Genomic DNA, 221,003 nt, shown 5'->3' on the forward strand with positions numbered 1-221,003 from the left:
ATCTCATCTCTCCCCCCTGCTCACCCCACACAGCAGAATCTGAAGTCCAACCATCCCATTATCCACTCAGAGGGCCTCATCTTATCAAGCATTGCATACCATATCTAGGGAGATGTGATATAGCTGCTCATTCTCACAGTGTCTCTACAAGGAGGCTGACTGGGAAATGACCAATCTTTGAATTATGTCTTCTCTGTGTGTGTGTGTTTGGGTTGTGAGGTTTTTAATAGCAAAAAGAAGGAATCAGCAGCTGGCTGTATTTTTAAATTATGGAATATTAATCTCCTTCCACTTCTAAGCTCTGATTACAAAACCTTTCATTTCTGTGATTCCAGAGCATCATCTCTGCAAGTTTCTATTCTCAGTTCAAAATTGACCAAATCCAACTGTTAGCAAAATTTATTTCAGTCAACAGGAATCTTTTCTCTCTCTAGTTTTGGTGGGGCTTGGGCCAGGTACTTGGCAAGATGCTGCCTTGCTTATTTCAAAAAGGAAATCCATCATAAGAAAGATCTTGTCCTGGATCAGATAACCCTCCAGAAGTGACAACTTTGCTCTGCTCAATGAGAATCTTCTGCAGCATTTCAAATGGTTTGGTTGAAAGAAGCCTGAGCACACTTATTTAGTAGAATTTAATCCAATATTAATGCCATTATTTTGGGGATTAAAAACAAAGTGGTCCCATTCACTGCTTAGGTCATCTGAATCAATGTCATGTCTTTGGAGATGATATAGAGGAAGATTTCATTGATTTATTGATGACTGATTAATTAATTCAGTGGTTTTCTTTTGTTAATTGATTATTCCAGGAGATCTTTCCAGTTCAGTGTCAATCTTAAAAAACCTTTGCAGTTGGACTGCTGCTTCCAAATCTTAGGTATCGCCAAGATTACCAGGTCCTTGAGATGACAGTACACACTTGTGGCATTTAATACTTGTGATGTCTCTTGTGGCTCTCTCTTGGTACAACCTGCTGTAAGGATAAGCCCACTGACTTTTCCCAGTCTCTAGGAGACTGTGTTAAATTATAGTGTTGAACAGTTTTAGCATGGTTCCTTTGAGATGACTTTCATTTATCTCATGGTTTCTTTGTGTTGCAGGAGACTCAGATTTTTCCCGTCTTTTTATAGTCAGTCACTCACAGTACAAGAATTCATTGTGAAGAGTGAACTCTAGCTTTGCATCTCACATAGATTTATTTGATACATTAAGAGTTTATTTTCAAAGGCTTCTTTCCAAGTCATGCTATTGTCAGGGTTAGTAATCTAGCAGTATTTTCTCTACAACCTCACCAGGAAGCTAGAAGAGAATTGTCCATGAGTCACGAGAATTTTATCTGTGAATTCAGCTAGGCCCCAGGCAGCTCAGAAAGCTGGCCACTATTTCTCAAGTATTAGTACTAGTGCATGAACACCATAAATTTTAATTCGGAGAGAGTGTTTTTAAAATAGAAGGGGGAGCATACACTTCAGTCCATCACACAGTTGGAGCTGTGTTACTTGTGGCTCAAATCAGTAGTCAATGGATTAAGAAACTTTCAACTTGTCTTTCAGTTTTCAAATCTGTGCCACAGAAGACATCCTTTCCAGCTCCAGAGTAAAGCATACCCAAGACCCACTCCAGATGTACAAACGAGCCTATCCTCAACACAGGGTAGTTCTGCTGGCCTCTGTGTGCAAACAGGAGTTTTCAAAACTGTCCTCCTCTGAGCTAACAAACTCGGCTTTTATTTCCTCCCAAAGTGGTAACTATGATGGTTTCCCCTCTCTGCCCTCAGCTGATTGCCTTTGCCATTTCTAAATTCACTCACTAACCCAAGCAGGCTGAGTGGCAATGAGTCTGTCCTTCCCAGAATGGGTTTGAAGACAGACTTTGCAAGCCTGTTCCATCCTTTGTCCCAAGCAAATCCAAAATACTTACAGATCTGCAGACTTACTTAACTTAAAAAAGAACAAAGGAGGACAGTAAAATAATGGAGACTGTCAGAGAATGCAAGCCAAATTAATTTCAGAATTGGTTCATCCCTTACTGGCATCTTCAGAGTTGCATCAGCTTGCTGAGGAAATGGATTTGTCTTTGTGTTTCTGAGAATCCAGCCTTGTTTCAATTCTTCTGAACACTTCCTTCTTTCCTTCTGACTGCAGTTCAGCATTGATCCAAGTATCAGATAGGCTCACAAGGCAGATGACTTGCACTGAATCGAACACAAACTTCTACTGACAGGTTCTGCTACCTAGAAGATACATGACACACAAGTGAACAAAACTGATAAGGTCTCAGCTTCTTTCCCTGTTATAGTAATAAAGAACCTTGTAATGATATATTTTTTTTCTGTTCCATAAGCTGGTTGCCATGGCAAGTTACTTGTGTTACTCTGTCAGATACTACAAGGAAACAATTTGCATTCCCTAGAAAGATAGACATTTAAAAAGTAGATTGCTTATCAGTTTGCTTTCTGCCATGACACTACTCATCCTCTAAGCTCAGGGAGAAATGAGCAAGAAAACATCCCAGTATGAGAAAAGGACTTGCAGGTTTCTTGAGTCTAGTGTATCGTCAGGAAGATTAAATTAAAAAGTCATGAAGAATATGGTGCAATGGGGAAGCAAAACTCACAGAGATCTCTGCTTTTCTCAGTATGCTCTCAGAAACATTGTTAAAGGGAGCACACTGACAGAGCCTTCCTTGCAAACACCTTCCAATAAAGTTTCAGTTACACAGAAAAAGTGTGCATCCAGGAAAATAGACTAGGGCGAACTCAAAAGCCATGGAAAGAACCAGAAAGCAATCTGCGTGATTAAAAGTCAGGTGAACTTGTAGATATGGTGTCAATAGGAGACCCAGAACAACAATAGCAACTGACACCACTAATCTACTCTCTGTGTCTGCTGAGAACTAATAAACCTTCTAGTATATCAAAATGATATGGTGGATATCTGGATGTATTTAAGTAGGTGTCCTTGTGAAGCTAAAAAATTACTGTTACGTACTTTGCTGATGATTTTGATGATCACAAGAAGACCTTTTCATGTTCTTTTGAGTTTTTTACTAGGGAGAAAGAAAAAATAAATCAACTAAGGTTTCTAGTAAAAATCACACCAAAAAATACTCTAATTTTAAAAATGTAGCCTTGATCTGTAGCTGATGACGAAGTTCAGTTGCTCACTAAGCTCTTGGCATGTCTGTATGTCACATAGCTAAGTTTATGTCTTGTCTACAATTTCCCTCTTACAGAAGTCAAAGAGGGAGTGAAAATATCAAGGAGTTAGTTTTGGGTCACAGCACCTACAAAAATCAGTAACGTACCTTTACAAACTGAATTTAGAATGTACAAAAAGCCATGACAGGATAAGCATGTCGATGAGTTATGGCCTTCCAATTGCAAGATACATTTGGTGAAAACAATCAAAAAATTGAAGGTATGGGAACTGAAGGTATTTCAACTCCACTGCATGTTTTGTTTTTGGAGTTTTACTGTGGCAGTAAGGATCTAAGATGCTTTCACTTTCCTTTTCATTGCCCTGCATGCCAGTACTAGGTTAGCCTTCCTTTCCTGTCAAGCAAGGCTCACAACAGTTAGAGCACTGCAAGCCAGACATTTTTCAATAATTAAACTCAAATTTAGAGAAAGGAAGGAATAATCTGCTCAGGAAGAACAAATTTTTACAAATAGAATGGGCTATGACCTCAGAAAATGTTAATCTGTGCTCTGACAAAAGCAATGGAGTTACTTTGCTTTGCCACAGCTGAGGATCTAGTCCCAGTATTTTGCTTTTTTATCAAAAAGCAGAAGGGGAAAGAAGACACTTTTAAGCTATTATCACTCTCTGTGTCTTTGCAAGTCTGTGCCATCACCCCTCTGCGATTGTGTGGTTATGACTCACCAATAGGTGACTCCGTCTCTGTCTTCCAGCAGTCTGCAAACAAATAGTCCTCAGGTATCTTACAGCCTGATGTGATCTGGCACTGAAGAATGAGCAAGAGAGAGGCAGTTTCAGTCTCTTCTGGTGTTTCTTGGTTCTTGTAGGTCACTGAGAAGCCCAAGAAGCATGAAACTGAGGTTCCCCCATAGCTGTGCCTATTTTACTGCCTATTTGGTGCTTGCTCCCTGACAAGTTCCTCTGGGCCACCAAGGTACCAAAAAAATACAAGCCTGTTTTCAGGGTGCTTCAAAAAGCAAGATTTCTGCATGCTCCAGTACCCTGCCTGCTCATTAGAAACGGCTAAAACAAGACGAGACAGGTAGCCCGGAGAGGCGGCGCACGGTGCGTGCGTGTGGCTGCCTGTGGAGGAACCCATCACCTTTGTGTGTGCTGCTGCTCTGCCCTTGGCTCGCTCAGGAGAGATGCTGGCTTTCCGTGAGCTGCGGCCCTCGCTTCCGTGGAGAACTGAGAGGTCATTCAGAGTCAGGAGGGCTTGTTAGAAGCAAGGGAAGAGTTTCGAGGTAGGTTAAAGCTTCAGCCTTTTTGTTTGGACCTGTCTGTTTGCATGCTGGTTTTTGGAAAAGTGCTCTGGCAGGTTTGTTTGTGCTGGTGCAACATGTTTGTGAGACCTGAGAAAACCTGCACAACTCTCACAACGGGTATTCTTAGAATGTGTTTAATCTGCTCTTGATACAAAGCTCTGCAGGGCATGAGCTTTCTTTTTATTATGTGTCAAACGTAGTATCTAGAACAATGGTTTTTAGATTGATTTTCAGATTACTAGATACTTTTCTAATGGAAAAAATAAATTGTGAAAGTGTGCTTGAAACATATGTCAGAGAGAACAGTGCTTTTCCAGCACCAGGAGTGCCTACTTCATTTGGCATTATATTCTGCATCAAAGCTTGATTACTTCTGCAAGCTGCTGGAAAATACAGTGAGTATGCAATCCACTATCCAGTTTCCAAATAGTAATAGGGGAATCACAGTGCCCAGAGTAGAAAAGTGCTCTGGTGTAGTGTGGCAGAATGGGAAGCACTGCATTGACAGACCCGATTTCAGGACATGAAGCTTGAGTCCATCATATTTACTAGCTCTGCTTCAGCGGTGCTCCTTGTGGCACCCAAAGAGGATCAGACGAGAGCCTTTCGACACGCTTGGACCTTCATCTGAAATTGCAGTAATTCTGCTCAGACAGTGCTTATCTCTGCTGCTAAGCCTAACCGAACGCCATCTGCCTTATACAGAGTCAATTCAGGTGTCTTTTCCTTTGTGGCCTTAATTGCACTTGAATAATTTGGAGTCATCTATTTTTCTAGGCATTTCCAGGGGCCAGATAAATGCACCCTGTGAGCCGAGTTTAGCGCATCGCATTATCAGGCAGGACTGTGACTGGCAATCACATTTCAGGGGTCTCTGGTCCGCCTCCCCAGAACGCCTCCGTAGGGCGCCGACAAAGGCAGCGCAGCTCAGGCCAGTCCCGCGGGGAAGGGCGGGTTGCGGGAGCGGCGGCCGCCAGGCCTTCCCCTCCCCTCGGGTGCGGAGCGCTCCTACGGCGGGGCCGCCGCGGGGCGGGAAGCGCAGACGGGTCCCGGAGGGGAAAGGACACGATCCCGGTGGCTTCCGGGGCGCAGGGAGCGGAGGCGGCAGGGCTCACCCGCCGGGGAGAGGCAGTACCCGACCCCCCCAGCAGCTACCGCCGCCGCCCCAGAGACCGCCCCGCGGCCGGGCCGCGGCGGGCGGGCGGGCGGTGGCGGAGACTGACAGGCGGCGCGGCCCAACCGGAGGGCGGAGGCGGCGGGGGCCGCCAATCAGGGGCGGCGAGCGGGCGCCGAGCGGCGGGAGGGCGGGGCGCGGGCTGGGCGTGTGCCGCGGCCGCCGGCGGGGCGCGCTCCCGCTCCGCTCCCGCTCTCCCCGCACGCACATTGTCCGGGCGCGGCGGCGGCGGCACAGCGCCCCGGCGCCCCGTGCCAATGCGGGGCGGGCGCGGCACGCCGGGGGCCCCTCCACCACCGCGGTGGAAACTTCCCCTCGCCGCCGGGCCGACGCGCGGCTGAAGCCCCCGGCGGGGAGAAGCGGAGCGAGGTTTCGCCCGCCTGGGGGGGCGCCTCGTCTAGTTTGGTTTTTCCTGGAAGGGCAAAAGCGAATACTGTTATCCGGCTTTAAACTTCCGCGCTCCGCTCTCCAGGACGCGCATCCCGGCCGGCGGGGTGGGCGAGCCGGTGAGTGACCGCCGGGAGCAGGCTGGCGCTGGGTCGGGGTGGGTGGGACGCGCCGTCGCGCAGGGGCAGCGCCCACCGGCTCGGCGGGGACGGGTCGGCAGCGCCGCTGCCACCTGTTAGCGGGGCTGTTTCCCCCGCCGCCAAGTTCGTACCCCCACTGTGCTGGGGCTGTCCCCACCGTGCCCGGGGCGGCGGTGAAAGGGGACGGACCCTCGGCCCGGTGGGCGGCGGCAGGACCCGGGGTGTTGGGGGCGGTGGCGGCCACCCACCAGCTCGCCTGGCCGCGCCATGACTCTGCTGCCTGGGCGCTGCCTGCGACCCGAGCCCCGGCAGGCCGCCGGGGTGGGAGCGTGGTGGGGTACCACCGAGCCGCAGCTTCTGTACCCCCTATGCCCTCCATGCTCTCTGCCCTCCATTCCCTGCCCTCCTTCTGCACCCACTGTGCACTCCGCCTGTCCTCCTTCTCCCAAGCTGCAGCCGTTTTTCCTTCCCTCCCTTGCCGTCCCGCGCCCCTCCGTGTCCTTTAGCTGCAGCCATGTTCATCTCCTCTTCTTCGCGCCCCCAGTTTGCAGCCCACTGCACCCGTCTTCCCTCATCCCTTTGCATCCCTCACTGTGGCTCCTGTGATGCTTCAAAGAGGGAGCACCAGACTCCCCACTCTTGGCCAAAGCAGGGCTCCCTACTGGGCTCTGACACCCCCAGGAGAGGCCAGCTCCATGGCGGTGCCAGGCGTCGCCAGGCCCGGAGCGAGGCGCGGAGGGCGCAGGCAGGTGGCGGAGGTGCAGGTATTTGTGTGCAGCTATGAGCAAGTGAGCGAGGTCCCCCATTCTGCGAGCATGCGGCTCTGCGGAGCTGGTGACACCTCCCGCCCCTCCCTCCCTCCCTCCCTCCCTCACTCCCTCCCTCACTCCCTCCCTCCCTCACTCCCTCCCTCCCTCCTTCCTAGGAACGCTCACCGCCGGGGTTCTGCAGCGTGCCGAGGCTTCCTGCACCCTGCTGCCCTGCAAAGGGTATCACGGCGTCCGGGGCTGCAGCGTCTTCACCCCAAGTGAAGGTGCATCTGATGGCTCGCTTGGCCCATACAGGTCCTGACTGGGAGTGTGTTTTAAATTGCCTCAAGTAGTGGAGTGAGCCTGGAGACAAAAGAGATGATGAGAAGTCAGAGTGGACTGGCGAACTCTGGAGTTGCTGGAGAAATGCTTAGGACAGCTGGAAACAGGACTGTGGAGCAGGAATGGCTTGTTAAGCCATTGCATGGCAAGTCAAGCCATTGACTATTTCAGTGTCCTAAGTTGGATCGTCATATCGCTTGTAGCCTGTGATATGCAAGTTGCTCCTGGGTGGGTCTTTGAAATGCAGAAAGGGTATGAACTCCTGGTGAGGCTGTGTCATGATGTACTTCAGTCTGGTTGGCATGGGTAGGATGTGGAGCTTGGAGCAGGAACTGGTTTTGAATGGAGGAAAGCACATGAGATTTGGTGTGGGCTCAGCTAGAGTTGCTGTAGTCAGAATTGCTGATATGTTTATCCTTCACAGCTCTGAAGTATTTTAATTCTACAGCTGGTGATTTGTGTGATTTTCCCAAGTGTTTTTAAGACAGCCATGTCTGAATCCATGTGTATAACCCCTCTGTGTGTCTGGTCATTTCCTTCTCCTCATAAAATGTTTTTCCTGTGTGATTAATAATGGGCCAACTGCTTTATTTCAGCACTGGGGGGGCTGATGCTGATTGATTTCCCTGTTCAGTCTTCTCAGTGGGTCTGGAAGCTGATGGGTGTTATCACTGCAGAAGAGTCTGCTTTTGGTGGGAGCAGTCAGCATGTCTTTTTTTTATTTCAGCGAACCTCTTACTTCTTTTAATTAAAAAGAGATGAAGTATGCGTGGTAATACCCTTCATGTTTACATAAAAATGATCTTGTAATTAGCAATAATTATCTCAGTTTGGGATATTGCTGAGATATTTAAAGAGGACTTATGACCTGAGGGACACTTCTCCAGCCCCATGGTGTTGCCCTTGTTGTGGCTCTCTCCTGTGGTGAGTTTGATTCTTGGCTGCTGCCAGTGGTGAAGGTAGAACAGCAGTGGGAGTAGCCTCATGTTCCTCTGATGTTGGCCTAGAAAGCCATGGCCACGTTTTCCTTACTGAGCCTGCTTCTGCTTCCCAGGGCTCCCTGGCAGCCCTGCTGTCATGCCTGTGGAGATGCTCTAGCTTTGATGGCTTCCACCCCATGGTCTGACGATTCTCAAGGGGACCTTGCTATTGTCTTGGGGGAGGGAGATAAAAACAGGCTGAAAAATTCCCAAGTGACCCTTTTATTTTCCTGGTTCTCCCAGGGAGGTTTGGAGAAGGCTGCTGATAATGTGGGAGACTTTTCTCTGTGAGAGTAGAGATGCTGAGGTATCCTTATCCATCTTTCACCTGACTTCCCTTTAAGAGGAGCAAAGCTCAGCTCAAACATAAGTATTTGCTTCAAGGCTGGATATGGCTCCCACTGCCTTCCCTCCTACAACCAGTGCACCCCAAATTTACCTTTCTGTTAGGCTGCCCTTGGAGCTCACCGGGTTTTCTTGGGGTGAAAAACCTTTATGGAGTAGAAAAGTTGAATATTGGGGAAACATTGAACAAAATAAAAACAAGACAAAAAGTACTGCCTATAGAGAGGGATTCCTTGTGGGAGGGTGGTGATTCTCTTCTGTCTCTCAAGATGAGTTATACAGTATACTGTGTTTTTGTCAGTCTAGGAAAAGCAAAATGGTTTTGCTTCAAGTAATCTTTATTTGTAATTTATTCCCAGCTTTCTATTTTAACATTTTTGAACTGTAAACTTAGAACCAGAGCTTATTAAGCAGCAGATAAAAAAAGTTGTATGTATTTGAATTTTACTTGTATTAATCTAATAATATATTTATGACATATTTGATCAGCTTTATACCTGGCTGAAGACCACAAAATAGTGTTAATCAAACAAATTATTTGACAAATACGGATGAGATTAAATAAATTATCTATCTGCCAACTGCTGTTCAACTGATCTGTTATGGCATGTTCCTCATTCTCTTATCTTTCCCTTCCAGTTTTCATTCCATTTTTGCATGGTTGATCTTTTCCTGAACTGTCCCTTGTATCTGTTTCATTTATCTCTTTTGTGTCATGGTTTTCCTTCCATTCTTTCTTATGTCTCTTTCTTGAACCTCTCTTTCTATGCTTTTTGAGTCTAAATTAGCCTTTTTTTCCTCTTTTTCTCAACCTTCCTGGTGGAGTTTTTTTATTGAGCACTTAATAGTCAGCTGAACTAAATCTGGTACGTGTTTAAATGCATAAAAATGTAAAAATGAATGCAGATTGTGTGTGAGTATGAAGATGTTTGCTTGGTGGTAATGCTTCTCTGCCTCTCCCCGTGTTTTCTGGCTGTTGCAGGAAGGGTGTTCCTGCAGTTCTGGAGGTTTTCCCCGGCTCTCATATTTTCTTGTCTTTTCCTTATGCCTCTTTCAAAAGTGAATTTGACTTTGTATCTTAAGAAAGCAACCAGGATCAAATGGCAGCCCTTGTGTTGTTACCTGGTTGTGTATCTGTATGCAACCTGCTTCCATCTGCTGTCTGACCAAACCCAGCCTTCCTGCCAGGCAGTTTTGCTTTCCTCCCGGTATCATCTTTCCTCCCCACTGACTTTACAGCCAGGAGGTGTCTTTCAGTAGGGCAAAAGGAAGGAGTGCTCTGGACGTTTTCTGGTTTACCCATTACTTGCAAAGTCTGTATGAAATGCAGGTTGATGAGGGTAGGTTGCAAGAGGTGAACAGGTCATTGTGCAGGTTATAGTGCATGACTGAGCAGTCACAATATTCAGCTTTGATGTAGTATTCAAAAATGAAAGTCTCTTAAGAAATTAAGTTTCTGTTACAAAGAAGACTTGGTTTGTTTTGTGGTGGTGGTTTTTTTTGTTTGTTTGTTTTTTTACTCCTAGATGAAATCTAGGGATGGGGAGGATAATTCAAAAACAATGAAACAATGAAAGGAATAGAAAACCTTGTCTTTCAGGGGAGGAAATTTGCTCTGCCTTGGAAATAAAGCTCAGGCAGTCCAGAGGAGTGTGACGGGAGTGCTCAGAGTGCGTGATTCGCCTCTGCTAACGGTTGCGGTGATGTTGCAGCAGTGTATGAGCTAAGCTGTGTATGTCATAGCTGACTACTTGAAGTACTGGGAGTTATACCACAATGCCCCCTTGTACCCTGAAGGAAAGGTCTGTGCTGTACTGAATTGAACAGTTCCACCTCTCCTCTGTCTTCCAAGGGGCTTTGGGGAGCACTCGGGTGCACTGACACAGTGAGCAATCCAGGCAGCACATTGTTGCAAAGCAGAATTGATTGGGGAGGATGGAGCCAAGAGGAATATTCTTTTGCAGTTAATTATTTACTGCAGGGAGAGAGAGAAGCTGATGATGTTTGGTTTATAATTACAGATATCCAGAGGTAAATACTTCAGGATGATCTGGATTATTCTGTGTTGGTACCTATTTCTCTGTAATGTGGGACCAGCACTGTTTAATGACTGGCTCAGTAAAACCAAAACCCTGTTACCAACTTCTCACCAGTGAGGTATGGTTTTATAGCTTCCTTTGTGTGGTGCTGACTGACCTGAATGCCTGCAGAGAGAATAGTCTTTCCATGCTTACTGTCTTAATGCATGACCTGCCTGTGGTGCCCATCTGGCAGCAGTGTGGGCTCTTGGAACAGCTGATCTCTGTGCTGAAAGATGACTTTGTGGTTAAAGCCACAGAACTGTGAACTGGGGAGTCCTGACCCCCCCCCCCCCCCCCCCCCATCTGGTCTTGGCTAAGCTGGTTGCTTATCTCACTGGACTTTTCTTTAGGAGGGATACTGACCTAGCAGATAGGCTGGATATTTGCTGGTTATCTGCTGAAGGGGTAGGATGCCCTGGGTGAGGCACTCTGATAATGCAGAGGCAGTGGCAGCCCAGGTACTTGTATAGTGCTGTGGGCCAAACTTTAAGAGGATTTTTCCTTTTGCGTAGCTACATTTATTATAGATCAGACTGCTCATATGCAAGTTAAATTCAAGAGCTGGTGGAGCTGAGTTTAAATGTGTGTGTGTGGGAGCAATAACTTGACGAATCTGGGAAGATGCCTGTACGTCTTCTACTTGTTTGGCATCCTTGAGAGAACAGCATACGTGAAGGAGAAGCTGTGGCCTGTGAAATGAAGAGGATGTCGTGCTCTTACTGGGAGAAGAGGAGGAGCAAGATCTAAAAAGCCAGGGAGTAGGAGTGAAATGAGGCATGCAGGTATGCACAGTGGGGGCTGCTCCAGGCTGCCCTGTTCTCCCTGGGTGAGGCTCTGCAGAGAGAGAAGCGAGGAGGAGATCAATGGAAAAAGGCATTGTGGAGTGTGCTGCTTTGCAGAGTGGTGCGTTGGCTTTCCTGCTGGTCATGGCTGAGCTGAGGCATGGCTGGCTGGTAGTGAAAGTGCATAGGGCCATATTCCCTGAGAAAGGCAAACCAGTGAAAAAATCTCCAAAGTCTGGCCAGCAAGTGGTTGTGCCTGAGGCAAGCTGGGATCTTGTTTAGAGGCTTGCTGAGAACTGAGCTCTGTTCATCAGCAGTTTTTTGGGTAACAGGATCACGTTGAGCGCTCTGACACTCCGTGCTATCTTCAGCAATTCTGTGGCTTACATCCAGCTCTATTCAGCCTGCTTCAAACCATGTGAAGAGAATAAGCTTGAATGTATAAATTTGGAGCCTGCAAATGATGGATTCCATCCCACCCCAGATAGCCACTTCAGGAGCCAGAGCAGTATTCCTGGTGTGGCATTAGGTCCTCTGTTTCTGTAGTGATTGTAGCAGTCATGCTCCTTCCCTGCTGATGGCTTTGCATTGGTTGTCAGGGGCTTAATATTATGTGAGGGACTGGAATTCATTCTCTGGGAAAAGGCTGGGTTTGAGAAACCAGGCTTTAGTTGGCATGATAAATAGATAAAACAGTAGTTGATTATGTTAAGTAAATAAAGCATCACTGCTTCTTGTATGGGACTGATCCTGGCTTGTCTGTATGCTAATTCTGTGATTATTTTTTTTCATTGTCTCCCCTTGGATTTCTGTCTGTAGATGCAATGGCTCCTTTTGTGTCCCACTCTGCTAGACTCCTGCTGTGAATAGCACAACTCTGCTTTGTAGAATGCAAACCTAGCAAATGCTGGTGAAAGCAGGAGGTACCTCCTGCCTGGTGTGTGCATGCACACCCCTTGCTTACCCCCCTTGCATGCAGAGGATGAATACATAACCTTACAATATAACCTTGGTCATGCAAGGTTTCTCCCAGTCTTGTTTCTCCAGCCTTTTCCTGATTTGCAAGATATTGTAAGAGGCCAGTTGGCTTTTCTGGAGGGCTTGTCCCACTTTCCACACAGGCAGTCTTGGGTGAGTGGTCTGCTCCCTGACCTGCTTTGACAGGCATGTGCTGGCTTCTTGCTCCGCTGATGTGGGAGGCAGGGTGAGGATAAGTGCTGGGGGCTAGGCAGGGAGAGGATATCACTGTGCTGGTTGGTGTCACCTCCCATCTGGGAGTCAACATAGCTGATGATGGATGATGAAGTGCATACAAATCCCTGCTTCACTTTCTGCCTCATTATTCTCCTGGGCTGTGTGGTGGCTGTACTGAAGTGTTAAGAGTCAGATGTACTCTCTCTTCTAACAGTACAGCTGCATCTCCTCCATTCTTCCGTACTCAGTTGCAGCTGATGGCTCTGTAGCTATTCTGGTGGTCCCTATAATTTCCAAATATCAAGGTATTGATTCTCAATACAAGATACAAGAAATTACTACCATGACCATGGTGGAGGTAGGAAACAGGTGTGAGAGAGTCGGATCTAGACCTGGAAAAGTGCTTCAGCCTCTGCTTTTCCACAGAAACTGTGACTATGTCCTGATGTGGCTCATAGTTACAGGAACATGTGCAGGGTCTCACCAGGTCTGTGGCAGAGCAGGGAGGTAGATGGATGAGGTTGGAAATCTCTGATTCATGAGCAGATTATAGTCGTCCAATCCCCACAATTACTGCACCTGATTATCTCGGGCTGAACAAGATGTCCTCTGCTTCACATTACTTCTGTGATGAACACATTAGTCTGTGTTCAGTAGACATCAGTTTATACCTCTGCTGTTCCTCTTCCTCTGTGGTGTATATCTCAAGCAGCCACCCTTTTCCAATCTATGAAGTGCCCAGGCTTGGCTGTCCCTCGTATCTGCTAGAAAGTGAAAAATTGCCAACTATCTACCTGTGCCTATAGCTGGGGCACCGGGCAGGGAGAGGAGACACATTATTGCAACCCCATTTTACAGCTGGGAACTGGGGAATGAACATTCACATTAACAGGAGGAGCCTAGAGAAGAGCTGAGAACAGAAATTTTTGTCCTAGTCTGGCACTTTGACTGCAAGGTCAGCTTCCCATTTCCTTTGGTAACTGATGAGTGTCAGAAGATTCAGCACCCAGCTATTGACATGTTGCTACGCTGATTCTCTGATGAGGGAGGTGTTTTCTTTTCACAATGTGCCCTGAGAAGGTGGGGGTTTGTTTCCTTTTATCATTTCAAGCAAGGCTGTCTTAACTGGTATTTTAATATTTTAGGTGTCTGGTCTTAGAAGTGACGTGAGTGGAGGGTTGGGATGGCAGTCCTTTGCATGTCAGTCTTCCAGGCTGTAAGTGGGGCTTGTGTCCTAAGAAATGGATAGACATCCCCTGGTAAAACTGACTGTCTTGTTATGAGCTGGCAAAACAGTAAGAAGATTTGGTCAGTTGAATAGAAATGCTGGGGCCCCCTGGATGTGGATTGTTTTAAAAATCCGAGGGCTTTAGGATCTTTATTTGTGTTGCTGGCAGATGATTGCAAAATAAGCAATCTCCCTATTGGTCATCTGCACTGAGGCACTTTTTGTGGAAAGATCTGAAAAACAAGGTGTAGTTAATTGACCAAATTTTTAAGGTTAAAAAATAAAACAAACTTCCGGGGGGGGGGGGCGGAGGGGAGCGGGGAGGTGGATTTCTTCAAGAAGCAAAAACTCTTTACTTTTTTTTACAAAGCAGTTTCCGAGGCACCTAATCTAATCTTTCCAAAACAAATCTCTGGCAGCCAGGGCTCACGTGTTTTAAAAAACAATGTAGAAAAGAATGTATTGTGACAGTTTAATTTGTTGCTGAAATATGCTCACCTCTGGGGTAATTCAGAGCAACTGTGGAGTGGATGATAAACCTGTTCAGGATGGGAGGTGAGCAAAGGGAAGCTGCTGAGATGAAACCACCCATGCAGAGGTGCAATTACTGGGATTTAGGTTAGTCTTCCTCCTTTGATTCTAATGGGGCTGTAGCCTGTTCAAATAATCTAAACAGGACAGTTGTTGCTGAGTCCTTGCTGTGGCAGCAAGGTTTTGGTGGTGATTCTCTGAGGGAGGTGGTAGGGGAGAGCCTCTGGTACTAGCCAGCTTTTAGCCAGAAATAGGGGAAGATTACAGCCCATAAGGTACAGGTCCCTGCAGGGGATTTGTAAAGGCTCAGGCCAGCTAGCTGGATTTTGTAGTTACCAATTCATGGATGCAAACTGAGCTGTGAAAACTGGCTTGCAATTTCTACTGTTTTAAAGAAAAAGCAAGGCAATTGCCTTGGAAAGGGAAAACAAGGATGCTCTTGAGAAGGCTGAAGAAAGCCCTCCTGAATTTTAGTGGAAGATGTACAGTTGAAAAAAAAAAAAAAAGATGTATAGAGTTGCTTATCTGAAGTGTGCTCCTTGTGAAGAGGTGGGAAGCTGAGTGCCTAGGGGTGGGCTGGGCTTTCTCAGAGCAGGCTACTAAGTACATGCTTTTTTGGCAAGCACTGGAATTGCATTGCAACAGGGTTGTGAGATCTTGTTCAGGTTCACCTGAAGTTGATTGAACTCTATTGATTGCAGTGGCTGGGCTGGTAGGCAGTGCAGCATCTCTCAGGTCAGTTCAGGTTTTCATCTCCTTTGTTTCAAAGTGTCTCCACCTGGAATTAGTTTATTCAATTTGCAGCTTAGAGCAATTTTAGAAGAAATCCCAGAGGAGGAGAAAAAGAAAAAAGAATACTATTACCTGAACAGACCAAAATAATCAAATGGGTTGTGTTGTGGAACTGGGATGTGACTGGCAGCTGCTGCAGGGAGGTGGACAATCAGCAGGCACACTTTCTCAGCATGGCTTGCTCTCCTGGGACATTGGGAGCAAATACTATTTGGATTAGAATACAAAGAGATAATGTTTAAAATCTGAGGTAGGAACCTATGAGCTTGGTGACAACTGAATGCAGGGGTAAAAGAAAAAGCTTTGTCAACAGTAAGTCACCCTTTCAGGGAGCTGAGTTAAACTTCTCATTTTCTTCTGAGCCCTTCAGTTCACTCCCACCATGGGTGAATGTTGTGCAGTCTCTTCCATGCTTGCTTTTTTTCCCCATTTGATTTGAGGGCCCTTTGTAGCAACTTATCCCCCATGCATCATGTTATCAGGGAAAGTATTCTGCCTGCAATCCCTGTCTGAGCTTGATTTTATTGTTTTCTGTAGCATGAGGGCTGACAGCTTCACAGGTCTCAGAATACCTCCTCCATCTCTCCCCTGGCCAGCCCAGCAGCATGACTGCTCCATTTAACATGTGCCGTCTGCTTTGACTTCCTTCCCCTAGACTTGTTATTTTGCAGTTGTCTGCATCAAGCTCCTGTGTTGCCTGCTCCAAAGGATTGTATATCAGAAGTAATGAAAAGGAGGAGAGTCCTCAAGGCTGGCCTGTAAATCCAAGTCTCTCTCCTAGAAGAAATGGCAGTCCTCTCCCATGTCCTTGACCTAGCCCCTGCTGCGTGTGTTCATCCTTCCCTGCCTGTCATGGTGTATCTCTTGATGGGCACAAAGTGAGCCTTGCAGGCTCTCTGGGTTCTCACAACACAAAGTGTTTGGTGCCTGGGATGTTCTCCTTTCTTCACCTGCTAACACAGAGGCAGGCTGAGACCTGCAGCTCTGCCTTCTCTTCAGCCATTCCCCAAAATTATTTGGATCCACTTGGAACATCATCACAGGGAAGGTGTTGTGAAGTTTTCTTGATTGTGAGCACTTAAGGGCTTGGGCCTCTCATCTCCCACTTGAAGTGTAGTGTTACCCTCGGGCCTTAGGGACTGAAGTGCTTTTGTGTTAGGTGCAGGGTGAGATAGTTGCTCTCTGAAAAGCTTAGCAGCAAAGTGCAAGATGGGGGACGTCAGGGTGCAATTCCCCTGTCCAGATGTTGGCATCTAACATCTCAGCCCCTCAGTCCCCCTAGACAGGCAGCAGAGGAAATGAGCACTTCCACCTCATTGTAATGCAGGTGGATACCTGAAACAGATCAGACAGACTGTGCCTGTCTCTGCTCATTGATGATAGAGAGGGTGTTGATGATAGGCTCTTGTGGGCATAACTGTGCTGTAGGTGAGATGAGCCTCACCTTGACTAGCTGCACTGAGCTTGCTGGGGTAGCACAAAAAGGAGGCAAGACTGTTGAATGTGGTCTGTCTTTTGCTGTCTGATCTGGTAAGCATGTTCATCTTCCTTTGGTAAGAAGCTATCCTTCACTTTGATTCCTTGCTGGCCAAGAGTGGAGGAGAGGGGTGTCATCCAGACAGCAACTGGAAGACTGAGTTAAACACCTCTCAGAGGTGCTCCTAGGACAGAGCTCCAATCCTGTCCTAGCTCTGGACCAAGGGATATTTTAACCAAGTGAAGGCAGACAGTTTTGTCCTTGGTTCATCCTTTCATACTGAGGCCAAGTACCTGCTAACATAGGTCAGGGCTTACTCGGGTACTTCTCAGGAGCTCCTGACCTCCTGCATGTGCCCAAACAGGTACTGTGTTGGAGTGGGGAAAAACATGAGACCTCTATATCTAGAGCTGAAACAATGGCATGGGGACTTCAGATTGCAAACCAGCAGGTGATAGCAGCAGGAGCCCTCCAGTGCCTCAAAAAGGCTGCACATCTGGGTGTTCTAGGATTGCTGGGTAAAACTCTTTCTGTTAGGGGAAAAAAGAGCCTTTTTCCTAACACTGAAGCACTGCTACATGCCATACTGTGGCTTTGGGGATGATGGAATAAGTTTCTGTAAATTGTATCCTGTTTGACCTGAACCTTTATGGTTTCTCTGAAGACCCTGGCATGGTCTGCAGAAAGCAGGTTGGAGGAGACCTAGAGCTGTTCTTGAAGGAGCTAGAAAAATGAAGTTGAGCCAACTGAAAGGAATAAAGCCTTATAGCCTGGGGAGGATTTTCTTGACTGGCTGAGTTTCCCCTTTGATTTGGAGCACTTGTTCCATCATGCCTTTTGCTGGGAAAGAATTAGCCCAGTGGCAAAAATGCAGTATACTGGGCATTCTGGGAGTGAGAAGCCTGCCCACAGCAAGAGCCCACAGAGCTTGGACTCAGCCCCTGAGTCCCTGTGCCAACAGCTGGTTGCAAGACTGCTCAGTAGGGGACGGTGCCATGCTAGTCTTTACCCTCCATCTCATGTCTGTGTTGTCAGCATGATTCAGTGCTACAACCCTGAAGAAAGAGTCAGTTTTATATCCCAATTTTGTTTGTTGTTGATACTCATGCTGTAATTCCCATCACTTCAGATACCCATAAAATGGTGTTCTAGAGAGTCTGTGTAGTGTGTGCACTGCGGTCACTTCAAACTTTACAATAACGGGAAGTCTGTTAGGGGTGAAATTTCTGGCTGGTCCTAGGTGGGAAATACATACTGTGCTACAGAAAAAGGCGAAGAAATACCTTATACTCCATTATATGTGTATTTTCCTCATTTCACAATGCATCTGATCTCTCCCTGCTGTCTTTCCTAGCTACATGTGTCCACCACAGGCTATTGTACTTTTCATTTCATGCTTCTAGGGAACGGAGAGGGCAAGTATGAAAACCCTCATGAAACTTTCAATCCAGTGAGGAAGGTATATTAGGGCTTGTAGTTACCATATGTTTTTTGTCTGATACTTTCCTTGCTGTTCTTTCCCTATGACCTTTGGTACAGTAAACAGCTGACAGTGTTTGAAGAGTGTCCCAATAGGGAGGCACCTGGCACAGCATCGGGTCCCTGCAGCTCCCATGCATCCTAGGTACGTGCTTAGGACTGGCCTTTAGCTGGCATCATCCTGCTGCTGGCCAGATGCACTGTCACAAAACAGTACTTTTTACTTGTTAATTTTTGCCACTGACAGCAGGCTGGTTGCCTTGTCAACAGGAGATGGTTTATAGGTCTCTGGAAGATGTGTAGCAGTGTCACTCAGCTGTTTGCTGAGTGAGTGCACCTGGTTGGACCGGTGCACGTATGGGTCTTTGAAAGCTGGTGGGAGAAACCAGGATCCATCCATCCCTTTCACAAAGGTTTTGTAACTATATGACCTTATAACTAATTTTCCTAACTCTCTAATAACATATAAATGTAATCAAATCTAGGCAGACAAGGCCATATCAAGCCTTGGGCATGGGAAATTGTGTAATACCATCAAGTTGCCTTTTGTGTCCACCTAGACCCTAACCTTATTGCACCAAGAACTTCCTTAAGATTTTACCTTTAGGGTGGAAAGAGAACTCCCATCTCAGGAAACACAGTTCCCTCTGGTAGTCCACCAAAGGCTGCTTTGGTTTTTGATTCAGCTCTGCAAATTCTGTCTAGTAGCTTCAGACTGGATGTAAATTTGGCTGGTATTACTTCCCTTGTGAAGGCTAAAGCAAGGGAGAGAAAACCAAAGTAGCTTGTCTTAGCCTAAGTCAGCAATACAGAATTTCAAGTTTATGTAGATCCTAATGAAAGGTCCCTGCCTTATCTATCTTGATATTTTGCTGGTTGCACAACTTGCACATCCCATAGATGTGAATATTTTCCTGGGTTGGCCCTCGTTGCCCAAGGAGGGTGTTTGTTCAGATTCTCATGCTTTGCAATTAATATAAGCTTCTCAACTGTGTGTGAGAGAAAGAAAGGGAAGTGGTGCTAAGTGATTCGTATTTTTTTTTCCTCTGTGTTGTTGTTCTTCACCAGGTGGCTACTTTGAAAAGAGCATGTTGTGGTTTTTTCCTTAAGGAGCAACGTGTTGCTGCAAATTCAGCTTTGGAGAGGTTGTGGGAGCTTTTGTCTGCTGGCGCTGCAGCTGCTGCGAGCAAGGCACAGACAATACGTGGTGCTGTGGGTACCCAGCCTGCCAGCCTGGTCTGGCTGGAGGGGATGCCAGCCCAACTGAGTGGCAGGATCCTTCTTTCCCACTGCATTCCCACACTCACTTGTGGTGGCTGGGAGATGCGAGTCCTTGCTTTGCTCCAGACCATGCAAGAGCAACAAAGTTCACACCACGGGATGCTGTCAAAGGAATGAGAACCTGTTTCAAGTAAATACCTTTTCTCTACCTCGTTTAGCTATGGCAGCCTTATCTTTAGAGGGCTGTATGAAGTGTGCTTGTCACAGCTGTGTCAGGCACCCACACAGCTCACGGAGATCTCTTGCATGTTCTCTTCTGAGCTGCTGGATGAAAAGTGGCTACTTTAGAGGGTAAATTGCCTCCATGGGTTTAAAAGAAGGTGTCTAGTTTAGACCTAGAGAGCACACTTCATGTTTAGGTACAGTGGAAAACCTTTGAGTGAACTTCATGAAGTCTGTGTTCATTGTGTTTTTCAGAATACTGTCTAAACTTGCATTTGTTTTGTATTGTTCTGCAAAAGTAACAATTCCTTTTGGGGCTGTAGAATAAAGAATAAAACACTAGCTTAAAGTGTATACTTGTAGGATAAAGAATAAAACACTTGCCTGAAGTGGTGTGGAGGAGTTGTCACCCTATAAAACTCAGCCTGGGCCATTGGCTATGTGTTTCACAGTGACCTTGGCCAGTCACACTGGTGTTGCCTTATGACCATGCAGCCACTTAAAGGGAGGAAAAAAAGGCCAGCTACATGAACTTCTATCTGATCAGGGTTTTTACTGTTAGCTAAATTCAGATTTCCTGTTGGAGTTGACATGGAGTTGACAGGAGTATGTCCTGAGTTCGATCAAAACTGAGGAAGTAAGGGAAAATGAAGCCTGTGGAATGGCAGCCACCACTTGGACCAGTTTCTTTATGAAAACTCTCAATTTGGGCAAGAAATACTAACCTACAATATATTTTCCTTCAATGCAGGTCTTCACCCTCTCTGTCCTAATCTTAAGTCTACAGGTGGAAGGCAATAATGGTAAATCCTAGAGCCTAATCAGCCTTTGATGGAGGGACTTGATTAAGAGCAAGACAAGCTCCACTCTAAGTTTTAAAGATGGATTGTGAGGCTATGCTGACAAACTTTCAGTCTTCTGAGATTTAGTTTTTCTTTGCTGTTGGAGTAGGAATTTTTATCTTGTGTTAATATACTCACATTACAAAACACTGCAGCTTGTCTTTTTGCTTGAGTGGTGCTTCAGGTTGAAGTTGGCTGGTTTGGCTTGTGAGATGGTGGTTTTCTGTGGGATTTTTCCATTTTTAGAAAAGGCTTTTTGCAAACACTTGATTAACTAATTTAATTTTATTTCTTCACTTGAAGTTCCTGTGTGGGAACAATGAGAGCTGTGTAGGATCTGTACCCGCTACACCACATTGTGGCCCTGAAGGTTCATTTTAGGGACAGATATGGTCTTCAGGTGTTGCTTTCTGAAAATAAGAGGATTTTGAGAGAAACCAAGCAGCACTTTATTTCTAGCTAGGTGTGAATGATGTACAAGAGTGAGAGACTGCTGCATGTTCCTTAGGAGCCCTGAAAAACAACACGTTGAGCTCCACTACCCTTAAGTGAAGAGGGAGCTTTATAAGCACATCACCCCTATTGAAAATCTAACTGGTGGCTTGTCTCTGCCAGGCTCCTCTGAAGGTACATGATCATGTTTGAGATCTCACAATATTGGCAAGACTGTAAAAATTCAGAGTTCAAGTTTAAGCACTGAAGTTATTCTTCTAAGGAAATCAAATTTTGTAATACCAAGGATCTGAGGAGATACAGATCCACAGAGTAGAACCACTGACTGCAGATCCTGTTGTGATTCTTTCCTCCCTTAAAGGAAAAAAAAGCCAAACCCCAGACCACCAGAACTCTGAAAGAGGTTCTTGTCCAAAAGTGAAGATTTTCTGTAGTAGTTCCAAATGACTGTTTCCTCAGGGGGATCACTTTCATAGCTTGTGTGCAATTTTTAAATCCAGCTTGAAACCCACAAGACAGATGGGGTCATGACAAAAGTCAGGAAGTTCACATGATCTTATTGGACTGGATCATCTTTAACAGTGCCAGTTCACATCACCTGTCTACTTCTTGCTTTTTCCAAACCACTGGGGAAAGAAATAAAACCCTAGCAGCCTTGAGACATTTAGCATTACTCAAACACTCTTGCAGTCTTGAATGGTCAACATAGCACAAATTTTGTGGGTGTGGGTGAGCAGAATTGGAGAGGAGCCTCAAATCAGGCACCAGTATGAGCAAACTTAGGTCTTTTGCTGCACACCCCATCTCTGTCCCCCCAGCATTTCCTGGAGCTGCTTTTAGTAGCATTTTCTGTAGCCCAGGAGGTGGTTGCATGAGCTTTTTGGTACAGTTTTCAACCCCCTTTCCAGACATCATGGCTTAAGTATCAGAGCTTCAATTCTTGTGTCTTTGCTAGTGCTTATGAGAGCAGGGATGACCAACTGAATAAAAGGTCAGGATTTATTTGGTGGGGGCTGATGGCAAAGGGTGATAGCATGAAATATTCCCTGCAGTCAGGGATTTGCAAAGTGATGTAGGTCATGTAACAGATCTTCACACACACAGCATATAGAAAATATAATAATTTTACTTGTAATAATAAAGTTGTATTGTTATGTGCTGGGGAATTGAAGGCAGATGCTTGGATTTTTCCCAGTGGGCTGAAGGGAGGTTCAGATTTTGGTTTATTTATTTATTTATTTATTATATGCTAAACCAAAGCCAAAGAACTGTGAGTCAGCTTGATCTTCACTGCTGTAGTTCCTGTGCTGTGGTCCCCAGGCATTGTCTAACAGATGCCTGTACCTACACAAGGCTGGATGAACCCAGACACTGCAGACTTATTTTTGTCACCCTGTTGCAGAAACTCATTAGGGAGCCTCTGTGTATGCTTAGGAGCCAGTGGTATGGGAAAGCCTCTTAGCAGAAAACACTCAGCTGCTGATCCCAGGAGCAAGTTCTCTGTGCCAGCACCATATGCAATTCCTCAAGGCAGCCATATCTCCAGGGAGGAGGAAACAACTCTGCCACCTCCTTTCGTCTTCTGCTTTATGATGGCTGAGTTTTATAGTTGCTCTGTAGGCACTCTGTGTGCCTCCCTGGCTGAACAAAGGCGTATTTGTGCTTTCAAAGGTAATATCAGTCTGCCTCGCTGCTGTCTCAAGATGCAGAGAGGGAGAAGTGCTCCAAATGGGCTAAGGTTGAAAATTAAAGTAGACCAAGTGAGATCCTCAACCAGTGTCGATTGTCTTGGCTTTAGTGGCGTCAGTGCAAGGACTCTACTTTTTGCCCTTTCCTTAGGGTGAACCTTCAAGGTGAGATCTCAGGTATGGGACTCACTTGTCTGGTTCTTACTCCTTGGCTTGGGCTGTCCTCTCCCTTCCTTTGGGAAGCTGTAAACACTTGCACCTTGTCCATAGTACATGCAGATAATGGTTTAGGTTGTCAGGAGAAATTGTCTTTAAAGTTCTAAGTTTGCCTTCTGTGGTTATTTTATTCAGGTCAAATACAGAACTGTTTGCATGAGCCTTATAAAGTCCAAGAATAAATCCAGTGAATGCTGCTGTGCTTCTAAATGTCTCTGCAATGTGTGTTTCCCCAGTGTTGCAGAGCAGTGCTTGAGCAACAGCACCAAAAAATCTTGAGAGGCTGGGGGGAGATGGCTGGACACCAGGAAAGAAGTTGGGAAACCATATATATGCATGTAAAAAGAAGTGATATTTATACTTTTGGCATCTCATTACTGCAAGGTGTTAGGGAAGTCAGTGGCTTAAGAAGATAAAGATTTGAGTGTTGTATGGACAGCAGGGCCAACCAGAACTAGATATTTTTTCAAAGAGAAAACTGGTGTAGGGCCCTCCTTTTTTTACTTTTCAGATAATCTGGCAGGATGAGACCCTGCTCTGGGACCAGAGATGGTTTCCACTGAAAAAGAGTAGAAGAAAATTTTGGGCACTGGCAAATTCCCAATGATGTATTCCATAGCTTACACTGCCCTAATGAAGTTACATTGCAGTAATTACAGTGCAATACAGTTCAAAGTCCAGAAGTCCCTTTTTTCTTTCTTTGTTTTTTTTTTTTGGGAGGGGGGGTTGCTTGTTTTCTGGTTTTTGTTTGTTTTGGGTTTTGGCTCTTTTTTTTTTTTTTTTTTTTTTTTTTTTTTTTTTTTTTTTTGTTTGGTTTGTTTTTGTTCAAATGTGCAGGATCTTTTCCTGCTGCTGCATGGGATTTGCCTGGGGACTTTGCCATGCAGAGGTTGATCTGTGAGGAGGTTTGGTTGTCACACCTGACAAAAGGTTGCTTCAGCTTAGAAGGCCACCTGCAGGATCACATTGCTCCGTTTTAGTTTTCCCAAGCTGTGACTCCTCCAGCTCATGCTGCAGATGTTTTGGGTTGTACTTGGCATAGTCTCTTTCTGTGCTCTCAAGATCAATTGGGTGCTAAGGATAGGGTGTTATAAGTGTCAGCTGTGTCTTGTCACCAGGTGCTTGTCAGGGTAGTACCAACTGCATGCAGGTGTTGGTCTCTGGCCAGTATCTCCTACTGAAGACATTTTTGGTATCAAGACTTTTAAGGTTTTCTACTTTCTGTTTGCAGTTAGGGGATTGTATCCAGGCTCCCTTGCATCTCTTTGTCCATTCACTTAATGGACTTTCTGGCACTCTTTTCCACAGCAAGATGTCATCCCTGAAGCTCAGGGCATGGTTTGCTTCCTATCTCTACTGCTTTCAATCAAGCGAATATGGTTTGTGTGACTGGAGTGTTTGCCCACTCTGTTGTGCCTGTTGCAAGTGAGGACCTGAGGCCAGTGTTGCTCTTTTCTCCATCAGTTACTGATCTGTGTAGAGGAACACCTAAGTTGGGCAGGGTCTTTGGAGCATTATGGCCATGTCAAATGCAGTACCAAAGCCAGATCTGGATCTACTCATTGCCTCTACCAGGGTTGTTCAAGGGACTGGAGTTAAGTTGAGGGTTTCTACAAAGATGTAGGTACATCTAACCTTTGGCATTATTAGAGGGACTTCAGCCACTCTTCTGCTCTCAGGGGTTTTGCTTATTTGTGAATCAGCTTGTTGGGCTCCAGTGTTGAGGAACCACATCTGACACAGGCTTGGTGTCTTGCATTTCTGTGGTTTCTTTTCAGCTTTACTTGGCCTGCAGATGCTGGCTGCAAGCCCACCCAAATCCTGCTGTGGGCTCCCAAGGAAGCTCTGGAAGGAAACCTCCCCTGGCTTTTGCTGATTGTGCAGGCCTGCCAGCAGATGCTGGAGGCTGCGACGGAGGTGGTGGAGAAGGCTTTGTGCTCCTGTCCCTTGCACACTCAGCCACAAGCCACTGATGAGCACATGTTTTATGACAAAAGCTCGAATGTGGGGGATCAGAAATCCCCAGCTTTACCATAAGTTTCCTGTGTGACTGTCAGGAAGTCACTTAATTGTTTTGGGTTCTTCACTGCGGGATGGAGTTCCTTGTTCCTTTATTTGCTGTGCCAGTCATGTGTCACTGAGGGGTGGGATATATGAACCTGTGTGGAGGCCACTCAGAGTTGAAGGAGCATGTCTCCTATGTCCATTCTGTGACGCTTGCAAGACAGGTGGGATGAGTCCTTGGACAGTATCCTTTTGTTGCTCCAGAGCCAAAAGGGAAATGCCTTCATTTTCAGTGTGGAGAGCTGCAATCCTCACATCTTCAGTCTTTTTTGTAGCAGGTTTGTGATGTGACAGTGATGCACCTAACTCACTCACAGCAACATTGCTTGGATTTTTTTAAAATCCAGACTTCTGCAGAGGGAGGGGATATGAGCATCACATTAACAAGTCTGATGTAGCTGAGATTTACTATAAGCAGCAAAGTGAGGTTTGGGTAATTCAGGACCCTAACTTAATAAAGTTCTGCTGACCCAAACTTAAATCTTGCACTATAACCTTTGGAAGTTTCTGTTTCTGTCAAGTTGTGTGATGGTTTCCCAGCATTGCACATACAATGCATTGGTTGGCTCTGCGTGGCTACAGACTCAGTTGTGATTAATTCATTCATGGCTGTTGAAGGGCTGGGTTTGGAGGTCTTCTGTGGACCTCTCTGCCAGCAGTGCTCACTGTCCCCATCCCTCTTAGGCTGCAGCTGGCTGATGCTGCAGCTGCCAGGTCCATAAATCAGCAGCGTGCCCCTGAATATCTGCTGCATAATGACTGATGCATATTCATGTTTGCTACGTTGTGTCACACTGCTAATAATATATCTTGGTGAGAAGGAGAGCAGGGACAGGGTCTCAGTAGCTAGTGCCTCCTTGCTTCATTTTATCTCCTGTTTCTGCTTCCACCTTGTCTCTGGCTCCCTAAGATATCCCCTCTCTTGCTTTTCTAATGCATTTTCCCCAGCTGCTTCTCCCAGATGTGCTAAAGCAAGCCCTGCAGGTTTGCTTTTTGTTGTGGTGCCTTCTTCCCCTCCATCCCTGCTGTGCTAATAAATCAAGGTGTGTACCTGCAAAGGCCCTGCAAGGACTAAATGAACATGAGAGGATGATTGTTATGTTTGAGCATGTAAATTAAAAAGGCCTATTAATAAAAATACACTCTTGAAGTATCTGGTGTTGGCTGTTCCTTTGAGTTCTGTTTTTGAATGAGCTTTTATTGGTGTCCCATTGGGAATAGAAGGGCAAGAAGGAAGCTCAATTTTGGTCCCTCATCCCAAAATGGACTGTCTCTCACCCACGACTCACCTGTGGAGAAGATGCTGTTGGTACCTTTGCTGCTCTATCCTCTGTCTTAAGGAATGAGGAGGAAGAAAAGTGCTGTACCACCTTTCCCTGGAAAAGATAAAATTTTGCAAGATATGATTAGTGGCCTGTGGAATACCACATGTGAGAGAGGATGGATGGGGGTTGACTCTGCTTTTCTTCTTTGAGTACAAGATCCTAAGTGCTGTCCAGGCAAGCTGGGGAAGCCAGCTTGGGTACTAACCAAAGTGTGTCCTGAGACCTGCCTGAGTCCAAACAGCTGGGACTGTCTGTCCTGGCAGAGAGGGATCCCTCTCATTCCTGCTCTGTATTCCTTCTTCTAGGGGGCACTTGAACCGTTCCCAGACGAGAGGACCCTATTTCTCTGTGGAAGCTCATTAGCCATCCAGAGGGTGAGTGCCACATGGGCAGGAGCAGCCTTGGCTCCTGCTGTCCTAGGATACTAATTTGTCTGCTTTTATGCTGCTGGTCAACAGCTTCCACCTTCTGTCACCCACACCCAATGCCACTGGCTGTCTGGAACTTTCTGCTGCAGGAGCTGTAGTGCAATAGGACATATGCTGTGTGAACCATCCCATTCCTGGAGACTAGAGTTCACCAGTACTCTTATAAATCCTATTTTGCTCCAAAAACTGACCTTTTAAAAAAATCTCTTAACCATTAAATGCTAAAAAAAACCCAACAAAAAGCCAAAACAAACACCTAAAGCATTACCAAAATAGTTCTTGAAACTTCCCAGATGCAACTATCCTGTTTTCTTATCCATGTATTTGCTGGTAAAATACATGTGTTAGGATTTAAAGCCAGTAGGAAGCTGAACAACCATACTTATTTCCACTGCAAATTCTTCTCAGTGAAAAGGGCTTGTATGCATTTTCTGAAACCTGTTTCCTAATTTTTCTTTGTCAGCAGTTGTTTGGGAAGAATAAGGAAGGATAGGGAAGGGGAGTAGAACAGAAAGCTCATAGGGAGAGTGTGTTTCTTGATTCTGGGGTACTTTTTTTGCTGTGCATCAGTGGTGCTCAGGTTGGGATTGGCCCTTTTCTTAAGTAATGTAGATGGCCACCTTATACCAGTGACTTCCCCCTTTCTCATAGCTGGGCTTCAAGTGAGGAAAACAGCAGAGTATGCTCCTTTGCTCTCAGCCCTACCTGCATCTCTGGGTGCTTATCTGTGGATCAGAGCATCTGTCTCTCTGCTGGCTGCCTGTGCTCATGACCTAATTGTGATTTCATCAGGATAATTGGAGAGCAGGGCCTCTCTTATGGTACTCTGTGCTTTCCCACTTTATGTACCCTGCCTCCCCAGTTGTCTCTGCCTTGGGAAGCTGGGCTGGGGATGAGTTGCCAGCTCTGACAGCCCAACACAGACTCAGCAGGAGACCAACAGCTTTCCCACCCAAAACTTCTGGGGTTTTTTTGTTTCTTTTTTTTTTTTTTTTTTTTGGTCTCAGGTGAAAACCCCAGATGGGAAATCACATTGCCTGAATTTAGTTCCCAGCTTTACCACTGTTGATGGCTTTGGGCCAGTCCCTTGGCTTGTTTGCATCCCCTTGCCTGTCTCTGCAGTGGGTAGGATGGTGTTTCTGTTCATGCATGGCCAGCTCTAGCACTGGGTGCTCCATCGCTTGCAGCTTAGTAGTGAGATCTGAATTTGTCCCTTCTTGTGCTGTTGCAGCAGAGCCAGACAGCTGCAACTTGCCCTAGCATGATGACAGGACCACTGAGCACAGGAGAGGCTGGACCTTTCCCTGGCAGTTTGCCTGAAGCTGCTCCTTTCATCACCAAGAGGACCAGGCAGGATATACCAAGTACCTTAGGAAACCAGCCTGGAGACAGCATCTCTTGTAATTCCACACCATTACTGGGCAGTGTTTTCCCCAAAGCCTGATATTCTCTAATAGCTGTAATTACAGAGATCCAGTTAAACTGACGCTGCATACTCATCTGCTCCAAGTTTCTACTTCATTGCACCTTATATCTTGTGGGAAAATCAATACAATTTGGTACTGAGACTGGCAAGCCAAGAGATTGTTCAGAGCCTGTGTTCATGGTTGTGTACCACGTGTTTTAACACTTAACATTTACTGTTATCTATAATGTGGGTCTTGTTTTAAAGTTTCCTGGGTACCTGTCCATCTTTCTATATACTCAAGATATATCACACTGCCTTTCATGCATCCCATTAATGCTTATAGGTGGGATTTTAATGTAAAGGAAATTCTCTTGAGCTTGCATCTTCTCTTGAGCTCTGTTGTACAGAGTACCATTGGTTTTTCTGAAAAAGGCTGGGAGGCCTGAGAGAAGTCTCTTTTCTAGGGCAAGGCTGGAGGGTTGCCAACCCAGGCAGGGAAGTGTCTGCCTCTGAACCACCTGCTCAGCCCTGGGAGGCTGGAGACAAGATGAAAGTGGAGGAGTCCTGGCAGTTTGCAGCCTTCTGCATCTCCACAGTGAGAATATTTCCTCCTTCACACTGCTTTCTCACACATGTTGGTATGTTCAATGCTAGGTCCTGAGTCCTGACTGCAAGATAGGAGTTCAGGTTTTATTTAACTGTCTCACATTGTCCTGTCCTGCACTGTGTCTCTTCATGCCTTTGTTACCCATCTTTACCAACTTTCAGACACAACTCTAGTCTCTTTCCTTATGCAGGTTACTCTTGCTCATGTAGAGTCTCAAAGAGCACTGAAGTGTTGGATCATAAATCATAAGTGTGATTTAAAAACTGTCTTCAGTTTTTTTTCACATCACAGGCCCTGCCAGATGCAGAGAACTGTGACTTGGGTGCTAGCATAGGTGGTCTCTCCCATCTGCATGTGATTTTTTTTAAGGGTCTGTTCAGCAGTGGTGTGGGATGTATAATTTGCTTGCCTGTTTCTTTCACCCTTTCTGTGGGCTGGCAGCAGTTAACCCACAGAGCAGTGTGCTTTCCCTCTCTGGAAGTTAGCTTGGAAGATTGGTTCTTCTGCAGAGACTGTGGTGGGATGAGTAACTTGGTATCAAGGACACAAATAGAGTGGTGGTGGTGGGAGGTAAAGGTCCCACCATGATTCTCAAGCATATCCCAGCACCTTCCAGAGTTTCCTGGCTGCACACTGCTCCTCGTGCCCCATTCATGATGCTGGAGACATGGGCATGAGCAGTCCTGACTTAAAAGTTTCTGAGATAATAGGCCTGCTCATAATTTTTTGGAAAATAGTCATTTTGGTGGCCTGTATTGGGTGTGGAGAGTGAGGTGTAGTTGCACTCTCTTACTGCCAACAGCAGGTGATTGCACAGCTTTGTCTTTTACTTAAGTGTCTGACAGCTGAAGCAGGAACCAGGGAGCAGAGAACAGGTAGCAGCTTTGGAGAGAATGATACTGTCTTGTTTTCCTTTGTCCTTCCATATTTTCTCAAGCCCTTTGTGGTTGAGTAGTCTCTGGCAGAGGAGTTGTGTTGCCAGAGGTGCTTTGACTGTAAACTGTGAGGGCTGGGCCTGGTGCAGTGACTAGTCCATGCCTGTTCAAGACTTTGTGCAAAGCTGAGGCTTGCACATTGCTGCTGGGAGATGTTTATGGCTGCTTTGGAGAGGCAATCCCTCTCTTCCAGACCTGCCTACCCCTCAGACCTGCCTGCAGCTTTCTGCTGTTCTTCCTCACAGGTTTCTCCTTGAATGCGTATCTGTATTTTGAGCCTCCTACATTATGTCATTCCTTACCCCTTTTCTTCCTTTCCTCTGCAGCAATATTTTTGTGCTCAGTCCCTTGGGACAGGCTGCCTTTTCCTTCAGATCTTGAAGAGCTAGCAGAGGATGGAAGAAGACATTATGCTTCTTTTTGGCTTTTTTTCTTTTTTTCCTCCTAATAGAAGACATTTATTATCTCCAAGTCATCTCTCCAAAGCAGGGCCAGTATTTGCAACTTTTATTCTCTCTTTGGCATCCCTTTCACTGTTTTCTGTGAGGTGCACTGTCTGAGTTTGCAGGTATACAGACAGCAAGCCAATAACAGGTACAATTGGTTAGATTTGTAGCTCACTTGTTGATTTTAAAAAGCAACAAGTAAATTAAAATGAAGCATTGGATAGGCTTCATAACAGAGCATCATCTTGCCAGCCTCAGTTCCCTAATCTCTTTGGGGCTGGACAGGCCACAGAGAATATCAGCATCTTGGTCCTTGAGTGGAAACAAAAGGTGGCTTTTCATACCACTGGAGAGGCTCCTTCAGTCCCTCCACAGGCTGTGCTTTGTGATGTTGATGACAGTCTCGTGCATGACCAAATGGAGGAGACTGGACAGTCACTGGGGTAAGCCAACTAGGTTTGTTTTATCAATGCTCAGAGATCACTGAGTAGGATTCCTGATGTGTGGATGTGGATGACTGCTGGTAAAAGACTGGGATGAGTGTTGTTCTCCTACAGGACTGCAGACCATTTCTGCCTGCAGGGCATCTCTGCTGAAGGGAAATAGAATCAAACACAGTGGCATTTGTGGTCATATGGCTCCTCTGGACAGGGCTTTGGAGGAAAGGGTGCCTGGTCTGACAAGCCCAAAGAGATTTGCAGAGTTGAAACTGACTTCTGATGCCTTTACATGCAAAAACTCCCGGTGGGCAGGTGCAGTGATGGTGAGTGCTCAGTAATGAACCATGAAACTTCTGGCATGGCTGGCCTTACTACAGCAGTGTTGTGCAAAAATCTGTCTCTTGACTTGTTTAGCTGGCTTGGTGTCTGTCCTGGGAGAGAAACAAAATGATGGGAGGAAACGGGACACAGACAAAGCTCCTTCAGTTAGTTATTCTGTTGGAAGGGTGTCAGAGGCTCCCTTGTGCTGAATGTGTTGGAAACCCACTGTGTATCCCTTCTGCTTGACGCCTGAGCTCTCGTTGGAGCTGTGGTGGTGAGATCGGATGTACTGATGGGGCTGAGCCCCTTGAGTTCCTTAACTCTGCTGAGTGAGTTTCTGGAGGCTTCACAGTCAGGTCTCCCAAACCATCTCTCTAGACTAGAGAATAGGGACCATGAAGAAGATCAGGTTGTTTTTTGCAGGACACAGCTAGATCTCTGGGTAACACCCGTAGCCTTGATGCTCAGACCTACTTTAGGTCTTAGCCCTGTGACAGCTTCTGCCAAGCATCTTGGTCCTTGTTTCTGCGGGCAGTGCCTCCATGCTGCATGTGCAGGCAGGGGAGGTGGTGTGCCCTCTGCCCTCACCCACGCTTTCATCCCCTATCTGCAAGACAAAGGTACGATGTTGGTGTCCACTGGGTGCTTGCTCTCCCCGCTTCCTGCTCAAGGCAGGCAGATGGCTCCTGTTTGCTGGAGCTGTGTGTGTCTGGCTGCTGGGCTGGGAGCAGCTGCTGCTGCCAGGCGGAAGCACTCGGTGAGGCTTTCCTAGACAGCTTTGAACAGGAGCCAGGAGCCCTCTTGCCACAGGAGAAAATCCACGAGGTCAAGAAATACAGCAGCAGCAGCTCCAGCTCCACACTGGGGCTCTTGGCTTGGCACGCGGATCCCAGCCCTCCTCTTTGCATACTGTGCTCCTGGAACTGCTCTCCTCCTTGTTGTCTCTCTCAGCTGTTGCTTGACAGCCCTGTGTGGCTTTTGGGGGGGTGTAGTAGTGGAGTGCTGCAGAGGTGATAAATTTGGATAGGAAAACACTAGGTGGTGACCTGGATCAGACTTATAGATCTTGAAGAGCTTGCAGAAGATGGAAGAAGCATTTTCCTGCTCTGTGTGGGTCTGGGAGGCTGTGCTTTAGTGTTTCAGTCTGTTATTTTGTGGTCAGCTGTGTGTGGGCTCTGTGTTGGCTGCTGAGCAATAGAAACTGGAAATCCTCACATCAGGAGAAGTTTTCACAACCACCAACAGGCCGTAAACCTCCAGCCGGTGTGTCACCAGCATGAAAACTGGGCTGTCTGTTACCATCTCTCTGACAGGAACCCCACTCTCTCTTTTCTGTGCCTGTTTTATAGGAAGCCAGAAGCATGGCTTTTGGGACTGTTATTCCTTGAACCAGCCCCTATGGTGGTAATGGTGGTGATGTTTTTGTGGCACTGAGGAACAGCTACCCCTTTGTAGAAACTATGGGTGCATCGAAGAGCAGCCTTGCTCTTCCTGTGTTCAGGACCAAAAAGTGTGATGGGGAGTTATGAGATGGTGTTGGTAAGCTTAAGGATAGGACCAGTTGCCCAACTCTGTGGCAAAGTTTGGCCATATTGAAATCTCTGCTTTCCCTGCAGCCTTTGGCTAGGCTGCTTCTTCCTTGTGGGATTTGCCCATGCCCTGGTGTGCAGTTGGGTCTGCATGCTGCCCGTGAGGAGCTTGCATCGGGGAAAGGAAGTGAGCTCCCCTGAGCATTGATTTTAGTCCACATTAATTGGGGCAGCTGTCATGCCCAGAGCTGTCCATCATTCCCCGTGCTCTCGCTCTGCATTAGGACACGTTTTACAGCAATGGTATGGAGCAGGTGGGCTGGACCTGCCCTCCTTTGCGAGCTGCAGAATCTTTCCTGCCACTGCAGGGGCGATGATGGCAGAGCAGTGGAGAGTTAGCTGAGGTGACAGCACCTTCGAGGGATGGTGTCAGTGAGCAAACACCACCATTGCAGAGCTCTTGCCTGTAAATTGTCCACGTGCAAGCCACAAGCAGGAAGTAGCAATAGCTCCTTCACCCCCTTCATTTTCCCTGCCTCTTGGGTGCAGAGGGGACAAGAAGATGTGGATTTGTGTTTCTGTGGAGGAGCCAGACCTTAAAACTCTGTGCTAAGGTGGTGATATTCAGGGCTTGCTGGTGTGTGGCTGCCCCTCTGCTGTGCAATGGAACTCAGATGGGGTCAGGAGCAGAGGAAGACACTCAACCTAACGTGGGTGACCACCTTGTCCCCCACCTCCTGTTACAGTGTGGATCATAAAGCTGCTATGGCTTTGTGGGCTGAGGGTCTTCCAAAGAAGTAGGCAGTGCCTTCCACTGGGGTGGTCTTGAGGGAGAACTTCCTCCTAGAGAACTTATGTCTTCTCCTCCCCTGGGGAGTCAAAGCTTTTCTCACTGCCTCAGCAAGTCCTACAGGCCTGGGCAGTTGTGCCGTTTTCTTTGAGCATCTTTGTGGCAACTGCTTCATCTTCAGATGCAGTGTTCTTGTGTTTTGATGCAGTCCATGTGTTTTGCTGGGGGATGCAGATCTCCCTGCTCTGTAATGAAAGGTGGGAGCTAGTTGCAGTGTTTCTTCAGACCCCCAGGACCCCTCTGTGTTCAGCTGAAAAGCTGTTTGCTGAAGGAGCGATTCCCTCGCCGACAGCTGGTGGAGATGGTCGGTCATTTGCTTCTCAGTCCCCTTTTCATCCTGTCTCTTCCCAGAGAGATGAGAAGCCTGGGGTGGGGATCTCTCTTGTCCCTGAGAAGCAATGCATGTGAGAACAATATATACATGAGGGCATGCATTAATGGAGCATAGTAACATGTGTGCACAGTCAATTAGTGAGATCATTTAGATTCTCTCCTGTAGCCTTGCTTTCAATCTGCAACTCTTCCCTGGCTGCCAGAACAGAGGCACATTGGACTTTCAGAGGAAGCAGTGTCACTTTCAGGTAGGCATGTAGGGTTTGACATTATTTGCACTTCATTTCCCCCACCATCACCACTTTTCCATCATGTTTAACTGCTTCTCCAGCACAACAAACCAGAGGTCTTGCTTGGCATCATATTTGTTACCTGGTTGCTCTTCTACACCCCCTCATTTGCCCTTCTTTAGGATTTTGTGTGCTGAGAAGGGCTTGAGCTTTGTTTGCCTTTCTGCTATCAAGACAGCAGCTCAAGAAAAGGCTTTGGCAAGAGGTGGTTGTGTCTGATTGCTCCCTGCTCAAGAAGGAGATGGAATGGTCTGGGTGGTTTAGGGTTGCAGTCAGGTGGGATTGAAGGCAGAAAGTTCTGGCTTCCCTGCCATTAGATCTTTGCTGTGTTAGCAAATGCATCAGCTGTGGTCTGGGTCTAGAGCAGCCTTTGCTGGTACAGTTCATAGCAGCTTCCACAGTTTAGGAGCAGGGCTGGCAAGCCTGGGGAGGAGGGTGGAGTGATTTAACTGTCTGGGGTGGGAGGATGGAGTTGGATGGTTCTAATCCCCGTGAACACAGAACGGTGTCTGACAAGGGGAACTGTGAGCTTGTCTTCCTGCTACCTGCTGCATTTTGGGTGGCTTCCCCAGAGCTTGCAGATGGTTTCTGAGAACAAGTATCTGACCCTGGAGTGACTTTCAGTGGGCAGGGTCTGCAGTCCAGTGAGGGTGGATTTCTATTTAAACCGTTGGGCTTTTGTAATCTTCCTGAGTTAGTTCCTCTTTCTCAGCAGACTTGGAGCAGAAATTTAAGGGAGGAGCTGGGGGGGATGTGAATCTTCTGCTGCTGAAGGGCCATGGGAAGTACACAGTACTGCAGAAATGTGGTTTGCTCATCCTGACCCCAACCCTCATTGGCAGTCAGTACCTTTTGTGCCAGCATCTCTTTCCTCCCTGTTGGGTGTGCCAAATTGAGCTCAGGGAGCAGGGATGCCCCTTCTGCAGTCCTCTCTCTCACAATAGTAGCACCATTAGCTGGAGAACAGGCAGACAGTGTGGATGTGCCACCGTCTCAACCCTACTGTGTGGTTTGAGGTTTGACACAGCCTTGAGGGTGAAGACATGGAGATAACAGCATGTTTGGGTAGGGCTGAACCTTTTCCCCTGCTCTTGTGGGAATTGACATCCCAACCTCATTGGCCAAGTATCTAAAGATTTCAGATCGTCAGCTTGAGATAAGGTAAATTGGGGACAGTGCTGAGCATTTCTGCAAAACCAGACTTCTTAAACTGGTTACTTTAGGGGCTGATGTACACAGCCTGTACCTCTTGTTTTCTCATCAGTAATGCTCTCCTACCTCTTAAAGTTTGCTCAAGGAACCTGTGAAGTTTGCATCCAGATGGTCAGGCTGAAGGATTGCAACAGACCACAGGATGAACAGAGTTTTTGTATTCAATTTGATGGATTATTTTGCCCATTTTAAAGCAACCTCTCTTAGTATAGTGACCATGTTTGTCCTTGCAGGTGGTGGTGCTCCTGGAAGTCTTGAGCTGGGGTCAGCTGGAAGATGACTGAATACAAGCTGGTGGTGGTGGGAGCAGGTGGTGTTGGGAAGAGTGCTTTGACAATACAACTCATTCAGAACCATTTTGTTGATGAATATGACCCCACGATAGAGGTGAGTGGCTCTGGGCATGGGGTTGGTCTGTCTGCATGTTTTCCTCTTGCTTTTCTCCACCTTGTCTCTAACCCAGAGCATGCTCAGTTTGGTCTCAAGTCTGAACTTGAGCAGGGATGTTCCTCTGCTTCGCAGAGCTATTCTGAGTCACTATGTGTGTGTTCAGAGGTCGCAGTGACTGACTTAAGATCTCCTGCAGAAGGGTAGTGGTGTCTGCTGAAGAGAGGTGACATGGGAGGCAGCAGAGACAGGCAGAGCAGGGCAGGGACTGAGAGGCAACACAAAAGTCTTCCTTTTTGATGAGATGACAACACAGGGAGGGATTAAAGGAATTGAAGAGCCATTTTGTGCCTGTGCTTCCATTTCTCCTCCTGTGAAATCAGAGTAAATGTATTGACTTTTTCTGCAGGATGTTTTGAGCTTTACTGATGAAATGGGTTTTATCAGAGCTTGGTTGTATTATGTATGTCTTGCAGTTTGAGCAAGATGTGCTGAGCAGCTGAACTGCTGTGGCTCCCAGAGTGCTGCCTCTGCTTCTTCACAAGGAGTTAAAGGCTGATGTGTGTGTCTCGGTGTGGATGGCAGTACTGACCTGTCTAGCTCAGCACCCTGCCTGAAGAAGCAGGCAAGGACCCTGTGGTCCTCACAGGCTGTATGGGGGAAGAGGGGGATTCAGTCTTCAATATCAATTGTGCTATTATTATTTTCTTTAATTTTTCAAAAATATATTCCATTCTCCATCTGTTTTCACCATAGTTAGTGATGTGCTAATTAGCCTCTGCATGACTTACACCTTTGTTGGGTGGGATGTAGGCAGTAGCCACTGCTCTGCATGAGGAGTAAAGTTCACCCTGGGAAGGCAAATTGCAACTCTGTCATGCTTCCTGGACAATAACCTCCCTGTCTGCAGTCCTAAAGGATTCTCTACCAGATGTGTATAAATACAGCTGTGGTTGCTGCAGTTATTATTATCATAATGGCTAAATGCCCCAGCTAGGATGAGAAATCTATTCGGGTAAGTGTTGTATGGGTAGTCCCCACCTTGAAGAGCTTACAACTTACATAAACAAGCAAGACAAGGCTTGGTAGAAGGGCAGAAATAGCCTCACAATCCTACAGACAGGAAGGAGAGAAAACACTTAAAAAGCATGTGCTATTACATCATTTGGCCAAGGTCACCTAGAACGTCCATGGCAGAGACTGGAATTTAATTTAGGGCTCCTGAGTCTCCTTGTTTATGGAAGCAATTGCCTTTGTCCCCAGCTCCTCTCCCCTCATGTGGCTGTCCCCAGTAGTATTGTATACTTTTCTCAGAAACCCATTCCAGGTTGTTTTTGCTAAAAGAGTGTTCATGGAGAGCATCTTCTCTGAGGAGACATCTGCAAGGATGCATCCTCTCTTGGACCTTAGGTGGGCAGAGGCAACTCTTACACAGTGATGTGTTGGGTTTTGGCATCCTGTGGTTTTTGTCTCCAGCTGCCTGCTCCCTGTACGTACCCTGCAGGGAATTTTCTCCATGTAAACAGGCAGCAGGGAATGTAAACATTGCATGGCATTTCCCAGCACACCCTCTTCACCCTATGCACTTCTGCAGTGCTCTGGGAGACGCCTGCTCTCTCCTCCACTGTTCACTCCAGCCCCATTCTGTTCTTCTCCTCTTCCAAAAGCTGCCATAAGCTGCTCCTCAGCCTTCTCACCCCTGGTACTTTTCCACCTGCGGGTACCACCAGCCCCAATGCCTTTGCAGCTCCCTTGGTTATACCCTGCTTTCCCTGCTACCCCAGCCAACTATTCATTCATTTCAGGGTGATTCCTTTTAATTATGCTTCATTTTATGGGGATTTAAGAGACTGAGAGCTACCTGCCAGCCATCCAAATGTGACCAACAAACCACCTTCCTGTGACTAAGCTGCTTTGGATCATGTCCAGGAGCTGACTATGACTGTTCAGCCAGCTAACAAGCAGCACAGCAATGCTGAAACGAGCAGGATAAAAGTGCGGGGGAGGGGAAAGATGATATGTGCATGGAGCAAAGGCGTTGCCCGCTGCCCACATGGATTGGGCACAGGCTGTGCTGCAAAGTGAGGTGCAAGCAGATTGGGGTGCACTGAGAAGATGTTCCCCAGAGCAGGAGGTGTGGAGGTTTGTCCCCTGTCTGGGGTAGAAACCCTGACTGGGTATCTGCTCCCCTCCTACCTTCTGATTGACCAAACGTTTGGCTCTGTAACTCAATGCTGTCCAGCCCACTACAGCACACTCTCACAGGCCAGCTCTTGGGCTGCCAAGGCACCTTAGGACCTTTGTTTTGGGAACAGGAGGGCCAAGGCAGCAAGGAAAACTATGCCACTGGCATTGTCCCATGGTGAATAAGCAAGGATGGAATAAAGAGTTTCACTGTATTGAGAAATTCTTCAGTTCATCTTCCAGCTCTTAGCAGCTAGCTAGTAAAGGGTTTCCCAAACCTCTGGTCATATCCTGACTGTAGTGCTTAGCAAATGGGCCTCTTGGTCTGGTCCCCCAGCACAGCTGGGATGCTCCCAGCATCCGCCTGGGATCTTGAGTCTGAACCCCAAAGACATGTTGTTTCTGCTGCCTGACAGCTTGCAGCTGGGTCTGCCTGCATTCCCCTCCGCCTACGGTGGGGTGGGACATGCAGGTCTACAGAGGAGTGCTAAGGCTGCAGGGTGCTGGTGTGGGCTAGTGGCAGCCATGTCACTGGTTGTGTGGCAGGGACAGCTGAGCTGCCATCCTGAGCTTCCTGGGGAGGGGGAGATTGAATGAAGCTGTACACAAAGCATTGATGGGGAGAGCTTGTCTTTTGCAAAGCATCCTCTGCAAGATTGTTTTATGTCTCTGCCTTGTAAGCCAGCTGGCTGGCCTTATGGGTAGCCTGTTGATGACCTGAGCTGAGGTGTGGGATCTCTTCTCTGTCAGCATGCTGGGTGCTGGTGAAACGTGCTGGAACTGGGGACTTGGCAATTAACTGTGAACATGTGTGATGAGAGGCTGGTCCTCTGTCCCAAGCTAGGGTGCAGAGGTGGGAGCATGCTTTGTGGGGCAGAGAAGGCACTCAGGTCCCCTTGCACACAGGAGGCTCCAGATACATTATTGATTAGAAATGGGAGCACATTCCTGCAGGGCAGCCTGCCAGTTGCCTTCAGAGCAGTTGGCTGAAAGCCAGCCTTTCACTCCATGCTTATTCTCGATGGGTCAGCAGTCCACTTTTTGGGAAGGCACAGCTGAGAAGGTCGTGGCAGAGCAGATTTCATCTCTGATTTCACAGCCCTCTCTGCAAGGTGAGGAAAGACTTTAATTTGCCCCAGCAAATGATGATGTTGTAATGAACCAAAGGATAGAGTCCATGTTGGCCCCATTCCCTTTCTGTGCTGCTGCTGGTCCTTTTGGTTCCCTTTGCTGTGTCAGCTGTTTGTCTGCAGACCTGCAAAGCTCATCTGATAACATTGTTGTGGTCGTTGGAAGAGCAGCCAACATTTGAATTAATTTTAAACTGCAGCCGTAGCCTCTGCGAGTGGCTGCAAAGCACTGTGTGGTTGTACTGCTGACTTGTACCTTTTTCATACCTTTCGTTTTGCTTCCTTCTCTTGCTGACAGCTGAAGATGCTGCACTGTCCACAGGGGATGGCTGTTGGAGAGGGATGAGGGATGTCCTCCATGCAGGGCTACCCCACAGCATCGCTGCTGATGAGACTGAGTGCAGGGAGAAGCATAGTGGGGAGGAGCAGTGCTTTGAAGAGCCTGCTGTGAAAATGAAACCTTTTGTGGGATGCTCTGGGTGATTTCCAGACCTTCTCACATCTATGACAAGTTGTGATTGCCTTTGCTGCAAGGAAAACCCCCAGCTTCAAAGGGCCTGCCTGAATAGTTCTTACCTCTCATGGAGCCCTCTGGGCACAGACTGGTTGTGGGAAACACCCTGTTCACAGTGTGATTTTATTTTATTTTATTTTATCTTTTTCTCATGTTAAAGTTTACCATCAAACCCAGTCTGAAACCTTACTGATGGCAGTATTGCCTCCGGTGCCTGATTTGAGATGCATTGGAGGCACTGGATTTCCAGGTTATCTTAAACACCTTCCAGGCCTGCAGATCACAGATAGTGACTGGAAGCCCTGGCTAGCCAGAGCTCCTTTCCTGAGTGTCCTTCCTCATCCAGCAGAAGGAATTAGAGCTGAGACTAAACAATGCTTAGGCAATACTTGTTGAGGGCTATGCGGTGTGATAGAAATGAAGCTGCACCTGGTCTGCCAGAGGCAGGGCTGGGAATGGGGAGAGCAAGCTGAGAGCTGTCTTCTCTGTGGTTCTGACAGACAAGGAGAAACCTGCATAGCTGCCTCCTTTGGTGTGGTTTTTTTTTTTTTTTTTTAATTATTTTTAATTTTTTATTTTTCCTTTCCCTCCCATTTTTGAAAGAGATTGAGTCGTCTCTTTAATGGAAGCTGAACACAGGCAGAGCATGACCAGGCATCTTCCCAGGGATGCACTCACTACATCCCTTTGTTTAGCCAGATCCAAGCCCTCCGTGAATGCATCCTCCTTTCTTTCCCTCTCCTGGCCTGCAGGATTCCTACAGAAAGCAAGTAGTCATCGATGGAGAGACCTGTTTGTTAGACATCTTGGACACTGCAGGGCAGGAGGAGTACAGTGCCATGAGAGACCAGTACATGAGAACAGGGGAAGGATTCCTGTGTGTCTTTGCCATCAACAACACCAAGTCCTTTGAAGATATTCACCAGTACAGGTCAGTATCCTGGGAAGGGCCCTTTCCCTCTTGCCCTGTGCAGAGGGGAGGCCTTGCTGCTGCACTCTCCTGCCCACCCTTTTAGATCAGGCCCCGTGGTGGAAGCACAGACTGCCAGCAAAGACAATTAGCTCAAGTGGCCATTCCCCAGGGAAGAGACAGAGCAAACGGCTAATGTCAGTGACTCCAATAAAACCCTACCGAAGGGATTGCTTGTGGCCTTTGGGGACCTGGTAATGTAATGTTTAAGTGTTTATGGTGACTAAAGAGAGAGCTGATCCTGTGTGACCCCCCTCCCTTCCCTCCCTAATTAGTGGAATTGCTTTGTTAGCACAATCGATCTCAGCGACTTCTGCTGGCCCGAGAACTGGGAGAGGAGGCTGGGAAGGACAGGGAGACCTTCTTGCCCTGCTGTCCACTGTCATGACCAGGCTGTGGTCTTCCAGCTGCACACATGTGTGGAGAGACTCCTGCCCCACTGGAGCTTGGTTTCAACCAGGGTAAAGATGGAGCAGAAGGGGAGTCAGGGCTCCAGTGAGGTGATTTGCTGAAGCAGATGTATGGGGAAGTGGTGACGAAGCAAGGATGCTGTCCCAGTACCCATCCCAATTCTCCTCTCTGTTGATGTCACCCCTGCGGAGCTGGAGAGTCAAGGGGGTCATGTAAACACAGGAATCTTCCCTGTTTACCCCAGTGCTACTTTAGGGAGGGATCACTCTGCTTGTGCCTTTTTCTGAGCCTTGGCTGCGATGGCAGGCAGAGGATGCAGGAGATGGCTCTGCCTGTCCTTGCTCAGTCACTGCCCACAAGGGACTGTGTATCCCAGTCCCTCATCATAAACCAGGGTCCCAGTAATCCTGTTGTTCCGAGGACAGGCACATCCCTTCCTTGCCCCATAGTCAGAGGTGCTGCTTGGAGCTGCTGAGATGTTTCAGTCTCTTCAAAAGTGTGATCAGTGTAATAGCTGTACAGGTGCACTAATTTGGCTTCTTTTAGCTGAACCAAAGGACAACGGATGGGATTGTCCTAAAGCATCTGAGGGATTGAGCAGCATTCATCCTTGTGCTAGGGCTGGTGCCTGTGAATTGCTTGAAGGATGGCTTGATTTCAATCCATCATGATGTAAATCACTAGCTTTCATCTCCTTTAGCCTGTGCTCTTTGTGTTTGCACTTTTAAAAGAATATTCCCCAGAGAACTGCTGGCTCTCCCTGGTTAGTAACCATTTGGAGGTATCTCTTTTCAGCTAAGTGTAGCCTGTGCACTAAATTTAGTACTTGCATTTGCTGATCAGGATGGTACACAGAACATTTAAATGGCTTTATGGCATATCATGCATATAGTCAGACTTCATTTTTATGTTCTACTACATTAGAAAAATATGATTGATTCTTTTGTGTGTGAATGTCCAGCTGCCTTTGGATGGAGATTTGCATTCAATTAAAATGCAGAAATTGGCATTTTAAATCTATTACTTGTTAAATTAAAACCATGTTAAATGTTCTGGACCCATGAGAAAAAAAAAACTGTTTTGCATCTGAAGTTAAATGATGTATTAAACAAAGGAAGTTATTATCTATCAGAAGGGAATTGAATGGATTTTTTGTGGTCATAATGGCCTTCAAGATTTTTAGAAGTGATAGATCTCATCCTTGCCCACCTAGTTTTAGATCCAATGTTGGAATGAAGAAGTGAGCATTACAGCTTTTTTAGTTCCCATTTGGTTTCTCAACTTTGAGTGACCTGAACTAAACTGAAAGGGAGAAAATGCTGCCTGTGCATCTGCAGAAAAGGTTACAGCTGCCAAAAGCCATTTTATCAGCTCAGCAAATTCTGGTTGCAGGTGATTTTTTATTTTTTCCCCCCATTTGGGGGAGATTACTTGACCTAAAAGGTTGGAAATAGCACAGGTAACTGCTTGAGAATTCATTTTTATTTAACTTAAACTATTTTAAGCTCATGTCTTAATATAGATTGTCATAATTCAAGCTGTTTTGTAAATAGCTGCATTTAAAGAGCAGAAGTATGTTTGGTTTTCATTTCCAGAAGTGCCCTAACTGTTTTGCTGTTTACTCACTTGTGTGCCTTAGTCATTTACATTTTACTGAAAGCTCAACACAAGGCATTCAACATGAGTGAGGGGTAGCTGTCAAATCTTAACAAAGAAACTGGGGGGGAATGTTCTGGACCTCCTCCTTCACTTCTTCACACTGCCTTCTCTTGCAGGGAGCAGATCAAGAGGGTGAAAGACTCAGATGATGTTCCCATGGTGCTGGTGGGGAATAAATGTGACCTCCCTGCGCGGACAGTGGAGACCCGGCAAGCGCAGGACCTGGCCCGGAGCTACGGGATCCCCTACATAGAAACATCTGCCAAAACCAGACAGGTAGGAGGAGACTTCTAAACAAAATGGTCTTTTTCTTTTCTTTCCTCCATTGCTGCCCTGGAGGGGCAGGAACGGGTAGGCACCACCTTGCAGACAGATGGGCTGGGCTTAGTTGCTTCCTCAAGGCTAAATGCTCCCTCCCTCAGGGTGGTCTCTCCCAGTCCAGGCTTGAGCCTCCCATCATGAGACATGCATCATCATGCTGTGGCAGCAGTGAAGAGAAGATGTCTTCTCAGGGCTTTCTCCAAGGGTCTGGAATAACTTCCATAGTCACTGCAAGTCAGCTAAGCTCAGGTCACTTGGTTAACCTCATCCATGGTCTATTTTGGCAGAATATACCAGTGCTGAAAGGACCATGTGGAGCTCCCAGAGCACAGAGGTAGAAATGGAACTGACACCTTCAGTGGTCTAGCGGTGGCCTTTCTCTTGGGTGGTAGACCTCATTCAGACTGCTGAGAGCTGATGAATCTTGGGGACTTCAGAGATCCTTATCCTCATGGTTGTTCATTCAGTCTTGCTCTCTGTTTAAGAGCCACACTCAGGTCCCTGTTAGTCTCTCCAGCTTGGTTCTGTACCTTTATCTCTGCAATCTGCAGAGTTCTAGGGACACCTTGCTGGGGAGCAGAGCCCTCTCCTCTCTCCACTGTCCCTCCTCAGAGTGGGCAGCTGCTTCAAGCTGTGCTTTTTCCCCAGGGCGTTGAGGATGCCTTCTACACCTTGGTGCGGGAGATCCGGCAGCATAAGCTGCGCAAGCTGAATCCTCCGGATGAGAGCGGCCCTGGCTGCATGAACTGTAAATGCGTGGTATCGTGACTGTGGTAAGTGGTGGAAGCAGGACATGAGGTGCAGTGGGGGAACACTGGAAACTTGGCAGGAGGCGAGTGTAGATGCACTAGCCAGCAAACAAGTGCAACAGGATCAATTTCACCAGCAGGTATTGTTTAATGAAACACCTTTTGGATTGATAGAGCGTTTTTCTGTGAAAACATAGGTAAGTCAAAATTCCCACTTCCCTGAGGAAGTGTGTGGCAGGAAAGGGTGGTTTTATTTCTCCCCCTCATTTTGTGCAACAAAATTCTATACAACAGAATATTTTAAAAAATAATATTTTGTTGTGCTTTCCCCAGGAAAGCTTTTTCCCATGCTGCTGCTCTAAAAGAGGAGTTAAGCTGGTGTTGAAGGTGTACAGATCACTGCATGCTCACCAGACTGAATCTGGAAGGGTTCAGATGAAGAGCTGGCTGGGTGCATTGCCTCCTAATGCACTCACATAAATTGCCTCATCTTAAAGCTTTAGAGCAGACCTGTCTCGCTGTGAAAAGTCCTGTGTTCCTCAGAAGAGTTTTCCCCATTAGATAAATCCCCTGGGATATTTGGAACTGATGCAATGTTGAGAATTAGCCATAAGGGGGCTGTTTGCTTTTATAAATTGTGTGTGCTGGAGCCAGAAGCAGTATTTTTCAGATTGTTTATGTTCACTTGCCTGTTTTTCTTTTTCTTTCCTCATTGTTTTTGTTTTTTTTTTTTAATTATGAATGTATTTAAAACACTGCTGGATAGCAGTCAGGGAGAGTTCATATTATTGTCCCTGCATGTGCTGGCTGGCTTTAAGTGAAAGGCCTGGGAACATCTGTCTGTGTAACAAACTCCTTCATGGCAGAAATTTAGAGAGCGGTAACTAGGGACAAGTCCACCAAGGAGATCTATCTCTAAGGTCATCTGGGACTGGGACAAAAGCATGCATGAACATTGCCCTTAATGTCTTTTGGGGATTCTCCCAAGCACCTGGACTGGCCTTTCACCCCTTTAAATAACTGCTGGAGTCCTAAAGAGAAGTGCACTGTATCAAGAGATGGTGTTAATAGGGTCTCATAAAGGTGGAGATGAACAGCAGGTTTCCTCTGATGCTTTTTGAGCTAGAGGCCATGAGCACAGCAGAGCTCTTCCTCCTGCCCCCCACTCAGAAGGAAAAAATGCAACGAAACAGTGCTGGCAACATTTGCTTCTTACGAGCAAACACCCACCCCAGAGCCCCACCCCTCCACTCCCAGCTGAGGGGTGTGAGGTTGGCTGGGGGCTGAACTGAATGCTGTGCCCAGCACACTTATCACTGTTAAGGGAGATTTTCCAGATGTTTGTGTCCTCCAGATGTTCAGGAGCATTTCCTCCAGATGGCGATATGAGCTCAAGGCTTGTTTCCTGCTCTGGCTCACAGCTGACGGCATGGGCTTGGCAGCCAGTGCTGCTCCCTTACACTGACTGCCAGGAGCCCAATCCTTGTCACAGCCCGGTGGCAGCACCAGCTTGGGCAAGAAGGGCTGGGAAAGAGTCACTTGGAAACACTCCTCTCTGTTAAGAGAACATGCCCTGCAAGTTGCCTATGTCTTTTTCTGCTCAGGCAGAAACTGGAAACCAGACCTCCCAGCTTAATCTAGCTGCAGTGCCCAAGAGCAGAGAGGGAGGAACATTAAGGCACAAAAGGAGAAGTGAGGCAAAGATATGCTGGGATTTGGGGAGAAGAAGGGTGGGTGTTGTGGCCAACAAAATTTGGCTTCATTTGCCCTGGACTCATTTTGTGGTTCCCGTCATCCCTGGAGGAGGTGGAAAGATCTTGCAAAACAGTGCCCCCTCCAACAAGGAGGTTCAGAAGGAGGCAGAAGGTCTGGTGAGGTGCCCAAAGCTCACTCATTACTCCACTGACTACAAGACTTGTTCCCTTTAGCAGATGTACAAATGCTTTGCTGAGACAGGCCCAGACCTCTAAGACCTGTGTAGCCTTTTGCTTTGCTCTGTGGGCACTAACAGGGTCATCCCAAAATGTGAGGGGTGAGTACTGGGAACAGCCCCGCTTGTTCTGATGGAAAATGGGTGCTCATGAGTGTCCTTTTCTGTTTCAGCTGTCTGGACCGTGTCTTGGCAAGGTTCCCACTGTGCAGTGTGCAAGGAAAGAGGTGAAGCAAAGGAAGAAGCAACGGATTCAGAGGAGGAATATTGTGGGGGGGAGAGGAGCAGGACGAAGAGGACAGGGGGAGCACGAGGCCCTCCAAGGACTATCTCACACTTCACCCAAGTCTGCGGCAAGCGACATTTTTTTTTTTTTTTATCCCCATCCCCTCATCCTTTGGCCTCCTCCCACCCCGGCAACTGTACAAAGCCACAGATAGAATCACAGTAAATTATTATTTGATTGTCTCAACAAATCACCTTGGTGGCTGTGTCCTCCTTCCAGAGGCTGCTGCTGCTGGTGCTCTGGAAGGATTGCTGGTGGGATGGTGGGGAGGAAAGGGTGCTGAGATTTTCTCTCCACAGACCAAGGTCATGCTGTGGATCATGGAGGTGATTGAGGTGGGAGACACAAGCTCTCAGGGCAGGACAGCTTGTCTCTGTCTCCATCAAGTCTTTGTCATGTCCTCCTCAGCCCACCTGGAACTCTGCTGGCCCCAAGTTTTGGGAGGCTGGAAGAGTACAACCAGTCCAAACCTGTCCTTGGCACCCCTCGAGTGCTTTGCTTTCAGCCTAGTCCTTGTGGGATTTATGGCCTCAGATGCAATGCCTGGAAGGGAAGAAGCATCAGCAAGGAGATTCGAGAGCTGGTTTCACCTTAGCTGATACCAGTTTGTTGCTTCCCTGATTCCTTTCCTGTCAGCTCTTTCTGGCACAAGACTTCCCTCATGTGTTGTGCTCTAGAGGTAGAATTGGGACTTTTTGGTCCCCTCCAGCCCTAGCTATGCTAACACCTGTAGAGCACATACACCTTGGGCTGCTCCAGTACGTACAGGTAAGCAAATACTCGTCTGCCCTGTGCATGGCTTCCTGACTGGTGAGCATGTCAGGAACCCTTCTCTTGCACTGCAGAAGCTGTCTGGCTGCTCAGTAACTAAGACTAAAGGATTCAGGCTTCCAGTCCCTGGGTTTCGAGTGGGTAAGAGTGTTTTGGATAAGGGCTGATCTGTTCGGAACCCTGTCTTTGCTCAGCTCTGCTCCTTGGGGGTTTTTGCCTGAGGTCTGACCTACATGCCTTTCACTTGCAGCCCCAAGACAAGGCATTGTATTCAGTCAGCTTGGTACTCACTGTCTTTCCCTATTCCAAGCTATTACACAGGCTAATTTACCTGGCATCCAGAATTAGAAGCATCAAAGGGGGAAGGTGATCCAGCTGAGTGCAGCAGGGTGCTGTTCTGCATAGGCTAGCCCAGGCCTGAAGAGGTGCTGGGTTTGGCAGCCAAGGTTGGTCTGGGTTGGGAGCAGCGAGGGTCACGTGGCAAAAGTAGTAAAGGAAACGTGGTCACCCCCAGCACAAAGTCAAAGCCCACCTAGGGCTTCCCAGCATCCTTGCAGGCAACCTCCCATCCTACTCCCCACCCTCTGTCATGCCAGGCAGCAGCAGAATTAAAGCAACAGAATCCAAGTCCCATGCTCCTTGGGGGTGTTGTCTTTGCTTTTGGCCTGGGCAAGAGAGGACTTGTGCTAATGACTTGCTTTCTGTAAATGCCTGCTCTGAACTGCTGTAGGGCACAGCCCCCACCCTGGCTGCAGCTGCCTGGCACCCTGTTCCTGCAGAAGGGCTGATACTGGCCCCTGGAGTGGGAGAAGTTGCCTGAGGGGAGAGTGCCCTGCCTTTAGCTGGGTGTGCTGTTTACAGCAGTGTCTGTCCCTGTGCTGGTGGACTGCTGAAGATGCAGAACCTGGTGTTACATGGTGGGACTGGAACAGAGACTCCCAGAAAACCTCCCACTCTGTTTCAAGTGTGAAGACTGGAAGTATGGGTGTTGTTCCTAAAGTTGGCATTTTGTGGGCCACAGGACAGGGGTACTTTGTCCTTCTATAAGATGACATGGGGGCCTTTGCTTGGTAGTGTTATTGCACTAGGAACCTGGTGCTCTTTGTCTGCAGTAGCACTTATCCCTTTCTTCCTCAGGCCCTTGGTGAAGGATGGAATAGATCTATCTGGAGGCCTTCAGAAGAGAAGTAACACTCTGGGGCTCTCTCAAGGACTGGGTGGCTCTAACCACAGAGAGTCTCCTCCCATTTCTGTCTGGGAGACAAATGCCACAGTCAAGTACTGGGAGCTGCGGTCAAGGAAGCTGAAGAGCTCCAGGGAGCGCCAGGGCCAAGGTGTCTCACAGGGCAGGCAATAGCTGCAGTTCCAAGAAACTGGCACATCTTGGTGAGGATACGCTAGAACAGCACTGGCCAGAATATAAACTACTTAGAAGAGTTTGGTGAGAAGCAGGAAGCTGAAGTAAGAGTGTCTCCCTTTCAGAGAGGTTTCTGCTCTCAGGGTAAGATTTTCAAGCTTGTCAGACAGTCCTGGTCAGTGACAGACCATCACAGGAGCTCGTTAGTTTTTTGCTGTCATTAGGTCACAAGAAATCTAGACTCAGGTCATTTTTTAAGTCAATGCTACAAGCTGGAGATAGGTTAGGAGCAAAAGGAGGCGCTAAAAGCTTGATACCATACATCTTCTCCAAAAACCACGTATTAATAGTGTATTGTCATACTACATCTTTGTTCCAGGAGAAAAATTACGACAGATCAAGATACATCAGCTGTGATTTGGTCTGATCTTTGCTGTTGGCAAAATACAGATTGTATCACTTCTCTCAGGTGGAGTTGTTACTCTTGACTTGGCTTTTTCACTTGCTGCCTTGGTGCTGATGATTTGGGGACAGGACATCATCTTGCTGGCCCCTGACAGGCAGGAGGTCGGTACATGAGCTCATGATGTGTTCTGATGTGCTAGCTGAACTTCACGAGTCTGAAAGTAATACCAGGATCACAGTTTCACTGAAATGAATATAGGTTTGGAGAAGAAATTCAGGGGTTTGGAGTTGATTTTCCCCATAGTTATTCAAGGCACATTTGTTCTAGAGGTACCTGGACTGGAAGATGAAGTTTTCGGACACTGCAGTTGTTTCCCTTATGATAAGGAGTTTGTTGTGTACCTCAGTTCTGCTTCAGAGGCATGAGCTCAGGCAAGCAGAATGTATTTTGATTATTCCTGTTGCACAGCTGAAGCTGGAAAAGAGTCCAGAGAGGTGAGCTTTTTGCTGTATTTGAGTACATAGTTCATTTCTGGCTATTGTGATCTCTTCAACTGGCCATGGCAAAGCTGAACTAAACTTGTGCTGTGCTGTGGATTTCCAGCCAGCGTGAAAACCAGCTCTGAGAAGGCTTCAGTCAGCATCCTACTGATTATGTTGAGACTGCATAGCCCATGATGGAGGAGTGTCACCTTTGAACCCATACTTAAATTACAAAATAGCTGACGAGGTCTGTTCTAGTCCGGTCAGGTCCAGATATCTCAGGACAGACATATAATACATGTTCTTCCTCTCACATCATTCAAGTGCCCCACACCCTGTTACAGAGGGGTTGGGGCTCCAGAGACATCACAGCTGAGTCAACTGCCGGAATTGCTTACAAGTCCTTAAAGATGCTGATCAAGTGCTGGAACAGATCTCATGCCTTTTGGTCTGTGAGGGCTTCCACAGGAGCATTCTCCTAAACCAGCAGAGAGGGTGACTTCAAAGCAGGTGAGTGCATTGTGTTTGCCAAGGGCTTTGGCAAAGACCTGGGTTGTGCAGGAGCTGGCAGCAATGACTCAGTGCTGGAGTGAGACCTGAGATGTGAGGGTGGTGGTGGGGGCAGCTGAATGAAAGGTTGAGTATTACAGAGCACCTTTGGCTAAATGCTGGCCTCATCCTCCTCACCTGCAGCGTGATTGGGTAGAGGAGCAGACCAGGTTTCCCTTCTGGACTACAGCCACTGCTGCAAACCTTTCCAGCCTAAGCAGTACTTCTGTATCACTTCTTGCCTTCACCATAAAGGTAAGCAAAACCATTCAAGAAGCAGCTTCCCCAAGCCTGAGGTTATCTAAGTCTGTAGGCTTAGATATTCCAGGAGCAGGGCTCTGATGTGAGGCCAAGCTGAATGGCCTCCAGGGCACCAGAGTCACCCAGGCTCTTAATGGGATGGCTGGAAGAGGGGCTTGTGATATTGCATCCTGTGTAGCCACAGGTACCTCTGAGGGAGCTCATACCAGTTTTGGATAAAATTGGAAGTTAGTTTACTTTTCTATGTGTCTTAGGAGGAGCCTGTTTTACTGTGTGGAAGGAATAGCCAGGCTTTAGTGATTCCAATCCCTTGGACTCATGTCTTCATGTATGCCTTCTAAGCCTTCTCCATCTCCATCTTGGGCTCTTTTGTAACTGCTGCCAGTGAGTAAGGATGCTCGTGGGATGGGTCTGCCTGCTCCATCTCCTGGTGACATGTTTCAGCTGTGGTTTGATTGTCTCCTGGTGTCCACATCCTTCTAGGTGAAGAGGATGCTGGTGTATGCCATGTGGGCCTCCTCAGCCGCTTAGGCAGTAGGATTTGGGAGATGGTTTGGGAAGCGGTCAGACCTGCCTCTTTAAACTGCCAGGCTGTTATTTCCTGCTTTATCCTTGGGGATGTGCTGTAGGAAGGGGTGACATTGCTCAGAGGATGGTGTGACAGCCACCATCCTGGCCACCAGCAACTGGTGGGAAGGGGAAAAGGCAGATGGGCTTGGCCCCATATGCAACAACTTTGCTCGTGCCGTGGGTTGAGTACAGGGTCTGTAGCTTAGGAGAGCCATGGTACCAGCCCTAGCAAGGGCTGCTGGGACTGGGGGTGCCCTTGCTCTGCTCCCCAAGTCCCATCCACTGCTGCCATGTCTCCTCTGCAGCACACAAGGAGCACGATAGCAGCGTGCAGCTCCCACAGGTGCCACAGTAGCACCGCCATGGCAGTAGGACACAGCAGCAGGTGAGCAGCACAGCAAGCCCAAGAGGAGGAACACTCCCAGGCCCAGCCAAACTCCAACTGCCTCTGCCAAACTGGCTGGGGCACAAAGCTGCCAGACACAGCACACCCATCTCTCTCTCCCTGCTATATCCTGGGAGCAGAGCCTAAAGCAGCACAAAGCCTTGCTCCCTCCCTCAGTTTCTCTGCTCCAGGCTCCACTTAGCATCAATTATTCAGTGCCAACTGGCTGAAGCCTTGTGGAGGCACACAGCAGTTGATGAGCTTTCTATGTGGTGGGAGGTGGGCAGGGATGGTGACGAGCACAGCTGGGGCTTGGCAGAGAGCCAGCGAGCAGCAAGGACAGACCCCGTCTCCTGCCTGTCCCAGCTCCTGGGGCTGCCAGTCTGACTGTTCCTGAGCCAGGAAGGGCAGGAGCCACAGGGGGCTGCCAGGGCACCAGAGCTGAGCACAGCTTGGGGAGTTTGCAATTCTGCCTCGGGGACCAGCTCTGGGAGCTGGAGAGCTGCTGTGATGACAGGAAAAGGGGGATGATAATACTGGCAAATACCAAGTGCACAGAGGTAGGGGGAGGACCAGTGCCCAGCTGGTAAGACCACTAGCATTTAAGCAGCAGCCTCAACACCATCTATGACATTCATTTGCTGCTGGTCCCAATGCTGTCCATCAAATGGGTATCTGTAACCTTGGGCTTTAGGATTATCCTACTTTTGTCCCCTGTGAGCAGCACTCAGGCCCTGGGGGGCACAGGAGGGGGCAAGGGGTACTGCTGGAATGACACAGGGGCTCTGCACCCTCCTATCACCTCAGGGACATGAGCACCTCCTGTGCTGACACCTCCCTGCTGCAGGGAACATGCCATGACCTGGTGCTCCTGGCAGCAGCTGGAGGCCAGGCATTCAGTTCAAGCTGGATACCAGGCATGGCTTATGTTCACCCCGAGGTCTTACACTGCTCTGGTAAGAGAGGGAAGGGCTTAGGCTTACCTGTTGTTAAGTCCCAGGGTGTGGTCTCCTCCCCCTGGGAAGGATTCTGCAGTGGGAGCTTGGCACCCCAAAACCATACCTGGGAGCCCCATCAAGCACCAGTTAAAGGCTGGGTACCTCTGTGGCTCCTGCATTAGCTGGAGGGATGCTGTCAGAGGAGGTGGTGGAGCCATGCCTGTCCCTGGTCCCTGCAGGATGAGAGCACCACAGCCACAAGGCCACAACCAGGCAAATGCAGGGAGCCTGGGGATCAAGCATACCAATAAGCAGTATCTTACTCTTTTTTTTTTTTTTTCAACAACCAAGTGAACCAAGGCTGTTTAATGGAGGAACACAACCCTGAAACCTAGTACAACTCACCTTCCCTTGGGGAAGCTGCCCTTCTGGACACTTCTGCTCTCTCTTTGACGGGAATGCTGTTTTAGCAGTTGGATAAATGCCATATCTAAACCCTGCACTGCCTGTCACGTAAGCAACCGTGGCAGATGCTCAAACCTGGTCCCACCTGGTACTGCCCGAGAGCCAACAGGTTTTACGGGAGCTGGTGGCCAGGAGGTGACACAAATCAGCTTGTGCAATGAGGCTGCTTGTGAGCACCTGGAACACAGGAGGGATCAGGTTTGCTTCACTCCAGCCTGGGTGGGGATCTCACCCCTGGTCACAGTGCTGCATCTCTGTGCTGGCATCCAGTGTGAAATGACACAGGAGGTGTGCCAAGAGCTGCATCCTCAGGCTGCTTCTGTAACAGTAAACACTGTGGTGTTCAGTGGTGCTGGGGCTTTCTTTTTGTTCTTCTGTGGTGTTTCATACCAGGTTTTAACCAGTTAATATAAATGAGCTGATTTAAGGCCACTGGAGAACAATTTTTGTTCCTGTTTGACGTCTTAGGTGTGGCAGGGCAGTAATAGAAGCAGGAAAACCAGCCTATAGCACTCAGTGGGTAATAAACATGGGGATGCCAATTTCAGGCACTGCTCTTAAATCCTAGGGTGCCATTTAGCTACTTCTGACCCTGCCATCTGCTGTCAGTCTTTGTGCTACTCTGGCAGAGACAGATGCCTTGTGTTTACCATAAACATGCTGCTTAACACCAAGTGGCAGCTTTCTCTCAGGCAAGCCAGAACACTGCTCACACTTAACACCTCAAAGGCAATAGTACCATTGTCATCTAAGCCCAGGAAGCCCTGGCTATGAAATCTGGGGTGTGTCAGAGGTACTGCTCACACACAGCTTTTTAAAAGGCATCTTCAGCTGTCAGCAGCACCACCTTACACTCCCAGTAGCTGCTGTAAAGGTGACTCAGCTCAGCCCTGACTCACTAGTGTGAGTCGCACCCACCCACCCACCTGCTGTGTGAGGAGCTGTGTCCACCCGCTCCCCCTCCCATCCAACCCTCCCTACACTGCCTATAGGCAGGAAAACAAACTCCAAACACAAAATCTTGGCCAAAAAATAAGCTTCAGCAGTGCTGCTGATCAGCAGCTGTGTGTCAGAAGGGATGCTGCCCTTTGCTCAGCTGGGAGAGGACAGTGGTAAGTAGAAAAAAGCATTTTTCTTTCCACTGCTGCTGGGGCTGCCTGGATTTAATTACAGTAGAAAAAGCAGCGAGGAAAGCAGAGATGGAGCAGGATGGACCTGTTGCAGTTGAAACATACCCAGTGAACCAAGCTAAAAGTCATCAGGAGAAGGCAACCAGTCTTGGTGCAGCTTCTGTTCCTGTAAGAAACCTTGTGGAGTCTGAATTTATGCTAAACTTCTTTAACCATTATTACTACAACCATGTAGAACACAGCATCAAACACTCTGGACAATTTGGATCAGCATAAAAAGGAATGATTGACTTTTTTTTCCAAAAAAACCCTTCCTCTAAAAAAACCAAACTGAACAAACAAAAAAGCAGACATAAAAATGTTTTTTCTTAAAAGTAATAATTATAATACATTGGAAAGAGTCATGGAAGAAGCATTCCACGCTGTAAACAAAAATAGCAAATAAAAAGGAAAGCAGACAGTAGCCAGGCTCTCAAAGTGCATGGTCAACCTCTGGCCCTTGCTGGAGCTGGGTCCCATGGCTCATGCTGTCTGTCAGTGCTGCAGCCACTCAGAGCGCTCTATCACAAACAACACAAAGAAAAACAAACTAAACCTAAAAAAACCCAAACCCACAGCATTGGTCTTTACCTCTACATGGAAGGCAGCAGGGCCAGCATTGTCTCAGGGCTGCAAGAGCAAGGATGGGGGGAGCTGCTTTCCCATGTTTGCTCACAGTAAGAGTGGTTTTTGCTGAGGGGTTGAGACTGTTGCAGGGGGCTGGGCAGGGCTGCAAGTGGCTTGGTTAGGTAATTTGTCCTGCTGAACTGCCACCCTCATCCTTCTCCTTCCCTTCCTATTCCCATCAAAAGAGCTGAGGCTGGGCCAGGCCTTGCTGCCACAGACCCACCATGGCTGCAGTTTTGTCTGCAGCAAGAGGCAGAGGAGGAGACAGGAGTGGGCATCTCCCTGGGGATCATGCATTGATGTGTTCCAATGAGAGCATCACACTAAGGACAGCAATGCATGTTGCTGGTGGTTCCCCCAGGCCTGAAGATGACTGAGGACCTTGCTGCTCATTCCCGTTAGGGCCTGGAGGGAAGGACAACTCCCACCCCTTTCCCCGTCAAAATTAATGTTGAACATCATGCACCAAATGCCATGCAATGAGTACTGTGGATTTGACAGCTCTCCACCTTTTTAAATGTTAATACTGCAAAACATCCCAGATACACTGTGTGAGGAGTCTGGGTGCACAAGCAACATGATGTGCAAAGGCTGTGTGCCTGAAATGAGGAAAAATGGATTAAAACAAGGGGAAAGAGGTCTCAGCTCTTGCATACGTGATGCTCAGCTGAATTAGAAGGAGTCCTATGTGGGCTTCAAGGAGAGGACAGAGCCCCAAGCTACAGAAGCCAAGTCAAGATGTAACCAGCAGCTCTCAGATGCTTGTTGTTGCTTCCCAGTGAGCTCCTGTGGACAGTGGGCTGCTAGCAAAAGGCAGTGGATATCTATCCTGAAATACTGCTCAGGTATTTTAACACACAAATAATGTTTAACTATGCACAGTTATGAAAAAACATACTCTAAACTGAAAACAATTCAAGCACTATTGTCCTAGAAAGGACCTGTGGTGTCTTAAAGCACAAATACTGAACATTCAAAGAGCACTCTTCCTCAAACAGCAATGCTTGACTCCTCACAACACCCCTGTGAGGTAGCTAATAGGGTTATCCCTGCTCTGCAGAGGGAGAGGATGGGCAAGGTTGGAGGCTCAGTGGAAGATGGGGCCTGGGACAGAGCTGGGGTTCCAATTGAAAGCTGAGGGTGCTGTGGTCTGGCTGGCTACATCCAAACAGAAATCCAGTGCTCCCTTTGACACTCCCTGCTGCAAACATAAACCACCACACATACACAAGGCAAAATAAACCCTGATAAATCATAGAACCATAGAATATGCTGAGCTGGAAGGGATCCCCCAGGATTATCAAGTCCACCTCCTGGAACCCACAAACTAATTTAGTGGAAGTTTTCTGCTGGGCTTTCAGGTAGGCAATTGAAGCAGCCTATGAGATAAAAAAAATAGTTTTCAAAGGCTCCTTAGAAATTAAAGGAGTTTTGCTCAGGATCTCTGTTGAAGGAATGGGAATCCCTCTTGCAGTCCCACCTAAGGTGGCACTTGCAGCTACCCCTTCTGGACAGCAAAGTCAAATCCAGCATATCTGGACTACTTCCTGCTTTTTCACTGATCTGGCTTCCTGATGAAGTCCCTTCACCTCTAGGGGTGAAGTAGATGCTGTAACCAAAATTTTGGACCAGCTCTTTCTATGGGTGTCTCCCCAGATCCCTGCACATTTCCAGCCAATGGCCTGGGCAGTGCAGAACCTTGGGATGGGGAGGAGATGGACAGACCTCTAGGACTTGGTGTGTGAAGGGCAAGCGGGCAAGTGGGCACCCATCATGTCCAAGTTTCCTTCCTGTTTTTAATTCTCTGTGGGCTCAACCAGAAGGGCTAAGATCAGGTTCTGGGCAACGTGCTCCCCCTTCCCCAATTCCTATGTCCTTTCCACTCTTGACACTTAACTTACTCAAAGCAAAAGTGGACTTATCTGGGACTCTGTGATTAGATGCCATCACACGTCCAACAGCTTGGTAGTGCAGGCAGGTTTCCTGAGCCAGCAGCCCCTTTTCCTGTTTGGGGAACAGAAAGGCAGCAAGCCTGCTTGCTGCACTAGCCCTGGGAAGGAAAGGCCAGCAGAGAGGGCACCCAGCCCAAGAGACCAGGCTGGTCTTCATCACTGTCCTTGTCACCCTGAGAACCTGGGCTGGCAGTCCCTCACCAGGGTGACACCAAGGAGATGTCCAAGGGACTCAGCAGCTGTTAAATCTGTCCTAAACACCATCCACCATGCCAGCAGGAGCCAGATACAGCCAGGCACTGCTTTGTGGAATTGCATAGAGGGGGCAGCAGGCTGCCAGTGTCCTGCCAGGATGCCATGGCACTGCCTGGAAATTCTGCTGCCTACAACTGCAGGTCTGGGAATGAAATAAAGATCTATTGCTACAAAGGCCTTTGAAAGCAATGCTGTAGCTACATCGATGGGGCATTGTAAAGAAAGCATTTTGGATTCTGACACCTTGGGCCCGCTTGCTTGGTTGTGGGTTCCCGCGGCAGACAGGAGCAGGAGAAAACACGCAACAAACTCACCAGCCCTGCCTCTTTCCCCAAGTGATGAGACCTGGGGAGTTTTGAGGAACAAAAAATGAAAGCATTTTCCAATTTGTCCATAGGAAACACACAAATCCAATCTGCTGGTATCTTCTAGCGCTGGTGGCCACCGCTTCGTCTCCTCATTGGGCGCTTGTACCAAAGCACAGCTTGACGTGCAATGGTGCTGTGCTGTCACACTGACAGCCCTGCTGACAGAAGGGGATCCTGTAAATGGAGCAAGGGTCCTTCTCCAGAACCCACTTCTTCTCCCTTAACTTCCCCTTCCCCGTCTCCACTAGAACGTCACCGATTTGGGCAGCTTTGCCAAGGAAGGAGAGCCTGAAAGGAAACTGTTCTCTGAGCAGGATTTGGCAACCTGCAACAGAAATTTTGGTTTGGGGCTCAGCGGGGGCCGTGGGGCTTTCAGTGCATTTAATGGTTTCTGGAGGCTTTTCTGGACCTCTACCTCCTCTGGGTCTGGCATAAGAGGTGGTGGCATGGAGGTGGTAGGCAGAGGATGTCCAGTCTCTGACAGAGGCAATGCCACCTGTTTTCTGTTCAAGAAGTCCTGCTCTGTTGCATGGGCCAGGTGGAGGGGAGTAGTGGTTTTGATAACGACATAGGGGCTAGTCCCTTCCACCACAGGGGATGGTGCCCGCTGGGCGGGACAGCCCTCAGCCAGCCCTGCTGCCTCCGGCTCTCTGCTGGACAAGATGGGCACACTGCCCCCCGCCTGCCTGTGCGCAGGCAGCGCACCCACGGCCTCGGGCCAACGCATGGTGCCGGTGGCACTGCCCAGCCCATTGTGCTGCAGGCTGAGGAGCTCTCCTGTGGATGCAGCTTTGGATGCCGAGTGCTTCAGGCCCATTTTGTCCGGCAGCACCGCCCTGCAGTACCTGTCATCTGCCACCTCCTCCCCGTGCTTGCTCTCAGGGGAGCCATCGCTCTGTGACGTGCAGGAAAGCCGCCGGCAGCTGGCTGGCAGAGGTTGGGGGGCTGCTTCGAGCACTGCGCCTCTGCTCAGGGAAGATGTCTGTTCTGCTGGCAGGGCAGCGGCATTTGGCTGCCACACTGCCTGGTCCGTAGCGGAAAGCTCAGCGGTGCTGGAGTTGGGAGGAGCCAGCCTGTTTTGGAGAGAGGAGTCTAAGGAGCTGTACTCAGCTGGGCCATGGAGGGAGACTCCATGGTCCACCACAGCACAGCCAGGAGCAAGAAGAGGCTGCTCTGGAGGCAGGACTGTGGGCAGGATGTGTTGCTGGGCCTGCATCTTGCTTGCCTTCAGAAGAGATGATGGCTGCGTGTCCACAATGGGCTCCACTTGACCCTCCTCATCCAGTGGCCACCCACCCAAAACAGGCACGTTCGTTGCTTCAGCTGCTTCACTACCCTGGAAGGTGAGAATCCTCGCTTCCACCACTGTCATTCCTCCTGGTGTGCCAGGAACTCTGTGGGGATGGGGCTCCCTGTCTGGAGTGTGCTCACCCACCTGGCCATTCTGGCCATTGGCCGCTGTGTTTTCCTTTATGGCTACTGGGTTGAGAGAGAGCTCCAGGCCCAGGGGTTTCCTTGGAAACTCCTCAGGCTTTGCTGCATTGGAAGCAGAGAAAACAAAATAAAACCCATCAGTTTGTGTTTGAACACCCTGAATGTAAGGAAGACAGATGCTTCCACACAACAGGTGTCAGCCCCTCTGGGCTGCCCTGGCTCCCAGCCATGCCAGCGGGATGCTCTGGGTCCCTGCTGGGCTGCCCACCTTCCCCTCTACCCACCTGGTGGGGGCAGATCAAACTTCATCTTTCGCAGTTCAGTCATTGACACCTGCAGCTGCTCGATGACAGCATCGTCCTCGTACTGCAGGGAAGCAGCAATTTTCTCCTGCAGAAATTCACGTAAATCTTCCAGTGTCATCTTCAGCAAGCGCTCTGGGGGATGGGAGAAAGGAGTAATGGCAGTGGTACAGACAAATTTCAGGGTAGCACAAGCGTGGGTTACACCACACTTTGGTTTTATCTGGGATTCTGTTGCTGTTCCCACTCCACAGTGGGACATCTGAATGCATTTGCCTCTCTCCCACCTTCCCACTATTGCTCAGGGTCATCAATACATATATATATCCATGCCACCTGAGCAGTAGCTTCTCAGTGGCAGGACAATGGCAGGGCTGGGAGCTGTGCTGATGAGGATGCAGGGTTTAGGCCATTTCTGGAAGTTCTCACCATTGCCTCTAGGAGGAGGAAAAACTCCATGAGACAGGCCCTAAGCATCGGGCTGAACAGCCACTGCCAGCAGCTGCCACCACCAGCCAGGGATGTCAACCTGCACCAGCAGGCAGAGGAATGCAGGAAGAGGTGCTGGCCCTTAAAGAGGTGATAGACAGGGGTGGGATACAGGCAGAAATAGGTTGTAGGAAGAGATGTCAACCCGCACTACACATTCCTCAGGGAGGTAAGATTTCACAGCCAAACTGAAACATCTGCCTGCCAGTTTCTCATTTTCTGCAGACAAATAGGATACGTCAAGATTTATTTCTGGAGAGCCTGTTCTTCATTTAACTGAAGGAAGAACAGGGTGGTTGGTTGCAGAAGCCAACACATGCAGTCCCATAAATTTTGCTGCCCAAAGGTTCTCATCATGCACTCCTGCCCCAGATGAAGGCCAAAAGATTGACACAGCAGGCTATCAATTTATGGGAGTAAAGGGGGTCAAAGTTACAAAGATCTTGAGGCAGAAACATCACTGCCTTAGTGTTATGCAAGACAACCAGGTTTTGATAATTTTAGAAGTGTATTAGTGGATTTACTTGTCCCTCTACAGACTTTTCAGTTGAGCCATCACAAAGTTCTGCAGACAGATGGGCTGCTGTCTGTATTGCCCCTAAAGGCAATTTGTGCAGCATAGTACATAGGAAGAGGTAGCTGGGAGCATTTCAGGTGTGGTTTCTGTGTGCTGAGCACAGCAAGTTCAACCCTTGTGGCATCTCATTTCCTCCCCTGGACTGTGCCTTTTGTGGCCAGTGCAGGGCACCAAGAGGCTGCAAGTGGCCAGCAAGGCTTTTCAGGTCAGCAGCACAAGGGTGGCCCAGCATGGCGCCACCAGAGCCATAGGTGATGCAGTCAGGTGGGACCTTACTTTTGTGCAGTTTGAGGATGGTGTAAGCCATGGCTGTCAGCACCCGCTCCCCTTCCAGGATGTAGATATCCCACAGCCGCAAGGTCAGCGTGAATGGGGTCTGTTTCAAACACACAGACAAATCACAAATGGGATGATGAAACAGAGGCTGCTGCCATCACTGCATCACCTTGCATCAAATCACACAACAGGCTTTGCAAGTCAGGAATTCATCTAAAACACAAATGTCTTTTATAATCTATGGCTTTGCCTTAAAGCTAATGAACTTGGGTGGCCGGGGAAATATTTGAAATCCATCCATAAATGCAGAAAAAAGAGAAACTTCCCTCACATGCTAGCATGTGGATTCCCCTACCCTGGAGAGAGAAGCATCATCTTGCAGCCTTGTGAGCACAAAAAACAACTTCTGTATCCATCTAGATTTCCCAGAAGGGCTATTTATGGGATAGGTCTGAAAGCCCAATGACACATCACTAAGCATTAAAAAAATCATTCATCTGGTGTCCAAAGAAGAGTTTTTTCTTATATACAGACTTATTTTCTGCCTGCTAAAAACACCTCTGCAAAAGGTTTTCATTTGCATCCAGACCCAATCTGACAAACAGGATTGAACTGATACCCAAAGTGATGGAGCAGCCCATACCTCCCAGCAAAGACCTAAGGCACCTCACCAACACAGAAATTAATATTAATCCTACTGAGATGTTTAGGTTCAAATTTAAGATACTGCACTGACTCTCCAGAGTTTGGCACAACTCACCACTGCAGCTCTTTTACCACTCACTACTGCAATTAAGGGATTTTGCATTTTATACAGCTTTTAGTGGCAAAAGCAGTGAGTTCCCTCTCAAGGGGAAGGGGCCATCCACTGTTTTATAGAAGACAGGGCAACAGAAAATTCAGACTGGAGCACACAGATGTTCTAAATATTAGCAAGTCTGGACATTGAATTCAAGTCCAGTAAGCACAATTCTGACCTTAAAAATGAAGTAGTCTTGGCTCAGGACTAGCAAATTAGCTCTGGACAGATCAGAGTAATTTTCTCACACTTCCACATGTTTCTAGTCCCAATCCGCTCCTTTTGCCTGCAGCTGCTGCACTGCTATTTGTTGAGGTTTGTGCCCCCAGCTCTTCTTTTTTCTATGTTGTCTCCAGAGCCAAAGTGAGGTTAATTGCCTTTGCAGCAGTGCCAGTGGGCAAGAGAAAGATCTCTCCTGACTCTGAAGTTTATACTGCTGATGCTGAGCCATCTCCCCATGACAGCTTGTGATGAGGCAGTAGGAACTGGCTTGTCATCAGTGACATGCAGTTATTTTTATCTTCTCCCTTATTAATTTTTTTTTGCTTTATGAGAGTATGCATAATATCTCACCTTATAAAATATTAACATCTTCTTCAAAGTATGATATTTACAAAAAAAACACAGGCAGATTAACCACACATGCAAACAGGAGAGCAGCAAAAAAACCCAGAGCATCCTCACCCGGTCAATGAAACACTGCAGGAACCACTTGGTTGTGTAAATCCCGGTGGTCATCTGCTCCTTGTCCTAGGGGAAGACAGCAAAGAGAGAAAGGCATTTCACCAGGCTGGTTACTGCAGGTTCAAGCAGCTCATAAGGCTTTGGGGAAGGTTAGTTGGTTGGTTTACTTTTTCTGGGATCTGGGTGCAGGATATGGCTGTGGTTCATCTCCCATGTCCCAACAAACCCCTGCTTTGCACACCAGTGTTGAAGCCCTGCTTTGGTCCTTTGCCCAAGACATCCATTGAACCTGGTCCTCAATGTGGCCAGACTTCAGCCATAGTATTGGAAAGGGATTTCTGGGAGAAGCTTTTCTGGCCTAATACCTACTCCAGGGATTTATAAAAACCTTCCAGGAGGAAGGTTTTTATAAAAAACCACTCACTCCTTGCAGACTACCATTTTTGTTTCCATAGCAATTCCCATGTGAGCCTCTCAGAGCACAGTCAAGGCAGCTTTGGAAGCACCACCTCATTTACATGGCATGGCTGCGACAGAAGCAGGACAGCCTGACAGGCTAAGGAAAGCTCCTAAAAACCTCACTATCACCACTTCAGTCTAACACTTTGCCATCTGGTGCCCAGTGCTAGGATATGTGCAGAGCTGACATGACCTCTGCTGCAAAGCCAATAAAGCAGCAGGAATGGGAAGAGAAAGAAGCCCATGGGATGAATGGCCAGCTCCAGCTTTGCTTCTGGCTGGTGTTGTGCACCTGCAAGCCTGGAGAGCCTTCAGGAACAGGAAGAATGAGCAGCTTTCTGAGTTATTCCCATCCCCTCCCCTGCAAATGACTATAATTAAGTGAAAACCTAACATGGCTCTGTTTCACTTTTACACCCATTTGCAGCATGAAGCAAGAGCTGTTGCAGATGATGGTAATACAAACACCTTTTGCTGGAGATGGGGGCCACCAAGCCTCTTGGGAGCATAAGAAAAAACTTTAGGAGTCTGGCCAGTGAACACCAGCTGTCTACACCAAATGCAAAGGGGGGCAAGGCAAAAGAAAAAAGGGAGAGAGCAGGTGCTGCAAAACAGTGGCCTGGACATAAGATGATTGGAGTTGGTGTGCCCTGCAGATGCTCCTGCAGCCACCAAATGGGCCTGTACCATCTGCTAGAGAGAAAAGCAACTGGACATGCCCAGGCAACAAAACACCTAGTAAATCTTATGTGCCTCCTGACTTAAAACAACATCAAAGCACTTGGAGCTAATAATTGCTGGAATAAGACTCCAGACAGACCAGCATCAGCCTTTGGGCCTTGCAGCTGGTGTAAGCACACAGTCCAGCCAAACTGCTGCTCCTCCTGCTGCAGGCTCTGTAAGCCTTCCTGGCTCTTCTGGGAAACCATTACATTTTAGCAGTCTCTCCACTAATGATGATCAGCAAGCAAATGATTACCATTCACCTCAGCAAGATTTGGGCAACCCATTTAATAAATGCCTGCCTCTGCAGCTGAAGCAGTCCTATATAGTTAGAAATACGTTCAGCTGTGCATCTGTTTGGCAGAACACTATATGAACTGCTTTATCATTAAAATGTGGCATTATTATAGGAAGACTGACAGTAGAGATACCATGTGCTTCTTCAGTTTGGGGAACAGTTTGTTTAAAATTTGCTCGTGGTGGGCTTGAAACCTCTGCAGCTTCGGGAACCCAGGAATGAAAAAACCTTGACAAGACAAGAGAAATAAATCAGGTAAGCTTTGCAGCAGTGACAGGGATAGTCTGATTATCTATAAACTCATCTCTTGCACTGTCTGTTGAAGTTGGCTGAACAACAGGGTGCCCAGCTACCTCCTTTTCACCCTCCTTTCCAGAGGTCACCCCTCACCCCATCTGAGCAACAGGACTCTCAGACCAAGCCCAGCTGGTCCTTTTCACCCAGCTCCCACTGCCTGCCTGCAACTTGGCATGGCCAAGAGCTCTCCAAACACACCTCAGTGCTTACCAAGGTTCAGAGAAAAGCCGAAGATGTTTGAACACCACAAGCTTGTTCAGTGTCCTGTAATCTAGTGGGACACATATTTAAGACTGTCCAAGGTTATCAAGCCATAAGGTTTAGCTCTCTGCCCATGAAATAACCCTCTGTGCATAGATTACTGCTAACGACAAGTAAGATGAAAGGATCTCTAATGCGTTTGAAGTAAAATAATACATCACACACTTAATGAAATTACATCTACATTTAGTGTGGATACTCTTGGATGTACTTCTGTGAGACTTCTTATAAACTCATAACCTTGAGTTAATTGATTGCCAAGGGCAAGGAACCCTGAAGGGAGGATAGCACTTCTGTGAAAGTGTTAATTACTGAGCATTAAAGCTCAGGTAGATACAACTCTTTTTTTTTGATAAGAGCTTGTCTGTCTCCAAGAGTAAGTTCAGCTCCCCAGTCAGGCTGCACAAGTAGTTCAGCCTCACCCACTTTAATTAAACAAATATGTGAGGAGAAACAAAGCTTTACTGGCCAACTTGAACAATCTTCCCTTCCTCTGGCAGACACCCCCTGCCCCCAGCCCAGCCTTACCGTGCATGGCGTGGCGCTGGTTGGTGAGCAGCTGTGCCAGTGCCCAGAATGCATCCTCTTCATTCAAGTACATCAGGAGGATGGCTGCAATCTGGCTCATCCCTTGGCAGTAGCTCACTTCCTGCAACGGTCAAGAGGGGCACACATGCTGCTATGCTGGCAGAGCCCACCATAATGCTAAAGCTGCCTGTACTCCCCTCTCCTCTTCCAAGGTCTGTCCCATTTCAAAGTCTTTACCATTTATGTCGAAATTCACAGCTCCCATATGTCTAACAGAACCTACCACATCACTGACTCATGGAGTAGTTTGGGTTGGAAAAGGACCCTTGGAGATTATCTCACCCAACCCTCCTGCCAAAGGCAGGGACAGCTTCCACCAGACCAGGTTGCTCAAAGCCCCATCCAAACAGACTTTGAACACTTCCAGGATAGTGCATCCACAACTTCTCTGAGCAATTATTTCCATGCCTCACCATTGTAAAAAAATGTCTTCGTTATGGCCAATCTATCTTTGGGATGACAAACAGCATGTAGCTCCAATGCTGTTTTGGATTCCTTCAGCCATATGAGCACTGAAGTAATTAAGCAGTAAATAATCTGGTAAACATTTATCTGGCATGAGGAAGGCTCCTTAACTAACTCCCTGAGCATATTCTGCCAGTATCCTTCAGCTAAAAATTACTGGTTTGCTGTAGTAAATAAGTGTTTTCAATAAGGATACCATTTGGTGTAAGACAAGAAGTCAGAAACATGACAGACTGCCAGAAAACAAGTGTTGCTGAAAAGCCAAAGGGCAATCCCTTGTTCTTTGCTGATACTCGCCCAAACATAATCTGCCAGATGTCATTTACCAGGTGACAAAATGAACAAGGGAATGAAACAACTGTGGAAAGATTCTTGTGCTGCTTGAGAATCTTGCAGCTCTCTGTACAACCCACTATTAGGACTTAAAATTGGAATTACCATTGGCTAAATTACCTGTTACTACATATATATACACATGAAAATAAATATGTCTATACAAATATACACACATATAAAGCTTTTCTTTTAAAAATATATAAAGCACAACGCTCTTCATGTTAACTAGACTTACTACTTACAGTGTTATAAACCGAGTATGCTGACAGGACGTGGAAGAGTGCCTGTTGCCTGGGGAGAGAGAAGGATATTAAAACACCTGAGCATGAGGTCTCCAGCTTCATGTGGTGAGCACACCAGTGCATACACACAGAGAGCAAAGATTCTGAAAACACCTAACTAGCTGGTACATAACGCTTTTGCAAGGAGCAGGGCTCACAGAACTGGAAAGCTTGTTCCTTGGAGACTGTGTAGGGCAGCCAGGTGTGACTTACCCCAGTGACAAAGTCACTTCGTCAAACCTCTCCAACCCAATCCCGTGAAGACCCCATCCCTCCCAGATCCTGATGGGCCCACTCCATCATCCCAGCCATCCCAAACCAAGCCTTCTGCAACTGTGAGCCTTGGGGGACAAGGCACTGCAGCAGGCTGTTGCTTGGCTCAAGAACTGGAGCTGAGCCTGCTCCAGTGTGGACCTCTCTGAAGAAAGAATCAGCAGCCCAGCACCTGTGGGTCACAGTGTGTGGTGATGGTTTGAGAAGAAGACAAAGATGGCTTTTCTCTGAGCCAGGGGACTGCTGGCTGCTGATCCAGCTCATCCCTCACAAATGCACTGGCAGGATGGCCCATGTAAGCCACAAAAGCCTTCCATACTCACTTCACTCCGTAGCGATCCCGAAACATGATGTGGTTTCGGAAGGTGCGGTTAACATCCAAATCTATCTGCTTGATTTCTGATGAAAAACTCTTTGCTTGTTCTTTCATTTGCTGGAAGGGAGAGGGGCAGACAAGAGGCAGGAATGAGACACCATCTCAGCCTGTACCCCTCTCCACACAGGGAGAAGGCAGGATTCCTGCAGCAGGAGTGGCAGCTTGAGAGCGGCTCAGAGCTATCCAGAGCAGGGGACACTGATGTCCTGCAGTGAGCAATGAACTGCAGCCTGGAGGTGAGCCCCTGACCCCTTGTCTGTGCCGCTGGCCCAGGGAGATGGGGGATGACCCCACACTCACATGCTAAGACAGCAGCAGCTGCCAACCAAGCCATCACCCATCTTCCAATGCAGATACTGAGTTTTCAGAATCTAAAACCTTTACAATTCCACTCTTATTTATTTTGATTTCTTTGCCTGGTTGGCTGTCACAAAGCACTGAGAGCTCTGCTGATCCTTAAGGAAACAATACACAGATGTACACAGCACTCTTGGCTTTTCAGAGGCTCAATCATAATAAAGTCCAAACTGTTATGACAGACTCTGTGATCTCCAACTACTACTTTCCCTGAAGAAGAGAGTCATCTTCAGTTTAAGGAGTTTCCATCAGAAAAGAAGTCCTGGAATATTCCCTTGGACTGGTACAAATTTTAAGAAACTGGCAGAGTCCAGAACGGAAGCTAAACTCAAAGCCAAGAATCCCCATATTCCCCCCAGGCTGGCTAATCATTTAAGACAGCATCACACAGAAAAAGGACTGAAGTCCACTGCAAAAAAAATGGAAATTCAAATGAAAATTTAAGATCACCTCAACCAATTGTGCCCTCAGAGCCCCAAAATGAAGATGCTCCACGGACAAATCTCACTGCAGTCCCATCTGCAACCATGTTCAGCTCTGTACTGCAGGCAAGGACCACTATGCTATAGCTAAGCATCTCATTTCACAGCCTTTAGACGGCGCCAGTGATCATGCCCTCCTCCTTTAATGTCTCCAGAGTTAACTGCATGAAGAAAATACATTTTGTGACTGTCTTCAGGCACACTGAGATTCACCAGCAGGTTGGAGGCAGCAGAGATGAGCAGCAAGCCCAGCTTGCCTTGAGCCTAGGGTCAGGACCCTTCCTGGCTCACAGAGGAGACAGAAAATAGAACATCTGCACAGATACTTATCTTCTCCAGCAGCTGCCATCCTATGAATGCTTATCAGCCTGATACCAGGTGCCTCCAGGCTGCTGTTGACCTCCCAAGGTGATAACATCACCTTTGGGGAACATCAGAAGGTCATTAGCACCCACATGTGTCCAGTACAGCCAACACTTAGGACAATCACAGCATCTTGGGAATATTAACTCCAACTTTGAAAGCAGCTGTATGAAGGAGCAATAGTATACGGGCTATTTTGAATTATTGCCTACAAAGGACAAGTGAGGATAAAAGTGGTGATGGAATGAAGATCTGATCAACAACATAATTTCTTTGCTGTAAATACTGTGGTCTATGTATCCTATGGCTCCTTGCCCTCTACAAAGCAGACAGACTACCTGAGAGAATATGACTATTCATATGCACTGGGTCACTTCAGTTCAAATTCTGCTAAAGGCCCTCTTGTTTTCCCGGCCAGAACAACACAGAAATCTCCCAAAAACTGTAAATACCATACTTTGGGTATTTTTAAATCATTGCACATGAATAGCAGGTAGGTCACATAGGACTTTGTCACTTCCATGCACCCAGGAGGCTTTACTAATTGTGCAGACATTAAAAAAGAAACACAGGATGGGTTATTCTCCTTTTTTTCTCTAATGTAAATAACCTAGGAGCTCCACAGATGCTCTGTCAACCTCATTAGCACTGTGAGTCCTGCAAGCTTGTGGCAGAGCAGAGGCTGGAAAGCTGGAACTCCCACCCCAAAGACCAAAGACAAAGCAGTGCGTAAAAGCCAGGACACCTCTGCTCTGCCCCATGGCCAATATGTTTCTCCTGCTGCCTTCTCAAGCTCCCCTCAAGCTTTCTGGCTGAAGCTAATAAACCCTGAGGAGGCAGAGTATCACACCTACATGAAAAGCAAGCGTGGAATGTCCCATGGTAGCCTTCAGGCTTTTGTACCATGGGTTATGCCCCAGGGAGAAATGGGGTGGCCTTGGAATCAGTTCCTTCAGGACACAAGTCTGAGGCTGAGGCTTAGTTCCTTCTTGAAAGCAAAACCCCTCATCCAGGACCTGCACTGAGCCTCTCCTGGAGGAAATTAGGGGAGAGCTAATTACTGGCAGCAGGCAGCAGCAAAGAAGAGGTAGATTAAGATGATCTTGTAGAGGGTTTGCATCCAGCAAAGCCTATTAGCCCTGAAGCTCCTGTTTATTGCAGACCCCTCTGGAGCACAGATAAACTCCTTGCGACTTTCATTTGTTTGGATTGCTTCCCTGCCTGCGCAGCACAGCTTTGAGAGAGGGAGCACAATTTTAATCTGCATGCTGGGAGAGCTTCCTTATCTGTGCTTACTGTGGTGAGCCAGGCCACCTTCCCCCAAGCCCCTGCATGTGCCCTGCGGCACCTTGCCAGCAACATCCATGCTTGACTAACTATAATGAGTGTTAGCATCATCCTGCTTAATAGGCAAGGATTTTTAGAAACACCTGTTGGAAGCAGCACTCAACCTCCTGCCTCTGAAAAATAATTGTCTCCACAACACCTTGATTCTCGCCCTGGTACATGATGCAAAATAAATCCTAACACAGGCTTGGAAAATAAGTTAATTATCCACCCAGGGCTTTCACACGCTGCCTATGGAAAGCTTCCCCTCACTCTTCCCCGCATCTTTCTCTAAAGATGCAGTAACACTGACAGTAACTTTGCTCCCAACTTCCAGCAGAATAAATGGAAGCAGCATATTACAGAAAGCAGCCAACTAACATGTTAAAAGACCCCAGCTTGATATAAACCCATGGACAAAGACTTGATACCCTTTGCATTTTCAGTCCTCACCAAACCAGCTTCACCAGCCAATCTAACCTCCCTATCATCCTTCTCCCGCTGTCTTTGCCAGGTAGAGCCCCTACCTCATATTTTCCTTCATTCTCCTTCTTCATCTTCTCAACATCCAGCAGAAGTGACCAGACCTGGCCTCGCACCTGCAGCGGGATCCCTTTGTACACACGCCGGCACATCTGCAGGGAGGAAAACACGTGCAAGGTTAGCTGGGTCCTGCTGGTGGCAAACACATTTTCTCCATGGTTTGCTGCTGCAGATAATAAGCCATCTGAGCAGACTCCCCAGGCAATCACTTCCTCTCCCTGTGCTGGCACAAAGAGGGCACCTCCGATTTGATGGATGAGCTGAGTACCTGCATCCACCAAAGACAACTACTCAGTCAAAATCATAGATCCAGAGAATCATAGAACAGTTTGGTTGAAAGGGACCTTACAGATCATCTAGTTCCAACACCCTTGCCAAGTACAAGGACACTTTTCACTACACTAGACTGCTCATAATCCCATCAGCCTGAACCTTGAACATTTCCAGGGATGGGGCATCCACAGTTTCTCTGGACAACCTGTGCCAGTGCCTCACCACCCTCACAGTAAAGAATTTCTTCCTTACATGTAATCTAAACCTCCCCTCTTTTAGTTTAAAACTGTAGGCTCTTGTCCTATCACTATCTGCCTGTGTAAAAAGTCATTCTCCCTTGTTTTTAAGAGCCCCCTTTAAGTACTGGAAGACCACATTGAGGTCTCCTCAGAGCTTTCTCTTCTTCAGGTTGTACAACTCAACCTGTCTTCATAGTAGAGAGATCTTAGTTCACTTCATCTCACAGATGCTTCTTCCCCTTTTCTTGTCATAAAGCCCCCATTACATTTCCATGGAAAACAGAAGAGAAAAGAAAGCTTTTTTTTTTCCCATTGCTGACTACTTCCATTAAAAGAAAAAGCTTCATAAGAAAGAAAAATATCCTTTTTTGAATACTTTCCTTCCTTTCATTCATCCCACCTGTGAAATGCCTTGTAGCTGCACTACAAAATCCACTGTAGCACTCCCCCAGATTCCTGAGGAACCTTGGGTACACAGAAGGACCTCTGGCACATGCCCAAGCTCCAGCCATGGAGGGCATTTATGTTGCCTTATGGTGCTCCCTCAGAACCAGGCAATTCCTTGGGAAGGGACAGAGGTGCCAGATTTCTAGTCATGGGAACGAGCTTGGAGCTTAGAAGGGCAGTGCCTGACCAGGCAATCAACTGGAGCTACTGTCACTGCCTGGTACAAATGCATCCAACCACCTTCAAAATCCCTCTTTTTTCCACAGTGTATTCTGCTTCATGAATTCAGGCTGATGTAAGAGAAGAACTGCAATCCCCAGGGAAGCACAAGATCCTAGTAGAAGTTTTCTGGATGTGGGCCTGCCACATTGCCATTGCCACACCCAGCTGAACACCTGTTTCTCTTGCCTTTCCTTTCAGACCCACCTCAACCAGCAGCTCTTTTATTTCCAACCTGACTTTTTAAGGTCAGCCTCTCACAAGGACATTAAGACCTCAACCATGGCACTGTGCTGGCTCATGGCCTCCATGAACACAAACCAACGCTCCCATTTCCTTACTGTCTTCATGGCAGCATTGGGTCTACTGAGGGCAAGACCCAGGAATGGTGGCCCTTGTCCCAAAGACTTACAAGACCAGGAGGTAAGACAGGAGGTGGGCTTCAAGCAGACAGGCTAGGGGATAGCAAAGAACTAACACCACTATCCCAGTCAAAAAAAGTATATAAAATAACTCTGTATTCTGTAGGACCAGGAGAACCAGATGTCTATGAGAATGCTTTTCCACTCAATGACAATAAATATTTCAGTATTTCAGCTGACAGAGAAAGTATCTGCAACATATCCTGATCCTGAAAGTGTAATGGACATTCAACATTTAAAATGCCATCCTCAGAACTCCCAAAAAGCTTGCTCTGCCCCAAGCATTGCTTAGCACCAGCTGTGAAGGTCCAATGCATAGCCAGGATGAAATCCTGCAGAAATCCTTTACCAGATCCTGCCCTTCTCTCTGTATGCACCAAATAAAAGCTGCCCCCTAAAAGCAACCTCACCAGCAAAACATGCCCATGGAAAGCCACCATCCTGTTCAACTACATCCTGCATTTCAAGTGGGACATCACTAATTCACCATCTGCACACCCAAAGGCTCACGTAAGGAGGTGCTTCTAAGGACAGCAAACCTTCACACCATGTGGGACAGATTCATCCCCACAGATTAGAGACCCATTTCCCAAGAGTCCTTAAATCAGGATGAAAGAAGTACAATGCATCAAGAGACACAAAGCAACAGGATTAGATGAACCACATCCCCAAAGTAGTAGGTGCACACAAGAGCCTGGCTCCTGCAAGCACTCATGCCTTTATGAAGCAAAAGCCGAGGCAGAATCAAGAATATGTAGAATATGTACCAATTCTGACAAGAACACTAATTCAGAGAAGATTACTTATTTCCAGTGGATTACAAGAGACTGACTGACAGCTGCCAAGGCATATGACGATACTCAGGTCCGTGGGAAGGAAATAATTTTGTTTTGAATTTCCAGAGCTGGTATTGTTGTACTTTAATGAGTGCAACCCTCAGTGGTATATAGTAATGTCTCTAATGATTTTTTTACAAGTGCTAAAGGGACAGGGGAGGTACAAAACATGCTGAGATGGAACTGAAATGAAATGCCTTCTTGTTATTTATCCAAGGGCTTTCCTCCTCCCACCACCTCCAGACATGAAAGTGATAAAGCCTCAGTGCTGTGAGTCACCCAGAAAAAAAATGAACAACTTTTCCTCATCATGAAACTTGAAGGAAAACAGGGAAGTTACCATATAAGTGGTATTTATGATGGGATGAAAAGGCAGAGGTAAGGTAACTCCTGTACCACATGACAGTCAAAAAGAACCCTCAAGGTCACTCTCTTTGTCTCTTATAAACTGCTCAGCCCTTATAGATGGGAAGAGAGCACCTAGATCATGTCTCATGCAGGCTGACAGACCAATGCACAGGCAAAAAGAACAAACGCCAGTCTGCTTCATAAAGGGAGATGCTGGTGGACAAAGCAATGGTTTGAGACACTGTAGAAAGCCTGTGTCAACCAAGGACTGAAACCACAGTGTCTAAAATTTGCTCCAGGTTTTGCCATAGGATCATCTTCCCTCTCCAGGCTTTAACATACAAAGCTCATGTCACAGAGGCCATCATCACCCCATCCCTATCTCTCCCCTCCCCATTTATTTTCTCTGAGGTAGATGGGATGGGGAAGACTATGGAAGTATAGACTTGAGCTCCATCCTCCTGCACCAGCAATCTCCTCTGAGAAGTACCCAACCAATTGTTCCAGGTCTTGAATATGAGGGATGGAATGCCTTTAAAGACAGAACATTTTTTTGCAGTAGTAAAGACAGTGAAATTAAAGAGGATTTGGGAGAGGTGGGTTCATTTTTGAAGCAGAATATACACATTGCAGTTCACCTTCACACTTTGGAGTCTGTCACTGTTAACTTCTCAGCCATGTCCATGGATCACCAGGAACAGATTGCAGGAGCAATGCCCCAGTTTTGGGTATACATGGCGATATCCCTTTCAAGCCTTTCCATATATCCAGCATATGCCTCCAACATCCTGAAGTGGGGGCAATCCTCCTCCCTCAATTCCTTTAGGACTCAAAGAGTGATCCTTCCAAAGAGAAAAGACTTCTTCACGTCCTCTGATGCCCTAGAGGAACTGAGCTGTGCAAATCCTCATCTGGAGTGGAGAATTTCCTTTTAGTACCACGAAACCTGCTGACTTATGATGTGGCCATGCAGGATGCTTGGCAGACTGGACATCAGCATGCATGGCTTTCTTTCCATATGGTTAATGATATGGAGCCTATGCAGCTATTCCTGATGGGGTACCAGCAAAGCAGGGGCAAATTTAAATCCTAAAGCTGGTGAGCCATGGGCAGGCATTTACAGTTATTGCCCAGGCTTCCTTTGGAGGAGAGGAAAATGCTACCTGACTTTCCAAAATGAAAAAAAAAAGGCAAGCAGGCAAAGGCACCCTGCAATTCCCATGGCATTTGAGGCAGGAGATCTGACTTCAGCCAGCCCTGGCACGACAAATGTCTGCTGGCTGTCCTTGGCATTAGCAGACTGTTTGCTCTTGGGGGTTTGTGTCAGTCCATACAGATCCCCGATTCATCCTAAAACGCTTTGCTGGCATGCACTGGATTAAGTGCTCTGCACTCCCGTGACCTTAGCAGAGACAAGGCTTCCCCCCTGCACAAAGGCAGGCTTTGCCTAAAAACCAGACATCTATGACCAAAGACATCCCTCTCTAAAGGTCCCATCCCACACGGCCAGCAGCAAAATGCAGCTTGCAAATGATGCAGAGGTCATATTCTCCTCCTATGACTGATGCTTCTGGCTGAAAACCATTTCAGGGCTATGATGAATAAATTATCCCACTGTTGCAGCACACACAGCACAGCCTTTTTTATCAGCAAAACTGTGCTGCCTGAACTGTATAGATTTTTACATGGCACCAGCCATTTCCTAATCTTCCCAAGCAGAGTCAGGCTGGTATTTTAACTTGGGTTCAAATCAGCACTGAAGAGAATGTGTGAGCCTCCCTGTGCTGAACCCTGAATAACACAGTTTAGCACTTCTTTGCAGGTTTGACATACCTTAACTCTGCAAAGCAATGTCATCCTTTCATGGACTCCTTTATTTTTGTACCCTTTCCCTTGTGGAAATTCATCCAGAAAAAGGCACCATTGCATCATTCTAACCCCACCCATACAAGGAATTGTGCTGAGTGTCACTCTTTGCTGATCTTGAAATTAAATCAGATTGTTACAAAATGTGTCTAGAACAGAGCTGGAGACAGATCTAAGGCAATGATGAGCACAGGGAGCCCCAGGGCAATACTTTAATTAAGATAATCCTATTTGTTGCTCATCCTGAAGCAGGTTATGCCAGAAATTATTTCAGTTCCTAGCCAGGCCGTTCTAGGCAAGGAACTGTAAAAGGTCCCACTCCTTTTTTTCAGCCTTATTTCCAATAATCTGTGACAGTCACAAGACCCAGACTGCCATCAGCAGCATGTAAGGATGCACAAAGGCTGTGGGTGGGGGAACAAAAAGCCAAACCTGCTGCTCTCTGGCGGTGGCTCATGCCAAGGGTCTGAAAAAGCTGCTTTCTTGCCCACTGACAGGTGGCTGCTTAGGGGGTCAATGCCCTGGATGGATACACAACCTCGCTCCTCCTGCTGACATTGCACAACACAGAACATGAGACAACTACCTAAGCCTTGATCAGATACTAAGATTCTGCAAAACACAAAGGCTTGCTTGCTAAGTCCCTCTTCATCAAGCACTAGATATGATCAGATGTCTGCCAGCTCCAGCACGTGAACAGGGACTGAAAAGGCTGGCCCTTAAGTCCAGGAAGTCCTAGTCTGGAAAATAAGATGGGTTTCTACATCATTCAAGCAGTCAAAGTCAGGGCAACTTGCCTGTGAAACTGCTTGTGGTTCCTGCAACAAGATTTTTTTCCCCTCTAATAAAGCACAGCATATCAAAATTAACATCAAAGGGAAGGTTCTTGTTTTCAATAAGAGGATTTTTTTCAAAGATGACACCTCAGTCATTGTTAAAATAACACAAAGTGGCTGTCTTGTGACATTCATGTCAGCCAAGTAGTGAAAACAAACCTGAAGGAAACATGCAATGCATATGTGGCAGCCTGAGAGCTCAGAAAAGGAACAAAACCAACCCACTCTGCTTTAGAAAAATCAGATCAAGGGCTTGTCACATTTACTTTAGCTAGAACAAAACACATAGCCTCTGACATGACTGTGATCCCAGCATAAGGCCCTTGAAATGCCACAGTTGAACTGCATCCAGCTGTAGCAGCAGGAATATCTGAGAAGCTCCCATGCTCCTGACACAAGAGCATGGGGTTTCACATCTAGGTGTAGGATACAACCTGATTTTACTTTTTTTTATTAAAAGAAGGCACACTTCTTTTGTGCCTCTCAGCGTCTTTGCATTTAACAGTGTGTGGCTGCTACAGACCTTACAGCCTGCACTTGCCTTGGTGCCAGGCAATGGGTGTCAGGCTGGACAGGACTGAAACCAAAGCTCCTTTCTACTCCCCAGGGTCACCAGACTGTTCCTTTCCCGCTTGGGGCCAAGCACTGCTTCTCTATTTGCTGAGAGAGGGGATGGCCACTTCCAGTCTCCCAGCATGGGACAATGCCATCTCTGTGTCCAAGAGTCATCAACCATTTACAGGCTGTTATTCATAACATCCCTTATTCTATTACAGGAGCTTTCTCATTTTCTGACTTAAAGACCCTCAAAACCCACTTGGCCGGTCTGACCCTTTGCCAGCCAGCAGATCTGAGTGGCATCAATTACAGCATGCTTAACACCCCCAGTAATTATCAAGGGAAATCCAAAACAGACAGGTATCAGAGATTGCTACTGCTCCACAGCACTCATGCTGGATCCTGCCTGTCTTCACCATCTGACCCAGGAAAGTCAAGGTGTGCTAAAACCACTCATCATTACCCACCCCAAACACGGTCCAGGATCTGAAGGAATTCCCTGTACCCCGCTGGAATTTGGTGGTTTACCCACAAGGTCACTAGCCAATTAGTGCTAACTTCTAATTAGAAAGAACCAAGTCACAGGAGAGCCTCCGATTTTGCCTGTGGAGCAGCACTGATTAACAAAGTAATTAGAAAACCCTGAAGTGAACAGAAGGATTATAAAACCCCAAGCCCACCTCTACACCATCCCTGCTGTCATTAAGATGATTATGTTTCTGGGTTGTTTTGTTTTGTTTTTTTTTAAAGAGGTAGACTACAGCTGGTCTTTGGCTGGCTGAACTGGACATGACTCCTGACAGCTGGGCACGGAGGATGCTCTGTTCAATGTTGTCCCTATAGCTATGCAGATATTCTTCAGATATTTCTTTCTACTTAGCCTTTTTAAGCAAGCTCAAATTTCTCCCAAGGACTCCCAGCAGGAGCTGGAAGCAGTTCAGCCAAACACCCCACTCCTCCTGCTAAACACAAAGGCTGCACAGGCCATAGCAACAAGGCAATGCCAGGCTTCAGCCCTCTCCTGTGCAGAGTACCACAAGTAGAGCAGGTCAGAGCAGACACAACACTCCTCTCCTTACCCAGCAAGGGTCTTGTCATTGGGTTCAAAGGGTTTTTTGTTTCAAGAGGTTTGTAAGAGGAATATATAACAGATACTATTTATTAAAAACAATTCCTTTTTGAAGTGGTGTTTGGTGCAGAGTCCATTTTAACACCAAAGCCAAGACATAATGTTGGCATCTCCATCCTTGATTTCCACAGACAGGTGTACACAATATAATACCTAAGTGGCTTCTCACAGGCACAGGTAGGAGCAAAATACAAAATCTAAGTATTGTTCTAGACAAATAATTCTTCCCCCAGGGAAAATTACAAGGAACATCAACTGGGCTGTATCAGTCACATCTCCCACATCATTTCCAGGAGGTGGAAACACAGAAGAGACCGCTGGCATGCACTGCCCTCTGCTCTCACAGGGCAGGGAGCCAGCTGGGCATGTGAATATCCCTGCTGTGCTCCTGCTTGCACAGGTACAAGTGCAAAAATGGCAGCAGCATTTAGGAAACCCTTTTTAAAGCTGTGTAAGTCAGAACAGGACTTTTACCTCGACTAGTAACCCAGAAATTTCTAGGAAAGCTTTAAAATATTAAAGACTAACAAGTAGAATCAGGCAATGTTCCAGAGATCTCTGTTGTTTCTACTGACTTTTTGAAAGCCTGACTCATCATAAGGATCCATCACACCCACTCTTCCAGCCATACACTCTTTTTCTCCTTACCTTGTCACTGTTTCTGTATTTGCCCCACTTCTTCAGCATCTTAAGCCACTTGTCCACACGTTCTATTTCCTGCTGTTTTTGCTGGCACAAGGGAGAAGAAAATACAAATTTAAGAAAAAAAAAAAGCCCCAGGAGATGCCTCTTGAAAACACAAAACTTCGTTCTCTAAGGTTTAAACTTCTATGCAAAGACCTCACATCAGGGATGGGAATAATCCACAGGTGCGTGCAGAAACTGGTAATTTCAGCACTTGGTAATTAAAAGCAGCATTGGTGAAAATGACAAGACACACAGGCTTAACGTAGAGAAAGCATTCCCAAGAGTATTCCCTGACAATAAAAATCTTTGCAGGTCCAGCTAGACTCAAATCCTATCACTGTATCAGATCAGAAGAAATGTGATTCAGTCCCATTTAGCAGGGTCCTACCAGAGGACATGCTCACATCTCAGGGGAGATGAGGACAGAAGTGATGGTTACCTACAACTTCCACCATCTTCCCTTGCACATGCAGTCCCCTTTACGAGCCACAGCAGCTGAGCACTGTGCCAAAGCAGAGGGAATAGCCTGGTATTGTTTTAAGAGGTGCTTTTTCAGTGCCGTGTGGAGGAGGAAAGTTGTCTGACTCAGCAAAATAAAAGCTCCAACAGCTGGGCATCATGCCAAGTCCCCACCTCTGGGCGAGCAGCAGTGACCAGTGGGTGCTGGCTGCTTTGCTCTTACTTGCTCACTCGCTTCCTCAAAACACATTCCCTCCCCAGCTGGTGTGAGAAGGATGCCACATCCATGATGACAGAGCTGGCAGCTCTCACCTTCTCCTCCAAGGCGGTGCGGGTTGGCAGCTCCTGCTCGCTGGAAAAGCAAGGGGTCACTGGTTACTCCACAGGCAAGAAAGGGTGTGGGGGAGCACAGGGTGCTGCAGCTCACTGACCACCTCAGACACTTGAGGGGTTATGTCCTGGGGACTTTGTGCCCTTCCCACAGCTATCCCCAGTATGAAAGAGGCAGGGGAAGCACTATCCAAAATCCCACCACCCAACAGGAGCTCTGGGGGTAAAAGAGCTACTGGACATAACTGGAAATCCTGGGCATATATCTCCTCTTCAATACACACATGATCAGCAATTTAGAGGGTGGGGAAGCAGAATTTCTGAACAGCAATTGCTTAAAACCTCCCTCCTACACACAGAACACCTACTATTGTAACTTCTGTTAAGAATCAGAATAAAAATAGTTCTTTTTAAGCATTCTTCCCAGGCACAGGGTGTGTAATTAATGTGCGCCTTGGTTAGGATAGAGATTTCCTAATGGAACCAAAGACAATCAGCTACCTTGTCTGGTCTCTTCCCATACCTCCCTGAATCATCAGGTGCAAACACAAGGGCCTCTCCCTCTGTGGCACACCATGGAGGCACAGGAGCACCAGCCTGCACCTTCTGATGCCAGGCTTGTGGTAGGAAGTAATTTCTGAGCCTTGTCTTACAGCAGATTCAAAGCATCACTGTCTGGACATGCACAGTTGAGGAAGGAGGCCCATTTAGTCTTTCCTCCTGCATTTGGGACTGATCAAGCCAAGCCACAGAGCAGCTTGTGGAAGAGATGCTGGGCTAGTCATACTCAGTGCAGAAGGAAGATCCACACATACACACACACAGGTCAGAGAGGAAAGGAGAGGGCAGGAGGACTTACTGCAGGAATCCAAACCGGTCTGTAACTTTGTAGAGTGTGAAATCAGCATCTTCCCACTGGTCAATCCGAGCTCCTTCTTGTCTTCCCTGAAAGCAGAAAGGACACCTGTGAGCTGGTCCCAGCATCAGGAATACCTCAGTGCCTGCATCATGCACCCAAAGCCCACATCCCTCTCTCCTGAGTGATAAAAGGCACAGAACCAGGAGAGCAAAACCTGCACTGAAGAGCCAAATTCAAGGCAGAGAAAAATGCCAAGTTCAGCCTATCCAGCATTCCATGTTGTCTCTGCTAGAGGCTGGGGAAAGCTGTACATCAGAAAAAACAGCGCTGTTGGGCATAAGCCGTCCTGGTATTAAGGGAGCACTGAAACACCAGAAACTCAGCACCTTTCAGTATCTATGCTGAGCACAGGTGGGACCCTCAATAAACTCCAGGGATGTAGTGAGAGGGGATGTATAGGAAGGGAGAGCTGGCTGAAGCCTAATGGCAAGAGTGTTACTGAGGCAATGCCTGCAGGGAGGCAAAAGTTCTTATTTGATGCATTCCTAATTGATTAAGCAGCTTCAGCCCCAGCCAGCATGCTGGGGAGAGGCACGAGGCTGGTACCTTCTCATATTTGGCGATGATTTCTGCTTTTTCCTGGGCTATTAAAGACTCTATATCCTTCTTCATATCAGAAGCTGTAAGGGAAAAAAAAAAGCAGGAGGGAGGGGAAAGGAGATAAGTAAATGTGTACACAGCATGTGAAATATTTTAGGAAAGTGCTAATACAAAAAACATTTGCTGACAATTTTAGCTTCCAGCCATATCCCACAGCTACAGTTAGGCTGAGGTTGCACAGCCGCTGTACAGAGAGTTTGTGGAGCTTGCCTGCACACAGCAGGACCGCCAGCTCCCTGCACTGGGACACTGCCCAAGCCGAGCAAGGTGGGGGGTCTTGCCTTTGTTCTCAGGCACACACGTGGCAGTGTGAAAGACATGGCTTTTAAATCGAGACACACAAACCAGCCACAGAGCGCTGGCCCAGCACAGGACAGGCACCAGCCAGGTGCTGCTTGGCACAGCATCCACATGGATGACAGCAAACCACCATGCTCCTGCCCCACCTATGGATGGGAAGCCAGGAGATGCTCTGAAGCCAGGAGGGGCATCCAGAGGCAGATTTAATATTAAAGAAGAAATTGAAAGAAGGTTTTGCCTATTGAAATGTGCATGAGACAAGTGAATTAGCCTCTAGGTGATTATCTTCTGTATGCAATTCCAAAAGGAAACAACACAGCAGCAGGATATTCCCACCTATGCTGAGAAGGACCAGTCTTGTCCTAACCAAGACCCAGTCTAGGTCCCTGGCACTGCTCTGCTTCATCCCATACACATACCTATGAGCAAAGTAAGTTCCCACATCAAACATAACTTGAGTGTTGTCCTGTACAAGCCCAAAGAAGCATCCTTCCTGTCAAGCCATAACTAGTTCCTCATTCACCAAAACACACCAAGGAGAAAACATAGGCAGACAAAACCCTCAGGGAAGGGGGTTCTTTCATGATCCGTTATCAGACAGCAACACAGGCATGGCACCACTGTACATTCATCCATTCAGACACCAGAAAAATGCAAATTCTTCAAATTCATGCCAGAAATGGGTATATCTTCCCCTCTTATTGACTCCACAATCAAAACAGAGCAAGGACAAAAATATTAAAGTGCATTTTGTTCTTTTATTTTTCCAAGCTGCAGCTCCTACTTCAAATGTAAACTTTGATCAGTACATTTTAATCACAGCTTAATTTTCCGGGGTAGCAAGGTCTGAGTAACTGTCTCACCGTGTCACCTAATACTACTGCATCTCCTCCTTCTCACATCTTATAGGCAATTTCACTCCTCCAATTCTCACTTTGTTGTTGTTGTTATGAGGCCAAAAAATTCCAATAATGTCTTTTACATGCTGCTAAAAATACAAATATTCTGCAGGCTACAGGGGGAAAATAAACTGTACGTCAGATTAAATGGGCATTTTTTCAAGACACTTATAAAGTGAAAGCTATTCTGAACATCTCTAACCACACTTTAAGAGAATAACAAAGGAAGAGCAACTTGGTACCATGGGAGGATTTATGCAGCAAGAACATATGCATTTTGGCATTCACCTCTGCAAAAGCCTCTCCGCAGCCAGAAACACCAGACTTGCGCAAAGGAGCCAGCTTTTAATCTCATGCCTGGAATATGCATATTTGTTTTCTCTTTCTATAACAGTGCAAAAGTCCAAATTTAGGAAAAAACTTGAAAGCAGAGAAAATGGTTGCTGGCAGTGGGAAGGATGGAGATGGCAAGTGGCTTCACCGGCCTTGGGGTGTGACCACAGTGCTGCTGCTTGGGAGAGCACAGAGACAGTGCTGTGCTCAACGAGGTGGTGGTCAAAGTACTCTGGAGAGGGAACAGAACATAGCTTAGCTCTGTAACAGTATATATTGAATAGGGGTATTTTTATTATTTCATTCTGCACATGCTCAAACTCCAGAGTAGTTTTGACATCATGATGTTATATAGCTTTTGCTTGAGGGAAATGATACCTCGTGTACATGGAAACTACTGAGATCTATTTTCTGAAAGATTTGATGAAATACATCATTTTTTTACTTGATGTAAACAGGCTTCCTATAAATAGGAACAGGCTGTACTGTACCTGCCATGCTTCTTCATATACCTATGTATGACTGTATACTTTCTTTTTTTTAATACAGCACTCAAATTACTTTCTCAACCCTACCACTCAATTTTCTTCTGAGAGTACTGTATTTTCTTAACAAAGAGATTTTTTTTTCAATGACATACATACAAGATAAAGCTGCTATGAACAGGAATAGTTCATAGCAGAGAAAATGTGAACTATGCAACAATGGTATTAGATAATTAACTAGGATATATGTAACAGAAAGCCCTGAACCATTGCACATTTAAATTCAAAACAAAGTTATGAACTAGCTCCTTTTGAAAAGAATGAGTTGAAAATATCCACAATCTGTCATCTGACACTAACACTTGCAGCTTCCAGTCAACAATTTAAGGAAGTAAAAATTAATACCAACTACAATCAGCCTAAAAATGTTTAATGAAACTTCACATTACTGCCTACCCGTATTGAACATTATCTAGCTATCAGCAAACCTGAAATAAAATACCCAATTTTTGAATGAAAGCAACTTTCCTTGAATTAATTCACCAGCTGGAATCCCAAATATTGGCAGCAAGAAGAAAGTATCTGCATCAAAAATCCAAGACTTCATGTCAAAATTGTTCCCCATAAATCAGATCTGCTGTTATACCCTTCCCATAAGCCCCATATTTTTCCAGTCAGATCTGGCAAAATCCCATTGCCCCACATGGAATAGCACCCAACAGGACCAGCCTGGCTGGGAGAGGGGAACCTCTGTCCACCAGCCACCAGCCCAGTTCTGCAGCCCTGCTCACTGCCCAGGAGAACTGAACGTTTCTCATGGCCCAGCAGCAGTGCTCCTTGTGACACAGCCCAACACACACACACACACGTCCCCTGTCACCCCCAGCCACAACACCATGTCTCACGCTTATCATTTCATCAGCAATCACCCTGCCGGTACTTGTCAGGTGGGCTTTTGAAAATGAATATATCAGTAAAATCTCTTCTTAGGAAACACAGCATAGCAACATGTTCTCAGTCTCAGTCTGGATCTGAGGATATACTGGAACCCAGCTTTTAAATATTTTGTACTGTAGAACAGTATCTACTCAAGCCATTTGAGATTAAGACTACATGTTTGTAGTCAGTTTCTATTTGGTGGGAGGTCATTGAAAAAGCAGAAATTGGTTTAGGTGAATGTGTTCTCATTCTGACTGTGTCCACTTTAAATATTAGGGACTGCTGCTAGGAGAAGAAAAAAAAGGCAAGTTTTGACACACTGTACTTCACTACCACTCTGGCCTCTATCAGAGTGAAACTACTGCTGCGGAATAAAGTAAAAAAGGTACATACTACAGTCATACCCACCACTGCTGAAACACAACAAGTCACCGTTCCTGTTTCATGTTCTATTTTAAAAGCACATTTAAACTCAGCATTTTATGTCTTTAGCCATCTACGGTATCAGCCTGCAATTTTTACTTTAGGGGAGCAGTTTTAAAGGAGAAGCATATTCATCTATGCAAGTGAAAATGCTTATACATCTGCTAAGAGACAAAAGCCTCTCACAAGGTACACATGCAGTCTGCACCACCTCCCAGCAAAGCACTTTTAAAGCTACTACTCACTTGTAAAGCTACTACTAATTGTAACAGTGACTCACACACTTGCACACCCTGTAATAAACCTGGCCATGCAGAGCAGTGAAAGCAACTAAAGCAAGCTGTGAGAAGTTGAGTAAGCCCCATCAGGGCTTTTTAAGTGCATGAAACAGGCACCTTGACACGCTTCAAACCACACAGGCTAAGGGCTTGAAGCAACCTGCCCATCCTGGCTGCCTGGTAGAACGTGGGGGGACAGTCAGCAGCTACAAGCCAAGAGGAGCTGTCATCAGAGGCTCTTTTCCCACATGCTCAAAGCCTTTCAGAAGCAAAGCCACGGCATTACACCCCTGCACATACCTACCACGCACAGCCAAAATAAGCACAGCTTTGGGACTGCTCCGCCACAGCCTGAGGAAACCTCAAAGCCCCACAAGGCACCCAGGAGGGGCTGTGGGCTGTTACAGGTGGGCACGGACACGCCTGGCTGTGTGCCCATGAGTTGACAAGCTGAGGAGGAAGTGACAGCCACGTGCTGCTGACTGCAGGCAGAGCTTTTGCTTCGTGAGAACCAACCCCATGTGGAAGTCAACCTGCTCCTGAGGCCGTGGTGTAAGACAGGCCAGCACCCCTATCTCCAGTGTTGCAGCTGCTGCAGCATTTTTTTACTAGACCCCTAAATTTCTACTCCAAAATGGACAACACATTCAATGCACTTGCATTGAGGACTTCTGCTGATCCCCATGTGCAGATTCTCTCTCATTAACAAACCCAGACTGCAAAAATCCTGGCCAGCACCAGCTTCAAAACACTTCACTGGACTGTGCATCCCTGACCTTAGCTCAAATCCGGCACATGATCACATCCCTGTTACCAGAAAGGAAATCAAGACCTGCACTCACAAAGTGAATTACAGCTTCAGGAATGAAATTACTATCAAGCAGGATGAACAAGATACAGGAGATCCTGTTTGCATATTTATTTCCTTGACTATAACCCAGGAGAACACAAGCAAGCTTTTTTGTTTGTTTGTTTTAAAAGCATAAGGAGCGCTAAGCCAGCTGAATTGCAGGAAGGTTTGTTTTAACTGTCTTGGGGTCTTTGAAAATGACTGCCCATAGATCACTTCAGATGAATCACAGATGTACTACAGAAAATTCAAATCATCTCCTGTCTTAGTAAACTTGCATTGGATCTGAAACTGCACTGGATAAAACCACAGTCACCTCCCTCAGCAGAGGTAGTGGGAACACCAAGGGAGAACCTCCACTGCAACTCACTTTGATGCTACCAGCATCACTGTCCATGAGATCGTGCTGATTTTTAGCATGTGTAACCACCATATATGATAGCTCTCAGTGTGATTCTCATTTGCTCCAGAGCCAGTTTGTGAGTTTGGAGAAGACAGGATGAAAACACAACCCAGCTCTAAGCAATGTGCCCTTACCTGAGCCTTGTATCAGGTGCCAAGATTCATCAGTTCAGCTGGAGTTGTCCACTCCCCTGAAGGCATCTACCTGGCAGGAGCCAGTTGTCTGTGCTGCAGGGTGGTGAGGACCCCCAGTTGCCACAGCTCACTGGTCAAAAGCCCTTTGGCTCACCCACACCGCCCCAGCTTCACGTGGCTGCTCTCCTCCACCCTCGTCCTCTGGCATGTGAGAGCTCACCGCAGGTGGCTGGGAGAAGAGGCAAGGCAGGAGGCAATCCACATTCTCTTGTCCCCCAGGCTCACTGCAAAGGAAATAAGAAGTTGATCAGTTTTCCAGTTCTGGCACAGCAAAGGCACCATCCTTTACCACAGGGGTCTCTGAACACAGAGGAAAGGCAGGTCCCTTTGGGCTGGTGGGGAAGGAATAGGCTGTAACTGCAGGGCATACAATGGCAGAAAGTAAACTACGCTTGTATGCATTGCAAAAAAAAAATAAACCCTAGTGTGGTTTTTCTTGCCATTCTCCACCCTGGTTAGGTCCCACGGTTTCCTGTGAAGGTCTGAGAGCCCAACACACCTTTATACCAGTAGGCACGTTACACTGGAAACTCATCAGGCAGAAGATGTCCCTACCCAAGCCAAAGGCACAGTATTACATTCTATTCCAGCTCATCTAAGATTATGTTGCCCCCAAGAAGGGCTGCAATGGAGGGTTCAGGCCATTCCTTCAGGACTTGGGTCAGGTTAAGACCAAGACACATCACTGACTTGCATGGTAGAAGAGCTGGTACGAGCTGTGCCACCTGAACCACCTTCCAGCACTGGCAGCTCTCCTTGATAGATCCAAACAGCTAGCTACACAGTACCAAAGGACAGCAGAGCCCAACACAGAGCTATCACTTAAAAAAACCCAACTTTTTAGTTCTCACCTTCAGCAACTCAGAGAAGCAACACACTAATTCCACAAGTGTGAAATCAAGACAGCATCCCAAAGCATGACACTCTGCTTGAAGTCAGCAAGCACTCGGCAAAGGAAGCACAGCTCACCTGTGTCATGAGCTGCCACTTTAATAACACCACCTCTCTTCCAATCCCCCTCACAAACACCAGCAAATGGACTTTACCACACAATCCCAAGCTGCCCTGTGCTGAATTTCCTTGTTGTCACCTCTGCAGCACCCAGACACAATGGCTTGGAGGCCCTAAAATGCAGAAGGCCTCACACCTTTTCAGAGGTGGCCACCATTACAATCAAGCAACCCATTACATAGATTATATTTTATGTATGTTATCACCTAGTAGGTTATAATGTCTTACACACATTATATGCAAATTATACACATTTGCCTCTATTCTCCCAATTTGCACCAAGCTTTTACAGTACAATTGCAAGCTGTGGTGACAATGATGACAACACTTTGTTACTAGACTATGGCAATATCAAGAAACCCAAATACACTGGCCAAGTCTTCTAGTTATAGCAATAAGTAAAAAGCCATGTAAGACTACAACTATATGCTATCCACCCCTCAACATGAGTAGCACTAGCAATAAACAAAACCTCTCTGAACTCTCTCCCCATCATCCCTCTTCCTTTGCTCCCAGTACTTACACCTCGCTCTCATTCTCACACATGTTTTTGGTGCTGTGCCTTGGCGCTCTTCTCCCCAAGGATGGAGATGGGAGGAGATAAACAGGAGGGCTGATCAAGAGATTTGGTCTTCTCCCTGCTTACACTCAGTAAATCCAGCCTTGGTGCTTCTGCACAGCTCAGCTGTTGCAAAGTCAGAAGATGCAGCTTTAGACAAAACCCTCTGAACAGAGCAGTGAGGCTATAAGCAATTCTTTGTCAGCTTCTATTTTTAGACCTCACAGGGAATAAAAGAGCACCCAAACATTTTTTAAACTCGTTTTAATGTGAGCTCAACTTCTAGAGACAACAATAGCCCCAAAAAAATCCAGACAAAGGACTGCACAAAAATCAAAGATGCATGAGTTATTTTTTAAAGCATCATTATTTAAATGATTTTTCATTTGAAAAAAGATAAGCAAACTGAAGAATGCAAAGGTCCATGTGCTTCTTTTGGGAATTGAAGAATTGAAGATTAATTTTCTCTCTGCATTCCCTCCTTTTTTTTTTTTTTTTATTCTGGTGTCTATAAAAAGGGAAAAAAAGAAAAACCCAGAGGGAAAAAAAAATCCTTTTTTTTTTGGGTGATGCACTGACCTGGAAGGGAACTCTATCAACACAGAGCTTTGTAACTGGCTTGTTCTGTTTGCTTAAGACTGGAAAAGCAGTTTGCATTTCGTTAACCATAAACTAAAGGAAGCTACAATGATGGCCATTCTCCACTTGGACATGCACTCCTCATAAAATACTATATTTTATTCTTTATGGTACATGTAGCAACAATACAGGACACGCTACTTTTCCCTTGTCATTCTCGCCTCCAGCTATACTTGGCAATTTTGGGTAAGCTAAAGGCTCCTTTTGCTATTTAAAACTTCCCCTGGTTCTACCTTGGTGGGGCACAGTCAGCTAGAGGCCACCTACTCCCAACATGTGCCCAAATCAGCAGGGTGAGGACACATGTCCTGGCTGATACCCAAGATGTCACCTTGGGCACTGTGGAGCTAGTGATGTTCCCTAGCTAAAACCAAAGCAACAGGGATGCAAACATAACTTACCATGTTGCCAGCACTCTGTGCTGTCTTTGGCACAGACATGCATCTTTTTTTAAACACATACAAGGAAATAACAAATGTACCATTATATAAAGTTGCTGGTACAGCCAATGAAATAAAAGAGTAGGAAGTTAAAACTCCACTAACAAGATGCAGCTTGTCTGTGAAAAACTTGTCCAAAATAATTATTGAGGCAAATTACTTGTATGCTGCAGATATAGAAGTTGAGTTAAAGTGAGATCTGTGCTGTGTGTCTTACACTGCTTTCCAGAACCTCTGGCTTCACCTCTTTTTCAGGAGAGAGGGATCTTCAGCCATTAGCCTGACCCCAACTAATGCCCAGCCCCCAGGAACCACCCTCATTCCTTCAATCACTTTAATGAGTTTAATCAGCTCATACTGCCTCCAAATACAGAACCTTTGCCAGAAATTATTTGTCTTTGGCAGCCTCTGCAGAGGACACTCCCTGACCATTTTACTGGCAGTATCCTGGACTTGCATTACCTTCAAACAGCATCTCCAGATGCTAATGCATGAGCTTTTGTTAACTTGTTTTCTTCTATCAAAGCCCCATGCAAGCAAATCCAGTAATAGAAAACTTGAGGGAGAAAAGAAGCATTTGATCCAACACCGGAAAGTACTGAGAAAACGTCTCCCAGAGCTTTTTTTAACAGCCTTGGAACTATATGCAGGATAGCATTAGGATACATAATTTTTTAAGTCATATGAAAGGAATCTTTTTAATTGCAACATAACTTTTCTCTTTCTTTTTGCTTGTTGTTAACTCCTAAAATCACCCCAACTTAAGAAATGGAGGATTTTTTACTTTTGTGCGTGTGTGTCCAAACACAACATTAAAATCATAGAATCATAAAATGGTGTGGGTTGGAAGGGACCCTGGAGATCATTTCATTCCCAACCCCCATGCTAAGGACAGGGTGCCATTCACTAGACCAGGTTGCTTAGGGCCCCTTCTGGCCTGGCCTTGAACACTTCCAGGGGCATCCGCAAACTTTCTGGGCAACCTGTTCCAGTGCCTCACATCCCCTGAGTAAAGAATTTCTTCCTAACATTTAATCTCTCTTCTTTTAGTTTGAAATCATTCACCCTTGTCCTATCCATACGTGCCTGTGTAAAAAGTCACTCTCCCTCTTTTTTTCTATGCCCTCTTTCAGTATTAGAAGGTCCTCTAAGGTATCCCTGAAACCTTCTCTTTTCTGGGCTAAGAACTCCAGTTCTCTCCACCTGTTCTCATAGGAAAGGTACTCCAGCCCTCTGATCATCTCTGCGGCCCCTCTCTGTACCTACTGTAACAGGTCCATGACTTTTTCATGCTGATGACTCCAGAGGTGGACACAGCACTGTGGGGTCTCACCAGGACAGAGTAGAGCAGGAGAAACCCCTCCCTCATCCTGCTTTGGATGCAGCCCAGGATGCTTTGGCTTTCTGGTGTATGAGCATGAACTGTTGGCTCATGAAGAGCCGGCTCCAAGACAGAACCATGAGGGACCCACCTGTCCCTGGCCTCCACCTGGACATAGAGGCACTGACCACCTCCAGCCAGCCAATTTCTTCTCTACCGAGCAGTCCACCCTTCAAATCTATATCATTCTACTTTACAGATGGGGGTGTCATGTGAGATCAAGTCAAAGGCCTTACAGAACTCTAAGTAGATGACACTGGTTGGTCTTCTTCCCTTGTTGAGTGTTGCAGCCACTCCAGCAGAGAACGCCACCAGGTTGGTCAGGCATAATGTGCCCATTGTGAAGCCGTGCTGGCTGTGTCAGATCACCTCCTCGTCTTTTGCATGTGCCTTAGCATTGCCTCCATGAGGATCTGTTCCACGATCTTCCTAGCCACAGAGGTGAGGCTCACTGATCTGTAGTTACCAGGGTCCTCCCTTCTACCCTTCTTAAAAACAGATGTGACGCTTCCCTTTGTTCTAGTAATCAGGGACTTCGTCTGACCACTGTGAATTTTCAAAAATGACGGAAAATGACTTGCCAACCACATCACCCAGTTCCCTCAGAATCCTGGAATGCATCCCATCAGGGCCCATAGACTTGTGCTTATTCAGTTTCACCAGATGGTCTTGAATGTGGCTCTTTGCTTACATTGGGAGGGACTTCACTCCCCAGTTCCCACTTGAGAGATGTGGAAAGCCTGACTACCAATGAAGAATGAAGCAAAGAAATTGCTAAGTACATAGGCCTGATCCAGATCTGTTATTATCAGTTTCCTCTCCTCATAGTCACTGTCTTCCCTTTGAGGGAATTGTCCACACAAGAAGTCCTCCCCTCTTCTCTTAGTGGAAAACATGTTTATAAAATCCAACGACAGGTAAAGACTTAATGCAGAGGTAATACTTTAGCTTATGAAACAGCAATGGCCATGTAGGATACCCTGTTAAAAGCAGCTTTCCAGATTAGGAGTTAATATGAAAATAACTCAAGGATTCTTTTGATTTTGAACAGTGCTGAAATCAACATCTGTCCCATTTGGTCAGGGCTTCAAAACACATCTCACAATTTACTGCGTATTTGGCTGTTAGCATTTTACTGTGGTTGATATAAAACTAAACCTGCCACAGAGGCTGAAAGACAGACCCTGCTTTCCAGACAAAAAATTAAATGGTACCAACATTTTGGAGGATGCCGTATTATTTCACTAGCAGTTTCTGTATTTAAGTACAATGAAATGATGCTCAGGGGAGTGCTGGAAGAACACCAGGTGGGTTGGTGCTGGATGCCTGCCACCACGGAGCCCAGGATCCAAGGGGATATACAACTGAGGGAGCCGGGTGACACAGACATCAAACCAGATGCCACCTTTCCATTTTTAGGTTTTCAGAGGCATTCAGCACCTTTGATCAAACATGCTTCAGAAAGCAACACAAGAAACTCCAGAAAAGCCCAAGCTCAGAAACACAGTGGATCTATTACCAACATATACTTTTTTGCATGTCTTCAGCATTTCTGATGTGAATAATGGACAGCAATTGAAGTGGGATAAAAGCAAGTCAAAGGGGACCAGAGCAGGCTCAAGTCTATTGATAGAAATACTTGAGAAAGGTTTTCCAGTGAAAGCTAGAGCTTGCATGAAGGGAGTGAATGGAAGAACTAAAAAACTCACAAAACCTTTTCTTGGATGACATAAAAAGCAGAGGGGAAAGTTTAAAAAAGCAGAGGGAGAAATTTAAGTACATGAGAACTTGTGGCCATTATATAAAGACAAGTATTTGGTATGATGGAGGCCCATGCAAGGCTGTCCAGAAAAGAAGCAGCAGATGCTGTTCTCTCCAGGAAACAAACAAACACAACTCAAGTATCACCTGCCTTTCAAGATGTAGCTCTACTTAGCTGAAAACATACTCAGCTGAAGAAAAAAAAAATGATACTTTGAACTTGAAAGGTGCATTTAGCTTAAAAATGCTTTAACATTTACCCAACAAAGCAACAGCTAGACAGTTCACTTTAAACAGTTCACTTATAAACACAAAATTTCAGTTAACTGCTACAAAAGGCATTTGCAAGCAGGATGATGATTTCCTCAGCAGCTTGGGAAATGAATCTTCCTGTTCCAAGATCAAAACCTGGGAGACCCCAATGCATCCTAATGAAGGGCAGCTGGACTCTGCACTGTGCAAGAAAGCTTGGAAAAGGGAAGTTGCAAATAAATAAGTATCTAAGGGCAGTGAAATGCCTTTTGAAAGAAACTTTTTTTCCCTAATGTAAAAAATGGGTCCAACAGAAAGAATAAAATGCCTACTTGAGTTAGAACATGCCTGCAGGCCTTCAGATAAGTCTTCAAATCTAATATTGCATGGAGCTTTCTGCCTTTTTTCTTAACAAAGTATCAAGTTCTTCAGCAGGAAGGATCTTTCCAGAGAACAGAGATCAGAGCTGGTTCACACTTTATCATCACTGCCAGTTGAGTGCAACGGCCTCCCTTTAATTTAAAGTGCAGTTGCTTCAATCTTGTCCTGGCTGAATACAAACCAAAGACTTCATCTCCCTGTTTCCCACTTCACATGTAAGCTTGGACCTAGATTTTCATCTTGGCCACAGACCTTCCTTTAGCATCTGCTTCACACAGATGCATTGATGCAGCAAAACAAAAGCCATGCCTTTCCCACCCACTCTAAGGAGCCCTTCCTCAAGGATATCTCCCCTGCTAGAGAAATGTGTGCACTAAATCTCTTTTCCAGCAGTAAAGCCTGTGCTGCATTATAGCTACTACATGTTTCTCCCACTTCCTGCCATTGACAGCAAACAAAAACTTGTTGCTCACTGTTATCAGAAAATATTTGCTTTCCCAGATTGTTTCTGCCCCCCCCCCCCTTCCCCCCCCCTTGTTGAAGAAGGGTTTTTAGTAGAGTTCACTCTCAACAATAAGCAGCAGGGGGTGATTTGAGACAAAGACCCTTTGGAGCCCACTCAATAAATCCAGCCCAGACCGGGCACAGCCTGGTTCTGCCCTTCCCAGCCGTGCAGCCTCCAGCACCTCCTCCATCCCCTTACAGGTCCCATGGAGAAGACAACGTTCCAGCAGCATGGCTTGAAGAGACAGGGCCCCTTTTGCACCACTGATCTGGCTTCAAGCGGCTGCCCCTGTTTTACAGCTACAAACCATCCCTAGAAGATACTGTGCCCACCCTGAGTATCCGCTGTATTCTAAATACGCTCCTTTGAGAGCCTGCTCTTCTCACCACACACTGCACTTCCTTCCTGCCAGATCCCTTATCACCATGTTTCATCCCCAGATGACACAAATGAAGCTTCCACTCTTGCTGGTGCTGCTCCTTTATTCAGTAACCAAAGGAAACATTCTCACATCAGGCACTAAGCCTGTGGCACTTCTGCTAATGAGTTATGATTAATTAAACCCAGGTGTGACATGAAAGCAGGGCATCAAGTTTACAGTTCCCCAAAAAGCACTACTCAGTCACTCTTTATATTTTTTATCTTTTATATCTTTTTTATATTTTTTTATTTAAAAAAAATATTTTTTATATTTTATATCTTTTTTTAGGCAACCAGAGTATCAAATGTCAGGTCCTAAACCTAAGAAGGACACCAAAAGTCCAAGTATTATTCAGGATATGAAATGCTCAGCTATGGCCACCCAAGCTGACACGTTGCAGACTCATGACTGAAACCTGCCCAGGACTGCCAATGCCAAGCCCAAACAGCTTTCCTCCACAGGTGGGGTTCCCTGCAATGAAAGGATTATCCAGATAACCACTTTGTGTCCCAAATTTGATATAAGGGAAAATGCACAACTGCCACCTACAGGAGCGCAGCACCAGCCCTGCACTATCTCCTGATGAAAGCTCTCAGGAGGCCTTAACTCTGGCCTTCATTTTGGCATAAGGCTCCGCTGAAGACAGATTTCAAAAATATGAGCTTCAAAATAAGTAAGTTATTTCTTGGTCCAAGAACATGGGGGCAGGGAGAATGGTGCAGAAAGGACCACTTTGGCAAGTTTCTGACGCAGAATGATCCATAACCTCTTTCAAGCAAGATCCTCTTTACTGTGGCAAGCCCTGCCCAGCCCCAGAGCAGTGTGGGACTTGCAAGCACCCCACACCACACAGCCCACTCTCCCCAACCAGTGGCCCAGGATGTGGGCTCGGTATTTTGGGGAGCAGCAACCTTTTTCTTTTTCCTCACCCAAGGCTGGACATGTGGTCTTAACATCTTCAGTAGACTGGGCTGTCATTTCTGACTGTGCCTCTGGTCATTAAAAAGGGACCACAGCATAAAAGGATTTGCTGGAAAGCAAAACGGCCTCAGCTCATTTAATTTATTAGCAATTAGTAGAAACCACTGATCACTGATCTGGGTTCTGAAAAAAAATTATATAAACAAGTGAACAACCACTTAAACACCTTCCTTGTCCTTTCAGCCAGATACCTCTCCAGCCCCACCATCAGGTTCTTCCTGGAGAACTTTCCTGATGCCCTCTGAGACAGAGCAGCATACCACAGATGCAGCATAGTCAGACCACACTTGCCTGTCCTTCCTTCAGCTTGCTTGCTTTCATGTGTGTTTATTATTTACCATCAGCTTACTTGCTTTCCTCCCACAATACCATCAGAGTCCCACAATACCTGGGGAAACACATAACTGCTGCTCCCTTTGGAGAGACAGATCATTTCCATGGGTAGCTACTGAGACACAGACAATGCCAGCAACCCAACCTGAAAATGCTTCTTCTCTCCTATCTTTCATATCACCTGTCTTTGAGAAACTTTTTCACAGCACCTTTGATATTCACAAAACCCCAGGATTAGCTCGCTGGTCCCTCAAGATCTGTACTTGCTTTTCAGTCTGTCAGCAAGAGGTGAGGAGAAGCCCAGCAGCCACTGGATGATGAAGAAGTTCAGGTTTCACATGGGCATTTATTGGCTCTCTTATCTCAGAGGCAACATTTGCAGGCAAATCCTAAGAGACTCCAGCCAGCCACACCCCAAACCATAAAGACCTGAAATTTAAACTGCCATTTCTTACACCTGCCCTTCCATGGGATCCCTGCACTACAGCATCTCTATCTGCACATCATTCTTCTATCCAAGATTTCCTCTTTCAGCTATTTAAACCTTGATCTTGTTTTCAACTGCTTTTAAGAAGCAGGCAGTGTCAATCAGATAGTTGCTACAGCCAGAGGGAAAGCTGAATCCCAAGCCATCTCTCTGACCTGGAAAAGGTCCTTCACAAGGTACACCCAACTCTAACATCGCACCCCCCTTAGGCACCAATATCCATCAGAACACAGATTTCCGTAGTTCTCCTGCCAATGGGCTGCTGCTCCCTTTTCTTCTCTCCCCATCTTTGTCTGAAAAAGCTTCTAGAACTACAAAAATTCTAAGGAAAGTGTTAAAGAAATGTATTATTAGAAGAAGATCACAAAACAACAACTTGAGACTAGCTGCAGCTAAAAATACCCAATCCCCACACCCCATCTTTAGAGAAAATATTATCAGATGTCACTTCTCAGTGGTATAAACACATTTGTTTTTTAATTAAGGTTGTATTTCGGACACTGGATTTTTTTTTTTTTTTTTTTGCCAGAGACCACAACAAGAGATCCCAGGAAAGTATCCCCAAAGTTCCCACTTTTCTGTGCTACCTTATTGAAAGACTCTCAGAAACTGGCACCTGCAAATTTGTATTTTCTTCTAACACCACCTAACTTTGTAAAATAACTTTCTAAAGAGAACAAAGTATTTTGGCCATTTATACAATGTTGCAGAGTATTTGTGCAATATGGATTTGTTTTGAGATTTTATTACTTCAGAGTATCAAGGAGGTCAATATGGGAAGGACAACAAGTGGAGCAACAGCACAGAGCAGGTATCAGCACAGGGCTGGAAACTGCTGCTCATCTAACCCAAATTCTAGACAGGACTGGAAAAATCTGCATTATGGATACACTGAATTAGTAAGTCTACTGCTCAAAGTCTCCCAGATCTAAAGAGCAATAGCCATGATGTATGTCAACCTTAGGGCTTACTTCAATAGAAGGATAAGAGGAATCAAGGAAGTCAGTTAAACTCTCTCAGCAGAGACTTTTATACCTTTCCATCGATTAAATAAGCTCTAGTTTATTGATCACTTAAAAAATCACCCAGGAGTTACTGCAGGCCAGTAAGAAAACACCTGTGATAACATTTTAACAAACTGAGCTCATACAAGGGGAAGTTCAGCACACCATAGCATACTTTCTTCTCCAACGACATAAATGAAACCCAGGAATAACTTCTCCAGTAGATTCACAAACCTTGTCCAGGTCACACTCACTACATTTTAACCTTTAACAAATATACACCTTTCCCCCATTCAGAAATATTCAAACCAATACTTTTTAAAGAAATCACTCACAAAATAATTTTGACAGTGCATTACTTTGGTGGCCAACTCCTGCTCTGCTGCCCCTCACCCAGTGCCTCCTTCCCTCCACCTTAAAACAAGCAGTACACCTCATATATGCCTGTTTCTGCTGCTTTCTGACTGTCCATGGAGGCTTTTTTAACTTCACCTACTCCCCTGTTAAAGTTATTTGAAACCGGCCTGATACAAAATTCAGTAGCATCAAAGAGATTGAGTGTGCAAGCCTCCTGCTTCCCTGAGAAGTCAAGGTGAATACCCACCAAAGAGCACTGCAAAGGACTAACCTGGAAGTGATGAGTAGGAAGACAGACAACCACAGCTATATTCTACTGCTAAAACATTTGCTAAAGATGCATCAGTGTGCTGGGGGGGCCTTCTTGCCCTGTCCCCAAAGGAGGAGGAGAAAGATAGGGGTTATTTTGAGGGACAGCCACTGAACACAACTACAGGGGTGTACTGGGAAAGGGGCAGGGCTCAGATTCACAGCCACCTTCCTCTGTCCGCTCAGCCTGGAGAACTTGGAAGACGTGCCCTCATGATGTCATTAGTGGGTTGGTGTCTAAATAAAGGAAGCTTTTTATAGAATTTCTAACTGACAAACTTATTCCGGTAAACCCTGATAGCCAAGATGTCAAGCAGAAGGGAAGGAAAAGGGAAAACAATACCCATAGCCTTGTTGGAGCCTGGACAGGTGGACTGTGTCTCAGGAAAGAAACCCAAACAACCTAAACAAGTTTACTCCCTAATACCTGCTTGTTGGATAAAGAGCACAGGGAAGAGCAGGGCACAATGTAAGGGAGATGTGCTTTTACACCATCTGTCACAAGGACACACAGCCTATTTTGGCATCAGGGTAGGGGGTTAAAGGATGAAGATGAGGAGAGAGGATACTGAGAGAAAAAAACATTTGCTTAAAGAGAGTAAATAAAACATACTTCTATGTCAGAGGGGTTTTCCACTTCATATTAACCACGTGGCAATTACTGTGCTTCCTAAAACAATCTGGGGGTTCTGCATATTCAGAAGACTTTTGGCTCCAAATGCGTTAAGCTCAAATCATCAGCAAATACCATTTGCTGGAAGTTCCAAAAAAACAAAACAAACAAAAAATGCACCAAACAAACAAAAAAAAAATCTAATAAAAGGAAAGCAAACTGTCCACATATGCCCACGTGTCATCCTCTTCTTCGTAATTCTTCATCACTTCCACAGCGCTATGGAGCAGTTCCCCTTCCTCCCTCTCTTCTGCCGTGCATCTTCAGCCGGGCATCCACACGGAGAGCAGTTGAAATAGCCTGGTGACTCATGCTGCAGTAATGTGGGTGGGAACTGCTCCCATGCCCAGCTCCTAAGGACACAACCTTTTATGGTATTTTTAGTGTGGAAGTTGTTGTGGTTTGTAGCCCTTTGTCTTTCCAGAAAAGAGCTCACAGTTCCCCCTGAGGCTTCAAGGACGCAACAGTGGAGCTCAGGCAGGTAATGAGCAAGCCAATCCTGGAACTTCCACACCCAGCCACGGTAGGGGTGCTCAAGGATGTCACACCATGGCCAATCCGCAGGCTCTCCAGTCCAGGCAGAGGGTCCTTGGGTGGCTGCACCACCCAGCAATCTCTGAAGAGAGATTGTGTGTCACTTGGTCTGGGGACACTTTATGGCAGCCCAACTTTGTAAGGACTCATTCCCTGTGTCCCCCGAGTCCTAACCACCCTGTGGTAATACACTAACAAGGTCATGCTGGCAAGCCATCAGACATTTAGTTTTTACACCCTTGATGGACTGCTGGCATACCAAGAGCCGGCAGGTCCCATCTGTCTTCCCTCAATTAACTTAAGACTACATCTCCTCAGAAAGTAGAAAATAAACTCTGTAGGGTTTCTGTTCCATACAAATGAGGTGAAATGGGGCAAGAGGTTACTAGGAGAAGGCAGACAGGGATGTTATACTGAAACCATGTTAAAAGCGTCAGGGCGAAGTGCAGTGGCAGAAAAGCCGCTCTCTGGACCCCAAGTTTGAAGACCACAGCACATGGGACTCAAACTTGCCAAGGTAAAAAAACAGGCTCAGCTGTGCTCTTTAAAAGCTGAGGGTCACACATGAGATTAAAGGAATATCCCAACACTACCCCATAGGGCTTGAAATAGAACTCTGGCTGCAGACATGCAGTGAACAGCACAGACCCTTGCTCCCCCTTGCACCTGAAGCATTATCTGCTGTAGAAGAGAAAGGCATGAAAGTTTTTGCATCCCCAATCACAACTCTGAACAGCTATTGATTTTAGTCCTTTCAAAGGTATTAAATTCAGGAGGAAAATCAATTATAATCTGCACATGCCTAAGAAGTCTAGGAGAAAAGCTGGCAAGATGAATAAGGAAGCAGTAACCAAACCTCCTGACACAAAGCCACTGACATTAAAGCTATTTTTTTATTTCTTCTGAAACTCCAGTGAGCTTGGAAGGAGTCAGCCTAGCAGTCAGGCCAGATCAATGACAGACAGCCCATACAGGCAGATTTCACCAGGTGGGAAGCACCAGTGAAGAGTTGCTCCGGGGTGACTTCTCAGGTATGAGAAACACAGTGAAGGGGAAGTCAGAGGGACATTTGTGTGGGCAAGCACTGCACAGCCCACAACATACCTTGGAGGTGAGCCAACAGCAACAGACAAAAAATGCTCCAGCTCTAATGCAAGTTTAAAGGTCTCTCAGTGCAGTGCCCTGAGCACAGCAACCCATAGCATTTGCCAAACAAGATGCCCCATACTGGGGGACACCAGGGCTCCCTAGACAGACCAAGATGAAATCTTTTGCTCCTTAAGGAGATTAAATTTCCAAATTTAGGACACCTTCCTGCTCTTAGATAACAGATCAAGATTACAGAATTAAAGTTAAAAAAAAAAAAAATCATGTGAAAGGCTCCATCCTGTTCAAAGGAATACAACGCTTTTCCTGTGATCTTGCCCTAAATACTACAACATCACACTCAATTACTATCCCATCTTACTCCTAAGTCCTGCACAGCCAGTTTGGCTATATGAGAGCAAAATGAGCTCTGCCTTGCCTCATTTCTCATTAAACTGCTAACTACACACGGCAGTAGCTGTGTAAGAGGCAGGCCAAGTTACTTAATTTTCATTACTGTTTACTTGGATCAACACTATGAAATTGGAGTAGGAAAAAAAAACCCCACACTAAAAAAAAAAAAAAAAAAAAAAAAAAAAAAAAAAAAAAAAAAAAAGAGAAAGACCAGGAAGGAAAAAAGGAACAGAACAGAATAATCAGCCTATACCTCCTACAGACAGAAAAGGAACATATCCAAGCCTGAACTGAGGTTTACATATCTCACACTAGACAGACCTCTCTGTACTAAGCCTCTAGTTATCAAAACCTACCATCTGCACTCCTAAGAAAGCCAGGAAAAGGAGGAAATGCCAGTTTGCCCCTACATGCTCAATTCTGCAGTTGCTGCAGGCAACCTGGTGCTGCTCTGACCTTGGTGTGCTGGCAGACACCAGGGACCCTACCCTGTGAGACCACCTGCCAGCCCCCACCTCCAGCTGTGCAGTACACCTGCATTTAACATACTTTTGGTACCTCGGCTCACAAACAAAAAAGCTTTTCCAGCCAGCAGGTTCTCTGTAAATCTAAAAGCATTGGATGCTGATTCTTACAGAGCAACTCCCTTAATGCAGATGCCAAGTGGTGCCAACACAGCCTGGACACAGATGCACTGGTGCTTGGATGCATCCAGACTTTGCAGCTGATGGTATTTTCTAAGGAACAAGTCCAGACAGTCTCTAAGTGCTTGCAGCCCTCTCTTCCTCCAGTGAATGTCCCAGTGACCATCCTGCCATACACCTCCAGAGCTGGAATGCAGCCCCCCTTTGGAGCAGACCAGACCGTGGGTTGCTGGGACAGCTGTAGGAAGGGATGGATGAGTTTCTCCCACTCTTCATGGGGAAAGGGCTCCCTTTAAAAGCAGGCTGCAGAGGATGTGAGGCAGATGTGCCTCTCCAGGGGAAGAAGTACAGACTTAAAGCATCTGTTAGCAGGAGATTGCAACCCTGGCTCCACTGAAATGAATGTGAATGTTGCTAATGAATTGACAATGCAACTCAAATTTCCACTGCTCTTCACACAGGCCCATCTGAACTAACATGTAGTGTTTGCTGAAAAAGCTGAGCTTTACCAAGCTTCAGTTCCTTATGAGTTTTCCATGCTCATCTTCTCACTTCCCCCTCTCAAATTTGCAGATGGGTTTAAGCACAGCAGCTTCTGCTCTGGACTCTTCTGAAAGCAGTTTGCATCATCAGGGTTGAGTTTAATGTAATGACTACAGGAACCCACGCAGAAGAAAAAAAATAATTCAAGAAATTACATCCTTCACAGGATTTGTAGATGTCATGTTCCTCTCAGCAGTACCTAAACTGTTCAAAGGACAGTAGGAGACTCCCAGAAGGAGATGCAGATATTGCCATCACAGCCAGGTAAAAAGAAGGAGCCAATGAACCATGATACAGGTGGCATTTAAAACAGACCACCCACCGTTTTACAGGAAGGCGGGGGGGAAACCAACCAAAAGAAGCATCCCACTGTGTGCAGACTTTACAACCTATTACCTTCACCAGTCCTTTGCAGGGCCACAGCCTTCAGCTAAGGATCTGCTTAGCTGGAACTAGCCAGCAAATTATATAGTAACTGGAGGCTTTAAAATCCTCGCAGGAAAATGCAATAAAATAAATAAAAATCAGCTGGGCAAGTTCTGTCTGACAGCTCATTTTTTTCCCCATCCAGTACATTGCCATGTGGAGAGATGTGGTATGAATCAACCCATTTTGGCAGCACAAGACAAGCCAGGATGCATCACTGCTCCACTACATGGTGAACACCCTCGTGTTGTTTCCTCATGGGGAAAGGCTCTGTTTAACCAGCGGGAGCCAATGCAATTCCTACACAAAGCCTGTAAGTACATTTAAAGCTCAAAAGTAATCTGAAACAGGTCCATTCTCTCCTCCAACTCCATAAATACAATCCAAATTGGGTAATCTCTAACAATAAATGAATGATACTCACTTAAGCCTCTGCTACACTGCTGACACAATCTTGCTACACTGCTGACACCATCTAGGTCCTTTCATTCTCCTTGTACTGCAGGTACTAAAGATGCTTTTGTACATCCTCTGAAGTACTCCATTTAAAAAACCATGGTAACTAGGGCACTGCATTCAGCTGCTCTTGGAAAGAAAAGCCATTCCCCTTCCCTCTCAATAGGCTCTTAGGAGGCTTGGATAGAAAAAAAATTGCCTAATCCAAACTCAGCTCCACCAGGATGGCTGGAGTTGGATGCTGGGCATGGGAGTGAGCACAACTATTGGGCACCACTTGGGTCTGTGTGTGACAAACGCCAGTAATAACATTGCATGTGGTGAAAGAGAGTCATTACCTGTGTCCTGCATCTAAACAGCACCCAAAAGTCCCATTTTAAGTCCTTAAGTGTGACAGCACAACTGCAGCATTCAACAGGTAAAACACCGTATTTTCTTTAAAAGCTATTGGGTGCTCCTAAATATCTCAGGTTCTTTTTAGGAGATGACAGGATTATTCCATTTCAGCACTTTAGCATGACAAGGACTAAAGAAAACAAGAAGCAAGTTTTTCTGTTATTTTTGCATGGCAGTAAAAGTTTAAGGGGTTTTGGTGTTATTTCTTGTTTATTCCAAATGCCTCAGAACTGAGAGGTTCCCTGCACCGCAGCTTTTGAAGTTTGCCTGCTGGCACCAGAATCCCCCTCCTTTCTGAGATGGAAACATTCAGAGATGTGGGCATAGAGATCACATGGAAAGAGCAAGGCAGCTCCCACTAAAAAAGCCATTTACTAGGAAAAATATCACCATCCTAAAAAAGGGACATTTGTCTAAAATGGAAGGTCCATTATTTGTATTTTTAAAAAGAAAAACATTCATTAAAAAAAAAAACCAAAAGACATGCATTAGCACGAGAAAGTCTAACAACTTTAACATGACCTGTTTCTCTATTCCTTATATACAATTTTAGCAGACTTTTTCCAAATCCCACTACGTACTGTTATGGAGCCACATTCCAATATTTAGGGTTTTAAATATAGAAGCCTTTAAGAACAACATCTGTAAAAGTACCTTAAAAAAAACCAAAAAAAATTTAAAAACCCAAAAACCAAAAAGAACCCCTTTCAAGTTTTATCCTGTTATGGAGCCCATTCCCTAACTGATGCACAGAAGCACTTTGAGTCCCTCTGGAGGAAACAGCATTGGACTCATGACAGAATTCCTGCAGAGGACCTCATAACAAAATTCATGCTGTTTGAAAGAGATACAAACTTGGGAGAAAACAGGCAGTTTTAAAGAACAAATTCTTAAATGGGGAAACTGAGGCATGTAATGATTAGCCAGTTCTTCAAACAGCAAAAAATGTATTTCTTCTGGCTAACACACTGTCATCTTTGCTAACACAGGCTGTCGTGGCGAGAGATGTGAGAAGATGAACTGAGGACAAGTTCAGCAGTTATCCTTGAATTCCTGACTCTGCTCCTCACACCACCCACTGTTACTTTTCAGGAGGAAAACAGGAAAAACTTAAAAAGGAACACAAGACAACAGTGGGGGAAAATACTCTCAACCAGACAGGTTGGCCTAGCTTGTGTGAGACATAGAGCCATAAAACCAGGTACAGCACACCTGGCTGCCTTGAGAGACATGCAGAGAATGAAGGTGTTTGGAAACTAAACTGCTGTACCCTTATTTCCAAATATAAGGGAATAATATTAAAAAAGTATTACAACTTACATATCAGGCAAAGAGTAAAAGCTAAAATAACAAGGGGCTTGCATGAGATGCCCCCATTGTCACATTTCAACATATGCAACAAATAAGTAGGTTTAGCATTGTTTAGCATTGTTTTGTTGCTATTTTTCTTGAGACTCCAAGAGTATTCTCCTCCATATGAACCTCACAAGATGAGAGGGAAAAAAATAGGAAAAGCTACCACTCAGGCTATTGCTCTGGCAGGCCTCTGCTCATTTAGGCTTTTGAAGGTGGAAATTTTTTATGGGAATTAATGAAGAGAATTAACTCTGGAGCCTGCTGCTCCCTGCCATCTCTCCTGGGATGAGTACAGCAGCTCCTGGCTGCACTCCCTTCTCTCCACTGAGGATGAGGCAACTGGGAAGTCTGCTCACAGTCAAGTTTATGAATGTTACAGCAATTGCCTCCTCCTTTGAGTAGCTGTTCAAAAGCTTACCCAAGTCCGGGCCTTCTGCCACACCATCCGGCTGCTCTAACTAATGAGCTCCTCTGTTTGTAAACCCATGCCTTGACAGACACTCTCTGCCACGTGAGCACAGAACACTCACACAGCCACAGATGCTCCCTGCTCCCAACCTGCTGCAAGGCTTCTCCATCCCCTGCACCTTGGGGGACAGCAGACCCTTGAATTCAGACTGACAAAGGCTGGCACTCTTCTGCAGCCTCTTCTCCAGCCAGAAGGCAGAAGGTCAGGAGTAAGTTCTCCAACAGTATTTTATTCTGCTTTCCAAAGCCAGACTTTGCCAAGTTTCATCGCACAGTGGAAAGGATACAGGGGCACACCAAGCCCCACAGAAGTTTAGCTCTCAGGACCATTGATGTCAGATAGACTGTGGCAAGTCACCTTGTTTAATGTGTAACATCTCTCACCTTTGGTCCAGGCTCTGCTCCTCCATTCAGGAGAAGGATATGCCCATGGCACTACTCAACTTGAACAGCAGAATTTTGGTGTAGTGTTGTCACAAGGTTCTTCAGGAACACAAAAGACCAAAAAGCTACTTGCATCTGGGGCAAAAGACAGAGAAGTCTGCAGTGTTTTGTTGCAGCATAAGAGAAAACAGCAACCAAATGCTTTTTGGAGAGCAGATGACAGCTACCTGGTTCTGCTGCTGTTATTCCTAAAGAAACACCAGTCACATTCTGGTCACAGGTGAAGAACAAATCCTGCATGCACAGTGAATACAAGTCTCACAGACTGAGGGACCACCAAAAAAGCAGGAGGAGAGGAAATGTCCTGCTAAGCCATCAGCATCTGATCAGGCAGGCAGCTTATTTCCTCCATTCAGACTCATCAAATCTTAGTCCTTGGGAGCCCTGGCCGTGGACAAAGGCCATTCTCAATCTGACACAGGAACAGGGACCAGAAGATGGGGAGAAAGTTTCAAGGAAATTTCATTGGAAAGAGAAACCAAGACACACTGGAAAGTTTCACCAGAACGAGTTACCATACAGTTTTTACTCTATTGTTGTTGATGCGTCTCCAGTCCTCCAATATGGACCAGCACAGAAAAAACACAAGGCTTAGCAGAGAAGTAGAAATCTGTAGGCTTAACTTTTGGGCTGCTCCCTTCCTCACCTCACCTGATGTAAGAGCTGGCAAAGCTTTCCCATTGCCTCCAAAGTCCATACCAAGCAATATGCAGAACACAGAAATCCATAGACTTTCAAATGTAAATCTTTGCTGAGGAGAGATCAGAAAAACCTACAGACAAAACAGGAAGTTAAGCTGCTGTTAAGTGTACTATCTGTTGTGGAACATGATTATCAATTTGCTGGATGCACCATTATTTCCATCAAGCCATCTCAAGCAGTGGTGCTCTTGCATAGGAACCTGTGAGTTAGACTTTGGATGCATTGGATTTTTCTATGTGCATGGACATCAGCTCTGGAAAATTTTAGGAAATGGGGCTGGTTATCTTCTTATCACAGCATTGGAAAACTGAAACGAGTTCATTTGTGGCTTTCAGTACTTTAAACTAAGTGAATAAATGGAGAGAGCAGCCAACTTCTGTCTTCGTCTAGATTAACTGCTGAGATCATGCCATTAGCTAACATCACTCTCACTTCATTTTTGGCTGGAGAGGCAGACAGTGCAAAGGGGTGTCCAGTTACAGAATGGCAACACTGATATATTGCCTAAAGTTTTAGCAAGAAAATAAATGCAAGATGTGCCACAGAAATGCCTGCTGAGTAACAGATGTGGGGTCATGTGGACATGTTTCTAAATTCCTTCTCTTCAGTATGTTCAACAGCTCTTCCATCTAGAAGCACAGAATGCTTTTACAGCTACATCTGACATTACTCCATTTTCCCTTCAATTAGAGGTCAGTTCTAATCCCCTTCAAAGCATCCACAAAGTATTTGCCTGAATTCAAACTCCAGAGCAGCACAGTCAAAGCAGACAGTGGATCATCATGAAATATTAAGCTGTGGGCACCCCAAAAAAAGGTACCTATGCAATGAGGCAAGAAAGAAAACAACCTGCAGGACCCACTGGTGTAATGTAAACCACGTTAGGAGCAAAGAACAACTCTTCACAGTGAAAGACCATGAGACAGCAGAAAAAAAAAAGTTAACCAGAAGGAGGAAATACTTCTTCTGAGTGACCCACAATTGTGTTGTGGCATGTTCTGCTACTCAGAGCGAGTTATAGAAAGTGTCTGCAATGTACCATGGACTCTGCAGGAGGACAACACTGGTGCAACTGTTAAATCTTGAGAATCCTCCTTCCCTGAGGATCCAGTCTGGTTGTCACCAGGGGAGGATACTGGCCAATCTGGACCTTGGCTGGAGCCAACGTGGCAGACCTTCCACTCTTGAGCTACCACACACGGGCATTACAGCAGAGCTGGGAAAGCTTTGGGCTCCAGCATTTAAACCCTTTGACCTGGCACCTTAAGAAACTGTCTCTGACAGGGCTCTTGTACAAGCAGAACAAGAGGGGATCACAGATACTTCCAACTGTTCTTGCAGAGAACATCTTTCCCAGACAGAGGATTCAGAGGGGAAATGTTTTCTCTGGTGCAGAACTCCAAGCAGTGAGACACAGCATGTCTTGTCTTCTCCACAGTGTGACACTCTGAAACAGAAGCTGCAAGTGTTCAAAGAAACAAGTGCAACCCTTCATCTACCAAAAGGCAGCTCAAACTCCAAAACGGAGATCCCCAATAATTTATCCAGCATCTACAGCCACCAGCCCATTGAAAAAGACACACACACTCATGATTAATGGGCTACATACTTTGTAGAGGAAATCTGAGGGCAAGAGGCATCTCCATCTGCTTGGACATCCCTGCCACACAGACCACTGCAATCTCAGATGCTGCAAGAAGCAGATCATGCTTACAAACCTCTTGCGCCACGACAAAATTCCAGAAAGACACAGCAAGATCACCTCTCTACATCACAGCTTTCCCACGCACAGCAAGCCCTCTCAAAGCCATTAATTGGTAGGTGGTGCTGGAAGGCTGTGAAAATCAGTGCACTCACAAGGAACAGGAAGGTGGTGCTGTGCACACTGCTGAACTGAAGGAGCTTTAAGCCACTTTACTCCTGCACTTCTCCTCAGGCAGCTGACGGACCAGGGCACTGTTTTCAAGCTGTTCCTCTGTTTCACTAAGTATCTGAGTCAAAACCTGGCACAAACAAACCTGCAAGGGTGTCTTTGGGTGTGTTTTGCCTCCAAAACAAAAATATCTTTCATTAACAGTAGAAACATTCATGGCAGGGAGGAAGCTGATCAACTTGACTCTAAGGCATCTCTGTCTGTCAGAAGATGCATGAATGCAAGGTCCAGGAAATAGGGTAATGGCTCACACAGAGAACACCTCTATCTCCTTGAACCAGGAGCAGATCCAAAACCAGAAACCTGGAGTAGAGATACTTCTTGTGGCAACCAATCCTCTAGAACAAATTAACAACAGAATCAGAAGGGCCTCTTCTTCTGAAGGTTTTTTAGCCACTTCTGCTTTGAGAGAAGAAATCATAAGGACTTTATGCAGATCATTCAACTTGTCCTCCAAGCCACAGCAGCTTGTCAGCATTCTGCCTGGATGTCAGACACTGCATGTGCACATAAAAGGAATCATTTGCTCACTGCTGTAGCTACTTTCCAACCAGGCTGACAAAATGCTTCTAATTCTTTGTGCTTTTGTCGTGCTTCCCATCCTAGGCAGCTGCTTCAAGTGTTCATGCACACTAAGAGCACTGAGGTACTCTCACACCAGGTTACCCATTTCCGACTAGAAGAAGCCAAGAATTTTAAGGAACTAAAATCAAAAGTTTGCAAAATTTCAAGAGGATTCTCTCACCAGTTGCTGGTTAAATAAAAAATTGAGCTCTACGGACATTGCAGACAGTAATAATGAGAGCGACGATCACAATTAGAAAGTGTGGGCCCGTCATCTCTTGCTCCACAGAGAGGTGCAGATAAGCAATATGGTACTAACCAGCTCTGAGGCTGGAAGGGACCACTCAGCAAAGGGTGTGAAACCCTTTGCTACTGGAAAGGTGCACACAGAAACATGTTATGCTTTGGGGCTGACAAATCCCTCAACTGAGAAGGTTAAAACCAGGACATCCCATCAATGGAGTCTGTGCATTCATGGTTCCCCAGCTGTGAGAAAATGAGAGCTGACAGCAGTGCCAATACAAGCAGTCTGTCCTCTCTCCTGTTCACTAGGTTTATGCGCCGACGATGCAGCCTGCAGGCACATTACACCCCCTCTTTGTATTTGGCATCCAGCTAAAACAACCCTTTCTCTTCTTTCTTCTCTCACCTTGAACCAGTTGGGCTTCTGACAACTAGGAGAATAACCAGAAGAAACAGCCCTCCTGCTCGTGTGCTTGCAGGGATGCATCCTTAACCCAGCATTACAGATGCTATGGTAATAAAACCAGTAACCTAAGCATCACTGCCTTGTGCCAGACTTTCAAATGAATCAACCCACCTCAGCCTGAAGTGCCCTGTGGACCAAGGCTCCTCTCCTGTTGCCATGGAGAGATGCTCATTCAGAGTGGCCAAACAAGTCGCTCAGCACTGCCACACTCCACTTTAATATGCAAAGTGAAAATAGAGGCCAATGCTGGGACAAAGTTTCCTTCCTTCATTCCTGTCTGCCCACAACAGAACCAGAGCTGTCCTGGAGAGGCACATCTCAACTCTTCTAAACAGAGTAAGACCAGAGTCTTGGCCTTCCTGCATCCTAGCTCAGCATCATCAGCCACTTCTCATCACCCAGCCTGCTTTTGCCTAGGTTAGCACCATAGAACCACCTGCATCACCATCACACTATGAAGTGCCTGCCATCTCAAGTTGCAGATTCCTGGCCAAAGCAGCAAGCCTTTGGAAGTCTCTGATGACTTGTTTTTTTCCTTCCTCACCTATATCAGTTCATCTGAAAAGCAGATGTTTCCTTTGTTAATTTTGGTTTCTGTTGTGTTTGGAGGTTTGCTTGCTTTTCTTATTTGAGCTGCTCTTAACAGAAAGCCCAGCTCCGGGCATGGTGTGACCTGTGCATTAGGAAGGCTGGCAGATTGCTCTTTTTTGATCTGCTAATGCAGCTGATTTTTTCTTCTTTATTTCCAGGAAAGGTGAATACCTCAGCCCCCAGGAAAGAGACACAGCAATTACACTTACCTCAGACCAGCAGAGTATTTTAGTGCAGAGTTTGCACTGAGCTGGTGCCCTCCAGCATCTGCTCTGTAGACAAGAGCACACCAGGGGACAAGCATAGCAAATGGGGAAAGCTGACAGCTCCTTGCCTCTTTGCTGCAAAGGGTATCCCGAAAATCTTCTCAAGAACATCATATAAGCCTCTGTTCCCCTGCTACTTTCATTAATTGAAATTCTAGATTTGGAAGGAAAACAGTATGTAAGTGAAATTAATCTAAAGACTTCTTTTTGTTAGGGTCACATTTCCACAAAAAAGGAGGTGATTGCCTGATTTACAGATCAATGCAGCTTTACAGAGTTCTCAGTAAGCACAACCACTGTGACTTTTCAAAAGCAGTCCAATAGCTAATCCTTCATTAGATAAATTCATACTTAGGTATAAATATGAAGTTACATCTACAAGTAACATTTTTACATAGGTAAAAATTCCCACTGTATACCTTTTGCAGGGTGTTCTTATCAATACATTAATCATATTTTCATGTGTACAGCTGTAACTATTAAGAAAGCATTAGGCATCTTATACCTGGTCTAGTGGAAGGTGTTCCTGCTTATGGCAGGGGAGTTGAATGAGATGATCTTTAAGGTCTCTTCCAACCCAAACCACTCTGATTCTGTGATCTAAATTATTATTCTGCTTAATCATTAGCATCAAGTCTGTTTTCCCACGCATCATCCTTGCGGCTTTTGCAACCTGGTTAGCAACAGCATGGGATTATTTTATCACAGATACCAATACATGCATGAGGGAGAAGTACAGAAGAATAGAACTGCCTTGTACCTTTGCAGCGCGTCAAGCTGGAAGGATAGAACCAAAGTGAACCTTGGTTTGTATAGAAGTTGTTTTAGCTAGACTAGTATACCACTACCATTACCTCAGCAGCATAATTAATGAGTTATGGCAAGATTATAATAACAAGCTCTTTAAAAGGTGTGCCAGCTGCCAACCCTATCTGTATCACTTTGCATGACGAAGTGTGCCAAGCCTGATATTCTGCTCAAGCAATGGAAAAAACAGCTTTTCAGGCAGATCCCCAGGACAAACACTGACAAGCAGACACAGCAGCTGGTTTTTCCACAGATGCCGAGAGAGAAGTACACTCGCAGGCTTTTCCATACATACACAGACATACAAAGTCCCTTGACTCAAAGAAAGTTTAATTCAAGAGGTTTCCATCAGGAAAGCAGGAGTCTCTTTCACAACATGCCTGCCAAACCTCCAAGGTTGGAAAGCTCAAGCATATAGTCCATAGACTTTTTTCCTTTTTCTTTTTTTTTTTTACTCACAATTAACATACTGATAGCCTTGCCATCAGGCTACTTACAGAAATGTTCTCTCTCAACAGTAACAGTAAAAAATATTCAAGAGAGCTTTGTAGTTAAGGTAGAGGATAAGATGATTTAAACACAACCCAGGCTATCTGGAGGGATTTTAATACACCAGGCAAAAAGAGTTAAAGAGAGAATCTACTGCAGCATGGAGATGTCTCCTGGTCCTCTTGCCTTGGATGCCTGAAGGGGCTCTCTCTCTTGGTGTCAGAAAGAGAAGGAAACAGCATTTTCACTCACAAATAATATTCAAAATGTAAAATATGAGTCCTTCCAAAAATTGCATTTTTAAAATTGGCCTCTAATTCTAACCAGATTTTTCAAGAAGGGGCATCATCAAGTTCTTATTATACCTTAGGCATTTTTAGGTAATGATGACTACACCTACCTAAGGGATGCTGCAGTGCCATGGTTAGGTCCTTTAGTAAATTACCCCTTCATTTAACCTACACATAAAGCCTTCTGAAGGCTGAACACCACTATTTTTGGCTGGTATTTGAAAACAGCCAAAGGAATAGCTGCTTCAAGCAACCTTAAGGGAAACTGAATTAAAGAAGAAAAGAAAGTGCATCTTTTCCTATGGAAATAAAAGTCATCACCATGCTTGGAGTATTACTCCAGGTCAATATAAACAAACAGTTGTGAAGAAAATGGTCTTCTTCGTACTTCATACTTCAACATTGTTTTGAAGATAAATAATTATTATCCCTCCACACCTATCACCAATCTCCTCAGAGGGGCTGCTACAGCATGGCATGACTTGAAAGGAGAACAAGGGCTAAAAAAGGAAGACAAGCTCCTCTGCTCTGAGACCAACCCATTGCCAGCAGCAAGCACATATTGCTGTCCCACCACAAAACCCAACCAAGAAAAAGCATCTCCCAAAAAAACCAACAGTTTTAACAGAGATTAAAAGGACTTGAGTTTGCAGTTTTTACACATGTACTCAGAAGAGATGCTCTGAGAAATGTTCTTCTTTTGTGGTTTCTCTAACAGCGTCACCATTACATCATTAAAGGAGAGAAACTAATTCATTCAACACGCATTCAACCTCTAGTCTCTTAATCCAAACACTTCTCTATTGTCATTTGAATAGTCAGATGACATGGAGGCTGTTTTGACTAGAAAACACGCCACTGGTTTCTCCCATGTGGATTTTATTACAAAATTCTGTTATCACACTAGGTGGGAAAAAGCTAATTTGAAGGACGAAAGAGAACAAGGACTTGAGAAGAAGTTATGAATCTCTACATGTGCCACATTCTCTGCCTCCACCCTCTATTTTTCTCTTGCCATCTTAAGGGGAACTATAGCCAGAGGAGCACATTGTTTGTCAGAGCATATCCAAGTGGCTGGTCAGCTGCAACAAGTCCTGGGATTGCATGTTCAGACAGTTACCACTCAGGAAACCTTTCTCCTGAGTATCAGATCACACACTGCAAATGCTGCAAGGTCATAGTAATGAGTGGCAGCTGAGAAGATCACAGTGACTTGCTGTGGTTGGTGCCTCACATCCTGTCCCTGCAGCTGGCTCACCAAAGCAGACTCCTGGGACCCAACAGACCAGGAGAACCTTGTGCCCGCTCAACAAGACCAATGATCATTAAAAGAGAAGGGAAGAAGTCAGACACATCCTAGGAAACATCACTGCTATGCTACAAGTACCATATACCTAGGCTGTTCCATAACCCAAAGCTGTTCACTGCTATTGCAATGGAAGGGGGAAAAAACAAAAATGCAAATCAACCCTCATCTCAAATAGACAATATTTAGATCCATAAGAACCTGAGTGGATAATTTTTTTATTGCAACTCATTTTAAAATAGGGAGGCAAATTTTAGTGTTTGCACAGCCAGATCATCATGCTTTGAACAAACCAAGGGAGGCTTGCAGATGTACACCATGGTGACCACAGGGTTCAGCTTCTGAGTGCAATGTAGGTAAAGAGACACTTTGGTGCAAAGCTATGTCAAGCTGGTAAACACATATGCATAAAGATCCTATTAATAACCTGTTATTTCTGCAGGGAATTGGGAGAGTTTGAAAATAGGCATTGGTCTGCAAGAGTGGAACAGGTTTAACATGTGGGATGCTCTGTAGAAACCAGTAGTAGCAAGTTAGGTCATTAGAAATGTTACAACGGAAGTTAACTCCTACAAGGTTACAAAGTCCTGCTCGAGGGTGAATTCAGCACAATCTTACCTGAAACTGGCCAAAACCAAGCAAAAGCTATGCAAGAACCACCTTTTCAGAAACTCCAATGTGAACAGCTTTCCTGCTTGGAGCTTTGGAATATGAGGCCTTCTATAACAGGAAAGAAATATTTTCTGCAAAGTGACCCAAAAGACTCCAGAAGTATTTAGGAGACTGCTTTCCCCTTTTGTCAAAGTCCAAAGGGGAAAAAAAGCCCATAAAAGTGGAATACAATGTGAACAATGCTGAGCTATTCATTCCAAAATGAAAGCTGCTTCTGAGAGAGAAGGGGAAATACCCACCACAATAGCTTTGGAAAACACTGTCCAAAACCCTCAGGAAAAGAATAAAAAAAAGGAAAACATACTTTCAGAAATCAAGAATGATGAAAGTAACACAGAAGAATTATAGCAATTGCATGCTAGGAAATAAAGACAAAAAAGAAAATCACCATGGTCAATCCATTTATCCTGGTTCCCATTACCCTGGTTTTTACTTTGTTTAATCCAGGACTGCATTGAGTAGAAAACTGGCACAGGGGTTTTTGCAGCTGCTGGCACTTACACCATGCAGGGTTCCACCCCCTGATCCTCCCAACTCCAATGCTCCCACAGCTTCCACCTGGATGTGGGACAAGCCCAGCCACCACACCTAGGCTGCTGGCACCATGCCAGGGCAAAAAACAAGGAGTGGAGGATTGATTGTCAAACCCTTAAAAAATCCTCTTTGATAGAGATGCAACCTGCTAAATCCCTGGGGGACTACACTTCTCCTTGGTGTGCTCCTCACCATACAACATGGAGGTCTGGAAGCACGTGGGGCTGATGGCATCACTGTCAGCACCATTGAAGGCTATGCATGTGCCTGATCCTGCTCTCCTGAAAAACCCTTTGACAGTCTCATTTCCACTCAAAGCATGACCACTGAGGCTCCAAAAACAGCTACTGTAGAAATTATTATTTTTAGAAGAAATGCATATTTCAGGAATGAGTTAATACACTTGGAAGGAAGCACTAGCCACCTCCTTGTACTGGCATCTTTCCAGCCTCCCAAAGCCTACCACCAGCCTGCCACAGCAATTTTGAAAGGTTAGATAAATAAAGAAGGAAATGGACAGCAAGCCACACTTCTAGAAACCTACCAGAAACCTTTGCCATTTCAGGTTGCCATTTTCACCTTATTCGTCAGCCTCATCTTTCTGCACCCTGGTGTGGGACCCTCCTGCATCCTCTCCAGGGCACTTGAAGTCCAATCACAGCTTCTCTACAGCTAAAATGCCAGGAGCAATGCAAGTCCCTAAAACCTGAGTTTTAGGGACTGCGCCATCCACAGCATCCTGGAACCTAGCAAGGGGTCCAAGCAAGAGGCTCTAACTTCAGTCTCATAAATCACCAGCATACCAAATTCATGCTTTCCAGCAATGCTATTGTTCTCATCCCCTTCCCCTCTGCCACAATATCTCAAAGACCTAAAAACACTTATTATTTATCAATCCAGCAATTCTGAGAGCCACTTAGGAGGAAAAAACATCCCAACCCTTATCAGATGAGACCAGCAGGACGCCAAAGCAGAGCATTGGCACTTGTCTGAAAAAAGTGGAACCACTCAGACAGTCTCAAGGAATGAGCAAAACATAGCCAAAACGACCCTTAATGAAAGCTGTACCTTTTCTCTGAGGAAAACTAAAAAGAGAACTACAAGGAAACTCAGCCAAAAAGAAAAAATAACACAATCTCTTATGAACTGATAAAATATGAGCCCACTGCATTCCCAGCTTAGAGAGAAGAAGCAGAATATTCTTACTGTTTAGTTTCTTTCTAAATCTGGGATATGTTTTTTTGGCAAGCCTGGATTTCACCTGAGGGTAATGCAGAAAGGAACATGAATGACAACTGAAAAGCAGCCATCTGTGTAGGTGTCTCTCTTTCCAAACAAAACTTGGAGTGAAAAAGGGTTTTCCAATGAGCCAGCCAAGAAAAGGGAAACTTCATCAAGAATCACAGTGGGCTCTGCCTGGAGAGTATGCTGCATGCAAGTACCAGGGCTAAAACCATTCCCCCTACCCACTACCAGTCTTCCCAGATGTCCATCTGTCCAAGTGGTTACTTTTTTTCCCTTTTAAAAATCACAGTGAAAGCTGCTGGGGAGGACAAAATTTGTGGCAAGTAATTACAGAGCAATGCAGAGCAGAAGCACCTTTGGGGATAAGCAGCAGTTCAGGCAGTCACCAAATGCTGACCCTCCATGAGGGCTGCATGAGCTCTCTGCTTGTGAAACCAAGCTGAGGAACACTGGCACAGTTGTGCTGGGAGGGCTGGGTAAGCACAAACTATGGAATGCCCACAAAACTGCTCACCTGCACTAAACAGAGGTTTAAAATGGCAGTCTGAAGTCAGCTCCATTCTTTGCTGCAGGTAACCCAGAGACTGCTGGGATTCCCACTGCTGCACCCTCCCATGCAGGCATGGGCTCCAGCACTCAGCTCCTCACCTGCCCCAGTACCTGTGACTGGAGGCTGCCAGTCAAGTTCAGCTCTCAGCCTGCTTAAAACCCAGCACATTTGCAAGGCACAGGGTCAAGCTAGAGCAGATGGAATGCTGAATTAGGCTGCTCAGCCTCTATCCAAGTCCTTCCAGAGCAGCTCCTCTTACACCACTGGAGACAGGGTATTGATTCAGACATTAGCAGCTTACATGAACCTTTAGGCCAATCCAGGACTCTGATTTTCAGTGTCTTTGCCAGCAGATAACAACATATGCCCACATACTTTAAGCATAATTCAATGATATCAGCAAAAATTCACTGATAGAAAAAATATTTTCCTATCAGAGTAACACAAAACTTGAGATGGACATCTCCTCCTCCACAAACTCACCTGTCTGGAATGAAATCTTCCGGAGCATGAGAAAAAAGCTGACCCAGGGATGCCCTGAGATTCCCACTCATTTTGTAGCAAGCCACTGTAAGAGGAAATTGACCTGAATCTTAACATGCTTAAGGCCATTTAAAACAGAGACTGGCTTTCCTAACATATCAGCGTTCTTCCAGCCTCTGAAGGCAAGAGACAGAGAAGAAGAGAATTGCTTTTGGGGAGAAAGCACTAATAAGATAGGAATTTCCCTGAAATAATTAGCAATGTAAGGGAAAACCACAAAACCCAACAACCCACAAACTTTCCCTAAGGAACAGCTTAAAACTTATGAAGTCTCTACATCCATAGGCCACCAGGTGCATGGCAAGCATGGGGCCTACTTCTGCATCAACACTGGGGCAATGAGATCATCTGTATCCCAGATGGACAGGGGATTTGTAAATAGGTTTGCAACTAGGAAGTCCTCAGGGAACTAAGGAAAATTGAATAGCTAAAACAATCCTGATTTGCCAGTTAATGCAGATGGTTTTTAACAGAAAGATAACAACAGGTCTTACAAAGACATAAGCCCTCTCCCCCCATGGAGAGAAGAGTGTCATTTTGGCACTTATTTTTTTCCTAGTCTTCTCAGAAAGCTTGGCAGGAAATGGTAGAGACTTCCCCCACTGCATAAATTCTTTTATCAGGTGAAATAAGATTAATTCCTTTAGGAAGATTACTGCTCTAGGCAGTTGATGAGTGCTCCTACCTTGATTCTCATGGTGCTTTTACCCCAATGACTGAAACAGCACTTAAAATTTTGTTTCAGCCCCAATCCTTTCACAAAGATGCAGGTCTTTACCTGCAGGCAACATATACCAACTTGTTCCAAATGCAGAATACACTTAAACTCTTAGTGTTACTTCCTCTCCTTTTTTCTGGTTTCCAAACATTCAGAAAAAAACTTGGAACTGAAGGATTTCTCCTTGTTTTCTTAATGGAACCATGACAAAGTTGCTATGCAATTGTCTCTTGGGGAATTGGGGCAGGAAAAAAAAAAAGCATCATGCTGGAGTTAACGTAGAGCAGGAAACAAATTATTTACATGCCCAAATGCAGAATCAACTCTCATTTTTTCAGAGGAGTAAGTACCAAAGGCTTTGGACACAGTCATCCACTCTCTGGTGTCATTCTCCGATGTCTGTTGCTTGCAGCACTACCAGCTAATGGTAACAAAGATTACCTTTGTAAAAGGAATGGTGGAAATGTCTGAGGAGACGCAAGACCAAGAAGAAAATATCCCTGCACCTCTGAAAGGTTGCTGCTCACGTGAGAAAGCAGTACAAGACCCAAAGTAGTTAGAAGCAGTTGGTGAAAGCAATGAGGCATGTGTAGACAGTTTGTCCCTGGAGCAGCAGCTGGGGAAGAGAGGAGAAGACAGCTGCAGCACTGCCGCAGGACATCCCATGTGCCACCCTATTCATTTCAGGGTATCTGACAAGGGCACTCAAATATGGGCATGATACATTCCATATCACCAAAAAGCTCAACCCTCAGTGAGCCTCCAGGGGCCCCAAACATGGCTGCAACAGGACAGTGCAAATGCATGGCAGGGACAGAATTTTCCCATGGATGCCATAGTTAAGGTAACTGCTAACTCACTGCTCAGGGTCAGGTCAAAAGGTTGGCTCATTGACTACCTACCCCTGAGCAGCACTCCCCACCCACTGCTGGTTAACCTCTGTGTCAGCGGTCAAAAGGAAAAGCAAGAGCAACCCAGACTGAGTTATCCAGTGCAGCAACACAACACTGTTCTCAACTTGCATCACCCAACCCTTATGTTCTCACAACAAAGCTGTTTTTAAAGTCAGCAATTAGCTTTTTTGCTAGCTAATATAACATTTGCTCTCCCTTCCCCCAGTCCAAGGATTTGGCAAAATTGCTTCTTCTGCAAATCCTGCTGCAAATGCTGAACTTTTGCCAGTTAGACAGGGAAAATCTTGACTAAAAATAAACCATGTTTCAGAAAATAGATCTCCTTCCAGTACAATGAAGTAGTGGATAATGCATGCAAGCAGATCTGCCAGGAGAACACAGCCTTCAGATTTGCTTAATAATCTCCTCAAGCTTAATAGACAGCTGCAACTCCTGTGACTTATCCCACCTTAACAAGAAACAAGGCAGGGAGGGGAGGCAGGGGAAGGAGCGAGCGAGGTAAGGTTGAGGGTGCTGAGATAAATCAACTTTCTGCCTGTGGTGGCAGGAAGAGAAGTGCCACCACCACCATGTGCCTGCATCCCCAGTGAACCAACTGGTCATAACCCATTTGGAAGGGAGAGAATGGCATTCCCTGCATGGTCACTACAGAACGTGAGAGTTTGTTACCGGAAATCCACTGCAATTCAGGCATGAGAAGGGAATTACCTGGGATTTTGCCACCTGAGTCACCGGAAGTCTGGGACACTGACTCAGTGCTGGCTCCCCCAACTCAGACACACCTGCAACAACTTGCTAGCAAATGGAGGCACTCCTACGTTTGCTGTTCCCTTCTTATTGTGGTTTTCCCTTTAAGAAGAGGCCTCTTACAGCAGAAAATTAATTAAGAAAAGGAAAGCATAAGAAGACTGGCACAGGAAGCACAGATAGTGCTCAACTAACCAGCTGTGCTTTCAGATCCAAAGTGGAGGGCACATTTGCTTGCATGCTGTGATAAACCCCAGGAAATACAAGAGAATCGGGTGGAAACAGCTCCACCCTGACTCCTACTCCTCTTCACGTCTGCAGCACTGCCCAGACAGTCCTGGATGAACCAGGTTTTCAAGAAAGATCTCTTTCCATAATGAATCCATTTCACTTATTTAGGGATCAAGAAATCTCTATGCAGCAAGTTGTGATTATATCCTTATAAAATCAAATGGGCCATTCAGGCAAGCTAAATGCAAAGCAATACCATTTTTATGAGATCCATGAGGCATAGATGTTTGCAGAAGTAGCTCCTTTTGCTCCTATGGCAAACTGAAGGTTTGAGTTCAGTGCACCAGGCCAACCCTCCTTGTTCATTAATGCTCCCACAGCAGGATCATGCACCTGCTTTTCAGACCTCCCCCGAGCAACCACAGATGGCAAAATATTCCACTCCAATTCCAGTTGCACACGCACCTCTGATCAGCTGTGAACACAATTCCAGATAATACAATAGTAGACTGCAACCCAGCCCTATATTTTCCCCTCTTCAAAGTAAACCAGATATTGGAATTGAGATGCAAGCAGACCTGCTCGTAGCATAGCAAGAGGCATCACTGAAAGCATGTTTGGCATCTCAGGGACTTCAACTGACTTAGGCAATGCACTTAGAATGTCAAACAGCTGCAAAGAGTGCAGATTAGATTTTTTTATTTGAGCACTGATGCCTTAAAGCAATAACAAACCAAATAACTCAGGCAAAAGGATGCACAAGGCAGTGTAGGGGAGGCACTACTCCACCGCTCCCAAGAGCAATCAGTGGCAGAGCAGAGCAGTAATTATCCAGGGAGGAATAAGCTGCTACAGGCTGTTCTTGCCATACATTAAGAAAACAACAGCAGATTTGTTCATGGTTGGATACCAACACACACACAGCTCCCTCCCACCCCACTCGGGATGCAGGCGGATGCACGCCACGGGGGGAGCTGCCAAAGGCCAGCTGAGCAGGAGGGCGCAGCAGACGCCTGCGCAGCTGTGAGTTCGGCCGGGATTCCCCAGCTGGTGCTCCGGGAAGGAAAAGGCAGTGCCTATGTTAGCAAGGAGCATGGCCTCCCAGGGGCTGCTCTGCAGCAATGCTGTCTTCCAGCCCTTTCCTCAGAGGGTTGTCAGGAAGGCTAAATGCAAACCTTATCTTCTGCCTGGGTGTTTTTACAAAACCTCTGGATGGAAAAAATAACTGTTCACTGCAAAGCAGTCTGCACCACAGGATCTATTCCAAGCTCATCAGGCAAACCCTGCACACATTACACCCCTGGCCATATGCAGCCCCTCTTCCCCTCACAAGGAACATGACAAACATACCTGTTCAGAGCATCAGCTTCTCCTATAGCACCAACAAGGAGACAGAACACAATTCCCATTGGCATACAGGAACTGGCAAATCCTGTAAGCATTAGAGAGAATAGTGACATTACACAGAATTAGTGACATTAATGAGCTGGCTGGTGAAAAGGAAGGATGCCAAACCAATCTCCAAGAATCAGGAGGGTGTTAGATCCCTGTCCTGAACAGACACTCCTGTCTAGCCCTGGCATCATAGCAGAGGTATGTGGCATGAGGCTGTTGGGGGACTTCTCTAAAATCACAGAAGGAAGCCAAAGTAAAAGGCAAGATGATGAATCCCAAACCAAGGCTGTTCATCCAGTAAAGTCTCCTAAACAGCCACTGTAATAAAAATAACATCTACATGCAGGGGCAGAGAAGAGACTGGTAAATGGGATGGAAGGGATCACCTACAATGCCCCTACTGTGCTCCCTGAGATGCTGATGATGATCTGCTCCACAGTACCTGTGCAATTTCTTCTAGTTTGCAGAGGAGGCAAATTCCACATGATGTCAGAGCCAGGCTGCTTCCATTTTTTCATCATCATTACTGATTCATCATTATAGTTTCATAATAAAAAAGGCTTTATATTTTCCACTGATGGCATATAAAGCTTTTGTACCTTAGTCACACAGAAGACATTTAACCAGCACTGAGCAAGAGCTGTGACAAGTCACCTCTGCAGGCTGCAAAAAACACCTCACTTCGGGCATTTGAAGTGCCTGCTGCATGCCAAAGAAAAGATAGCAGAAATGTTTTACTGGAAACAATTCTAAGCAGCCACAAGGAGAAGTTTTTCTGATGATACAACTGAAGCAAAGGTCACCACATCTAATGTAAATTTACTTTTCCCATCCTGTTCATGCAATTGTTCGGGGATAGCAAGGAATGTGGTGGATGAAGGACCATCCTCAGACACACTGTAACACAGAGAGGATCTGGAAGCTGAGAGAGGTAAGGAAACGGTGAGATGTCTCTAGTCAAAACACCAAATCAGCAAGAGGAAGGTACAGAATCAGCCTGACAATGTCTCATGTACTTCCTGCCAACTGGACCTCATTATGTACTGTGAGAAAACTTATTCATGCAGCACATCAGTTTACCCTGGACTGAGAAAGAGAGACTTGCTTGCTTTCCCCAGTCTCTGCAGGTGATTCAGAGAACTGTCATTGCCAGCTGGAATTTAAAGAACTGAGAAAAGTGTAATCCATTTGTGGTTCCCTCTCTCTCATTTTCCCCTTTCCCATCATGGAAGGGCTGAAGGCATTTCTAAAGATGAAAAAAATGCTGAAGGCCACAAGACCACAGCACAGTCCTTGGACTCCAGCCTCAATCACAAATTTTCCATCACCCTGTTGCTCTACATTACCAAAACGCAAGAGTTATTTGCTCCAGTTATGTACTTCCAGGAGGGTCTTCTGTTGTTCTTTTAAAGCCAGTAAATGCACACTGTTCAGCAGCTCTACAAGGACAGAAATAACAAGACAAATCCAACCTGGACAATAATCTTCAGCAGTAGCCTATGTATAAAGATACGGAAAGCAAGGAAACTTCACATGGCTTAAATCTGAAGGGGAGCTGCTTTAGCTTTGTAGGACTTCATCTGCACGGGAATTGACCCGTGCCTGCACCAGGGCTCAGCACATGGGGAGTATCAACACGATGGCCATACAGACAACCTTTTCTCCCTTCCTCCTCTAGTTCCTTTTCCATTTAACAACTTTCTCAATGCGACTCCTGCTCTTATACAATACTGCAGAAACATCACTGGCAAAGTTTTAAGTCCTCGCTTCCCAGTACTGCCAAGCAAGGCAAAAAGAGATGCCTGAAGCTTTCTTAAGTGCTGCTGGATTTAATCAAAGCCATATGAAGGTGACCTGGCTTGCCCTCCCAAAGCAACTTCAGCTCTTAGACAAAGCATGTTGTGCCACAACAGACAAATATACTGGAAACACAGCACTGTGCTAGGGAATCAGAATGCTCAGCCTCCCCCTTGGTTCCCAAACTTCCTTCTTGCAGCGCCCAGCAGTCACTCGTCCTAGGCTGCTGCTCCCCACAGCAGCACCAGGCTCCAGGCAATGCAGAGCATAGATGACACATGACAGCTAAGCACCTCTGCTGCTTTCCTGCAGCTCCAACTTGTCCATCAAAACATGTATTTCTCAGTGTCACCACCCCAGCAGACCCTCTCTGTCCTTGGCCAAGACAACTCCTTGCTTGTTGCAGACTGAAGTAGTGCTGCAGAAACATGATAACCTTTTGTTTCATCTAATGCAGCAAACAAAGATTCACCAGAGTTTATAAAAAGGTTATGAAGCAAGGCAGCAGAGGACTGAGTGATATTGGGTGACTACAAAGATGGGGCATCCACAACTTTTGGGGGCAACCTGTTCCAGTGCCTCACCACCCTCATCACAGAAAACTTCTCCCTTATATTCAATCTAATGTTCTCCTTGATACATTCAGCAGGAATGTACATGAATGGCAGCATGTACACAAAGCCATCAGTCAGCAGTGCCCCACAAAGCACTCTTCCAACACTGTAGCCTCCCAGAAATATTAACGCACTTGGCAATCCTTGCCACCCTTTTACATGGAAGGAAACTGGACTAGAAGCAGGACATGTTCTACCAGGGGCTGCACAGCTGCTCTTCAGCAAGCCATGCCCACTCCCACGCGCTCATCAGCTCAACTGATCCAAAACTACTCTCTGCTACCACAACAGACATTCCTGCCTTTTCCCTCTCCCTACTTCTACACATCCCAGTCATCTCTACACTAGAGGTAGCAACCATCATTTGCTTGATTCAACTGGAAGCCATCTCAGAAAGAAGAAAATTAAGGGGAAGACTTTTTGGCAGGAGAACAGCCTCAGATCAGCTAAAGCTAATGAGAAGCATGACCTCAGAAAGATGGCACAGTGGTACATGTGGAAACCTAGATGAGGCTTCAACCCATCATATATTTGTCTTTGCACAGGGGTAAGTCATATAAAATCAGTTTAACAGCTCCATTCACTACTGAGCGTGCTCAGTCACTCACTTTTCTGAAGACCCATCCAAAACAGCCCGGTGATTTGCTCTCTGAGGTCTCCAAACTAGGCTGGTGCATCCCAACAACAACACACCACAGCTATGCAAGCCTTGCAGCTTACCAAGGCACAGTAGTAAAATAAAATTCCTCCAAGAGGTTTGGGGATATTGTTTTGGGGGGGGGGGGGGGAAGAGGAGGGTATTTTGTCATAGCTGAAGGGTGTTCTCAAATGGTTTCCAGGAGCAGAGAAGCAAGGACAAGCATATGCAAAGGATCTAGCAAAAGCTCCTAAGCAAAGCAGACAGCAGGAAGCTGAAAATGAATACGCAAAGCCCTTTGCAGCACCAAAGTTCAAATCCATCTGGATAGTTCTAAGGCTGTCACGGCAGCCCATAGAGAGGATTTTCCAATTCCTTGCAGAGAAACCCTGGAAAATAATGATGGAAAAGTAGAAGCACAGGCTCGACCTCTAAGCCAGACCTTCACCCCAACACGTGACCAACAGCACCAGGAGTGTGGAGGGAGGAGAACACAGCCCTGCATGGTCCCCACAGGCTGTCTTTTCCCCAGCACCGGGAAGCCTGAGCCCCCTCCACCCCCGCCTTGCTTCTCCTTTGGCACAGGTGTGGATGGAGGGGTTAGACCAGACACAGGTGCAGCACAGGGTATCTGTCTATCTATCTGCCAGCACCAGCCTTCACATGCCAGCCAGTCACCTCACCTCTGAAACCAGCAAGAGGCACAGTACCCACCTAAAAAGTAGACACCACAAAGCTGCACTGAGTAGAGGGAGCTGATCCATCAGCTTGCCCAGAGGTCCCATCCAAGCATCCCAGCAGCAGTCTGACTAGCTCCCCACCACTAGCTCCTTACAGAGGGGAAGGAGGTAGAGTAATCCTGCTTTGTTTTTCTGAGTTACACAACATTAGTCACACAGGCTTCTGCCCCAGGGCCCCCAGGCAAGCCTTGCCTTCGATGGTTGCTGCGTGCTCCCACTGAAACCACCAACTCTCGACAGGAACAGACAAGTACAGTTCAAAAACTCACATTCGAGCCTCCTTAACACGCCTTTCACAGAAATACCCAGAGCTGCCCCTCCACTTAACACAGCTCTATTTTTCTCCGCCACCAGAAAAAGCACCCAATTACTCAAATTGAATTTCCATAGCATTAAATCAATTAAGCAGCTACACATCTCAAACTGACCCGTTCCCAGTTTTTCTGATAACACAGACCACATACACACCCCCAAAATATTCCAAAGCATCCTTAAGAAAATCATGGACTTTGTAATAAAGCTCAAGCTTTCACCTCTACAGAAATGCATCTTAGTTAAAAAATAAACAAATCACAATGGATCAATTCAGGTCAGTTTTTACTGAGAAGAGCTTCAGAAGTCAGCTGCAGCTTGGTGTAACCACAGAGCTCATGTGAGGCAGAACACAACAGCCATCACATCCATCATGTCACACATCCAACATTCAGGCTAGAGAACTTCCAGTTGTCTGCACGCCACCTCCCAGCAGCAGGGACCTGGGGCAGACCACGGCTCCTTAGCTTGCAGAGAAAAGCAGCTCACTGCACTCACCAAGACACCAGTGACTACTGATAACAGGTGCAAGCAATGCCCACACCTGTTTCTAAGTACAGATGAGCTGCCAAAGCAATCAAGCGAGCCGAGCCCTCCACAGAGGTCTCCTGGCCCTTGCCACAGCTCTGCTTTCCCCACCGGCTTTGCAGCACCAGCAGGAATTGCTCTGCAACAGTTTTGCAAGCAGATGCCTGCAGCGGAAGCAGCCTCTGGTGCACAGCCTCTTTGCTCATTTTAATGCAATTTCTTGAAATCAAACAAGAACAGCTAAATTCATTCTCTCTGAGCTCCGGCAGGAGAGTGGCTAACCCAGTCTTTTCATTTCAGTCTGCCATTTCCAGCAGTCAGGGAATATGGAGTAGAAGCATTGTTTGAGGCACAAACTAAAGACCAAGGATGCCTTTCTCAGGGGCAAATACCCCTCCTGCCCAGCCTCTCTGGGAATGGACCCCTCTGTCCATTCAGCTGTCCCCATGCCAGATCCAGCACCCTGCTGTAGGTGATGCTCAGCCTCCAGACATTTAGAGCATCTCTGGGAGGTCAAATGATGGTCCTACCAGCCCTTTATCCAAGGGAGCCAAGTGGTGGGTGTTTGTCTACTGTAGCTACTGTCAGCCTGGTCAGCTCTGCAGCAAACTTGATGGGAATGCAGCTGTGGCTCAAAAATACATTGGTAAAGAAAAAATCCAGTGCCAGGCCACCTAGACTGGCAGCACCAATGTGGCTCAACCGTGCACCTTAGCTACAAGAGCCACCAAACAAATTAATGCCTTGCAGGTCAGATATAGGTTTCCCAGTGAAATTTATACAGCAAGTCAAGGAGCAAAACAAATAGCGAGGCTTTGAACTAATTTCAGTAACTTTATCTGGTCAGCATCGTAAGCAGCAGCAACAGAACAGGTAACACTTCTGACCCACTTTGTTACCACCAGAGGAATGAACACATTACATCCTTCCTGATAAATCCCCCCATTCATATATCAACACTCTCATGATCACTTTTGACTCACGGAACTGAAGGGGGAGGGAAGAGAGATACTGTAAGAACAAGGCACCACAGTTTTTCAAAAACTGAATTTCTAAATATGCAGGTCATTTTCCTACCTGCTCCTTCATCTACTCTGTATTGAAATGTTTGACAGGACACATAACTCACTATCAGTGCTACCTTGCTTCACTCAAGCCCAAATCAGATGTTAGATCTTTAAAAGAAAGAAAGGAGACACTCAAAAAATTTAACTTAGGGTGAGAAAACCACACTACTAAGCTAAAACTTCTATAGTCAGCTGTGATGCAAACAGGAGAAGTTTTTTTAAAGAGCAACTGCAGTAGCTCTGACTGATACTGTATCCCCCCAACATCCTGCCACTGTGGTGGTGAGTGGCAAATGTGGCTCTCACATGCATGTCCCTCACTGATTAATGAACAAAACTGAAGGCTAGGAGAGGCAAGAGATTTAAAAACTCAAGACAATCTGCTTTTGATCCTGATTTCTGCTGAGTGAATTGGCCCACAGCACGTGCATGAAGAAGGCAGGCATGTGTGCACAGCTACTGCAAAGAGAAGTAAGAGATACAGGAGCAGGCTGCAGACTGAGGCTGGCTGTCCCAGCTGCTGCTAGGTCACCAGCAAAGCATGCACCTCACTTTGCCCAATGAGCCACTCTCCCCCACACCTCTTGCAGCAAGAGGCACCAGCAAGCTGCTGAATATACCAACAAACAAGCATTTTGAGCAAGCTGGCTTTAGTTCTGCTGTCAGGACACCAGCAGGGACCGAAGTCTTAACTAAGGAGATCAGATATGTACTGACGGACACTCAGGCAAAGCTGAAGTGATGGGAACACCCAAGGGGCTGAGTATCTTCTTCTTTTTCTTTTTTTGAAATTTTTTCCCTCACCTCGGATTGATGACAAGGAAAATCCTTCAGTGAGCTCCAAAAGATGAGGCAAGTGATTTGTTTGCTTGAACTTTGGGGTACCACAGCACTGGGGCTCACTGGCACTGTGAGCTCCCACCCTGTCAGACACAACTGCTCAGCTGCTGCTTGCAGCATGGGAAGCTCCTCTGCAGAAAGCTGAATGGTGCTGGCTCCTGTGCTTGATTTCCAGGATCCAAGCCACAAGGAGAGCTAAAAATATCCCAATTAACCATTCCTTTTCAACACAAGATTTGATGATGGTGTCACAAGGGTATTATACAACTGCAAACAGGAAGATGTGATCTGCAAATCAAACTAAGAAAGTGAGAAATCAGAAAAAAATGATTTCAAAAAGAAATCAAACCAAGCTAGCCAGAACTGTAAGCTCTGAATTCAAGCATGGACCTCATTGCCAAAAATGTAGAGAAGCTTGTGCTAGTTGCAATTGCGGTGGCTAGCTCTGAGGTGCTTGCAAGCTTCCTGGTGTGACACACAAAGGGTATATAATTTCTGTTCTGCATTGATTATACACAGAGAGCTCGTTCTGGCTATAGCCCATGCAAGCTGTCTCCTGGATCAGCTGGCTGCTTAGCATGGTGCCATCCTGCATGTCAGGAGTTAAGCAGGAAACTTTTATTCCCTGTAAAACCCATTGCAAAGAGACAGCTACGCTCTGGAGCTAAGGATTTCCTCACATGAAGATTTAGAAGCAGATTTTTTTATCATTGCCCAGTCTTTGCATTGACATGTAGACTTTAAACATTGTCTGTGGGTAATACTGGAGTACATTACTCACAGCAGTGCACCTGGGAAAACCAGCAAATCCTCTCCATTTGAGCCCGAGCGTTGGCTTTACCGTGGAATCACATTTATCTCTCTGGCATTGGGCTCTCATTAATGGAATTACCAGGCAGGCTGCTTCAGACTTAACACTTGAGAGAGGCAGGCTGGGATGGCTCCGCTCCAGCCTCAGCCCGCAAAGCCGGCACTGTTTCTCCATCCTCCAGTGAGCTGCCGCCAGAATGAGCCCGACCCAGTGACGGACGAGAGCCAGGGAAACAAAAGGAACAACCCCGAACTGTCCAGGGCAATCAATATCTTTCTAGAAAACATCCAGGCTTCTCGCCAGCTTTCTTGAAACCCCGATTTAGCTCTTCTGCAGTGCAGAGGGGGATGGCACGCGCAGGAACAACCCGGCGGGATGTGGAGCCGGCAAGCGTGGCTGGCACTCGAGGAGACACTTAGGGGGGACGGTCTACACCGGTCCCTCTACAAATACCTTAAGCTGAAGGTGTCAAAGCAAACCCACAGCTAGAGAGCACCCACCCACCTTGAAAATCAGAGCAAGCACTCCAGTCTGAATACTTGCTTCAGAAATACCCACTGCTACTTCAAACTGGGAGGTGTATGGCAGAAAATCAGCTGAGATTGCTACCCTCAGTACACGAGAGTATCTTGCACATTCTAGAAATCTGCCTTCCACCACACAGCAGTTCTTGCAGTGCCATGCTGAGCAATCTGCAGCGTGGCATGAACCAGCCCCTTAAAGAACCCTGCACTACCCAGTAAAATGGACAACTGGGATGTCCCAGGCTGCCAAGAGCTGAAGGAGATGCAGCAAGCACAAAGCTGCACTGATACCTCTGCAACTTCAGCATCTCTGCGGGCTGTTCTTTACACAGAGCAGCTGTATGCTTCTTTAGGTGGTATATTCCCAGTCACCTGCAAGGCAACTTCTATAATCTCAGTATGGATGGAGCACAAGGAGAAAACAGATCCACCAAAACCTGAACAATACTTGCCCAGCATTGTTCAGGAGCACAGCTCTGCCAGAGCAAGTGGAAGACAGAATGGGGAAAGCAAGCACAAAGTTTATTTATTTGCAGGGCACAGACATATCTTTGCAACAGCTTGAGCTATGGGAGCTGAACTACTCTCCCCTGTAATTAAAATGAAGGAGAGGAAAGCACAGGCATTACTCCAGCATGACTGTGAAGGACTGACAAGCTTTGAGTTTCAAAGTCCACCTTAACACACATTCTTTGGAGCGATTTTAATTCTAAAGAAAAGGAGAAAAGAGGTTTTGCTGTGGGAAAAGCTGCTGTACAACCCCATTATTAAACCAAACAAGACACAAATGAGGGAGGGCTGTGGCTGGGGTTGATGAAGCAAGGCTGAAGACAGGCCTCTCTTATCCCTGCCCCTGCATTTGCTCTGCCAGGAGCTCCCAGCAACATGATTCAGAGGCAGACTGCCCCGTGACAGGAAAAACACATATAACACCCAGGGGGTGAAACCTCACATCTGAGAGTGTCTATGCAAAACACAGCCTGAAACATATTTTCCAGCTCCACAGAGTCAGCCTGATACTTAGCGAAACCAAGCAGGTGAAACGCTGTCATGTGTGTTGAAGGTAAGAGTCCTCAGCAGGAGAGACTCTCAAGCATTTCACAATGCTCTCCAGTGTGGTACCCAGGGGAATAGCTACAAAAACTACTTTCTTTTCAAAAAAAAACAATAAGGGTAAGGAGCCATCAAAATTATGAGTCAAGCTCCAAGATAAGAAATCATACTTGATGGGTGCGGCTGCCTGCTTGTTTGGTTGCTGTTGGGTTTTTTCTTAAAGATAAACATGTCTTTCAGAACATGTTTGTTGGCCAATCTTCTCTCTGACAAAAAAAAAAAAACACAAAAACAAACAAACAAACAAACAAACAAAAAAAAAACCCACCAAAAAAACACACAGAAGGAAGCTCACAACCATGAAAACGATAAATGAGAGACAGGAGAGTTTCCGAAGAACTCTGAGGTCATGCTTCACCAGCCCTTTAAAGTAAGATGCAACATGTCAAAAAGAACAAAAGAGGAATAAATTTAAAATTCCAAGTATTTCAATAAAATATAATTCAGAGAACCTATTAAGCAAACTCTGCAAGAAGCAGATCTCATTCACAGAGCCCAAAACCTGTCAAGTAAAATAAATAAAAAATGTTTTGCACCTATTTCATTTGCAAAGCTGTTGATATATAGGAGTATTTCATCAGAAATTCATAGTCTGGAGGAGGATAGCTCAGCAAATTCATCCAGAAAAAGTAACTTGTATATCACAGGCAGAACTAAGGCAAATCACTCAGAAAGGGTAAAATTGAGCAGAGAATGGTTTTGAAACCAACGAACGATGGCTTGAACACAGCCAAGGTAGAAATAGAAAAGTACTTCAGGACAGCAATGTGTAAAGCACCCAGGAACTCGATGGAGCAAAAGCTACAGCAAGTCTCATCACTCAGTGAATTGCAATGACTTGGTAACCAGGATCACTGCCTGCAGCCTGGCCAGCTCAGCCCAGGACTCTGCTGCTCTCCACGTAGCTAGGTGTTAAGCAGCCACCACCGCGGTTATACAAGGTTATTTTGTAATCACTTTGGTTCAGAAAGTATTTTGCACTGGCCATCAATGCTTCTTGGGTTTTGTCATATCTGACTCAAGGACATCAGAGGAGAAGAAAAGTGATTGAGCACAAGGCAAGATATTTACCAGAATGACAGGTTTTTAACTGAGTCCTGGATATTGCTACTGCTGAACACAGCTTTAATTAAACACTGCAAGCCCACCAACAGCTTCGTCTTCCTCAGCATAGCACTCGCAGAGAAATGATCCAATGCTTTGCTATGCACCCCTTGATTGAGGGCATCCCCTTTTCCCGCATCCAAAATGGGCACCAAAATCCCATCTGGTCAATGCAGCTCCCCTGAACACTCCAGCACATGCCCCCATCTGCCATTTCAACAGGCACCTGAAGTTCCCTTCCTTGTCCAGCAGGGAAATTGCTGCCTTTAACTCTACTCCAGCTGGAGTACAAGAGCAAACGGAACCATTACTTGGAGGAAAAGACCTCACGATTCACCACGGTGCCAGATTTCACTTCTGTGGGTGTTGTTTTCAAAGGAGACATTGCAAGGCAAGGCGGGGAGAACCGACTGCCCGCAGCAGGCTTGCTCATCCAGGCACTTGGGCATCCCCGCTGTCCCAGCCACGCGCAGGGACCCAGCCCGGATGTCCCAGCATGGATGGCAGCAAATATTGGGGGCTGCCCAGCCAGGCCGAGTGTCACCCCGAGCCCCGCGGGGCGCAGGGGTGGGGCGGGCTCTGTGTCCCCAAGGCCGTGAGGAGCTGCCGGGCAGGCGAAGCCCCCCTGAACAGTAACCGGGGTCATCCGGGCAGCTCCTGCGCCCTTCATCAGCTGGGAGGGCGGGGTGGGGGCTCGATATTTTATTGGGGGTGGGGGGGGGATTGTTTGGTTGTTTCGTTCTGTTTTGACCTCAGCGCAGCCCCGCCGCGACTCAAAGACCAGCCCAGGCCCCTGGCAGAGCCTGTGCCGGGCGCTCCAGCCCCTGCTCTGACCTCCACACGCACCGCCACCCCACACACACACAGCCGAACGCATCCTGCCCGCCAAACACACAGCCCTTCGCAGCCCCCCCACCATTCCCGTCCCCATTGCCATCTCGTTCTCATTCTCGCCCCGCTCCCGTTCCAATTCCCACTCCCATTCCCACCCCGTTCCCGCTCCAGGTCTCACCGCGGGGCGCATCCTCCTCTCCCGGCGCGCGCCCAGCCCGGCCCGCCGCCGAGCCCCGGCCGTCGCGCTCCCGCGCAGGCGCACTGGGAGACCCGAGCAGGACGTATAAGAGCCGGCGGCGCACGGCATCTCGCGAGAGATGAATATGACTGCCCGGGGTGGAACAAAACTACAAGTGGGGAATTAGCTCAAATGGTAGAGCGCTCGCTTAGCATGCGAGAGGTAGCGGGATCGATGCCCGCATTCTCCAGTTGACTTTTGTGCACTCGGTGGCCAGACTGACGCATGTTTCCATTGCAAGCTGCAGCATTAGTTAGTGGTGTTCTGCCTTCTTAAATTCCTTGTATTCTTATTTGCTTCCTTGACATTTTTAAAGACCACAGAATATGCCGAGTGGGAAGGGACCCACAAGGACCATCGAGTCCAACTCTTGGCCCAACACAGGACACAATAAAAGTCACAGCATGTGCCTGAGAGCATTGTCCAAATGCTTCTTTAACTCTGTCAAGCTTGGTGGCATGACCACTTTCCTGGGGAGCCTTTTTCAGTGCACAGCCACTCTCTGGGTGAAGAACCTTTTTCTAATATCCAACCTCAATTTCCTTTGACACAGCTTCAGGCCATTCCCTTGGATCCTGTCACTGGGCACCAGAGAGAGGAGATCAGTGCCTGCCCCTCCTCTTCCCCTCACAAGGAAGCTGTAACTGCAATGAGGTCTCCCCTCAGTCTCCTCCAGGCTCAGCAGAGTGAGTGACCTCACCTGTTCCCAGTACAGCTACACAGATACGTTTGCCTATCCTGTGCTTAAGGCAGGCAGAACACTGTGTGTGTATTCCTGGCACTGCAAGAGGATCTTTTGTTTCCTTATTGAACATTGGACATGGCCACGACAGTGAGCAGCACCCACTGCATCCAGTTCTTCCCACACAGCTCTGGCCTCAGCCCTCCCTTTCTCATCCCACCCAAGAGCAGGAAAGCATTTAGAGATCCCTTCACTTGGAGGCCTCTGGTAGAGCCAAAACACTTGTTTGTCTTCTGTAAATTTAAGAAGGAATCGAAACACCTCAAGGAGTCATTTATATAGGTGGCATTTATTAAAAAAAAAGTCAAGACTTTGCTCCCTGAATTTATCCAGGTGCAAAGTTCAAGCAAGTGCTTCACATTCTGCTCCTATTCTACTGCAACAAGCCACAAGGAATAACCAAAAGCTTTTTTAAAAAAGAGAAGCTGTTTTTAAAAACTGATGGTGTATCATAGAAAAAAAACAACCATAGAAAAAAAAATCACAGGATTACACTCAGCTGGCATTTCCATCCCTGCCACAAACTGAACTGGGAATCAATGGAGGAAAACAATTCAGAGCACTTTCCTCAATTACATGCACAAGAAAATTACCTTTCTGGCAAATTTCAATGACAACGAATGAAATTCAGCTTTCAAGCTGCTCTCAGGCCCCAGCCTACACCTGAGGAAACTCCAAAATATCCCACCCCCAAACCTTTGCAGAAAATTAATTCTGATAATCCAAGGAAGAACTGGATTAAAGAGAGGATGCAGTGGGCTTTTTATGGCACAAGCCTTATGGGAAGCAGCTGAGGGAACTGGAGTTGTTTAGCCTGGAGAAAAGGAAGCTCAGGAGAGCCCATCACTTCTACAACTACCTGAAAGGAGTTTTAGTGAGATGAAGGGATCTCTTCTCACAGGTGACAAGTTACAGGATGAGTGGAAATGGCCTCACATTGTGTCATGGGTGGTTTAGATTGGATATTAGGAAAAAATTCTCTGAAAGGATGGTCAGGCATTGGAACAGGCTGCCCAGGTAAGTTTTGGAATCACCATCCCTGGAAGTGTTCAAAAGGCATGTGGAAGTAACTCTGGGTTATGGTTTAGTGATGAACACAGTGATGCTGGGTTAACAGATGCACATGATCATTTTGAGGTCTTTTCCAACCATCGCGACTCTAGGATACAAAGTGATTTTTTTTGGACACAAATACCCATGAATTCTCATGGGTATTCTCATGGAGACTAGAGAGAAATGCCTCTACTGGCAGAGGACATCTACTATTCCTTTCTGCAAAAAGGCAATGGTATCATGCAAACTGAAATCTGAAAACCAGATGAGTGTGTGGTTGTTGGGGTTCTTTTAGCTCCAAGATTTCATTCTTGCCTTTTAAAGCTGATTTAAACTCACACTTCTGAGTCCTGAACAAACTAATGAAATAACCAGCTGTCCCTACAGTGGCCTTCAAAGTTTCAGCAAATTATTCAAGTCTTCCTGTGCAACAGTTTTTAACAGGAAAGTGAAATCCATTGCAGTCTCCCATTTCATCAGCTGCTGCACAGCTGGCATGAAGAGACTGTGCTGCGAAATACACCTGTGTTTCTGGTCTGGTACTCTCATTTTCCCCTCTAGCTGTTGCCCCATCTCAGCCCTCAACCCCTGCAATGTCTTGGTGACCAAGGGCAACTTCTGGATGAGGGAAAACCAGAGTACCATAAGTCTGGTCAAACTGATGCTGCATCGCCCTCTGCAGACGGGCAGGCAAACACTGCCGCAGGCTGAGACAGAAGACGAAGAAAAGCAGGGATGTGAGAAAAAATTCCTCTGACAGTACTTTTTCTGCAGGTGTGTTGGTTGATGAACATATCTGGAAAGTTCCGTTTTCTTGGGGCTCCATTTTCGCTGGACCCACTGTGAAAGACTGTATCCACAGAGATAAAATATTACACATACACTCACAGCACTATTTCATTATAATGCTCTCCACTCTCTCAAAAAACAAAACCAGTGCAAAATGGAAACAAAAGCTTTTCTTTTACAAGAACAAGGAGACCACATCAGAACAGCAAGAATTTCCTCTCTAATGGTTTTCTTGTGGGAATCTATAATAAGCTGCCACAGTATGGAACATCCATATGTGTGTGTGCACGCATGCAAGTCAGGGTGAGTAATTGCCTGTATTTGCTGAAAAACCCAAACCTTGCTCACAGCTTGCAACCAGCACCTGTTTATGACCTCCTTTTTTTTTTATTTATTTTTTTATTTTTTTTTAGCTCTTGAGGCATCAGTTAAGCCACACTAGCTCCACACTAGTTCTCCACTCTAGCTCCACAGATATTTTGCTCCCCAGTGCTTAATCAACCACTGACTCTTCAGGAATGACCCAAGTTTTGCATTTCCTCACCCTACAAAGCCTTACTTCAAGTTTGCACACAAGCTCAAGGAACAAATGGCTTCCAGCAATGGATTAAGTAGGATATAAACAAATCACTCACTGCAACAAATGGAGCTGGGCAGATGCTTAAAACTCACCGTTTTGATCTCCACAACTGAATTTATGGAACGAATTTTCTGGTAGGGATCACATAGTCAAGTTAGAAAAAGATCTGTCACTACCCTTAGAAGATTATTGTCTTTAATTACCATTAAGTATATGCACAGAGGCATTATAAGAGCAGAGAGGATAGAACAGGAAACTGCTAGAAGGAGAAGAGGCAGAGTTTTCAGTTTACACTAATGGCCTTAATTTAAGTATTCTTTTGTAAATTTACTCTAGGATTATGTGCATAAATTTAGTTTTAAATTAAAGTAATTTTAAATGCAGAGAGGCAGCAGGGGCAAGATGGGCATCACTGTGCTCTCCCTCCCTGCTACAAAGACCAAAAGAGGGAGAGGATCTAAAAAAAAGAGGAGATAAATTTGAATGAACTCAAAAAGGATAATGGGAAACTGTGATAAAAAGGGGAACACAGGGCAGATGTCACTGCCAGACTCCTCAAGGCATCTTTAAGGAATCAGCCTGAGTCTGTACAAATAATGAAATGGACATGCCTTCCATGTCAGGAATCTTGCACTGTTTCCGTGGCAAGACATTCACAGGTATTTCTCACTGGTGTTTGCTGTTGGCTTTCTGAGCCCCATTTTGTATCATTTCCTCTGGATCTGTGTGTATCTCGATGAGCAGGATGGCCTGGTCCTGCTTGATGGGGAAAGGGCAATCGATTTTTCTAGAGATGCCTTTTGTTGTCTCCGCAGTGAGGGCAGCCAAAGGGTACAGAAGCACATAATAGCAAGGCTATTTGGCCTATAAATTTAATATTTCACCAACACAGACCAGAGTGGATTGGGTATTTTGCTCAGGGCAGAGGTCTACAGAAGGTCCACGTGACATAAACCTCTCTAAAACCTCTAACAAACACTAGACTTTGTCCTTTAGAGACTCCTGATAAGTGCAGTGAAGTGGGAACCAAGAGCAGAGAGATGCCAGCAATGGCTGGATAGGAAATTACACCTTTGCTGTCAGGTCTTCAAATTGCCTGTTGACCGGGAGATCTGCCAGCATAAACTTTCTTCCTAACACTAGTGGTCTTCCTGAAAGCATCATGCCAATCAAAAAGGGCAGAGACATCCTTCACCAGCCACAGCATCCCCTCGTTTGCCTGCCAGGGAGCATCCTAACAAGTACCAAAGCCAGGATCTTGGGCCATCCCCAAGCTCTTGCCTGTGCTTCAGCAGGTCAGACCCAGAAGCACAAGGACTGTTCTAGCAAATTCTTTGTGTGGATGACCCTGTTTTCCTGAGAGGGAATAGGGAAGAGGTGAATTCTCTGGCTTTCAACTCTCTTCTGGGCACTGAGTGGGTTTTAGCTCATTAAGCTCTCCTGGTGATTGGTTCCCATCTCCTCCAGGAGAAGTGTAATAAAAGCAGCTGGAGGGAAAGCCTCTAGTGTTTCTCCTGTGGCTCAACAAAGGCTCTGTTTCCCAGGCCATCATTCTACCATCATCTCTGTCAGCATCTGCAGCCACAGAAGGGAAAGACAAATCTGTCCTTCTGCTACTGGATCATTTACAGGCTATTGAAACATCAATTCATCATCACACCATTGAGAATGGGGGAAGAAGGCAGGTTACTTCAATCCACAACTATTGTGCAATGCAGTTTGAGTGAAGGCAGGGTTTTCCTTGAGGGGGAGAAGAGCCTCAAGTGGGAATTTGGGAGGAGGAGGTATAGGAGTGAGGTCCATGCTTGCTGCTGAGAGGCCGTTTTAGGGAGACGCAACCAGAGCTGTGCCCAAGGGACCCTTCCAGGGAGTGTGAGCACTCAGTTTGTGCAGAAGCAGGGGACTGCCTGTGCCCTAACCCCTGCTGGGAAGAGGGATGCAGAATCCCCAGGTAAGGTGACAGGTAGGCAGTAATGTGCTCAGCATCATTCCTAGGCCTGGCAGGACAGGCTTGCCTGGAGAACGGATAAACTAGGCAAACTTCACCATCTCTACCCACACTTCAACACTGTGGTGGCCTCATTTTTGGATGGATCCTTCAGTGGCAACTAGTCCCTTGCTTTGGGCTAAACCATGCCAAGTGGCCACATAATCCAGTGCGAGAAGTAAAAGCTGCCTCTGTCACCATCAGGAGCTTTTTGCACCATTTGCTTAGTCACAAGCCAGACACAATCGTGCTTGCTCTGCAAGGCCCTGAAGAGCTGCCACGAGAGGAAAAAAGCCGTCAGAGCCCAAAACTGTTTCCCTCCCTCTAGCACGCACCATGTGTACGACAGCAGAGGTTGCGTGGTAACGGCAGCAGGAAGGCGCCAGCTCTGCCCCCCCCCCGCTCCCGCACAGAACCGACAACAGCAAGGTACGTATCAGCGGCAAAAGCAGGCTCTGAAACTCCCGAAACTTTCCCCCCTGCTTTCCGGGGAGGAGCACGGAACCATTTTAAAGCCGTGCTTTGTAGGGAACAGCTGCTTGTACTTAGTTGAACTGTTGTGTGAGCCAGGGTTATGGAAAGAGGGTGTTTGTAGGAAGAAAAACCTGGGGGAGATGCTGAGATTTTGGGGGTGTAGGGAGGAAGGCAAGTCGGGGTGTTGCCTAATGCCACTCGGCACTTCAAAACCTTTCTTTGTTCCCTCTTATGAAAATCTGTATCAGCTTTTACCGAGGCTAAAACTACCGGGAAACAATAGGGAGGGAGACGTGGAATAGCCGGCAGGCGGAGGAGGAAAGGGAGCCAAGGGATGACGAATGCCTTCCAGCCCTGACCAAGCGCTGCCACCCTCGCCCTGCCACGGGACGGATGTGCGGGACAGCCACTGGTCACTGGGGTCGGGTGGGGGCAGTGGCACGGGGAGAGGCCAGGAGGGCAACAGGCCTGGCAGCAGCACAAGCCCGAGGCGCCCATCCTCCACTGCTGTCACAGCTTCTTTTCAAAGAGCTCAGAGAGAGAGGCCTTTGCGCCAGCGAGGTGGAGCTCTCTGCCTGACGTGTCGCGCTAATGAGGGACACAGATACAAGAAGATGCATCGTGAATAGGAGTGGTGCCAGGGATGGGGAGCAGGGATTTCCCAGGCTCTTCAAGTCAGGGAGACCACTGAGGATATTTTTGTTGTTTCCAGTTCAAACAATTCCTAGTTCCGTGCTCCCTGGGGAAGTCCTGTCTCCCCTAGCCGAGACCTTGCCACAGTGCCTCTGCCCTGGGTGACCTGCATGCATTCCCATCTTGCTCCAGGTCCTGGCACACAGCAGAGGTTGCCCTCCCAGCCGGTTGGTACACTACCTCATCTTATGTTTGATACTCCCCACCTTTTGTGCATCCCCTCATTATAGGGATTTCTCCTTCTCCTGTCTTGCTTCCTGTGTATCTCCTCCTCAGGGGGGAAGAGCAGCAGGGAGATCAGGGTGGATGGGGAAAAAAAGGGCAACTGGAAAAAAGGAAAGGGAGATAAAGAGGACGAAAATAGAGAAGTTGGTGAGAAGATGAAAAAGAGGAAAGACATAGAGGAGGATAGCAGAAAAAAAGGAGAGCAGAAAAAGAAACAAAAGAGAATGGTGAAAGAAGGGAGAAGGAGAAAAAGGAAGGAGGGAGGGAGGGAAGGAGGGAGGGAGGGAAGGAGGGAGGGAGGGAGGGAAGGAGGGAGGGAGGGAGGGAGGGAGGGAGGGAGGAAGGAAGGAAGGAAGGAAGGAAGGAAGGAAGGAAGGAAGGAAGGAAGGAAGGAAGGAAACAGATAAAGGAGAGTGGAGGGGGAAAGAAATAAGGGAAAGGATGGGAAGGGGGGAAAGAAGGTCAGAAAAGAGGGGGAGAGGGAAGCAGGGAGAAGTGAGGAAAAATTAAGAAAGGGAAAGACAAATGGAGAAGAGAGGAGAAAGGGCGTTAAGTGTCAGAGAGGGCAGGAAAAAATGGAGAGGGGGAAAACGAAGGGAAAAGAGGAAGAAAAAGGGAGAGAAAGAGGAAAAGGGGGAAGAAAGGGAAAAAGGGGAGGAGGGACAGATCCTGCTCCTCCCCGCCGCGATACGAGGCGGAGCCGGGCCGGAGCCGGCGGCAGCTGCGCGGTGGCGGCGCGGCGGTAGGAGCTGGGGAGCCGGGCCGGGCCGGGCCGGGGCGGAGGGAGCAGGGAAGGAAGAAAGCCTGGGAGGGAAGAGCGCTGTTTGCGGTGCAGGAGGTGGCGGGGCGGGAGGCACCGGGCAGGGGTGGCAGCGGTGACGGCAGTGCCTCGGGATAGGACCGGGCCGCTCCCTGGGACTCCGAACGGAACGGGATCCCCCGTCGGTTCGCAGGAAGGTGCAGAACTCGGGGCTGCGGGGAGAACCTTTTCTCGATCCGTGGGGGGGGAGGGGGGGTTAAACGGGAGAGTGCCCGAGCGACGCGGGGAGGGCTATGACAGTCCGGCTGCCACTGTCCCCTCGCGTGTCGCCGCTGACTCCGATCCCCGTCACCCCGCGACACGTGGGGCTGTGGTGCGATCCCGCGGAGGCCGTGGGCCGGGATTCCCGGCAGTGCTTGCGTTGGGAAGGGAAGGGCAGAGGCCGAGCACGTCCGTGTGCTCACGATGCCGCTGGCGCCGTGTCCCAGTCCGGCCGCGGTTCCCGAGCGCCGCCCCGCGCTCGGGCGCGGCCCCTCCGCACGTGGGTGCCGGATTTGTTGTGGGTGCGCCCTGACGGGAGCGCTGGTACCGAGCTGGCCTCTGAAAAGCGAGTTTGGGGTCCCCGCGCTGTTACGGCGACAGGAGGGGACTGGAATGAGGGAAGACGGTGGCTGCCTGCAGCTCACATTCCGATGGGATAGCTCAGGGATTGTTTCTTTTTCATGCCCCGTAGTCTGAGTCATGCTGGCCAAACCGGGAGACCAAGGCTGCATTTTGTCACCTACTACAGCGCTGCCTTTAACCCCATCCCTTGTAGACTAAACCTAGAGCTCAGCTACTGGCCTTGGCATGTTTTTGTGCACGTTTATCTGGAGCTGTTCTGCACAACGCTGTTTACATCAGTTCAGAAATGCAGTTTGACTGCAGACAAAAAAAAAAAAAAAAAAAAAAAAAAAAGAATTCTGCTTACCAGCAACTCTGTACTTGGATTTGCCCGACCAGAGTGATCTTTCAAACCTTGAATATCGAATTGTGGAGGAACACTTCTCCCATCCATGCAAGTTCCACTTCTCACATACAGACACATGTCCAGCAGGATTTTTAATTTGAGCCCAGGCAGTTCTTATGCTCATCGTTCTCATTCACCTAAATTATCTCAAAAATACCCCAATTTTAAGTACAGTTTGAGGGTCCACAATATGTCAGGTGTGCCACGCTGGTGGAACTTGGTGTCTGTGTGGCTCAGCAGTGCCACAGTGAGTAGCACCAGTGCCCCTATAAAGCTTCTTCTGGTTAAGCTGTGGAGGGGGAAGGGGAATATCTTATTCTCACACAAGCAGCCTCCATATAGCAGGCTTTTGCTGTATGTTTTCAGGATTCCTCTGCTTTTTTCCTCTCAGAGGAAGGCCTTCTCAAGTCCCAGACAAAACCAAAAACTCTCCTGGCCTTATACTGGTGTTTGCAGGTTTTGGAAAATTATAATCTGTTCCCTTTGCACAGTATGACTCATGGCTGAGAGCTGGGGGGATTGAAGAACATTGTTGCTTCTCGTCAATTAAAAAAAAAGGTGGTTTTATTTTGTTTTAATTTTCAGGTCTTATCTCAACTGTCAAAATGGAGCTTGACATCCAGTGTGAAGAGATAAGCCCATCTAGATGGGCTGAACTTCTGACAACAATGAAATCCTGCAAAACCATCAGGTAGTAACTAGTTGTGTACCCTCTCTTTTGAATAAGAACTGTTGCATTTCTCTCCTGTGCTTTTCATCTTCAGAACTGTTTGACCTGGGACTTAGAAATTGCACAGCAACAGGAACGAGTCTACCTATTTTTATCCAGAAAGTTAATTTAAAGGGTGGATAAACCCCCATCCTCTTGCAAAGCTTTTTCAACTACAGATAAATATCCTTTGGTATGAAGTAATGTTGCCCTATTTCTTGGTGTGGCATAGGGCTCAGCTAGGTAGTGTGATTTAAATATTTGACCACCATTTTGGCTATTCTACCTTTGTCTCTCAAGAGGGGGGAGACATCTCTCTGTGCTTATTAGGTTGCACACTCTTTGGGTTGCAGGCTAGATGCTGTCAAGTGATTTTGGCTTTAGTAGTCAGATATAAGCTGTGGGCCATCAGCTTTTAATTCTTCAGGCAATGTTGACCTTCAGAAGTACCAGCCTTGTTTGTTGAGCAAGCAATGGGAGGAAACCATCTCCTGGGGTGTAAGGTGTAGGACAGGGCCCAGAAGAGTTGCTACTGCAATCTTTCCCCTTTGCTGTTTGGGAATTCACACTTCATGGGATGGCATCATCCTGCTGGGGCTGGAGAGGATGGGCCTCTTCATGCCAGCAGTGCCTCGGAGGGCATCAGTTCTGGTGAGGACAACTGCCTTTTGTTTTGCAAAGGAGCCTTTTGCAGGCAAAGCTTCATAGGCCTGGCCTTGACTTCCCAAGGCCTGCCTTGGGTGGCAGAAGGCAGTGGGATGGTTGTCTCCTGGGCAGAGGCTGGGCTGCTCCAGAGGCAATGGATAAGGGTGACTGTTGCAGGGATTGTTTCATCGGTGTTGAATATGATCTCATTGGAAGTCATGTTTTCTTGCTGGGGGAGGGAAGGAGAACCCTAAGGAGAAATTACCAGGCAACTTTTGGCACTCCTGGCTGTGGCTGTGCCTGGGGCTGTATGGCTCTTAATGACACCTTCTTTTTGCTCTGTGTCTTTTCTGCCTCCCTCTATACCTCCCTGCCTGTCCCATGCTTCTGATCCGTTCCTTGGCTCTCCTTTCAATTAAATTCATCCTCATCCATTTAGCAGCACCTAGAAGAATGCTGATGTCCCGTGGGGGAAGCCACTGCTGAACTGCAAACTTAGGGTTTGTGTGCTGAGATTCCTGCTGGAGGGAGATGGTGCAAACCAGCATGGCTCACCTGCAAGACATCAACCTGCTGATGAGTGTCTCTGGGGCTGGCTGCAGTTCTCAGTGCAGAACCAGTCTGACAGCCTGTAAGGTGGCAGGTGGTTTGTCACTGTCACTGTTTAAGTGGAGGCACTTCCTCCAGCTGTACGGGGATGATTTGTGCCCTCTTCTGTGCAGCACAGAGGAGGAGCAAGGCTTGGGAAGCTGCCCTCCAGCCCATCCTCTGTTGCAGCCCAGAGCACACCTTGGTTTGGGCCATGCAACACCCAGCAGGTCCTGTACATATTTATGGAGGCATCCCAAGAACTGCAGGAACATTGCCCACTCTGCTTTCATGAAGGGAGAGCAGAGCAACTCTGAGGACTAAAGTGCTCCTTCTCTCTTTGTCTTTCAGGTTGGATGACTGCAATCTCTCCAGCAGTAACTGCGAGGATCTCTCTTCCATCATCAATACAAATCCATCCCTCACAGAGCTGAAGCTGAACAACAATGAGCTGGGAGATGCCGGTGTTGAATACCTTTGTAAAGGGTTGCTGACACCAAGCTGTAGCCTACAGAAGTTATGGTAAAGCTCCACTGATTGTCTTGCTCTATCATGCTGTCACAAATGAGTGTTTTGAGGTCTCTTAAAGAATCACTGGCAAAGGCAGGTTTAATATAAAAGTGAAAGCACAACAATTTGTTGACAAGGTTCACTCTACTACTTACTAGATGGTTAAAGCACATAGAGAATAAGCAAACAAAAATCTAAAGTCAATAACCAATGTCAACTGAAGAATTATCTACATGAAGGCTGGGGGAAGAGTCAGGACAGGACAGGGTGAATAAAGACAGTCCTTTTGAATTCCAGGGTTCAGAATCCTTGCTAAACTGAGTTCTGGACTGGACCAACACTTTAGGCCTGAAAGTTTTAACTTCTAATTTTTAAGTTAAAAGTTAAATTTAACAATTTAAGTTGTTAATCAACTTAACAGTACTTGATTAATAGCTTGAGTTAAACAATTGAACGGAGGTTCATATAGAATTTACTATAATGCAACAGTAACTCACAGGCCTAACTTACATCTAAAGTACTTAATAATTCAGGACAGTAACAGTCACAGTCCATTTGCTATAGCATATTCCCACTCACAAGCACACAAACGTAAAGGATTATGTACAAGGTGCTCACCTGTGGAAAAGACCCCTCAAATTCAGTGAAGGACTCACATCAGATGCCTTTCAGGTTGAGCCTTGGGGAGTGGTGGTGCCAGCCCAGGATCTGTCATCGTTCAGCGGTCCTCAGAATGTGGCAAACTGAAGAGTTCCCTGGCTCTGGGAGGCATTTTATAGAGGCACCCACCACATTATAGCATTAGTGGGCTTCCCTCAGCAACGCTGGTGCAGGAGCTTTAGTCAGAGCTGGTGGCTGCTGCCTCTGCTCCTCAGAAGCCCTCAAAGAGGGCTTCTCTGGAGTGGAATGAGGGCTCAAAGAGGGCTTCTGCCTTCTCTGTCCAGCATCTCTTCTGCAGGGTGCAGGAGTCCTCCAGCTCCTGAGGGGAATCTGGAATCCTCAGATGTAAAAATAGTTTGCCTTTTAGATCAGATATTAAAGTACCTGTGCCCCCTGCAATGAGGACTCAGGCAAATAGAAAGAAAGTTGACTGTGAAGCTGATGAAACTGCAGCTCTCTAATGGACCTTCAAGAAGTAACTGTGGTACTCTTTACTGGAAGACTTAAATAATTTTTCAGAGAGTTTGCCCTAGGCTTCAGACTTCTCCACATGCTCAAGTAACAGCTTGGATTAGTGTTTTTCAGTTCTGTAGAAATAAAATTGTCCATTTTGGGGGTGCCTTAAATAAAAGAGAAACCAAATAAAGAGGAAATAAGAGGAATATAAAGAATAAATAAGAGGAAGTAAAAGAGCAACCAAACCCAAGTCAAACCTCCCTGCACAACACCTCTCCATTGCTCTAAAATCTTACCCAATAACTCTATAAACACCTCATAGCAATACCAGCACAGTTCCTATGCTACTTCTCCAAGCCTGAGTGCTGAAGCATCAACTTCATAGATCCTTCTTGTACTATACCATTAAACTAAATTACATCCATGATTGGTTGAGATTTTAACTTCTTCCTACTCTGGATCACATTTCTAGAGGGGGCAAGAAATCATAAGATGCCTTTGCTTTATCTCTGAGGTCAGCCTCCTGATATTTAAACCACTTCTATAAACCAGTTGTGGGGCTGCCTCTAGGGTGAATCCTTATTCTGCTGGAGATGCTGTATGAGTGAAGGAAACATGTGAGCTATTGTTTGTGGCACAGGTGTAGTTGATAAAATATTATGGCACACCTGTAAAATAATGTTACTAACCTGGACAAACCACTTCCTAGAGGGTTATGCACCGTCAGAGCTGTGATGTCCTTTCCGAGCTCCAACCTTAGCAGATAAACTGTTCTGAGAACAGCCTCTGTAATTCTAGGAGTGCATTTCCCTCTCCCCTGTTGCCTCTCTCCTACAGGCTGCAAAACTGCAATCTGACAAGTGCCAGCTGTGAGACCCTGCGCTCCGTCCTCAGTGCCCAGCCATCCCTGACAGAGCTACATGTAGGGGATAACAGACTGGGAACTGCTGGAGTGAAGGTGCTGTGCCAAGGGATGATGAACCCCAGCTGTAAGCTGCAGAAGCTGCAGTAAGTAGTCACTGGGCTTTTTTGGTCATCAGACAGGCCATGCTTGCTTTTCCCTTGACACAGGCAGGAGTTTTGTTGACAAGTGTGGATTTGTTCTTGTTTTACCTGAAATTGTAACATTTATTCATGCTGGTGGATCTTGTGGGTTTGGAAGTCAGGTGTCTGTTCCTATAGGCTTTATTTAGCCCTCCTGGCAGTGGTGGCTGTAAATGCAAGACCTCTCAGATGCCCAGGAAACATCAGATTCTGCTGCTCTTGGTCCTTGTTTTATGTCTGAGCAGGACCTGGGTGTATTTGCAGCCCCCAGCTCCCCCTGGTCAGGCCCAGAGTTGAGGGTCTTGGTGGTGTGGCAGTGTGCTCAGCCCTGTGCTCCAAGCTGCCTGTACACTGGTTTAATGGAGCCCTAGTGTAAAAATTGGTCTTGCTAGGGTCCCCTGGGATCTAGTTTAAGAATTAATGCTTCCTGAAATGAGCAGAGAGATGCTGTTAAAAACTTACAGTTATCTCTGGTTTTATGCATTGCCTGATCTCAACTCACGTGGCATGTTTTCTCCCCTGGCCTAACACACATCAGGCTCAGCTGATTCTTGTTGGTAGCAGAATGTGTAAGGAGGGTTGTCTTTTTGCCTGGACTTCTTTTCTTCTTGCAGGCTGGAATACTGTGAACTCACAGCTGATATTGTGGAAGCTCTCAATGCTGCTCTGCAAAGCAAGCCCACCCTGAAGGAGCTCAGTCTGAGCAACAACACACTGGGAGATACAGCTGTAAAGCAGCTGTGCCAGGGTCTGGTGGAGGCAAGCTGCAACCTAGAGCTACTACAGTAAGGAAGAGCTGGTCATCTCTAATGGCAGCTAGTGCTGCTGCTAGTCATACCATCCACAGGACAGGAAAAATTGTTGTCAGGAACGCTTGAAATGTAGGCCAGATTTTTTGCTGGCTCAGATTTATGTAACTGGAAACTGCACACAAATGTCTGGAGCTTTCAGTTTTGGAGTTTTTGGCACTCCAAGTTAAACCACCACTTACTAAGGGAGACTGCTCACCTTTGTGTCAGAGCAGAAGAACAATCACCCTCAATGGCTCTAGTTCTTAAACTGGAATTACCAGCCTGTTGAGTATACTTATTCAGAGCCCTTTTTTTACTACAAAACAAAGGTGCTGGGTTTGGCCTCATTTCTGTGGTAAAGCTCATGAAGGGCTTTCTGGGAAAAGCACAATTCATTTTATCTTGTCCCTGAGGTTCAGCAGGGGTTGGCTCACCAGGGACTCACTGTGTGATGCTGCCAAAAGTTCCTCTTAAATAGGATAACTGATAAAAAGGAAAGTTTGGCAAGAACATCCTTGCATTAATGCATATGAATGGCTGGGTCAAAGTGCCCTGCAGCCTCATGAAATGCAGGAACACTGTGTTGCCTCACCCAGAGTCCCATCTTGGACATCTGTATCTTCTCTGAACCTTGCAGGATGTAGCAGTGCCTGGCTGAGCTGCACTGGTTTGCAGCAAGGACCCTTCTCAGTCTGAACTGGGGTATTGGGGTGTATCTAACACAGTGGGTCTGGAGCAGCAACTCCAAGTGTGCTTTTTCCTGCAGCCTGGAGAACTGTGGCATAACCAGCGACAGCTGTATGGAGATTAGTGCTGTTCTCAGGAACAAGTCATCTCTGATGGATCTTTCTGTGGGGGACAACAAGATTGGGGACTCTGGTCTGGCTCTGCTGTGCCAGGGACTGATGCATCCTAGCTGCAAAATCCAGAAATTGTGGTAAGGGTGGGCAGAGGTTTCTTATATCCCTTCTGCAGTTTCTGAGCTGTTTAGGTTGTGTTGCTGGTTTGCTCCAAAGTGGAAATTTCTCATTTACCCTTTATGGTCAAAAAAGTGTCTCAGCTGCAAATCAGTTAATTCCCAAAAACTGGGTGGAGAACACCATGAACAAATAGGACCACAGTGAAATTGCTTGGATCAAATTCTGGTGAGAGGGCATATAGAAATTTATGATGGCATTGTCTTGGCTTCTAGTTGAGTTAGCTGTCTACTAGAATTGCATATTTCTGTTTCTTTCTTTTTTTTTTTTTTTGTGTGTGTTAAAAGTAGAGCTTTTGGTGCAGCAAGTGGAAAGTAAGGAAAGGAAGAAGCTGTGTGGTATGATGTATGAAAGGCTACAAGAAAATGAGACAATGTAACCAGAAATTTAGAATACTAAAACAGGACTCTGTTTTCTAATCTAAATAATTCATGGGAGAAAATAACATATTGTTCTTCCCTGCAGGTTATGGGATTGTGATCTCACAAGTGCTAGCTGTAAAGATCTCTCCAGACTCATCAGTACAAAGGAGACCCTCACAGAGATCAGTCTGATAGACAATAACCTGAGAGACTCAGGGATGGAAATGCTGTGTCAGGCACTCAAGGATCCCAAATCTAAACTTCAGGAGCTATGGTGAGCTGCTGCCAAGTTTCACATATCTACTGCCTTCTTTGGAGGCCTCACTGAAGAAAGATGTAAGGTGAAGTAATGCCCACCCAGATAGATCCTCAGTTGTGATGGTTCCATAAGCAACTTCTGCTGTTTTTTACTGAGTAGTTAAAAAGGGCTTTTCTAGACTTAAGGACTTTAAAAGGATTTGTATTTCTAAACTCGTAGACACTTTGAAGATGTGCCCCCTAACAGTTACCCTGTTACAACGAAAAGGAAACCAAGCATCACTTGCAGAGCTTCTAATTAGTTGTTTTATCATGCAACAAATGACAGTTAAGAGACTTTTGAAGTCTGAAAGGCCTGATGAAATAGCAAAATGAGTGCTGTGATCAGGTATCTCAGGTTGTTCACTGGAGCTAAACTCTGTCACTGATGAGACAAAAGAAAGCTCTAGACATTAAACATTTCTCATCATCCTGCCCTGTTGACTGTCTTACTTTTAGGCTGGGATGGTCTGAGAGAAGAAATTTGTTCTTTCACTCAGAACTTGAATTTTCCTACATTGCAGATTCAGCTCCTGCCCCAGCTGGGTTCTTTCCCTGCCCTGGTGGCCTAGAAGTCAATGGGGTACCTCAGGAGTACACAGTGGAGCCAACAGTGACTGTCAGAGGAGCACACTTCATCCTTCTTTGTTCCTGTGCTTCTTGGGCAGGTGCCTTTCCTAGGTGCATGCTCCAAGACAGACATCCCACATAAAGAGTGGGAGAGGTGCTGCCTAGAAAGGACTGAGCAGACAGGCATTGAGAGGAGTACAGTGATTGCAGGAAAGCCCTGGTTCCTCTGTTGCCACTGTCTGTGCTCCTGTTAAATAAATGTAAAGAAGTGAACGGTGCCTGATAGTCTCTAGGTGTGCCACCTGGATCTCATCTCACTTCTGCCTTGCAGGGTTAGGGAGTGTGGGCTCACCACTGCTTGCTGCAAGGCTGTCAGCTCTGCTCTCAGCACCAACAAGCACCTGAAAGTACTGCACATAGGCGAGAACAAGCTGGGAGATGCAGGTGTGGAGCTGCTGTGTGAAGGGCTGATGCACCCCAACTGCAACATCCAGTCCCTATGGTAAGGTGCACTCTCAGAAGTTGTCTTCTCTCTTGCTATCTGAATTCACCCTTTGTCTTCTACTTCCACAGTCCTTAGGGGTGCCAGCACAAGTGCTGGTCCAGCCTCACTAGAAGGAGCAGGCAGCCAGCTGGAGCATCACCTCCAGCCCTGGGATGGGATTTGCCTTCCCCATGGGCCTGTTCCCTTCCCAGCTGGGCCTAGCTCTGGGCTGTGTGATGCTCAGAGTGCCGTGCTTGTTCTCTCCATGCTGTTGGACAGAAGCCAGAGCTGTGCTCTGATGCCTAATTCACAGTGAGTGAGTGAAGCAGATGGGTCATGGGAGACATCAGTAAGACTTGCAAGTCTGTCCCAGAAAGTGTCTTTTGACCACTTAAATTTGATGACTTGGTCATCAACTGAGAGACCTCAATTGCCCTCTTTAGAGAGGTGGTTGCAAGTTTCAAGTATAGTAATAAGAGAAGATGATGCATGATGGTGAAATTGGGAATAACTTCAATGGATTCTTTCTGCGCCCATAGCCACACGCTGTTATGCTTTAGGGAGGCCTTTGCAGTGTTCAGCAGTCACCACGAGGGCAGCTGTCTCTGTGACAAGACCACAGGCCAGCCCCTGCTGATGTCTCGGAGATGCCATCTTTGCCAGGATCTCTGGTCTGTGCTGGGGATGTCCACACCTGCTGCCCAGGTGTGAACAGCATTTCCTGGAGCCAGGGCTCACTGTGCTGGCCTCTCCCTCCTCTCCCTGCAGGCTGGGGAACTGTGACCTGACAGCAGGCTGCTGTGCCATCCTTGCCACCGCCATGGCCACCAAGCAGTGCCTCACTGAGCTGGACCTGAGCTACAACCCTCTGGAAGACGAAGGCATCAGGAAGATCTGTGAAGCCTTGAAGAAGCCCAGCTGCAACGTGCAGCAGTTAATGTGAGAGATAGTGGTAGCCCTGGCAGGGATGGGAGGCTGGTGAGGGACTAAAAAATTGGCTAAAGAAATCTGCCAGAAATCTGGCTGCTCTTAAAGCTAGATGTGGTTCTTCCTGGCATATGACCTTCCCATACTGGCCAGTTGTGCATTTTTCTCTTCCCTTAACAGGAGGATGCTCACTAAATCTCACTTGGCTTTTTGTTTTGGTGTAGTTTGTATGACATTTTGTGGAGTTCTGAAGTGGATGATGAACTGAGAGCCTTGGAAGAATCCAAGCCTGAAGTGAAGATCATTTCATGAGTGATGACTGCCTGCAGAACAACGTCAAAGCAATGTCCTCTTCTTAATCTGAACTTTTCATACGTAAATTAACTTAATAGGAAATTTTATTGTACCAAAACCATTTGTGGATTCCCTGAGTGGGTGTCTGGGGAGCTGATCGACCTTCTCTGCATCTCTGGATGTACTAACTCTGAGACTCATGAAAGCTGCAGCATCACTATCCTTGAAATAAACAATTACTGTCTTGTAGAAGTGGGTCTCTAGCCTTTAGGAGCTCTTTAATCCTATAATCCCTTATAACAAATTAGTTGGGCTTTAAAGAGAGCTCTTTTCCCAAGGCAAGAGAACTACCCACTGTATTGTTACTGGGTGGTGCTTTTGATAGGTCTCTGGGGAAGGCTTTCAAAAAAACATAAATGTTTTTAATCTAAAATTGAGCTCTCCCCTGTCTTTCTCTAAAAGAGTTCTTGGAAAAGCAGTGGTAGCCAAGGCACTAAAAAAAAAATAGAAATGAGCAGCTGTTCAGCTGTGTAATGTCAAATTCATGTCCTTTGAAAAGTGATTTTCCTACAAACAAAAGATGCTGTGTGCATTTCTGCTAGTATGGGAAATGATTAAATGATTGATATGTTTGATCTGGCAAAGAGTAGTTCTACAGGAACTTTATACTTAATTTTTCTACTTATAAAAATAAAATATATCTGTATATTTTTCCTTTAAGACCAATGTAGTTATTTGTGAACTGCAACATTACTAACACCTTGTTTTACTTGTTTGTTTTTGGTAACTCCCTAGCTGAAACATGCCAGGAGAAGATCTTAGTCAAGGCTTTAGGTAAAGAACAAGCCTAGAAGACATTTCAGTTTTCAGGAGACACTGGGGTTTCATGCCCAGAGTTGTAATAAGCCGTTGTTCCAATAGAAAATGCAACTGCTGCACACCTAAACCACAAAAAAATGAATATAGCTTTAAAAATATAGAAGGCAAGCCTGGCATTGTCGTTGGCTGGCCTTGCAGGATGAATGCCAAAAAAATCCCATTCCCCAACGTCTCTTCCTGGAGTGGTCACTTAGTGTTTCCTTCACTGGCAAATTCTGTGTAGTACCCAAGGTAAAGTTGTTCTCTAGGTTTTGCTTCTTGCTGCTCACATTCATCCTGTAGAGGCCACAACCAGCTTTTCTTTGTCCTAGAAGATTTGATCTAAGCAGTTTCTACAGTAGTGTTCACAAACTTTAAATGGTGCATGAGAAATAGCTTAGTTGTGTCTTCAGGCAGGTGTGAAGGATAGGATTTGTTTTTTTCCTCAAGGCACGTCTCTCATAGCTGCCCAAAATGCTAAAACCCCACTCCTTTTGGCTTTGGTCTTCCCCATGAATAAAAACTTAACCATTCTAAGGGACTCATAAACAGGCTTTTCAGTTCATGGTATCTCCTGGATTTGGCATGTACAGATGCCCAGATTAATTTCATGCTGGGGGAGAAGACAGGGCTCCAGAGGGTAAAGAGATGTGTAGGGAGAGCCAGAAAAATCAGGCATCTGGGAGGGTGTAAAAACAGCCCTCTAAAAAAAACAGAGCAAACAGAAGTGGATTTTCCCTATCCTGGCTACCTGAGAGGGGGCACTCTTCTCTTGCACTGCAGCTGCACTGCCTGGAAAATGCCTCCTGTTCCTCCCCCACAGGCAGATGAGCATTGGGAAGGGTCTGCCACCATGGTTGCACTGGGGGCGTTCAGCCTGGGACAGCCTGCTCCCACCAGGGGTGAAGTCCATGCCTGCCTTTGATCCCAGAGTGGCTTTGCATTTCCTACAAGAATGCAGACAGAATTTGGAAAAGTCTCTGCAGCAAATGCCATGTCTCCAGCTGCCAGCCACAGCAAGGAAAACCACAAGAGCCATATTTTGCCTCCTCATGAGCTCAGGGCATCTCAGGCCAGGCCAGCCTGGTAGAGCTCTACAGTCCCCCCAGGATGAGCATAAATCTTTGCACTCAGAACCTCTGCTGTGCTTTAGGACAATGACAGGTCCTGTGCTTGGCTCTAAAATGCAGGTAGAAATCCCAGGATCCAGGAGCAAGCCACTGTAGCAAGAGATACTTGTGCTCATGAACAAGACTCAAGCAAGGATTTCTATTCCTAAAAACTCATTTATTTTTATTCATCTATTTGTTGGTCTAGCTCACTTCCCTGACAAACCTTGTCACAACTGTGAACTTGGGAGAGCTGAAAAGCACAGGAATTCTGCATTTTAGATGTGTGAGTAGTCAGCATTTTAAGCTAAAGTAGTCAGGAACTGAATCACAAACCTTTCATGTGGACTAGGTAATAGGCTGGTGGGCAAAGCCTTATTCAAACCAAGATCACAGCTGGAGAACTCAGCAGTTCCTGGGACATTGCAGTCACATCCTGGTTCTCAGGGCAAATGCTTGGACCCCCTGATACAGTGGTTTGCAAAAGTACTGACTTTCTACCAGTAAGGGCTGAGATTCACCTCATATAATGAAGCTTAAGGACAAAATTATGCAGCCAAAATAAAAGATTAAGAAATACAAGTATGGCTTTCACTTTAAGCAAATACTAGAACTTTAAAAGACATGTCCCAGAGGTCTTCAATTCAGAGAAAACAGGTCTGTATTTTGGACCTCAGTAAAAGGTCCAAAATACAGACCTGTTTTAGGGTGGTTTAGGGTATAGTAAAACTTCAGGTTTCTGCTAGTAGTTTCAGATTCTACAATAAATGTGATTTTTATTAATCACAGCATATGATCTTGAGCTGGGAGGTCACAGTGTTCCAGTTAACATTGCCAGAATCAGTTAAACAAATATTACTGTCCTCACAGTTTATACCCCAACCAAACCTCCTACTTGCTTTGGAATATCAAGTCATGGCTGCCCTGGTATCCCTGACTGTTCTCTTGGTACCTGGGCTTTTTGGAAAGGAGTTCCAGCACAACAAGGCCCCAGGTACCAGCTTCAAATGATAGTGATGCTACCAGCAATTACAGTTCTTCACTTGAGTCTGAAAGGGGAAGTCAAGCCCACTGTGTTTGAAGAGTTAACTACACACAGCTCCCTGCTTTGAAAACAGTGCTTGCCATCTGAGTCACTCCCAAACCTCTACTAAAATAGTCTAAAAGGGACTTGTTGCCTGAATTCCTCTTTTGCACAGATCATTGTGATTTTCAACTATCATTTACAATACATTTTCTCCTTTCTGTGTGCTGATTTAATCAGTCGCCCCTTCCTTCATTATACTTCTATTTAATCTTTTACTAAGGGGGAAAAAGCGTGGGAAAAAGCCCCAAACAAATCACTAGGCAAGAAAGTCCCTCTCCCCATAAGGTAAGAAGAATTTTGATCTACTTTATGCATTGCTCTCCTCACAGCTGCAAATGAACCATTGGCATTTCTCCTCTTGGGGCACAGCATCACAGCCCTCTCCTGACTGAGTGATGCCCACTCCTTGGCACTCACACCATAAACGCCAGCCAGTCCAGTGCACTCCCAGCTTGACAAGGACTTGCAAATTGGCAGGTTGATGTATATGTGAGGTTAGTCTTGCCTCTCTCAGCTAAAGCCAGCTGCATCCACTATGAGAGGAAATGCAGCCCCCAGCCAGAGGAAGAAACTGCTGGGTCAGATGACTGCACAGATGATGAGCCTTTCTAAGCTAGAGGGCAAATCGGTGGCATGTGGGATGCAGGACCATGTGGCTGGGGAGGATGGAAACTTTAATTGGCCAATATTGTGTCAGAGCCTATCTGGTTTGCAATTAGAGGCAGGTATGCAGTGGGAGAGGTGAATTGTTGGCAATTCCTCAAAGCCCTTGAAGATGTTCCAGAGCAAACACTCAGGAAAAGTCCTAAGCCAGGCTGTGCTGCCCTCAGGCTGGCACACAGCAGCCCATAATATCCCCAGAGGGAAATAAAGTAGCAGCACAGCTGTCACTTGCACAGGCACCCTACATGGAGCTCAGGCAAATCCTCCTCTGCTGCTCCATTTCCTACTTCACTGGTGATTATCACATGCCAGGAACAGCCTGGTGCCATCAGGACAGCGCACAGACCTAGCACTGCCCACCCCAACTTCTTTACATCCCCTCTGAGTTGCTTCTGCCTTGTCTACACTTCACAGAAACACTTAGCTCAGATCCCAATCATGCTTGGCAGATGATTAAAGCACCTCTTTACTCATGGGTACAGAACTGCTCTGCAGGCCATGTTGGGATTGCCTGGGAAGTGCTGCCTGCCTCTGTGACTTCTGGATGCAGCTCAGCTGAACTAGAGGTAGCCAGGTTAGAGGTGTCAGCTCATCTGCACATTTGCCACAACTGCAAACCAAGGCATGAGGCTGCACTCAGAGGTAATCAGAATATAAAGCACCAAAGAGTTTGCTCCATGGCACTTCCCACAAAGAGGGAAAGAAGACTGTTTTGTTCAGCCCTGACTCCAGTGGGGACTTGTTGCTTTCTACACATCAGGCTCCCAGGGGATCCATTCCCTGCTCAGTGCCGCAGGATGCAAAGCAAATCTAAATTAGACACACTACAGGGCATGCAGCCCTGCCTCCTAGCTACAGCAGCATCCAAGATAGCTGTAATTCCACCGACATGGGTTAGAATCACCTAATGAATGCTCTGGGGAGGAAATCTGGCTGGATTTGAATCACTTGAGAGAAAGCAAGCAGAGCTTCCGAGGCTGGAGAGATAAAATGGGACTGATCTTCTCAGGGAAGTTCATCAAAGCCCGGGTGGGATAAGGACTGAAACCCAGATGAGGGAGGAAGGAAAGCACTGGAGGACGGTGTTCTACATCCTTTCTCACCTCCCTCCAGAGTTCTTGGCCTGTAATCTCCATGTAATTTAGCATCATCTTCTGAAAGAGAGAACCACTCCTGCTTTTCAGATGGCTCATTTTCGCTAAGTGTTTCAAGCCTTTCTAGGTTCCTGGATTTCAGGCCTGCCAGAACTGAAAGGGTATGGGATGGCTTTGGTGCTTCTGAGAATATGGATCCAGCTCCAGAAGTGTGTGCAAAGATTAAAGAGTATTCACTGCTGGCATCAAGCTGCTACGGGATATGTTTGTCAAAAAAAAAAAAATCCTACTGCTTTGGCTAGAGAAAGTAGATTTAAAGCAACGGCAAAGCAAAAGCAGGTGGAAAGCACATTCTCTTGGACTATTAATTTATGCTATGCCCATGAAGGGCTTGCAGCACTGGAAGGACTTCACAAGTCAACATGGATTGGTGTCACCAAGTCCAGCAAGGGGTTAGAATTACTCTCCTGCAACCCCCCAAGAGCTCAGCCTTTTCCTTCATGTCCTGCCTGGTGCCCGCTGGGCCGTTCCCAGGACCTGCAAGGGAGCAGGTACGGAGCACCTCTCATTGTGACTCCAACAGCTGGATTTTCCCAGCAGGAACCCAAAACACCAGTCCTTCAGAGTTATGCTGGAGTTAATGAAGCAGCAGCCTCTCCACCTTGTTCCTTCCCCACGTTTGCCCTGTTCTGACCTGGCTTCACCAATACTGGCTCCCGCCTTGCTAAGTGATTTCTCTTTGGTGAATGACAGTGAATTAATGAGTTTGTTTGGAACGAGAGAGTCTGCTGCAGAGACGGAGATGTGCAAAATACACCCTACACTGCAGCCAGGGAGCAGGGGCTTACCTGGAGCCTCTGGCAAAGGACCTCAGGAGAAACCCAAGGTCACCCGTTACGGTTTTGGAGCTGGAGTTATTGAGGACCAGGACCACTATACTCCCACTGAAAAAGAGAAATTAGCAGCCTATGAGGGAGTCCAAGCCACCTCAGGAATTGCTGGGACAGAAGCATCTCCTTTTGGCACCACAATTGCCTGTCCCACACTGGATGTTCCAAGGAAACATCCCCTTAACACATCACATAACCAGCGCTAGATGGAGTAAGTGGGTAGCACTGATTACACAACGAGCCCGAATAGGAAACCCTATTTCCTAGGAATCCTAGAAGAGATTATGAACTGGCCAGAAGGCAGAGATTTTGGAACAGTGCCTGAGAAGGCGACTTGTGCCTGAGAAGCACCACCATATGAGTTACCAGAAAAAGAAAGAGGCTATGGGAGCTGGGAGAGTGCTGATAACACACCTGGATTTTGGCTACTGCTGAGCAGCGCCGTCCCTGTGGCATTCCTTCTCCCCCATGAAGGGCCTGGGAGTGGATAAGGTCCTGGGAGAGGACACATCCAGGCCAGCTGACCTAAAGCAACCAAAGGCATATTCCATACCTGTATGACATCAGCTCAGATATAAAAGCTAAGGGAGGGAGAAGGAACAGGGGGCATTTGTTATTCTACAGTGTTTGCCTTCCAGAGCATCCTCACCGATGGGAATTAGAGATGAATGTTTCCCTTTGCTTATGTACAAGAACACTTTTGTTTCCCTTTTTTTGCTTTACTAAACCACCTTATCACAACCCAATAGATCCCATCTTATTTGGCACACAGCCAAATGGCAGACCTTTTTTTGGAATTTATTTGCAAAAGAGAGAGGAACCCACAACAATATATTTTATACAGAACATTTCACTTCCATTTCTATCCCAGTAATATCAAATCCTGCTCTTTCCCTCAAACATAAGCCCTTCCTACATTCCATTTACATCATAGTAATAGAAAATATTCCCCTTTCACTCCAGCAGAAGGTCTTCCCAAGTGTGCACCACATGTGCAACAGTCTAAAAATACTAGAGATGCAAAGTACAATAGAATTACCTAGAACAGAATGAAGCAAAACACAACACAAGAGATTTTACATGCAACATTGCACTTCCATTTATATCCAAGTATCAGAAAATATTGTTTTTTCATTCCAATAGAAGCTCTTCCCATGTGTGCACCAGGGCCAGGACTAGACCAGTCAGAGAGATGCACAACGGGAAATTGAGGAGATGAGCTCTTTGGAATGCAAGCAAAACACGGTGGAGAGGTATCACAGTGTGGGACAGGGACCTTGGTTGGTTTCCTTGTGCATTAAGGGGAGCTCCAGAGCTTTTGAAGTACGAGACTAAGAGAAGTGAAAACACTGGCAGACATGCTCCTGGGGAAACTGTTGCAAAATCACTCCTCTCACCTGATCAATAGTTTTAATTTACTTCCTTCTCTTTTATCCATCTCTTAAATTTTCACTGAAAAAAAAGCAATTTCAAACCTTTCCCACAATTTTTCTTCCCCTATGACCAAATGGATCCAGTTTCTTCTCTCACTCCAGCCCGTGTCTTGGTTACTGGATGTGGTTTCCAGGAAAATGAATTCCTCAAGTCCCCAGTGACCTTCCTGCAGCTGGCCAAGGCTCACAGAGGAGGAGAAAGCTCAGGCAGGCAGCTCTGCAGTGGGGTAATAGCCACCTCAGCAACAGGAGAGAGGAGGCAGCACCAAAATACCACTGACAGCTGCTGAAAACAAACTATTAGAGGCTATAAGAGGATTGCAGCTGCTCCTCTCTGATTAAGAGACAGGGGCAGAAAGAAAAGCACAGCAAGAGAGGGATTAAAATCTGAAAGAGCGTGTCCTGTGTGGCCAGGGGTGAGGGAATTAGCCAGTGCTTATTCTCCCTCTCTCAGCACAGGCTGGGCTGTGCATTTTATTCACTGTCCAGCCAGAGCTAACATGCAGCTCCTGAGTAAGGCCATGCTCTTTCCAGCTCTTTCTTCCCACTGCCTGAACCAGGACTAGATGCTCATGTTATGCCAGGAGTGCTGGCTGTACCACAGAACCCCTTATGGGCTCCCTGGCTCTACTGCAAAGGCACCAGGTCTAAACTTTTTTTCTTACTACCACTGTAGGAACAGGAGAGAAGTTCAACATGACCAGACTATAAAAGATCCATACCTCTCTTTTCCTCTTGTCTTCATTTACCTTAGGGGGAGCTGTTACAAACTGAGCTGAACAAGCCATGCTCCTCCTCCATCTCCTCCTTCAACAGGACCAAGAACCTCAGCAGCATGAATTCAAGACTCCTGCCCTACTACCAGAACTAGCCCACCCTTCCTGCCTACCTTCCTACCTTCCTTCCTGCCTGCCTTCCCATCTGGATCCAGCTGCTGAGGCAGGTCTCATCCCACATCCCCAGATTCCAGTGTGTGGTCCAGGAGGGCAAAAATGGGTGGTGACAAACTGCAGTAGATCAGTCTTTGGAATCACTCTGCTCCCTGCAGGATGCTAAGATAGAAAAACACTCTGAAGTGGGAAGTGAGACAGGGTGTGAGCTCAGTAGCCATAAAGAAGGGTGCTTTGCCCAGAGAAGAAATGCGTAGTGGTTTCTGGAGATCACTCCTTCTCTTACCCCTCTGAAAAACAGAGTGAGGCAAGTCACCAGGCTTCATGGTACAGCCAGATGAGAGGTTGGCCCTTTGCAACATGAATAAGACCCCAAAATTGCCATCAGCAATCAGAAGGCTCAGAACCAATCAGAAAGCCCAGAACCCCCAAAATGTTTTAGCTTTCAAATGGGTGCCCTACCGATTTCTTGGACATTTTATTTTTGGGCTCTGCGTTATTGATGTAGTGGGGGGGAATTGATCTCCCCAAAATCTGTGTTTCATTTTTTAACCAACTATTCCCTGCACATGATCTGCAGACACCATGGGCTGACAGTAAGAAAGTGCATGAAACTGAAGCCTTTGTACTTTGAACCCCTTTCCACATTATGCCATGGTGCCCAGGAGCTCAGCTGAAGTAGAGGGAAGGAGGTCACCCAGAAATCTGGAGTTGCGCCACCAGCAGGAAAAAGACAAGCTGGTACTACAGAGCTGGTGCAAGCTCACAGTTCTCCAGGTGTTAGCTAGAGGTGTAACCAGCCAAGGATTGATGGCTTTCCTGGGGCCACATATTCCTTTTCTGGTCTTAGGCATGTTTGCTCCTTCCAGGAGCAGCCAGCAATTGCTGCTCCTAAAAGCACTGCTGGACTAGATGGCTTGAGGCTCTGAACCTGAGTGGCAGTTTCCACTTGTTGCTACAGATATCATGTTCCTTGACAAGTGTTCAGTTGCACATTATTTCAAAGCCCCTTTGATTTGGCCCCTAAGTTTTCCTGAGGTAGCAAGCAGAAACCCGGGGAGCTTGGACTGGATGTGGGAAATGGCTGCATGCTGGAGAAACAGCTGTGGAGGGGGGACACAAAGAGGTGACTGAGGGCTGAAGCCATGTGTGAGCATGTGCAGTGACAGCCCCAAGCCACCATGGAGCAAGTGTGGGCAGCTGGCAGAGTTCATGCCCTTGTGCAAGGGGATTCCAGCATTCCTGGCCCTCCACACAGCCCTGGCAAACCTTGCATGGAGGCAGGGCAGGACTCAGCAAGGTCAGAGGGGTTAAGGCCTCCACACAGCCTGTTCAAGAGCACTAGGTCATTAGCTGGGTGGAACCATAGCAAAAGAGATTTTTAGGGTGATACCACCAAAAGAAAGCACCTGAAATTCCCTTCTTGACACCAGCCCCTTTGCTAGTATAAGACCCCAATCCTGACTTACCCAAAAGCCCATGATTGTGAACAGAAACACATGAACACACGCCCTAAAGGCAGGTAGCATCCCTTGAATGAGTTCAGCTGTGTACCATATGGATGCACAATTAGAAGATAAAAAGACACTAAAAGATTGATTGATTGATTTGTCTAATATCAAACAAGAAATGTAGCTGGGAGCTTGAATTTGTATTGAGATCCTTTCCAGCAGCTCAGAAAGCCATCACCATTTTTTTTCCTAGTAGCCTGCCAGGCTTGGCTTCTTAGGACTTCCAAGTTTGTTACAGTAAGAGTGAAAACAGAGACTTTGGAGACATTGAAGTGAAACTGTCTTGGTGTGAGCCCTACTGTGTTTGCACAGAACAGGTTGGTAATGGGAATGTATCCTCCACCTCTCTACTCTGAAATACCACACAGAGGCTTTCCATGGCAGTACAGTCATCCCCAAACTGAGTACTGGCACCTCTCCTGTGCTGAAGACACAAGGGTAATATCTCATCTCTGACCTCTGTGCAGAAGCAATTTCTCCAGGGAAGGAAGCTGCCCCAGCATCGAGCACCCTGCACTGGCAGGGCAAGAACCTGGCAGCACCAAGGTGGCCATGGCTGTGGGGCCCTGCCCTGTCTCCATGTCCAAGGGAACAGCAGTGTGAGACACACCGGACATGTGGCTACCTCACATCATCCTCTTGCTGCAGGAACCTGCCATGGATCCTCAGGGCGGGCTGAAGCTGGATCTGCCTCTGCAGCCTTCTTCTCCCCACTCCAGCTGCATCTAATGTCTCAAATGTTTTCTGCACCCTGAAGCAGGGAGTTTAATATACCTGATGATATTTTTACTGACATTAATTCTAATGAATCCTGATATTCTTGCCGTCCATATCAATTTAGTCTTTCTCTGAATCTTGATGTATTTTTGCCCTTGGGAATTTCTGGAGCATGCTCATTACATGTCATAGGGGAAAATAAATTAAAGAAAAATAGATTTTCACAGCCTAAAATTTCCTTTCACCTGTTTCACTGTCATGATGTGATAAGAGAGACCCATTTATCATTACCTATACTCCCAGCCTGTCTTGTAACTGATTTCCCAGGCTTTCAAAGTGGCAAATTCCCTCATAAAAGAACCATCCTCTGACTTGCCTGCAGGCAGGTGTGGGTTGGAACACTGGTCTTCCTTTGTTTTGCATTTTTCCTTAGTGTCACTGCTTAAAAATCCTGCCACTATGCCCTAGTCACAAGACATAAGGTTTCACCTCCCAAGAAATCTGTTAAATGCATGGATGGGTTTTGAGAAATCTGTTAAATGCGTGGATGGGTTTTGCATAAAGCATCACAAAAATAAAAGAGTAAGGCCACAGAGGCTTCCGTTCGTGTGGAAAGCAAGTGAAAGGAGGCCAGTAGAAAAGGGGAGGGATGGGGAGGTGCTGAGTTGAAATGGGTGACCCTGCAGCCATCCCCATCTTTGCACAGTTCCTCTCATGTTTGCTTGCCCTACAGAATGTCTTTGGGTGGCAGCACAGGCCTGGCTCCTGTCCTGTGCAGGCAGAAAGAAGGAAGCTTGGAGGAGGAAGAGCAGAGGAATGCTGTGATGCACTGCAGACTGGTGGGGGTGTGAGAGCTGGGATGGGGTGTCCCCAGAGACCAGTGTCCAGGTCTCCAAGGTGCAAAGGCCAGGCAGGGCCATGGCAGTGGGTGACAGCTCAGGGCTGCTTGAAGGAGGTTGGCTCCTGGGTGGTGGAAGCTCTCCAGGTAAACAGGATTTTAGAGCTGCAAGTAAGAAAGTACAGAAAGTAAGAACTTTTTCTTACAGAAAGTATGAACTCTTTTTGTCATCCTCTGTCCACTCCTTCCTGCAGAGGCCAAATGTAATTTGGTTGTCTTTGGGGTCTTCCTCCTTTCATCCATGACCATGTCACCCCTTCTAGGCTTCCATCTCCAAAACTGTCCACATGCAGCAGCAGCAACAGTACTCTTTGATGCTGTCACCCTGACTGCCACACTGGGGCAGAGGCTTTCTCTGGCCCCTTTGAAGATGTACCACTGAGTTTAGAGGCAAGTTTAGGAGAAGATATTCTGGAATGAGTCGTCTCTCTAAAAGGTTCCAACAATCCCTTTCCACCAATAGGAAATGAATATTAATGCATGAAAGGGGGGGGGGGGTGAACCAACCCAACAGTTTACTAACAATCAGAATGTCCACAAGGCAAGGGGGGGGGGGGGGGGGGAGTAAATAAATGCTAGATATTAAACTGTCAGATCTTATTCCCCGCCCACACACCGGAACAGAACCCCAAAGTGCGAGGGGAAACGCCTGCTCACGATGTGAAGTGCGGCACAAGACGGCGCCGGCGTCTCCCTCAGGCAAAAACCCCCAAACAAACAGGAGCTTCACGCAGCAGTTTGGGCAACAGATGGAAACATGGTGACTCTCTGGCGTCGACCTCCTCTCCACGGCAGAGGAAACAGCTGGGCTGGAGCCTCTTGATTTTCTTTCTCTACCTGGCTCGGCTTCCCGAGGTGTGGGGCCGGAAGGGAGCGCCCCCTCTGCCACAGGTGCCATTTCTCTAGTCTCGAACTAACGAACTCCAGCTCACCTCAAAGACAGCTGAAGGATTGCTGCTGCAGCTTCTCCAAGGCCAGGGAAGGGAAAAGCTTCTTGCCTGGGCTAACAAAACCAATCTAGCCAAGCAAAAGCAGACTGCACCACACTTTGTTTTTAGGGAACGAGGATTAGAAAAAGCCGCCAAAGAGCTCAAGGCTACTCCCTCCCGCGGCCACACACCTTAAAGGTACGACAGCCACTTTGGGGCACAAAGCGGCAGATCATGGGATAGATTATCATCATAAATCACCCCAAGACAACCACTTGCTCAGGTGTTCTGCGGTGGATGATTTTTCTCTCCCAAACACAATATATTAGATTTCACTTGAGGTTCACCAGGTCTGGTGCTGTGCTGCCTTCATATGAGCGTGAATGGACAACAGGTATGATTCCAGCTGCAGACAGGGGATGCTGAGTTGAGGAAGAAAAAAGAGTATTTATATGTATTTATAACTAATTACATTGTATTTCTATATAAATATATATTATTATGTAATAAAAAATATTTAAATTCGGGCAGAATAGCTCTAAATTTGGGCAAATAGCTCTGTAAAACCTACCAGGAAAATATCACTGGAGCAAAGTACTACCACAGAGCCATAACTTTCCTTTCTTCCTCATGCAGATTTCCCTATCTCAAGGCACGGGTGTGGAGAAGAAGCCAGCTTCTGGCTCACAGGTGAAAACATTTCTCAGGAGACTGTTATTCCACCCTCAATATGAGTCAGTGTGTTTATACAGTTAAACTATTAAGATAATTTTACTCAAAGTCTCAAAGCTTCCATAAGTAGCCTCTGGCAATTTTAGGTTTGGAGCTATTAACGTGAAATGGAGGTTCATTCCTGTACAATTGCCTGTCCTGGCTGTTGGCCGTGTTCGACTGGTTTGGGGGTGCCTGGGATAGCTCTGACAGTGAGCCTGTGCTATGCTGCCATACTGGGAGCTCTGAAGGTAGCCAGGGTGTGTCACTGAACACTTTGAGAGCTCTGGCATCTGAGACTTGGTCCCGGCCAGGAGAGTCTTCAGACAAGGCTTGGCTGGTAGAAACAAAATTATTATGGATTTGCCATATTGAATGGCACCTTCCTTCAGATGCTGGCCAGGAAAAATAATTTCAGAGGTGCTGGCAGCCAGCCTGGGCACATGGATGCAGGATTGAGCAGCCTTTGATCGGCTCAATTTGTTAATCTGCCCACACGTGCGAAATGTCTCCTCCTCAGGATCTCCCAGCTGCTTTGGTGCCTGGCAAACCTCCCATATCCACCGTTCCCTCCCTCCTCCTCTAAACACCTGCTTTCCATGGCAAGGGAGGGAGTAGAGCCCTGGCTCTCCCTGTCCCTGCTAGCCCAGTCATTGTGCAGTGCAAGTCCTGCTCTCCAGACATGTCTCCTAAGCTGAAAGGAAGAGACAAGAGGCAGCTGCCCAGATCCTGAGCTATGCATCCAGCCCAGGCATCTTCCCCACCATTCCCATGCTCTCCGTACTTCCAGGCCTTTGGCAGCCCTCCCACCATGACCCTAAAATCATTCCTGACTCTGGGGCTTCTCATGTCCCACATGGGCCCTTTGGGTAAACAAAAGCCACCCAAAATTTTTGCCAAATGTGAGTCCTTTCTCCCCTGCTTGCAGCAGCCAGGCTGGCAGCTCCCTGCCCTGTTCCCTGCTGGGGTCCCCTCCTCCTGGCCTGTGCAGCTGTCCTTGGGGACAGTGGCAGCTGCTGGAGTGGGGATCTTTCAAAGTGCCAGTTTGTGATGGGCTGTCATGGGAAGGAGTCAAAAATGCTGAGACTTGCCCTGTTTGCTTGCCTGTGTACCTCATCTACCCTCCCTGGCACAGGTGGGCATCTTCAGGACCAGGTGAAATCTGAGGACCAAACCAGATCTGTCTGCTCTTTATCCCTTGCTGTTGACTTGAAAAATCAAATCCAGGATGATTCTAACCGTCCTGGATGAGCATGATGACAATGATGGCACAGTGGTGTTTGCTGGTGAGGTGGAACAGCCCACTTGCTTGTCCCCAGCCTTCCCCCACCATCCCTGTGTGCTAGTGGCTGCTGCTGGGAAAACCAGCGATGCATCTTCTCTGGAATAACAAGCATGCGATTGTTTCTAATCTGACCTAGCTAAAGCAGTCCTGATAAGAACAATCCCTCATCAGGAGTGTTCCTGATGACCTTGGACAGAAGCTGCTGTCCCTGCCAACCATTCTCAGCTGCACCAATATTCCTTCAGAAATATTTCCTATGAATACAGCACCCTACTCCTCCAGAAATGCCAAACTTTGCCTTTGACACACAGGGCCTGATGCTGGGCAACATCTCCCACTCAAACTGAAGTCCCAGACAAGAATAAGCCATCACATGCATGGAGAGGTCAAAAACAGGGAGTCAGGAAGCACCCTTAGCTGTGCCTGCCCCCATGCAGCTGTGTCCCCCCCATACACCACTCACACACTCTGCATGGGGATATGATCCCTCTGGGAGCTTCTCTGTGTGTTTAAAGATTCTTTCTGTGCTTGCCAGGACAGAAGTAGTGTGTGCTTGGGACAGCTCTGTGTCTGCTTCCTCATGTGATGTCACACCACTGCCATATGGTCCTCACCCAGTCTCATCAGGTGGTGGTGGCCCACGGCCACACCCAGGCAAGCAAAGCAGGGGTTTGTACCGACAGCCAGCAGTCAGAATTTGTGCTTCCTTTCCCCTGTATTTACCCCACAGAAACAAAATGCAAATATGTGTTTAAAAAAACAAACTGCAGGGAGCTGGCAGGGGACCAGGTGTCATGTCTGTGTCACTGTGTCAGGTCTTGCAGGGCCTACGGCAGCATCACCAAGACAAAAACCTTTCAAAGGAGGAGCAGTCAGTTCTCCTGGAGAACCTAGCAGCAGCTTGATCCCGCAGCCTCCAAGGTCTGCTTGGCTCTAGATAAACATCTGCTTCCCCACACAGCACTTATCTCCTTTTCCAAGGCTCCCATCACTGAAGCTAAGAGGCTTCATGACTGATTTACCTTTTGCAACAAACTAGCTGGGAGGTGAGTATTATTTCATGCTAGAGATAAGGGCACATTGATTGAACTCACCTAGAAAGCTTGTTAAAAAGAGGGAAGAGAATGTAAACCTGTGGAGCCCTGGTATTGCTCATTAGCTGCAGGCAGAGGGTTTACTCCATGAGGGAGTGCAAGCTGATCTCCCTACAAACCATTTCTCACCAACGACCCTGCTAGGAAACCATTTTATCCAACCACCCTGTAGCTGGGGCAGAAATGAGAAGATGAAAGATGCTACCCAGTAGTAGCATAACATTTCCAATCCTGGGTTAAAGAAAAGGAGATTGGGAAAGTGGTGGTGGTATAAGAGGTTAGAGAAACAGAAGTCTGAGTTCCTTATGCCTCTAGGATTTGGCATGGGGATCACGGGCAGTATATTTGGCCTACATTGCTTAGTCTGTAGCCCTGTCTCCCTGCACACCTGCCTGTGTCAAAGCTGAGGAGAGCCAAGGCTCAGCTTTTCCTTGCTGAGGATCCACTGGTGCCCCAGTGTGAGCATCCCCAGTGAGCTGAGCCTGGCTTTCTGCCCCAGCCAATGCGAAGATCTCACGCTCGCTCCCTGCAGCTTCCTCTTCCTGCCGATGCAGGGGAAGCCCAGCACCCCCCCCTCCAGACACCCCTGCTGGCACTGCCTGGCTGCAGTGAGCACAGTGGAGCTCGGATAACAAGTGCAACATCTCCTCTGGTCAAAGGGAAGGAATTCCTGAATGGAATGCACTCACCATTCAACTTCTGGCTTAAGAAATATCTTGCTGTGGTCCCGATGGGGATAACAACGTGGCAGGAAAACCTACACAGGAAAAAAGACACATGTGGGGGCTGAGGTGGGGAGAGGAAGAAGCAATGTAAGCAAAAGGAGGAAATGCTATGGCGAGCCAAATGAGACTGCAGGGAGAGGGCTTCTTCATGTGCCAGGGATCCGGCCAAGCACTGACTTCACTGTTGTTCTTTGAAGAGAGATAAAAACATCAGTTCACTCAGACCATGGCCCAAAGAGCTTTGGCAACAAACCCTTCTGTTGCCCTCTCCTGGAGCCAGCTCTGCTCCTACGGGGAAGGTTTGCCATCCAAAGACAGCTGGGCAAGGGTAGAGGAAAAAAATAAATCTGTTGAGTGTTTTTTGGTGCCCCAGCAGTTAAAGATCCCATCATAAGGGCACCTAATTTTTCATGAAATGTGAGTACATCCTGGAAGACTCAAGCCTCACCAAAGTGGCATGTTTGGGCATCTGATTGTATGTTGAATTTTCCTTACTCTAACTCAAAAGAAGCCTGCAAATGTTTCTTGCACCCTTATTTTCAAGGGCAGCAATTGAACAGGTCTTTTTTTAAATTTTAGTAAAGCAAGACTGGCAGTTGGAAATGCTCACATTTTAATGAGTACTGAGAACTATAAATAAGAGGAGTCCTGAAATGAATTCAGGTGGTACAGACTGCAGCATGCCCTGTATGCACACAGGGTTTAGAAATAGAAATTTTTAGAAATAACTGTGGTGCTGGTGCCCCAGATCATTTGTTGTCCAATTTGTGCAATAGTTTCTCTTTGTTTACTTAAGATTAGGCCCTATCATCCCAAGCTCCAGGTTGTTTAATAGGGAAATAGTACCTTTGTGCCTTTTTTTTAAAGGCTTTCTGCATGGAGACTCAGAAGTGTTCAGGGGTGACATTTTGGAGATGTCCCTCTCACCATTCTCATCTCTTCCATAGCTCTGTGTTGTACTGAGCCATTTTCCTAAGTGATGCATTGTGGGAATTTGAGAAAATACCCTCAGCATGCAGTCTGAAATCTTGCTATTCTCACTCACTGGAAGTGAAAGAATTCCTTCCCTAAGAGAAATAGAGACTTCTCGTTTTGGGTCAAAACCACACTAAACGTGTGCCTTCTGGGGGATATCCTTGACATCTGTTTTTATACATGTGTTAATGAACAAACCAGTGCCTCCAAGCAGAGTCACGGCTCCCAGAAGAACATCTTAATCATTAACCATGAGCTGCACAATTTCCCTGCAGCTTAGAGAGCAGGGGTTTAGATGGAGATCTCCTTAAGGGCCATCAGGAAACATCCCGGCTCCAGTGCCTGGGAGGGCACTCAAGCCCTTGGTGCATTATTGCTTACATCGACTGAAGATGTTCCCCCCCAGTCACTGATCTGCAGCAAGCAGACTGCAAGCAAGCAGACAGGACTGAACTCTCATATACATCCCACGCAGGAGGCTTTCAGTTTGGTCTCTTTACAGCTTAAAAAGAGGTCTCTCCCCTGGATTCCTCTTATCATCCCATTTTAATCAAAAGCATCCAGACATTGCTGAGCTGTTGTCAAGTTTAGTGGTTTTCAGATCTGCCCTCTAGCATGCAGGAGGGAGAGTTCAGGTCAACCCCAAAAGAACCAACTAGGCTCACAAAAACTCAAAAAGTTTTTAATCAAGGCATCCCCAAGCTAATTTGTTGGTGGTGGGTTGTTTTGGTGTTTGTTTGTTTTTGTTACGTAGGCAGATATTCCAATTGCCTTGTGCGAATGCAGAGAAGCTGCACTGTGTGAAACAAGTGAAACCCAAGGTGTGACCTTGGAAGGCAGAGTTGACTTTGATTTTCTTAAGGCTGAGGACAGGGGAGCCACTGAGAGCTGGAGGCACAGAAGTCATGCTGGTGGTTTGCCTTGCAAGGAAGCTGCCCCAGGGGCTGATCACCACCCTCTGTCAGCCCAGCATCTTTATCAGCTGCCCCACAAACACTCTAAGTCCAGTTGGTCACGCTCACTCCACAAACATAGTATTTGCTTTCAAATACTGAATCCGAAATCAGTTGCTGAAAAGGACATCCAGGTACTGAATGGCCTGGAAAGAGAGAGTTGGTTTATTTTAATGTATGTGTATACACAGGACACATCAAGCCAGCTCTGTAAACAAACTGGTGTCATCAACTGAAGGTTCCCAGGGTTTCCAGAAACAGGAGGGGGAAACTGGCATGGAAAAAGAAAAAGCAAAGTCTGCAGCCATCGCCACGCACACAGGAGCTGAAGGAAGAATAGATTCAGGTTATTGGGCCAAAAATGTTCTATTTTATCATACGCTTACGGAGCTTGTGCAGTCCTTTCCCTATACCTTAATTCAGCATCCAAACAACTTTGTCCTAGAGAGAGGAGACAGGGCTGAGCAGCTTTTCAGTAACTCAGCAGTGCTTGCACTGTTCACAGAAATCTTGATGTAATAAAAATATGCATGCATTGATGACAAGGGCAGTGACCAGTCTTCTGCTCTGTATTGGTGGCAGGTAACAGTAAAGCCAATAACTCTGTAATTTAGCTAGGGCTTGAGGAAAAAGCACTATTAAAATAACCTTTCCCCTTCTGAGTGACATTCTCATCTTCTGTATTATCCTTGTGTAGGATTTCTAATCCTACACAAAGGGCAGTTGGCCTTTACATCAACTGCCTGGTCCTGTTTTTTCAGAGAACCCCTCATTCTTCAGGGAGGATGCAGGGAAGACCAATGAGTTTGCTCCCAGTAACCTGAAAGCCACTGGGAACTGTAGGAGAAGCTTGTGACTAAAGCTTCCCTTGGAGAAGGATCAGAGTTAGGATAGGCAAAGTTATGTTGCAATTTCTGGGTCAAAAATGTGTAAATAAGCTGATGACCCACTGATCTCCTTCTACAACAAGAGGATAACCCAAGTAGGAGGCTCCACTGAGCTCCACTAGACCCTGAGTCCTGCTCCCTCAGGTCAGGTTCTGGTGAACACCACTTAGAGCTTTTAAAGTAGCTTCTTTAAGAATTGTCACCTACTGCTGCTTCAGCTGGCAGCATGCCAAGACCCACAAGATCATCTCCGGTTTGACCCAGTGGAGATGAGCTTTTAAAGCCCCATTTCTTACATCTCCTGCTTAGTGCCTTTGCAAATTTACACGTGTTTCTTGAGCCAAACACATCATCCTATTACACTTTTCAGAGGTCATCAAGCTTGTACTCACAGAGCATCCAGTTTTGCCAGACCCCGTGCAGTGATGCAATACCAGCAAGCTTTCCAAAACAAAGCTTGTTCAGTAGATGTACAGTGCCAGCCTTACACTACTACTGAAGCAACCTGTGACACTCAAGTAAATACTGGAGGTAAGGTTAGTCCTGGAGCAAAATATTCTGTGAGAACAGAAAGTAATTAACTTACAGATTTGGTCAGATCCCTGCCAAGATTTCTAGTCCACTGCACTGTTCATTGATGACTTAGACTTGACATGAGGAGTCCAAGACTTGACAGAAGAACATAAGGTCCACAAGGTAGCGTGAACTTTCTTGTTATGCCAAAGGCAGGAGTGCTAAAATGTGTCTGATGCAAACCCATGCTGGAAGAGTCCAACTGAAAAAGCTGTATCCAGAGACTTAATTTACATCTGAATTCTGAAAGCCTGGGTCTCTCCCACAGGTGAAGATAAAAGTGAAATATTACCAGGAAGTCTGACATGTGAGATAGAAACTCTTTGCAATACATAAATATTTCAGTGGGAGACTGCAGTTTTGCTAGTGCTCTGGATGCTGCATTCTTACATTGAGCAGCAAGCGAGAGTAAGAGGCCTAGTTTGGGTGTCTGAAGACAGTGAGGATGCTGGCATCCCGTTCCTCAGGACATTCCTGCCTGGAGGACCTTTGCTAGACATGCCCACTCCAGCATCCCAGGTTCATTTGAAGCCACTCTCTTCTGTTGGCAGCTCTTGGCACAGTGCCAAGGTCACAGCCTGGGAGGCTGTGAGCCATGAAGCAGCCAGGCAAAAGCAGAAGCAGCATGAGCTGGATTGGGAAGCCCCTTCCCTGAAAGATCCATTCTGTGTTGCCACCTTGCTCTGGTGCAGAGCATCAACTCATGGTGCCCTGCAGGGGCCTTGGCAGAGCAAGGCCCTGAGGATGCCCAGTGAAAACCAGTGACTTGTGCAACAAGGGCATTTTAAAACTGCTATTGACAACCTCTCCAGTTTTGTCTTTCTTTCCCATCCCTTCCTCTTTTTTTTGTCTTTACTTTATTGGAAGTGAAAACACAAATTGTGACACAAAGTGTGGTTTCACATATAATACAGCTGGAGCATTCAGCCATGGAAACTTCTGCTTAAGTATGACTTACTAGTTCTTATTTTGTCTTCTCTTAATTAAATTGAACAGCAGAAAGGATCATCACTATGAGATCCACTTGCTCCTCAGAAAGCATCACTACCTGTCAGTTACTCAATACTTTTGTAGGTGTACAAATACTTTTAATATAATTATTTTACAAAAGCCTGCATATTTCTAATTAAACTGAGCAAAAATATAGAAAAAAATCAAAACTAGTTGGCAGAGGTCAGAAAGGAAAATAAATGAAGACATTAGGATAAACTTCCATTTTATGTTAGGTTGCTCATACTTTCAGACTGGAGTGAAAAGACCTCAGAGAATTTAAAAAACCAGGAGTTTGTCTTGAGCCCTCATCCAAAACATAATTCAATGTAAATGAATTATGATTAAAAAATGAGAAAATGATTCATCATCTTATTTCTAAAGACAAACTAGTATTTTTCCAAACAACTCTAGTGAGGGATTTGTGAAATAACCATTTGTCTTTGCAGCTGTAGCCTTCTAATTAGACTTTCATTCTAAGGTGAATTTTTAAACCCTTCAGACCTGAGAGATTACAATCCTCTGTAATCTCTTCCTGAGGAAATGATTGTATTATTTAGTGTCCTTTGTCTTGTGTAATTACAGCAGGCTTCTTTCCTCCTTTCCATTCCTTGTTCTGTTTATGTACATTTGCAATGGGTTCCTCGGGCCACACTCTCTGCTGCTTTTCAGTGTATTATTCTTCAGTAAGATGCAGCAAGAAGCGAGGGACACAGGCTTGGAGGGATTGTTCAGCATGGAAGATTTGGGTTTTTAACACAGAAACTGCAATACCCTTTGCCTTCAATACACATATCTAGACAAACAGCATAGCAGCTGCCTTACAGGCTGTAGAAGGAAGTGCAATGGAAGGGAGAAAAAAACACATGCAGAGAGGAAGCTCTGAGAGTTTCCAGATGGCAAACACCAGAGCAGAGGTCAGCAAATGTTTGAGATGATTGCAGGCAGTGCTTTTCCTTTGCCCAACCAAAGGCTGAGTGTCCTGCTGGGGAGGAGATCTCTATCTTGAGACATATCACAGGCAACTGGTAATGCTTCAACTCTGTTCAAGGCTGTGCCTTTTGGCTCTGCTTTATTTCTCACTTGGTGGAAGCTGGGAGCTTCTTATGGATGCCCTCACAGAATGTCAGATCTCTTTAGACAGCAGTTGCCAGCCCTGGCTTTAAAGGACCTTTAGAATTGTTTCAGCTTTGAAAATTAGGAAGGATGGCTGATTCCAAAGGCGTGTTTTATTTCCATAAGAAGGAAACAATAAATAAAAGTAACATTCCCTAGGACTGGCAGCAGAGGCAGCATCTGTAAGGCTTTCTGAGAAGATACTTAGTCCAGCATGCTAGGCTGGAATTCAAGTGCTGTGTGCTGTTTCTGGCTCTGCCAAGGTGTGCCTGTGACCTGTAACAAACCCCCTCACCTCTGCTTGCTCTCCTGCCTTTTCTAGCACCATTCCTCAGACAAGCACTCCAGTGCCTGTACCACATCTCAAATGGCTTCCGCTCAGGATGTTTTCTCCAAAGGCAGGACTCAGTGTATTCATGCAAGGCAGACTGGACTGCATTCAGACTTTATTAGCTAATCCCTCTTTAATGAGATTGTTAAGTCATGTATATATATATATACACACACACAGAGCCTTGTTTGTGCATTATAATACAATAGCACTTAATGCTGAGGTAATAGGAGCTCTGCATACTTTGAAAATGAAAGCCATAAAAAGTGAATCTTGCATTAGGAAAAAACAAGTGGCCTGTTTTTTACTGATCACTTTTGTTGCCTGGGTACCAAGCACAGAAGCTCCTTTTTGCTTCTTGCCAGGAGCCTGTAAGAGTATGCTGTATTTTATTTCAGTCCAGAGCCATTATGGCCATTTATCCATCTCCACAGAAGTGCTCCATTTGCTGCTTCATGTAGACCCAGGCTGGCATCAGGGACAATCCTCCCTGCCTGGTGAGGGAACTTGCCCAAGGTTGCCTCAAGGATCTTTCAGGGGAGGATTTTTGCTCAAAAGCCTTATTGTCTTGGTAAGGCCCAGAAAAGAGTGATCCTTCACCTACCTGCTTTTCTGTAAGCCACTGAAAGAATGCAAGGCTGTGCTGCCCAGCTGCTGCTGGCTGTATCAAGTGGGATAGCTGAACTGGGGTGGAGAAACAGCAGCAGAGACTGCTGGACTTGGGATTTTACCAACCTGGAAAAGCTGTGATGACTGGCTGATGTAGTCTGCAGACCAGACAAGACAAGACTGGTATCTTGAGACACCAGCAGATTCAGTGTGACTTAACACAGCCTCACTCATCAGCTGAACCTCAGGAACTCACAGCACTGCAGTTGGAAAGGAGAATACATAAAGCTGAGGTGCTGGCACTTGGGCTAAGGACAGTCATCTTTCTTTATTCTGGGAATGAATTTGCTTTCTCATTTCCTATTGCAAATCAGAGGATTCATTCTTCAGTTTGAAGTCCTAGAGATTCTTACAGAATTAAGCCAGGTTCCTGCCTTCCCATCAACATGTCTAATAAAATTGCAGGACATACTAGGTTCCTGAACAACAGGCTGCAAGCCCCAGTGCCTTTGAGAGGCTTCCACAGCCATAATCACCGAGGAGAAATAATTACATCCACCTGGAGGAGTGAAACCCAGCTGATTCCATTTAAGCTGCAGTGCAACCTCAGCCAAGTCAATATGCAGGAAAAAGCAGAAATTCTTATTGATAGTAGCAAATTTTCAGTGAAAGAGTTGATTTGCTCAGTTCCCTGTTTTTCAGAACACTTATCACTCCTCCAAGCTGCTATGAAGAAAAATGCCAAACAATCCCAGTGAAATTTTCACAGAAGTATGTTCAATGCTGGGGAACAGGGATTTTCCAAAGTAACTTCTGAAGCCTTAAGTGACAAAGCCTAGCAGTGAAAACACAGCAGTTCCCAAACATTAAGAGATCAAAATCTGGTAAATCTCAGATTCTTCCCACTATGCCAAATACCTTTGCATTTGTTGGAAAGGCCCAGAGTCACAGAGAGCAAAAGCTGCTATTGCTTTTTGCCAGTTTCTCCTTGCTGAGTGTGTACCCTGAGGAAAGGCTGGAAATAAACTTTTTTTCCTAATTGATTCTATGAAGAATAACAACTCCAAAAATAGTGTAATTCTATTTAGTAGCATCATCACTATCAAAGATGTTTAATTTACTAATTGATTGTATGCAATTCAGCCAAGAAATACCTACTTTTCCAGTTAAAGAGAAGGCCCTAGGACTGTGCAGGGAAAATCCTTAATGAGTTTGAACATATAAGTAGTTGTAGGAGTGATGGTGATACACACTAAACTGGGCCAATTACCCACTGAATTACCTCCAAGTGGTGGCTGAGATAAGCTGTCTGGCTAGACAAGCAATAGCTTCCTTTAAAAGTAATAAATGTTCTTCTTTTAACTCTTATAACTGGTGAAAAGTCACATTTTCACCAGTTTATAGCAGGTCCAGAGACAAGAATTCACAAAGTGGAGATAAAACTCAGCAGTTTCAAGCAAGAGCTCAAGCACAAATTGTTTTTACAAATCAACTGAAAGGAGGATCAATCAGGAGTTTTTAAACTGCCTTTGTGAAAAGCAAATCAGCTTGACCATAACCATTTTGAAATTAAAAACTAAGAAATACTTAACTACCTTTATACTAACTCTTATGAAGTGCCAATACATTTAAATAGCTGCTCTATCAGCCCATAAATCAGCTTTAACATTCAGTGACTATGAGTACTAGAAGGTTTTACTCCAGTTCCTTTGTCTATTCCAAGTTCTCCAAGAATACAGAAGGAACTTGCCATCAATAGGCAAGACTGAAAAAATTACTAGGAACTAAGCATTGTCTCTTCTCACAAGTGTTGACTTCCATATGTCCCCACCAAGTGTCCACACAACACTCAGGGGCATCACATCCTTTTAAAAACCAATTTATATTTCAGAAGGCACATGCTGGAGCATGCTTTGCTTTCCTTCAAGGTCTTTCCTCACCCTGAGAGATCACAGTAGAAGTACTGGTGGTACAGCTGCAGTTCTGGGACTTAGACAAAGCATCTCACCAGGGAACTTGAGTTTCCTCTCCAAATTTAAGAGGCACTCTAACTCCCTTAAAGGGAATCACCTCCAATCACACCTTTTATTACAGCTAGCACTACTGTGACTGAGTCCCCTTCCCTATTTGGTTCTGTGAAATGTGAAGTGATGAGTCAGTATCCATGGGTGGTTTCTCAAGAACTTGAATTTACTCTTGGAATACTTTCCAAGATTCCAGAAACCTACTACATATCAATAATATTTTCAACTATGTGCAGAGCCTCATTCTGAAGTGTTTGTTCCCACTCTTTTCCCTATACTGCCATTTCTACTGAGTTTGCTGTGTGCAACAATACTGTAAATGAAGCCTTCAGCAGCCTAGAGAAATGACCTGGCTGTTCATACTGGAACACCACATTAAGTATTTCTAGTAAAATTCCAAGTGTGCTGGTACCTTTTAACTTTGCTTTGGGGGTAGTCAACAGGGCAGATAGAGTGAAGTGCTTCAACTAAAACTCTTCCCACCTCTAAAGCTATCAACTTAGAAACTGATGTTCAATCTGCTTTTCATTGCTTGCTTTAAACACCTTTCTTTCTATTAGAATTCAATTACACAATAAATGCTGAAGACACATTTAAGTAGAAGATATATCCCAGAGCACTAAGCCTGTATCTCAGTCTGTCTTTGCAAGGATTCAACAGAGATAGGGCCACAAGGGCATTTATTTTATCCTGCAGCTGTAACAGATTCAAGAATATCAACAACAGTATTTTTAAGTGCTTTATCTTTATTATAAAGTATTAATAACTGAATGTATGGAAAGTGATTCTCTGTACAAGAGAGTAACATGACAGCTTTTACAAGTTCTGCTATACAGTACATCAAATGCTGCACATTTTTTCAGCCGCTTCAAACAGTATTTGCTACACAAGTCAAAAAAGGGTAAACTTAGAAGTTTGTTTATAATACAGTGTGTTAGAAAGCACAAACAAATAACATTTGAAATAAACAAGCTCCCAAAAATCAAAAGAAATCTTTAGATGGCATGTACACAGATTATACTCAAGTTTCAATATACATGTTATTGTTCCCCACAAGATGCTCAACTTTACTGGATTCCTGGAATATGATGGGAATTGAAGGTGCAAGAAATGCACCTCTCAAACCACATAAGAACTGGATGAGCAGAACAGCAATTTCCTGAAGTGCTCTCCACAGTCTTTGGCTCTACTATTTATTACAGCCATATACTGTGGCAACACAAGAAGAGAGATGGTCCTCAATTTCCAGTACTGTCAATGCCAATCCAGTTATCTGGGGGAGCTGCTAGAGCAATTCAAGGCACTCTTCCCAGTGCTGCCAGCCCACAGATCCCCCTGTGCAGGACACAGCATTTTAAGAGAACCAGGCTGGGCTAAAGCATATTCTTGAATGACATGGAACAAACAGTTCAAAACAAACTCCTTCAGAATGTCCAGTTCAAAGCTCATTCGTACTTCACTTCCCAGGCACACCAGCCTAAGAGAAACATTCATGTGTCTGTCACTAACACTTTAAAGCACGCTCCTTCAATGTGTTTATTTGCTTCTGGTTAAAGTGGTGTAAGGTATCAGCAGTTTTGAAGATAGTGTTCTTGGGGCATGGTGAACCTAAACTCCCAGTAAGTTTTTAAGCCTACTTCACAGTTTACCAGTTGTCTCCTTTGCTTTTCCTTCTCCTTAAGAGGCAGTGTCTACAACAAATCAGCTTTTGCAGCTGTTCCACTTACAACACAAACCAGAATGCCAACATCCCCCAAAAATGTACCCACAATAAGTTTGCTCTGATGCATGTGGTATTGACACCTAATTTTAAGCTTCTCCCATATTACAAATAGCTCCTAGATTGAAAATATTTAAAGATATTGCATGGTTGTATTTTACTTTTGCCTCCCAATCTCATTCCACCTATTTACAGAACTGTAAACAAGTAATTTTTATAGTCCTCAGTACTGTACACCTGCATTCCCAGGAACTGGAATTCAGTGACACCTTCATTAGAGATACAGTAGCCTAAGCACAGTGGAAGTTCTGTTCAGCTGCCCTCTTCATACAGTTACCAACAGGCTACTCCTCCCACATTCACACCTTCAGCTTCCTCTTCTGATCAAAGTAGGCATCAAATCTGGATAACGCATATTCCTGGAGACATAAAGGACATTCAGTATTCAGTAAACATAATGAGGCATTAACTGTGTTGCTTTCCTAATCCATCTCAATGTACTAATTAGCTCTATTCTGAAGGATAATCTCTCCATAGGTGTTCTGGCTTCTTAAAATTTCTTCCAGTTTTGTTTCAACTTTAACACAATTAGCTGCTGCCAAAATGTCAGAAAAAAACAGGTACTAAAAAGGCCAGGACTTCACTGAAAAGGCTGGCTCCTGCAACACTTCCAGTAAGATATTCCATGTACCGGCCAGTGCTATCACTTTACAGTACACTGAGCACACACCAAGGGCTGGACTGATCAGTTTCTCAAGTACAAGCTGCTACCTGGCACAGATACTGCTGCACACTGAACATCACCATGGGACAACATGTGCACTTTGAGTTTGCACTTAGTTTGAAATCCTCACTGCAAGTTGGCCTCTCTCTTGCCTGGGATGCAGAATAATGCTGCAACATAGCTAGACACAAGGCTATACATTCTCTGCATAACCATGGAAACAATTTCTGAAGTTTTTATGATCTTAGATGTTGTTTACATTCTTAAGCAAAGAGCACAAACTAGTAACAAATGGATTTTTAAAAGCTTTGCACCACTTAGAAGATACTAGTTGCTATGAGAGGCCATTCCATTGCATTTTCAATAATGTACCACAGGTTATTTAGATTATTCATTTTCAGTTCTGTAAAACTACAATTCTACTTACCAGGTACCCAAACTCAATGGATGAGATCTTTGCTTGTATAATAGACCACAGACCCCAGAAGAAGTGTGATGCAAGGGCAAACCTGAAATTACAAGGCTATGTTATTGAAATAAATACCCAGCTAAGCCACACCACCTTATTTCCATGTCCTCTTAGAACAGTATTCCCTAGTTTGGGGATGTCCACACCTTTTCTTCAACTATGATACTACAAAAATAATGCCCCACTGAGTAGTATTCTGTTTACTTCACTAATAGTATATATCACATATCCAATGCTACAGTGGACGGATTGCTCTTTACCACATATAAATAGCTTTCAATCTCTCGTGGCTCAAGTTCCTCCACCCAGAGAGATATATACAAGTACAGGTACCACAGTAGAAGTCTGAAGATACAGTTGTACAAGGCAAGTTACCTGTTAACTTCTACCAACACTTCTTCTTCTAGTTCAGACTTCTCTTCATTGCTCCGATTTTCAAAGCCATCATGGAATGCAGACAGGTAACTGGAGAGGAAATAAAGCTGGAAGGCAAGTAAACAACTAAGTTAAAACTTTTCATCTCAAGATATATTTGTTTCTTTCAGGCCTAGGCAGACCTTCTAATAAGTTGCCATTTATTTTTTTCCAATCATCAACAGTGTTAGAGTTAGCTTTAAGATTAATGGTGCTTCTAACAATTGCTTGAAAGTCTGGTTTAAGAAAAGTTATAGTATTAGGACAGGCAGCATACTGCTACTGCTAACTAATTTCATAGTTGCAGTCTACAACTACTGGACTTTTTGTGGTGGATGACTACACCACACACAGTAAATATTCTATCCTGAATAGCTATTAAGTTACTATGATTTTTAAAGCAAAGGTAGTCAGGATTAGACAAAGTATTACACTTGAGAAAATTGTGGAGGAAATATCTTGGGACACAGTAAGTCTAATAGAGAATTGAAAAATAATTAAGATGTTAAGACTGGACACTGGCATTTAACTATGTCTTTTGTGTCTACCTGCTGTTTCTTTGAAGGATATTTAAGAACATTGGCTTTGAAGAATGGGTACTTCTCATATGAGTAATCATACATCCATTCACAGAAGTGATTTCCAATGTCAAATCCTCTGAAAAAGAAATAAAGACAAAGTACCTCAATATTGGCAAACTAGCAATCTGGAGTTTTTTAAAGCAAACTCAAAATCAAATTTAAAAGCACTGGGCTACTCAGAATTTACTGCACTTTTGCTGGAGGTAGAGAATTGATAACCAGAAAACAAGTTTTTGCAATTGTTATTATTATTATAATAACAGTAAAGAGTGACAATTAAGAATGAAAGCTACCAGCTACATAAAAATACTAGACTTACCAAAGCAAAGCTGCCCTACATACATATGCACACAAAATCTACCCTTTTCCTCAGCTTCCCACCAGAAAGAAATTTTGACATGCAAGCAAGAAGCCATTTGTGCATAACAAACCATCTAGTCTGAACAATCAAGAAGCCACAACAACTTTTCCTGTGCTGTGTGCCTAAACTCAACAGCATCAGAATTGTTTTGATTAATTATATTTGCTAACCACCACTATCAAAGCAGAACACAATTCACTAAAATAGACAAACAAGCAGTAATGCAGCACTTGGCCTCCCTGCAGCATGCAGAAAGGAAAACACTCCCATGCTGAAGAGAAAATAACGTGTTTACCGGTAATTATAGCTGCTGTATTCAAAGTCAATGAGCATCAGCTTTTGGTTTTCTGAACTCTCTCTGCCTTCCAGAAGTAAGATATTACCTGAAAATTAAGATAACACTGCATATTTAATAATGCAGGAAAATCAGAGAAAAGCAATACTGTGCATCTCAAGGAACATTGTTCAGCTAATCTCAGTTATCCCTTATATCTGCACGGAAGAATTATAGGTGTGCTGGTTTTGGCAGGGGAGTTAACTTTCTTCATAGTAGCTGGCATAGGGCTATGTTTGGATTTGTGGTGTTGATAACACAGGGATGTTTTTGTTATTGCTGAGCAAGTGCTTCTATAGAGTCAAGGACTTTTCTGCTTCACAGCCCAGCCCAAAAAGGGACCGGGGTGCAGGCAGAGTTGTGAGGAGGTACAGCTGAACAGCTGACCAAAGGAATATTCCATACTATATGCTCACTATATAGAGTGGGAAGAAGGAGGAAGAGGGGATGTTTGGAGTGATGGTGTTTGTTTTCCCAAGTCACTGTTGTGTGTGATGGGGCCATGCTCTCCTGGGGATGGCTGAACACCTGCCTGCCTGTGGGTAGCAGTGAATTCATTTCTTTGTTTACTTTGCTTATGTGAGCAGCTTTTAGTTTCCCTAATTAACTGCCTTTATCTCAGCCTGTGAGTTCTCACTTTTACCCATCCAATTCTCTTCCCAATCTCACTGGGAAGACAGAGTGGCTCTGTGGGGCTGAGTTGCCAGCTGGGTTTAGTTAAAGCCAAGTTGCACTGGCTGTTCACCAGCTCTCTGGAAGTTGAAATATACAACTTCACCTTGTAAAGCTGAAAGCAAGAAAGTCTTTTCTGTACAGGGAGAGGCAAATTTATTCTCCCAAGGATCCTCTTTCCCCAGTTTAGCTTGCAGTTGGCTCAGGTAGGGCTGTCAGCCTTAGCAGTCCTTGCTGCATTCTTTCTTTGCACAGCTTGAGATCTATAAATTTCACAGCATTTCTCATATCAGCATAGCACTATCACTGATCATACAACACTTGGGACAGAAATTGCTTTTCAGCAGCCTGAAAGTCAGTCTGATCACTCTGCTGTTCTAATATGTGGCACAACCAATACCTATACAGAAAGTTTAGGCAATTGCTTATGTGTCTTTCAATTCACACGGTCACTATAATTTATCTAAAAGACATCAAGTCTGTCTTTGTCAAGTACCAGTTAGTAAATAAACGTAGAGCAATGTCAAGTTCTGCAGTAGTGTGACTCTGCAGGTACATCTGTTCTCCATGCACCAACAGAAAAAGCAGCACAGTATTTCACACACATCCCCCAAACCCCTTGGAGGTTTAGGCTCCCCAGCTTGTCTCAGCCCTATTATGCTCCGACTCCTCCAGTAGTGCAACTTGCCACATCAGCAAGGAGACCTCAAACTCCACCACCACTGACATCTCAGGTTAGTGACCTTTTCCCCTTGTGCTGCCTCTCCTTATGTGTCTGCCCTCCAGGGCAATTCCTCTGCCATAGCTGACAAAGCTGGGACCAGTGACAACAAAACAGCCCTATACACAGTCCCACTAGAGCATCCTTCCAGCTCAGCCCAGCTTACCCACTGTTCAGGTGACACAGCACACCCAACACACCTTCAGCCTTGCTTCCTTCCTCATCTTTTACAGTAACTGGCTCAGGAAAATTGTTATTCCTTCCATGACTCCCAGACAATACTACAAAAAGGTGGATAAGGTTTCCCTAATGTTTCTTACCAGTACAAATTAAAAACTGCCTCGTCAAAGTGTCCTACTCTCCATTTTCACCACTCATGGCACTTCAGGATATTTCTTTTAAAACAACTCCAGTATAACCTACTCTGACCATGTATATTGCAGCAAAACAAGATATGGTCTAAACAGAAAACACATAAAGCTCCCATCATCAACTGACCTTTACTAACAGAGCAGGAGTACATTCTTGGCTTTACCCAGTCATGACACCAGAGTTCTCTGAAAAAGCCTGAAGGGTTGCAGAAGCCCATACTTTGGTACTGTAGCACACCAGTCAGGGCAGTATCTCCACAACGTGGCTACCTCTCAAAGAGCAAACAAGTAACCAGAAAAGGCTCAACAGTACATCGCTGAGCAGTATTGAAACAATAGCAGCTTACCCTCTTGACAATCATTGTGGCAAAATACAACTGGTGAAGAAGTAGCTTCAAGCATAGCTCTAGAAAAAAGCAACAGGGCATCTATTAAGTAAAAAAATCACTTCTAGGTAATTTTGTTTTAAGAATTTGAAACATTATTTCCTCCCAGCAACAGCCTATTTTCTTAATTAGGAACAAAACATCAGCACAATTAAGTTTGACTTCATGATCAGTAAGTCAGATTAGCAATTTCATCAAAGAATTTTGTATTTGTATGACACTCAGGTTGGTCACAGAACCAAAAAGGGTCCCCAGCTTGCAGAGTAAGATGAATATAAAGTATTATACTGCATAACATGTCTGAACAAGTATACAAAAATCCATGCAGAAACTGTGGAGATTAGAAGATAGTGGTAGACAAAATAAGTCTACCTTAGATTTTTCATTTCCTGGGGGAGATTGTAACTGAGAAGTTTGTTCAGTTTTCTGGTTTGGCATTCTCTGGTAAATTTAATTCTCAGCACTTGATTTAGATACCTGGTAAAAAAAGAAGAGACAATAAAAAAGGATTTGTAACAATGGGTATATTATTCTTCCCATATTATGATACCATTTAAACTAAAATCAAGGAAGTTTGAAAGAGTTACTGAAGAAAACATTACTGTTCTTCAAGGTAACTGAAGTCCTTCATGTGATAGTTTCTGGGTACAGTGAAAGCTTGTGTTCTCAGGCATTCAAGAAGAATGATCTGCTTATCAAAATTACAATAGGTCACCTTTTTTCCCCATAAAGTATTGCATAACTTACTTTTCCATTGTTCCAAAAAGCCACTTAGGTTCCTTATTAAATGGCATTTTCATGCCATGAAATCTGGCCATCTTCTCAGCTATTTCAGCAGATATGTCAGGTAAGCTTAGTTCTTCAGTGCTCAGTTTCCTACTCTGTAATAAAATACAGTATTCTTACAATACAGTTAATTGATGAGTTACAGAATTGTGATTAGTTATAAACACTACCATTAGGCTCCATGCAGTATAGTGTGAAATACTAGCATAGTACTCAAGCAATACTTTTTTTTTGCTCACAGGAGAACTTACATAGTTGATGCCTTTGGAAAAGCTATTAGCCAGCCCTACTAACAACTTAATCAATTCACTTCTAGATGCAAGAACTGGGGAGTATCACATCTCACACTAAGAATATCTTCAAAGCAGATCAAGTATAAATATTTAAGAATATCAAAAGTGTCTGCTCTTGTTGCTGTTAAAGGGAAGTGTTACTCCACAGCTTCCTTATGCTATCTTTGGTATCTAATAGGCTTTTTATCTTCATTTATTAGCCGCTGCTAGAGTTGAAGAGTTTTTAGATATCTCCCCCTGGCAAGAACTACAATGTGGCTCTCCAACACCCACTCTAACCGTATCAAATTACAGACAGCAATTACTACAGGAGGCCAAGTATTCCATTCCCACATCCCTGCTTTTCTGGGCAGTCCAGAGACCTTCTTGTCATGGTCAATTAAAACAGCTTCTAGCAGCCCACTAACTAATTATGAACACGACTTACGGGAATGAATTCCTCCAGTCGCCCTTGTGGGAAGATTCCATACAGCTTTGGGCCGAGCGCTCTCTCTGCAAGAATGGCAAACATAACACTTTCCAGAACCATGGCTTCTGCTCCCTACAAAAAAAACTAAAGCATTAGTTGGTGCTTGCACAGAAATTACCGTGGGTGTGCGCAACAGCTAAACTGTTTCCAAGTGAGAAATTTTAGGGCTAGCTTTGAAAAGACTCAACATTCTACTAATCAAAGTTTCTTGACTAATAACTTTTAGTCAGCATGGGAGCAATACAAGTATTTTGCTTTCAAGTTTAAAGCTGGGGAAGAAAATCTGTATTACTTAATTTCTGGTGGGCCAGGTGAAAGGAAAACTGCAAAAACCAAAACACCTTCTCTCTAACCTGTGGGAACTCTGCATATTCATTTCCTAGAGGAGCTCATTCCACTGAAACAACACAGGAACTACAAATATTATCCTATATCAACTATTTTGATACTCTTCAGAACACTACCTCTCAAAAGAACATTTTAGCTACACAAGTGAATGAAGTGAACTGAACAAAACTTTTCATTTAGAAGAATGACTTCGAGTGTGCTTAATGGAAGGAATTCCTAAGGTTTTTTTTTTTTTTTTGAAGTGAGGAATTAATTTAAGCTCCTGTTAAGGAATATGTGTATGTGAATAAATGTTCTTCCCTTTCTACCACCAAACATACCTCAAGTTTCAGTAACTTTTCTCTAAGGTTTTCATACATCAATAGGCTTGCTTCATAACAATGACAAGCAGACAACTTTTTAATATGAATTTAAAAGTTAATAGAAATAGGAAATATTTAGTCTAAAAAACACTGTTAAAATCACTTTCTGGATGGGTAAGTTTATCTGTAAGTAAGCACAGAGGTCACATTATAAATATCTACTTCTAGCAATTATGTTCACCAGAATCTAGCTCTACTCAAATCCTAAAGATCTTCCAAGCCTCTGCCTACTTTTGAGCAGCTCATCTCAAAGTCAGACTCGTAAAACTTAAGAGTGTAAGAATGAAGAGCACAACATTAAGAAACCTCTCAGGTATTTCTGACCACAGATCCTTCTGCATTATTGCAGTCAACACAGTGTCAGACAGTATGTAACTCTATACAAGTTCCACTCTTGCGTACACTCCAGGCAGCAATGTTGATAAATTATTTTTATTATTGTCCCACACATTATTCTGAGATCTTCAATAAATTCTAGAGTTTCATATTGAAGTGTAGTAAAGACTCATGTAACTGTGTTCTGGAGACATTAAGATAATTTGCATAAGAATGTATTGCATCTATATTCTCCACCTTTTTTCATCCCAGTTCCTCAAAGCACCAAATGCTTTATCCACTAACACACCAAAAATATGTTTTAAATCATTTCACATGCTCTCATCATCAGAGGTCTGAAATTTTTCCATTTAGTTCTGAAACCTAATGCCAAGCACCAAGAAGGAAATTAGTTACAAGCTACTGAATGTCCACTCTATTATTCACCAACACTGACTTTGACGGCACATGGTACATCACCAGGCATGTTTAAGTCTATTCTCATTAAGGAAATAAGCTCCTTATTTCCATATCTTACTGAAAAGCAACACACTATTCTTGAATAACAGAAAATACAAATAAATCCCTGTTATTCATTAAGACATCTCCTCATGCATCAGGAGTGACAAGCACTAGAAGAACTTTCCTGTACTGAAACCAAATGGTTATTTGAGCAAAGTCTAATAAGAGTTTTGGAACAATACCACCCATGTATTGTTCCATCCATGAAGGCTTCTCCTTCATAATACCCAAGGGACCTTTTACCAAGTCTCCCCTCCATACACTGCTGTCAAACACAGGATAGGTGTGGAAATAAACTACTAAAGGATGTTAAAAAAATTCTGTAGCATACTTCATATGGACACTGAACAATTCTAGGTAACTGACTCTTCAGATTAATGTTGATAATGATAATGAACCTGATAACTTCAAAGGATCAAGCATTGTAACCAAGGAAATTATGTACCTCAATGCCGTCAAACACTTTGCAATATACTTACGCTGCCAAGACAGCATTTTAAGATCTAAAGCTCTCAATTTTGACCAGTTTCAGAGATTCATCCATAAGCACTTGTATTTAGACTTCTGGAGAAGATTGTACCACTTATGTTTTTAAATGAATACTTAGAGATCAATGTTTTATTTCAAACCTAGCAATTATACACATTTTTACAAGACTTTCCCAGGATGCAACTCCCATACAGGCAAGAAGAGATCAAAAGCCTTTATACACTTCAGTTGGAACTGAAGCTTCTGCTTTTTTCCTGCCTTGACAAAAATTTCACTGTAAAATACATAAAGTAGTCATATTTGAAGGAAAATTACTGCAACTCATAGCAAAACCAAAGTAAAGCAAATAAATTCCTGTTAAAAGGCCTTATGGGCTGACAGAAGACTATCCAATCAATGTCTAGACACAATTGTCACACAGCAGGCAGCTCAGTAGCTACAATGACTTTGCTAGTGAACCCAGAGAATTTTATTCTCTCTAAAGAATATCATCTCTTCTCATAACCAAACACAAGAAAATTAACAAATCCATCCTGACAGTAATTCTTGAGAACACTGATTCAGCAGTGAAATTTCAGCACTATGAGTTTAACAGCAGAAAACCTATCAGTAGACAATCAGTATTTTCAAGCAACAAATACCACAAATGAAGTTCTGAAGTTCAAAACCTAGTTTCCTGTACTGCAAAACTTCTATGAGCTTCTGTCACCAGGGTGGGGCTTGTTTGAAATTTTGGGGGTTTTTTAATAACTAACTTTTTTTTACATGATTGTGGTAGACAAGAAATCAAGCCATCTCCATTTTTCATATTTGACAAAAAGCTGAGGTATTAAACCAGTACATTTTTCGGTTCAATCTTGGTTCAACTGATTGAGGCTGTTCCAGTAAGCTAAACAAAGTTCAACAAAACTTCAAAAGCAGTCATTCAACAACAAAAAATTTAAAACCAGTTTCAACTCACTAGAAAAAAAAAAGACCCAAACCAAAGAAATGCTTGAAAATGTTTCAGATGGCATTCCCAGAAGGCAAAAATACAAGGGGAGAAAAGCGGCACTTATCAATTGAGTAAAATGTACTTTTCCCTAGTCACTGCCAAAATCACTATGAGCTGAAAACAGAGTACATAACAACCAAGGCATCTGGCTAGCATGCTGCAATGTTATCCCTTACTGAAAAAATATTGCCAGGGTAGAAATCTAAATCACCAAATCCTGCTCAGATGACTTTAAGAAAAGATACACTCAGCTAAACAATACGCTGCAGGAGAAGAAATTACTCCAAATGCAAGAAATTTAAAGTTTGCAGAGCAGAGATGATCCAAGCACAGTGCTAGTCAGGAGAGCAAGTTCTCTCCAGCTCCATGTACTTTCCTCAGAGGAGTTATCAGTGTATTAAAAAATTAAGGATTAGGTAAAGCAGAGAACTGACGTTCATGTACTCAAGAAGAGTCTAATACTAGAAATAGCAGTACTGATACCAATATTCAAAACCACTTAAGCTAAGGGTAGAATTGGGGGGCTGTTTCTTCATAATGTGAGATGTTTGAATCTTTCCAAACTATGTCCAGACACTCACATAATGTTGCTTCTGTGAGCAAATAAATTTCTTTTCTTCATTACTTTGTACATTTTCTAGACACAGGCCAGGTGGAATAACTACTGGTTTAAAACAAGCAGGATCACCACATTTCCCTATAATCTATAAAATTCTGTGAAATAAGCAAATGTAATTACTCACTTGTAAGTCATTTTCCATCTGAGACTGTACAGATTCTCCCTTATTACAGGACCTCTATGAATGAGAAAAAGCAAACACAATGAGAAGATGAAATTTAAAGTTATTAACCTGTAACCACCAGAACAAAGGGAGTAGAAGTACCAGCTACAGTTAACTAAAAGTCTCAACACTGTCTTGGATCTGTGACAGCTACAGAACTAGTATCCATCTGACCTCTGACCACCACGCTTTCAACAATTCCAAAACTTTTCAAAAGGATGTGCCACTGAGACCAAGCCATTCATGTCAATACCTGATTTTCACTTATTTTTATTGTTTCCTAGTCTTTCAAAACAAGATTTCAATGCACCATAAGCTCAGAGGAATGTTTTTAATTAAGAGAAAATTAAGTCCCTCTGCACAACATCTGGGATGAGATTCTTCCAGCCAAAGCACTTGAGACACATTACAGAAATTACATAAAAGCCTTACAAGGACTATTGGAAGAGTCATGTTATGAAGGTTGCAAAGCACTTTTTTTGCTTATTACCTTATTTTCCAAATGCCTTGTGGCTAGAATTTTCTTATTTAGAGCATGCTTGTCTTGGCTGTATGTCCAGTGTACCACTGGCTGTGCAAATCCAAGATTGTTCTTAGCATGAATTGCCCATGTAAGCTAAAGGTGTCTCAGTAGGGACCACAGTATACTAGCAAAACTTTAACAAGTTCCATGAATAATGTATTGTGCTAGGGTTGTTAAGAGACATTACAAAGCAGTTTCAGAGTATTAAACCATACCCTCAGCAACTGAACCCTCAATGGCACATGCTTTTAATAGAGCTGCACATTTAAAAACACAAGATGTATTAAAAACCTTGTCCTTTAAAGGGTTTGAAGGTAAGGAGAAGAGAAAGCAAATATCTGCTTAGAATTAGTGACAGTTTGTGGCTGCTATTTATCTTGCAATTCCACCATTGACTGTTTAAACCAGACTAGCTTTAGAGGCCCATAAAGGCAGCCTGCATCTCCACCTTCTGAACACAGACATTGCATTCACAGGACCATGTGCATACCTTCCTGTTCCAAAGCTCTAACATGTCCAAAACAAGGGTGGAAATATGAACTTAATGGAATACAGTTAAGCAACACCAGCTGCCTTAAGTACAGTACAACAAGCTCTGCAGTTACAGTATTTCAGAAGCTATAGAAGAAGGATAGTTAACAACAATCGATGGTCTTTCAGCAAGTACTTCCCATAACACTACTATGTAAGTTTAAAACAAGACAATATGGAAACTACTATTACTTTCAAGGAAATTAATGAAGTCCAAACATATTCACTACAGCTAAATGTATAACTGATCAATAGCATTAAAATAATTTACAAAGGGCTTCTCTGAACAAGCATGGTCTACATCAATACCACTCTCAGATTTTTCTTGAGCAGTCAAAGTTACTCACCATTCAGGAGTCTTTCCTGATAAATGGTGCCCTCAGAATGGTTCAGTTCAATCAGAAGGCAAGCACAGACTTTTCTCTAAAACCTGAACTGGCATCTGCTCTCCAGAGGTCATACTGTATAAAAAGCTAGCCAGTTCCAAAAGTTCACCTCAAATTAGTGTTGGAGACAGCCTAATGGCATCTACTGTGCCATTAGAAAGGGACAGTTAGGGCTTTACTGCAGTCATTACAAGAGGAGACTTCTACAACATCCCTTCCCTCTTTTCTGTTCCCTCAGCATGAAGCATTAGTTTCCAGAAGAAAATTATTACAAATATGTAAATAACTTGCAAATATGAATGGGAGCTTGGAGAGGATCAGTCTTCACAAGTGGCCATGTACTCAGCCTAGAAGTAGGAAATTCTTCACTATACATGGGTAAGGAGAACAACGTAAGCAGGATGCAATATTATGTTCCAGAAGTTTAAGAGTTTAACAGATTAAAGTAGTAGAATTTTATTACTTCCTGATTCCACACTCACCTCTGAGAACAGTGGTTCAAAATAAAGCATCTCATAATTTGATCAAACAATTTAGTTCACTTGTTCTTGGCAAAATCAATCAATTTCACTTTTTCCATAATTCTTAATAGCCCACTCCAACTAATGTCCAATTCTGAGAGCTATTTACAGCAACAGAAATGAGGCGATTTTAATTACCTGAAAAAGAGAATCACTGAGTAACTGCTAGAGCTTTTTAATTGCTCTCTCTACATGGAAACTAACTAGAAAAGGACACATGTTCTACAGCTTCAATATTTCTTCAAATATTTGTTCAGAGCTTTTTTTTTATTGTGGGAAGATTTATTCTCAAAGCCCTGAGAAAGTTCACTACAGTTTTAGTAAGGGAGGGCAACTATATTCAATAGAAGTTGTTTAGAGTCTAATTGGTGATCATGTAAATTGAATGGGAAACACTACACACTGATCTTTGCTCAGATGACTAGACAGTGTTTATACATCTGGCAATTTGATACAGAAAATTGAGTTCAGCATTTGCTTCCAATTTATTTCTTCCGTAGCTGAAAGTACAAGTCTCTTATCAAAAAACCTAAATGATGCTTGACCAGAGAATTCTATACAGAGAATGAACTTTTATCTCTTTTTTTATACATAACTTTGAGCTCTGCTCACAAATTTAAATAAAATATATCTCAATTTTTCTGAGCTTACTCAGCTTTAGTTTTCAATACTTCAGAATACTTCAATACTTTGAATTAGATAAATCCCTAGGAATTCAAATCTTAAATCATAACATTACAATGAATTGCCTCAGAGGTTAGAGGTGACGTGAGCAGCGGAAACTTTTCTAGAAGCTGTCGGCAGATGTCAATTTGAAATTCAGTGTATTGAACAAAACCAGCTTTAGATTTAGCAATAACCATTTCTGCTTTTAAGGATCTGCCACTGAACACTTATCCCTGTCAGACCTGAAGGAACCGATACTAATTTGCTGAAGTCCTAAAAATCCAGCATGTGAAGAATTCCCAATTCAAGCTCTACAAAAGCCACAACTCCAATCCTCTACATTTCAAGTTACCATTCTGTTATGAGGGAGCAGAGAAAAGGAAGGGACAGTTTTTGATATTCTGTTATTGCTGTAAACATTCAGATGCACAGACAGTAGCTGGTGCTACTTAAGGCTTACTTTTAAACAATGAAATCCAGTACTAAAGAAAATGAAAGCTGTAGAGAATGCTCCACTTCAGAGATCTCATACTATACCGTGAATCGTGTCTGTCACCTGGAAACCAGAGTGCTCTAGGCACGATCGCATGGGCAAGCCTGCAGCAGAGAACACATGCATATACAACTAAAGTGGTACATTACCCCCAGAACACCCTTAATGCCACCCAACACAAATATATCCCCGTAAGAGGTGCTTGGTTTCTTTCAAGCCGTCTGCCAGTGCCAGGGATTTGTAGTTACTCCATGCTACAAACAGACATGGACACCAACAACCACAGAAGACGTTGATAATTACAGTTACACAGCAGTCTGCATTTTATTTAGTTAGACAAAATAAAAGGCAGCAAGGCAGGTATGGAAAAAGATTTGCCACAGAACTGTGGCAACCATTTATACTCATTTTGCATCTGTTCACATAGAAATTGAGAGACCAGAAAGGAACATTAGGTAACCTGGTTTGGTTTTCCTCATTTGCATACAAGATTTTGTTTTGGCTGTTGTAAAGGTAACAGAGTCCCAGTGAGTCAGAGTTCAAGGTTCTTTTAACACATGTAAAAGAATGGGAATCAATCCCTGAGTTACCTTCTGATAGGTGAACTTAAATTTCACCTTAATTTGAGCTTATTTTTTGTTGATGCCACCTTATGTTGAAATCCTATTAGCATTTTCAAGACGCTATTTTGAATTTAAGTAGAAACACTATAGTGATATGAATGTGAAATACAATTTTAAAGTCTGGACATTAAATGGCATATTGTTGGATAACCTTTTGTTTCAGTTGTTTACACTAATACAACCAACAGTTAAAGACATTCTGCCACAAGTTTTACTTCCAATGCTCCTCTTTAAATTTAGCAACTAAGCTGGAGCAAGAATAAATGAAGCAGAGTAAGACATTTCCCTTTTTTCAGTGTAGGACATATCTGCATTGTGCCTCAAACATTGGAGTTTTAATGTGGTTAGTACTTTAACCTGTCACAAGTACAATACTCGTCTTAAAAGTTCTGCTCAAGGATATACTCAAGAGAAGTCCTTGATTTATAAGCATCCATGCCAGTGCAACCATTCATAATAATGGCCGAGCCAGCACAGTTCATCTCCACCCAGCTCCCCCCAAAACAGTCATGCACACAAAAAATTGGCTTAAACATATCAGCTATGACAGAGGAAGGCACAAAGCCTTCCCTATGTGGCAGCTTTAGCCAGCTGGCATGGTTTATATTGGATGAGTTTTATGTACTGACATTTGTGTCTTCCAAGAGTCATAATAAGCAAACTGGAGCTATTTTCAAAAAATAGGTTCCTTTAAAAAAGGTTCCTTTAAAAGGTGGCTCAAAGAATTACAGTGCCATTATCATTCATTCTTAAGTTAGTAATAAAGGATCCATTTTCTGCTTGTATTCCAAGTTTTAACTTAAACTTGTCTTCTGTATGTACAATAATTTGGTGCAGGTTGCTACAGATACACAGTATTTACAGTAAAGGGATAAAGAACTGCTATCACTGGTTTGTGCTCCAATTTCAACAGAAGGTAAAATGGACAAGAGTTAAAACATGCTACAAAGGCTCAAACAAACAAGTGGTAACTACTAATACCCAGTGGCAGTTACAATTAAGTCATTGAGAATTAAGTTGTGATTTTAGCATAAAGTCTCAAAACTCAACTTACTTAAGCAGTGTTCCTTAATTCCTACAGGGTTTTTAACTTAAGCAACTTTACTAAAAATATCAAATTACTCCCACTTAACAGGCTTGTCATAACATTCTGCTTATGCCACCCAGAAACTCATAGAAATCCTCTGTGAGGTTTTCAAAATACCCAATAAAACAGTTTGCTTATATTTAACTTGCATTTAAGGTATAGGGGCTGGAAGAGACAAATGTTTGTTGACAAAAATTGTGAACCTCAATGCAATCAAAGTTTTACCTTGGGACTTTCTCTGCTTACTTAACCATAAGTGAACTGCACCAACAAGAGCAGTCATTTCACTGCCACTATGGAAATAAAGGAAGTTAGACATCTCAAAAGATCCTTCAACACCAAGAGCAGAAAGGTTAGAAAGTTATGAACACACTTTCAATTTTCAAACCAAATTAGTTCTGATTTTAGAGCCCAAAAATTTGTTTTGATTTCTTCCATGGATAGAGGCAGAGCAGAGGCAAGTTAAAAAATACCCAGAGGGAAGAGGGCAGCCAAATTCTAGAGTCCACTTTATTTTTCCTTTGAAAAACAAGGGAAAGGCTATATTTCTTTACAGCTCTTGGGAAACAGAAGCTCTACCACTATAGTAGTTTTACAGCCCATGTTCCTACTCAAGCTTTCTACATATTAACTTAGCATTACATTGAAACCAGTAATAATTCTTAAAAATAACCCAAACTTGGCATCAATCCTAGGAGTAATTTTGAAAAAGTTTCACACCCCCCCTTTTTTCACTCAGCTTTTAGTAAGAGTGAAACTAAAGACTAAGCTTGAATTACTGAACTTCTACACACTTTTCTTGTTTAAGAGTTTAGCTTTCCCAACACACATATGGTGCTGTAGCCAAGCAATTCATGCTATTCCAAACCACTGGAATATTTTACATATTTCTGGTAAAGTTTGTTACCACGGGAATGTTAACAACTCACATGACATAATAAAGGAGCACTTCAAAGTCAGTAAAGCAACAGTATCTAATGAGATTTTAATAGTAAGTTTGGTCAAGACAGCAGAAGCAGGAAGAATGGGCTGAAATCTCAGGAACAGAAAATCTTCTGCAGATATTGGATCAGTTGTTCAAAGCAAGTGACTGAGTACTGGAAACTATAAAATTAATGGATAATAAAACCAGACCCTCTAAGTCAAACAGAAACAATTGCCAACATACAGATGTAATGTTATGAAGCTGCAATTTTTCATAAGGTTAAACACTTACATTGCTTATTTACAATATAATCAAGTAGCAGAGATGGATAAGAGAAGATCTGCTGTACAGTGCTAGAGTAACAATCTGTCAGCTTTAGGAGAGACTTTTAGAAGACTACAAAATTGTCTTGCTTTTAAATGTTACTATTTGAAACAGATTTGCCAACCACTTCACTTACGGTGTGACAGATTTCAATACTATTTACATTTTACTAACCAAATAAAAGTAACATTAAGAGAGTTCAACAAAACATCTGGTTAAGTTTCTGTGCCAGCTATAAGGCATTTCACACATTCAGGAAAGCATGTTTTGGAATGAGATGACTGTACAATATTGATGTTCACGCTTCATTCTTATTCTAAAACTATAGATCAAATTTTCTAGCAGCACAAGTACCCATAATATCTAATAAAATGCTTGAGCAGTGTATAAGCTTGACAAAACCTTCAACTAATCTGCAAGATTCGTAAGTGCTATCAAGATTAAAATTAAGCAGTTTAGTCTCTTGCAATCTAGCTAGTTATGGCAAAATCCTACATTCTGTACAGAAGCAAATTTTTCTGAAACACCACAGTCCAAACTTAAGACCATAAACAAAACATTAGTGCCCAAAGAAACAGCAAATGAGCCTTCAGCTAATTCACGCCAGTCAGATCTGTGTAGAAAGGAGTGTAAGTTCTAGACAATAACAAACCATAAAGAAAACTGCTTTCAGCTTGCAATCTACCCCCTACCACAGAAACATTGCCTAAAGGATAAAACTGCATAGTGCCACAAATGAAGATCTCCAAACATTACAGTGAAGCTATAGAAACCCTCACACTCCCAAAGTACTGTATGTACTCACCATCTGCAGGATTGCACCGTATAAACGCAGGAGAACTTTCCGTGGCTCATCTGCAACTGTCTCAATGGTATCAGGTAGCGAGCACTGAAACAGCATGTTGCTGAGGCCACCTCTGGAGACACAAATACATTGATTAGCTAACTTGAAAAAGCACACCTTTTGTTTTCCACAGATTAGAGGTGCAGTAAACATCCTTTTGGTGTGATTAATTGGTTTACTCTAACAAGAAAGTTTTCCAACAGTACCAATAACTCACATGAGACTTCAATAAAAAAATGGCAGCTTCGTGCTTCTTAGTGTACAGTTCACCACCCATAGCTATTGATCCAAATTACAGCTCAAGCTATTAGCAAATGGATGTAAAATGCAACAAACAACTATGTAGATCTAAGAAAATTATTTTCAGTGATGCTGGAGTCTTGTCAGATATACTTTGCTGCACAAGCAAAACAATGGCAGAAAAGATTTAAAACCATGCAGTGAATATAAAACTCCAAATTTGAATTAAGAGCTGCTGTCACTGGGATTGGCAGCTACAAAATTCAGGTATAAAGATTTAACCTGAATACTGTGCTACAGCATTGCTGAAGGAAGTCTTACTTCTGCTGTCTTTCTTAGGGACCCATTTTCAATTTTGAATCTTACAATTAAAGCAGTTCTTTATTTGAAATAAACTGCTCATGTATTTGTCAAATCTAAAATCACAGTCAGTTTCTCTGATCTAGTATCTATCTAGATCAATAAAGCTATGGAAAACAAAATAAATGCTGAGACTTTTTCCTGTAAAAATACTGTTGTAAAAAAACCAGCATGTCTGTGTATCATCTGAATGACTGAAGCATAGATTTTCCTAGTTTCTATCTATCTGGATGAGATTCCAAGTTTCTTGATGCTATTGTAGCTCTTAAGAACACACATCTACTCAACCCACATTTTCTTTACTGCTTTGCCTTTCTGCATTCTTTTTATTATGTTCATGAATGAAATTTTCAAGTTTTCCTTCTGCAAGTGATTTTGCCTATAACATATAATAACTTGCAGTGGCCTTGGATTACAAGAATCCACAGCAGATTCAAAATGTAGTGGCTAAAATGCAGTTCTCAGTCCTAACTTGACATTGCTTTCAATGCTTTTTCAAATATTCTTCTGGGCTCTTTCAACACAGTGGGGAAGCAGAAAAGACTTTCTGGAAAAAAGGGCTACTAAGAAGGAGACAGGGGCTGGCTTACATATCCAAAGTCAACAACTAAGAAAAAAAGAAACCTCAAGAAAACAGGGTAAAACAGCAGGTGCACAATATGCTTAAGAAAGGAGACAGAAAAGACCCAGGTGGCTTGGCAGGCACCCAAAAAAGGATGTTTAGAGACAAGATATGAAGTAACTTTGAACCATGAAGGTGAACAGGTTGGAAAAAACCCCAAGAGACAGATGGAAAGGAGATATCCTTTCCATTCTTCAAAGGAAGAGCAGAGTCATCTACCCAAAGACAATTCAAAAATTGGTTAGTTATACTAACTACACTTCTGGCTTTATCTAAACTAAGCCAGACAGATTTTTGTGAAAAAACATTTGCCACCTTTTCTAAGGCTCTGACAAAAACTCTGGTGAAAATATCAATAATTAAATAGAAGAACTAAGCACACTGAAAAATACTTTACAAGAAATACTGGACTAAAGCTCAAGAATATATGTGTAGTTACATGACTTCAACAAATGCTCAGCCTGCACAGTGTGTGAAAGCCCAGAAATTCTTGGTTTTTTATACCAGACAAGCCAAAGTGGAGTGTCTTAGTGATGCTGAACTCCATTAAACAGAAGTTTCACTCCAGCATCTGTGGTGTTTAAGTTCACTATAGATTTAAGGCTTCAAAAGTTACCGGGAAAAGTTATCCAGGAAATCCATACAGGAGCATAATAAAAGGCACTGTTCTTCTGAAAGGTCATTTGACTCAACAGCTTGTTTAAAGGTCAAAAGGGCACATCTCACTCATACAGATAAAGCTACCAGCTACTTAACAGATAGATGTACAAGAACACAATTTTGTAATATTAATGGACACATTGGAGAATGCCACTGACTGAAACCAGAATCAGCAAACCAATATGATGCACTTCCAGAGATGAAACTGGTGAGAAGACTTTTGCCAAAAAAAATCCCAACTACCAATTAGCATGGCTTTATACATTCTTAAGTTTCAGCTCATCTTCTCTTCTGCCAAATTTGGAAACCACCAAGCCATTCTGAAGTGTTGTCTCACATGAGAAGTTTCCAAGAAATGCAAAGATTACTGTGCTAAAATGTAAGGCTCTAGAAAGTAAGAATCAAAGTCAGCAACACACACTAATACAGATAAAAATTTAATTAAGCAACTCAAACTAGGCATATCAGACTAGTCTACTGTTTAGGAATTGTATTGGTTTTGTAAAAATTCTCTCCCTTCATTAACGCCTTATGATCGTGTCAAGTGAGGAGAAACAATCTAGAAAAACAAATACTACTTGCACTGGGTCTCAGCGAGTTACTAATTTTTTCAATAAGGCTTTTAAAATAAATTTAGAAATGAGCAAGATGTGTTTTAACCATACTTTTACACATCAGAGCTTTGTCAACTGTGTATGCTCCCTTAGGTACCTCAGGTAGATGTGTGCATGGTTTGTGTAGGACAAAAGTAGAAACATAGGAAAAGCAAACTGATAACAGTATCCTTTGAGACTGTCCTCAACTGTGTGTTTGATTAGGTAGAAAGATCAGTCTAGAATATGTGAGACAAGCAGTGCATAAAGGGGAAACTCTGAACTAACATCGGTTTAGTTAGAGCAAATTAAAGATGCTATTTAATTCTGCAAAGAAGGCAAAGATCTCCAACACATTACATCATATGGCTTCCAGAACGTCCCCAATTTACATATTTCTGCTGCCAACGTGCTGAGTCACAAGCACTCGTTACAGTGTGCTGTAGATGACTCATATCGCCGGTACACCGCGTTTACCTGATACCTCTCAGTGCGGAGCAGCCAGGGCCAGCCCTGCAGGGCCCTTTCCCCCGGCAGGGCGCTCGGGGCGAGGTGCAGCGGTTTCTGCCGGCTCCATCCCTCTCACGGCCGGACTCGGGGCCCCTCCCCCGGCGCGGGGCCGAGACGGGGCCGTCGCGATGCAGCAGCCGCCGCCGCCTCCCCGCACCACCACCCGCTCCGGGGCCGGGGGCGCGGCAGCGCACCCGGCACCTCCTCCGGGCCCCCCGCACCGCCCAGCCCGCTCCCGCTACCCACTAAACCGAATTCGGGAGCGATTTAAAATAATAAAATGAAATTAAAGACAGAGCCCCTCGCCTCCCCCGCTGGTGTCGGCTCGGACCCGCGGCGCACCCCCGTGCCTGCCCCAAGGATGGGCCACCTCCCCCTCCGCGCTGACCTGATGGGGCTGATGCGCAGCTGCTCTTCCCGCAGCTCCCGCCAGGCCCCCGGCAAGAACTCCTTACACCACAGATACGCCCGGCGCCGCGTCCGGGGGTCGAGAGGCGGCGACTCCTCCTCGAGTGGCGGAGGCAGCGCTGGGGGTGGGGTCGCGACGCCACCTCTGCCCGCCACGGTGGGATCCTTCCCCTCGGGGTCGGGGTGAGCCAGCGGTGAGGGCGGCTGACCGGTCGCGGCAGACCCGCGGCCAAGGAGGAGACCGAGCGGGGACGGGTCGGCGTCGCAGAACTTGGTTTTCATGGCGCGGGGTGGGGGGGGCGCGGCAGTCGTTGGGGCGGCAGGCGGGGGCAGCAGCTCGCGTGCGTCTCTGAGCCGTCAGCGCTGGCGGCGAGTGAGCCCCGCGCTCGTGCCCGGCTCCCTTTTTATACGGTGTCTCGGCACGCGGGCCCGCTCGCGCCACACGCTTCACGACCGTTTGCCTGTGATTGGCTGAAGCCGGCTCTCGGTTCCGCCCTTGGAGCGGGTTGGGTAGGAAAGGGAGAGGGCGGGCACGCGCGCCTGGCTCGCGGCCCCTCCAGGCGTCTGTGATTGGTGCGCGCGCGCGAGGGGAGAACGAGGCGCTCGCCCGCGGGGCGGGGGCTGAGCCTGAGGGGAGCGCTGAGGGAAGGTGAAAGAGAGGGAGAGAGAGAAGGAAGGAACGAAAAAAAGGAGGGAGGAAGAGAGGAGACACCTCACAGTGCTCTGTGCCGTGGAGCTGCCGCCGCTGGGTCCGCGGTGATGCGGTGCTGGATGTAGCCGGCACCCCCACAGGCGGGGCTGGCCTTGCTTAGGGCTGCACAACGCGCCGGTGTTATTCACTCCGTGACGTGACACCAAAATATGTGGGAAATCTCCGTACGATGCGAAGTGGGTCGCGGCAACCAGCAATACGCTTATTTAAAGTCCGCTCCTTACTGAAAGTTACCGAGTTACTTTCTTACTGTGTGACGGCTGGCTCATGCCCACATGGTAAACTGGTCTCTCGTGGCTCGGGAGAGGATCGCACCTGAACAGAAGGGTAAAGCTACGGGAGCAAGAATATTGTCTACACGCGGTGCTTTCGAGACGAGTTTCTTATAGTTTTGGCATTGGAAATACGGTTTCCTGTTTTGGGAAACGCCAGCACCTGTCTTACGGTCCTTCCCCCGCAGCACCCGAGTGTGGGAGCGGTGATGTCACGGCCCGCTGGAGGAACCGCGGCTTTCCCGCCCCTCCAGCGGGCAGGGGCGGGAATGTTGCCTAATATCTTATATCACCTGTCATAAATGAGCAGTAAAGCCTTGAACTACCTCTGCACTTCCCTGATTTTTTTTTTTTTTTCTCCTTTGGCTGTTCATCTTTGATGGTCTTTTTCTGTATATGAGAGACTTGCGGCCTTTTGTAATAAAAGTTGCCAGTTTTGTGGTGATCATTGTTAAAGCTGGGGATTGCTGGGTTGTGAGGGAGTTCCTGATAGGCTCCTTCCCTCATCCTTCCCCAAAAGATTTCACCTCACGGGCTGCTTTCTCATTTTGTTGCATGCTTCACTTCAGCACTCTAGTGCTGGAAATCCCCCAAGGAGCCTATGGATTTTCTAGGAAGTGACAGGAAAGCTCCAGAACTGGCTTTGGAACAGGCTTTGTGCTGGCAAAGCACCTTCAGCACAACCAAAGCTGTTTTGGTTGAGGCATACCAGACCCTAGTTAAGCGGAAAAGTGATATATGAGTTAGGGAAGCCAAACTGGGACAGAAGAGACAGAGATTTCTTTTCTCTTTATACCTCAGCTCTTCATTTAAGAAATAAAATCCATTATCTCAGGCACAGATTAGGATGCTGAAGAGGAGATATGCAGTTACTGCTGGAGATGGGTACTCAGGACTGCAGAGGAGTCCTTTCTTTTTCAGGGCCCTGCTCAAGTACCTGTTAACATTACTGATGTTAAATAGCTATACAGAAAAACACATGTGGGAAGAAGTGGTGAAAATAGCAAAAAAAATTGCCTTACAATTGCCTTCTGTTTCCAAGTGCTCAGGCTTCACACTGGTTTGTCATGATAGCATGAATAACAGGACTTGGGTTTTTTTCCTAATTAGAGTTATTTGATTGATTTTTTTTCTAGATTGCTATCAGCATAGAAAGAAAAGGCAGTAAAATCAGAGAAAAGAAACGTTTGTTTTTCCCAGATCTAGAGAAATCTACCCACTTTTATTAGACAAGAAAACTGCATCTTGTTGCTACTGCCATTTCACTGACAGTTGTCCAAAAGCTTTGCTTCAAAACCTCCAGTAATCTCTTCCAATGTATCAGAGAATTTAAAAGGCTATAGAAAAATTATGAACTATTTTTTAATAACCTTTTTATTACAACACACCTTTTCTTAGTGTAAGTTTAGCTTGGGTTTCAGTCCTTTAATGGCTTCCATTTTGATAAGTATCCTGGATCCATGTGAAGGCCACATGCGTGTTCCCTTTAGACGTTTGTTCTGCTCATGACACCGTTTATTGGTTTCATGTTTTCTTAGCAGTGAGCAACTCATAGCCATTCATTGTTGATTTTGCAAAAAGGGCGTAACTCACTTGAAAACAGTTCACTGTGTTTTCCAACAAACATGGTCTCACTCCTGGGGAGCCATGACAGTGGACAGACAGCACAATAAAGGCAAGAACAAAATACTCCTAAGAGAACTTGTGATATGCATAAGGTGAATAATCATAAGGGACTGCGGGTTTAGTTAATATGAAGGCAAATAGATATGTCACTTGCCAAAATTATTTTTGTTTCATTATGCCTAAAATTAAATATTGGTTATTGCTTAAGATTGTGCTCATGTTTACATTGTGCGTAGGAGTTTTTTAGCCACGGTACCCTGCATTGTACATTTCAACTGTGGTTGCCTGGAGTGGGCAGGAAGCAATGTGGCACACGCTTGCTGTGACTGAAATCCTAGGCAGCAGTGCCAGAGATACGAAGTCCATGGTCTGAAAGCATGATTCAAAACTCAGCAGAGTATGTGGAAAGATAGGAAAAGAAATCTGCTCTTATCTGCTCTTATTTTCTGCTTTTATCCAAGAACTTCCCCAGTTTGGCTCAAAACATTCAGGAGGAGCAATGCATCAGAAATGTATACTGCTCTTCTTCATGCAGCATGCATTAAACAGATAAACAGAGTGAGATACTCTCCTTAGAGAGCTACTAAGATGTACTGGTCATAAGTTTTAAGTCCACATTCAAATAAAACAGTTAGGAAAAAAGGAAACAAAACCATTGCTTCTACTTATATGTGCAATATTTTTCTGCTCCTGAGGAGGAATCAACTACACTTAAGTAATGCTTGTAATCAAATTTTACAAAACTAAGGCTTCTGCTAACTTAAGAATGTATTGAAACGTAAAAGGCATCAGGAAAAAAAAAAAAAAAAACCTTAAAGAAGAGAATTAAGTACTGAATTAGTGGCTCATAAGCTCCAAGACTGACTGACTAATTAAAGTCCTGAACTTGGGTTTGTGAAGCCTGATTATGTATGTTCTCAGCAGCAACTGATGTCACTTTCCATTTAGAAGCACATTGTTGTTAGGACCAGTGCAATATCCTATTCCATGGATTAGTCAATCAACCAGCCATCTTCAGTAATGGGAAAAGGCAAACGCATCTTCATGATCCTTGTGTTGCATTTTACACCATAACAACCAAGCTGCATTAGCACACTTTTGTAGCAGATATGGCTTCTGTATTTATGGTCAACTTCTACCTCAATCTCATAGGTTAATTTGATGTAGCACCTAATAAATGAGACCTATTAAGAGAATAATTCCTCAGTTGCTTGTATCTCCTGGATAACCTGGCTTTAAAGCCTGTGAAGGAAGTAACTGAGATAAGGAAGGTTAGGCTACAGACAAACACATAATGACTAATTCTGCTGTAAGCAAGGTACAAGCTGGACTAAGCTCCCCTCTCCTTGTGTGAGCAGAACCTTGAGACTTTGTATGACCTCTGCTGTCAGTATGGAGGGAGACAAAACTGCTTGTCACAGAAATCTCCTTCCTCTCAGACAGTAAAACACATTTTTTTTCTCTGTAATTTACTTTGCCTTCAACTCCACACCATGACCATGTAATTTGTTACTTCAATGGCTGAACAGAATCGTCAGTGAATCCACTACGTCCTTTGAAGTAATGGAGACACTTCTGCAAGTCTTGAAGGAAATTTCTATTTTTCATTGCCTGTGAATGCTGCCTTAATAATATATTCAATCAGGAAATAGTCAATCATGTCTCTTGTCTATGACAGTATAATTTGAGCCTTTTGTTAATTTATTAGTTTATGTAATTCAGTAAATCTTATTGGAATATTTTTTCCCATTTTTCTGTAGAACTTATATACTTGCAGCAAAGGGAACTACTGTTGGATTGATGCAATTTTATGTGATTTTATTCACACCAATTGCATTGTTACAGAAGATATTTCTTATTGCTCACAAAAAAGCTAAGTCTACAATTCTGGCTTATAAAGTGCTCAACTTTCTTTCACTTTCTTTCAAGTCTCTCTCTTTTATTCCAAGCAGCAGCAGATTTTACTGACAAGACCAAATGCCATCTAAGGGCAGATCTGCCACATGGCATAGAGAGAATGACAGAGTGCAGATACTTCTTTCAGCTGAAAAGCTTGCAGACATCATAATAGTAATTGTTGATAAATTGTTGATTCTTTATGGACCAGTAGCAGGTTGATACTGAGTTTGTAAATCCCCTTTCTGAAGCTAAGCTGAATCCAAGACTTAAGACATGGCAACTGTGCAGTTGTTCCAGTCTGGATGAGAGTTTGGGGTAGTCCTTGAGTCTCTCTGCCTCTTGGCTTACCTCCTCAGTGCACTGCTTAAAAGGGAGCATTTTGCCATAGCAAATTACTCCCAGACTAGTCCTACATTCAGGTTGCACTTGGAGCAGGGAGCCTGCTTTTTTTTTTTTTTTTTCAATTCCTTGATTCTACATCTGGTAAAACACTTGCTGAATTTTAAACAAAAATGAAGACTGCTGTTTCTTATTCCCTGCATCAATGGCCAAAAAAATGCTACTTTGAAAGACAGGGATTCAGAAGGTTTACAGGTTTGCAGTTATGTTAGACACCCAGGCACGATCAAGACAGAGGCTGCACAGCTGTCCCCCTTTCCTCTTCCTCAGTGATAAGAAGGGTGGTGGTATCGTGGCAGACAACATTCTCCTAGATCTGTGTCTCCAGCAAAAATACTGCATGGGAAACTAGACAATAAGCAGTCTAGGGAGAATAGGGGAGCATAATATTTCACCCAAAGTCCCTTTGCTTGTCCCTTCCCAAAAGAATTTGCATCTTCTGTGTTTTGACGCTGTGAGACAAAGAACTTCAGGACTAAATTTGAGATAATCAGAGGTTGTTTTATTTTCCTGCTGTGTTTTTTAGTTTCCAGCACCAAATACTAGCAAAAAAACGAGGTGTAACTTTGACCCTTGAAGTATACCTGCCAGAGCACACAGGGTTAAGGAGGGTAAAGGGGAGGGATTTACCCTAGGCACTGCTTGGTATTTGTGTCTCCTGTGAATGCAAGGGGTGTGTTCCACCAGAAAGCAGCCCTAGCGAAAGGATAATATGCTCATTCATTTGCTGTGTTGGTCTAAGGTAACCACAGAGACCTAGAGCTTGTACAGTGCCAGGTACTCCAAGCAGTACACTAAGATAACATTACCTGGCCCTAGTCCCAGAGAATGACTTTTCCCAGAGTCAGAATGACCAAGCCTTTATTATATTACAAGATACTTAATTTCTTACTCTGCACTAATTTGGGCTTATTGAAGAAATATATCTGGGAAAAATTTCTTAGGACCTCAGATTTAAAAATCCAGTAGTAATAAGCTAAATATTCTCTTACATCTTTTAACAACTGTAGCATTGAAACTCCTGGTTGTGACAACACCAGCTTCAGATGTAGCTGCAACCCACAGTACAATACACCATTACGTGAGTATCACTTTTAAATACAGGCTCTCCAACATTTACCTTACTTTTGGTCGAGAGTCAAACTCTTCCACTGCCCTATCCCAGCACTGCCCCTTCCCCCCGGCCACGATCCCAACAGAGTTCAAGAGTGCAGCCATGAAATCTTTGTCAAACGAGATTCTTGTAGCAACCTCCCTCCCCAGCATGGGGACTGCACAGAAATCCCCTTGCGAGGGAGTCCCTCCCAGCCTATGCTCAAAGAAGAAGAGTTGCTATAGTAACCAGTTCTCTACCTGCACGGAATTGGCTCTCTCTACCCTCTTAATCTTCTCTGGTTTTATTAGTTCTGAGCGAGAAGCAGCTCATCAGGTCAGGGCTGTGCTTGGTTCTGCAGGCTGGAGGAATGCGTGGAAGGCACCGGAGGGGGCAGGGGGTCCTCACCCATCAGGTGGTTGTTGCTTGCTAACTTTGCCTGCTGAACAATGTCCTGTGTGAGGGCTGCCAGCTCTGTCCTTTTGTGACAGAGCCACATGAGCTGCAGAGGGTCAGGCACTTTGCTTCCCCTTCCTGCCCCAGCTTGTGGTGGAATCCTACCATTATCTTGTCCAAGAACAGACCTGCAACTTGCCATATGTAGCCTTCCTTGCACATCCTTTGCAGCCTCACTGGGATAAATTTCAGTGGAAAAAGAAATTGAATACAGTTTCTTTTCTTTGATAGCACATTTTTGCAACTCTTCCTAATGTTAAAAATTACCAGAAAACACTGAAAAAATTCTAAACTATGCTAAATTGTATCTTTTCCAATATGTCTGCTGTGGCCAGGCATTAGACTAATAGTTTTCTGCATTATGAATTCCATTGTGGAAGTGTATAGGTGGGAGCCAAACAAACCTGCTGTAAGGAATAACATTCCAGACCCATCTCTTGTTCTTGCCTCTGCACCATGGACAAATTGTCTGCACAAGGTCCCCTGACAGCAAGTGGACTCAGGAGGGTATGATGTGGTGACTAGGGAGGGAGAAAAAAGCCACAGAATTAACTACTGTAGATGTAGTTATGGCCACTAATAAAAGGCTGTAGAGAATCATGTAGGACAGAGCAGGTAGTGCACTATAACAAGGCACCAGGCATTGTCACTGCTTGTGTTAAATGCTCAGTTTGTATGCTGTGAAGGACCCAAAAGCATTGACTGGACAGTGGGACAGACTAGGCAGGAGCAAGCCAACTAGAAGACTTCCTTCTTATGTTCATGTAGCTGCCATTACCACAATAGTAAATGGTCTATATTTAAGTACAACACAATAAAAAGATTCCAGAACACACCCACATCAAATTGTTGCTTGAAGAACAGCCAGTAGTAAAAGAGAAATATGCATACGTTTCTAAAACATTTCAAAATTTATTACTGATCCAAATAACGAGGTAGGTCACAGACTAATCTTAGAATGATTTGGATGTCTAAATCATTTTTTTTCACTCTATTTTTGCTTGTTATGCAAAAATTTGCTATGCTAAGCATGCATAGCAATGGACTAATAGCAAGCTGAAATAACTGATTTGTGATGGAACTTGCAACTCCAGTACTGCTGGTTATTCAAGCATGGTGCAGTTTCCCCCCTGTGTTAGGATGTAAAAAGGTGGATTCCAGATATGGCTTCCAGACACCATAGTTTTGACTCAGGTGCTTATACTTAAGCAATTGGCATCGCTTTTATGGCATCCTGGCAGCTTCCCATTTAAGAAAAAGAATGGTTTCTAGCTAGTTATTTCCTCATGGGCTATTAAACCTCCAAAAGTCAGCATAAGGACGTGGCAGAGGGAAGTTTTGGAATCTTTGGGGAGCCAAGCCTGCAGCAATGGCAGCAGTAGAACTCTGTCTGGGGCAAGACACGTGTTCTAGGCAAGAGCTTCACCTATTCACCTCACTCAGACCCATTTATTCATTGCCAGTGATAACAATTAGCAGTCTGAGGTTAAAGAAAGGTCATTGAGTTAGAAAATGATTCCAAATAGACACAGTGTGATTATTCATGGAGAACTTACTGCCAAAGACGTGGTCACTGGACTTGGAGCACACACGTGGAGGGCAGACAGGGTAAACACAGAAGGGTCACCAGAACAAAGAGATTTGAGTATTTCAGGAGCTGGCCGTGCTCTTCTTCAAACACATGCACACATATTGACTTTCAAGTGCTCTAGCCTGAAACCTAGAAAACTACAGGTCTTGTCTGTTTTACACAGACATTGACAATTTCTTAGCCTATCTGATGAGATTTAAGTCATATTGCTATTTATAGGAAGAAACACACCACTCTAAATTTTCTGTGCTCATTTATTTATATATATGTATAAATTCTGTCAAAAAATCAAATAACATTTTTAAACTCAGTCCTCTGACCTAGTATCTTTGACTAACAATATCTTGTTATTGTACAGGTCTTTAGAGTTTCAGTAATCTTTTAATTGCTATATTGGCATAAAATGAGTGGAGTGGATTTTCATGTGAAACACTCAAAATCATCCAGATGAATGGCCTTCCTTCAGAGACAGTCACTGATAATGCCTGGGAGGTGAGGGTAACTTTATAGACAGCCAGAGTGATTTTGTGATATGCCTAAACTACCTAAACATAACAGCTGTAGACTGGTTTTTGACCCCAGAATTAAGCTGACTGTTAATTATTACCAGAATAGTGTTGTACACTACAGAGCTTTTTAATGTGAAATGTTGTAAGTAACTAACTTAATCCTAATTTGTTTCCATTTTGAAACACTCATGATAGCAATTACTCATGATAACTAGAAAATACTGGTCACCAAGAAATTAATCCAGATTAAAACCCTCTGAAAACAGAATGAAACCCACTGCCTCTTTAAACAGAGCACATAGTACTCAGTTACAGGTATTTAACAGATTTATGAATTAAATGCTACATGATAGAATTAATTTCCCCTTTCCATTCTGATGATAACACATGCCGACTGAATCTACAAATCCGGTTTGTTATGTATTAACCAGTCATCTGGGAATCTGATTGAGTAACACAGCAGTTGTTGCAATACCAAGACTGCCATATAAATCATGCTTGAGTCCTAAGTCAATATTGGTTCAAATATTGATTCCTATGAGAGATAGGGCTGCAGTTGAAGAGGTTACAGGTGCTGACTGAACCGCTTTAGAGAGAACTGCTCCCTCCGTGCTCATTTGAGATCAACATCAAAGTGCTCACTTCAGTTTGAATTCATGAGAACAGAGCATTTGCCTTCACTTTTGATACTGACACTCTCTATCAGAACCTAGTTTTGATGTGCTAAAATCAAAGGTATCACATCATGTTTAAGTACTAAGTTATTCAGTTATTTACACTCCAGAGAGATGTAACATCTGGGATGAGGAGAGTGAGACACAAGAAGTTATTCTTTATGGGGCTCTAAAAGCAGGAAGGGAGTGGGACATGCAGGTACTTTTTCCTGCTTATAAATTCCTGCTTATATATTTTACTACACAAAAATAAATGAACAAGCAGAAAAAGGAATGCGAAGTTAAGGAAACATTGGACATCAAAATGAAAAACTGTCTTCAACACTTTGGAAAATAGGAGTCTCTCAGTTGGAGGAAGCTCCAAGCTCCAAGCAGTTGGAAGGGAAAAGGAGTGTGGCACCCACTGGTTTTTACTCTTACAAGAGGTATTGTGAGCCACATCTACACAGGCAATCTGCTCTTCCATTGCAATACAGCAATTTCCCTTGCTTAGACCTGAATCCAACTGTTCTTCTGAGTAGGACAAGCTGGATACATTCACAGTTAGATCCTTCTGGATACATTTCACATTTAGAGAGCTAAACGAGAATGAGTTTTCCCAGTCTCTTGGGCACTGCTGTCTTGGCAGGTCCTTAGGCAGCAGTTAGAGAAAAGAGCATGTATATTCCATTCAAACCAGTCTGAATCAGTGGACTACAAGTAACATAACCCAGATGCTCTAAATCTTTGTGTGTTGTAGATACTCTTTTTAAGAGTGGCTCTGTAATTGCAGTATTGACTAAACCAGTTGCTAAGAAAAGGATATATACCACAAAAATGAAGATTCTCTTTTGAGCAATTTAAGATAAGTATATTTACATAAAAACAGCTCAACCTGGCCTACTTCTATCTCTTAGAATAGCTCATTGTTTCTACTATTTAAAGGCACAGAAAATAAATCTATGCATTATCTTGGCTTTCAGACTAACACTGTTTTAATAATATTTGTAACAACTCTGTTGGAATCAATGCTTAGAGCATCACACCATGTGAGACATGATATAAATCATAACATTTGGAAGTAAATAATACCTAACTACTCACTGAATTCAGACTAATTAAAATAATAGAATACCCTGAGCTGGAAGGGACCCATAAGAATCATAAGATCCAACTTCTGACTGCATGCAGAGCAACTTTAAAAAAGGCTGAACAATCTAAGCATGTTGCCCAAATGCTTCTTGAATAGTGACAGGCTTGGTGCCATGACCACTTCCCTGGGAAGTCTGTTCCAGTGCTTGAGCACCCCTTCAGTGAAGAACTTTTTTCTAATATCTAACTAGCCCAACAAAACATTCTCTAGGTGCTATCTTTACTGTGATATGCTTTCCACAATGCCATAGCACATAGCAGAAAATTGTTCCTTGAACTCTGTGCAGACTCTCCTTGCCATGAACACATCCCATGCATGCCAAACTGAATACTTTTGGCCTGCAGTATCTGCTGTGGTTGAGCCTCCCTATGCTCCATGGAATGAAGAACAGACCAAATTCAGCTATCCCTCCATTCCTTCTAATTGCCAATAGCTGTAAGACAAAATCCCTACATGTATCATTCCTCAGCAAGTTGTGCAATTTTAAACCCTTTTCTTACAAATGTAGTTAGCAGATTGCTCTGAATTGCACAATCAGTTCCTTTGTCCACTGGTTGACAAACTAGTGAAGTGTTAAGGATCATTTTCGCTATTGCAATCCAGGTTCTGCAGCCGAAACAAATGTGGTGGTTCCCAGCTCATTGTAGCCATATTTTCCCCCCTTTGTCAGTTACAGGAATTCAGTTTGCCAATCCTCTTCAAAATGAGTTTCCTTTTTAGGACAGGATTTGGCCAGATGGAGGTCTGCCTTAGCTTTTCTTCGAACTTTGACATGGGCCTGGCAAATCCACCACCTTGGAAGAGCAAAGGACCTCCATCAGCATATGGAACCTCACTGTCGTGAATTCCAGTAGGACATTAGGGATCTCAGCTATACAGCTCATCAAAACATGTCATGCCTCACAGCCAGACATCTGATAATACACGGAGTGATTCATTGCTGCATCTGGGCAGGAGGATGAGAGTGACCACAGCACTCGTTCCTCTGCATATCATTGTGGGTTCTGTGCCCCAGCAGCCTGGGAAAGCTTGTGCTGCCATTTGGAGAAATGTCAGCAGCAGATTCAGTGGCAGGTTGGAGAACCAAAGCTGTGTGGTACCCAACAGAATCACAGCTACATTAGACAGATGCTGAAACAACTAATTTAGGAACTAAGTTCAAGAAGTGCTGCTCTGGACCCCATGTGCACCTTTTCTGCTGAGAAAAACAAAAGATCCCCTGAGCTACTTTGCAGTTATCAGCACCACATGGGAGCAGAGAAAGTACTGTAAGCAAAGTATGATTGATTGTTATGTCATTTCCTCTCCCCCCTTCTCTAGTGCAGGCAATTTTGTACCAGTGACACAGCCGTTACTTTATGTAGAGGATTTTCTCCCAGCTTCTCAACAATAGCATATAAGAGTAGCATGCTTTCTGGGAATGCAAAGTATCAAAATACACTATCTCAGCAATTTGCTCTGCTATGAGAAATAATTCTAGCTCATCAACCATTTAAAGCAAAAATTACTGTAATTCCAGGTTTGCACAAGATCAGGAAAAAACCCAACTTAATTTTGACTCCAAGCACAATATCTGTAAGATTCCTGTCACTCAGAGGTTTTAGGACTGTCTTACAGAGCATTCAAATAAGAATAAGCTCTTCCAAACAGAAGTCCTTAATTTGTTTTCTTATTCCTGCACATAGATTTTGCCACACATTGTTTTGTAAGGCTCTTTGAAACCTGCATTTATACTAAATGAAGAGCTAGTGGATAAGATTTTTTTTCCTCGTGGAATAATGAAAAAGCCTATTTAAACCTTTGTAAGAGGTTTCCTTCTTTCGCATGTTCATGCCAAGGCTATGGCTGCCAAGGCTATTACTAAGAAAGGTTGGAGTCAGGGATGGATAACTTGCTTAGCACACTGACAGGGTATGCAGGATGTCAGTAAAATACTCCCCATGCAGAATGTTTGAACTGTGCAGCTATCCTCTTGTCTTGTGACTAGAAAATTGTACAAGAGGACAATGCTCCTCCTCCTGGAGGTTCATTGTTGAGAACATGATGACAAAACCACAGCCACATAGCATGACAAGAGCAGAACCAGGCCACCTCTTCCCTGTTATTAACCTGTTTGGCTTGGGACATCCTATATTTGTCTTTAGAAGGACACCAGTGTCCCCTTACCTGTCTGGCCATTGCTGTTCCCTGGCACAGCCCCAGCAGTCCTGTTATCCCAAGGAGGTGAGAGGCAGAGGTGCAGCAGTGATGGCACCAGGCTGGGTCAGGCCATTCTGGCATTTTGTGCATGACCAGTCTGTCAATGCAGCCTGAGGGATGCTGCCAATCCTGCCTCTTGCTGCCCTTCAAAATCACTCCTTGTGGCTGCATGGCTGTATGCCACAGTAAGACACTGCTCAGTTAAAGTTCAAACTGAATTTGTAGCCAAAAAAAACAACTCCTGGTCCCTTCATGTCCTGGATTAGAATGACTTCAAAACAAATAGGGTGACCTCAAAAAACAAAAATAGAAGTGCTCTGCAGTCATCACCTGCCTTCCTAGAAAATCCAGTTTCCATCATTTTCACCTACTGGCAAGCCTCACAGGAGCTTCAGTTTTGTAAGGCTACACATCCCAGCAAGCCAGCCCTGAAATGGATGACTTGCTGCCTGCAATGTTTTGTCCCCCACACTGAAGCCTACAGGGGTCTGTTAGACCTGTTTTTCCCTATTGAAAAACCATCCATCTTCATGTAAACTTGGTAGAGTCACAAGCTGAAAAGGATTTATTTTTCTTTTTTTTTTTTTCTTAATAGGTTTTTCATTCACACTTTTATTGTGATCTACATCTTCCTTTCAGAGTGCAGAATGACTTGGGTCTTAGGATCTCCCCTGGGATTCTATTACACCAAGGGTGGGATTTCACCTGTGTTTCAGCTCAGCCCAGACTCCTGTGTGCAGTCAACATGGGCACCAAGGGTTCACTTAATCCTGAAAATTCTTCAAACAACTACTAGTTTCTTTCCTTTGGCTATTAAAGGAACACAGACTGGCTAGCTTGGTGTACATCTCTACTTTGCAGATATCTAGAATGATGATGCACACCATGGAAAATTACTCTGAATTCTTTCTGAGCAGGATTTATCCTCCTGATTATATTCTCACTGTTCACACAAATGAAGGGAAAGTTAAGCAAACCAGAACACTCTTTTTTTTTCCAGCAGGAGGGCCAAACTTCCTTTTGGTTTGTAACCTTTGCAGCAAGGTTTCTTTCTTTTAAAGGAGAAACATACAAGATTAGAGCCACCTAAATTTTGTATAGTCCTCAACAGTGAGGGTGAGACAGTCTCTGTTATGTCCTCAAAGAGCATTTGCACTCCAGAGAGATACAAAGTGCTCGCACAAGGATCAGCCCATGTGTTTTCCCAGTCCTGGCCCTTACAGGGGCTTTTTGGTCAGACACATCATTTGTCTTCCTTGGTTTCAAATTTGGCAACTTGTTTGTGATATGGCCCCCTGGAAATGACAGAAGACTGTCATGCACACACAGATGAAGAAGAGGCAGCAACATTTAGCTGTGTAAAGTCTACCATGTCCTAATGGCAAAAGCAAGCTAGGACAGAAAGGAGCTAGTGCAGATTTGCACTGGAGGGTGGGAATGTGTGTTGGCCTGCTGGGAAGAGGGCAGAGGGCCTGTTTTTAGATGATGGCCAGAATTAGGTAGACCAGGTTGTTTGGGGAGGGATGAAGGTGTCTGTGTCTCCTTGTTTCTTCAGAAAAGAGCTAGGGAAGTATCAGCATCAGCACAAAGACTGAGCACACATGCTGCAAAGGCAGAAAGGATGGTATTTTCTGGTTTAACCTAGTTGTTGCTTTTGGCTGATAACCAGTAAAAATAAAACTTTACTGTCATTATTACCACATTTGAGAGATCAGTGAGATCTGTGAAGGACAATCCTGCCACCAGATAGAGAGTAACACAGGAGAGAATCTAATAGCTCCCTCCTATCTTTTTCTCTTAGACTGTGCTAAAATGATAATACTTCCTTATCTGCAAACTAACAATAGCTCTGCAGCAGCATAGGAAAGTTAAACAAGCCTTGAGTCAAGGGGATGTAGAGATTACCCCTAGGCACTGACTAAAGCTATAGACCACATATTCTTCTGGAGAAAAAAAACAACCTGCAAAAGGACAAGTGTTGAGATGTTACTTACTTAAAACTCTAGTCCTGTGGCTCATCATATTCCACCTTCAAATATCTCCCCCAGGTGCTGGTCACAGGCTAGCAAGATCACAGACATGAAGTTTTTTTGCCTTTAGATCAGAATGTATCCGCTGTCAATAGCAGATAATGCTATAGCAGTGGATTTCATCAGTGCAACAACAGAAATAGGAAAGAAATCCTGACATTAAGCCAGCCATCAATAGACAGGCACAGCATGGTGATTGAACTAACATGCCCCCAGGAACTGTCCTGCTATGGAGAGGTTTCCTGCATATGGCAGGGCAGGGAAGAAGTAAGCTGGGAAATTCCTGCTCTTTTATTTATGTTCAGAATCAGGTAGTTTGCAGCTGAATGGTAAATTCTTTCAAAGCATTCTTAAAGGAAAGACAGAAATGTAGCTTGGAGCAGTTGTTTCCTTGCTAGAACTGCATTAACTCTGAATAACTCGACTGCACTGCACTGCACCCTGCTAAGCAGAATAGAATCCCTCTACTTAGAGAGCTTTTGTGTCGCTAGTTACTGAAATCACAGATAATATATTTTGCATTGTACTTGTATGATTCTCCTCCCATGCTACATCAACTTATTTAAAATACTACAGACTTCTGAGGAGGGCTTAGTTCCAAGATGTACTTTTTAAATGTTCTTAGCTTTCCTCTCTGTAAGGTGTGTGGTGTGCTCTTCCACACCCACCCTGGCCTTGAGAAGCCAGTCCCTTAACAAACCATGCCACGCTCTGTTTGTTTTAGTAATTCTTACCCAAGGTCTTTATCTTTGAATCCTGTTTGTGCAGCTTTGGACAAGATTCAGTACTTGGAGGGGAGGGTGATTGAGGTGGGAAAGATTTTTTAGTGCCCTTAGTATTTAATATGTTGTCTCACCTGTGACTATTAAGTAGATGATTTACAAGCTTGTTGACACTGAGATGGTGTGAGTTTCTGCCCCTTACAGTAGATGCAAACACAACTTGAAAGAGCAGCTATAGGAGGAGTAAGGGCTACAGAGAAGTACAGTTTCCGGCCTGTGCACAAAGCACCCAGGAAATCTTTGGAGAAAACACCGTGGTTGGTAGCCTACTGCAAGCCCTTCACCTGCTCCTGGCAGGTCTGTTCACAACAGCAGCACACTAAAATCACATCCATCTTCTCTTTCAGCTGCAAATTCACAGTTTACAGTGCTACTCCACACAGTGAATTTACTAATGTAAGTTGTGTGTCAGTCCCTGACCAGGACACACTTGCTGAGGCCAGGCTGCTGCAGCCTGAGCAGCATGAGCTGCTGCTGTGGGAGCTTAGCAGCACAGTGCAGGAATGCCTGGAATGTTTCAGTCAGCAGGTACTTCAGAGTTCCTTCTCTAGGAAATGCCTGCACTTCTCAAAGAAGTAGTCCCCCAGCCCACTGCCCCTCTAAGACAGTAACAGTGGGCTCTCTCTTCTCCCCTCCAAGCCCCACACAAATCAAAATTTTCTCTCCAGCTCCAGTGTTAACCCCAGCTCCCCTTTGTGAGGCAAAATCATCATGAGAAATGAAAATTACACAAATCAGCAACGTACCAGTGTCTTTCCAAACATGCTGTGGGTCTGGATACAACCTTGGAAGGCAGGCTGCTTTTAGAGAATGATCCCTCCATAGCTGTGGGGCCAAATACTTGCAACCCATCAATTCAACAGCTTCCAACAGCCAGAAAAAGAAAATGCTTATCTGCCTGTTTCAAGCAAGAAAAGCTATCATAGTTTTAAAGACCATCTCTGCTTTTATAATAATCTTTCCTATGCTGTCTCCATCTTCTCCCTACCTATCCAACACTGAAACACCTTGTAGACACTATGAGTTAAATTTTCTGACGAGCACTTTTCTGATTTTCCATATCTTTTAAACTTTGCACCTCTGCAAACCAGTGCTTGGTAAAAGACCTTTGTCCCTACCACACTAATCACCAGCCCAGAATATCAAGAACTTGCTCTCCAGTGTCTGGGGCTGTTGTGGGAAAGGAGATACAGTATGGAGACCTCTTCAATACATCCTAAAAACACTTCCTGAACTATTCTAACTGTGAAATACCTCTGTACATTGAATTAATTCTTGTCAATTTTGGACAGATAAAATGACTGTCAAGAAACATCTTTTGCTCATTTATAATTGGTTAAGAAACTTCACTTTAGAAGGGAAGAATGTAAATCGCTGTAGCTGGCACTTAAATTGACAGGAAGGGTAGAGGTGTCAAACTGAGGGGAAATGAAAGCAGGGCTAGTTGCCAACTTAGCAGTGCAGACCTCTGGAAAAACACCAGTCAATAACATCTCCTTTCTTGGTTCTGGATTCACTTGTATTACTTGAAACAAGATGCCATCAACCAAATCAAACACTTGAGGTTCTATACCACCATCTGCCCCATTCATGAGATTTGTGTTAGGAACACACGACCAGGGACAACTGAACCAGCTATTCCAAAATACCTTTTAGTCACCCTGTGCAAATAGAGGTCTCCTAAGTAAGCTGTAGGTACATATCTTTTACACAGGCAGGATGTGCAGAGTTTTCTGAAAGAAGAATTAAAGCAAATTTCAGTGTTTCATACACAGTTGCAGGCACAGTTAATTGACCTGCTGAATATAAAATATTAATTTAACATATAAATATGAGAGGAAGGAAGAAATCAGTTCACTTAATTCTAATTTTCTCTATTCTGGTAATCTACTAAAATCCAGTAATCTTGGTGTTCCAAGGAGAGATTCCTCCAATATTCAACCCATTTGTTGTCACTGTTGACCTATAGCACTGGCAGAGGGCAACTCGATCCTTCCCAGGCATGTAGGCATTTGGAAAGGCTTGTTGGATAGGATACCTCCATTTCAGTATCATGAAACCACTCCTGAAACAAGCTGCTGCTGCCTGGGGCTCAGCAGGAAAGGGGCTCTGTCAAAGCCCGGGTACCAAAGCTGCAGCCCCAGCACTGCTGAGAGGTGGGGCAGCACTCCCAGCTGGAACATCCAGAACTGTAGCGTGCCAGGCAAGCTGCCTTGGCCAGGTTTCCCAAATGCTGTACCCAGAGACAGACTGTACAGAGCATGCCCTGCACAGAGAACACCACTGTTGTGCTGCAGCTACTCCTCTGGGACCCAATGTCACATACAGATCCTGAGCAAAGGGAGAAATCCATCTGCAAAGGACACATCTAGAGAAGCTCTAAACTGCTACAGGATGGGCAGCGCACAGTCAGGTGCTTCCTGTTTGTTTTGTACTCCTGTAGACAAGAGAAACCATCCTCAACTTTTTTCTGAAGCAAAGCTGAGTAATGGGGCCCTGCCTAGATTGCTAAAGGGAAAGTAGGGCCTGTCCTCCATGTACAATGGAATGAACTTGAGGAAAATGGTAAGAAGCAGCCACCTGAGCTCTTGCATACCACTTCTAGGGCCCAAGAGAGAGTTACATCAGCAAAATTAGGGCAGCTTCAAGGTTTTATTAACTAACAGTGCACTGACATCCACACTACAAGCTTTGGTGAACCTGCCAAGTGTGTGGTGGAGTTGGTAGGACAGATTTCACTCAGTCTCTCAGTGGGTCTGCCACTGACTAGAACTTCAAAGAAGATGAAAAATGTTACCTGCTCGGACTAGTTTGCATGGATGGTGCCACAAAAGTTAGAGGAGGAGTTAATTTGACATGTCTTAACTTGTACAGAGAGAGGAATTTCCTTTAAATCATTATTGGTCTACCAGTCATAAAATCTCAGATTTCTGTTTGTGCACGACATTTCTTCAAACAAAGGCATTATACTGTATGTATAGTTAAAATCCAAACTCAGGGGAACTGCAAAATTGACCATGTCTTCTGAAGAAATGACTTCTAGGAAAAAACCCAACTCTGGAGAAAGGGCAAAATTTTTCACCAAATTGGGAGAAGAAACAGAAAAATCCCTTACTCTTGTATTTCTGCTTTCTACCACATGGTGTGATCGTTTATGTCTTTCACTGCATGAGAAAATGGTTGCACAGTTGCCTGGAAATCTCAGTGCAAGGTCCCTCCGCTTTAGCACAGTTGTGTCTCGTTAATCTTACCAAGGTCTCCCCTGTCCACTGTCTGTTGCCCTTCCTTCTTCTGGGCCATCACTGTCTGTTATTCTCTCCTGCCAAGGTCACTCTTACCTCTGTGCTTGCTCCATTCTTTCTACCTCCTCCCCCCTTCTCCTATTACCATCTTTCATGCAAATGCCACTCACCTTCTCTGTTGTCTCTTGCTAACTCATCCAGTCTTTATCCCTTTCCAGAGCAGCTGAAAGGCAGTAAATTGGTAGAAATAGGAGAAACAACAGCTTTCAAACATGGCTACAGGACCAATGTTTCTGCTGTCCCTCATAAGTGGAAGTCTTTGTAAAGAGACTTTGCCTTTCTGCTGTGGGTGAAGACATTGTGTTCTCACACAGCGTCTCAGTTTGTAACAAAAAGGTTTGTACATGCTGACTGTAAGAGTGGAGAAGAGACAGAGCAGGAAGGGCTGGGAGGCTGTGTTCAGTTTGAACTGCAGCAAATAGTACTTCCAGCTGGGAATAAGGGCAGTCCATGCGTGTCAGCTGCTCTATTTCTGATTCACAGCTCAGGAGGCCTCTATTTTCCACAGCCTCATGTTCAGCAGGTAGTGTGACACGTGCACTTCTGCAAATGCCAAAACAGACAAGTGATGCTCACTCATTGGAAGTGGTCTAGCTATTGATATACCAAAATTAGGGATTCAGCTCCAGCCCTGCATGCTGAGTGCAGCACTGTCACCACCCTCGCTGCATAGTTTGCTCTTGGTGCATGAGTGACATAGGGTGTTCTCTCAGTGCCCCAGAAGCAGGACAATAGCACAGGATTTACAGAGCCTGAGGGAATGATTTGCTGGAGCATACAGTGTTGGCCTGGTGCCACTACCATGGAGGTCAGGGTCGAATCAGCCATTGGCTTATGAAGCAGCTGGTACTATTGAAAAATGCCACCCTTGGGCTCTGTGAACTTGGGCTGCTTTCTCTATCCCACAGTAGAATTGAAAACATCTTTCATCTGCAGCACTGTGGAGACGATGGGCAGTAGAGAAGATCTCTCTAAACAAATATCCTTTTCTTCCTTCTTCCTTCTTAATAGCACTTGGAAATCTGCCCTTTAACCAGACTCCTACACAAACTGACAAAATCACAACCCTTTAAACAGGAACTTCTTCCCTACATAGATTTGTATGCAAGTAAAAGTGAGAGAGCCCGGCAGTTGTCAGAACCCATCTAAGGTCACATCCAAAACTTCAGTTGAACTTAGCTTCTTGCAAGAACCTATCCTGTTCGGTAGTTTTCCTCCATGTTTAAATAAATGCCCAGACTCAAGCAAAAAGGGACTGTGCATGACTGTCACAGTTTAAGCATCACTGTTATGCTTTTAGATACAGACATATCCAGGCACTGCAATGCCAGCAAGTAGAAGGAACATCTGAAAATAACTTTAAAACTTAAGACACACAATTGAAGTAATGAAGCATGGAAGCAAAGAGCTAAAAAGACACTAAAATGAAGCCTAAAGAGGGTGGCCAACATCAACAGACAAAATCTGCTGCACACCCAGCCTTAACAGGAAGCAGGAATTCCTTGCCTAGGGATCTCTTCTGAACAAAAAGATTATAAGACAGATTATAAACTATCTTAAGAGACTTGTCCCTTGGGTGGTACCAGCCAACAGGTCTATGCTGAGATGGCAAAATGAAGTAATGCACCCTGTTATCTCAGAGCACATGACAAGGCTCAGGTGGAGATGGTATTTATATTGAGGTTCATGTCACGCTTTTTTCAATAAAAATGTAATTCTGTGGCCCTATAGTGATTCCTCAGCTGTAGAGGTCCAGAGTCTAAGGCCAGGCCTTCATAAATGGGAACTTACTCATGCTCAGCTGACTGATGTTGCCCTTTGAATGGACATATCAATGATATGAGTTAAACTGCCTCACCCACTTCCACTTACCTCCTTCCTTTTTTATTCCATTTTGTCAATGTAACCTGGAAGCAGAGATGACAACTCAGACCTGCAAGAGTGAACTTTGGCTGCTGTGTGAAATGTTTACCCTGATCGCTGTGTAGTGTCACCCTCCAGGCTGCAAAATCAACATGAATGACACGATCTGATGGTTCAGATAACACTCACCAACAGAGACAGAGCAAACTGTCATACTCCAACTAGTGCCTCATTGCTCAAGTGTAATATACCCCTCCACCCAAAGAAAGGACACACACATCTTAAATCCCACTGTGCTCATGTACAGAAAAAGGGACGTAAGCATGGCCTACATACTCCGTTAAACGGGAGTAGAGGGGGCTGCTCACAACACAAGCTTTTTGCAAGTGCTTCAGCATGGCTGCTTGTACTAACTTAGAAGAGGCTATACTCTTAAGAGTTTACCCTGTTTCAGGCTATGGCTCTAGAACAGTAGTCTCCTAGGAATGCTGTTAGCACTTATACCTTGTGCTGTCCTCAATCTGTCCTTCAGAACTCTGCCCAGTGCTCCCTGGAAAATTTCCCAGTGGTTCAGCTGACAGTAGCATTAAAAATCACAGCATGTGTCTGTAGTCTTCTTTGTATCAGACATTCAGATAGCACACTGCAGAGATGCAATTGTTGCCGCTCTGTGTTTTTAAAAGACTGCATCTGTCCCAGGAAATGTCTTTATCAGAGATGACCATCTCTAAGCAGGCAGCCGCAGGTCTTATCCAGTCAAAACAGTTTATTCCCCTAAAAGCTTTATAACTTCAAGTCTTTGCTGCAAATCCCCTATTCAAGTTTTGCCCTTAATTTTAAGGTCATCCATACACAAAACCTCTTCGATCTTTCCAGTGGCACATGAAAAGAAAGAGTAATACTACTATTCATGCCAGTCACTGCTATGACAGCCTCCCTGGCACACTAGTTTCCCAGGAATGCTGTTGAACAGATACCTTGTGCTGTCCTCCTCATCTTGTCCTTGAGAATTCCACCCATTATTCCTTGGAAATTTTCCCAGAGTGGTTCAGCTTACAGCAGTGCTAAGAATCACAGCACCTGTCAGTAGATGGTTTTATATCAGGTGCACTGGGATACAATGCAGCAGAGGCTTGAGTAACACAAAGTTAGCTCTGTTACATCCCCCCCATCCCCCTTGGTTATTTAAAAAAGAAAGAAGGAAAGGAAGGAATAAATAGTGAAGTAAGTCAACAAGAAACCACAATCCATTCCTTAAGTGGTAACCAGGCTACTGTGCTTTGGAACTTTTCCTGACAGAACAAAAGACACCATGAAGACAGGAACTTGGGCAGCAGTGGTTTTGAACTCCACAACCCCCAACTTTCATCTGTTTTTCTATGCATATGTTACTGGAAATAAAAGCATCTGCTAGGGAAGCAGTCAACCTCCAGATGGATACCTAACCAGCAGCAAGCCTCTGGAAGTCACTCTTGCTAGAATAAAAAGGAGATTTTCAGCAAAGCAGTCCTGAATTCCCGAATTAACCAATGTCCTCCTTTGCCGGACCACTGTCACCATGGTGACCAGAGGAGCTGCCGCCAAGCCACTGCGCTGTGGCTTGGGACGGAGCGGGACTCCGTGCTGGGAATGAAGTGACTTTGACTCAGGGCCCGGTTATGCAGATGTAGGCTGTGGGACCAGGCACTGGGAGCAGCCTTGGGAGCACTGTGGTGAGAAAGGGGGCTTACAGAGCAAAGAGGTGCAATTCCTGCCCTGAATGATAGCCTCGAAGGGCCAGACTGCGGAGCTGTTGCAAGTTTACCAGAGGAGTCAGAAGGTGAAACAAAAAGAGCGGATAATGAGGAGCACGAGGAAAGAAGACATTGACAGCAATACAGCAAACACGGTTAAGCTGAAGCTGGAATAAGCAGATTCATTCCCCTCGACATCATTTGTGTGGACTGCTCCCTCTCCTGGGGAAAACTTGACCGGAAAAAAAAAAAAAAAAAAAAAAAAAAAAAAAAAAAAAAAAAAAAAAATCACAACCCAAACCAGTCCTCAAGCAAACAATGCACCCCTAGAGTTTACAGGCAGACAGGCCCCCTGCTTCCAGGTTCAAGTTGGAGAGGGCAAGGTGCAAGACCCCCGTGCTGCCCTTCCCAGAGGGGCTGTGTCCTTCACTACAGGAGCCTGAGCTGGTGAGGGCAGCTGTGACCTCCAGACTCGTGCACAGCCAAGCACTGCTCCAGCCTGTGCAGACAACAGCAACACTGTCTTCTCCCTGCTTGGTGCTGCTTCCAAGCACCACCCAGATAATCCTCCACTCTCAAACCACTGGAGTGGTCCAGTGGTGCAGCAGGCAAGGATCCAGAAAACCGTGCTTGCAAGCACTTTTCAAAGTGAATGCTGGAGTACAATTTCCTCTTTGCTGGGAATTGGACAGAAATCACCAGTTTCAGTCTTTAGTGCTGGTAAGGACTGGCAATTTTTAGCCACAGAAATAAATTTTAGAGTCCTAGTGAGTGAAGAAATGGAAGAATAACCTTGAAACAAACTCTCATGGTGAGAAATATTCACCACTTACTTAATCTTTGCTGCTTTAGGATTCCAAAGTCCAGTTAAAATCTTTGCAGTGAAGCTAGCTCAGAAGATCTTGCAATAAGATTAGAACCAGCTGGTGAAAAATGGCATATTACTGCAGCCAGTAAATACCCACATGAACCAGCTATAGAGAGGTGAAAGGTTCTGCTGAGCTTAACAGCTCATGATTATATACCATACTGGCTGATACTGGGGTATGAGTAATGTCTCTTCCTTTTAAATCCTTTCCCAGTTGATGACCTCTGGTGTGGAAAAGTGATGATTTAAAAATGAGAAAAGAATTATATCCATGTTACAGAGAGGGGGACAGGCTTGCCTGTAAACAGAAAGCAGTGGCAGGGTGTAAAACCAACCAAACAAACACTTTCCGAATCCCTGGAGTTTCACCAAAGTCATCCACCTTGTCTACTTGCATGTGCTATTACAGCTTTGTGGAACCTTTCATCCTGGTGAGAAAGCCTTGCTTGATTCTTAATGGTCTCTGAGGGTTATCATATGATGCCACGTCAGGCAATCACGCAATCAGCAAAGGTCACAAGACACACAGCCATTCCTCTTGGCTTTACACCTGCTTTCCACAGCCAAGACTCCTCCTTCTTGCACTGTTTTGAAGTCGAGTGCAGCAGCACTTCTGCCTGCCAAGCACTGCCATGAGTCAGGCCCTTTTTGTATCTACAGGTGCCAACAAGAGAGCCATAATGGATTTGCAACATTTAATTAGTCTAAACGGATTCTTACTGGCTGCAACTGCATCTTTTATGTTGCTTGGCAACACAAAAGAGGTGCAAGTCTCACTTGTACAGATATGGTAGGTTAGGGCAGGGGTAAAAGCTTTTCCAAAAGATAAAAAGGAATGTAGGAAAGTCACTGTTGCCCTATATCTTCTACAATCTAAAATGAAAAAAAGAGGTGTTTTAATAATTTTACTGTTCTAGCTATATGAGATACAGGTACCTAATTCAAGGCTCATACTACATACATAAAAATTTGCATAACTAGGAAAAGTCCTTGTCCTGAGGAGCTTACAGCTTTATTGGACTTAAAGGCTTTATTAGGTGATGGGCAAGATAATCTCTGTTTTGCAGACAGATCACAGATGAGGAGCCAGACTTCAAATGCTTTGGTGATGTGTAAGGGAAGTCTAGTAAGGTGACTCTGAAGGAAGCACAAGAACAGAAGTAATAAATATAAGGTGGAAAAGTTCAGGACTACATAAAAGAATATCCACTGCAATCTTCCCTGAGCAATGCAGCCAAGAAGTCTTGATCCCCAGGCACTCAAACAAACTGCTCCTTTCCTCCAGAGACTTCCCCTGTGTTGCTGGGACTGCAGCATGAATGGCAGCATGGGATGGCTCAGACTCTATAGTGCACAGTGCTGTGCTTGTCACCAACTCACTTCGACCACAGATCGCATGTGCAGACTGGGAGAGCTGCAGTGAGGGGGCAGATCCCCTTCTGCCTCCCCAGCCGGCTAGTTCTGCCAAAGGCATTTCCCAGTAAGTTGTGGAAAAGCTTAGTTCTCAGGGCCCTTAACCCACTGATAACTATGACTACTCAGTCACTGATTAAAAGCATCTAAAGATGCTGTTTTGATAGATGTTATAGATTTGGTAGAGCCTCCTATCTCTCCACCTTCCTTTCTGTGAGTCAGATAGACTTTCTGGAGCACCCAACCTAAGCCAGACTTTCAGAGCAGATCAGCATTTAGGTATTGTTCTGCTTTTACTAAACAAATAAAATTTGGATTCTGGGACCCAGAGGGACACAAGCAACTGATAAGAGCCAACCAAGATTTCTTGCACCCCTGACCATTGTCACTCCTGACTGGATGTCCCAGTCAATCAGGGAACTCTTAAACCTCTACAGAAGGTCTTTTCTCTGCACTTTAATCAGTGTTTAGATCAATGCTATTTCAAAGTGTGTCACGGCTCTGTTCCCTTAAGGAACGAACTGCTAACTGTAACTCTGATCTCCTTCAAGACCATTGGGATATGTGGTAGACTGTTGCTGCATTGTTCTGGGTAATTCTTGATCTAAAAAAGGCATGGGCAAAAGTAAGAGTCTGTAGACTAAACCACATGGTTTCTCTGAGAGCAGCAAGGCAGGGCTGCAGAACAAAGAAAAATGGCCACATAGCCGGGGTTGAATGAAAGTCAGGTAGTGCTCAGCTACACCTTTAATTTTTTGTATTCATCCATCATTTTTGTTAAGACTTCACAGAAATTATTCTACCAGGTCTGCTCAGATAATAAATACCTCACTGTGTGGAGGAGAATAGCAAGTAAACCAAACATGAGAGAGTTCAGTATTCCAGAAAGAGATGCTGCCTAGATGGCCAGGATCTTCCTACAGCTGCTAGCACATAGCGTGGAGGTACAACCCCATAGCAAATACTAATTTAAAAGTACTGCATAGCAACAGGACAGGCAGCAGCCAACTTGCTCTCACTTGATTTTGGGAGCTGTAAGACCAGCCAACAACCCTTCCCCCTCAAGAACCCTTATGGCATTCCTGAGGCAAGTGTTAATACTGGATCTCGACCAAGAAAGAATTCCTATAGACTCAGGGGACGAGAGGAGGATGATACACTGCTTGCTTTTTTCCACTCTTTTCTCATCATGTCCCACTGCTCCTGTACTGGTAGTGCCCCTTGCACAAGGACCTTTAACACAGTGGCAAGTGGCTCCCAGCAGGATGCAGGGCACAGCAGCACATGCGGCCTGCCTGCCCTTGGCAGGAGTCGTTCTGACTAACGGAAACAGAGACAGGCATGGAGAAGGCTGAAGGGGGAAAACTCCTGGTGGAATGCAAAAGGATTAAAACCGGCAGGAGCACAGCAGCATTCAGCACCAAGTTATTCCCAAACTGTCCTTGCCGAGCACGGCTGGTTGTTTTCTTTCCCCATGTAACACTCAGATACACTCCCAGGATACCTCACATACAAAATAATAAATGGCCAAACAACTTGTAACTAATACAAACTGATCCCTTAACCGGGAGCAGGGCTATACATGGTTGAGAAGTCCCTCTCTTGGAATCTTAGTGCCACCTAGTGCTGGGAACCGTAACAGTCAATGGATAAAAGAGCTAGTCCACAACAGTGAAGGAGAGGAAGGGGAGAAGCCATCGTTGGAACAAAGCTGCATTAAGTGTTTTGGCTTTTGGAAGTCTTGCCTCTTGGTACAAACCAGCATAACTCCCCATATCCTGCTGCAGAGTCCTTTAATGAAGGGATAGGTGGGCTATAGTGAGAAACTTTTGCAGGTTTGCCCTGACCCCAGACAGCGGCTCTGATTCACACGTCCGCTGTAACCGTGCTCAGATAGCTGCAGCTGGCAGACGCCAGCACATGCAAGTCCAGGGAGAGACACGGTGTCACCTCAGACAGGAAAATTTTGCTCAGTATTACTGGCATCCCCTCTGGAGCCTGGTTTGCAACAGGTAAACCTGTAAGTAGTGCAGGTGTGAAAAATGAATCAGTAAAATGCAACAAGCATTTTACAAAGCAATTTCCAGATGCAAAATACTATTATGCTAAACCAATGCACAGGTGAGACAAGCCAGCTGGCTTCCTTGGGGGGTATAAAAGCAGGTTTTGAATTTCTTATTTGTTAATTTTTAAATTATTTTGAGACTTTCCTCTAAAGATGGGTTGAATTCCATCTAGTCAAATTAGAACTTCTGAAAATGCCTGCTTCTCTACACTGAGTTTTAGGGGAACTTTAGCATAGTCAGCCTCATGGTTTTATTTGTTAATTTGTTAAAAAATGAGAGGTTATTACTTTGTGAAAAATTGTATTTCAAAGTCAGTTGCAAAGATTTTGCACTGCTGTTGATCAGTTAAGTTTTATCGTTTTACCACTTGGAATGTTTTTGCAACTTGGCTATGGAATTGCAGACAGTATTGTCTTGAGTTTTATTCACCTCAGGGTTTCTCTGCAAACTCAAAGGAGGAAAAGAAAGCATTTTGAAAAATATTTCTGTAGCAAGGTAGGAATTATCTTGGAAAGAAACAGGATGCGAGTATCCTGCCGAAGGGGCAGGGATGAATGAACGTGCGAGTATACTGACAGGGATGGGGCATCCACAACTTCTCTGGACAACTTGATTCAGTGTCTCACAACCCTCACAGTAGAGAATTTCTTCCTAACATCTAATCTAAACCTCCTGTCTTGCAGTTTATAGCCATCGCCCCTTGTCCTATCACTTGTGAAAAGTCCCTCTTGAGCCTTCCTGCAGGCCCCTTTTCAGTGCTGGAAGGTGCTCCAAAGTTCTCTGTGGCCCTTCTCCAAGCTGAACAACTGCAGCTCTCTCCCTGTCCTCACAGTCTCCAGCCTCATGGAGCATAGGGTGCTCCAGCCTTTCTTACCATCTCTGTGCTCCTCCTCTGGACCCATCTGTGTCTTTCCTGTGCTGAGCACTCCAGACCTGGACACAGCACTCCAGGTGGGATCTTATGAAAGCATAGTAGAGGGCAAGAATCACTCCCTTGACCTGCTGGCCACATCTTACTGGATCTACCAGTTTACCACCAAGGTTGTCATAGTGTGGCCAAACATGGGAATTACAGAGAATCACAGAATATTCTGAGTTAGAAGGGACCCACAAGGATCACTAAGTCAAAGTCTTAAATTAATGGGGACTGAAGTAAAAAAAAAAGGACTAAAAATCTAATTATTAAATATAACTCACTTCTGATGAACATCATAAAGCAGCAGTGGAAAAACCTATGGTTTGCTGGCTCCATCAATAGCTCCACACTTCACTGAAACTCACTATTGAACACACAAATCTCTGCTTGTTAAGATAAGGCCATTCCCAAGCAACACACTTTCACTGGCCCCATATCCGTTTCAGCATTGAGATACCTGCACATGCAACAAGGAGTCCTCCAACAACACCACTTGACCACCCATACTCCGTGTCTGTGGCAGGAACTGTTCTGATCAAATTCCTTGCAAGAATATATCCAAGTAAAATTACAGTTAAGTCAAATGTAGATGCCTGGGAAGAAGTAAAGGATTTCCTTTGTGGGGAGGAGTAACAGTGAAATAACTGGTATACCTTGCAATAATAAAAATAGTTATAAAATATTTGTAAACAAGGTATTTGAACTCAAGCACAACTGCCACAGAAGCTCCCTTGGCCGGCAAAAAGCAGGACCTATAGCAGGCAAAAAAGAGCAAAGAAATGTTACTGTTGCTGCCATGAAGTGATGCTGAAGAACAGCAAGCCACCATAACCTCCCTACTTTGTGAAATCAAGAGTTTAGGAAGGGCCAACAGAGATTATGCAAGGCCATAGGTTTACTTAAGACCCAGCCCAAACAAGAGAATACTCATGGCGGAGGGGGATTTAGGAAAAGGCATGATACTAGACGATATAATGCAAATTTAGCTGACTTTCAGTAAGTCTCATTCTGCACAGCTCCCAAGCCTTCAACCTTTCATTCTAAAAAGGGCAACCAATCCTACACATATGGGGAGCAAAGAACTGCTTCTGAGCTGACTTTA

General features: G+C 45.2%; 4 protein-coding genes, 1 long non-coding RNA gene and 1 other non-coding gene across 15 annotated transcripts; 3 read left to right on the forward strand and 3 right to left on the reverse strand.

Moving 5' to 3' along the window:
* Positions 1-1,160: 1,160 nt before the first annotated feature.
* On the reverse strand, positions 1,161-4,440 carry LOC128809472 (uncharacterized). The gene is made up of 3 exons (XR_008437729.1): positions 3,885-4,440; positions 2,991-3,048; positions 1,161-2,233 (listed from the first exon to the last, which is right to left on the reverse strand). It is a non-coding gene; the product is annotated as an uncharacterized LOC128809472 (long non-coding RNA).
* A 1,341-nt stretch (positions 4,441-5,781) lies between these two features.
* Positions 5,782-45,707, forward strand: HRAS (HRas proto-oncogene, GTPase). 2 transcript variants are annotated; one of them, XM_053981489.1, is made up of 7 exons: positions 5,782-6,145; positions 26,483-26,551; positions 35,210-35,363; positions 39,944-40,122; positions 42,348-42,507; positions 43,201-43,325; positions 45,405-45,707. In XM_053981489.1, the coding sequence occupies exons 3-6, from the start codon at positions 35,253-35,255 to the stop codon at positions 43,318-43,320; spliced, it is 570 nt and encodes a 189-aa protein (XP_053837464.1). In that variant the 5' UTR covers positions 5,782-6,145; positions 26,483-26,551; positions 35,210-35,252; the 3' UTR covers positions 43,321-43,325; positions 45,405-45,707. The 2 variants fall into 2 exon arrangements, with proteins under 2 accessions (XP_053837464.1, XP_053837463.1); XM_053981488.1 differs by lacking the exon at positions 26,483-26,551.
* Positions 45,708-47,949: 2,242 nt separating this feature from the next.
* Positions 47,950-127,964, reverse strand: LOC128809462 (USP6 N-terminal-like protein). 4 transcript variants are annotated; one of them, XM_053981466.1, is made up of 16 exons: positions 127,900-127,964; positions 83,274-83,557; positions 78,176-78,249; positions 77,570-77,655; positions 76,693-76,732; positions 75,883-75,963; positions 68,046-68,153; positions 64,938-65,047; positions 64,303-64,351; positions 63,200-63,320; positions 62,247-62,341; positions 60,634-60,699; positions 59,151-59,250; positions 57,791-57,943; positions 57,508-57,608; positions 47,950-57,408 (listed from the first exon to the last, which is right to left on the reverse strand). In XM_053981466.1, the coding sequence occupies exons 3-16, from the start codon at positions 78,239-78,241 to the stop codon at positions 56,317-56,319; spliced, it is 2,268 nt and encodes a 755-aa protein (XP_053837441.1). In that variant the 5' UTR covers positions 78,242-78,249; positions 83,274-83,557; positions 127,900-127,964; the 3' UTR covers positions 47,950-56,316. The 4 variants fall into 4 exon arrangements, with proteins under 4 accessions (XP_053837441.1, XP_053837439.1, XP_053837440.1 ...); XM_053981464.1 differs by having other exon boundaries at positions 47,950-57,608; XM_053981465.1 differs by lacking the exon at positions 83,274-83,557 and adding an exon at positions 116,756-116,837 and having other exon boundaries at positions 47,950-57,608; positions 127,900-127,935.
* A 112-nt stretch (positions 127,965-128,076) lies between these two features.
* Positions 128,077-128,149, forward strand: TRNAA-AGC (transfer RNA alanine (anticodon AGC)). The gene has a single exon. It is a non-coding gene; the product is annotated as a tRNA-Ala (tRNA).
* A 7,036-nt stretch (positions 128,150-135,185) lies between these two features.
* Positions 135,186-146,305, forward strand: RNH1 (ribonuclease/angiogenin inhibitor 1). Of its 2 annotated transcripts, none has more exons than XM_053981183.1 (10): positions 135,186-135,244; positions 136,857-136,962; positions 138,565-138,735; positions 140,677-140,847; positions 141,498-141,668; positions 142,441-142,611; positions 143,117-143,287; positions 144,212-144,382; positions 145,133-145,303; positions 145,516-146,305. In XM_053981183.1, exons 2-10 carry the CDS (start codon positions 136,877-136,879, stop codon positions 145,601-145,603), a joined length of 1,371 nt encoding a protein of 456 aa, XP_053837158.1. In that variant the 5' UTR covers positions 135,186-135,244; positions 136,857-136,876; the 3' UTR covers positions 145,604-146,305. The 2 variants fall into 2 exon arrangements, with proteins under 2 accessions (XP_053837158.1, XP_053837159.1); XM_053981184.1 differs by lacking the exon at positions 135,186-135,244 and adding an exon at positions 135,360-135,459.
* Positions 146,306-170,662: 24,357 nt separating this feature from the next.
* CHKA (choline kinase alpha) lies at positions 170,663-211,175 on the reverse strand. 5 transcript variants are annotated; one of them, XM_053981303.1, is made up of 12 exons: positions 211,153-211,175; positions 188,935-189,046; positions 182,012-182,065; positions 178,197-178,310; positions 177,438-177,571; positions 177,063-177,167; positions 176,652-176,710; positions 174,502-174,589; positions 173,813-173,921; positions 173,226-173,332; positions 172,809-172,890; positions 170,663-172,076 (listed from the first exon to the last, which is right to left on the reverse strand). In XM_053981303.1, exons 2-12 carry the CDS (start codon positions 189,028-189,030, stop codon positions 172,017-172,019), a joined length of 1,008 nt encoding a protein of 335 aa, XP_053837278.1. In that variant the 5' UTR covers positions 189,031-189,046; positions 211,153-211,175; the 3' UTR covers positions 170,663-172,016. The 5 variants fall into 5 exon arrangements, with proteins under 5 accessions (XP_053837278.1, XP_053837277.1, XP_053837281.1 ...); XM_053981302.1 differs by lacking the exon at positions 211,153-211,175 and adding an exon at positions 192,347-192,687; XM_053981306.1 differs by lacking the exon at positions 211,153-211,175 and adding an exon at positions 191,933-191,953.
* Between the last annotated feature and the right edge of the window lie 9,828 nt (positions 211,176-221,003).

Source organism: Vidua macroura, chromosome 6, assembly GCF_024509145.1.
Source record: "Vidua macroura isolate BioBank_ID:100142 chromosome 6, ASM2450914v1, whole genome shotgun sequence".
NCBI classification, from domain to species: domain Eukaryota; kingdom Metazoa; phylum Chordata; class Aves; order Passeriformes; family Viduidae; genus Vidua; species Vidua macroura.

Coding starts and splice junctions, on each gene's coding strand:
- LOC128809462 (XM_053981464.1), bottom strand. CDS start 78,241: ATGAAGAAGGATATAGAGTCTTTAATAGCCCAGGAAAAAGCAGAAATC. Junction 75,964..76,692: donor GCACCGCCTTGGAGGAGAAG/GTGAGAGCTGCC, acceptor CCCTTGTGCCAG/CAAAAACAGCAGGAAATAGA. Junction 65,048..68,045: donor AGAATGAAGGAAAATATGAG/GTAGGGGCTCTA, acceptor TCTCCCTTCCAG/CAAATGAAAGAACAAGCAAA.
- HRAS (XM_053981489.1), top strand. CDS start 35,253: ATGACTGAATACAAGCTGGTGGTGGTGGGAGCAGGTGGTGTTGGGAAG. Junction 35,364..39,943: donor AATATGACCCCACGATAGAG/GTGAGTGGCTCT, acceptor CCTGGCCTGCAG/GATTCCTACAGAAAGCAAGT. Junction 40,123..42,347: donor GAAGATATTCACCAGTACAG/GTCAGTATCCTG, acceptor CTTCTCTTGCAG/GGAGCAGATCAAGAGGGTGA.
- CHKA (XM_053981302.1), bottom strand. CDS start 192,648: ATGAAAACCAAGTTCTGCGACGCCGACCCGTCCCCGCTCGGTCTCCTC. Junction 174,590..176,651: donor CCACAATGATTGTCAAGAGG/GTAAGCTGCTAT, acceptor CTTAATTTTCAG/GTAATATCTTACTTCTGGAA. Junction 173,922..174,501: donor TACAGCAGCTATAATTACCG/GTAAACACGTTA, acceptor TTTCTTTTTCAG/AGGATTTGACATTGGAAATC.
- RNH1 (XM_053981183.1), top strand. CDS start 136,877: ATGGAGCTTGACATCCAGTGTGAAGAGATAAGCCCATCTAGATGGGCT. Junction 138,736..140,676: donor TGTAGCCTACAGAAGTTATG/GTAAAGCTCCAC, acceptor TCTCTCCTACAG/GCTGCAAAACTGCAATCTGA. Junction 141,669..142,440: donor TGCAACCTAGAGCTACTACA/GTAAGGAAGAGC, acceptor TTTTTCCTGCAG/CCTGGAGAACTGTGGCATAA.